General features: G+C 39.1%; 4 protein-coding genes across 12 annotated transcripts in view; 2 read left to right on the forward strand and 2 right to left on the reverse strand.

The window, feature by feature from the left end:
• Window positions 1-4,591: 4,591 nt before the first annotated feature.
• On the reverse strand, window positions 4,592-23,394 carry C9H5orf22 (chromosome 9 C5orf22 homolog). 3 transcript variants are annotated; one of them, XM_046672139.1, is made up of 9 exons: window positions 23,257-23,394; window positions 21,939-22,084; window positions 19,580-19,729; window positions 16,970-17,393; window positions 14,807-14,869; window positions 14,440-14,561; window positions 12,150-12,216; window positions 10,119-10,258; window positions 4,592-6,533 (listed from the first exon to the last, which is right to left on the reverse strand). In XM_046672139.1, the coding sequence occupies exons 1-9, from the start codon at window positions 23,335-23,337 to the stop codon at window positions 6,401-6,403; spliced, it is 1,326 nt and encodes a 441-aa protein (XP_046528095.1). In that variant the 5' UTR covers window positions 23,338-23,394; the 3' UTR covers window positions 4,592-6,400. The 3 variants fall into 3 exon arrangements, with proteins under 3 accessions (XP_046528095.1, XP_046528097.1, XP_046528096.1); XM_046672141.1 differs by lacking the exon at window positions 23,257-23,394 and adding an exon at window positions 22,933-23,245; XM_046672140.1 differs by lacking the exons at window positions 4,592-6,533; window positions 10,119-10,258 and adding an exon at window positions 11,475-11,612.
• A 203-nt stretch (window positions 23,395-23,597) lies between these two features.
• Window positions 23,598-142,352, forward strand: DROSHA (drosha ribonuclease III). 7 transcript variants are annotated; one of them, XM_046671940.1, is made up of 35 exons: window positions 23,598-23,701; window positions 24,777-24,903; window positions 25,961-26,026; window positions 29,433-30,266; window positions 34,157-34,249; window positions 39,710-39,820; window positions 40,052-40,283; window positions 43,357-43,498; window positions 45,689-45,843; window positions 48,818-48,898; window positions 55,236-55,322; window positions 57,642-57,728; window positions 63,278-63,349; window positions 64,926-65,007; window positions 66,005-66,079; window positions 74,829-74,998; window positions 79,817-79,941; window positions 81,596-81,695; window positions 83,170-83,277; window positions 94,117-94,224; window positions 94,739-94,877; window positions 95,233-95,293; window positions 105,789-105,848; window positions 107,405-107,504; window positions 111,230-111,332; window positions 113,310-113,380; window positions 118,951-118,995; window positions 120,512-120,669; window positions 121,718-121,823; window positions 133,062-133,203; window positions 134,865-134,947; window positions 135,039-135,142; window positions 137,544-137,636; window positions 138,466-138,512; window positions 141,937-142,352. In XM_046671940.1, exons 3-35 carry the CDS (start codon window positions 26,007-26,009, stop codon window positions 142,065-142,067), a joined length of 4,125 nt encoding a protein of 1,374 aa, XP_046527896.1. In that variant the 5' UTR covers window positions 23,598-23,701; window positions 24,777-24,903; window positions 25,961-26,006; the 3' UTR covers window positions 142,068-142,352. The 7 variants fall into 7 exon arrangements, with proteins under 7 accessions (XP_046527896.1, XP_046527895.1, XP_046527897.1 ...); XM_046671939.1 differs by having other exon boundaries at window positions 23,621-23,697; XM_046671941.1 differs by having other exon boundaries at window positions 23,621-23,697; window positions 79,817-79,917.
• Window positions 142,353-191,860: 49,508 nt separating this feature from the next.
• On the forward strand, window positions 191,861-194,233 carry LOC124244921 (cytoskeleton-associated protein 2-like). The gene has a single exon (XM_046671968.1). It carries the CDS (start codon window positions 191,920-191,922, stop codon window positions 193,969-193,971), a length of 2,052 nt encoding a protein of 683 aa, XP_046527924.1. The 5' UTR covers window positions 191,861-191,919; the 3' UTR covers window positions 193,972-194,233.
• Window positions 194,234-205,557: 11,324 nt separating this feature from the next.
• CDH6 (cadherin 6) overlaps window positions 205,558-288,358 on the reverse strand; it is a 123,735-nt gene continuing 40,934 nt past the window's right edge. The window contains exons 2-12 of the mRNA XM_046672303.1: window positions 259,337-259,699; window positions 235,143-235,437; window positions 231,138-231,257; window positions 229,017-229,184; window positions 226,714-226,901; window positions 224,382-224,635; window positions 218,717-218,853; window positions 216,072-216,193; window positions 214,919-215,036; window positions 214,537-214,788; window positions 205,558-209,665 (exon numbers count right to left, since the gene is read on the reverse strand). Coding sequence (XP_046528259.1) covers window positions 209,175-209,665; window positions 214,537-214,788; window positions 214,919-215,036; window positions 216,072-216,193; window positions 218,717-218,853; window positions 224,382-224,635; window positions 226,714-226,901; window positions 229,017-229,184; window positions 231,138-231,257; window positions 235,143-235,437; window positions 259,337-259,564 — 2,373 coding nt within the window. The 5' untranslated portion in view covers window positions 259,565-259,699 and the 3' untranslated portion in view covers window positions 205,558-209,174. The remainder of the gene's footprint in view (window positions 209,666-214,536; window positions 214,789-214,918; window positions 215,037-216,071; window positions 216,194-218,716; window positions 218,854-224,381; window positions 224,636-226,713; window positions 226,902-229,016; window positions 229,185-231,137; window positions 231,258-235,142; window positions 235,438-259,336; window positions 259,700-288,358) is intronic.

The following is a 288,358-nucleotide window of genomic DNA, read 5'->3' on the forward strand; positions in this document are numbered from 1 at the left end:
TTACTTCCTGTTATAGCAGATGCTGCTGCTGTCCCATCCACCAACTTTACCTGCAGCTGCAGAGAACAGTTCTTGCACATTCTGAGAGCATCCAACTTGTGTCTGGATCTTTCTTCTTCTCTTCCCGAGTTGTTCTGAGGTACCACAGAACCTGCTTTGCCCATGCAAGGTCGGGCTTCCCAGGGTGGCTGGGAAGTAACAGCATATCAGGCTCTCAGAGGCAACCCTCAACCAATAAGGAATGGGAACCAGTGGATAAATATGCAAGCTCGCCCATCCTCAGCGGGCAATTCTTGCCAATTCCTCAGAGTGGAACTGAGCTCTTCTTGACAACAGCACTAATCTTCTCTTTGATATATCCTTCATTGACTTTTCTACCTTCCTTATCTCACTTTCCCCACTCCCTCACTTCCTGATATAACCTCCCAAATAAACCACATGCACCTCAAGGTCTGCTTTTGGGAGCACCTAAACTGAAATAGATGGTACCAGAGATGGCCATAGGAAGTTTACCTATAAGAATAGGACTGGAGAATTTGCTTACTCCCTGGTCTGAGGGCAACAAGAATCTCACTGCTGGTCTAAGTGCGCGAAGTGATAACCCACGGCATGCTGTAGCAGCACGGGTACTAGACTTTCATCATGATTGTTTAGGATGAGATACAGGTGGAAGGGACTGCGCTGGGAAATAGTTATAGCTCTTGAAGGCATAGGGCAACGCTAATTATAAGCATTGTAGAGGTGGCTGACTTTTACTAACTTTCCTGGAAGCCTGGAAGAGATAGAATGGCACACCAGGTCAGCCAACTATCAACCCAGGGCATTATAAAAGCCAGAAGGCTTGCACGATGACTTCAGACTTTCACCTTCTGCAGCAGGAGGGCAGACCATGCTGACTGTTAGCCTCAGAATACAAGGATAAAAATGTCAGAGCTACAACGGATGCCGAATGCAGAGCCAGGCAGGTGTTCCATTAATGTTGGAGCCCTGAAAGGGAAGAAATAGCATCGTGAAACCTGGGATGGTTGTATTTGGGTGGATGCACTACCCAATCTTGACTCCATATTTCTTTGAATCTTCCAGGCAGGCAGGCTTATTTGTAAAATGACCATCCCTTTTCTCCTGCATTTTCTAATAGTTTCTTCTTTTCTTTTCATTTACATTTGATTCAATTTTAATTCATTTCATTTTAGGGAGTGAACTGGGAATCCAACTTGATTTTTTTGAGACAGCTATCCAGTACTTCAGCATCATTTATTAAATAATTCACCTTTCCTTATTGATAAAAAATGCCACCCTGATTATATATTAAATCCCAGTATGTATTTGGGTCTTGTGGGAATGACAGGTCTTCACCAAAGCTGTTCCTTCCTCTTTCTGGGCACATGACACAGTAATTTCCCAGCTTCTGTTGCAGTCAGGAAGTGATGGACCCGGCACAGAAAAGCCTCCTGCACATCATCCTCCATCCTCTGTTTTGTTAGGCAGAATGGAGATGTCCTCCAGAAAAAGTTGGGAAGCCTTGTATTGAAGATGGCAGAACTAAAGATGCAAGGAGTGTAAGTCCCAGAATCCTGGCTTGAATGGGAGTCTACTAAGCAGAAACACATTTTGGACTTTATGAAAATGAGATTAACGTTTTATTTTATATAAACCATTAGTTTTTTTTCTCCTTAAACCAGATATCCTTACTTTAAGCATCGTGGAACATGGTTCTTATCAGGTCATGTCTGTAAGAGAACAGATCATAGATATCTGGAAAAGTGACACGATTGCTTTTCTTTTGTTGATAACAGTTATTCTATGGACATGATCGTTAGGTATTATCTCTCAGCTCTTTGGGACTCACCTGTTCAACACGAATCTAAACCTCAGTAAATGTGTTTTCTTGTAATAATACCCTTATTTGTTCAAGTTGCTTTCAAAGGCAGCATGCTCACAAGAGGATGTATAATATATGGTACATAATAAGGTTATTACCACCAAGCTTTCAGTGACCACTAATATCTTCTGTACTCATTAATTCATTAAACATTTTTTGAAGTCTTATGACAGGGGCTGTGCCAGAGACTGGGCTACAAAGATGTGTGATGATGCCCTCAAGGAGCTCATGGTCTACTGGGGAGGGCAGATGTAACTGCTAACTAACGTGCAAGACTGGAGCACTGAGTCCTTCTTAGGAACAGAGGGTGGCCTTGAACCACGCCTAAAACAAGGGACTCTGACAGGTTAAGTTGCCAAGTTCACATAACTTGTAACTGCCAGAGGAGTATTTGAACTTGCACTGATTTCAAAGCCACCGATATTTCAGGCACCCCTTTGTGGGGATGGTGCCATTCATTCCCTGCTCCGGATGAGGCAACGCTGCCGAGGGTGGATGGTGCCACTGAGCAGATCTCAGGGTAGTTTCTGTCCAAAAGGCTGGCTTTCAAGCCTAGCTCCAACTCTGCTTTCGTCCTTATCTCTCCATCCTTGAGCCATGAGGGTCATGTCTGATGGGCTGCCATATTACCTTATTGGCCAAGCTGACAGGTGCTCCCCCTTTTTCTAAGGACTCCACTTTCCTTAACCCCCAAAAGGCGGCTGCTCTGTGGTAAGGCTGAGGCTCCGGTGAAGGAAATGCGTGTGAAGGGTTGGAAATAATAGTGAACTGGAGATACTCACTCTGCCCTGACTTCCCTGTCATGCTGATTCACGAGGGACTTTTTTGCTTGTGGTCACCTATAAATAAGCAATGTCAAAAATGGTAAGGATAACTCTAGGTTCTATGAAGGTAATTTCTAAGTCCAGGGAGTAGCAACTTCCCAACACTGTCTACATCAGGGGTTTAGCATCACAAATTCTAGTTTCATTTACAAGCAGGCAGGAAAGCGCAAGGAGGAAAAAAACTTTGGGCAGGCTTTGACTTCCCTGACCCTCAAGATTGCACATGAGCACAGGTCTTAAAACGGTGAGTAAATGCTCACACCCATTGCAAGACAAAAGCTTTAAATTATGAGTAACTCTGCTTTAACACCCTGTTACTTCTTTCCTTATGGGCAAGGACCTGCCTTGAATAAAGAAAATTTCTCTATTCACAGAAATAGAGTGGAAGCTAATGTCCGGTTTAAAAAATGAGTATTTAGGAGAGGCATGAGAAGAGCAGTTGAGACCTTGAGTAGCCATCGCAGGCGAGTCTGAGTAGAGCTGACGTGGAAATAACAGCCAGTGTTCCCTGGATGGTTCTTGTGCTAAGGGATTTATATGTGTTATTCCTCACAATAGCCTGATGAGTTCTTCTCTTACTGTAAAAGGGGAAGCTGAGGCTTAGAGAGGTCACGCAGCTGGAACATGGAGAAGGGGACACTGGAGCCAGGCAGCAGCCCTTGAAGCTCCCACTTCTATCACTGTGCTCTCCTACAGTTCAGTGACGGCACCTCTCGTCTCAGTCTTGGCATGTGCATCAACTGGGGCACTGAGGCTTCTGAGCAGTGCTGATGGCTGGTTGATGGGCTTCCGAGATCTGCATGCTGTTGAAGAGTGATCTGAAGTTAGACATGGTGGGAATGCTGTAGCTGAAGGCTGGCTGACTACTCAACATGGAAGGTCTTCAAAGGAAGTGAGATCGTGCAAGCCCAGCCTTGCCTCAGCCTCCGTAATGGACTCCTGCTTCTGAATCCCAGGAACCAAACTCACAAGATGCTAACGTAGAGAACTCAAACTTACTAATTTGCAAGGGTAAGATATACCCTTCCAGTTAGCGACCAGAATATTCACTGTTCAGAGAAGTCTCTCCTAAGAATCAAGGTTCACAGAAACCTCCTTAGTCACCATAACTGCATTTGAGGAATTTAAATGAGAATAAAGAGGAAGGATGGCACTGATGTTTGGAACCACAGGAGTGCAGCCAGAACTATAAAACCACAGAGGCATCCACAACCAGCTAGTTCAGAAACCAACACAAAGGAGTGCTGCAGCTCAGGACGACCAGGGGTACACGCAGGCCAGTCAAGGAGATGTATATAGCTGATCCTCGCGCATCTCGAGCATTCTGAAAGATCTCCAACAGAAACTCCTTCAGTCTCACCACAGTGCTTTCTCTTGAGATGTATGGTGAATGAGATAATCCTGTACTAAGAAACAGACCATTGACTGTAAACTATTGGCAGTCAGATGGATATACCGCTAGCAATCCAGGGCCACTACTGCTAAAACAAAAGGAACATTTGGAGAGAAGATCCTGTGAAGAGTGAAGGCCTTTGACTAAGAATTCTTTGGGGACCTAGAAAACTCAATGATAGATGGCTACAGAAACTATTTCAGAAGAGATAAAAAAAACCCCCTGCCCCGCGGACACTGCGAAATATCTACTTGTTAAGTATCAAATCTAGGCCTAGCCTATATTTAAGTCACATTTTCAAAAAGCTGCTCAAAACCCCGTGCTTCGGTGATATCTGCACATAATCCAAGACACTGTACTGTGGCATTCCTCACTGGTACTTAGAACACAAGTGAAGGATTCCTGATAAACTAAGCATCTTCCTACTTGAAATCCACAGAGACAATTTACTAAGTTGGTTCTAGTCAACAAGTAGGGACTCAATTTTATTCTTCAAAGAGAATTAGCACAAGAACTAAACAATCTGAGTGTTCCTGAAAAGGAAGCTGCTGCTCTTTTATTCTACCTGAATTAAAGCAACGAGGAATCACAGCAGAGTTCACGGGAGTCGCAGAAACCATGACGAACCAGACCCATGAGATCAATGCTGTGAACACACGGAGATCACAGACAATCAATCAGTGCTATAGTTTGGTTTTACATCTCTAAAACATACCTTTTTATTTCTTTCAGCACAGAAAATAATTTACTCAGAAAAGTAACATCCAATTACAGAACTCTAATAAAAAAATTTAAAAATAAACAATAGCGCTATTTTATAATCCTGATTTTACAGAGAAATAAAGCTTTCTGGCATATAATATTCTATCAAAATGGAAAGCTTAATCAGTTTGCTTTGCTTTTCACAAAAGAAATAAGCATTCACACTATCAGCCTTGCGAAATCAATTTGGTGACAAGAAAAATTCGATGGAAAACACAATCAGTGGAAAAATGGGATCTGGTGCCATCTACTGAGTGGCAATGGTAATGTGACCTTGTGTATTAGGCATCAGATAGTTAGGTAACACTATAATTTTAGCTACATGCAACTCAACAGGTACACATGTGGTCAAGGTCTGAAAGCATTACATGCAAAAATGAAAACAAAAGCTGTTATGATTGAGGAATGATGGATCTCTTTTCTCTTTACATGCCATCCTCCCTTTTAAAGGAAAAGAAATCAAGAAGATAGTTAAAAATGAATACTGAACACGAGGGATACTGACGAGAGGAAGACTTGGCAAACTAAGGAAAGGAAAAGTTCCATGACTAAGAGTTCCATGAGTAAGGGTGTCTTACTCATGGGGAGGCTGGTGGAAGGCAGTTAGGTCTGTGGGTATTTATGGTAGATCAGAACTAAGGATTTAACTTTTTGTCCTACTATTTACATAAAAAGCTAGTTTATTTGAAAAAATTATTAACCCAGACTGCCAATAAAGTGGCACTTAGGAAACATAAGGATAACTGATGCCCACACTGACCAACTGGAGGCACAAGAAACCCTGAAGGGCTCTTCTGTTAGCAAAGAAAAGTTGGTTTTTGTTTGGTTGAGTTTGCTCAGATAGACCTCCTCAATCCCAGCCATGCTGAGAGCATTCGGTAAGAGCGGGGCCACAATCCCAACAGTCTTGGAAAGGCAGACTTCCTGCAACATTTTCATGGACTGGCAACTGGTTCACTTTTTTTGGTAGTAGCTTTTGAGAATGTCACTTTCCTGTAAGGCCAAGGTGCCCTGAGTACTAAGAGCATGCCAAACACATGTTTGTGGTTTTCCTTTGCTTACAACACTTCTCACAAACTGTAATTTGTTTCTCAGCTGTCCCCCAAGAGGGCAGGGGCCTTGTCTATTCTGTTCATTACCACATACCCAGCATGTAATTAAATCTGGCACGTGTAAGTGCTCAATAAATGTCAGTCAGTTGAGTGAATAAATGAATGACTGAATGACTGAATGAATCCCATACAGTCCAACTGACCTGGGGGGAAAAGAGGGAAAAAAAAAAACCCCTCATGAAAGTGAAGAAAACGATGGAAAGGTAGATAAGTAACAGTTTCATCAATTGGGGGCAGACTTGATGCCAAAAAAACTGCCATCATTCAACAACTGGCGATATCTGTTTAGAGATTCAAAATACCTGAAAGATTTTAACTGAAAATTAATATATAAACGAAGTATTCTCTGGAAGACTCATTTACAAATAAATTAATGAAAACTCTGTTACTACATCAAGATGCAGCAGGAGCCTAGTGTTCTGTTGTTTTAAGACGGAGAGGGCTCTGTGGAATACACCAGGTGAATGTCTAGAGCCCCATAGAGGGAGCGTAGCGCGTCGAAGACTTTTTCTTGAATGGTGTCAACTTGCTCAGAAGGACAGTAATCATCCAGACTTGACCTGGAACCAAGAAGAAAAAGAAAAATACACATAAAATAGGATGACATCATACTGAGCAGTGAGGAAAACCCTGTAAGTCTTGATTTCAATATAACATAAAAATGAAGGTGTGTTGAATTTTGGAATTCAACTGTTACTACAGTTGAAGGCTACGACTAAATGTTTACTCTATGTCAGGCACATGACATGAATTAGGTTCCTATGAAATAGGTACATTTACCGTCCCTTTAGATGAATCTGAAACAGAGAAAGATTCATCTGCATAGGTCACAGAGTTAGTAAGAAGTGCTGGTGACAGGATTTGAGACCACAGGATGTCTTCAAAGCTCTAGTGCTTAATCAGCAGATGGCTGAATCCCTGGAAGGGAGATGTTGCTTGGGAACACTGAGGCTTATTATCTTAGTGACTAGGCATCTTTCTTCTATTTTTCATACGTGTACAGTAGGGCTAGACATTACGAGGACAGAGGCTTTCCAACTGATAAAAGGGTTCTGCTGCTAAAAACAATTTGTTAACTACACAAGTGTACAGGATCATCCAAAACGAAACGTGGAAATGTGCTGGTATTGGGATTAGTTTCCTACGTAGTGTTAAGGAAAAAAGAGTAAAGCAGGATGGAGCAGGAATCTGTATTTTGAGAGTCTTTCTAGAATCCCCAAATACAACTTGAGTGGCACCAGGCAGTTACAATGTCACTGGCAATTAACAGGTGGATTAAGATCTGAAATGATTTGATCAGTATCTCCTGGTTCTGGACTCGGGGGAGGAAAGCCATTTGGAAGATGGGTTGGAAAGAGGGGCGTAGAAACCTTTATAGAAGGGAAGGGAATTAGTTATCTAGCTCACTCCTTATCACAAGTATTTTAGACAAAGAAATAATCTGTAAAACTTCTGATAAACTCATTCCATTCCCTGGTGATCAGGTTATTTTTGAGCCTTGATGTAAACATTCAACACACAATAAATGGTATAGAGCAATGTTAAATTATTAAATACGGTCTAACATAGACACACAGATAAAGATCTACTTTAAAGAATCGGAAGAAAAAGCTTAATTTATAAGCCTTAACAAATAAAGGGTACTTCAATGCTTTCAAAAAGATTTCTGGCTTAATACACCATTAGAGTGGTTCTTGATGGGAACTACTCCCAAAAACGAGTTTTGGAAATCTGTAGATACATTTTTGATTGTCATAAAGACAACTAGGAGGCCAGGGCAAGACGGCAGGGCTGCTATAATGCTTGCAATATGCAGGATAGTCCTGAAATATGAATAATTGTCCTGTGTCCTGCATACTTTCCAAAGCCCATGGGGCACTCACATCAGTAAAAAACCTGTTTTTCATCTTTTGAGTCTAGAATTTAATACTCTTCTACATATGAACAAAGTATTTTTAAAAATGGATTAAAGAATTAAAAATAGGTTAAATATTCTAGGAATGCAATTACTCTGTGAATTGAGCAAGGATGGACTTTAAGTTCAGAATCTTACCATGAGGTTGTTATGACCAGAAAAACCATGTTACTATGGCAGGGCTGCTCATGGTATTTGGTCAATATGACACATGAGTATCTGTCTGCATTTGTAACTGTTACATTCAGTGACTTTCTGTAAAGATGCAAGTCTACTGTGGCATTTTAATACATCATTTCCATCATGCATCACTTAATGATGAGAATATTCTGATAAATGTGTTGGTAGGCAACTTCGTTGTGGTGCAAACATCAAAGAGTATACTTACACAAACCTAGATGGCACAGGCTACTACACACCCAGGCTTCGTGGTACTAAATCTTATAATACTAAAGATTACTATGACTGTATGATATAGTACAAAGATTACCATATACTACACAGTACTAAATCTTGTGGGACCACTGTCATATATGGGGTCCATCGTGGACTGAAATGCCATTATGTGGCACATGACTGTACTTTATTGTCAATTACATTCATTTCTCCTTTATGTTACAATTTCTTTTGTGTGTACGCATATATAAATGCATATTTAAATTATGTGTATATGGGTGCCGTCCGGGTGGCGCAGCGGTTAAGTTTGCATGTTCCGCTTCGGCAGCCTAGTTCAGATCCTGGGTGCGGACATGGCACCACTTGGCAAGCCATGCTGTGGGAGGCATCCCATACATAGAGGAAGATGGGCATGGATGTTAGCTTAGGGCCAGTCTTCCTCTGCAAAAAGAGAAGGATTGGCAGCAGATGTTAGCTCAGGGCTAATCTTCCTCAAAAAAAAAAAAAATTATGTGTATAGGAGGGTTATTGCTGTAGACTAAATGTCTGTGTCCCTCAAAATTCATATATTGAAACCCAATCCCCAATGTGATCATATTTGAAGGTGAGGCCTTTGGGAGGTGACTAGGTCACCAGGGTGGACTCCTCAGGAATGAGACTAGTGCCTCTATAAAAGAGGCCCCAGAGAGCTCCTTCATCCCTTCGTCCATGTGAGGTTACAGGGAGAAGACAGCTGTCTACGAGCCAGGAAGCAGGTCCTCACCAGACACTGAATCTGCTGGTGCCTTCATCTTGGACTTCCCAGCCTCCAGGACTGTGAGAAATCAATTTTCGTTGTTTATAAGCCACCTGGTTTGGTATTTTTTGTTATTGCAGCCCAAATGGACTAAGACAATTATATTATCTATATGTTATGTGTAATATCTATATGTATTTAAATTATGTGTGTATTTAGGTCAGATTGTCTATGAATTTCATTTCAGGATGGTAAAGGGATGTGACAAAATATTTGTCATAAAATATATAAATCTTATTTGCCTGAGTATTTAAAGTAATTATTTTAGGACCTCACAGTTCTATACAAAACAAGCCCAAAGACTGAAAAGAAAGTTTTCTTAAATTGTTGTAACATTTCAAGCACATTAGTATGTTCAAATTTAAAACATGGCAGCAGTTCACCATTTATTTGTAGGACACAGAAATGGAACTCTTCTATCGACAAATTCGAAGACAAGATAATAAGCACTCTATGTTGTTTGCTGATCATCACAAACAGAGAAGAGAAAATACACCATCTGAATTTTGAGCCGAGTAGGTAAAAAATGGTAAGAATTACTGTATTAGTAATCATTAGACTCATCTATGGAGATTGTATTAATTTCCTACTGCTGCCGTAACAAATTACACAAATTTAGTGGCTTAAAGCAACACATATTTATTATCTTACAGTCCTGTGGGAGGTCAGAAGTCCTCAAATAAAGGTGCTGGCAGGGCTGCATTTCTTCTCTAGGCTCTAGGGGAGAATCTGTTCTTTGCTTTCCCAGCTTCTAGAGGCTGCTTGCATTCCTTAAGTTGTGGCCCCCTCCTCCATCTTCAAAGCTAGCAGCCCAGTATCTCCCAATCTCTGATTCCGACCCTCCGGCCTTCCTTGTATAAGGACCCTTGTGATTACACGGGGTCCACCCAGATAATCCAGGATAATCTCCTCATTTCAAGATCCTTGAGTCAATTACATCTGCAGTCCCCTTGGCCATATAAGGCAACCTAGTCACAGGTTCTGGAGATGAGGACAGGGACGTCCTTGGTGGGCCATTATACAGGCTACCACACTTACCTTGCAATTGTCACAAGAGTAGGTTTTGGTAAATTTTTCAGTAAATAATATACAGACTGAATAAGATACTCAATTTCTTGTTCTGTGCTGATATGGTGAGGAAGTTCTGAATAATCACAGGTTAGACCAGCCTGGTGAACCTGAAAGCAAGATAATTACAAATTACACCGTAAGGCTTTGCTGTTTTTAGAAGACTCTTTAACCATTAATTCCTTGCTGACAAATCTTTTAATATTTTGTGGACCGGGATTGTTTTTTCCTCAACAGTTTCCACTCAAGAGAAGTTATCTATTCTCTGAAGTTTTAGAAGAACTGGCCTGTACACCTGTTTGGGCCTAATGCTTTTTCTAGGAATAATTCTTAAACTATTTCTTTAATTTATTTTGTGATTTTGGATTCATTCAGTTTCTGTCTTTGAGTGTAATTTGTTAACTCACATTTTCTAGCAAATTATCTATGTCACTTAGATTCTAAAAGCTGATATAAAACTGTACATAATAGTCTCACCTTTTCTTTCAACACATTATTTTGCTTACTTTTTAAATCCATGCACCTAGCACTCCATTCAAAGCTTCAAGAGGATACGACAGTCTTCCTCCCACCCTATTTAACCTACTGTTACCAGGGTGTCTTGTGTATCCCCTGTGTAACCACACACTACTGATATCTACATAAGTAGTTTAAATGTAAATGGCCGGTGTTCCAGTCTTAGCACTAAACGAAATATGCCTGAAAGGTAGATGTGGCGCGCAGGCTGACATTTTACAGCCTCTGCTTTAAAGTTTTGAAAACTGGAACTCAAGTATGTCATAGTTTGCCTAGTGTACATAAGAGCAAAACATGGAAAAAACCACTAATCTGCTATTTTATTGGAGGTTCTGGGTATACATCAAAGATTTAACTGGGACCAATCAATCAAGGCAGTAAAATGACAGATTCTGCATGTTCTTTTCTACTAAAATGATCAAAACACTTGGTGTTCTAACACTGTAGCTATAGGCACATCATATTTGATTACAGAACCTGTGACTGAGCCCACACCATCCCTTCTCTCAACAATGTACAACCCCCTCCCAATCACCAGAAAATCCAGATGCAATGTAATGATTAAAGTAGACCTGCATGAAGACACATTCGATACTGTCACGTGAGCTCTAAGCATTTTAAAATCCTAAGTGTCTTCTATCATTCTTAATAATTGCCATTAAAAAAATGAGTGGGTCTTGGATTAGCTCTGGTTTAACCAAAATATTCTTTTGCTGGTATTTTTTATTCTTAGAACGTTAGCATTAAATCAGTATGTAAACTTCAGTTCAGGTAAGCTGGTTTGATTGCATACCACGACTAAATAAAACATTAAAGCAAAAACACAATTTATTGAAGTAAAAGGAGCATCAGAAGTAGAAGGAGCAGACGACTTGGAGGTCTCAGCTCTGGCACAAAATCTGGGAAAAGGCACTTGCACTTCAAATGGGAAAATCTGTGCTTCAAAGACTGCAAAATGATATAAAAATAAAAGAAACGATCACTAAAGGCATCCTCTTTTGCCACAGCTTTCCGATCACTGTTTGCAAACACAGCAGGTACACGGCTAATACACTTAAGATACTTGCCACAGCGCCTGCTTTTGTCTTTCTGTTTGGTTTTTCAGAAAAATTCTCAGAAAGAGAGGAAAGAAAGGAGAAAGGAGTAGAAAATAGAATCAATAAAGAAGGGACAACTTCAGAAACTGTACACTTTCTTTTCTCTGGCAAGGAGAGATCTGACCATAGGAAAAAAAACACACGGCACTTCCCCTTCATACATAAAATTGGGAAAAGCATGTTTTTCCTGGAAAACTTTTCCAGTGCTCTGGCTTCTAAAAAGTATGTATTTTTTCAATCTTCTTCTCCTTCTTATTTAAAAAATAATTCATTTGCACTTCTCAGGAATACAAATAAAAGTGAGTCACTTTAACAGAAAGCACATTTTTCTACCCAGAAAAATGCCTTTCTAAAGGGTCAATTTTATATTTCAATATAAATTATTTACCATTTCATAGTCTGGTACTTCTGTCCGTTTTTTCAAACTCTGTACAAGTGGAACTAGTGATTCCATTCTGGAAAAGAGCCACCCCTCAATTAAACATCACACCACCTCAACTAAAATTACAGTAGCAAATGATACATTACAGTTAAAATTTACCCGTAACAGTATGTTTCATATGATGCCTGGGAAATGAAAGATAAAGCTATTCAAATATCATCTTAAAATACCACACCAAGAAATGAATGTTCCCTGCTGTTTTCTTACCTAAAAGATTACAGATTGTGTTAAAGATTGAAAATTAGCACTCAAGAAACAGATTTTCCTCTTCTTTAAAAATCATTTTGATTGGCAAGAAAACTGAGTGCCTTTAGCACACTGTGATGAAAAAGATAGTTTCCTGAAACTTTACGAAAAAATTAAGCACATATATTTATTGATATGTATAAATATAAGCGGAAAAGTTCTACGCCATCTGATATAGGAACAGTGGTGCTTTGAAGTTATCTAATTTAGGTGGAACTCTTTGGAAGTCCTGACTAATTAATGTTTCTAGTATTTTAATGCCTCCTCCCCCAGTATCTACTCATCTTCTGGGAGGGAAAAAAGAAAGCAAAAGGGAGGCCTGGAGGCCCATCTCTCCACTCATCCTGTTACTTCTACGTTTTCACTGATGATCCTTTCTGGGCTTCTGGGCCCTCATCACCCACTTCCTCTACTTGCAGGAGTAGCGAAGACTCTTTCAGGCTGAGAGTCTGGCCCTTTAGGGGCACGGGAAGTTTGGGGAGACTTTTCTTGCTCCAACTTGTCCTTCATTTTATTTTTTCTCCCAACTCCAACCACACTCTAAACTCATCACTGTTGTAGTCTCCTTGTTTCTTCAAGTCTGTGACAGAACTCCCTGTAGGTGATGAAGAGCTAACTGGGCATGCTCGGCAGGCACGGTGGGTTTCAGCGGAAGGTAGCCCCCATTTATGGGCTAGATTGAGGATTCTAAGATTTTCTGGCTATTATTTTGGTTTTAAGTTTTAAACTTTGCTCAAGACATCACAAAATCACAAAATAGTAGATACTCTTCAGTATTTCTAGGAAGAATCATATTCCGTGACTTATTTCTACATCTCCCTCTCCCATCATGATTTCAAAAGAAGGGAATCATTTTTAGAACTAGCTCCCTATACTCAAGAGAAAAAGCATTAACTGATGTTAAAATGCCTGGTCAATATTTACTGATGTGATTAGAACCATTATGGTTTATTCTTCCACACCACTGCTTTCCTTAGTGATAAAGTTTTATGGTATTTATATTTCAGGGACATTTTTGAATATTTTATTTTTAAGTGAAAATTACACCGAATATTTTGAGTAGGTAATACATACACATAGCGAAAGATGATGTTTCTCCCTCATATACTTCATCTTTTAGCTATACAATTTCTCTCCTTTGAGGCAAATCTCTGGTCCAGTTTCTTCTGTATTCTAGAGATCTGATGAATTATTTTCAATAACAACTGTGACATAGCAAATCTTAGTGGCTCAAAGTACTATGATTCTAACTCTCTGTTTTATGTTGCTATCTTTGACTGATTTTTTATATTTACACTGTGGAGAATAATCTCAGTTAGTTTGTGGGAGATCAATTTGAAAATAAGCTAGTTCTGGTTTTCCTATTCTCACGGGCACAAAAAGTTTGTATCTGGTAGTTTTATTTTCGTGTTTTTGCTTTTTGAGTTTACACCATTTAAAGAATTTATTTCAGAGAAGAGAAAAGTAACTATATTATTTATGTCAATATTCTTTCAAACTAGGGTTAATACTAAAGGCATTCTTTACCCCACCCCCCAAATCAACAGATGATCACTCCAAAAGAACTTTTCTCTCCATACTTTCAAGGTAATGTTAACACAGAGAGAATCGGCCAAATAAATGACCTAATGAAGAAAGAATTCAGTTTTCAAATCTTGCTCCCTTATGCCACAGGCAGCTTGAAAATAAACTCTTCTACTTGTACTTGGGCTATCCTTAAAAGGAGGCAGGTTTTCACACTATAATTTCCCTGTCTAGTAAATTTACTTTTCTATTGATAGTAGTTCTAAGGAATAAGTGAGAAAATGCAAGGAAAAATCTTAGAATTATACTGGGCACAAAGAAAACACTCAATAAATGCTAACTGTTGTTACTAAATTTGTCTTGAAATTTAATAATTTTTAAAAAGTAATTTATCTAGAAAATTTAGCAGTATAACTAGAACTGAAATGTAGTAAAGTTGGGGGAAAAAAATGTTTGAGGGTCTTACCCAGGGTTGGAAGCCCATTTCTGTACAGTTTCTTCATCGTCACCATCACACAAATCAGCAAAAGCAGCTTCTAAATCTTCTAACTGATGAATTCGAGTATCAACACAATCTACCAAATCTTCCTTTAAACACATCAAAAAGCCGAGAATACACAGTTACTCTTTAAAAGAACAAGTAAAATCCCATTACAATAAAAATCTCAGTTCAATTAGTTAAAACATGATTTTCAAGTACTAACCATGGGCTTCCCCAATAAACACACTCAAACAAAGATTTTCGACAGTTGTTTGAGAGCATTCTAATAAGCTGTAAGAGATTATTAGATATGTGATAAACAGACAAAACACACAAAAAAAATAGAGAATACCTCTGTCAGGTTGGTACCGGGCTTTTTAAATTGGTACAGCTCTTGTAAGATTTTGTACTCCTCCTGGAAAACAAAACAAAAATCCATCTACTGGAAAAAAAAATTAATTTTTGCAATAATATAGTTTAAGTGGAAAATGGCTGTGATACAAGGAGAATTTCTTAGATAATCATTTAAAGGTTAGACTAGGAAAATCTGGTAAAATGTATAATCCAGATTTCATTGTAAACATTATATTTAACCATGATAACTCTATCCATCTGGACAAGACAGGAATGTACAACAACTGCTTTGGAAGAAGACTTGATGGCTAATTTGTAATGAGATGAAAATACTTCTAATAATATTCCACTCCACAAATGAATACATCCTAGGATCTAAACAGACTTTAGTATTAATAGGAAATACACACATATCTTTAATAACAACAACAACAAAACTCTCCGTGTTCCCTCTGCAGCCCTTTCTCTGCCCCAGAAGAGAACTCTGGAGTTCAAAGGCAACAGTGGAGGAGGATGCAACAGAAGAAGGATGCTGCTACGCTCAGACTGTGCAGGATTGAGCACAGCCAGATTGCCCCATTATAGGCGGGTATATCCGGCCCCAATAATCCTATTTAGGAGATTGTCAGGAAGAGGTTATATGTAAAAGCTAAAGTTCATTAAGAACAATGTTGTGGCACTATCTTCATCTTAAAAGTCCTGTGAGGTGGGTATGATTATTATTTCAATTTTATACATGAAGAAACTATGGATCAGAAAGGTTAAGTAACTTGCCCAGATCATATGGCTAATAGGCAGAAGTAACAGAACTTAACTCTCTCTGACGTCTGAACCTGCTCTTAAAAGGTAAACAACTGACTTTATTAAAAAAAAAGGCTATTAAATTACACGCTCTTTTCAAAAAGTTCCATAGTACCAAAGAGTATAAAGGATACAGAAATCTCCATTTCCCCAGTTTCCTGATAGCACTGGAAAAGGAGTAACTGCCTTTAAGTTTCTATGTAAACTTATATAAATTTTTCATTACAAATATTTGGTATGTCTGTAGGATAAATTTTCCTAAAGTGAGGTCCTTCGGCTTCCAGGTATACCCATACTTCAAGTTGTCTAAAAATGTCTAAGGTCATTTCATAATTCTGAGAGATGGTGGTTAGTCACAGGCTTTACATGCAACAGCAGAAAAGAAACAGAGCAATTCTTCCCACTTCTTTGCAAGTTGGGAGAGCACTATAGGTCCCCCATTCTTGTTGCAGATTACACTAAATCCTCAAATCTCACTATTTTTAATCAGTACCTACTAGAGCTCTTTGATAATTTAGATAAATCATGATGGCTTCTGACACATATACAGAATAAGGATCGTAAAGTGCAACATCATCATTACAAATCAAATACTGAACTCATGTCGAAAAAAGACAGTTAATTTGAATTCCAGAAAGAACAGACCAGGAATAATCTCCTGAATGTTCAAGTTAAGCAGTTACATGTGCCCATAAAATGCACCTACGAATGCTCACTTGGATTGTAAGTTTATCAGTTTCTTAAATGCATAGTTCTGTCTCAGATCTGTGCATACTAATAGTGTCTTGCGATCTGCATTTAAGATCTGATGAGTTACCATAACGATCACAGGCCGGAATCATTAGCTACAAGTAGTCCATGTGTAATCAGGCCCCTCACTGTTCAGTGCAAAATTTGTCACACAGGGTTTTACATACACAGACTATCTCTGGAAAGATGCACTAAAAAACTGGACCTGATATTTGTATCTGAGGTAAGAAACTAGGGAATAGGGGTGTGGGAAGAGAGGCACATTGTTTAGTGTATACACTTTCTTGTTCTATATGATTTTACCTTTTGCAATAACCCATGTACACATTACTCCAATTAAGAAATGCAAAATAACGAATATTATCTAGAGCAGGGATCAGAAACCCATGGCCTACAACCTGTTTTTGTATGGCCCTCAAGTTAAGAATGGTGTCACAGTTTTAAAGGGTTTAAAACAACAACAACAACAATGAAGAATATGTGACAGACACCATATGGGGTCCCCCAAAAGTAATTACTATCTGGCTGTTGGCAGGAAGTTTGCTTATCTCTGATCTAGAGGAGTGTCACAGAACTCTCAAGATCTACATTTAAAAAATACCACATTTACCTGAGTGAACATTTCTTTGAAGGGATTCTTGACTGAAAAAAAATCTAAGTCAATATCTAAAACAAATGCATCCCCTTTCTTCAAAATTTCCAGAATTTCCCCAGTGCTGACTGTAGTCTGGCATTCCTGGCTTTCAGAAGAACACGATGGTTCTAGGCAAGTTTGGCTCCTTCTCTGTGTCTCTGTGTCCTTTTCCCGTCCTTCTGAATAAGAGTCACAGTTAGTAGAGGCAGTGCTTTCTGTGTCTTCCATTGCTAACTTTGGCTTCTTAGCAGAAGACACTGCATTATTTTCTTCTTGATTGTTACAGAGTTTATAAGGTTCTACCATAATTACATCCAATTGTAAAGGTTTTTGGTTCTCTAGCTGGTCTTCAGTTACATAAAGACCATCACTTAGGAAGTAATGATCTGTACTTGTAACCCTGGATCAGAGGAAAAAACTATTTTAAAGACGAAAACACAAATTAACTGACATTTCACATAGCATTTCCATAGCATTGCAGAAATTTAAGAAAGGACATATTTGATAAAAACTGAGAGCTAGCTCTAATATTTGTATTTTTTGTTCTTCTGTAGAAATAGTGTTCCCCCAATTTTTAGCTGGGGACACAACTGCCCAAAGTAAAGACTGTATTTCATAGTCTATCCTGCAGCTAGGTGTGGCCACGTGACTAAGCTCTGGCCAAAGGCCGGGAATGGAAGAGAAGTGTACACACTCTTGCTCTCCCCTACCACTGACTGGCATATGAACATGGAAGTGGCAAGCCCACCCTGGACCATGAGGACAAAGGCAATACTCTTTGGAGACAGTGGAGCAAAAAGATAGACGGAACTGGGGTTCCCCCAACTGCAGAGCTGCCACACGGGCCCTGCACGGTGTGTGGTGAAATACACTTAAATATGAGAAAGTAACAAGCAATCCTGTTTACGCCAGTGCTTTGGATCTCTCTCATACCAGCGGAAACTTTATCAAAAAAATCACCTGAGAAAAATTATATCTGGAAATAATTTATCTTAATAGAAGCTCCCTCTGACATATTTCAAACTTGATTAAAATTTATAGAAACATAATATTTTAATATGAAAAGCAACTTAAAAAAATCTGGTACGTGTGCAGAGTGCATTTCACAGTCGCAGACTTCTGAGTTTATGTATCAGTACGTTCTTAGCTTTTCAACTATATTATGCCTTGGTAAGTACTTTGAATAGCAAAACCAAATGCTTCTTCCAGAGGCAGGCTCTATCCAACTAAAATAATGGTTAATATTTATTTCCAGTCCACCCTCCTCCAGCATATACAGCCTTAAAGTTAAAATTTTCCAAAAAAGATTAATGACACAATAAAACTAACGTCCAGGTTTATTAAAAACCATACCATCCTAAGAAAGACAAAGGCTGCATCCCCAACCTAAATCTGTATTCTTTAATAATGGATGTTTTACTTTGTTCATATCCATACAAAGACACATATACATATCAGACCGCATACCTGTGTGTATGTCTGTCTCTTGCAAAGTTTTACTTCCAAGACTAACTAAAATCATGAGATAATCAAAATCTTAATATTGTTATTACACATTGAGTTTCAATGTCTGTTTCAGATTGCCCAATATTATTTGATTTTGCAGAAACCTACTACAGGTTACATTAGGCCTATTCACTGAAGTACTCAATAAAAACTCTGACACTCTTTCACATATACCAGTATTATGAATAACATCTATTAACATTTATTAGAGCCCTATTATTTATTCCACACTATATCCTCAATAAATACAATCATCAGGTATACAAAACAAAGTTATTTGTGCAATTGATAAGAACATACAGCGAAAGTTAATTGAATCATTAAGGATAAATCAGAAATAAAAAGTATCATTTTCATGAGAAAGACTGTATTTCATTTTCCCTGTATTACCATTTCATCCCACTATCCTTCACGTTCTAGAAAGTTTTGGTTCGACTGCTTAAAACATTCATCTCATCACAAGAGAATTTAGAAAGACAAAAACATTCTGATATTTCTAAAGATATTGTAGAATCACCAGTTACACAAAACATTGGTTAATTAACTTATCCAACAAAAATAGTTTCACATGTAACTCAAGTCAGAGGATGCTGTAATTTAATTTAAATTAAGTAATTATCTAAAGCTAATCATACTAATAAAATTAAAACCCCAAATCTATTTTTCAGCCATTGGATTTATTAAAAAATCAAAGTGAGATAAATTTGCTTTTTCTCAGCTAATTATTAAATTCAGCAGACAATAGTTACGTTGAAAGAAAATAAGAAAATATATCATTAAATCTATAATCTATAAGGTACTTAAATGAATTAATGGAATTAGTCATCAGTGGAGCCAGAATACCAAAGAGTGAAGATCATGTTTTTCAAAAACCAATTTGACTAGCAACAAACACAAATGGTTTGTGAAGGTCAAGAGATGTGAGAACTCGTTCTTGGTGTTTTGAGAACTCTTTTTGGAAGAGCTGAGGCTTTATGTGACACCATTTGTGTGTAGAGATACCTATGTTATTACAGGGATCCAAAATAAGATAGAAGCAGCATTCAACTCTTGTCGTAGTCATAAATGTGAGGAAATTACCTAATGGTTGTGGTAGAAGTGTCTTTGCCCACTAAAAAGTGATGTCTGCCCTCTCTGATTTGCTGAGCCCATGTGGGATGAAGCCATATTACATGAGAAAAATGGCCAGCATAAACTGCAGGTATAATCCAATTCTCAATACTTAATTCTCTGGAAAAGAAAGAGAGAGAAAGCATAGAAACTGTTAGTGAGTGTTTTTCTCCAAATGTAATTTCAACCACAACAATATTTTAAGTGTGGTCTGAGGACACCTGGGGGGGTTCCTGAGACCTCTTCAGGGTGATCGCTAGTTCAAAACAATTTTCCTAATAACACTAAGGCATTAGTTCCCTTTTTTATTGTATTCACATTTGCACTGATGGTGCAAAGCAATGGCGGGTTGACGTCCTAACATTAGTCAAGGCAATGGCACCAAACTCTATTAGTAGTCACTGTATTCTTCACTACCAAGCACTAGCGCCCCCGCCAAACCAGTTTCATATAACAATGTCCTTTATGATTTTATTAAACCTTGATCCTGAGCATACATTTTCAAATATTTTGTGTGGCAAAATGAGAAGTTCACAGAAAGCACTTCTGCTACATACTTTGAAGTACAATGGTCGTCTCAAGGAAAAGCACTTGAAACTAAACTGCAAGCTGAACACTGTTTTCCTTGAAAGAAAAACTGATAAACCATGGTTATTCTGACTTGAGCCTGAATCATTTGATTCTATATTCCAATTAAGCTTTAAGAAACTACCACTTATTAAGCTTTGGTATAGTACTCAAGAATAATCATAATTATCTGAAAAGGCTATGAAAACACTCTTCCTGAATTTTCTTCATATACTTCCACCAAAACAATATATGGCAACAGAGCGAATGCAGAAGTTGATATGAGAATCCAGCAGTCTTCTATAAAGGCAAATATTAAAGAGATCTGCAAAAATTTAAACCCTGTTACTCTTCTCACTAAATTTTTCTTGCTTTAGAAAATATATTTTTCATAAAAATATCTTTTTTATGCTAACAAATATAAAGGCCTATTATTATTTTGAAGTGAATTAGTATTTTAAACATTTCTCAGTTTTAATTTCAAATACGGTAACTATCAATAGATATAACCCACATTTAAAAAAAAGTTTAGAGGCCAGCCCCATGGTGTAGTGGTTAAGTCTGCATGCTCCGCTTTGGCGGCCCGGGGTTCGCAGGTTTGGATCCCAGGCGTAGACTGAGCACTACTCCTCAAGCCATGCTGTTGAGGCATCCCACATAAAGCAGAGGAAGACTGGCACAGGTGTTATCTCAGGGCCAATCTTCCTCACCGAAAAAAAAAGTTCAATAATTTTTAAGGGAATACAGGAATCTTGAGACTAACTGTATAGTCTGCATACCTGCTTCATAATTCTTTCTTTTCAATTTCTAAAATATAAAACCTCTAAATATAAAAGAGAGTAAGGACAATGGTAGAGGTACTACATTTCTTTAGAAATTAGTGCTCTGAATTGCAGTTTTGGAAAAAGTTAACTGAAAGAAGTGTTGTAGGCTAAAACTAATTCACATCAGCACCTATCTTTTAATTTTCTATTATAACAGGAAAATTACTGCCATGTAACTTTTTATATTGTACAAGGAAGCTACATTCTAACAATTATGTACATAAAGAGACAGTGACAGAACTTCAGGGAACTTTACTACAGAAGAGAAGCTGGTAAGTCATTATTTAGAGATACATTAGGTATGATCCTCCCTGAAGAATGGACCACAAATTCCCAATTTCACTTCCATCTCTGAAGATTCTATATAACTGAAAGTCAGTAGGATTTGTGACCTGAAAACAAAACAAATTGGGAGGTTGGAAGCACTCAATACTGGAAGGAAGGATATACAAATTAAAGATGTGCTGCCTATACAATTATTCAACTATGTGTTTCACACATATTTTCTTGCGCCTCGGTATCCAGACTTTTAAAGGGGAAAGGAAGGGAGAACTAGCTCAGATAACTCTTATAGCCTCTTTTACTTCTAAAATTCTATATTCTAAAGCAGACGTTGGCAAACATTGGCTGGGCCCCTGTTTCTGTAAATAAAGTTTTATTGGAACACAGCCACAGTCACTTGTTTACATAGTGTCTACAGCTGCCTTCACACTACAAGAGCAGGGATAAGCAGCTGCAACAGAGACCATATGGCCAGTAAGCCTAAAATACTACCTGGCTTTTAAGAAAAAGTTTGTCCACACTTGCTCTAAATAAAATAAAAAAGGCAAAAAAACAAAAACAAAACACATGAGCTCAGCAAAGTCTATTTCCATTACTTATCATCTACTGCAAAGTGTATTTCAAGCACATGAAAGAATAGGAAAACCACATATTACCCGAAAAGTGTTTCCTTATCAAACACGGTGTCCGCTGGCATATTCACAGGAATAAGGAGGTCTGGATGTGAATCAAAATGCACAAAACTTATATTACTGGCAGGAAGATGCTTTGAGCCAATGGCCCGGTAAATAAAAGGCAGGACCTGTAAAACACACATGCACACATTCCGAATTGGCACTGAAATCACGAGTGTACACTCAACTGCAGACTGAAAAACAATGCTAAACATAACCGCCCGCAATTGGAAGCACACTAAGTTGGTATAAAATCTGTTCTTTGTAGATGGCTTAGATAATGATCTCAAGCTTCCTCAGAACTGCCAGCTGGCACCTCCCAAGGTGGGCACCTCTTGCTGCCATCTTGCCCCGATCACAAACTCAACAAAAAATGTGGGGAAACGGACAAGGACTGGCGATCCGGAAAAAACTGCCAGTTAATATACATTCTGGCATCAACGATGTTTTCAAGCCACCCTGGGTCTCCGGGCATTTTCCCTACCTTTAGGATGGTGGGGGCGGGGGTGGGGTGGGGTAAGGCTAGGTGGCCTGTAAGGCACTTTGTCCTGTACAGTCTCTATAGTTCTGGGTTTAAAACCGAATTTGAAAGCACCGCCTAAGCCATGCTTGCTCTCTCTCTCTCAGGTCCATACACCCTACCTTTAGATCCTGAGAAAGCCAAGCTTCCTCTCCTCTTAACTTTCTCCATCCACAAATCCGAAATCACTCTTCCTCTTTCATGTCAAGAGAACTCCCAAGGCCTATTAACGCTACTTAAAAAAAAAAAAAAAGTCTTCGATTCCTGGGACCCCCTTGTAGGCTTCCAGAAGTCTAGATTAAGGCACCATTTTAGTGCCTTATAAATGTGGGGCACCGTGTTAAAAAGATCGATGTACACACCATGCACACAATAATACTCCTAACGGCCCTAAGAGTGCTACCATGATTGTTCCATCTCAGACGACAGCCCACATTCGGAACCAAAGCCTCCCACCTCCGCGGCAGGGCTGTGATGGAGACGCTGGGGAGACAGCTCTGCAATCAGGCTGCTCGTGTTCGAGTCCCGACGCCACCCGTTGTTGGTCGCGGGATTTTGGCCAAACCATGTGGGTTAAATGAGTTGCTCCACACGTAGTAAGCGCCCCATAAACGTCAGCGCCTATTCTTCCAAGTTAGCCGTTGGGGTGTTTTTCCCCACAGCAATGGAACCGCGCGGATAACAAATGCTGCTTCTCTCTCTGGCCTCGGGAGCCGAGGCTCCGCCGCCTCCTTGGCTCTGGCGCGGTTCTGCCCCCACGCCCGGCAGCCGCCCGCTCACCTCCTGATGGTCCTCCACCACCCACACCGGGAGCTCGGGGTAGCGCCGGAGGCGAGCGCGCTCCCCCGCCGAGTCGCTCATGTTCTAGAACCCGGCAGCGTCCAGCCAGCGGCAGCCCCACTGTCCTTCCCGGGAGGAAACGCGCGCTCACCCGGTTGCGGTTCTGGATTGGAGAATGCGGAGGGCAGGGGGCGGGCGCCCGAGGGCCCGACGAGGGCGATTGGCTTAGGTGTCCATCGCTCTTGTTGACTCACCAATCACCGCGCACAGGGCGCTGCGGCGAGCCCCCGAGCTTTCTCCCCCTTGGTTCGCTTTCTCAGGTTTGCTTTTTAATTCCCTCCGTTTCCTGTTCCGGAGGCGCGGGCGGCGCTACGATCTTGGCGGCTGCAGTTATAAGCCTGGCTTTGCTCTGACGGCGACCTCGCGGCCGGAGAGCCTTTTGTAGGTAAAAAGGGCACCTTGCGGGTGTTGGAAGAGGGAGTGCTTCCAAGTGTCCGGATTTAAACAGGGCTGGAGTGCATCCTGGGGCTGAGGCGAGAGGCGCCTGGGAGTTAGGATCGGGGATCCCCTCTTCAAATCTGCAGCTAAGGGCATAAAAGCGACCCTAGGGCCGGATCCCACAAAGAAATAGAAGTGAAAAATGAGACCTTTCATTCATTTGTGGGGCGCGTGCGATGGTCCAGGCCGGAGGCCGCGCGGGTCTCCGAGGGGAGCTTGGCTCGTGGGCTCCCAGTCTGGCGGGAGATGCAAACGGGGAAACACGCAATTATGCATCAGCGGGACCAAGGTGACCCGCCTGTAGATTCAACTGGGGGAAAGAGAGTGTCCTTAATAAACATGTTGCCACACTTTGCAACTCTTTCAACATAGACTGATGTTCCTGGACGTGTAAACATTCCAAACAGCTCCCTCAGTTTCCCTTCTTCCAAACAGCAACCTAGGAGTAGGCAGATGCAGAACATAATTACTGTTCCAGTTGCAGTGACTTCCTTGACTTTTGAATTAAAGTTTGCATCCACAACACAGCCTGACTAGGCCTTTAATAGGTCAGTTTCGTGATCAGTGTTTTCACATATTCTATCTATAGAAATATTCGTGAGGATCTAATAGTGAATTTTCAACTGTTACATACGGTACAAGTGTTAGTGATCCTGACTGTTGCCCACTTCTAGGTTCAACACACTCCTTTGTGTTCCTCTGGAACTCTGTCATACCTCTTTTCTTGTGTTTATTGCATTATATTATTTTTTAAAAAATGTATTTATGGATTCTGAGTCCTTGAGTCCTACAGGCTGTGTGTCTGTCTTACTCGTCTTTGAATCCCCAGGGCCTGCAACAGTGCCCCACATGTGTAAGTTCATTAAATGTTGCATGAATGAGTGAAAAGGCCTGTTTTTGGTCTGGTTTTGATAGTGCAAATCCGTTGTGGATATATGTGGAAGGGAAATGTACAGTAGCAGCATAGAAACATATACCATTGGTGAGACAGTAAACATTTATTGACCACCTACTGTGTGCAGGATGCTCTGCCAGGGGCTGTGAAGGATACAGAAATGACTATGAATCAACCCATGTCGTCAAGGAGCTAATATTCTAGTGGAGGAGTTAGACATGTGCACACTTGACTATAATATGAGGCAGTCTCTGGTAAGTGCTGTAAAAGAAGTAAGTACAGCCTAAGAGCAAATGGAAGTAGAGGGGATGGGATTACTTCCTAAAGGGAACCAGGAAAGGCTTCACAAGAGGTGGCATTTGACATAGGTAGATGGGTAGAAGTTCAGTGGGCAGATTCATAGGGGATTTTAAGAAAGTGGGTGCAAATAACAAGCTGGGTGATAGTACTTGGTATGTTAGGCAACTGGGAAAATCTGGGGTCATAGCTACTTCATGGGGAAGGTAATGGAGCATAAGCCTGGAAGAAGTTGGGTCCAGATTGTAGATGGCCTTAAATGCCAAGCATGGAATTTGAATTTGATTCTGTTGGCAGTGAGTGGCCTGTGGTGGCAAGATCAGCTGTCTAGGCCCTAGGTTTATCATGAGGGCCTTGGACTGAATAATAATCATTAATCAGTAATTATTTGCTGCCTACTATTTATTATACACAGTGATCGATACAGTTAAATAATCTGAAATTATTTTCATGAGCCATTTGAAAATCTACCTTAAGTCTGTTGGTAAAACTTTTAGTTAGAAAGACTTTAGGGAGATGCTTTACATTAAAGCTTTTTGCATTTAATATTTATTTGAGTTTTTAAAACATTTCGCTGAAGTTTAAGTATTTGGAATGTCATTTATGTTTACAACATTCTTCTATGGGAAGAGCTGAGAATGAAAATCAAGGACAACTCTTGTGTTTATAAGATTAATGTTTGAATCTGAATGCTGGTCCCACTGTGAAGGAAACTAGAGTATGGAGAGGAAGAGGAGAAATGATTTGTTCCCCCTATGTTTTTTAGCAAATTAGAGATGGAATATGCCAAAGTCTTTTTAGCTACCGCTTGTTTTGAGTCAGCAAGACAAGTGTTAAAGGCATGTTAGAAGTTAGTTGTAAACTTTAATTCAGTTCACCATGGTCTTAATTTTGTTAGTATGCTAAATGCATTGGAGAATGCAAAATCAGTCTTGAGATAATTGCAGAAATGTTCTCTAGCGTTAGCAGCTTGGGAAACATTTTTATGTCTATTTTATTCTTTCTCTCCTCTAGAGCTTGTATTCTCTGTGGAAGATGTGACATATCCAGACAGTACGTCATGATGCAAGGCAGCACATGGTGAGTGGTGTGATGGTAACGGCAGTTGTTTTGGGAGAACAGAGAGAGGAGCAACACTGGCGCTGGGCCATAAAGGGTGGGAAGGATTTAGCTGTGTGAGGGGAGCAGGGAATGTGTTCGCGGGGACCATGTACATGGCTAGGACCCTGGGCCAGAGTAGTTAATGAGACATCCCGGAGTCCTGCCCTGATGGAGCTTGTACTTCTGAGGTGCAGGCTGATGTTAAAGATGGAAGTAGGTAATTAGTTGGTGAATTATAATTACAGGAATACATCACTTTATTGCACTTCACTTTATGGCACTTCACAGATACTGTGTTTTTGACAAATTAAAGGTTTGTGGCAACCCTGCATCGAGCAAGTCCATCGGCGCCATTTTTCCAACAAGATCACTTTTTTTCTCTGTGTCACATTTTGGTAATTCTTGTGACATTTCAAACTTCTTCATTATTGTTATATTGGTTGTGGTGATCTGTGATCAGTGGTTTTCAATGTTACTATTGTAATTGTTTTGGGGTGCTGTGAGCTGCACCCAATAAGGTGGCAAACTTAATTGATAATGTGTGTGTTCTGACTGCCTTTCCCCATCTCTGTCCCTCTCCTTGGGCCTCCCTATTCTCTGAGTCACAACAATATTGAAATTGGGTCAATTAATAACCCTACAGTGGCCTCTAAGTGTTCAAGTGAAAGGAAGAGAGCACGTCTCTCAGTTTAAGTCAAAAGCTAGAAGTGATGAAGCTTAGTGAGGATGGCATGTCAGAGCTGAGATAGGTCTCTGGCACCAAACCGCTTAGCCAAGTTGTGAATGCAAAGGAAAAGTTCTTGAAAGACATGGAAAGTGTTACTTCAGTGAACACACGAATGATAAGAAGGCAAAGCAGTCTTATTGCTGATATGGAGAAAGTTTTAGTGGTCTGCATAGAAGATCAAACCACCAGTCACAACATTCCCTTAAACCAAAAATGTTCATAAAATGTATTCTGTCACCTACATTTCTCTCAAAGTCCCAGAAAAGTGCAACATACCTTTTTTTATAAAAATTTTATTGAGGTCATAATAGTTTATAACATTGTGGGATTTCATTTGTATGTTATTATTTGTCAGTCACCACATAAATGCACCCTTTTACCCCTTATGCCCACCCCCAAACCCCTTCCCCTCTGGTAACCACTAATCTGTTCTCTTTGTCCATGTGTTAGTTTATCTTCCACATATGAGTGAAATCATACGGTGTTTGTCTTTGTCTGGCTTATTTCACTTAACATAATACCTTCAAGGTCCATCCATGTTGTTGCTAATGGGATGATTTTGTCTTTTTTTTTTAATGGCTGAGTAGTATTGCATTGTATATATATCACATCATTATCTAGTCATCAGTCGATGGGCACTTAGGATGCTTCCATATCTTGGCTATTGTGAATAATGCCACAGTGAACATAGGAGTGCAAAAGTCTCTTCGAATTGTGGATTTCAAGTTCTTTGGATAAATACTCAGTAGTGGAATAGCTGGGTTGTATGGTATTTCTATTTTAATCTTTTGGGAAATCTCCATACTGTTTTTCCATAGTGGCTGCATAAGTTTGCATCCCCACCTGCAGTGTTTGAGGGTTCCCTGTTCTCCATGTCCTCTCCAACATTTGCAACATAACTTTTAGATGCACTAGGAAACCAAAAATTGGTGTGATTCGGTATTTGCTTTATTGTGGTGGTCTGGAACAGAGGCTACGGTATCTCTGAGGCATGCCAAGAGGATGCACAGAGTGTATGAGAGCAGAGAACCTAACAAAGGCCTGGAGGGCGGTGATAATGGTTGTAGAAAGGCCAGCAAGGGTGTTGTTATAGGAGCCAGGCAAGAGATGATGGTGTGAAGTGCATGAACTCAAGTATTTATAAAGATGGAATGATAGGAGTTTTAAAATAAGTTTTTAGCTAAAGAGGATAAGGGAGTGTGTTGAGAAGCCAGAGCTGGTGTATAGAATTATGAATGTGCAGATTATGACCTGCCGGATGAGTAGGGGAAAGCTTCCCACAGGGGGTCGGCAGGTAGCTCCTCAGCGGTTCTAGGTAGTTTTGTGGTAAGTGTCTTTGCCATAGACATCTTTGCCCCAGCATTTTCGCTGCAAACACCTTCACCAGTTAGTTATGCAGTGAAAATGTTTGTGACAAAGATGTTTATTGTGAAGATGTTTACAGAAAAACCACTGGACACACCCTCAGCATCCGAGCTCTGACTTTGCGGAGGTGAAACCTACGGGTAGTTTTGATTGAAGGCGCAGTTTCAGTACACCCACCCAAAGGAAGCAGTCACAAAATTTGTTACAGATCCAGAAGCGAGGGGGCGCGATGAGCCCGGGGAATGGCAGTCCTCCGTCCCAGGTCATGAGCAAACAGGAGATAGAGAGCTGGGTAGCAAGCACCTATTACAGTCACGCGCCACATAATGACTTTCAATGACAGAGGTCCCATAAGATGAGTACCATATAGCCTAGGTGTGTAGTAGACTATACCATCTAGGTGTGTATAAATACACTCTACAGTGTTCACACAACAATGAACTCACCTAACCACACATTTTTCAGAACTACCCCATTGTTAAGTGACTCATGACTGTACTTATAAGGTGGTTGTGGCGGAGGTCACTAACTTTTTGCAGGCTTAACTCTAAGTGGTTATTTTAAAAGGAGCACTGGGAAAAGCAACGCAGAAACTTAATGGCGGGAATCCTAAACTCAGATTCTTATCTACGCGTCCAGACTCTGGGTGTGAGCATGGTTGTCATGTAAGATGCCTAGGCAGTAACTCAGAAAAGCAAAAGTTGTTTTTCAAAAAGTTGTTTTTCTCATCACAGGGAGGAAAAGTTCTTAGATGATTCCCTGGTGTGTAACTTGAGGACCAATAAATGGTATCATCTATTGAGATAGGAAACACTAAAAAAGGAGCAAGTCGTGTCTTGTAGGGGAAGATCATTAATTCCTTTTAGGACATGTTACGTTGATTTTCTGGAGTCTGCTGAGTGGGGAGGAAGGTGAAAACAGGAAGATGCTGGTGCACCTGCACAAAACGGGATGACATGGTGAGGTCAAGATTTTTGGGGAACTTGAACGAGGACATGATAGCAAATGGTTGAACAATGGCTCGTTGAATTGGTCATTCTGGAGGTGGAGCTGCTGTAGGGATTGATAAGGTCCAGGGACTGACCGAGGCAGTGGATTGTGTGGCTGAGACAGGGGAAGAGGAGTTTATTGGCCCAGAAGAGTTTCAGATAATACAGAGAACTCAGTATTAGATGAGTGGAATATTCCAGCGGCCTAAGGGGTCTGTTAATTGCTCTTGAAGATGGTCAGGCATTTGTGAAACCCTGTTTACATAGTGAGGTTCTTTTTTTCTTTTTCTTTCCTCCAATGAAGTCATAGAATGTCGTTCTACCCAGGACGAGGGTGTCCCCGAGGGCGAGGAGGACATGGAGCCAGACCCTCAGCACCAGCCTTCAGGCCCCAAAATCTGAGACTGCTTCACCCTCAGCAGCCTCCTGTGCAATATCAATATGAACCTCCAAGTGCCCCTTCCACCACATTCTCAAACTCTCCAGCCCCCAATTTTCTGCCTCCACGACCAGACTTTGTACCCTTCCCTCCACCTATGCCTCCGTCAGCACAAGGCCCTCTTCCCCCCTGCCCAATCCGGCCCCCCTTTCCCAACCACCAGATGCGGCCCCCCTTCCCGGTGCCTCCTTGTTTTCCTCCCATGCCACCTCCGATGCCCTGTCCTAATAACCCTCCGGTCCCTGGAGCACCTCCTGGACAGGGCACTTTCCCTTTCATGATGCCCCCTCCTTCCATGCCCCACCCTCCACCCCCTCCAGTCATGCCACAGCAGGTCAATTATCAGTACCCTCCGGGGTACTCACACCACAATTTCCCGCCTCCCAATTTTAATAGCTTCCAGAACAACCCCAGTTCTTTCCCACCCAGTGCTAATAACAGCAGCAGTCCTCACTTTAGGCATCTCCCTCCATACCCACTCCCAAAGGCTCCCAGTGAGAGAAGGTCCCCGGAAAGGCTCAAGCATTACGATGATCACAGGCACCGGGATCACAGTCATGGGCGAGGAGAGAGGCATCGGTCCTTGGATCGGCGGGAGCGAGGCCGAAGTCCTGACCGGAGAAGGCAAGAGAGCCGCTACAGGTCAGATTATGACCGAGGGAGAACGCCGTCCCGTCACCGGAGCTACGAGCGGAGCAGGTACAGCACATGTGTGTTTCTTATGAACTGCAGAGGCCCAGACACCTCTGCCATTTTTGTGTATCAGCAAACCAAAACAAAGAGGTCTAGCAGTGCATTTCAATTTATAAAAGGAAAGAAATCTTGTCTGGGGCTGTTTTAAAGAGGAAGAGACAACTGACAAGTAAAGAAGTTGATGTCAGAAAAAGCCACTTTTGAGAAGCATTCCAAAATTATCAATGTAGATTCATTTCGGTGAATGTAAGCTGATTACTCTCCATAATACAGTTGACATTTGGTGATGATCCAATGAAAGATCTTGTATTTTTGTGTGTGTCATACTTAATTATGTTCAGTGTGATCATTGTATCAGGCTATAGCACTTGTCTTCCTTTGGAATTGATGACCTGCATATGTTATCAATTAGGAATCAACCTAGTTAACAAGCAGAGTCTGCTTTCTGATTTTTAGGATAAGTGGAAGTTTATTGTACATTGTTGCCTTCTTGCTCTGTTTCCGTGTAAAATGAAATAATGTTAGTTACACATTATCAAATTACAGTTTTCAAAAATAGCTTTTAACCTGTTTTGTTGTATTGAAACATATTTATACGGAAGAAAGTTGTATTTAAAAAATATTATTCCATTCCAGATTTCATTTCTGTTTTTCAGAATACCAAATATCTGTATATACAAGAGAATAAGGTGTTGAGCAGATGTTCTTAAACTTGGGTTCATTGATGGCCTTCTAGAAATGCTCTGAAGTTATATGAAAAATGTTATGTGTGTGTATGTTTTTCTACAAGTAAGTTGGTAGCTCACAGCAGATTCTCAAGAGGTGGTGTCTCTTATCCCAAAAGCCTAAGAATGTTGGGTTAGATGGAAAAATACAAATACACAGATAATGATTGTACTAATATTTATTTATCCCTTCAGTGAACTCTTTATATTGATGAAGATTTGAGGTTTTCCAGTTGTCAAGCTAGTAACAGTGCTTCTCATTCTATCCCCTGTGGTTGTTTACCTTCATTGTCTTGTGGAACTTCTGTGCTAAAAATATTTGAGCTCCCCAAACCAGACCACTTGGTTGTTTGGGTTTTAGAGAGCTGGTCTTGGCTCCTGTGCAATCGGTTCACTTCTTGGTTTCCATGTTTTTCTCATGACTGTTGGTGTGATTCTGAACATTTTGCCAGTAAATGGTAATGGTTATTCTCACCTGAAGAATGCTCTGAAGGTTTGGAAGGAAATGCGTTGTTGCCTTTCCCCAATGCCCAGTGGAAGGTAGAAGGGAGCGTGTTTCCTGCAGAGATGAGTGGTTTCTGGTGGGCCAAAGCTGACCGAGCGTCAGTAAACTTTTAAAAAATCTTATCAGCATGAATTACTGTTTCTGGTCAATTTTGTTCTTAATTATTCCATGATGGACTAGTTGGCAGAGGCCTGTGATTGTTTATTTTACAATTTTATGGTGAAAATCCAAACTGGAAAGAGTTTAAACGTTTTCTTCAGTCTTTAAAGTGATTGTTAATAATCCTACCTCTGGGGAAACATTTTGCTGCAAACTTTAACATTCTAGATAGCATTTTTAAAAATCTGTTTTGGGGTGCGTTAGTTAGAGGAGTTTTTAGGGCTGTGCTGTAAAATCCTAAATTTTTCCATCTAGGCGTAAACTTGGAGTTATATGTTTGAAGAAACTCAGATGTCCTGTAAACTGAGGATCTCTATCAGTAAGTGAAATCCAGTGCCAAAAGAATTACATTAATCTCTATTATCCTAAACCACAACTTCTTATGAAGGACCTACTTAGGCTGTTGGCTCTTCTTTCTAAATGGCCTTTATTTACATTGGAATGGTTTTATAATGCTGTACCTGGGGCTTTTGTCCTGGAGCTGCCTTAGTGGCACAGCCACATTATAATTGGCTCCCTTAGAGGTCTTAGGTGGAGTGTCAGTTATCTATCTTATGTGGAATGCTTCTGTGAAATAAACATAGGGCACATGACGTCCTAATATAACTTCTAGAAGTATATTGCAAAAAACCAAAACTTCACAGATTGGTGCCTTAGATTGTGTTAAGTTTCTGTAAATTCTATAGTCTGTCCTCTGACTACTTCTCCCCTTGCTTCTTGGGGTAGGTGAATCGAACCTTTTGCAAATTCCGTCTTCCTTCTTTTTCTCCTCCTCTGAAATGTGCTTGAATAATAATAATTACAGGGCTGTTTTAGGGCAACCTATTTCTAGAAAAGGTTTATGAAGAAGTGGATAAATGTGTTTGTTATGAAAGAGCAAGGTTGCTGTGGGGGATGGGAAATAAACAGCCACAGATGCAGTGCACCGAACACTCTGCTGTGCAATGGGGAACAGTGCAGTGGCTTCCAGTGAGTAGTGCTACAGCACAGTTGTCCACAAAGCTGTCCTGTTGCCAGGACCGTGTGTAGCCATTGGAGAGCCAGTATTATGTACCTACGGAATATCCTAATGCTTGCAAACAAGGAAGAGCTTTTGGAAAAGTAACCCAAACATCGTTTTTCTTGCTTTACATGGGTTCCTGATAGAGCGTTATTAATGTGATTTATCCCCAAATTGGTCTTTTCAGTTTAGACCCGCTCAGAGGTAGTGATCATCATCAGAAGTGCTGTTCTTGAATGCAAAATTCTATTGCCTAGATGTTAAAAACAAAAATGAGAAATTTTCTCTAAATAGAGTTTTTCTTTGGAACTTTGGGCTATTATTCTTTTCAGCAGCCATGCCATTATGAATTACACTGTATCTTGGACATGTGGTACTGCTCACTAGTTTCTATAATTGGGATTTACTTCCTAAAAGTAAAGTGGAATTTTAGAAGTGTATCAGATGAAGGGTGTGGAATCACAAGCTCTAGCTACTCTGTTTTGGACACCTGGTGTGTGCCTGAAGATTGTGTCTGTCCCAAAGAAGATTATTCAGAGGAGTCTTTTCTGAGGTTGGGGTGAGCTTTAAGTGAAAAAACAGTTTTTGTTTTAATATCTAAGCAGTCACTGCTCTCAGTTTCGTAAGTTTTGATTTTGATACATTGACATTTCTTCTGTTTGGCTATAGGTTGGGAAACATTTTGGAATTGAGAAATTTTTATAGTCTTGCTGGACTCAGGCTAACTATAGCTTTTTTTTTTTTTTTTCTGTTCTAAGATTGGGTGGTTATTTGCCTTGGATATAGTTCTGATTCAAACACACTAAAGTTCTGATTTTTGTTCCATATCTTCACTATACTTATTAAATAGACTCAGAAGTTTTTATTGTTATTAAATGCTAGTTTTACATTGGAAAGTTTTAAACTCCCTCATTCTTCTTTTACATTGGGTAAACTGAGCATCCCCGTTTAGAGTTTTTTCTAGATGAAAATAGCATTTAAAGGTAAAGTGACTTAGAGTCTCATGGCAGCTAGTGATAGCTAGAACTACAACCCAGGCCTGTCACCTATAAGAGTTTAGAGGTCTTTCATTATAGAACCTTGTCCTAATTTTTACTATAAAAGCTTTAATTTGCATTTATTTTATGAATGAATTTGAGAGTTTTCTAGAAATCAATAGGCAGTAGAATCCTTTAAAGTTTTCCCTGTAAGTTAAATAACCAAGGATTGGCTGGTTGGAAGGTCTTGAGAGAAGATTTTGATAAAATTCCCTTTCTTGCTCAGCATCAAGTTATGACTTCTTTCTTTAAAGAAAACAGCAAAAAATGTCCAAGTTAGTTAACTTCTGTAAAGTGAAAAGCTCCTTTATCCCCTACTAAATGAAGGATGAATAAAAAAGTCCCATAGAGAATAGTGCCTGAAAAATTCTTAGGTGAAGTCCATTTATTTAGAGGATGCATTCAGTGAAAAGAGATGGTGTTTTTGAGTCTTTCTGTTGAAAACAGCTCTGTGTATTAATTCCTTTAAGAGAGCGGGAACGGGAGAGACACAGGCACCGGGACAGCCGAAGATCACCATCTCTGGAAAGGTCCTACAAAAAAGAGTATAAGAGATCTGGAAGGTAAGCAAGGAGTTGACACTGAAAGAAGTCATAGGATTATCTCCTTGAATTCAGATTTTGTGCTTGTGCAGAGTATCAGCCAAGTCTTCAGAATAGCCTAAGAGTCTGTCCAAAATGCCCTGCGAAAAGCTGATGCAGCCAGGAACTGAAAAATCTTTACTTTCAAGATGTACTGATTATGCACAAAGAAAATCTTGATAAATTTCCAAAAATTATGAGTTATATGGGCCACTTTTTCTGACCTTAATTGGTATAAAACTTTGTTAATAATTCAAGATTTTTTGAAGAAAACCTTGGAAATTCATAATTATGCTCTTAAATTTACTTGTTTCAGGAAAAAAGAGCAAAACTACAGTCACACTTTATTTAGAAAAATGACATTGAGATTGCTATGAACCCACACTTAGAGGATGTAAGAAGTTGTATATCAAGAAGTAAAATTCATAATCTCATATAATAGTAATTACAAACAGCACTCAGGAATCTGACAGATCTGGAATAATTTATTAGTTTTCCCAACTTTGTTCTTGGGCAAAGATGTCTAACCTTTTTAAGCCTCAATGTCTTTGTCTGAAATAAGGACAGTTATACTTGCCTTATTGAGTGGTGAGGGGTCATTGAGATAAAACATGTAAAACACTTAGAACTGGCCCAAAGTTAGTGCCAAATAAATGGTAACTATGTGTAATTATCTGATCACTTGCCTCGAGAAATTGTTAGAGTATAAGAAAAGCAGAAAAAGAGATTTAAAGATAAAATAAATTGATGAACTCGAAAACAGAACTATAGCGATATAACAATATTGTAAATAAATGCAAGGCCTTTCTTTGCAAGGTCATACAAGTTAAAAAGTGGCAAGTCAAGAAAAGAGAAACATATTTCCTTAGGTATAAGAAAGAATTATTATATTTATATTATATATTATTATATTATATAAGTATTATTATAGGAATGAATGAGATTTAAAAATTACACTACGTTGGTCTAAGTACAGATATTTAAAAAATTAACAAACTTGGATGTGGTGGGTTGATTTCTAGGAAAACAAAAATTACAAACTTTACACAAGAAGCAGGAAATTTTAATAGGCCAATAACCATGGGAAAAAATGAAACAGTTGAATTTGTACCATCTTCCAAAATTTTTAAACTGTTCTAGAACACTGAAGAAGATGGAAGGAAAGCTCAGCTCATGCTCTGATACCAGGAAAACCCAGATGGCAAAGCCTAATCAATGAAAAGAAAACTACAAGACAATCTCTCTTACAAATATGGATATAAAAATAGTTTAGTATATTAGCAAGTTGTTTTCAGTAGTGTGTTAAAACAACTGAGTTTGTTCCAAGATTGCATGGATAGATAGATTGGTAATAGGAAATGTCTAATTCTTTGTGTCAGAATCTGTAGGGTTATCTACCTGCCTATTCAGTATTTAAAATAAAAGCAGCATCCATTTATGAGTAAAAACGTGAGTGAACAAAGAATATAAGCAGACTTTTTAAATAAGATGCAGAACATTATCTCATGATGAGCATGATGACACTATCTCAGAAGAACCAAATTTAATGTGGAAACCTTACAGGCCTTCCCATACAAGTTAGAAAAAAGACAAGGAGGCCCCTTTGCCTGTCATTGTTACCTAACATTGTGCAACTTAATCAGTAAACAAGTGAAAAACATTGTCTTCTTGTGTGTCCCAGGTGTTATACTGGTGCAAGTGATATAGTCGTTAACGGGAGTCCCCATTTTACGAGAATAAGGAAGTTAAGTGCTGTAAGAAGTGCTTTTGATGGAGTAGTTACATCTTGTTCTGGGAACACAGCAATGAAAAACTCAGTCTAGGGTAGTCCTAGAGAGATGGACATTTTCCTGATAGCTGAAGTATGTGTGGGAATGCAGTAGGGAAGGGAGTGGCAGAGGAAGAGAGAAGAGCACGTGTGAAGGTTGCAGGGTGGAGAAATGCTCTGAGAAGGTCAAGCCTGGAGGTTGGGAAGTGAGTTTAGAAGACTTGTAGTAATTCACGAAAGAAATGATTGTACCTAGATCAGGGCAATGAGAGTGGTAATGGGGAAAGGTAGAGGTAATTGACAGATATTTATGAGATTGAGTCTGCAGGACCTGATAACTGATCATGAGGGAAGAAAAGCAACAGCTGAGATCTTGGTGTTCCTCGTTGAGGGTGAGTGAGGGATACTAAGAGGCAAGAGGAGTTCAATTTTGGGCATGTGGAGTTCAGAATCTATGAGACAACCAAATGGAATTATGTGGTAGTTAATTGGACGTACAGGTGTCAAGTTCAGAAAAGAGATCCCAGCTGAAATAGTAAATGCCATGGAGTAGATGAGGTAACTAGGAAGAGTTTGTTCAGTGAGAAAGGGCCTGAGGAGGAGGAGAAAAAGGAGACAAGGATAGGAAAAAAGCCAAGATATTGTGTTGGTGGACATCACTGAAGACCCATGTGAGGTTGATGATTTTTAATGTAGAGTGCTGGAAATCTCTTTGGTCTAGTGGTTTCTTTTCCAGTGCCAAGTCGCTTGTGGAGAAGGCAGACTTGGATTCTGCGAGTTCTAGCTAATGCAGTAGATGAGAAAATAAAAATTAGAGTTGTAAATACTGTAAAGGAGAAAACTTATCATAGTGTAATATAGCATATTGTTAAACAATTTTGAGTTTGGATTTTGAAGTTTGGAATGCCTGAGACACCTAAAAAAGATGTTTTGCTCCTGTTTTGAAATGCCCCCCTCAAAGTGTTAAAAAAAAGAAAAAAAAGTACTAATTGGTATTCACAACAGACACCCCTGACCATCCAACATTCAAGACACCTGCCTAAAGGGGAGGGGATGAGGATGTCTTTTGCCCGTGTTTCTTGATGATAATAATAAGCATTTGGTGGGATTTTTAGTACATGTCAAAATGTCTGTGTCAAACAACCGTATTAGCATCTGAATACCACTTACTAGCATTGTGATATTGGGCAAGTGATGTAGTTTCTAATTCTGTTTCCTCTGTAGGAGATGTTCATATCTGCCTCATAGGATTCTTGTAAGGATTAAATGTGAGTGTCAGTAAAATGCCTAGCAGAGTGTCAGGTTCTCAGTAAACACCAAAAACAAACAAAACCACACCATTGGGAGCTAAGAGTTACCATTATTAGCTAATGGTATTATCAGGAAAATTCAAGAGGATCAGCTAACAAAGAAAGAGAATTAACTCACTGAAGTTGACAGTTATAAAATAAACATACCCAAATTAATAGACTCCTTAAATACAAGGAATACCTACTTAGAAAATGTAACAGGAAAGCAAAATGTAGATTCACTATAGAAAAGTTAAATTAATTAAAATTAAATATCTTAGTAAACTTAAAAAAATATGTAGATTAATGGGAAGAAACTATAAATGTAGCTGATGACAAAGAAGGTGATGTCAATGAATGGAGGGCATGCCATGTTCCTGTAGTGGAAGTGGAAGATAGTATAAAAATACCAGTTGTCTTCAAAATAATCTACAATTTTGATGTAACTTAAGTCAAAGTACTGGTTTTAGAACTTCATAATGACTCGGATTCTTCTTTGGAACAGAAGTGAGAATGATGAAGAAAAATAATAATGCGGAAACACTTTGTCTAGTAGTATTAAAATATTCTATAAACATGTAGTTACAGCAATTTGATATGGGTATAAATAGATCAATGAAACAAATATTGAGCAATATTCAAGAATATATAAAAATTTACACCTATCATAAAGTTGTTTCACATCAGAGGAGAAACTGACATGGGGACCATTGGTGAGCCGTATGGAGGAGAAAACTGAAATTAGATTTCTGCTTTATATCTTGAAGAGAGAGTAAAAAAATTAATATTAAAAGTAACTGAAGAAAACATAAAATATTTAACCTTGGAATGGAATTCCAAGCATAACACTAAGGCAGGAAATATAAAAAAATTCTCTAGATTTGGCCATATAAAAGTTGTTTGTAGGAATAAAAGGAAAACGAAAAACTGAAAAAGATTCCATTACGTTTGTCAGAAGGGTGATTATCTTAATAAAAACTCTTTCAGTAAGACTATAATCCTAGTTTAAATAACATTGGCATAGCATATGACTGGATATTCATAAAAGAAGTGAACACGAAATGTGTCATTTCGGTAGTGATAAAAAATTGCAAGATAAATTAAATGAGATACTTTTCCCATCAGAAAGGCAAAGATTAACAACGATCATGTTGACAGGATATGTGGAAACGGGAACTTGTGGATGGTTTTGATTGGTCTAAACTGGTACTGCTTATCTGGAGAGAAAGCTTAAAAAAAAAGTACACACTTTTTTGTGTGAAATAAAATGGGCAAAGAACACGTGTGTTTATGGTAGCATTGTTTGTGATGGCAAAAACACGGTAACAACCTAAGTGACTGTGGACACATTTGTTAAATTATGGTGTATACATATGAAAGAATAATGTTCAGTTATTAAAAATGGTTCAGATATAGAGGTACTGAAATAAAAAGGTGTTCCTGACTTACTATTGAGTGAGAAGGGCAGGCTATGGAGTTCCTTGTTTGTTAAAATGTGTATATTTCTATACTTTCATATATTTATATGTTTTAACATATTTGTAAATTTAGTGGTCATTTCTGGTGTTACAGGTGATTTTTGTTTTATTTCTCTTAATGCTTTGATTTTTTTTTTTACAGTGAATGTATATACATTTTGCTTTATAGTAACTTTTTTTTTCTGGTAACAAAACTAATGATGTACATTAGAATATTTAGAAATTAATAAGTAATCAATATGTATAATCTTTCTAATCACTCACCCCTTACCTCCAATGTATACAATGTAGACACTCCCACTTTCCCTGTCGTAAAATTAGAAGTTAGTGGTAGAGTTGATGGAAAGAGCTAATTTGTGACTTTGCTCTGGATACATACTTTCTTGGATAATAGTAACTTTGTTAGTGGAGCTGCAGAGGCTGCCAGCGTAACACTGATAAAGCAGTTACCTCCTTGTCTGGATTCTCGAGGTCTATATGTTTCCACCTAAATTTCTTGGGCTTAAATTAAAATCTATTCTATAGATTTTTCCCTCCAAGCACATCCATAAGATGGGCCTTTGCAAATTTCAAGCCCCAGAAGTTCGAGGAGATAGAGTTGGTTTTATCCTTTTTAATTGAGTTAATATTAGTATTTGTGGGAATCATAACTAGGCAAAGTGGTGGTTCTCTAAGCAGTAATGCCCAAGTGTGGGCTTCCAGAGAGATGGTTAGGGAAGATGTAACTGGTTCACTCTTACATTATGGTCCTAAGGCTAAATTTATGGCCAAGTTGAGACCATGTTTTGTGAAGCCTTCTTTTTCTTGGCAAAGCAAGATGTGGAGGCTTCAAAACTAGCATTCTCATTGCCGAAATTGTCTACACGTGGAGATTTCCAAATATTCCCCAAATATCTTTCTCTTCTAGGAGTTATGGTTTGCCAGTTGTTCCTGAACCTGCTGGATGCACACCAGAATCACCTGGGGAGATTATTAAAAATACAGATTCTTGGGCCCCACCCCTGGAGACTGTGAATCAGTAAGTAGATCTGGGGTAGGGCCTGGGAATTTGTATTTTTAAACAAGGAACTTCAGGTGATTCTGATGCCACCAGACTGATGATTGGGAATCACTGGTTTAACAAAAGTAAATATGGTGGTTTGGCATGGCATTTTCATTTCAGGTGAAAAATGAATTGAACAGGTGAGATAGAATAGTTTTACAATGGAAGAACATTTTAATAATTAGCCTCCTCCGTCCCCTTTTGAAGTCGTTCCCCAAGTAGGGAGAAGAAGAGAGCTCGTTGGGAAGAAGAAAAAGACAGATGGAGTGACACCCAGAGCTCTGGCAAGGAGAAGAACTATACCTCAATCAAGGAAAAAGAGGCGGAGGAGACACCGCCTGACAAAAATGAGGAGGAGGAGGAAGAACTTCTCAAGCCCGTGTGGATTCGATGCACCCACTCAGAAAACTACTACTCCAGTGACCCCATGGATCAGGTGGTAGGTCTGAAGTAGGAGGGGAGCTAGAAACCAGGGTTTCTCAACCTCGGCGCTATTGGCATTTTGGGCCAGATAGTTCTTTGTGGTGGGGCCTGCGCTGTGTGCTGCAGAATGTTGAGCAGCATCTCTGGGCTCTATGCACTGGATGCCAGTAGAACCCTTCCCCAGTCGTGATAACCAAAGCTGTCTTCAGACATTGCCAAATGTCCCCAGGGGGAAAAAAGCCACTGCAGGTTGAGAACCACTGCTATAGACAAAAGCTGTTTTACAAAGCCAGAGGCAAGAGGGCAGTAGATTAACTAAAGTATCTCTTCATTCTGCATTTTTTATGACACTGCTAGTCTTGACACTGGTAGTGGTGTAAGCTCTCACTCATAACTACTTTATGCAGTTTGTGCTATGTATGTGTGTGTGTGTTTTTCCCTTAAAATGGGAAATAAGGAAGAATTTGAGTTTGTTTCTTATGAGTCTGACCTTGACCAAAGATAACCATGGGAAGTTTCCCATCATGTTGGCTGGTTCTGTGGAATGGCAGGAATCGTCACCCTTAGTGGGCTCTTAGAGACTCAGTGCATGTGCTGCTCCCAATGGGGCTCCTGGGACACAGCAGCCGACACTCTCATTGCGTGGTGGACTCCACGACCTCCTCTGTGCACTTGCTTCTCTTTTCCTTTCCTTTCTTCCGTCTCCATTTTTTTTTTTTTTTGGTCACTCTCTTTTCTCTCTTTCTCCTGATAGGCATTATGCCTCCATCCTATTAATTGAGGCATATTTGCCACAGGGTGGACACACAGTAATGTTCACTGATTAAATGGCTGAGTGAAGGAATGAATGTGTACAGGTTGAGGACATAAGAGGTTGGAGGTGTTAGAATTAGTGCATGGGGTTAGATAAGAGAATGTTCTGTTGTTTGGAATTTTGTGGAAATTGCTTCTACTTGGACTGGACCCTTATCTATAGGGAACTTGAAAGCAGACTTGTCTTTGGAAAGAAGGGTTTGAGAAATCACTCATAGTGGTATGATATTCTACTTGATAATTAGAGCAGGGTTTTAAGTCATAGTTCATGGGATACAGGGAAGGGAAAGCTCATATACAAAGCATTTTTATGGTGCCAGAACTTTACTCCATGCTTCTCATGTTCCCTTATTTACTTCCCCAAACATCCCTGGAGAGAAGGTATCTGTCAGTTAGGAATGCTGCTGTAAGGAATGGTACCTGATTAATCGTGACTTAGATGAGCCGCGCTTATTTTTCTCAACCAAGCGTGTGGGGAGAGGTGGTGGCTGGTCTTCATTTAGAGGCTCAGGGATGGCAGGGCTCTAGGTTCGTGTTTGCTGTCTTCTGGCGCCTCCACAACGGTTGCGGGATGAGCGCAGCAGCTCCAGACAGCAAGCACATCATTACACACCTCTGTCCAGACACAGGACACAGAGGGCAGTGTCGGGTGGAGCCTTCCTCTAGCAACTTCCCCAGAGCTCCCACAGATCTTTTCTTCCATCTCTTTGCCAGAACTGCATTGTATGTCTTCCCCAGGGATTTGTTTTCCATCACTGCTGTAACAAACTTCCAGAAACTTCATGGCTTAAAAACAACACACATTTATTTCTCATAGTTCTGTCGGCCAGAAGTCAAACTTGGGTCTCACTGGCCAAATCAGAATGTCAGCAGGGCTGCCTTTCTTTTTGGAGAGAATCTGTTTTCTTGCTCATTCAGGTTGCTGGCAGAGTTCAGTTCCTTGTGGCTATAGGATGGAGGTCCTTGTTGGCTGGCAGGTAAGGGCAGTTTCCAGCTTCTAGAGGCCATGTGCATTCCTTGGCTTATGGACCCCTTCATTTGTCTTCAAAGCCAGCAGCACAGGTCGAGTCCCTCTTGTGCTTTGAATATCTTCTGCTTCTGTTACGCCTCTGACTACTGTTGAGAAAGGTTCTTCGATTTTAAGGGCTCGTATTAGATTGGGCCCACCCAGATAATCAGGGATAATCGCCTCATCTCAAATTATGTAACCTTAATCCCATCTGTAAAGTCCTTTCTGCCATGTAAGGTAACATATCAGTTTCTGGGGATTAGGACAGGGACATCTTTCAGGGTGAAAGCCCACATTCGCTGAGGTCAGGAGTTCTCTGCTCCAAATCTGAAGGCATCATGGTTCTATTAGCAAGGAAGAAGGAGAGAATGGCTGCCATAGGTGCTATTATTCTTAAAACAAAACAACATAGTTGAAGACATTGAGGTACAGAGGTTTAAACAGCACAGTTTTGTTTTTTTTCCCCCCTTATATTTTTATGGATGTATTAAAACTCCAGTGTAGAAGGAACGCTGGTAAACCAGAAGCCCACCATTTGCCTATGCGTTTTGTCGTCTGATGTGGTAAGAATGTGAGAGCCATACCAGCCTTGCTGTGTCAGTAACAAGTTGAGGCTGAGGAGAAGCAATTACCCTCTTTTGGGATAACTGCAGATTTTATGATTTGTTTTAATTTTCTTTTTATGTCTGAAAGGTCTAGTCATTACATTTTGAAAATTACTAAGTCAAAGAGTATGGACATTAAAAACAATTTCCAACCTGGGAAGAGAGTAGGGAAAAGTGGAGAACTAGGAATACCTTGCTGAACTCTGTGTGTGTGTGTGTGTGTGTATCCCTCTGTTTATGGGGTGTATGTGTGTGGGGAAATATATAGGATATTTCTTTTTGATTATTGGGTTATTGTAGAAGACAGTCTATCAGTGATTTTTAGTAGGGGAGTGTATGCTCCCTATGGGGGTGTCAGGTATCATGACTTCTCAGGGGGGTCATAATTTTTTTGTCATATCAAAAGGGCATAGATGAACAGTGCTGATATTCCTGAATGTTGGCAAAGTGCATTTTCCTGAGGACTGTGTCAGGCATAAATGTGTGTGTGATTCAGAGCATCATTGCCAGTGTTGGTTATCTTGTTTTTAAATGTTTTTTAAATTGAGGGTTGAAAAATGGCATCTTGCTGTTATAAATCTTTGATTACTTAGAGGTCTTAGGTCTGTTTGGTATGACTATTATTAATGTAGTTCCTAATATTGATCCTTTATTTTTCAAAGGGAGATTCTACTGTAGTTGGAACAAGTCGACTCCGTGACTTATATGACAAATTTGAGGAAGAGTTGGGGAGCAGGCAAGAAAAAGCCAAAGCTGCTAGACCTCCGTGGGAACCTCCCAAGACAAAGCTAGATGAAGATTTAGGTGAGTCAGAAGTTGCTAGACCAAGACCCTGTGCTCTTTTATTATTGCTTAATCCTGGACTTTTGGGGATGTGCCCTTGAGAGTCCCAAATCGAAATTTCCTCTTTTTCATTTTGTTTTCCTTAATTCCAGTCAGCAAAATACATAGCAATAGAACATTCCTCTTTTTGATCTCATTTTTCCTTAGTTACGTTCAGCAGAATACGTAAGAGATCTCATTTGCATGGCATGCTAACAATTGTGTCCCTTGTAGAATTGTCTAGTCTTAGAATCAGAAGGGACCATAGTCCAGCCTCCTGCCAGTAGCGGGAGCCCGTTCCCCATGCCTCGTGCTTCTGACAGGCAGGCATCCCCTTGCAGCCCTTGCTGCTGCCAGGTGCTCCTGGTTTGATGAGGAGAAGCCAGCTACAGCCCTGCTCTGTTTGAAGATTGCTCTCTGCTCATGTAGACAGTTTCCATGACTTTCTCCTATGGTGGTCTATTTTCTCATGTGTGTAGTCTGAGGTTCCAAGTTGATGCTGAGATCTTTGAGGATAAAAACTGCTTTTACCACTTTGTGTCCTTAGCCCCTAGCAGACTGCCAAGTACAGATGAGGCATTCAATATGCCTTTTCCTGCATGTTGTCTGGCTCTTGGCGGCCCACCTTTGTTATGTCTCCCATGCTGAAAGGCAGTGTCCATGGTGGGTAAAAGCACTGAGTGAACCGGCCGGCCTGGGTTCGAATCCCTGCTCCACCACTTGAGATGTGACCTTGGACAAGTGATTTAGTCTCTCTGTCCCTCACTTGTCTCATCTGTAAAAGACAGGGATGACAGGAGCATCTGTCTCATGCAGTACCTGGAAAATACAACCGTGTGAGGGTTGGGTTTTATTACTGTGCGGTACTACATTAATCTCTTGTAGGTTAATCTAAGTTCTAGGTCTGTTTTTTAAATTGGGGTAAAATACATGTAACATAAAATCTACCATTTAGCCTTTTTTAAGAGTACAGTTCAGTAGTATTAAGGACATTCACATTGTTGTGCAAACAGTCTCCAGAACTCTTTTGATCTTGCTAACTGAAACTCTGTCCCCATTAAACAACTCCGCAGTCCCCCTCCCCTGGCCCCTGGCAACCACCATTCTACTTTCTGCCTCTCGGAATTTGACTACTCTAGGTACCTCCTATAAATAGAATCACAATCACACAGTATTTGCCTTTTTGTGACTGGCTTATTTCACTTAGTGTAATTCTTGGTCTGTTTTTATCCAGTCACTTCCAGGGACCAAAATCTTCTATTGCTACTATTGAGAGAAAAAAAAATCTAAAATCTTCAGTCTGGCATTCAAAGCCTTCAGTCTGGCATTTACAGCACTTTGAGCCCTTGCCTCCTGCGGTTTTTCTGTGGGGCCTTTACTCTAACCAGAGTCCATCCACGCTCTTGCCTCCATGCTGTCGCCTGCAGTGCTCCGTCTGCGGCCCTTTCTTCTTACCACCTCCTCATGAGCCTAACCCCAGCCCACCTCTGCGCTGGGTCACGTGTAACCCTTCCAGGAAATTGGCAGTGACCTTTCCAGATCAAGGGTGGACTCTCCCTTTTCTGAGTTACTGCCTTTTATATATTTTTTTTATTTATTCATTTGTTTGTTTATTTGTTTATTTGCTGAGGAAGATTGCCCTGAACTACCATTTGTTGCCAATCGTCCTCTTTTTGCTGGAGGAAGATTCACCCTGAGCTAATGCCTGTGCCGATCTTCCTCTGTTTTGTATGTGGGTCGCTGCCACAGCGTGGCTGCTGACGAGTGGTGTAGGTCCATGCCTGGGAACTGAACCTGGGCCACTGAAGTGGAGCATGCTGAACTTAACCATTAGGCCTCGGGGCCAGCCCCTTGCTGCCCCTTTAAGTGTGAAACCCCATGCTACTACTATGGTTTGCGTTCTCTGGTATTGTTCATTAAGCCTTTCTTTGTAAAAATCTTTGTTTTTCTTGCTTCCCCAGCTGGACTGTGGCTTAGCATTATGGGCTGTATTATTTTTTGTGATACTGCTTGTTAGCAGTGTGCTTCGTGGGGAGTAGGCGCTTAAATATTTGCTGAAAGAATAAACAACTGTCCTTGCATTTAGAGGTTTGGGTCATTTGTGGTCTCCACCTGTAACCATCTTGTGAATTACTTCACTTCTCTCCGTGTTTTTCTCCTGTTCTCTATTAGAGAGTTCCAGTGAGTCCGAATGTGAGTCCGATGAGGACAGCACCTGTTCTAGCAGCTCAGACTCTGAAGTTTTCGACGTCATTGCAGAAATCAAACGCAAAAAGGCCCATCCTGACCGACTTCACGATGAACTGTGGTACAATGACCCAGGCCAGGTGCGCATATTTTTATGCTCTTGCTATGAAGCTTGCAGACCCACACATCACATTTATGACTGCAGGCTCGGAAGGTGCACTGTGGCTGGTATCGGAACTGAATTTTACTCTCAGGGTTTTGTGTCATTCTTCAGAGCTTATTTCTTTTCAGCTTCACAGTTCAGCTCCAAAGCATAAGCACCAGAACAACTGCTCCTTGAATCATATTTGAGGATGTTTGTAAATTCTGTGTTAGGGAGCAGGATAACGGCATTGCCTCATTGAACTTGAAGTAGATGGAAGGAGACAAATGGTAGAGTCAGAGAGAGAGCACTTGGAGGTCCTTTTAAAAGCAGTTCATCCAGAAGGTATCTTGCAGCCATATAGTAAACAATGTCTGAAGTCCTCTAAGACTTCATGTTTCTTCGTTGGTAATAGTCACAATTCCTTTTGAGTTCTCTTTCTTGTTAAGCATGTTTGAGCTAATGACGTCTTATTTTTACTGTTTTATTATGAAGTAATACATAATAAAGTATCTTTACAAAAGATTTGTGTTTTCCAAATATGCAGTACATGCAAAAATAGTATCTTTAACGCATATGAAGTTATTAAGCATAATAAAGTATATACCTATGAAAAAGGTAATTTAAAATTTATATTTTGTAAATAAATTCATCCGTTCTATATTAATTTGAATTCTCTTCTCCTGCTTCTTGTTGGATGACAGCTATCTAAATTTCTTTTCTTGATAGAATTGATACAGGTAGAATGCCTGGCAGAAATGTACCTGGTGGTCCCTTTGCCTTCTTGGAATTGAGCAGAAATATTTGCAAATTGTCAATGCATTTTGAAGCTTGCTTTAATATATTAATTATGTGGATGATTTCTTTAAACAGCTTTAGTGAGTTATAATTCACGTACCATACAATTTACACACTTAAAATGTATAATTCAGTGTTTTTCAGTATATTCTCAAGATGGTACAACCATCATCACAACATAATTTTAGAGGATTTTTGTTTTCCCTAAAAGAAATCCTGTATCCGTCAGTAGCCACTCCCTTTCCCCGTATGTGGTCTTTTTACAGGACTGTTGTTCCCCTAGCAAGGTGCCTATCCCTTAGTTTCTGTGGGTTCTTCTTCCTTTCAGAGCTTTACCAGGGCGTTCTATCTAGTCTCACTAATCGCTTCGTTATTTTGGTTTTGTGTCCTCTGTACCACTGAGCCTTACTTCTAAAGGGTTGATCTAGCTTGGGGCCCAGACCCTGGTAAAAGGAAGGAATGTAGGATATCTGTCTGCTTCCCTGGAAATCAGTGAGGACTGAGTGATTTTTTTCCCCTTTTTTCTGTCACAATAAGCTGTGACCAACATTAGGAGAGTGCTGTGACTTTTTTTTTTTTTTGAGGATTAGCCCTGAGCTAACATCTGCCACCAATCCTCCTCTTTTTGCTGAGGAAAATTGGCCCTGAGCTAACATCTGTGCCCATCTTCCTCTACTTTATATGTGGGACGCCTGCCACAGCATGGCTTGATAAGCAGTGTGTAGGTCCACACCTGGGATCCGAACTGGCGAACCCCAGGCCGCCAAAGTGGAACGTGCGCACTTAACCGCTGCGCCACCAGGCTGGCTCCTACTATGATTTTTGAGGCAATCCCATCACATCTCTGTTTGCCGGCTGTTCCTTTGGATAATATCTTATCAAGATAGTTTTTTAGGCAGCAGTGGTTTTCCTCTGCTGCGTCACCTGGAGCTTTAGATTTCCCAAAAGGATAAAGTTACAGTTTTTCACTTTAATATTTATTTTCAAAGTTTTATTGAGATATTTTCATTGGACACAATGAGTTACAAAGTCCTAGAACTTTAAAGAAATATGTGTGTGTGTGTGGTGTATATATATATATAAATTATATATGTGTTATATATATAAATATATGTCTTTTAATTAATACAAAGAAAGTGAGCCATGGAACTCCACTTGCCCGTTCTCCATGCTGTGGTCTCCTTTTTGATTGTCTTCCCATTTATATTGAATAAACTCATGAACCTGGCTTCTAAGGCCCTTTAAGATTTTGTCCTCAGTTCTGCTGCTTTGGTCTTCTTGCTCACATATGATCCCTTCCATTTAGATGGGTCTCATGTCCCTGGAGCACAGAAGGCTTTCTTCCTTCTGTTTTTTTCCTCATGCTGGTGTCTTGTGAAGAATAGCCACCTTGTTTTTCTGTCCTGTTCAGCCCTTCACATTTCATCTCTTTAAAACCAGTGGTATCTCCATCTGGACTGACATTTTTTTCCTTTTTCTGTAAAATTATTAATCATATCGCATGTATATTATTTCTCGTATTCCTTGACGACATGGACCCTAAGCTGTTTATCACCCTCCCTCCCCTCATAATGCTTAGCAGTCATTTTTCTATCCAAGAGGCATGCAGGAATTATTCACTTATTGAATCATGTGGGTGGAGTTCATGGCAATAAAACGAATTCAGGTGAAAAAACAGACATAGGCTCACCTGATGAGTGTTGAAAATTTTTCTGGTCCTAGTAGCATTTTCTTCTCTGCTTCAGATACCTTTACGTTTCTCTTTTGAAAACATTTAATCTGCAGGTCACCTTCAAAGCATGCAGTGTGTTCCTCCAGGATATAAAATATGCTTTTCTTTTGTGAGTCATTTTTCCTGAAATAAAAAATAGGAGACACATACTGAAAAGTGGTAGGAGAAGACGGGGGCGCACAGTGCACTGACATTGATATTTTCTGCTTGGCTGCACAAATAACTTGGGAATCCAGTGTTGTCGTACAGTTTCCCTGTATCAGACAATATAGAAGTTTGCAGCTTTATTGGTTTGGGAACATCCGTTTAATCTTCTAACTGTGACAGCCTCTTCAGAGCTTCAGTACTTATGACATTAAAACCCACACAGTTTCCGAGGCATCATCGTGCATGGTGTGGATTTTCCCCCCAATAAAAACGAATTACGTTCTGTTTCTGACAGATGAATGACGGACCACTCTGCAAATGCAGCGCAAAAGCGAGACGCACAGGAATTAGGCACAGCATTTATCCCGGAGAAGAGGTAACTGGTTTGGGTTATTATATTTGTAAGTGCTGAGAAGCCAGAAGTAGACAGATGCTGCTGCTGTTCTTTTCCCCATAAATGAAATAATACCATCGAAATAGTCTTTTCATACTCCCTCATAGTCTCTATTACTGATAATTGGACAAGAAAAGTACTTGGGTTTTGGGGGTGGAGTGAGGAATATTATCAAGGAAATTTTAAAAAGTTTGGGAAGGTTCATTATTTAAAATAGACAAAGTATATTTGAGTTTTTAAAATTATTTTAATTATCCTAAAACTGTACATGTTGTAATTTTGTTCATGATTTTATTACAAATGGTTGTGAATTACCCTGGAGAAATGATCTTCCTAAGGTGCTGTGAGGCCCATGTCCTCTTTCCTTTGGGGTGTATAGGGGTATGCTGTTGTCTTTGTTAGTCTGTTGTCCGCACTAAACTGTGAGTAGCACATGGACTGTTTGACCTGTGTACCCAGCCCTGGTTTGCCAGGGACACTCCAAATATGTTCGACTGAATGAGCTGAATACTTGATCACAGAGTTATATGTAACTACTCCCTTTCAATTATTTTCCTTCATTTTCCCCCCTGTTATCTTTTATTTTTATTAATCCCAGGATTGTCACTTTATGATTCAACACATTATGTTCAAATGTAGCATGAGTAAATCCTTAATTTCTATTTAAACCTTGTTTCAGGCCATAGCAGTAATCAGAATAAAGACTATGAGATAGTGACGGATATTTTGAACTATTTGCCTCGCTTTTACCTCATTTGTCTTTGAAAGTCGGCAAGTGTGGCAAGGAACTGTGGGACCAGATCTGCACCTTGTGAGCATCCACTCGTGCCTCATGTTGGGATCTCTGAAAGCAGGTGCTGCAGTGGAGTTTGGGGTGCAAGATGTTTATCAGGGATTAGATGAGAAGAGAGTGAGGCAGGAGTGAGCAGAGGGAGAAGTCCACCTGTGATGGGCCTGATAAAGCCTGGCTTGTTGCAATTGTCTTGAATCGGGGTGGAATGGCCTTCCTACCCCTGTCTCCTTCTGTCCCCAGAGCAGGCTGCCCCAGGAAGGTCATGGCCTTGGGGGAGGTGTTCTGTAGCAGAGGCTGGAGGAGCCAATGGCTGCAGGCTGCCTGCTGACTGCTCTCCCCACATGTAGGCAGCAGGCCCTTCCTTAAAGGGAGACCTGGGTATATGGTGATGCTGGCTGAGGACGTGCAGGCAGAAAAACTTAGGGTACGTATTTATTCCTGTGAAAGCAAACTTCTGGCCCTTTTAAGATGGATGGGGTCTATGTAGTCAACTTCCTACCAAGTGGCAAGTTGGTCTCCTCAAGGAATGGCCATTTGGGGGGCCCAGCGTTGATCATTGTATGTGGCTGGTTGGACATTTGGCAGTAGCAGTTGGCCCAGCTAGCTTAGCCTTGGTAAGTGAGGTCCATGCTGTTGGGCTCATGTGAAGTCTCCATCTTTGCCACTGTGGCCACTTCATTCGTTTGCCCATCCTGTCAACTCTGGGTGGCTGATGGCCGAGGCTGGCTGAGTCATTTTGTCAACTAAGTGGTTTAGTGCCTCTTGCTTGGTGGGTGTTCTCTGATGGACATCTACATGTGGTGTAGAGATCGCTGTGCTCACTCTCATTTGTCCACCTGCAAGTCTCTACTCCAACGCCTTCTTATCCCTGATCTTCCAATCTTTTTCCTTCTAGGCCCCTGACCAGCTGGCATGGCCACTTGCTTCTGCCATGAGTCCATCTATATTCTAACCTCAGGCTACTTCTCTTTCCACACAAAGTGGATGACCAGGTACACTGCCTGAAACTGCCCAATGGGAAGATTTTCCCTCATTGCTATCTTTCCAAGCCATCCCTGAATGCGGCTGCAGCACAGTCTGTTTTCAGCTTGCACCCCCTTACTACTTGACCCATTTGCAAACCAAGCTTGGGCTTTTCCCTCTGCTTCATCCTTCCATCCTTAGTCATCAGCTGGGGGAGGGGTGCTGGTGCAACAGTGATGGGCCACCTGCTCCTGCAGCTTGTTTGTGCCCCTTGCTCTTGGTGTGCTTGATTCTGGATGTACCACCTCCATCTTATGGGTTGTTGCTGGTCCTGCCCAAACTTATGCCTCTGTGGGACTGATAGAACCCAGTTTGCGATGGGCAGTTCCAGCCACATGTCTATTTGCTGTCCCTTGGTCATGCCTTCCATATCTCCCAGGGCTAATAGCACACCAGGAGTTGTTTTTCAAGGGCGTATAATTCTTCACTAAAAATGGCATGGCTTTGCTCCAGAATCTCAGAGACCAGCATTGTGATTCTCCCAGTGTAGCCACAAACTCCTCTCAGCATCTTTTCCCACCAGCAATGTAGCATTTGCCGAATTCCATGGCCCCTGCCACAGGGCTGCTTGCACTGCAGCTTGGAATTGCCTGAGGCCTTTCTCACTGGAGTGACACTCACAGCTGCCATGCTTTTGCATCACTCTATAAATGGGCTGGAGCAATATTCCTGGGTGGGGATTACGCTGCCTCCTGACCCTGAAGAGACCCACCTTGTGTGTTGTTTCCTTCTTTGTTGTAGAAGGTGGAAGATGCAATAATTTGTCTTTTACTTTGGATGGGTGTCTTGGCACTCCCCAGACCACTGACTCCTAAAAATGGTGTGGCTGTGGTAGGCCCCTGAATCTTTGTAGGGTTTCTCTCTCACCCTCTGGAGTGTGTGTGTTTTATCAAGGCTCTTACTTGATCAACATAATAGTGTCAGACATGCAATGGAGGAATATAATGTTCTGCAGTATGTCTAGAAGGACTATATTATGACAGTGAGTGGGAGAGTTAACACAGCCTGGCGGCAAAACCGTAAATGTTGTCTGTTCCATGTGAATGTGAACTATTTCTGATTCTCATTCTGATTGGGATGGAAAAGAATACGTTCAGCAAATTGGTGGCTGCATACCTTGCATCTGAGGTCATATTAATTTGCTCCAGCTAAGCTACAACACCTGGCACAGCAGGTACAATCAGGATTACTTACTTGGTTGAGCTTGTGGTAGTCTATAGTTATCCCTCAGGAACTGTTTGGTTTCTTCTGGGGCCAGATTGGTGAATTAAACAGAGATGTGATAGGGATTGTCACCCCTGTGTCGTTTGGTTCCTTGAGGGGGGTGCTAATTTCCACCGTTCCCCTAGAGTTATACTGTTTTTGATGCCCAGGTTGGGGATGGTGGTAATTTCAGTGGCTTCTGCTTGACCTTTCTTATTATGATGGCTCTACACACATCAAAGACCCAGTGTGGGGTAGCACCATCTGCCAATTTTGTCAATTCCAATGATATATTCAGAGACCAGGGAAATGACCACTGGGTGGATATTTGGGCTAAGCGGACCTACTGTAAGCTAGACCTTGGCCAAGATTCTGTTTAATACCTTGGCCTCGTATCTCCAACTCTAACAGGCTTAGAGTTAGATTCATCCAATCTCCCAGTATCACTGGTGATTCAGATGCTGTGTCCAGCACTCCTTGAACTTTCTGGCTTCTCTTTTCCCCGGTGTATTGTTACCTGGGCATGTGGCCTAAGGCTAAGGTTGTCATGACCATTTTTGTTTGTAATGGTGTTGCAGGGCCCTTCCTCCTGGGATCGGGCCACCTCTTCAGTCAGTGGATTTCAGTTCAAAAACTTGGTCAGGTCTGGAAGTGGGCAAGGGATCATGACTCATTATTGGAGCAGCCTACCTGCAGCCTCTTGGTTATCCATTCTTGATTTCTTCTGTTGGTACAAACTAAGTAGTACTCTTGTCAGCTACCCATTTATTTTGTACCTAAGGACACCATGTTCTGTTAACTGCTTTCATGACTCTTTGTGGGTCAGACTCCCTTTGGCTGCCACTTTGTTCTTGCTGGTCATAGTGATAATTGTGCAACCTGGCTTTTAACAATTAGCCCCACCATCTGGCTTCTCTTGTTTCAGAGTCCTGTCATCCCTGTTGCTGTCAGCAAGTTCTGCTCTGTGACCACCTCTTTTACAGTTAGCCCTGGCCTGCAGAGGAGGCCACCTCTGATCTTCCTAGCGATGCTGGTAACCCTTCACCAGCACGTTCCTTTTGGCCTGGGTAAATGGCCTGTCCTCTGGGCCTTCCTATGGAGTATGATTAGCTGGTATATTTTTCAGTCATAGATAGCATGTCCTTTCAAATATGGCCACCTTCTTGAGTCTTTGAATTTTTTCCTTCTCTGTCTGTCCTGGCAATTTTGGTATTTTAACTTCAGTAGGTGGGGCCATCACTTTTTCATGCTTTTAGGAGACATTCTAGTAGAGAGTTCTCAGTATCTCCTGGTGTTCTTTAATTCTGAATACTCCCAAGTCAATAAACTCCTCCCTAACCAGTTTTACATTCTGGCCCTTTTGATTAAAGACTCTCAGCATCTGGTCCTGTGCAGATTCCTGCTTCTGGTACATATGGCTAGTTCTTTTTTGGGATGTAATCTCTTCTCCCAGAACTTCCCCACCTTGATTATGCTGTGAAATGGCCCTGATTTTAAGTCTGTTGGCCAGAGGGAGAGACTGATTGGGCACTGGGTGGGTAGGTGGGTGGGCAGCAATGTTGCCTTGCAGGGTCTTCCATTGTCTTCAGACAGAGGTAAGTACTTGCTCTTAATAGACACGGATGGGCCATCTCTGAAGAGGCAGAAGGTTGAGGGGAGTCTGGGGAGTCAAAACCTATGTGTCTTCATACCGGGTTTCCAGGTCCCTGACCTTGGCATAATAGACTTACCTTGGTTGGCTGTTAATTGGTCTTTAAGGTCCTTCCACTCTGACTGGTAAACCCTGGGCTTGGTCCTGGCTCTCTCTGACCTCTAACTGCAGATGAGAGCTTATTTGTGCCCCTCCCACAGGCCCTCTGGCTTTCGCATCTGGCTTACAGTTGCCTTTCTTCCTCCTCTGCTGCTACATTTCTGGAGAGCGGTGGTTCTCCAAGTGAGATCTTCCGACTAGTATCAGCATCACCTGGGAACTTGTTAGAAAAGCAGCCTGCCTGAGCCGCTGAATCAGCAGCTCTGGGGTCAGGAGAAAACAGTCTGAAATTTAGCAAGCCCTCCAGGTGACTTCAAGGCACACTGAGGAACAGGGTAGAGCATCAGTGGTGCTTAGCAGTAGCCATTCATCCTATTATCCTTTTAGCTACCATTCTGTCATAGTCTTAAACACCTGGTACACTACACCTGCTTCCACTGGTACGGCCTTCCAATTCACCATTTTGAAAGTTTCAGTTGGTGTACCATCTGGTGCCAGGGTCTCTGTGTTCCACCTGCCATCATGATGGTGTCCTCATTGCCAGTTAGGCGGTAAGTTATTCAGCTCCAAACCCCATCTTATCTTCTGCTTTCTTGGATCACTCCTGGTACCAGTTGTCACACATTGGATTCTCCAGAAGCAGGTGCTAAGATGGAGTTTGGGGTGCGTGATATTTCTTAGGGATCTTTGCTTGTGTAAGCAGGATTGGACAGCTGAACTATGAGCCAGCCCTGTCAAAGCGCTATCAACCTGGTGGTGACCTGTAGAATGAGTATTGCCCATTCGAGTTGGGCTGCAGTGGCTGGGCCTTTCTACCACCGCCTTGTTCAGTACTCGATATGGGCCATGCCTGAAGTCGGGTGAGTGGGCTCTGCAGCTGCCACAGATCCTGAAGGAGCTGACAGCTGGAGACTCTCTGCTGTCCACGCTCTGCACAATGGGCAGCAAGTCCTTCCTTGAAAGGTGGTCTGGGTCACACATCTGTGTCTATCACAAGGTACCCAATGATTCCATTCATGCTTATTTTGCTCGTTTTCTGTTCTCCATTTCCTGTCTTAAGCTCCATGCATATTCTGTTCTGCCACCTCTGTGCTTCCATTATTTCTGGTCCCTTCTATTTTTATTTAGCATATTTAATCCTTTTTCTTTTTTTTTCTTCCTATTGAAACCTACTGCCCTTACTTCTGAGATTATTTTTCTTGTTTATTTTTTGGAGTTTTTTATTGGAAGTTTAGCCAAAGGTCTGTTATTATGTTGTTTTAGAGATAAAAGGAAGATAGTCATAGAAATTTAGATCTAGAAAGATCTTTATGTTGTCTGAACCCCTTGTATTGCACATGAGAAAATGGGTTGAATACCAATGACTGGCCAGCCTATTTTTGTTCATCCAGTTATAATGGTAAAGTGAATACTGTGCTTTCCCAGCAGTCTGTGAAGGAACACATAGAAAACCTCTTTTGTCAGATGTGAATCTACAAAATACAGTCTATTTTTAAATAAAAATATTTCGCTACTTTACTTTTAAGCTCTCTTTTGTTTTTCCCCCTCAGGCCATCAAGCCCTGTCGTCCGATGACCAACAATGCTGGCAGACTTTTCCACTATCGGATCACAGTCTCCCCTCCTACAAACTTTTTAGTAAGTTCCCAGTAACATCAGATTTTGTTTACTTGAAAATGTAAATAAGTTGAATATGTGGAAATAGGTTAAAATATGATGAATAGGCTAAATACCAATTCAGTTCTTAAATGTTCTTTCTTTTAAAAAATATTTTTTCTGTTGATAAAATTGGCCTTTATCATAATGACTTTTATTTTGGCCTCCTGTCACTGTACTCCCTTCTGTGGCTTTTTTTCCTTTTACATTTCTGTTACCACGTAATAGCCTAATTCATATAGCCAATGAATTCTGGAGCTATTCTTTGGAGTTATGGAGCTGGAAGACTGTGTAGAATACTTTTGCATCTCTTAAAAATCAGCCTATAGCTTATATATTTTCTATATATAAGACCCAACAAGATCCAAACAAGAAAATCTGTTGCATTTATGACAGCAATAATAATACCTAATATTTGTTGACTATGGTATGAGTCACCATTCTAAGCGTTTGACACATATTAACTTGTTTCTCACAACAAACCGATTAAGTCGATATTTGTATCCCCATTATATCCCCACATCCTCATTATATATGAGGCAGTAATCCATGTTTTACAGATGAGGTTAAGCAACTTGCTCAAGATTATTCAGGTTGTCAGCTGCAGAGTGGAGATTTGAACCTGGGTAGTCTGACTCCGGTGGGCATGGCTGTGTTCTTGTCTACTATGCTGTATTGCCTTTGACATTGACAGTACAAAATTTGTTAATTCTTGTTACTTGTATCATCAAGAGATTTTGAGTTCAAAATTAAATTATTATATATTTTAACAACTTTTTTGAGATATAATTCATGTACCATAAAACTCACCCATTTGGAGTGTACTTTTCATGATATTTAGTCTTTTCACAGAATTGTGAAACCATCACCACAATCTAATTTTAGAATTATTTCATCATCCCCAAAAGAAACCCTGTACTCACCAGCAGTCAATTCTTTCCCACCTCCTAGCCTTCAGCAACTACTAAGATACCTTCTGTCTCTATCATTTGCCTATTATAGATATTTCATTTGAATGGGATCATAGAATATTTGATCTTTTTGGCTTCCTTAACTTAGCATAATGTTTTCAAGATTCATGCATGTTGTAAGATGTAGCTTCATTTGTTTTGTGGCCAAATAATATTTCATTATAAGGATGTACTGTATTTTATTTATTCCTTCATCCGTTGATGAACATTTAGGTGGTCTCCACTTTTGGCTTTTTATGAAGAATGCTGCTGTGAACGTTGTGTATAAGTTTTTGTGTGGGTGTATGCTTCCGTTTCTCCTGGGTGTAGGCCTAGGCCTGGAGTTGCTGGATCATATGGTGACTCTACGTTTAATATTTTGAGGAACTGCCAAACTTTTTTGTAAAGTGGCTGTACCATTATTATTTTGTCAGAAGTTCTTTTCGTTATATTTAATTTAAACCAGCTTTGTTGAGTTATTCAAATAGAAAGTAACAGTAATATTGGCAAAACAAATAATGTACATTTGGATATTCTTTAGTCCTCCCCAAGTTCTTCACATATATATAATGTTTAAAAGAGTAATGTTCAATACCTATGTAAAATGTATGTCTTTTAGGTTCCCAGTCTTGATAGTTAGCTCCATGTTTAGCATTTAGGATTAAAAATGCTCAGCTATAAAAATGGTGTAAGGAAGAGAGTCTGTTGTGCTCAGATCAACATTTATATGTTTTCCTTACAGATTCAGTTTTTAGGTAATTAAAATCTTTGACATTACACGGGAATTGGTTTGTCACAGTGTTGATGGATTGGCTTCTCCTCGGAGGGCCTGGGAATGGGACTGTGGGGGCTTGAGCTTCTGCCCCGAGGCCCCTCCGAGCGTTCCAGGCTATTGCTACCTTGACCATCTCAACCCTGAGTTTTTTTTTCCACTTTGAGCTTTGAGTTGACTATGGTATTATCTTGTTCTTATTAGGACTTCCATTAGTTCAGAAATATAGTTTGATAAGAATAGGACTGATAGTATTGAGAGATTAAATAAAACAAATTCCTAGAAAATGAAGCCATATGTGCCTTTTTTTCTTTATGGCACCCATAAGAAGCATTCTTAGTTGTCTCAGACAACTAAGTAACTAAACATTACTGAAGCCTGAGAATTCCACCAAGCAAGAGAATTCTACCTAAAATGAAGCTTTTGTGTGAAGTTCTCCCCGGTGTTTGGGAAAATGTTAATAGTGTCCATGGAGTGTGCACATTTCTCCTCTTGGTTTCTTTGTCTCCTGATGGATTTCTGCACGTGCAAATCATGTCATTTATTTAATTCATGCTTTGCGTTTCTGTTTGCCTTTAGACTGACAGGCCAACCGTTATAGAATATGATGATCATGAGTATATCTTTGAAGGTTTTTCTATGTTTGCACACGCCCCCCTGACCAATGTAAGTATGTGCTAATTGGCTGGCTTTCTCTTTCTGTGTACCCCTTTCCCCCGCTTCATTATTTCTTTCTAAAAACCAAAACAAATTTCTTTTGATCTGACTTCTAAGTAACATTTACTTTGAGTCCCTTTGCATGAGCTCCAGGAAGTCTGAGGCAGTGTTTGTCAGGTGGGAGTGTGACATCTATGCTAATGAGTCACAGGTTTGGTCCACATTAAATGGTGTAAGTAAACATGTGTCAGAATAACATTTGAGAGTGTGAAAGGTTGAAAAAAGAAGGATAAACTGTGGAGTAATGTGTCAAAGCTATTTTGGGTTGGGTGTCCTTCAAAAGAAAGTTGGACAGTTTTAACGAGAAGCTATTATTTAGTCTCTGAGCAATAGAAAAAGAAATAGAGCTTGTTCAAGACATCTGGAGCCTGAATTAATTTCATAGAGTTTTCTGCTTTTGAAGTGCAGGAATATGTCTTCTTTAAGAATCTTCATCTGACATACAGATCTATGATATTTTTATACAGGTATTAAGGCTGCTTTGTTGATAATTGGTTCAAATGGAAGTTCTGTGTCTGTGAGTCAGAATCTTTCTGTCTCCAAGCTGGCAGTCTTGGGAATTGTCTTACTTATTCGATATTTCAGTTGGACATAGAGTAGAATTCACTGGCGGCTCAGGGAGGGAGGGTATCAGTACTCTTCACCCAGTCTAGACGCTGTTGTAGAACTTACTGAATTATAGCTGTGGTGTATCTACATCAAAACAGAATGTTCTTTCATCCTTTCTGGTTTGGTTACAAGAAATTACATCTGCAGTTTAAAAAGTTATTTTAGTACTGTTTACCTAAAATGTGAAATTCTGTTCCTTTGGAGAGTAGAGAATAAAATCTTTACCCATCTTTGTTCCTTTCTATCATCCTTTTTTCTTTATAAGTAGACATGATTCTATGGTAGTGATACTAATTTAAAACAAATTGTTTTCTTAATGAGATTTTCTTTATCCTACAGTATATTTTATCCTAGGGAATTTCTTGGTGAAGCTGATTACATTGTAAATGTAAAAATAAAATCTTTTGATAATACGTATTACATCTATCTTCAGCTTGTACCATAATATAGAAAAGGGTGTAATATTGAACTTTTTTTTAAATTGAGGTGTTATTGACATATAACATTATATTAGTTTCAGATGTACAACGTAATGATTTGATATCTATATATATTGTGAAATGATCACCACATTAAGTCTAGTTAGCATCCATACATAGGTACGGAATTTTATATTGGACCATTCTTAAACAATCTTTGTGAAAAGGCACTAGGAGGTTTTGGAATTTTGAAAGTTTGTTTTCTTTTTTTTTCAATGTCTCAATTAGGCATTCAAACCCCTTGTTATACCAAATCTCATAGTCTTTGAATTGGAAAGCCCTTTAGAAGTGATCTAGTCCAATTCTCCCCTACATAGTGCATTTCTCTCTTCTTTTTCTCAGAGGGCTTGCAAATACAAATAGTTTAGTTACCATGAAAGTATTCAAAATTATCTATTTTATCTCTTAATTCCCTAGAGGTCATATAGATCTCATTTTAACTTTTAGGATCACCTTAATCAAGAAGGAAAGCAGTGAGGTTTCAAGAGGCCAGGGTTTAAACATGACTGAATTCTACTTACTAGCTGTATCATTTGACGTTTCAATCTTTATAAGCCTTGATTTTTCTCATCTGTAAGATACATTAGTTGTAGCAATCTTACCGTAGGCTTTTGTAAAAAATAAATCTGATGGCACATGAAAAGTATTTATCATGATATTTTGCATATAATACATATTAGCACTTCTTATTTTGGATAAGATATTAAACAGACCTGGATTTGAGTCTTCCTTCTAATTCTTTTTTTTTTTTTAACTAATTCTTAATATTTATGTGACCTTGGATGGGTGATTCTTTGAGCTTTATCAAAGCCCCTCAGCACAAGGTTTGGCACTGAGAGGCTGCTAATGCTAAATTAATTGTCATTGTTACTGTTGTTATAAAATAAAGGACAGGACTGAAAAATTCTTGGCTTCGGCATATATTTCATATAAATATTCAAGTTCTCAAAATTTGAGCACTTAACTCTGTAATGAGAAGATAAGCTCCATCATTTATGTTCGAGATGTTGATAAAATAAATCGAATTTTAAGCTGTGTTGTACAGTTCATAGGAATTAGATCTGTCAAAGGCCTCATGCGTTTGAAATAGCCTCCCAAGAAAAAGAATTTTTAAATTGCTTTACTGATCTGATTCATTTTCTCGCTAGAGAGAGCACATCAGCAAGAAGGCCATGCAAATGATGGTAGCGTTAGAATCTCAACCAAATCTCGTTCCGACAAGTTCTCTAAAGGTCTTCTTGAATTGAAGTGAATTGAAAGCCTGGTTGGCTAAGTATAGAGCGTTCCGGGAGAATTTTATCCTTTTATGTGGTACATTTGCTATTACTCACAATACATGATGTTTTTAAGGACTTTGACAACATAACTAAAGTTACAAAGATATATGTATTAGATGCGTGATATTGTGTCCTCAGAAGTGCAAGAAAGCCCATGATCGTTTCCCTTTTCATTTCCAGTGGCCTCACCACCCTTGATTTAGTTATTCAGTGTCTGCAAGAGGTAGAGTCAGAATGTAGAAGTTCAGGGAGGGCTTTTTTTGTTTGTTTTTGGTAGGATGAGGTAGGAGTTAATGTCAGTCAGTATTCAAACATGTTTTAAGAAATGATAGTGGGCATTTATGTTATTTGATTGGCCAGTTGAGCTCCCAGTCACTTGGGCTTTCACTATGTAGGAAAATGACAAGTTCTCTTTGAGTCTTAGAGAGAGAGGAAAGTTTGAATATAAAAGGAGATCCTGCCTTCCCAAATCTGTGTCTGAGAAGGATTCTAGTGGCATGGATAAGAGGCCAAAAGAAAATAAAGTATGTGTAAGAGAAGAGGTCAAAAAAGGAATTCCAAAAAGTGATTTTAGTTGAAATGATATGGGGAAAGGACTGTACTTGCATAAATCATCCAACAGAGTTGCTTTTGCACATGGTAGAAGGAGTCAAGTTGACACTTTTGCTCTTTCTCTGCCCACCTCTTGACTGTTCCCAAGGTCTCAGTCGTTTTCTCTCCTGGATACTCTCTCCCTGAGTAAAACAATTTCACTGATGATTTTTCCTTCCTTATATACTCTGATCCTCACTAAATTGATGTTTATAGCTGTGACATATGGCTCTGTGCTCCACACTCGTATTTCTGATTGCCTATTGGATATACCCACCCTGATGTCCCCTCAGATGCGTCACCCTCAACCTGTGTGAAACTGAACTTGTCATCTTCGCCGAGTACTGAGTTTGAGGTACTCAGGGGACACCCTATAAATTTCTTTGTATTAATGCCATTGTGATCTGTCTGGTCACTTAGTCCGGAAACCTAGAAATTGTCCTCTATTCTATCTTCTCTCTTACTTCCACATGAGAACAGTCACTGTATATTGAAGTAACATCTCCTATGTTTAAAGTTTTTCCCCTCTTTTCCAATCTTCTATTCATTTGGCTCCTGGACTATTTCATTAGACTCCACTCTGGTCTTCTGGTCTCCTACCTTGCTCCCCTATAAACCATTCCCACACTGTTTCCATAGCAACCCATCCAAAACATAGACCATGATAGTCTCTCACTTAAAGTAGTTGAATGACTTCTTGTTGCCATAAGGATAAGCCCTGAATCCTTCACATGGTTTATGAGATCTGCATAATATATAGTGCATACTTGCCTGTCTAGAATCACCTTGCTTCTCTTGCCATGCACTTCACTACTGAGCAGCTGAATAACTTGTTCTTCCCCCAGCTCCCTTTTCTCTGTCTTGCTGGAAACTGAACACCTGCTCTTCCCCAGCTTAGTTTTTCTGGATGACCTGGAAAATCCCTCCCCATCTTTGAAGACTCAACTCAGATGTTAACCTACTCTCTTTGGTTCTTTTGCACTTGATACTTTTTTGTTTGCCTATTTGTTTTTTACTTTCACATGTAGGTTACATTGTATCATATTCTATTTATGCTTGTTTACATGCTTTTCTTCCTCTTTTAGATTCTTACCTTTTAGAAAAGGTAGGGGCTGTGGCTTAGTTTAGACTAACTATGGAGTCAACATAGTTGTTAGCAAAGAATAAGTATTTAAAAAACCTATTTGTGAATAATGCACAAATTTGTAACTCTCAATTATTTTTAATTGATTGTAGGAATAAAGAAGAACTTCAAAATGATAGTGGCCTTGTCATGTCGCTTCGGTTGGTTTAGAACTCATTACCATGAACAGGTTGAAAATGGATCTCTTGTTAAAGTTAGTTATGAATTTCACTCAAATTAGCCACTATCCTTTTAAAAAAAGAAATAAAAGCTCTGAAGAACTAAATTTCATTTCTGAGAAAATTTCCAGTAGATGGCATTATAAGACTATTTTTTTTTTGTTACCATTCCTTTTGCTGGTAGAATTAAAATTTGTTTCTTTCTGATTGCTATGGTTTGTAAAAATGATTTCATCTATATAAAATCATCTTATGGACAGATCTAGTGGCCAGAAGAGCCTACTTAACACATCTGTAAGGCTTTCGAGTCTATTATTTTCCCCATCTAGTCAGCCAAGCCACTGCAGTAACCTCACACCCTCCCTTTCTCATTCCTTTCTTCATTCAAAAATATTCTTAGGGAAAACCTATTATGTATAGGCACTAGGCTAGTGTCTGATGATCCATTGGTAGAACAAGACAGATGTGGATTTATTTCATCTGAGCCTTCCTGCATTTTCACGCATACCTTGAGTATTAGTACAGATAATGAGACGTGTATACTTTAGTGGCTTAGAGCTGGGGTCTAGAGCAAGATTTTCTAATTCACCAACCAGCTGTTACCTTAGGCAAGGTATCTGATGACTCTCTCGTAGCTTCCTTCACTGTACCATGGGGATGGTAGCTGTAACTGTCTCACACGGATGGTTACATGGGTGACAATATGCGAAGCAGTGGAACAGTGCCTGGATCAGTAAGTGTTAGCTATTGTTTTTATTACCAAGTTTGCTTTTGCTCCAGAGCCAGGTAGGCAGCATGAGTTGTGTGCTCCTCAATGACTTGTGAATCTGTAACCCACGAGGTGTCAGCCTGCTATCCCTGATCTGTGTGAAGAGCCGAAGATTCTGAAAGATTTTAAAAACCTGAGAAAAAGAAGTATTTAATTGTGGTTGTATGAATTCTTTAGAGGTGATATGTTTGGCTTTAATGGGTTCTTGTCATGTTTATGTTGCTGCTGCTAGTACAGCTAATTAAGCACCAACGCTCTGCAGTCTCCTGTAGAGGCCAGGCCAGCTGGGTTTCTGCTATTAAAGGCCAGCAGTGGTGGCCCAGCTTCGTGTGCAGTACTGTTAGCAGCTGAGATTAAAGTGAAACGTTCTCACTTGGTTCATGGCCTTCTGGGTCAGGTAGCAAACATATGTGCAATATGAGCCTGCAGGAAGGTATTGCAGCACTGAACCTCTCATTCTTATTATTGCAGATTCCACTGTGTAAAGTGATTAGATTCAACATAGACTACACGATTCATTTCATTGAAGAGATGATGCCTGAGGTAAGGGAAAAGATTATTTAACAGTTTGATGTAGTTTGCTCTTTTGTTTATTCCTCACTTACATCTTTAAACCATTGAACTTGGTCACTTCCGGCTCTTTGCCTTGGGAATACTACTAAAGTATTGTGTTCACTGTTGAAAGGGTCGGTGAGATATAGCTCCAGGAGCAAGGTTAAAATGTGGGCCATTTTTTAACTTGTTGACCTGTTTTTGAACCCATTTCTCCTCATGTTGTATCTACTGATAGTAACTTACACCTGTTTCTAGTCTGTTTTGGATAGGGGACAGAGTTTGGTTACTGGTCGTTATCAGAGAGGAAATTAGAATAGCGAAACTGAATCTGATAGCTGTTGGAATAATCTTATTCATTATCTCCAATGACAAGATCAATGCTCGGTTCATTTTTCTTCCCATATATTTACATATTTTTCCTAATTGTTTTTCATTGCGGATGCTCAGCAGCAGATTTATCTAAATATATGCAAGAGGTTTAAAATTCCAAAGCAAGATTAATGTGAATCTCAGAATGATTCATTGCCTGATCTTGAATTTAGTGGTGTCAACAAATCACACTAAGAAATAACAACTAGACAGCAAAGAAGCTTGAGCACTGAACATTGTGTTGGAGTCGGGGTCAATTTCCTGAGCCCCTGGCTCTTCTTGCAAACCTTGTTTAACGGTGCAGCTCCGTCACGGGCAGTGGAGCACCGAGGGGGAATTGATGAGCATGACACACATGCTTAGTTTGCACCTATTTCATTGTGAGCAAGACCTGTTAATTCTACCTGTCTTTCAAGAAGAGTTAAAGAGAAAGGGCCGCCCCTTCATTCTCCAGCTTAGCAGGGCTTTTTTGCTTCCTTTTGATTTTTAAGGTCATAAGCCTTCATTTGCTATTGTAAAAGTGTGTGACTTCTGGCGGGATCTCACGCAGGGTGATTTATGAACCCCAAGCAAAACAAGTAGGAGGAAGAATTATGAGACAAGTCTCACTTGCAAATATATCATCTGTTAAGCTTGTTTACCAGAGAAATTTTGGTTCAAAGTTTTATAGTTTTTCTTAGCTCTTTATTTGCCTTCACTAAGAATTTGTACTTTTTTGGTACAAAAAAGCCTCTTTTTATGGTAATTTGGTAATAGTGATTCTCAGTGTTTGGGGGAAGTGAGGGTCAGCAGGGGTGGAGTAAGGGGGACATACCTATCAGGGTCTGGGGCCTGTGTGTGTAATTTGAATTAACAAAAAGTCTCCAGGAGAATCTGATATGTTTTACTATTGGGCTAGAAAAATATGACATAAAGGAGACTTTAATTTTTAAATTTCTCATGATTTTATTTGTACATTGGGAAGGGCTGAATTCACATTTTCTTAAGAATTCTAATGGCATTAGTGCCTACTTCATTTCTGTCTCAAACCAATGAGCTATTGTAGGGCGGTGGCCAAACTTTTTAGGAAATTATGTGATTTTAGTATAGTTTCAATAGACACTTTTAATTTAAGACACTTGACCAGAACAAGTTGGTCCTTCAGTTAATATATATTTGCAGTACCAGAGTAATTTGATTTTGGTTTATTTTTCAGAATTTTTGTGTGAAAGGACTTGAACTTTTTTCATTATTCCTATTCAGAGATATTTTGGAATTGTATGACTGGAATCTTAAAGGTAAATAATAGGATTTAAAGAAAAGTGAAATGCTTATAGAAGAACGTTGTGGTATAGGTGAAAAGTCTTATAAAAGTGGGGAGACATAGTTGAAATTCCTCTTATTTTTGGAATATGGAACACTCAGGGAAAAGTGTGTTATTCATAGGAACATTTGCTATCATTTGACACGACTAGGTTCTTATGGATCTTATTTTAATACAATTTGTCAGTGTCTATTACCGTAGATTACCATTATCCATTATCTAACTGATACCTAAGAAGACGATGTCAGTTATTATGAGTAACTATCTTGATTTATGTGCATTAGGGAAAATCTCCTTAATGTTTTAAATCTATTGAACTTTACTGTGATAAAGTTCTTCCAAGATGACAGTTTATTAAAACAGAACTTCAGTTAGCCTTTAAAACATACACATGTACTATGAGCCACATTGATTCAAAACTTGACACTTGGTTTTTGGATAATAGTTCACTTTATTGGAAGTGTCTATATTCCAGCAGTCATTTGCTTACTTATTTTTAAAACAGTATATTGATGAGTGGCTTTTCAAACCAAGTTTTTAATAGTATTTCTCTCTCTTTTTTCCCACTTGTATTGATTAAAATGGAAAAAAATTAAAATACAAGCATATTATATCCTGCAGTCATTCAATTATAACAAAAATCTTTATATTTTTGAATTTCTCAAAACAGTTTTACTGTATGTACTGTATACCGTATATATCTTTAGGGCTTTCTCTCCCCTCTTGACTCAGGGTGGTTTCCTCGCTGTGGTCTCCATGGCGTGTTTGCCGTGGCAGTTTGTGGCGTGTTCGTGGCAGTTACCATATGATTGATTTAGCTGTTGAGGAGAAGAGGAGGGCGGTGTTTTTAGTGTCCCTACTTCTGGTGTGTTTTTTTTGTAATTAGCATAAATCTCAGGAATTAAGTTGTGGTATTTGTTTTCTAAGGCTGTTTTACTTGTTTTTTCTTTCCTTTCACTTGTTTCCTTTAGGTCCTTTGTTTGAAGACAGTCCTCCCTGCTGCCCAAGATTTCATTTCATGCCACGTTTTGTACGATTTCTTCCAGGTAAATCTTTTGGCTTGTCAGTGACCTAGTGAGATCGTGTGTCTGAGAATCTTGAGGGACAACTTCCCCACCTCAGACACTGTTAATTATCTGCTTCTCAGGTCAGGCATGCAGATGTAAAATTATACGTGCTGATTTATACTCCTGCATGATTTATGGTAGCCACAAATCAGATGAGCAATGGGAGAATTGATTTATAAATTTTGAAAATCTACTTGATAAAATATCATGCAAGAGTTAATATGGAAAAATGCATGAGGCTTAAAAACTGCATATAGTGAATTGAAAAACAGTATAAAATTTTCTATATAGTATGATTATAACTATGCTAAAAAATTACTGCAATAATAGTTGTATTAAGGTAGTGGTATTTATAGGTAGTTTTTGTCTATTTTTTTCATATATACTTTTATTCATTTTATGGTAAAAAAATTTATTTCTTCTCACTAAATTAAAATGTATAAGTAAATATGTAACTTTTATGTTTTTTTAAGCACTATTTTAACTTTTTAAATTTTTTTCAAGAGTCTAGCCATGAGATTTGGTATTGTGTTTACTGTTTTTAAAAATGGTTGGGTTTTCAATGAAATCTTTGGATGCCTTTTTGTTTGTAAAATTTTCACCACCCTAAATGAACTCATCCCTGGAACCTCATTCCGTTATCTCACTTTCTGGTGACATCTTTCTGTACTTCCAGCCTCATGCCCTATTCCCTTTGCTTCCACTTGAATCTTCCCTCTTCTCCTTGTGAACATCTGCCTTTCTTTGCTTTCTCGCTGAAGTGCTGTGCTGACTTCTGTCTCTCAGCTCTAGTGGCCTCAGCCCCTTGTACTAACCACCACTTTCCATGGAAATATCAGTTTGACCATTTGGCTTTTCTTCTCCTGTATGTGGGCCGCTCAGTGATACTGAAGGAAAGAATTTGGCTGCTATGATAAATCTGTGGTCTGCAGTTTCAGCTGGGGAGTTTTTCAGCGTGTAAGCTTTCTGGCCACATCTACAGAAATTCAGCCCTATTTTCATGCTCTCCTCTTCTGCCTCTTGTCCTCCTTGCCTCTCCCATGCCTCAGAACCCTCCTTTCAGCCTCTCAGGCTCTGGTCCATTCATAGCCCTGCTTTGCTTCAGTGCCCCAACCCCTCTCTCCCTGTCCCCATCCTCTCTGCAGCTGCTGATGCCAAAGCCAGCCTCTGGAAGACCAAATCCAGTGGACACTCTTCAGTTTTGGTCTCCTCCCTAATGTGGTACCTGGCCTTGTCTGTCTGCTGAACTCTCCTTACTTTCCTCCTAGCTCTCTGATTCATACTTTGTGGCTTTTGTTTCTTGTCTACTCATTCTAGTTTAGATTTTCCTCAAGATTGTGTCCTTGATACACTTTCCTCAGTCCAGACACTCAGTCACAATGGCTTATTTTTATTTTAGGATAATGTTACTCATATTTTTAGTATTCTTGTTAATGTTTATTTTCTTTGGAAAGTGCATTCAAAAGCTTTTCTCCTTTTTGCATCTGGTTTCATTTTACTGAGAAGTCCTTTTTTCTTTTTGAGTGAATGCATCTTTGATTTTATAATGGAGCTTTAGCAGTAAACTTACTAGAAAATGGTGTTAGAGTGAGTTTGTTGGAAAGCCTTTCCTTTCTGTATCTGTCTGCCTCTAGGCATGTTATGACCAAAGAAATCTCTAAGAGAAAGTGGACAGTTTTAAAAATCACCTTAAAGAAAAATCTGATGTCAGATATTTACTTTGTGGGATTTCAACTCTCAAAAAATGTTTCTCATAACTATGTAGGGATAACGTGTAGGTTGTCATAAAGAAAAAGATCTACTGATTTATTTTTAAATGGGATTTACTTTGTCATTAGATGTCCTTTTGAAAATAATACATATTAAAAAAACTCTGAAGGATACAGAAAAATACCTAATGTTCAGAATGCATTTTGGTATTGGGTGGCAAGTTATGGTTGATTTGTTTACATAATATGACTTCATTAAAGATCTTTTCAAAAATGGTGAATTAAAAAGAAAAACACATTTTAATATATATTTTTATTTTTTGCTGTGCACAAGCTTTTTTTACTTAGTTATATCATCCTAATATATGATTTGCATCCTCATTTTTAATAATTCATTAGGCAGATGGATATTTTTAAAGATCATGATATGTAGTGCAAAATTTCATGTCAAAAAGATCACATCAGTTTATGTTATCATAAAAAATGCATTATTAGTCTTCACATTTTGGACTCTCCCTCCTTCCTTTTTTTGCCCCTTTCTTCCTTTTTAAAATTTTCAACTGTAGTTCCATGAGGCTAAGGAGTAAACAGTGTCTTGTTGTTTCAGTGCTAACATACTACTTGGCACATGGCAGGGATTCAGTAAATACTTGTTTACTGACTTTATTTAATTGGTCACAGTAATGCCTTAGTTAATACTAATGAGAATGAATGTGCTTTTCAAACATTCTTTGCTATTGGCTCTCATTTTTCAAAAGTAAACTTTTGATTGAAGTGTAACACAAATACTGAAAAGTGCATGCATCATAAAATAAGACTCAGTGTATTTTCACGAAGTGAATATGACTGTGTACTCAGCACCCAGGTCAAGAATACCAGCATCCAAAAGCCCCTTTCCAGTCACTACCTAGCCCCTCAAGGGTAGCCCCTATTCTGACTTGAAAACACCATATAGTAGTTTTACCTGTTTTTGAATTATAAAAATTAGAATTCTATGTATTTTTTGTTTCTGTCTTCTTTTGTATTGTGTAATTTTGAGACACCTGTTAGTTAACTGTAGTTGGCTCATTCTCATTTCTGTGTAGTATTATATGGCATGACTAAATTAAGATGTATCTAACCTATCTGTGATTAATGGACATTTGGGTATTTTCAGTTTGGGGCTCTTTCAGATAGCATAAATATGTTCACCAAACACTTGCACGTGCCTTTTGGTGAGCGCATATTTATTCTTTTCTATTGTGGATATATACCTAGGAGTGGAAATTCTGAATGTGTTTATATTAAGCTTTGTAGATGCCTTCCAACAATTTCCAAAGTGATTGTACCATTTTACCTTCCCACTAGCAGTTTGTACGAGAGTTCAAGTTGTTCCACATTGTCACCAACATTTGGCGTTTTTCTTTCTTTTTCAAGTTAGACATTCTGATGAGTGTTCAGAGGTATCACATGATTTTAGTTTTCTCTTCCCTAGTGACTAATGAAATGGAACTCCATTTCATGTATTAATTGACTATTTGGATATTGTCTTTTGAAGTGCCTGTTAAGGTCTTTAGTCCATTTTTCTCTTGGATTATGTCTGCCTTTTTCTCATTTATTTGTAGGTTTTTTTAATATATATTTTATCAGTTTTTTGTCGGAAATGTATATTGCTAATACCTTCTCTGTGGATTGCTTTTTCACCGTCTTAATGGTGATTTTTGATGAACAGGAAGTCTTAATTTTAATCTGTTTTGAATTTGTTTTTACAATTAGTATAAGATATGTGTCAAGATTCATTATTTTCAATATGGATATCCAATTGACCCAGTACAATTTATTGAAAGACTTTTCTTTTTTCACAGAATCGAAGTGTTACCTTTCCCCTTAATTGGGTTGACTCTGTGTGTGTGTGTGTGTGTACACAAACAATAGAAAAGCATATGAAGTGAAAAAGTGTATACCCTCTTCTAGATATGTGAAAATGAGTAGGGGCTATAAATGGTTTTATTTGTATTTGTTTTAACCTTTAAGGGAGAATTATGCTTTTTTCTTTAGGTGGGATAACACTAAATATGTTACACAATTTGCTGTTTTTACTCAACTATTTCAGACATCCTCTATGTAAATACATTGCCTCTGTCTTTAACACCTATGTAGCATTCCATAGTATGAATGGACATGAATTTTTTGGACACTTCCTCTAGGATGAATAATTTGTAAGTCTCTATTTTTTCACTCTTACATATAAATACTTCAGAAATAGTCTTGGGCATCTATCCTTTTGCATTTGTATGAGTGTTCCTGTAAGGTGGAGTTCTAGAAGTGAAATTATTTGTTAAGACGGTATGCACTTTTTAAATTTAGAAAGATATTGGCCAAGTTCTCTCTAGAAACTAGGACATAATTTATAGTTCTGACCAAGAGTTTTTGATAGTTCCCTTATTCTGTACATACCTGTCAACACCGGATGTTACTAGTCTTCTATGGTTTTGTCCATCTGATGGGTAAAAAGTCATCTCCTTGCTATTATTTGTGTCTTACTTGAACTCCCATGAGAATGAACAGCTTTCACATATTTTAGACATTTCATGGTCCTCTCATTCTCATTTGCTTTTCATTTATATCAGTTTGTTACAAGATCTAATTGAAAGTTTATCAGTCATCATAATTTTTTTCTATTGCCCCAGTTTACCTGTTTTGAATACAGCTGTCTCAGTTGCTTTATACAAATTTATCCAAAATTAAGCTTACAGTTTAAATTAAGGACTATTCACTACGTTCAATTTACCACAAGTCGAATTGCAGAACAACCAGTTTATTGAGATTTTAATAATTTTCTCACATTTTTTTATTTCCTATCCCTGCTTCTATGTTTGGTAGCCATACAGTTGATATGAACCCTCCTAGGGCCCATTTAAAGTTTTATTCTGACTGTAGCTGGGGCTAGGGCAGGGCATAATTCAAGACAAGAAGGCTGCTCTTAGGGGAAAGCCTGTTCATTGCTTATATCATTGCTGTAGTAAAGCTTTTCAAAATCTTGAATCAATTTTGCAAATTGATTATCTAGCAGATTGATTTTTGGAATTTGCTCCGTTCTGGAGAAGTAGTTCTCAGGTATGGCTGACAGAGGGCCAGAGGGTGGGAGAGTATCTCACAATTCCCAGGGAGGCAAAGGGTGGTTTGAAAAAATATCAATTGCTAAAGCAACTTAATATACCTTTATGTTTGGAAAGTTTAGAAAATCCCTGTTGTTAAACAAATTTTCAAAAATGAGATTATATAAAGGCATCTTAGTAGGAATACACAGGAGATACAGTAATGCAGTTACACAATTATTCTCAGTGTAGGGAAAGAGGAAGATATTTTTAGATGTTTTTGTTACACTATTGAGAAATAACTCATTTAACCAGCCGTATACTTAACACAAATTCCCTAACAAATTGCTCCGCCTCCCCAATAACCATATACGTAATCAAGCAATATAAACTGAGAGAATTGGGTCTCTAAGAAACAGTTTGTAAAGTCTGTCAGCTCGTTAATGACTGTCCAGATCCATTCCCTCAAACACAAACTCCGGTTCTTAGCAAATAATGAGCCGTTGTCGCGGTTCGAGTCCGAGCGCTGGCAGGATTCCTGCTAGCCTTAGCTTACCTGCTCTAACTTCTCATTTATATCATGTCCTATTTATCTCAGCCAACGAGATAAAAATTACTTCCTAGCCCTCAGTGACATAGTTCCATAAATCCCCAACATAAACATGTAGCAAAGCAGGCAAACCAAAAGAGCCAATTCATTAACATTAGTAAATTCATGGCAGTCTGGGAGCAAGTGGCCACGTTATTTATCTGCTTAAGAAAGTCGTTCCACAAATATTTATGGAGTGTCTTTTTTGCCCGGCAAGGTGTGATGGATACAGCCCTTGCCCCACGCGCTCTGGCAGGACTCTCTAGTCCTGTCTGCCTGTTCTTACATTTCCAGAAGGCTTGCACCCCAGGATTGCACCTGAGGTGTTATCTGTGCTGAGTTTCTACTTTTTCACAGTGATAAATATTTATCTTTTTAAGTTTTAGTTGCCATTTAAAATATTTAGCAGATTTCAATGTGGACTTACACTTTCTCCTTCAGCGTTATCACCTTTGCACCTGATGTGTATATGTTTATAAAAAGTTATTTCTGTTTTCCGTGCTGCTATAAAACTCACTCTTCCCTCATCAGCAGCTTTGCCCCCGAACTAGGTAGAAGCATTCTTATAAGCACTTGGTTATCTTGAGGTATTCTTCTCCTAAATTGGGCAATGCCCTTGGTTTGTAGGCTTAAGTATTCCCCTCTCCCAGTAGCTCTTTTAGTTTTTCAGTCTTTTCACTTCAAAGTCAATGCCCCTAGCCCGTTTCACTTTGATTTAAAGTGCCATGGAGTCAGCCAGCTGTAACTGCTTGTGGGGAGATTCTAGAATGTTTTGTACACCTGGAGTTGCCTATATTTGCTGCCTCCACCACGCACCAACCTCCCCCAATAAAATCTGAATCTTTTTTCTAATCTTTACAGCTGAACAACACTCTGCTCCTTACGGTATTTTCGACTCCTGATGTATCCTTATAGGCCCTCAGTACTCTTCAATAATCTTACCAAATACAGAGATTATGAGCCAAATACTATTTTTACGCCTTCCTCGGTTCCTAGTGAACCTAGTCAGGGTGGCAGCTCTTCTCAAGGCTCTCCAGGTGTCCGTCATCCCTGCTGCTCTGTGTGTGTACTCACGCAGTGTAAGGCAACGTATTCTGGCTTTAGAGTTCTCTTGTCCACCTGCTCGCCTCAGGCCCGTAGAAGCAGAGATTACAGTGGGCTCAGACTAACAGATAGGCATTATGATTTTGCTAGGCTCCTTAGCAAAGAGGGGAACATCATTGATTGAGGAGCACATGTCTTATGCAGGCAGACTGAAATGTCTTTTGAGACAGACTCTGAGAAATATACTCTTAACCATGGAAGTTTATTAGTCAAAGGTGACTCTTGGGTTTAAGGCTGATGTTTTGTAATGAGGCATAAAAAAGTTTCACTGCTGTGAGCAGTAATCTGAATTGGTAGAACATGTCCTCATGTGGGTTGGTGGCATTTTGTAGTTTAGTCACTTTGTGGACAATTACTGTTTTTAGAGGCTCAGTGTCTTTGATTAAGAGAATGCTGTTTTCAGAGTGTTATCTACAAAGATTCCTCTAGGAACTGTTGTGATTAATCATTAGTAGCCTGTGTGCTTCTTGAGAGCCTAGAGCTTCTACTTTTGTTTGTTTTGTTGTTTTCCATGATTGTGACATGGGCCCATCATATTCTCCCATCTGAGAATAAAATCCAGAGATCTTCCTGTGCTCTGTAAAGCTTCGCACGATCTGACCTCCTGGCCGCCTGCCTCGCACTCTCTCCTCACTTTGCTCCATCCACATGGCTGCCTTGCAGTTCCTGGAACACGTCAGTCCCACTCCACCTTAGAGCTTGTGCTGTTTCTTCTACCCGAGACACCCTTCTCCCAGATAGCTACATGCTGGGCTCCTCTGCTTCTTTCAGTTCTTTGCTCAGGTGGCACCCCTTCAAAGACACCTTTCCTGCCCACCCATTTAAATACAGCTGCAGGCCCTTGCCCATTTGATTCTTCTTCATAACACTCATCTCAACGTGATCTCTTATGTCAGTGGTTTTTTTTTAACTGTCTCTTTCTCTCCACTGGAATTTACGGGACTTTGGCTGTTTAGATCACCGCTCTGTTTCCAGGTACTATAGAATAGGTTCTCAGTAAATATTTGTTGAGTGAATGAGCAAGTATTTGGATTAATGAATGAATTAATGCCTACACATACAGTGGCTCTGTAGTACCACTGCCATCTAGTTCCAGAGCAGCATCTGAGATTAAAAAAAAACAGATCCAAAAGAAATTTTGATCTTTTCTCTCTTCTCTCTCAGATATGTAGGCCTGTCCAAGTTCTTCTCCCACAGCAACTTGTATTAAAATCTTTTATCCTCTTCTGTTTTCTAGTACCCAAAATTCCTTGGGTGCTGTTAACTCCTCTAGCGCAAGGAGGACGTTATCATTTGTGCCCACCCATCGCCACCATCTTCTCTCCCCATTTCTCCATAAAGCGTTGAGCTCTGTACTACTGTTCTTAGCATATCTCCTGACCTGGGGAAGATAGTCATTGTCCCCTAAACCTTCAGGGCTCTTGTCCTTTCTTGGAGTGGGACTAGGCAAAGAAAACGGATACAAGGTGGTTGCACATGTTGGTCAAGAAGCTAGGGCCAGAGAGAAGGCAGAAACCTGTGAGCCCCAAATTAATGCCCACATTAAATGAATGTCTTTGGTTCTTCAAGTCCCAGAGTAATTGGCTTTTTCCAAGGTACTTTAATTGTGTCTTTTTTTAATCCTCTGTACTTGGTGATATATGCTTCTGTAAGCTTCAGAATACTTGGTATTTTTTCCATGTACCAACTTCATAATGATCTTCATGATATTAGTATAGGCTCTTTAGCTCTATTCATCATGGCAGGTGCAGCACATTAGCACCAAAAAATTAGACCATAACGCAACGATAGCTTATTGAAAACAGCCATAAATATCTCATAAAGCTTAGAATTTCCTTAGGACAGTAACATCACTTCTAAAGAGCTTTCATCTGTTACCTTAGAAAGAATAAAATATTTAGGACATAACATGGTTCTGTATATTATAAACTGTGGTTCTTTATGCTAGGTGGTTTTAAATTTATTTAGATAGGCACTTTTTTTATATTCATACCTCACAAATGGAGGCTTTTATCATTTATAATGTTGTTGTTGCCATTTTAGTAAATGAGATGGTTTATGAGCACTGCTCATCAATGAAAAGAATGGGTTTCTTATTACTTGGCACCTGGTTAAACAATGTAAATTCTAAATTACCTTTTTTTTTAAATGCTTCCCCCCCCATTGTCTTGTTTTTCCTTATTTGGCGGATGATCAGCTATTAATTGAGTAGCTTTATTTTTTCCCCTTTCTCTCCACTCCTACCCAAGATGGAGGGAAGGAAGTGCTTTCCATGCACCAGATTCTCCTTTATTTATTACGGTGCAGCAAAGCTCTGGTTCCCGAAGAGGAGATTGCCAATATGCTTCAGTGGGAAGAACTTGAGTGGCAGAAATACGCAGAAGAATGCAAAGGCATGATCGTCACCAACCCTGGCACGGTATGTTCTGGGGTTTACACGTTCAGGGACTGAATCGCCTTTTTGTCCAGGTTTGAATGTTTCATAGAAACAGTAACAGAACATTTTAAAAGCTTTACTCATTGCTTCTTGTCCTTCGAGTATTTTTTTCCTTTAAATATTTAGTAAGTAAGAGAAATACAATGTAGGCATATTTAATAGTAAGTTCATCTGATTGGTAAATTTATTCTGCCCATTATGGAGAGTTCTGAAGTTTTTAGGTTTGTTCAGGTCTGATCTTTTTCTGAGTATAAAAATAGTATATCTTCATATGGAAAATTAGGAAAATAGAAAAGTAGCCCAAAGAAGACAATAAAAGTTATCCATGATTCCATTCTCCAGGGATGATAGTACTCACATTTCTAGTCTCATTAGGGTAGATTTATTTCATATTGTTTTGCAACAAAATTGGCATCATACTATTAATTATTAATATTCAGACCTTTTCCTTCTCATCTTCCTCCAGAAATAACCACAAAATTAACATTTTTTGTAGTCTTAAATTTCTTTAGAAGTGTAATAAATAAAAAGCCCCTAAGTTATTTCATTAACCCCCTGTTATTGGGCATCTGGATTGCTTCCAGATTTTTGATATAACAAATCATGCTGTATTGAATTTGTATATGTCTGTATAAACATACACACATGCATATATATGTATGTATCTTTGAATATGTGTCCATCTAATTCCTTAGGAAGAAGTCCTGTAGTGAAATTAGTAGGCTGAAGGTATGCACATTTTTAAGGCTTTTGATGTATGTTGCAAATTGCCTTCTGGAAGGGTTGTAAAATTTGCACTCTGACTAGGAGTATATGAGAGTGCCCGTTTCTTCATATTGGTTCTACTAGTTTAACAAAGTAACTTTGTCAATTTGATAGGAACAAAAAATTATTTAGTTCAGTTTTGTATTTATTTTGGTTTCTAGCAAAACTTGATATTTTAAATGTTTTTGGCCTTTCTTTTTTTTTTTTATAATGTCCTGTTAATATCCTTTCTCTAATTTTCTTTTGTGGTATTTGTCCTTTTTTATCGATCCTTTGCTGTAATTGTTACAAATTAGCTTATAATGTTAACTTTTGAAGTAAAAATATACAAATTAAAGGCAGAGAGTTAAAAGATAACTAATTTACTCTTATAAAGAAAATGTTGTTTTATATATTATATTAATTAAAATTATTTTTTTGCTAAAATATGTTATTTCATAAAATAGTTATATATTGGCATCTTATCAGGATGAAATTTTCCAGAAATGAGAATTAAAATATTTCCATGTGAAAAAACAGAGTAATCTATTTAAACAAAGCTGTTGTTTTAAAAAGCCTGCCAAATTGTTTAATAGCCTTGATTCATAAAAATAAAAACTCTGGATCAACTTTCTGTAGCGTGACAGTAACATCTGCACAAACAAAATGTTGCTATTTGCAAATCAAACATTCCGGCTAATACTGACTATTTTAAACAAATCTTGAAAGTGAAAATGTTTAATAAAAATATGTTTAAACATAAAATTTGTTTAAAACTAAAAAAAATATAATTTTTACTGTCATATTGTTAGGCCACATAAATAATTGTTAAAGTAACTTTAAAAGAGATATGCAAGTTATAGCATTATGAGAGTATGACTGTGAATTTAATTTTTCTTCTTTAAACAATTGCATAAATTTACATTTTTTCTGTCAGTTTTACAGCTGGGTCAGAGGATGGCTGGGGGTGATGGTGGTGGGAGACATACCTTTTCATTTCGGTGGGTCCACTGGGAGAATCCCATGATCTACAGTGGACACTTTGGGAACACTTTCACCCTGGGGCTTCTTTCCATGACATGGTTAAAATTTCCTAAAATGCTAGAATCAGTCTGAGAACTTCTGAAAATATAAGAATGTGCTGATCAACCCCACCCCATATACTCCAGGTAGTGGGGCTCAAGGATCTATAGTTAAAAAAAAAAAAATCCTCAGGTGCTTCTGAGTCACCCACTGCTTGTTTTTGAGCCACTGGCATAGAGGAAGACATTTACTCCCTTACCATGATCATCATTCAACTCATTTGTTGAGGGACTACTGTGTAAGCCAGGTGGTAGTGAAATATATAGATTATCTATGATGCTTGTCCAGGTGCAAACTCACAGCGTATCCATATGAAAGGAGTCTATGATGGATTGTTGAATCAATGGACCAGTCAGTATAAAAGCCAGTCAGGAAAGACTGTAGTTTTAAGTGGGATCACTGGGCTGGGCTGCCAAGGAAGCTTCATAAACACTACAGTGAGCACTTTAAGAAATAGAGAAACTGTACAAATTATTGGCATGATTAAATGTACATATTTGGGATGTTATATGGCCAGTTTTGAAGATAATGAGGAAACTAGATTAGTTAGGATGAAAGGTTTATGTTGGAAAGTAATCAGAGATAAATTAAGAAAGGTAAGTTTGGATGCCAGGCTTAGGAACAAGTTGAAGTTAATTCTTTTTTAGTATTTATCTAAAAATATGTTTAAACGAGGAAAAAATACTGAAAACTCCGAGTCATAGAAACATCCTTTCATTATATCCTTTTGAGAATAGGACAGAGTAGACATGGCAGCACATTTCATCCTCTGCAGTAGTTGCCTTTTTTTTTTCTTTTTAAAGATTTTATTTTTTCCCCTTTTTCTCCCCAAAACCCCCCAGTACATAGTTGTATATTCTTCGTTGTGGGTCCTTCTAGTTGTGGCATGTGGGATGCTGCCTCAGCGTGGTTTGATGAGCAGTGCCATGTCCGTGCCCAGGATTCGAACCAACGAAACACTGGGCCGCCTGCAGCGGAGTGCGCAAACTTAACCACTTAGCCACGGGGCCAGCCCCTGCAGTACTTGCTTTTAAAGCTTGCCTAGTGGTGAGGATATTGGGGAATTTATTAAATTTCTCAAGCCATTATGGTCACATTAAGTACTTTATTCCTGTAGAACTTAAAAACAATCAATCTCCCTCCCAAGGCACTTTGCCTCTGCCGGGGAATACTCTGGTCATTAGTGAGAATGTTTTTTCTTCTTCCACAAAGATGGTACCATAGATGTTGTCGGAAATGGCCAAAGTCTAGAACTTATTTCATTCCCCACTCCCACGCCGTGAATTTAGAGATACTATAGATATTTTAAATCACTGTTTCCTCTGTTGATACTATAGCATGGTGTTTAAAATCGTGGAGACATGAATAAATTGCTCACATTCTTCAATTATGCAATTCCTCTTTTTTTTTTTTTTTTTTCAGGAAGATTAGCCCTGAGCTAACATCCACTGCCACTCCTCCTCTTTTTGCTGAGGAAGACTGGCCCTGAGCTAACATCCATGCCCATCTTCCTCTACTTTATACGTGGGACGCCTACCACAGCATGGCTTGCCAAGTGGTGCCATGTCAGCACCCAGTGTAAACCGGGGAACCTGGGCCGCCAAAGCAGAACATGCGCACTTATCCGCTGCACCACCGGGCCGGCCCCACACACTTACTCTTTTAAAAATGTGTTCTGCTGCTTAGATGCAGCAAATATTGGAAATAATTCTTAGACCTAAATAGCATGTTGCTACCATTGATGGACATTTAAATAATATTAGGTTACTTGTGACCAAAATCTTGTCCAGTTATTAATTTTGAGAGCAGAGGTCAACTTTTCAAGATACTAGTGAAATTTTGATTGTTAAATGACATTTAAACATTCTGTAAAAACTTAAGTGTAAATTGTTTTTAATGTGGATGAATTTACACAAATCTATTCACTTTGTCGTCGTCTTGGATTTGTCAGACACCTGACTGGAGCGACAGTTGTGTGTGAGGTAACCAGCTTGTTCCAGTTGCTGCTACTTTTCCCCGGTTTTAGCATTGAAACCCCTCTGTCCTGGACAAACCAACCAGACTCTAGTTCTTGGGCATTGCTGTGGGACAGATGAAACTTTATTGGCCTCTGTGTGGATCAGTTCTGTAGCTTTTGGCTCTAAAGCAGTTAAGCCAAAGACCCCACAATAGCCTAGTAAGAATTTAGTTTCTAATTAGGGACTGCCATAAGAGTTTAGTATAAGCAAGGAGGTTGCAAAAACATACTTTCCATCATTTTACCATCTTATCATGAACTTAAGCTTTGAGGATGAACGATAGTTTACAAACGGTTCCTCATATTTTTATAACTTAAAAAGAAACCAGCTGTTCATTTCTTCCTTTATTAGACTTGAAGAAAAAATATATGAGGCTCTCTCTTAAAATTAAAAAATGGCCTGCATAGACATAATAAGAGAAACTTAACCATTTGGCATTTGTACCACCATACATTCTAATTTAAAGGTGTAGAATTGAAGGAAAACACAAGGTACACTGAGAATTAATGGAAAAAAAGATTATATAGAGGCATCTGTCTATGCATCCTGAGTAGAAGTAAGCTACTCATTTGAAATGTGGAATTAAGCAGAATAAGCCAGCACATCTCTTCCTCGTGATGTGGAATACTTCCTCTGTGCCTTTGGAGAGGTTAAGGAAAAGTTATATCTGACTAGGTGTCCTTTTAAAAGTTTAATTTTTAAAGGTTTCTATGTGGACTGCAAAAAAGGACAAAATCATTGTTCATTATGCCAAATGGCACACACTCATTTATAGGGATGACATTATAGTTTTTATGTAGTATAGCTGCTGTGATTAAAGGGTTTTAAATGACATTTTCCCTTTGGGGATGAGGCTTTCCTAGAAAAAAATCCGATTAATTTCTTCCCTACTTACGTTAAAGTCAATACTTAAAGACTTCTTATGGGAATAAACTGCTTTGATTTTCCTCTCTAGAAACCAAGCTCTGTCCGCATCGATCAACTGGATCGTGAACAGTTCAACCCCGATGTGATTACTTTTCCGATTATCGTCCACTTTGGGATACGCCCTGCACAGTTGAGTTATGCAGGAGACCCACAGTAAGATATTTCTCGGTGTTTGTCTTAGCCAATTTCACCTTCTACTAACAGCTGAATTAGCAGAGGAATACCTTTTAGTGGATCTTTTCCTTTTTAAAAATTAAGCCCTGAAATGAGCCATGTTTCCAAATTTAGGTTACCAAATGAAACAAGTTTTAGTAGCTCCAGAAGAATTATTTTCTCTATGTATTTGACTGTAGGGAATTATTATTCAATTGATTATCCTTGGCCATCTTGGTCATCATGGGTCCTGTATATTTTTCACCTTTAAGGAACTTTTCATTTATTCATCATTATAATACTTACCATTATTATTATTTTTATTTATTTCAGTGCCCTGTAGAGGGAAGTAGCACTATGTTGGTTCCTAGCACTGCTGAATTTGTGTGGAGTTCTATTTTTGGGGCATCTTAATAAGAGCTCAAGATCCCATGCAAAATGAAGGGTTGTGTTGGTAGGAGAAGGCATGACTTCTGACTCTTAGAATTAATGTTACTTTCCACATTTGGGCTTTTCCAACTGGCATGTTAGTGTTTGTCTGGGAGGAGATGAGGACGTGTGGGAATGGAAGTAGTACCATTATATTCTTCAGGAGCGTTTGGATTTCCTACCTCATTAAACAAACAAACAAACCAGTTTCCTGACTTAACTTTTTCTTTTAAGGATTCATAATGGGAGAAAAGGGCATGAGAGATTTTCAATTCATAAATACAATTCTGGCTGATATATTAGAAGAGGCTAAAGGGTTTTGTTCTTTTTTTCCCCCCTTTGGATAAAAGTATGAAGCAGTGAACCAGGCACTGTGTAAGTACTTTTTTCTTTCCTCCATTCTCTAAACCATTGTTATCAAAAAGGACAGACCCAACTAAGGCCAAGAAAGGAGCAATTTCAATATGACAGAAAATCCCTTGAAAGTCCCTTCTTGTCAGAAAAATGTTAGTAGAATGTGATAGGCTTCCATGGGTTCTCAGATGACAGGTCTGTGAATTGCTAAAGGACTGCATATTCTCTTCATTCCCAGGACGCTTTAACAGTCTCTTTTAGACTGATCCAGGTTATCACATATTTGGCTACAAATGTGCTTATTTTTGTCATGGTATATATAAATTGGTGTATACCATTTGTCTTTTTTCCTCCCCGGTGGGAAAATGGGTACAGCTGTGCTGCTTGGGTATTGGCACAAATGAGTTCTCTTTTCTAATACTGTCCAACTCTACTTTCAACCTAGGCAGTTCAGAGACTGACAGTATGCTCATTAAGTAAGGGTGTCTTTCTTTCAACAAGCGTCAGAAAGTACATATTTAAATAAAATGTGTTACTTTCAAAGAGGTAACAATGAGAAACTACGTGTTTCTATTGGTTTTTGTGCATCTCTTTTGGAATTCTTTCCAGAGAGATTCATCTGTACAGTGACACCTCATTTTCAACCCAAATAAGCAATGATCAACGTAATAACTAGGTTCCAGATGACTCTTCGTCATCATGCCCTTCAACTCCAAAAATCGTATCCTTCTTTAGAATGAAGGTTCGCTGCCATTAAGGATATTCAAAAGGGTGCAGATTATGATTGAGCAGGCCTATTAGAACAACTGGCATTGTTGCACTTTAGATCTGCCTTCTCTTTGTCTAAGATGTATGTCTTTCCTTTTTTTAGGTACCAGAAACTGTGGAAAAGTTATGTGAAGCTTCGCCACCTCCTAGCAAATAGTCCCAAAGTCAAGCAAACTGACAAACAGAAGCTGGCGCAGAGGGAGGTTGGTATAGAACCCTGCTCTTATGTGATCAGTGACAATGCACTTCAGGTTTATTTTGAGATTGTTGCATTACTCTACACTTCTAGAATAAGATAGAGAAAGTAAAGTATGATTTTTTTAAAAAATTAGGATGGAAAAATAGTTTCTAAAAAATCATTCTTTACTCCCTTCCTCACACTTGTATGCTAATTGATTGGTTTTTTTCATCTTTTAGTATTGAAGGGACCATTTTTTCCCCCTAAAAAGGCCAGTTTCTTAATGGATTGCTGCCTTTGGGAATAAATAAATCTTTTATGGAATTAAAGAAAGTTTAAAACTTGCTGGATTAGCCTTTTATTATTAATTAGACTGCATATAATACAGCTTTGGGTCTTACTCAAATTTCTTGGTCTTAAAATTATAAAAGATTGTCTTCTATATGTCTGTCAGTTTAGTAGGATGAACTTATTTTGTAGGGTTTTATATCTCAAATTCCATATTTCTTTACTAATGGGTAGTAGTATGCCTGTATTCCAGGATCATTTATGTTTTAGTTTTAATTTTGAGAATAAGTAGATTCGGTATCACCATAGATTTTGTCTCAATGAGGTTTTATTCTGTTGCAGTAATAAGAGCAATGCTTTGAAGTTGGGCAAAGTGTTTGCGTTCTGGCTTTGTCACTTACCACGAGCTGAGCCAGTCAGCCTCATTATAAAGGAGGGAACCTAGGCTGAGAGAGCCCGACTGAAATGTCCCTCTGTTGGTACACCCAGGGAAAAAGGTGGTTGTGTGGACTTCTGAAATACTCTATTTAACTTTCCTCCAATGGTATTCGGCCTCTAGTAAGAACTTAGTCAGTGATGGAGGTGGTGGTAGCGGCTGTTACTATGAATTCCTGTGAGATTTTTATTGAATAAGCATACAAATATAAAATTACTTTTTATAATTAATTATTTGAAGGGCAGTAAAAGGGAAGAGTCAGTTCCTGATTATGTCTTGTAAAAGTTTTGGATCATTATCTCTTTTTAAATAAAATGTACCCTTGCTGCAAGTGTTTTTGTAAGAAGTTTGCAAATTAGAAGGCAACTTCTAGAATTAGTTGGGTTGCAGGTTAATTTACTGATTGTCTTTCTTAGATGTAAATGCTTAACATAAGGCTTGATATAAGTTTTACATACTGAGTTCAAATCCCAAACACCACATTTTGTTTCTTTTATGAGTGACAGAGCATTTTTTTTCGTTTGAACTTGCTGGAATGGTAGATTTGGTCCAGATTTTTTTGTTATCTAGTTGTCAGGAAAGGCTGGCTTATACCCAAGGCTTTGAGCATCCTGGCCTTCATTTCAAATGAAATATTGTAATTTGGCATGAAGAGGTTTGAATACCTAACGTAAGGGTGATATTCAGTGAATCCAGGTTATTTTCTCTCGCTTGATATTTGACTTAATATTCCTTTACAATTGTCAGTTACTTATCATAATGACTTCTTTTCCAGGAAGCACTCCAAAAAATACGACAGAAGAATACAATGAGGCGAGAAGTAACAGTGGAGCTAAGTAGCCAAGGATTCTGGAAAACTGGCATCCGTTCTGATGTCTGTCAGGTGATGATGCTTCTGAGAACACAATTCTTCCCGTATATCTCTTCCTTTAGAAGGCATCTGGCACTGAAGTTTTTCTAATGCTGAGAAGTTTCTACAGAATATATTACCTTGTAGCTAAATGGAACACCTACCATAAGTTGTTTTCTATCATTTGGGTTTTTGTGTGTGTGTGTCAGTTTCTGTGTTGTCTTGTTTAGTTTTGTATGTGTGTGTGCGCTCGTGTGCACGCTCACCTGCCCACTGCTGGGGTAAGGGTGCACTTAATTAGTAATGCTAGATTCTGTTTCTGCACATTGAGTGAAGACAAGTCTGTTCTTCAGATGTGCCTGCTTATTCACGGCACATGTGTGGGTGCCTGTTAAGAGCTGCTCCAGCAGCTCTATAGGCGGACTCCTTGAAGGAGGTGTGTACCAACCTTCTGGACGGGTGACTCAAACTTATATGGCAGAGAACTGAAGGCAAATTAAAGGACAGAATCAGTATAAATTTTATGTTTGATCCAAATAATAATACTTTTTCCTTGGGTGAACTTAATAGAGGAACGTTTCAGCTGTGTATAACTGGGTCACCAATAAGTATGTTTGTTTTCTGTATGGATGGAATTTGTACTAGATTAGAGATCCCCCAAACCCAGCATATTCTTTGACTCTTTGCTTGATTCTTTTGTTATGATTGATATTGGTTGTACTCCATGGGAATTACAGTAAAGGGAATGAGTATGCAGGCCTGGAGCAGGTGATGCAATTTGTTGTCTTCAGCCTTTTGGAAGAATACTTACAGGCTTCTGTTGATCTGTTTTGACGGTAGCTGTATTGTCATAAGTTCAGGCACTCTCAGGTATTCATTTCATCATTATGAATTTTTTCTTTAAATCAATGTTGGCATTTAATTATTATATTGAACAGTGGGATTTAATCCTATCATTAAAGGTATTGCTGTGTAATTCACTTACCTTGTGATGGTCAATGCTAAATATTTTTGTGTTCAGATGAACTGCTATTGGTGCAGTATTGCTAAATAGTACAGTGGTAGCCAGCTACATCCACCACATCCTTAGTTGTTTTGCCAATTGGCCAGTTTTTTGTACTGTAAGTACTTTCAGAAGTGAATGTCTTACTCCCATTGATTCTTTCTTAGGGCCACTTGAAGCTGTGTCACCCAGTTTTTCTGTTTGCTAGTGTTTCTCTAAAACCAGCATAACATCATCCTAAGGCAGACATCGTAAGAACAATAGCAGAATGTTCAACAATCTGCTCAAAATCTGGTGATTTCAGGGATAAGTCAGAGTTGATTGTTTAAGAGATCATAAAATTGTTGAGCATTAGAGCTGAAAGGGATTTTAGAGATCTTCTAGTTCAGTGGTTTTTAAGTTTGTGTTTTTGGTTAACTTTGAAGTATTTTTTTAAACCAAAACCCTGTGGAGCCCTAATTTGTAAAACGATAAAAAGTAACTGATGATGGGTAGGTGGTGGGTTTGGAGGGAGTATCCCATTGTACTTGATTTCTCTCCCACCCCTTCTAGCAGTCTCTAAGGCAGTTTTATTCCACTACACACATTTTTTTCTTAAAATGTTGAGCCTTTATTCCTCTTTCTTTTGGTAAAACAAATAGTGGTGCAGGATGATCTATTCCACTGCACTTTTGCGTTCTTCATCTGTGTCACACATGTCTTCGACTGGCTCCTCAGCTAGATTAGAAGCAGCTTGAGGACTAGGTTATCTTCTCTCTTTATGTATTATATTTTATAATCTGTTTTGAGGTTGGTAGACAGGAGCACTCAATCAGTTCCTTTGATTAACTGGTCGGAGAAAGTGGATCCTGACTGACACTCCTGCGAAAGAGAATATCCAATAATAGTTCCTCCCTCTGTCGGACTCCCACTCTTCTAAAGACAACTGCCATCTGTCTAGATGCCATGCTTCCATTCTCCAGTCCTCCCAATGGAAGTCTCTCTAAGATTTCAGTAAAATTAGCCTCACGTGTACATGACTTGATAAAGAATGTAAATTGCTGCCTATGAGTTCATATACTTAATACAGGGATTGCTTTATGGTTTATGAAAAAAATGTCAACATATAAAAGAATGAAGTTTTGAGCCAGCCACCTACCTGAGAAGTTGATAGAAGCTGAAGGATAAAGAAATGAGGACAACAGCAATGGCAGGGGCAGGGGGTGGACTATCAAAAACAGAACCAACCATAAAGCCCGTTTGCTTTGGTGAAATAATATTTCCGTACATGCCAAAATCAAATCATCCTGGAGACATTCTGTAGCTTTCAGCCTTAGGTGAACAGATGAAGTATCTGTTTATGTATCTTGACATATTAAATATTACTTCACTATCAATGAATATTCTTGGGGTTGTGAAAGTAAATTATTACCTGCACTGAGCTTAAAACATCGACATACAGAAATGCCACCTGGAGAGAATTTGGAGCTGTTACTGATCAACTCATTTGTTTCACAGGAGCGACCTAGTTCAAATTTTAACTGCAAAAACCTAAAAATGACGTAAGGGAGAGTGACAAGGGTAAATTAACTTAATTGGCTTTTGGCTCAAAATGAGTATTTTTGAATGAATATTATTAGATTTATTTATGCTCTTTGTTCCAGAATGGTTTTAAGATGGTAATTCTTTTTATAAATATAGGAGTAATTAAACAGCGTGACTATGCAAGCCATAGACTCCACGGTGAAAATTTTTAAATCCGTTACTCCTGTCAGTGCCAGTCACTTGCCTGCAATGCTGCTTCTCTCTTAGCTTTCTCTTGGGCTGCCTTATTGCATATCCAAGGTCAGAAAGTCTTCCTTTCTACTGCTACGTCTTAACAGAAAACCTTTGATAGATATGTAACTTCTAGGTACGTTTTAGCTAAGAGTTATGCACAGGTGATATTTTATCCCTTCTTAGAACTTTTTTTTCACATTCTGTGTAATTTATATATAATATATATTATATATAGTCTATATATAATGACGTTATAGCTAATTATATATAATGTAATGTATATGTCTAATTAGATATAATAATAGACGTCTCCTTTTATTATTTACTTATTCTTTTTTTTGAATTAAAGTTATTAATCAACTTACCTTTATTTTTTAACATTATGTAAGTTTAAGGTGTACATCTTCTTGGAATTTTGATGTTTTAAAATTCTCAGACATTTTACATGCGTCCAACAAAGGTCCTGAGCAGCTCTTGCCCTTAAATAACTGAAGGTAGCCATACATTTTGATTGAATTTTTTTACCTTGAAATTCCTTAGGTAAACAGTAGGAAGCAATAACACTGTTCTCTCTAGTTTTTTTACAAAGAAATCAGATAAAATTTCCTACCATGTGGTGTTAGGGGCTGTACTTCTGTGAATAAATTTTGGAGGCTGTTTTTCATCTTATCTCTAGGATAGGGTAGTCTTTTTGTAAAGACTTAGAAAACATATAATCTAGTGCATAGTTGACTACCCACAGGTCATGCATGTTAAATTTTTCTGTTGTTTGCTTTGCCTTTACTTTGTCCTTGATGATTTTGGTTGCAAAGATTTTAATGGTGTTTAATAAAATGTGTAGCTTTTTCAGAGAGGTACGGTGGTTTTTTCGTTCATTTTTTACAAGTAATGTTGACTTGCAACTAAATTTAATTTCTTATCCTAGAATAAATGTTTTCTTTTTGTGTGTGTTCCTCAAATAAGATGGCAGGTGGCATGTAATAACGCAGTTTAAAACATTCAAAATAAATGCATTTAGTATTTTTGGTAGAATGTGATTGAGAAATAGCAGTTAAAGGAATTATACGCTGAATACTTTGAATAACCCGGAAGCCTATAACAGATAGGCTCATACTTAATTTTAAGGGAGAAAAAAGGATGAACACTTTTCTAAAATCCTTCGAGTTTTTTCTATTTAATAGTTCACTTATATAGAACCTACTGTTTATTAGTAATAATTGCTAGTAGGTTGCTGGCAGAAGCCTTGTGATGCTATCTAGCTGCTGCCAGAGACAAAACTGTTGTGATGAATCTAAGGTGGAGTAACCAAAGTACCGGCCTCTCACTCTAGAAGTATAACTTCCCAACCAGAGAAGTTACCAAGGGTAGTTAGGAGGTTAGAAAATTCTACCTGATGCCCCAGCCGATATTAGGAGGAATAAAAACCTAGGGGTGGTCCTGTGACTTATAATTACATGTGAACTGAATGCAAACTTGGAACCATGTTTAGAGAGAAACTGTTGAAAGAGTTTCTGTGTTGCTGTTCATTAGAGTGACTTCTGGGTAATCTGGAAAGAAAAGTGGGAATCAAAACCTGAAACTGAGGCTAGAAAATTCAGTATTAGGACTCAGAAGTGGAAGAAAGGCATCATGTTGCTACAGGATCTGTACTTTAAGAGTGGGCTTCGCACACTGAAGTTGAATTGTTATCTCATAAAAGTCGGTACCTGTACCTTGTGCTATACTAAAGAGGTGGCCCATGGAAATCAATAAACTGAATCATGAAATTGGAGAGTGGATAAATATGACACATAGAGACGTCAAAAAAGGGGCAATGAATCGGCACCGTTACAGTTATATAACCAGTATGAGGCTCATGCCAAACTGGGGACACTAGGACTCCTTGAGAAAAATAAGGAGGCCTGGGTACCTGAAGAACTACTGTTGACATTGAGAAGAAAAGCTGAGTTGTGGTGGTTAGTATTTATATTGAGTAGACAGAGAGCTGTATTTGGACTAGTTGGTAGCTGTGCCGGTCTTCCTACAGTGACTATCTGGAATGGGATGGAAGGCTCCCATGCATTGTCAAACTAACTGATATTCTTACTCAATGCTTTATCAAGAGATGACCGAACAGTGGAAAGAAACATCTCTGGGGATTGAGGGGTTTTGGACGATGCAGTGAAGGAAATACTTTATAAGTTATAATTTGGGGAAAAAAGGAGAAACCTCTGAGGTGCTTATGGCTTTACAGTTATTGTTAACAAATTTTAGGACCATGTGAGATACTTCATTAAAATTTTTTTTTTTGCTCGTGATGTAGTTAGTATTGTCTGTAAAGGAAGGAAAGAAGATTTTGCTTAAAGGCTAACTGGCCTGTAAGAGAACTATTAGTATTATATTTTTATTATGAAAAATTTCAAACATATACGATATTAGAGTGCAAAATGTGATGAACTCTTTGTGTCCATCATGCAGCTTTAACAGTTACCAATAGCATTTCTGTAATATCAACTACGAGTTAATGTTCACATTTTCTCGATTGCCTATTAAATTTATTTCAGTCTGTTTGAATTGGGGTCCAAACAAGATCCACAGTTTGTGAGTAGTTAATGTTTTTAAGTCTCTTTAATCTATAGGTTCACATTCCATGTTTTCCTTGCAAATTTTTGTTGTTGAAGAAATTGGATCATGTGTTCTGTAGAGTTTCTAAGGTTTAGTCTAGGTTTTGCTGATTGCAACTTTATGGTGTCATTTAATATGTGCTTCTGTCTCTTGTATTTCCTGTAAGTTGGTAGTTAGATCTAAAACTGCTGTCCAGTACAGTACCATTGGCCACATATGGCTATTTAAATTTAAATTAATTAAAATTAAATGAAATTAAAAATTCAGTTCTTGGTTATCCTAGGCCTCTTTCAAACACTAATAGACACATCTGGCTAGTGCTTATTGTAACAGCACAGATGTAGAATATTTCCATCATCATAGAAAGTTATGTTGGACAGCAGTGATCAGATTTAAGTTAATTTTTTTTTGCACAACTTTTCATAGGTGGTAGTGTGGTCTCTCTTTTTTGTGTTGGTTTGTTAGTCATTGATGGATCATGACCTACACCCAGTAATTCATTAGGAGCCAACAAAGTGATATGCTGATTCTGTCTTTCCTTCTGCATTTATTATTAGAATACTTCCAAAAAGAATCTTCCCCTCATTGACTATTTGATTACTCTGAAGTATGGACCCCACAGAGGACAAAACCAAAAAAATTGCTCATTTGATTTATTCCATAATATACAAACGGTAGTCCCAGAAAAACAGTATTAATGGCACCACCAACAATGTGATTATGGAAAGTAGTTGTATATCTGGGGATATTCTCTTTTGTCTGTGATTATCTACAGGATTATTCCACCAGGCGTGCATGCTCAGATTACTGTGTTTCAAGGTCACTTGTGCTTTTACCATAAATTGGATACACAAATTCATTTATTTCATTTGAATTTTGATTTTAAGTGTTCCTTTTCAAAATTAAATATTATTTTATAATTATGTAAAATATTTACCATGATTCCAAACTCGGGTTTATAAAAGCAAGTATATTTTAAAAAATCTAACTTCTGTCTGTTCCTTCTACCCTTTTCTTGCCATCCTGCCCTGCTCAAAGGCAACTGTCTTTTAGAAACGATTTAATTTTTTTCCATTTTAATATAAGCAAATATACACACACACTGGTATGTCTGGTCCCCCCTCTGTCAAACTGTTTTATGTTATTTGGTCACTATGAGGTCCATTTTATTGCCTTTTTTCCCCCTACATTTCTTTTTGTATTGAGGAAGGTTTATATTTTTATTCTAATGGTTACCGTTATACTAACACCTTTATAGTGTAGTTAAGCTTTCCCTCCCTTCCTCATTCTGTGTGTGTATCCCCTTTTTTTTTATTGAAAATAATTACTGTCTGCTTCTCATGCTCCTTTCTCCCACCCAGCATCTAATTTGAACTGATCCTTTTACTGCACGGTCATACCTCTGAGGCACAAGGCAGCCTCGTCTACTCTGTGTCCTCCTCATTCTCTTCTCAGTTCCTCACAACTGTACTACCTGTTGGAGTATCTAACTGTTCCCTATAGTATTGAGTCACTGAGAATTATCTACAGGTAAAAATATATTTAAAGGTAATCACTACTCCATCTGTCCATGTCTGCCCCTTTTTTTTTGGTTGTCTGAAGCTCATTTTCTAGCAGATTCCTCAAGAATGGGTCACTGAAACAATGGTCCTTGAGTTTCAGCATGTTCCTAACAGTTTGTCTTTAAATATAAAGTCTGCTTAAGCTGGATATGAAATCTGTGGGTCACATATTCTTCTTTCTTTAGTGTCTTAAATATGTTCACATTGTTTTCTGGTATAAAGCATTGCTGTCAAAAGTGTGATAATATGAGTTTTATAAATGACTTGATCCTTTTGTTTCTGTGCCTAAAGGATTGTTTTTTCTTTAAAAACTAACATGGTTTTACTAGAACATGTCTCAGCTCTTTTTTTGTTAATTTTTTCAGATATACTCTGTACTCTTTCAGTATGCTGTCAAGTTGTCTTTTATCTCAGGAAAGTTTTCTTGAATTACGTGATTCATTATTCTGTTCTACTGTTTTGATCTTTTTCTTTAAGGACTCCTATTATATGCATCTTGTATCTTTGCTTATCTTCTGTATCTATCTCTCGAATCCTTCATTTCTTTTTGATTTTTAATTTTTCTAAAGGATTTTCTCTTTCCCATCTTTTATACCTCAAAGGCATTATTCATTGATTAATTTGCTGTTGCATTCCTTCTGTTTAGTCTATTTTCTTTTCTTTTCTTTCTTTCTTTGTTTTGCTGAGGAAGATTCACCCTGAGCTAATGTCTGTTGCCAGTGTTCCTCTTTTTTTCTTTTTTTGCTTGAAGAAGATTAGCCCTGAGGTAACATCTGTGGCTGTCATCTTCTATTTTGTATGTGGGTTGCTGCCACAGCATGGCTGACAAGTGGTGTAGGTCTATGCCCGGGATCTGAACCTGCAAACCAGGGCTGCTGAAGTGGAGCATACTGAACTTAACCACTACACCATGGTCCTGACCCTTAGTCTATATTCTTGAAGTATTTCCTTTAATGTCTTTTTCCTGAATCTTGTCACTTCTTTCCAAACCTTCCTTTCCTCCAGTTATCTCATTTCTGAATAAATGCAGTATTTGTTTATAGTTTTCTTTTTGTAGCTCCTGTTGTTTTCTTCATTTTGTTTAGCTTATTTTGAAGTATTAGGTTACAGCTTTTCTTCTGTTTTGTTGGCATGTTTTTCTGGCATTTTTTTTTTTTTAATTTTCAGAAGGATCTTATTCTATTCCTTTTCTGTATTTTCTTATAAAATTTTTGGGTGGGATTTGATCATGATTCTTTTCTGTTGCTCTTTCAATTAAATACTGTTAAGTAAATTCAGTTGAATAAGTGAAATATTTTCCTGTACTTTTCAGAAGGCGGTATAAGCCAGAATAGCTTTTCACAGGTCTAGAGCCCCCCGTCTGTTGTTTTTGCAAAGTGATTAAAAAAAAATGGCTTCATAATACCTGAGACCTGTCCCCTCTGCTTCCCTCCTCTATTTTTATCTGGGCTTTCTCTTTCTTTTGTGCTTTATCTTCCTTTTCTGCTAAACGTGGCTTTTACTCCCAGTGCTTTCTTCACATTATGGAGCTTTACTCTGGAAGGGAGCTTCAGCTTTTAATTTTGAGCCTTTATTGAGCCCTGGCTTCTCTAGCACTGTTAGACTGTCCTCTTGTACTCAGCCAACGGACTGGATTCTGCAGAGCCCTCTCCAGTTTTGGTCACATTTCCAGTGAATGCATGTTAATTTGGGGGTTCTTTGTTCTCAGGGCCATGAGAAGCCCTGCTGCTCCACCTGTCTTTTCTCTCTTACAGATGTTGAGACCACATGGGTCTTTGTCCTCTTATTTAGACGTTTATGGGGATACCGTGTCATCTAGTTTTTGTGTATATACTGTTCATAGGTCTATTTTGCTGTTCTAATTGCTCTATATTTATGGGAGAATTTGAATAGACTTAAAAACTACGTACTTCTCTTTCCTCACAATCTTCCAGAGGAGCTTTTTTTCTAATGAAAGCAGTTGCCAGGCATGAATTAGGGGGGAAAAAGATGCTCGGTGATTGTGTGTATTTCAACATTGCAATGACTGATAATTTTAAAGACTGAGCTAGAGATTCTAGCAGTCTCGTAGATAACATTGAGACTTGGTTGTCTGGGATACAAGATGTGGATGTGGGTCATATATGCCTTTCCATGGTATTGATAAGAATCAAACTTATTTGGAAAGAGAGACTGGCTCTATTTGGAGCAAGTTAGAGGAAGTGGTGAAGGGACTCAGAGCTGTTTCACGTGAGTCAAGGTGAAAGGAAGTATGACTGAGTTAGCCAACAGGAGATGCGGGGACTTGGCCATTCAATGTGTTTTGTCTCCGGGGATAGAACTAGGTTCAAGGGGTAAACCTCCAATGAGACAGATTTGGGCTTAATGTTAATAATAATTTTCTAATAATCAGAGTACTCTAAAGAGAATGTTATTTTCTTGACAGGTAATGAATGATTCATCTCTCATTGGAGATATTAAAAAATCAACAATTCACCAGTCTGAGTTCATACTTATGAAATATAGTTGCACTATATAGTCTTCATAACACATCCATAGTGAGCTTTATCATCAATTTCTTTGAGCTCCCTGTTACCTGCAATTTAAATGTCTGGAAAACTGTTATACTTCGGCCGCACACTCTGTTTTCATATTATTGTGTGTTTTAATACAGTACTTATAAAAACAAAGTGGAAAAAATGCCAGTAATTCAAATCATAATGGCATATCTCTCAGAAGCCCTTGAAAACAAAAAGAACGTCTTCGTCTTTTTTCTCTTCCACAACTATTGTAAGCCTTGCCCATGGAGGTGCTCAATATGTATTTATTGAATTGAACTGGAAAGAAAGACTTTCTGTTGATTAGAGAGCCTATTTAGGAGAACTAATCTTTCTTTATAAGTTAATACAGGAAACTGATTTCTGTAGTTTCAAGCAAATCCATTTTCCCATATTAAACAATGCTAGCTTAAAATACTTCAAAGACTAAAATGATGTAAAGCATACGTCAGTCATTCTGTGGGCTGTGCCCATCCTCCGTGTTCTGATGAATAAGAATGACTCCTTCATTCTCTTGAGTTATTGAAAAAAGAAAGTTATTGAAAAAAGAAAAAGATATGCCTTTCATGAAATCATCTCCCAATAAGGAATCTATAGCCAAATGGAAAGTGATTGAAACAAAAATAAAAGTTCCATGTCCTCAGGTGACTTAACTGTATGGGTGGTTTTATCAAAGTTGTCCTCAGAGTGTTAGATCATTAAGTGTTAAACTTGGAATGGCCTTTTGAGGTCATCTGGCTGAGGAGTTCTTACCCAGGGGATAGTGATGGGCTTTAGGGGTTGGTGAACCTACCTATTAAAGTTGCATACAATTTTTGCATGTTTGTCCACATAGGCATTTTTCTGAGGAAAGAGTCATTTTCCTTAGATTCTCAGAAGTGTCTTGACCCTGACAAAATTTCAGAATTTATGAGTCGTAGTCCATTCTGGTAGAATTAAAGATAGACAAGGGGGCACAGAAATTCTTATGACTTCCTTGAGGATACCCTGCTGAATACTGATAAACCAGGGCTGTTCCTACTTGAATGAAGGCTACTAGGCCTTGTTATTTGCTCATGTAATCCTTTTAATTGTCCTTGAAAGTAACTACACTGATTATCCCCATTTTTACAGGTGAGGAAACTGAGACAGAGAGGTTAAATAACTCACCCAAAGTGCCACAATGGATGAGTGGCAGAGCAGGATTTGGGCCCAGGCATTCTGGTTCCAGAAACTATACGCTTAACAACTATAGTCCACTAGCTCTTGTAGAAGATTTGCCAGGATGCCATGCAGCCAGTTAACTATTTCAAGAGTTTGCGAGATGGAATTTGGGATGTGAAAATGGTTTTTGTTTGTTGTAGAATAAATTTAGTGTTTTTATAAGTTTTTATAAAGTTAAATATATTGAAATGTTTTTTTCCCCCAGCATGCAATGATGCTGCCTGTTTTGACCCATCATATCCGCTACCACCAATGCCTAATGCATCTGGACAAGTTGATAGGATACACTTTCCAAGATCGTTGTCTGTTACAGGTAAGAATTACTCTCCTGTACACTCACGTAATAACAAGATAGGAGTATTTCATCTTGCAGGTTACAAATGGAGCACTGAGCTCTTAGTTCTGGGAGATGATGAGGACAGTTAGAAATACAGCTCTCTCCAGTACTCTACTCTGATTGCCACTTTCAAACCCTTTTTCTCACCTTTTTTTTTTTTTTTGAGGCTTTCCCTAAAGAAATAGACTAAAGCTAAAATTTGCCTGTCAAACCAGAGCCCCTTCTTTCAGCTTTTCCTTCTTTATGGGTCTTCTTTCCAGGTGCTGAGTGTTCTAATTCTCCTCTGAAAGACGTGGCCTTTTAGGTTTGTTTTCAGAAGGGGGCTTGCACCAGAGCTCTGGAAATTTGACGCTGGAGGAGATAAGATGGAAAGATCAGGGCTTAAAATTCAACTGGATAGACAGATCTCTTTCCTGTTTCATTTGGGATGATATAAAGATGGAACATTTTTTGCTGTTTTAAGACAGAACTTATTTCATTGAAATTTTAGCTGGCCATGACTCACCCGAGTCATCACTTAAATTTTGGAATGAATCCTGATCATGCCAGGAATTCTTTGTCTAACTGTGGAATTCGGCAGCCCAAATACGGAGATAGAAAAGTTCATCACATGCACATGCGGAAAAAAGGTATGTTTGGGTTCTTCTTTCATGATTTGGTCTGTGTACCCCATTGTACATTAAATCCCCACCAGGATTGGTTCTCTGGTGACTGTTTCATCCTCTCATTCTTTAGTGCTTCCTGACCCATATGCAGTAACATTCACTTTGAGCAAAGCATTATAATAAGGATGGATGAAATTTTTAGAAAAATTTCTTTCTCCTGTGAAGTGTTTTAAGTGACTAATTGATCAAACTTGTAGATATGCAGATGTTAAACCTTTTAAAGTCAAATTGGGATGAGATAGATAATTTTCTTTCTATATGTCATATCGTGGTCCTGGAATGCTTCTAACAGTATTTACTTGTGTATTTTTTTAAATAGGAATTAACACCTTAATAAATATTATGTCACGTCTTGGCCAAGATGACCCAACTCCCTCAAGGTAAAGTAGATTTTTTAAATAATAGCTTTTATTCACATACCTTACAAGTCTCCTATTTAAAGTATACAATTCAGTGATTTTTAGTATGTTCACAGTACTGTGCAACCATGATCACTATCTAATTCTATGATTTTTTCATCACCCCTAAAAGAAACTCTGTACCTATTAATAGTTACTTCCTGTTTCCCTTAACCTTCTCAGCCCTAGGTAACTACCAATCTACTTTCAGTCTTTATGGATTTACCTATTCTGAACATTTTGTATAAATAGTATCATACGATAATTGATCCTTTGTGACTGGCTTCTTTTACTTAGCATAATGTTTTCCAGATTTATCTCATGTTAAAGTATGTATCAGTACTTCCTTTCTTTTTATTGCCAAATGATATTCCATGGTATGAGTATACCACATTTTATTTATCCTTTCATCAGTTGATGGGCATTTGGGTTGTTTCCACTTTTCAGCTATTATGAATGATGTTGCTATGAATATTTGTGTACAGGGTTTTGGACATGTGTTTTGATTTTTCTTGGTTATATAACCAGAGGTGCATTCGTTGGGTCATATGGTAACTCTGTTTAACCTTTTAAGAAACTGTCAGACCGTTTTCCAAAATGGCTGCACCATTTTATATTTCCAGCAACAATATATCAGGGTTCTGATTTCTTCTTATCTTTCCCAACACTGGTTACTACCTATCTTTTGAGTCTAGCCATCCTAGTGTGTATGAATTGTTATCTCATTGTGGTTTTGTTTGAATTTCCCTGATGGCTAGTAAAGTTGAGCATCTTTTCATGTGCTTATTGGTCATTTCTGTGTCTTCTCTGGAGAAATATCTGTTCAGATCCTTTTCCCATCTTCAATTGGGTTATTTTTTATTATTGAGTTATAATAATTTTTTATGTATTCCAGATGCAAGTCCATTGTCATATGTATGATTGGCAAAAAATTTTTTCTCATTCTGTGGATCAATTTTTCACTCTCTTGATGATGTCCTTTAAAGCACAAAAGTTTTGATGAAGTCCAGTTTACCTATTATTTGTTTTGTTGCTTGTGTTTTTGGTGTCATGTCTGAGAAACCATTGCCTAAAGTCACAAATATTAACATCTATGTTTCTTCTAAGAGCTTTATAGTTTTTCCTTTTGTGTTTTGACCTTTGGTCTATTTTGAGTTAATTATTGTATATGATGTGATGTAGGGTCCAACTGTTGCTTGTGGATATCCATTTATCCCAGCACCATTTGTTGAAAAGGCTAATCTTTCTGCACTAAATCGTCTTGGTACGTTTGTTGAAATTCATTTGACAGTATATCTGAAGCTTTATTTTTGGACTCTCAGTTGTGTTGCATTGATCTCTATGTCTGTCTATAGGCTGGTACCACACTGTCTTGATTACTGTTGCTTTGTAGTAAGCTTTGAAATCGAGAAATGTAAGATCTCCTTTCTTCTTTTTCAAGATTGTTTTGGTTATTCTGGATCCATTGTATTTCCACATGAATTTTTGGATTAGCTTATCATTTTTTGCAAGCTGAGATTTTGATAGGGATTGTGTTGAATCTGTAGATCCATTTTGAACAAGTCTTCTGATCCTTGAAAATTGGGTATCTTTACATTTATTTGTCATCCTTAATTTCTTTCAAAATGTTTTACAGTTTTTGGAGTATACATTTTGTATGTCTTTTGCTAAATTTATTCCTAAATATTTTATTCTGTTTGATGCTATTATAAATGGAATTGTTTTCTTAAGTTCATTTTCAGATTGTTCGTTGCAAGTGAATAGAAAAACAATTGAGTTTTGTATACTGATCTTGTATCCTGCAACCTTGATGGTTAGCTCTAATAGTTTTTTAGTGAATTCCTTGGGATTTTTTGTACATATGATCATATCGTCTTCAAATAAAGGTGGTTTTACGTTTCCCTTTCCAGTCTGGATGCCTTTTGTTTCATTTCCTTAACCTACTTGCCCTGACTAGAGCCTCTAGTACAATACTTAATAGAAATGGTGAGAGTGGATTCTTGCCTTTTTCCCTAATTTTAAGGGGAAAGCATTCAGTCTTTTACTATTGAATGTGGTGTTAGCTGTGGGTTTTTCTTAGGTATCTTTTTTCAAGTTGAGGAAGTTCCTTTCTATTCCTAGTTTACTGAATGTTTTTATCCTGAAAGTGTGTTGAATTTTGTCAAATGCTTTTTCTGCATCTGTTGAGATGATCATCTGTTTTTTTCCTTTTCTTTTTTTTTTTGAGGAAGATTAGCCCTGAGCTAACTACTGCCAATCCTCCTCTTTTTGCTGAGGAAGACTGGCCCTGAGCTAACATCCATGCCCATCTTCCTCTGCTTTATACATGGGACGCCTACCACAGCATGGCTTGCCAAGTGGTGCCATGTCTGCACCCGAGATCCGAACCGGCAAACCCCAGGCTGTGAAGAAGTGGAACGTGTGCACTTAACTGCTGCACCACTGGGCCAGCCCATGTTTTTTTCATTTATTCTGTTCACATCACATGGTATATTACATTAATTGATTTTTGGGTATTAAACTAACCTTGCTTTCCTGGGATACATCCAACTTGATCATGGTATATAGTCCTGTTTATATGCTGTGATTTCAGTTTGCCAGTGTTGAAGATTTTTGTGTCCACATTCATAAGAGATATTGTTCTGTAGTTTTCCTTTTCTGTGATGCTTTTGTCTGGTTTTATTATTAGAATAGTACTGGCCTTATGAATGGGTTAGAAAGTCTTATATGTTAGCTTTCCTTATTTTATTTCTTTATTTTAAAAGATTATTCCTTCATATATTAATATTCTCACTTTTGTGTGGCCTTGAGCCCCTAAAGATTCTGGGAAGGAAGTGGGCTGGGTCTCTGTAAACTGATTAATACCCTGGAAAATTGAATGGAAGCAAATGCCTAAATGGCTAAGGAGGCTCTGCTGTTGCTCTCAGGAGGATTATCTTTGGGTATGAAGTACAGTGGGTTGTATTTGGAAAGTCAGTAGAGGAGATTGCTTGAGGGCAGCTTTCTTTTTAAAATGGGTAGTTGAAAAGTTGAATAACCAGGCTCGTCTGTCTTGGGATCTAGACATCGATGGATTCAAGGTGGGTAGAGCAGAGTTAGAAGTGACAGAGAGTTAAGACAATTGCTGCCCCTGATAACTGGCCTCCACAATCAAGAGAGGGAGCAGCCATAGCTGGCACAGCTTCCTTTTCTACCTTTTTCTTCCTAGATCACTTTTCTTTTTAAATTGGCTTGCCTCGATTTGCTCTCTTTTGAGGTTATCATAAACTAAACTGTCTTTTCTTTTCAATCAAAAGGTAAAAAGAAAGTCAGCACTAAACTTTAAAATTCTAGTTTGAAGATGATCATACAGCTCACTATGGTATTCTGCGAGAGTCTAAGATCAGAAAAGAACTGTTTAATTAAAAGAGCCCTAATCACACCCTCAGGGATAGTGTGGCCATGGTTTCATTTTACCCTGCTGTACTGTAGAATCTCCAGATGACCAGTCTGTATTTTAACAAGTGGAACCCTGAGTCTCCCGCAGCGCCTTCAGCAAGGCTGCACACACCACAAACACTTAGTTCTCAATGATGAAAGCATGGGTTTAAATTATCTTTGTCTTATTTACCCTAATCACAGTTGTTGGTATGTAAATTATGTCTTTTGATAGCATTATTCAAGGCTCATGATTTATGTTTTCTTTTGCTCTGTTACAAAGAGAGGGCTTTCTTACTGTGGCAAAAGGAATGATATTTGAGAAAGTGTGTTCTTTCTGAATTTACCGTTTTGAAAATGATACCGTTAGCAGAGAATAAACAGATAATCTCTGTTGTCCTTTGACTTCTGGCCCTTGCTGCTTGTGTTGAGAGCCTCTTGCTGTGGATCTGATCTTGTTGCTGGTGGACAGTTGACCCCAAGTTTCTGTTTAGGGGGAGCCTCCTAGCCTCGGCAGCTGGGGCTGCTGCTGCTTGATTGCTTGACATCTAGCAATGCCCAGCTACGCCCAGCCCCGGGAGCTGTGTTTAGGAAGCTTCATACAAATTTAATTCAACAGACATTTATCCAGTGCCTTTTGAGGTTGAGGCAGTTTGTAGGTATTTTAGAGGATCCAAGGGCAAGTAAGAGACAGAAAGTCCCCACTTAGCAGGAGGCGTAGCTACCTGGAGTGGGTAGGAGTGCCATAAACATAAATAATGTAAGGGAGACTGTGCTCTGGGCTTCATGACGGTCAAAAACAAAACGTGCACACAAGACTGCCGTGGGGCTGAGGCGAGCTCTGGTGGTTGTTTAGGGGTTATAGGTCAGTGCTCTTGCTCTTGAATAGTGGAGTTCACTTGAAACCATTTGCCCTGTTTCTTTCTTCATTTGCTACTATAAAATGGGACGCAGTAGTCCCTTCTCTTTGGAATTTTTGTATCTTTGAAGCAAACACTATCAAATTGCAGATGTCAATGGTTATCTCTCCTCCCAAGCAAGCTTGCTCAGAATTTTAGACTTGAGAAGGGAGAGAGAGAGCAAGCCAGCTAGTAGATTTTTTAGTAGGTTTCTGGCACTGATGGAAGTGGGACAGTGGAGGAGCAAGGCAAGCAGGGGAGAGGGCCGAGGGGAGGAGCTCTTGATTGAATTCTTCTCCTAGTCCCCCTGAAAACCAGTCCTCCTGCCCCGGTGCATCCTGGAGTACACTTAGGGACCACATTCTGCCAGGTCCCTCCAGACTGCCTCTACAGTCAGCCTTCTTGCTGTTTCTGGAGCCTCGATTCTAGTTCTTAGTCGTAACCTGCTGGAAAGCTTTTTGTGGCATCTTGTCACCTACTGCATAAGTCTGAACCTCCCCTCCTGGCAATCCAGCACCCCTGACTGTCCCCAGGCCACTTTTCCAGGCATGTCTTTCTTTTCCCTGTGGCTGTCCACACACCAATAAGACTGAGGTCCTTACCGTACTGTCCTGCGTGCCCTCTCCACTCCTCAGATGCCAGCAGTCATTGTACCTGTAACCCTGTGACATCCTGCTGGCATTTGTTTTATGGCGCTTATTCTAGCCCTCTCATGTATTGTAATTGTATTATGGTCTGTTTTTTTTTTTACTGTAAGAATTTTGAATGTCTGTAGTCCTACTCTCTCTTTTTTAAAAAAATTCCTTTCCTTTTGCACCTAGTGCCTTTCGCAGAGCTGGGGCTCAGTAAATAAGTATTACAGGAAGGAATGCCATCCATGATCCTACTTTTATCCCAGGTTATTTACTTGTTGACTAAAAATTGGGAAACTGGGGCATTAAGAAGAGTCATAGTCAGAGTCATCAGCAGAGGTTTACATGGGTGGTTAATATCTTACTTACTCTGATTTGGGATCAGCTAGGATTTGCAAAAAGCCATGAAGAGAAGACTTAAAATTAATGAATAAAAACCTGTCTGCCTATCAAAAGTACAAAATAATTAACTTTTATGATGGCATCATCTCAAGCGATTATGCCACCCATAATTTTAAAAAGCGTCAGTGTTTAACCACATAAATCTCAGTTGTAGAGTTATATTTATATCATGTAAAAGTTGTATAGTTATATTTAACTCATGCAAATAGCAGCAAAATGTTATCACAGAGAGAGTCTCTGAAAGATTAGGTATTTGGTGGCATTCAAAGAATCCAGGTATTATCAGTAAGACCTTTGGGAAAGTGGGATCAGAAGACTGGCAATGGAAAAGTGAGAGAATCAAGCAACCTTGTTTTGTTTGTTTCTTGTTTTGTTTTTATAGGTTGAGTCATTGCTAGACATAATGTATAACAATGCATTGGACCAAGAGAGATACATATGGAGTATTTATTAATGTCTGTGTGTTTCAGGAAATGGTAGCTGCAAAGTATACTTTAAGTCAGTTTTACCTAAGCATTTAGCATTAAAAACACAGTCACAACATGCATTAAATGTATGTGAATTCCACTGAGTGGATTTACTGATTTAAATGCTTCAAGTTAAATCCCAGAGATGCTTAACTGGGATCCATGGGTCCAGTAGGACTCAGATCTAGTCGCTCTGTGGCCCCCTCCCCCCCCCGCCCCGCTCCAAGTATCTAGGCAGATGTAATGAATAGATGGGATTCCTGAACTGGTTGGAAGGTTTGCCTGACCTCCCAGGCACCTTTTATCTCTACTCTGCCCTTCACTGCTTGAGGCTTGGAATGCAAAGGTGAGAAAATGTCTGCACCTTCACTCTAGCAGTTACTCTTGGACTTGGCTCATTTCAAGTTGGTTTTCCGTGGAGTAAATGACACCTTACAGTAATTACTGTTTCAGGGAGACTGTTGTGTTTTATAAAGCACTTTGAATTCCTCAGACCAAATGTGCTGTATAAATGTTACAGTTAAGCTAGATTTCATAATGCCTCTGTTGATTCAGTTCTCAAAAACAAATGGAGTGTTTACTGCTCAGTAAACATCTCATCTTGGAGTTTGCTAGTATTTATAAAGGGAGTGATTAAAGAAAGTATAAACAATGGAAGAAGGAACAAAAGATTTGCTACTGCAGTCAACAAGGACTAGCAGCTCCGTCTATCCATTTTTCCAGATAAACCATTGGGTTAGGAATTGTCCAGTATAAGAATAAACTAAAGTGATATTTAATCCCCATTTTTGTTTGTGGCTTATTGCCAGAGTTTAGTTACAGTGTAGATATAGAAAAACATATGCTGGATATGGGCAAATTATTTAATGGACGGGAGCCTCACTATTGAATAAACCTGTTTAGAACTGTGACCTTGTATTTTAGCACACTGAATAATAGTCTAGCTTTGTGGTTATTAAAATCCTAGACATAGTTCTTGTCTCCTGAAAGTTTATGGAAGAAATTAAAGTAAAATTTACGCCAGTATGACTTCATTCAAAATAGTATATGACTCAGAGCAGCTATTATTCTTTCACTGGAAGGCTTAGTCTTCTTTAATAAAGCGTAAGACAATCCAGGTATGGTTTGTCCCCACCCCAGACCCCTGCCAGGCTTCTTGCTTTCCATTGAAGTAGATTTTCCTGTATAGTATTTTGAACTGTTGGGAAGAAAACAGAGTCTCTACCATAGAAAATGCATTTTTATTTTAGTGGCTTGTGGAAAAGAATAGGGTGATATTTCTTTCTTTCTTTTTAAAACCTGATCATTTCTTTCTTAGTTCCTGTCATCTCTCAAGACAGTAGCTTACCGGGGTTCATGAAATTTAATTAGCAAGAGGACTTAGGGGTTAACATTATCTTGCCTCTAAATTGTGCCTATTCCTTGATGCTTTCTCTAAGAGTGATGACAAACACTTTTGGAGTTCTGGCGTATTTGACAGAAAGCAAAATTGCAGTACTAAAAAAAAAGTTTTTAATATAATGTTTTATATTCCACCATGGAACTTTTTAGTCACTATTGGCCTGTGGAGTGGTAACAAAAAAATAAAATATCTTTTAGAATCTAGTGTATCTTTGGTAAGAATAAGAAAACTATGTTTTAGGGCCTAATGCTTGTTTTCTTTCTTTCTGTTCTTTTAGTGAGCTAGTAGGTTATGACTTCTTCAGCATAGCCATAAATTATTTTCTCATGCTTTTTAAAAAAATTTCCCATTATTTGCTATTAACTGCTTGCCAGAGTGCCTTTTCCACATAAATAAAGGCCATAAATTGAAATGAGAGTTCAGAATCACTTCTTTAATGCTCAAATAACTCCAGTTTTCTCATATTACATTTATTTTTTCTTTTAAAATTCCTAAATGTGGAGGAATGATAGTGTAGGAGAATAAACTTATTTATGAGATATGTGAAATGATATAAAATTGAATTCCAATTATCAAGCAGATGATTTGGTAGCCAAGAGTCATTTAGTTTACAAACAGTGTTTATTTTCTACATAGACTGAAACTATAGGGAGACTTTAAATAGGGAAACTAAACTGGCGCACACGAAATGGAGAGCAATGAAAGATAGTATATAATCTTGTCATAAATTGAGTGATAAGTGTTTAAGTCATGTGGGAATGGGGGTGTGGGTGGGGATGGTTAGCCAGCATCCCTGAGAGCTCTAGCAGTTGGGGCAGGCTTCCCAGCTGACCTTAGGAATGAGCAGGATTTGAGAGGCAGCCCTGATGGCCTAGCAGTTAAAGTTTGGCACACTCCACTTCAGTGGCCCAGGTGTGGTTCCTGGGCACGGAACCACATCACTCGTCTGTCAGTGGCCATGCTGTGGTGGTGGCTCACAGAAGAACTAAGACTCGGAGCTAGAATAAATAACTATGTACTGGGCTTTGGGGAGGCGGAAAAAAAAAGGGAGAGGAAGATTGGCAACAGATTTTAGCTCAGGGTGAGTCTTTCCCAGCAGAAAAAAAAAAGAATGAGCAGGATTTGAGAGAGGTAACATGAAAGGGAGAAAGAAGGTGTGTCAGGTACAGTGCAGGGGCTGGTCAGCCTAGAGTTCTAAATTGCTGCTGAAGGTAGATGAAAGGAGTGGGCATGGTGGGACTAGATAAAGAATGACCTTCAAAGCCACACAGGTTTAGACTTGATAGTCAGCTACAGAAGTTTTTGGAATGATGAGAGTCGGTGTCACAGACATTTAAGAAAGCCCCTGGAGTCAGAGAGGCGATCTCTAGCTCAGGCCCAGGCCTGTCCCTTGCGTTCTTTGCACAGATCCCAGGGGCTTGGTGTGCCCTCCTTTCCTCTTCACTGTTGTCACCATCCTTTCTGGTTTCTTCCCGTTATACATCCCCCATTCCCCATATTCTCTCTTTCTGCAGCTCGCCCTCAGACAAAGCATTAGTTTGAGACTACTCAAATCAGAATCCTGTTTGTCTCCACTGCTTCACAGTGATTGCCCATCACTGGCCTTAGCAATCTCCTCGTGATGAATCAGTACTCTCTTCTCATCTTGGATCTATTTCTTGCTTGAAACATGCTCCTCTTTGTCTGGAGGATAACGCTGGCCTCCTTTTCCTCCCACCTCCCTGACCAGTCCTTCTCCTTTGCTGGCTTCACTTCTTGTTGACCTCGACTGTGACCCTTCCCTGGGCTCAGGTCTGGGACCCCTGTTCTCTAGCTGCATTTTCTCCCTAAGTAGAGTCATCCAATTCCATTGTCTGAAATCCTGTCTAAACATTGACCACTCCTAAAGACTTATTACTGACTTTGTCCTTGCCCATGAACAATAGGTTAGTGTATCCAATGCTTTGTTGATCTCTCCATTTGGATGTTTTATGAACATTTCAAAGTTAACATGTCTAAAATGCAACTCCTGCGTCTCCCCAAACCTATTCCCTTTTGATGTTCCCCTCACAGCAGATGGCACAACTTTTCATCCAGCTACACGAGCCAAAATCTAGGCGTTGACCTTCATTCTTTTCTGTCGCATAGCTTCCAAATCCCAACTGTTATCAACAGCTCTTTTCTGCTGTGTCTCCACAACATATCCCAAATCTGACGGCTTCTTCCTTCCTCCACCATCACCTCCTCACCAGCCTAAGCCTCCCGCCTGTCTCATCGAGACGGCTGCGGTAGCCTCTGCAGTGCTTTTCTTTCCTGTATTCATTCTCTGCACAGCAGCCAGAGTGGCCTTTTAAAAACTTGAATCAGATCATGTCACATCTCTACTCATCCAAAGAGAGTGATCTACTTTAGCACTGAGAGAAGGTGCTGCACTGGACTTCTGAGAAGGAGGAGGAGGCTTTCCATGGGCTGCCTTCCTGGTTGTTTCAGCCTTGTACTCAGATGTGAGAACCCTGCCTGTGAGATGTACCTTCACCATATAATGAAGACCATAAGTGCTATATGTGCTGATGAGGGAAGTATTAATTTTGATGAGAAGATTCATAGAGGAGCTAACATTTGCTAGACCTTGAGGGATGAGTCAGTTTTCATTGTGGCTCAGTGCACAGGGGAGATGGTGGAAAGTTCTAGGGCAGCAGAGAGCTTGGTCTGAACAGAGGCACTGAGTGTTTTAGAGGATGTGCCCTCTTCACAAAGTACCAGGCCGTTTTGGAGCAGGAGCCTGGCTTAGAGGTGGGAGAGGATAGCTGTGGATAATGAGACTAAAAAGTCGCTTAGACCTACTTTGAAGGACTTTAGATGCTAGGTTAAGTTTAGAGTGTGGGCAATGGGAAGCTGCCCTTAGAACACTGGACCCAGACTGATTTTTTAGTGTTCAATTCTAATGCTCACTGGAATGCACTCTCCTTTCTCTCATCCACCTGATAGCAGTATGGAAAGATTCACAGTTGTTAGGGTGATATCTCCTCACTTTAAATCTGATTCCCAGGGGAACGGCGCCCTCAGGTTGGAAAGCCTGAACCACATATATGATGGAACGCCCCCTCCCTTTCCTGTTAGTCAGCCTCCCCTACCTCCGGCTAAGATGGCGGTCAGTGGTCTTGATCATGAGGGACAAGGTAGAGTGTTTTGATTACTGAAGGAGCTAACCCTCATGTGTCTGTTCTTTGAGAAGAGAGGGAGGGAATGTAAATGTGTGCTATTTTAATTTTCCCACAGGATTAATCACAACGAACGGTTGGAGTTTCTGGGTGATGCTGTTGTTGAATTTTTGACCAGGTAAGGAGGTTTTTCTACTGTTCTACAATAATTGCATTTTAAGGTAGCGTACTTAATACATTGCCTTCTTTCTAACTAGCCAAATAAGGCTTTGAAACACCCTGTATTTTGTCTCGTTTGTAAAGCTTAAAAGCTACATGTCTGTGGCTCTTGCCCTGATAACTTGCACTCACTGATGCTGTAATGAGCAAGATTACAAGATGAAAGGCTAGTGTCTCTGTCCTGTCAAGTTTATGTTCAAGTTGCTACAGCCACAAGAGATCCGCTTGTCTTGGTCCAGATGCTTCAGAGCTTATATTCAATTTGTAGAGAAAGGGATGATATTTTAAAATGTCATTTCATTTTCTAGGATTTGTCTTTGATCCCTTTCTCACTCTTTCTGATCTCAAGGGAAGTAAAACTTACAAGTAATTTTAATGCTGAGATTTTGGGTGTGTGTGTGTGTGCGTGTGTGTGTGTATTTGTATGTTGTCTTCCCAGAAGTGTTTTGGGGTCCTTAATTTGGAGGTAGGGGTAGGAAAGTGCATTTTGTTTTTCCGTGCTCACATAAGTTTGCTTTCGAGGGCGACAAGAGATACTTCTCTTGGAACTGTCTTGAGCTACTTTTATTCTCTTTAGGTTGTTTCTTCCCCTGAGAAGGACATAATGAGGCAAACAGGCTACTCTCTTAGCCTGTGCTCTTGGACGCAGTAGGACTAAATAGGCTTAGTGGATCTTAAAAACTGGTGCGAGGGTTAGGACAGATCAGTTGTTGTTGTGGTCCAAACTGGTTTTCCATGTGACGTTCTCCCCAATGCCTGCACTTTGCTGATCAGCCCCTTTAGGCTCGTCCTTACAGCACAGCCGGCCACATGTGCTACTCTCAGTTCTGCTCCTGTCTCTGTCTGTATGTGTGAAGAAGAGACCACCACCGCTGCCCTGCTCGGGACTTCCCAGGCTGCTCTTGGGGGCCACCCATAACCTGAGCAAAAGCATTTGTTTCCAGGCCCAGTTTCTGAGTGTCATAGAGATTTGCTCTTAGCAGCGTGTGACCAATTCTTCAGGTCTTTGCTGTCATCAGATTTCAGAGAAATCTTTTAACAGAAGTAAATGTGAAAATGTGAGTGAACGGTGCTGTTTGGGCCTTAGCACTTTGAGATATACCGTGCTTACTGTTGAACTTTCGAAGACTTTTTTTTAATTTTTTTTTAAATTTTTTCCTTTTTCTCCCCAAAGCCCCCCGGTACATAGTTGTGCATTCTTCGTTGTGGGTTCCTCTAGTTGTGGCATGTGGGACGCTGCCTCAGTGTGGTCTGACGAGCAGTGCCATGTCCGCGCCCAGGATTCAAACCGACGAAACACTGGGCCGCCTGCAGCGGAGCGCGCGAACTTAACCACTCGGCCACGGGGCCAGCCCCGAACTTTCGAAGACTTTTAATCACACCCTTTGGTTTAGTTCGTTTCAGATATTCATTGTACAGATATTGTGTGCCAGGCCTGTTTTTGTGACTCAGAGCCACAGACAGAATGTCGTGATGCATATTTATTCATGTGCTTATTTATTTATTTTTTTGCAGTGTCCATTTGTACTATTTGTTTCCTAGTCTGGAAGAAGGAGGATTAGCAACCTATCGGACTGCCATCGTTCAGAATCAGCACCTTGCCATGCTAGCAAAGGTACGTCAACCATTCAAGTCTGGCGTTCTCGTCTTCAGTCCATGCATAACTTTGCATTTGCATAAGTAACCCTTTAGGGTGTAGTAAAGGTTTAATATTTTAGAGACCGAAGGATTTTTTTTTGTTTAGGTTTTAAGGATTCAGCCTTATTAGTTCTGTTACCTTTGTGAGTTTCACCAGCAGCTAATGAACTCCACGGTGAGGTAACTTGATAATAGAAGAGGAAAAATTTGACAGATGTGCATGAACAGAGTTAAACATTTGGGGGAAAGGAACATAAGAACAGAGCAAAAGAAATGAAGTATTTTGTATTTTCCTTTGTGTAATATTTCTGTTACATTTGTTTTTAATTTATTTTAACAAGCAGAATTATATCTTTGAGTAGAATGCTCTAGGCTGTTTATATCCACAAGGGATACTTTACAGATCTTTGAGCATCCTCCCAAATCCCAAATCCCATTAATTAAGATTCAGGGTTTAGGCTGTCCAGCTAGCCACATTGACTTAGCTGAGTGACTAACAGAGCTGTTTCTTGACTTAGATTCATGGTAGGCATTTTACTTACATCATCTCATTTGATGTTGCTATCTGTGCAGTGCCGTCTTATAGTAAATCATAACAGATAGAACATGGGCACCTGCATTGGCCATGGATTCCAGTCCACACCCCTCCTCTTAAAAACAGGGGGCCGTGGACAAGTTGTTGTTTCCTGCTCCAAGCCTCTGCTTTCTCATCGGTAAAATGGAGATGGCATTAACACCTGCCACACAGGGTGGTTTTGTGAGAATTAAATGAGATTATCATTTGGGTTGTAATGGTTCACTTTATAAGGGGCTTGGTACAATGTCTGTTCATAGTAATCACACAAACATGTAAATAAATTAGAAGGAGTTAGTTGTTTTTGTTGCTGCTACCACTGTTCTAATTATAAATCATTACATTTTATAGACCTGTGGATTTATTCAATAGTAGGGGGAATTGTGGCTCTTAATTCCCAAATACCAATGATCCACTGGAAAAGCTTTTGTGAATTTAAGTAATTTCTATTTTGTTCTTCATTTTGATATAAATGTTGGAATTTGATAGAAAAGACTAGATAAAACCCATTCTAGATTTATGTCTGGCTTCTTAATTTGATCTTGGCAAGGCATTAATTATATTCAAAATGTAGTTAATTTTAGCCCATGGTTTTTGGTTAGCAAGAGTACATTGTTTTATGTAACATCATCATCGTCATGATTACTTTGATGGTGGTGGGCTTTGAACTAGTTTTGGTAGCATTTGAGAATGTGAAAAATGGCGTCTTAATGAAAAACTATAGGCATGCTAACTTGGTTTTAGCAGCCTCACAATCAGTGAAATTCCACAACTCTATGTAAAACTGCTTCAGTGTTTAGTTGATTTAATTGTCCAAATGTTTCCTGATAGTTCACATAAGCGTCCATTGGAAATGCATGTTAATAAGTAGATTGTCACGCCCCTCCTTGCATTGTTTTCTTTTCAATTTAGCATATACTGGAATTGCATAATTATTTTTCAGACAGTTATAGGGAGGATATTTACAAAGTGTGGGAAATTGCTGTAGCCTAAAAACAGAAGCTACTACATAACACACTGGCTGCTGTACAAAGCCATGAGTTATGACAGGCGTGGCTAGTTTCTCCCTTTAGGGATTTCTGTGTGATCTTTCTTCACTCCAAGCTGTGACATTACCACAGCACTCAACACCCATCTGCTCCAGCAGAAGGCAGTGGTGGTCTTGCCCTTCTTCTGTCTAAACCAGTGGTTCCTAACCACTTGGGAGGGGGGCACTTGGAGAGTAGCAGACCCCTTTGAGAATATAATAAAAACTCTAGGTCACCTCTCCAGACAAATGAATATTTTAGCACACACACAGTAGAACACTGCTCTTCCTTTTAAAAGTTGCACTAATGCCTGCATGGAAAAAGAAGGATATAGAGCAGGGACTATGAGAAGTTGGAAAATTCCTAGCATTCCAGAATAATTGTTTATAATATAAAATATGACTTGCAGTCTACTCCCCAGCAGGGCTCCAGAGATAGCAAACAATTGGATTTTCCCAGTGAAGTTGTGAAACAGATGAGATTTACATATTCTAGTATAAACTCTTGCGCTTGGGGATCAATTTTTTAAAAGAGGTGTTTTCTGCTGTTGCATTTGTGGTAGTCAAAAATCTCATTTGAGTATATTTTATATTTATGAATTCCTAGCGTTACAAAATACTGATAATATATATGTCTTGTTTTTATTGTCTCTGTCTTTTTCTAATATAAATGGATATGAATTTTTTTTTCGTGAGGAGAATTGGCCCTGAGCTAACATCCATTGCCAATTGTCTTCTTTTTGCTTGAGGAAGATTGTCGCTGAGTTAACATCTGTGCCAGTCTACCTCTTTTTTGTATGTGGGATGCTACCCCTGCATGGCTTGATGAGTGGTATGTAGGTCCTCAGTGGGGATGTGGACCCACAAACCTTGGGCCGCTGAAATGGAGCGTGCGAACTTAACCACTATGCCACGAGGCCAGCCCCTGGATATTGATATTTTTAACATACATACCGAGACACACAAAATCTGAGTACTTTTATGTGAGGACTGATGAGACTCATATTGTTCTAGGTTGTTCTTTGACTTGTGACTTGTTCCATATTACATGGCATGTTATTGCTTCGTAAGTATTTATGGAATTGACTTACATGGTAATGGAAACATTTATTGTATGCGTATGCAATGTTTGTATCTTTCTCCTTTTATGGAAAGAATTTTGATTTCCATTTATTCAATCTCAGAAGATTTATAAAAAAAATTCATTCATGCTGTGTCTAGTTCTAAAAGAACCTGAATTGATTTTTATATTATAATAGATACAAATGGATAAGAAATAAATTGATACTAAACTCAAAGTAAAGAGAAAATATGAATAATACAGTAAAATGAAGCCAGAGGTAAAGTTAGTGTACACAGATGTATTTATAAGTCCTATACAATTTCTAGAACTAGGAGACAAATTTGGCTCTAAACTTTTCTGAGGTCAAATAAAAGGAAACAAAATTCACTACAAATAATATTATTCCCAGAAGACTTAAGATAAATCCAGCCCGTTGCTCAGAGGATCTCACTGAGCCTTCAAAAAGATGAGTGTGGAGACCTCATAAAGGGAACACAACTATAATGATACAGGACCCCCCAAATTCTTACCAAATTAAAAAAAAAGATTTAGAGTTATAAGGCATTTTGAAGTCTTCTGAGGGTCCTCATTTACTCTACCACATGAAAATCTGTTCTGTATGGTATGGGCATCATAATACCATATAACTCTGGAATCAAAGAGGTCAACTTTGGGTTGGGTTTGTGTCTCCCTAGACATATTGGGTGAACCCAAGGGCCTATGGTCTTGTAGCAGAGTCTTATTCTAGGTTGGGCTGGTGCTTGGTCTGAAGTTGGAATTGGACAGCTCACATCTGATTAGTTCGAACCTCCTTGAACCATCAGTGTTCATAGAAGCCTACTTGGAGAGAAGTCTTGATTTGTGAGAGCTGAACCATATGTAAGGACTCCTAATGAATGGTAGACTAGACTTTCTTGATATACTGACATCAGGCCAATTAATTTGTAACCATAACCCTTTATCCTTAGGAGATGTTGAGTTATTACAGTTAGATTTTGCCAAATTCCTTCTTACTTTCTGTCATTTTGAATTTTGTAGAAACTCGAACTGGATCGATTTATGCTTTATGCTCATGGACCTGATCTTTGTAGAGAATCAGACCTTCGACATGCCATGGCTAATTGTTTTGAAGCATTAATAGGTAATTTCGCTTTATATAATCTAGTTTCGTACATGTCTAAAATGTCTGGAGAGCACAGAAAATTCGATCTGGAGACTTGGGACAAAATTACTTGTTCCCAAAGTATGTGAAGTCCCTAGTCTAATACCCACCCCCTTGTATTGTGGTTATTGTGGCTCGTCCAGGGCAGCAGTCATACTTCCTTTCCTTGCATTCCTGGTGCCTGAAACAGTGTCTGATGTCCATATTTAACTTAGTATATACTGAGTTGAGTTGAAGTGATTGATATGGAGATGGATTACTTTTCAGATTTGGTTTAGGATCACATGCATAAATAAGCAGTGACTAGGTTGCTGGTGAGGCGCTAATATTGTTTTTGATCACATTTTAAACTATTCACAAGATTTTCTGACTTAAACATCTTGAAAACACTGCATTTTTGAAATCCCAGGGCTTGAGTCTATATAACTATTATTTATTCACCTGAAGTGAGACTGATTCATACACCTTACTTCCTTATTCAGGCACGTTACTTCCTCGCTTTCTTTCTTATTGTAACCAAAATACAGTTAGCTGTTGGTACAGGAAAGACATGAAGAGTTAATTAGCTGGTGATTGCAAGTATGCTTCACAATGAAATATTACAGTAGATTGACAAGTCCTTGATTTTTTTAGGTAAATGATTGAGTACATTTTACTTTTCAAAGGCCTTTGTACTTCCTTATCAATTTTGCCCTCTTCCTTTGAAAATGAATATAATAGCTTCCCATTATAGTTCTCTGCTGATGATGGTAGCAAGAGAATGTTTAATAATTATCCACAGTCTTTTCACAGCTATGTTTCTTTTACACAGATATGTCTATTTCCAGAGAGTTTGTCACATGGAATTACTGTACTCTGTACACATAATATTTTTGACAGTTAGTGTTACAGTTGGCTCCAGAGCCAGGCAGGCATGATTCAATTCCCTCTCACATCATTTATCAGCTCTTTGTCTTTGCCAAGTTATTGAATCTCTTTGAGCCTCAGTTTCCCCATCTGTGACATGGAGATAGCATCACTTACCTCACAGAGTTGTAAGGATCTTAATATCCAGTCATGGCAGCATCCAGTCCAGAGCAAAGTTCCGTTTCCTTAAACCCTCTCCCAGATCATCTACTGTGAGCCCAAATCCTATAAATCTTTTCTAACACCCTCTTACTGAGGCACTCAGGAAGGTGAAGGTAAGAATGTGAAAATGCTTTGCATGGTGCCTAGGGCATAAGTGGCCCCCAAACCACTACTACTACAACTACTACTATTAGTATCATTATTATTGTTATTATTACTGCAACTATTGATAAATAATAAGTGTATTTCGTCATCAAAAGCCCTAGAGACTAAGTGTCTTAGTATTTTGTACAGAACGTAGGCTTTCTGAAGACAGATGTAAAAATATGATTTCAAGAGTATATGACTACCCTACTCCAGAGTATTTGGTACCCAATTAAAATGTTACGACTGTACTTACTGGTGATTGATGGCAAATGTGTGTACAATGCTTAATTATTTCAAATTAAAGGTGAAGGTTGTCCTGATTTTTATTTGCAGAAGCCTTCATTTTTCTGAACACAGATTTTGCCTATCAGATTTTTTTATGATCTGAAACGCAAACTATAAATATAGAAAATAAGACATAACATTTTTGTAAAGTCAAGTATTTGTGCATAGTTCCCTTAGTAAATTCATTCCCATACCCTTCTTGATAGTTCATATTTGACCTCTTTTACTTACAGTATTAGATTTAGATTTAGTAAAGTGAGTTTTGTATTTCAGTCTAATTTATAATACAAAGCATAGCTAAAAGAGGAAATGCTACCTTTAAAACAATTGCTTCTGATATTGTCAGGTTTTTCTGTGAGTGGGTTTTGGCTCGCCTTTTTGCTTTTTATAGAGATATGTAATTTTCTCCGAATATTAATGCAGGCTTCATTTTGACGTTCTCTTCCTTTCATCTAGGAGCCGTTTACTTGGAGGGAAGCCTGGAGGAAGCCAAACAGTTGTTTGGGCGTCTACTCTTTAATGATCCGGTATTTATCTCGAATCATTTGATTTTTCTCACTTCTATATCATTACAGAATATTTTATATCAGTTAGTCTTTATATTTTAAAGAGAGAGTAGGAGAAACAAAATCCCCAAATCTGCCATAGATGAAGAGGTTTCAAGTACATCAAAAATAGCTTATTCAGTTGTTGCAGATGGGAGAGTTCCGTGGACATTTACACTAGGAGTTTTTCTTCTCCCTGAGACCCCATCTTTCGTCATGGTCACGTGTAAATTAAATCTGAATACAAATATAGTAGGTCTTTGCTTTATTTTGAAGTATCTTGAAGTTAATTATGATTTTCTACTTTATAATCCTTGGGTACCTACCCCATGCAGGCTTAGTTGAAGCTGTAGCCTTTTGGCTTTTCTGTTTATGATTTGTTTTTACGTAAATTATGTAGACTAGATAAATGTACATCTATTTTAGAAAGTCAGTTCATAGGGAGTTTCTGAAAGGGCTATGAATAAAGAGTTGTGGAAGTCCTTTTTTTTTTTTTTAAAGCAAATTATAGTTTAAGAAAAAATGATAGATTCGAAAATAGTTTCTGTTGTTCCTAAAGTATTAAGCTATTAATATTGCTAAAGCTACCTTTTTAATCCTGCATGTAATCGAGCATACTGGATGCTTTTTGTACCAAAACAAGTCAATTTAACATTTAAAGGGAGAGGCAACTCTGTATTCCAAATTGAAATGTCATTATAATTGAATGAAATAGCCCTCATGGAGCAGTGAAGAACATAGGAAGCCAGTGTTTTAAACCTTTGTGAAACCTCAGCTTAAGTGGCTGTCAGCTGTTATTACTGGATTACTTAGGATAGTTTGAAAAAAAAAAAAACCCGCAATCAATAGTCTTGAAAAATGTGACCTGGATGATGCTCATATCTGAGGATTTGATTATTTTTTTATCTGTTTTTATAGAGATATGTAATGATTTTATGTGTGAATTTCCTCCTGATGGGAAAATTATCTACGGATGTTTCACGTCCCCCCTTTTGCCCTGCACATATAAACAAGTGTGCATCTTGATTTATATCTGTAGCAGATGGCATGTATTTTAAGACTTTTTCTCAAATCTTAAAATATCTTTGTTCTGGCTTTTATCTTTTGTTGGCAATTTCAGCAACCTCTTTACTCCATCCTTCCCGTCTTGCCTTCGTGTGTCCTCTCACCCCTTAAACTTGTCGCCCCACCCCCACCTACTCTGCTCCGTCTCCGTTTTTACCTGCATCCCCCATCCACTCTACATTCCTGTTTTCCTGAATTATATGCAGTTTTACACCTTGTGTTCTTAACTGCATCAGTTTTTGTTTAGATTCTTTTCTCTAAACTGCTTCTCTCCCGCTTGTCTACTTAGCAAGCTTATCTTATATTTCCAGTACCGCCTGCAATACTGGCACGTGCAGTGTTTAATAAATAATTGTTAAAGGAATGAAATGAATAAATGCCTAAATGAAAAAGCAGAATCTGAACATTCTTTTACAAATGGTACAGCTGAGATTCAGAATTCATTACAGTGTGTCTTTTATGAAACTGAACAGGGCTTAGTAATATATGGTCTTTCCACTTCAGCATTTTCAAATGCGCACCCTCGGACATTCCACCTTATTTGACATCTCCATGTTGGCTTACATCTATTAGTTATAGTATGTGAGAGATGTTGGCAAACCATTGTACTTTTTTTTGAGTAACAATGTTGTGACAGTCTAATCAGCCAAAGACAGCCGGGGACAAACCTGTAGCCGACCCAGTCAGACTTACTGACTCCATGCTTCGAGGGAGGTGGGCGTCCTTGTTGAGGCCTGGGCTAGTGCCGACTGATTCCGAGGAGGGGCCAGGGAAGCAGGGGGCAGTTCTTGGTTGGTTGCCATGTCTGAGGCTGGATTGGAAGCAGCAAGGGATTAATTTGGGACTGGGTGCTATCAGGAGCCGAGGGCAATTTAGCAGTTGAGTATCCCCTGTGGTCATTATTCAGGGGTAACACATAGCAAAGCAGGTCAGAGGGCAACATGGGTAGGAACACAGTTGTCCCTCGAAGAGGGGCCTGTCCTGGCATTTTACAGCTTCTCCAAGACCTTGAGGAAAGCACTGTTTCCCGTTAACTTTACAACTGGTTTTATGTGTGTCATCTGCCCAGCCCTTTTAAGAGCAGGGCTGTTTTTTGTCTCTCAGCCTGAACTGAGTTTTCCTCTTTCAGCCCCAGACAGTTTTTGCCAGTTGTGCTTTTGTTTTTGTGTGACCGTTCTTGGTTTACCCAATACATTCAGAGCTGTTGTTTCAATTTGATCCTCCCAGTGGCCCTCTTAGAAAGATAAGGAGCTATTACTATGGAATCTTCCCTGTTCCCCCACTCCCTCCCACCCCTTTTTTCCTTTATACATCTTTCCCAGCATCTGCCACCCAGGCCTTTCTTGGGAGCTCCAGGAGTTGGAAAAAGTCTCTTTTCAGATTGCCTCTGGGCAGCTTCTCATGGGTGTTCCACGGATGCCTCATTTCGACAGGTTTAGTATTTGAACTCATCACCTTAGCTCAAAAACATGTTTCTCCTCCTTTATTTTTGTCATCTAAGCTGGAAACCTTAGGATCTTCTTTTGTCCTTAAGCTTTTTTCTCCCTGTATCCATTCAGTTGCAAAATCCTATCAGTTCTGTCCCTAATAGCTCTTGAATTGGTTCACTCTTGACCATGCTACTGCTTTAGTTTTTACGCTCCTTGTCACTTACCTGAAGTATTTAATCTGTTGTCATTCCCCACCGTTCCAGTCCATCATTCATGCGACATTTAGTCTTCTTTTTAATGCACAGATTTTATGATGATCTTTCTCACTTAAAATCTTTGATTTCTTTACTGCCTGCCAAAGTCTATACAATACAACATAGCATTTAGTAGTTTTCACAATCTGACTCCCCCCTATTTTTTCAGTTTCCTTTCTTTTCCCTCCCGCATTGTGCCATTCTAGGAATTACTTTTTTTAATTAAAAAAGTTTTTTAAGACTTAATTCTTTTAGGGACGTTTTAGTTCACAGCAAAATTGAGAGGAAGGTACCAAAATTTCCCGTATACCCTATGCTCCCACACATGCATGGCCTCCCCCATTATCAACATTCTCCACCAGAGTGGTACATTTGTTGCAATTGATGAACCTATATGGACACATCATGATGACCCAAAGTCCGTAGTTTGCATTAGGGTTCGCTCTTGGCGTTGTATATTCTGTGGGTTTGGACAAATGTATAATGACATGTATCCATCATTATGGTATCACACAGAGTGTCTGCCCTGCCCTAAAATTCTCCAGGCTGCACATATTAAGAGGTACCTTTCTGTGCCTGTGTACTTTGAGATGTATTATTTGTGCATTTATGGTACCTTGCTTTTGATTCCCTCCCTCTACTGATTTGCCAAATTCCTCGTGTTCTTCAGGATACTTCTGAAGACTCACCTTTTCTTTGAAGCTTTATCTGATAGCCCCAGGCGGAAGTTTCCTAGCACTGAGTATATATTACTATTATAGAATTTATCACAGTTTATTAAATTATGCTTATTTACCTTCCTTCTTCCCCACTAGGCTCCTTTGAGGACAGGGATAGTATCTTATTCGTCTAAATAAGCTAATACATTATAGGTATTCAATAAAAACATATTGCATGAACAAATGTGCCAGCAGTCAATGAACACTTTCCACAACAAGCTGAAGGTAGAGGCTTTGCCTAAGGTCCTTGAGCTAATGCATGATAGAACTGGATTCCAGTCTAGATCTTCTCCAGGACTTTTTCTCTGACACCAAGGTGCAGCAGAGCCTTATCTCAGTATGCCGAGGCAATGGACACAGTTGAAATTGTTGTGAGGTGTTAAGCAGTTACACCAAGATGGGTGGCATTAGACATCAAAGGAGAAATCATAGTAGTTTTGAGTGAAAATCTCGTAGGAGAAAGGAGAAAGGTGGAGCAGGAAGTCCCTGAGAACTGTGAGCTTGGAGATTAGAGTTGATCGGAAGAGATAGCTGTTTACGGTTACTGTTGATATCATCACTATTAATAGCATTTTCTGTGTGCCAGCACTGGGTTTAATGCTTTTGCTCGTCGAGGCATCAGAGAACATTTGAAGTAGGGACTGTAATTATCTTTGTCTTACACTGGAGGAAAGCAGGGCCCAGAGAGGTTAAGTAACATGCCAATAACGAAATTGGGATTAAACCCAGGCAGCCTGACTCCTGAGCCTGGGGGCTTCCCTAACACCATACTCCCTAGTTTAAGGTGAAAGATGGAAAGTTAGTATTTGGTCATTTGAGTATGTGGTAAAGGATGCCCATTAAGCCACTTAGGTTTATGGACTTGTAGCTTAGATGAGAGATCAGACCTGCAGCAGAGATGAATGAGTAATCCAAACTGAGCTAATGGCTAAAGCAGGGGCAATGGTGGAGCTCTCCCGAGGGGCAGGTGAGGGATAGGTCAGGCAAGGAGATGACGTTTGGTACATGTCCATTTTGGGTATAGGAGGAGCGAAAAAAGCATTGAGAGAGCATGAGAAAGTTCCAAGAGGGGAGTGACATTCAGTGTAATTCATGCTACAGAGAATTCAAGGGAAAGGTTATTGAATTGGTTAAGAGAAGTGCTTTAGAGTGCCTTAAAAGAACGCTTTGATATTTAAGCATTTTTTTTTAAATATTGGCCAAAAACCCCACAACAAACTAAGTGTGTTTTATTAAGATGCAAGTTATACAAAAATATCAGGTATTTTATTTCACTTTGTCATCATATGTGTCACAAGTGATATGTTTTCCTATACTTCTCCCTCCCCAAATTTTTGAAAAATATTTTTTCCCTCTTTAAAAATTTTTTTGGTTCTTTATTTCAAAAACCTAATGTCAAGGCCAGAGAGTAGCTTCAGTCAGAGGCTCCCTAGACTCTAAAAGTGAAGGAAAAACACTTTAATCCTGAGGAAGTTCTAATTATAACTGCCTCTAGATTTAACTCAATGGATAAAATAATGTAGGATAATTTTCCATAAAATTCATTTATTCCCCTATATCAAGTAAACATTTGTAATGACCACCATAAAAGTGTGGTTTTATAAATAAGTCTAAGAGTTTAGGAACTAGATATGGGATGTTTTCCACTCCATCTTAAAACGGCTCACTTATAATGAATTAGTGCCTAAAATAAAGGACATTCGAGATGAGTTTTAATTATAAAAGGCACGGCTGATGCACATTTCTGGGGAATGGTAAACTAAAAAATATGATTAAAACAGCAGCGTAATCCAGTGTATTAGGTTAGGCAAATGTGTAACTTAGTTTTAAAAGGTGTCGTTGACTTCTGGGGGCAGGGATGGCTCTTTTCCTCCCCAGCTTAATAGGCTAATTAGAGTCACTACAGGCAGTTTGAGTGGTGAATACACTTTAAAAAAAATTAGTTTGCTAGCGCTATTGAATTTGCAATAAGTGGAGTCAGCATCTGAAATAGTTCACTATTTCACATAATGGCATTTTATTTAGTACTCTAGAGTGTGTTAAATGGCTCCCTCGAGCATTAAAGGCATCACTCCATTTTCCAGGACCTGCGCGAAGTCTGGCTCAATTATCCTCTCCACCCGCTCCAAGTAAGTGTGACCTCCCTGTCTGCAGTGAGCTTTATAACTCTGGGTATTCGTGGTACTTGAGTTGCCTTTTTTTCCCTCCTGCTTTTATCCTTTGATTCCCTCAGCGGCATGATGACTTGAAGCTTGGGTGTCAGAACTGGAAGGCTTTGGAACAAGTAGTAAAATGAACCCATGCATTGCATTTAGGTGGTCTGGCGTGGGGTGGGGAAGCACTGGGAGTCGTCTTCCCTCACAAGGCAGGAACAACTACCTGTGTGGTTGTGGTTGGGTCTCCCCTCTCCCCCCAAAAGTGAGATTCAAAACGTAGTATGTTGGCTCCAGTATATCTACATGGCTGCTATTAGAGAGAAAATAATATTGAAGCAAGCCTGGGCTTATTACAAAGTAGAACAAATACTAAATTAACATTCTAAATTATAACCTAATTTGGAGCTTAGGAATTGAAGACTTTGACTCAGATTGCCTAAAACATTGTAAATTAAAATTTTAGTACAGTTGCGATGGCTTTCTGCTCAAGATTTTGGAATTTAAAAGATCTACACATGGTGACACCCTTTTCCCTGATTGGTTTAAAAATTCTTGCTATTCTTTGCTTTTATTTGTATTTTACTTTGGAGATATACATATGTGCATATATGTATACATGTAAATTCATATATACATATTTTTATATATACACATGTATATGTATATTATATATAATAAGAATAATCACTAGTTGCTGAATTCTCTCATAAGAGGCTTTACAGTAATGGCATTAATTCAGAGTACTTTAGAAATGTTTTATTAATATGAAATTGCCCAAAGTTGTTGAAAATGTACATTTTAATTATACTTTTCATATTTGCTTTCCTCCAGTTGTTAAAGGCTCATTGTTATGTGGAGCCTGCCTAGTGGTATAATAATCTCCAATAGAAACTGAATCCAATTTTACTGATGCTCGTTTGCCAAAATAGCTTGGTCCCTGGAAGACATGCAGTGGTCCAGGTGCTCAAATGCAGTGGTTTTCAGAGGGCTGTCCCCAGACCTGCAGCATCTCTGTCATCTGAGAACTTATTAGAAAGGCAAATTCTCTGTCCTTACTCCAGACATACTGAATCAGAAACTCTTGGGGTAGAGCCTGGCCGTCTGCATTTAACAAGCCCTGCAAGGGTTGTGATGAATGCTGAAGTTTGAGAACCACTGCATTACCAGATATATATATTCTCTACCAGCAGTTCTTCAGCTTGCCTCTTCCTTAGAGAGTTAGTATAATACTTGGGATTTTGAACTATCTGTGTACAGTACTTGGCCTTGAAATTTGATAGGAGATTGGATAATATTATTTGAGCCTTCTTTAAATATTAGATTTGTTTGCCATTCTAAGGGATAAGAAAGAAGCTTCCGTGTTTTATCGGCATTTCAGAAATGTCTGCCCACGGGAGAAGGAATTTTACAAAACACCATCCTAGAATTGATAATTACTCTTGTAACCAAAAACTGCACATGATTTTTATTTATTTCTCTTTTCCTGTAGCTGCAAGAGCCAAATACTGATCGACAACTTATTGAAACTTCTCCAGTTCTACAGAAACTTACTGAGTTTGAAGAAGCAATTGGAGTAATTTTTACTCATGTTCGACTTCTGGCAAGAGCCTTCACGCTGAGAACTGTGGGATTTAACCACCTGACCCTGTGAGTTAGAAGTGCTTGTGTAGTCCCAACGTGACCAGTTAGACAGGCAGCCCCACGCCTTGCTGTGTGCCCTTCAAAGGAATTGGGATTTCACGCAAATTTCTGAGAAAGTCACATCGTGAGATGGATGAGCAACCAGACACTGGTGTGGACAGGGGATATGCCCCAATCCAGTATTTTTGGTCTCATTGTCAGGCATCTTATTTCTTCATAAATTATAAGAGAGTGTGAAGGAAGTAAAACCTTTTTCTGGAAAGGGGCAGACAGTAAATATTTTAGGCTTTCTAGATCATCTGATCTCTGTTGCAGTGACTTGACTCTGCCACAGTAGAATAAAAGCAGCCGTAGAAAAAATGTCAATGAATGAACATGGCTGAGTCCAGTTAAACTTTATTTACGAAAACAGGCTGTGGGCTGAATTTGCCCTCTAACCCCTGCTCTGGATGAGTGATTTGAAGATGAGCTAGTGAAATAAATAAGAAAGCAACCCAAATGTTATTTCTTTGTAGGTTGTTTTTATTCAGTTTTTGGCTTCCCTCCTACAAATCAAATTTTCACAACTCTCTTTAAACTGTAAAGATTAAAGATTCTTGTCATGGATTTTTTTGGTTTCCTTAAACTGAATTCCAGATTTGAATAATGGAGTGTATATTTCCATAAGGAGGTAACAGTTTAGGAAAGAAAATTCTTGGGCCTTTTTGCTTTGTTTGGTCTCTATAGAGATTGTCTGTGCAAGATTATCGTCTGTACTATACTTTATTTTTCTAACTTTTGCTTCTCAGTTGCTACCTGGCATTATTTACCAGTCTTTATTTTAGCTTTTGTTTAATCCTTAGCTAGTACCCACTTTACTCTTCTTTGAAAGTCAACCTGTATTGACTCAGATCTCTTCTCAATTGAGGGGCCTTAGGGAATTGTATTCAGTTTTGGGCCTTAAAGCAAAATGAACACATTACTTTTTTAAATCATGCATTTTTAAAAATTTGGGGTTTTTTTTGAAATCCACAGATGCTTATTGATCTCTTTACACTGCTGTTTCTTTTTTCAGAGGCCACAATCAGAGGATGGAATTCCTAGGTGACTCCATAATGCAACTGGTAGCTACAGAGTACTTATTCATTCATTTCCCGGATCATCATGAAGGACACTTAACTGTGAGTTTGTGTTAAATCGTTCCCTACAATAAGATTGCTGTATAATAGAGAGTGAAGATTAGAAGAGCCAGATATGTATTTATGTAATTGATGACATGGTTCTTGGGGACTTGAGCATATCATGTAGTTTTGTTCATTTCATTATGCAAATTGTGTACAAAGCAATATACAATAAGAGCTCATTTTATACTCCTTCATTTAATGATTACCTACTCTGTGCAAGATGTTAAGCTAGGCATCACTGGGGGAGCAAATATTCGTTGATGTCTAGTCTATCCGTAACGAGTATAAAAACTATTAGAAGAGATTAAAAATGTAAGTAAATAGCTACAAATACTCTCTCTCTCTCTTTGTGTATGTATATATGTATGTATGGTGTATGTGTGTGTATACACATAGATTTACACTATAAAAAGTATAAGTCAGTAATTATAACTAGATACAAGGGCAAACCATGTTAAATATTATAAAGAGGAGTAGGTAAACTGCTACAATTGTGCTGTTTAAGAAAAAGTAAGATTTCTTTTAGCTGTGGAATTCCAAGAAGGTTTCATGGATATGATGATTTTGGAGCCTTTAAAGGTGGGTAGGACGTGGCCATTGGGTGTTAGTGGGAAGAAACTTCTGTGCAAAGACATTCCACACATTGGGACTCAAAACAAGGGCACAGTATGAAAAGTCAGAAGCTTTGAAAGGCAGTAGAGACTCAGTTGGGCCAGACCACGGTGGAGTTGAAAGAGACTTATAGAGGCAAGTTTTGCTTTATGAACAAAGTGGAATGATCCTCATTCTTCTCACTTCTGTTTCATTTTATAAAACTTTATTGAGCTTTTTTATTTGCTGTGTACTGTTTTTACTCTGTGAAATTGATCAATAGTATGACTGGAATGGTGAACAAAACATATCTGGAAGCCAGTCATGATGATCTCTCAAGCCACAAGGAATGACCTTTGAGAAGTCCCTCTAGAATTGGGCATTGAGAAAGCAAATATTTTATTGGGCGAAGAAAAATGATAGTACACTATAAGATATTTTGTTAGCTCAGACTTTCTTCTTTATTATTATTAAAGCAGATTAGTCTTTCGACTTTGCATCTCTACAGTTTTTATCTGTGTTTTGCTTTGAATAGAATTGGATCTTATCTCTGCAACTGTGAAGCCTGGAAATGGTTTATGTGAGACACAAATATTGGAATTAGGGAGAATATGGTGATTTAGCTATGTTTAGATGTAATTTTTCAGTGGAATTTCTAAGCCCAACAAAATATGGTCCTTCCATTCACTCACTCAGTGAATATTGATTGTGTTCCTGCTATGTCCCATGTATCATTATAAGTGTTCAGAAATCAGCAGTACTCTTATTTTAACTTTGGTTGTAAATTAACAGTTTGATTACCACTTAAAGTTGACTGCTTTTGGATGGACTTGAAAATGTTTTCTTCTTGAATTAATGTTAAATTCTTAAGAACATATGAGCATTTACCAGAAATAAACTAATCTCTACTATCTTGCTCCATGTTAGGGAAACAGTAAATGCTCGTGCAGTATCTTCCATTGGGGAATAGACTCTGTAGCTGTCAAATGGCCATATCTCAGACCAACTAGATACTCTGATGGCTAAACGGCTTGAAATAGAAATTCATTTTATGGCCATATAGAGGCTGCTGTTGAAAATGTGTGACTTAAATACACACATTTACCCCTGTATTCTCACAAAATTAATTGTGAATTCTAGGATTTTGTGGACGTAGGTGTTATAGATCAACAGGTTTACTGTTTCCCATCTTGGTCACTGCTTACGTGCCCACCCCACCCTCAGCATTGAACAGGTAATGAAACCAAAGCTCAGAAAAGCAGGAGTCTTGCCCAAGGTCTAGATGAAGGTAAAACCAAGACTATGTTAGAGACTTCAGTTTTGTGTTCTTTCCAAAATCATTTCAGTGCCATAACTGTAGTTTTATCCAAAATGCTCATCAGCCTTGCTGTCTTAAAATTAGAGAATTTTGAATAGCTTATTAGAAAGATGTTAACAAATGGCAAAATTATAATATGATGGTTTTATTAACTATATTCACTGAGAGCTTTCTTAGAAATCAATAGGACCAATAGATCTGCTGGCAAAACAAAGATTATTGGTCATCAGTTAAATACATATTTTAAAAGATATTAACTATTATCAACATTGACATGATTGCTTCCCTCCCTCCCTGAAATACCATCTTCCATTGGCTTCTGTCACCCTGCACTTTCCTGGTTTTCCTCTCACCCCTTTAGCTACTCTTTCAGCTGATGAATATTCCAGTATCCAAAAGACCACTCCTAGACTGTCTTCTCTTCTTAGTAGATCTCTCCTTAGCACACTTTTCCATGTATATCATGAGTTTCACTCTATAGGTAGTTGACTTCCAAACAGATCTCTTTAGTCCCTTTTTCTTTGAGCTCCAGTCACAGCTGCATTTTCAGCATGTCCACATGTCCGAGACTGAATTTATAGTCGTCTCCTACCTGGGTCCTCTTCTGGTATTCCCTGAGTAATTGAGTGGCAACATCACCCATCCAGTGTTGCAAGTCAGAAACCTGGGAGTCATCTTTGATTCCTCCCTCTACTGCCTTTCCCTATATTCCAGATCATTCACAAGTCCTGACAATGTTTCTTCCTGAGTAACCACCTTGTCTCCATCACCCAAATCCTCTCTACCAACCTCTGTCACCTGGACCACTGCAGTAGTTTCTGCACGTCAAAATGTTACAGGGATGACTGACTACGAGACCCAGTTAGAAGGGGTGGCATTTATTAAACTGCAAAGGATGGGACTCTTGAGGTTGTATTTATACAAAGCACTAGGCAATGCACCACACTCACATTTCCCCTGAGATGTATGCTACTATTTGAAAAGCTGACCTTTGCCATTCTTGTGGACCTTCTTGTACTGTCCCATGATGGACGTGGTCTCAGGCAGAAATCCTTCAGGAGGCCCAGGTTTCAGGCCTGTTGGACAGTGTTGCACCTTCTTACACTGCTCTTCCTGTATCAACTCTGGTCCCATCCAATCCATTTTATATGTTGGCATCCAGTGGATATTTTTCACAACGACTCCCCTGTGACCACACTAGCCATTCCTCTTCAGTCCACTCGGTTGTTCTCTTGTTTCCCCAGCCTCTTAAAATTGGAGCGCCCCAGTTCTCAGACCTTTTCTCTTTTCTTTCAACTTGCTCTCCGTGAGTGGTCTCATGGCTTTGAAAACATCTGTCCACTACTTCCTAATTTATGTCTTTAGCCTTTACTTCTCCCCCTAACTGAAGACTCTTATATCTATGCCTCAAAAGATATACTTGAATACCTAGATACATAGATATACTGAAATTCCTAGTTGGATTTCTGTTAGGCATCTCAAACCTAACTTGTCTAAAACAAAAACGATCTTCACCCTAAAACCTGCTTTTCTGTAGGTGTTTTCCGTATCAGCGAGGATCATTCCATTCTTCTAGTTGCTCAGGCTAAAAACCTTGGAGTCATCCTTTACTCTTCCCTTTCTCTCATGCTACACTTCCTAGCCGTTACCTTAAAAGTTTTCACCAGCTCCACTGTAGTCACCCTGGTCTGGACCACTGTTATTTTTCTCCTAAATTACAGCCCTAGCCTTCCAACTGGTCCATCCCCCTACCCCTCAGTCTATGTTCAGCACATCTAGAGGGATCTTTTTTTTTCCCCTTAGGAAGATTCACCCTGAGCTGACAATTTTTGCCAATCCTCCTCTTTTCTTTTTTTACTTGAGGAAGATTAGCCCTGAGCTAACATCCCTGTCAGTCTTCCTCTATTTTTGTGTACACGGGACACCTCCACAGCTTGGCTGGTGAGTGGAGCAGGTCTGCGCCTGGGATCCAAACCCACAAACCCAGGCCACCGACGTGGAGTGTGTGGAATTTTAACCACTTGGCCATAAGTCTGGCCCTAGAGGGATCATTTTTAAAAGGAAGTCAGATTACAACCCTCTTCTCTGCAAAACCTCCAAAGATTTCCCATCTTAATGGTAAAAGACAATGTTGTTACCCACAAGACCCTGTATGACCTGCCTGCCTGCTGCTGTCTCTGACTCTTCACATTGGCCTCTGTGTGATTCCCACAGGACACTAAGTAAGCCTTTACCTCAGGGCCTTTGCACATGCTATGGGCAAATCCATCACCTCCTTCCAGTCTCTGTTCAAATGTCGTCTTATCAGTGATGGCTTCTTTAACCCATCCTGCTTAAATAGCAGCCTCTTCCCCTTGTTCCTAGCCCCGCTCCCCGAGCCTGGGACCTCATCTCGATTTACTCCTTTCTTCTTCTCCTTAGCATATTCTATGTATTTTACTTATTTAATGTCAGTCTGCTCTCATCAGAGTGTAAACTCCATGAGGGCAAGGGTTTTCATCTGTTTTCTTCATTCCTAATTTCGTGGGCCCTTGGAGAGTTCCTGACATATGAGTGCTCAGCAAATATACTTTGAATGAGTGATCGTCACATCCCAGTCTAATGTTCCTCCGTTGTCTTTGGATAGTGACTGAAGAACAAGCAAGGCCCTGGGTGCTCTGGCCTGCCCACCTGCCCAGCCTCATGTCCTATATTCTTTTCACTCTGCACCTCTACACTGGCCTGCTTTGTCTTCCTCCAAGGCCCCTCCTGCCCCCGGGCTTTGTACATGCTGTTCTACCTGGAGACCATCTGCTGCCTGCACTTATTCTCCTGTGCTTGGTATCGCCTACTTTGCTGTTAGGTGTCAGCTCTGGCATGACTTCTGGATGTAGGGGAAACTCCCTGGTGACCCCCCCGCCCATCAAAATTCCGTGTTCTTTTCCTTCCTGGCACTTATTTCAGTTTGCGAATCCACTAGCCTCATTTTTATTTATCACTGTATGCCCAGCAGTGCCTGGCATATGGTAGGCTCTCAGTACGTATTTGATAAATAAATAAAAGAATGAGAGTTTTGCAGGTGGCTAAGTCGTGTACAGAGGGAAGAGGAAGTGGCACTGGAGGGAAGTGGCACGTTGTGTTATGTATAAGGACAGAGGGTGAACATTTATTTATGAATGTCTAAAGATTAAAATTAATTTAAAATCTGTGGACGATTGCTTATTGCAGTTGCATTGAGGGGGATGACAATTACACATTATTGTGATTAAAGAACACACAACTGCAGTAATTCACACTAAGAGGCATTAGTTAGCTTTGAGTCATTCCCTTCCACACTTGTTTTACAGAGAATAAGGACAGTTGAGCAAATGAAATTGTGGTTTTCAGGTTTTGAATGCTGATGGGGAAAAATATAGTGTTCTATAAGTTGGGTATTCAGAAAGCCTGCTTGGAAGGGAACGTCAGGCTTACTGAATTGTTCTAGGATGACTGACTTTGAATTGGGCTGTAGAGGGAAGAGATTCTATTTCATAGACTAGAGCTTTTGTTTTTTAGGAAAGAACCCACCCAGTAGGGTCAGGGTCAATAGCGAGAGAGTCTCAAAGAGCATTTGCTCAGACCAGAATGCCTATCTTGTCACACTTGCAAGTTTTAACACTTGCATGTGAATTTTCTCCTCTTTATTGCTCTCTCTTAGCCTATGTGCTACCGAGCTCAAATGATTGCTAATGCCCCTGCCCGCTATGTGCAAGGCACCGTGCAGGCACTACCAGGATGAACTTGCAGACATTTTTGTTTGTTTTTAGAGGAATGATTTGGGATAATGAGAAAGACAGAAAGGGTTACAAATAGAAAGTTTGAGAACCAGTGATCTAGTCCCTCCCTGTGGCCTCCAGACAGCACTAAGCATGAATCATTCGGACAACAGAATCTTAGCTAAAAGATCTCTTTGAGAGGATAGATTCCACAGCTTCCTGGTTGACAATTTCTCCGTCATTGACATAATTTGGCTCTTTGTATCTGACCTGCATTCTGCCTGCTAGCATTTGTGTACCTTTTCCTTAGTTGTCATGGGGAATGGAGGCCATGTGGCTACCACTGTTGGTATAATAGACCTGTGTGGCACATCACTGTCACTTTTAGTAGCATATTCTGCTTTCACCCATGCTCTTATATTAAAGTCCTCACAATAATCAATCACAGTCTACGTCTCTTACGCTAGATGGCTCTCTTAGGTAGCTCGTACCCCACAGCTGTGGTTCCTCTTTAGGATTAAGAGTGAATAGAGGAGTTACAGGAATGACAATATGTTTCTTTGTTTTAAACTAATAAACCTTTTTCTTAATAAAATTTAAGTTTAAATTAATTATAAAAGGCTGCTGTGCTGAGATAATAGAAAACATCCTGGATTCTCAAAATCAGAATTTGAGATTTGTGTTATTGATGTTGGTCCCTGCCGTTGCATCAGGAGCTCCGCAGCCCTTTTCTCAGCTTTACAGAGAGCCCTAACTACTGCTTTCTTCACTTTTTCTGGGAATTTCCAATTAAATTTTGTCTTTTTGGGGTGGGGTTAAAAAAAGTTGTTAAGGACAGCTTGGCACTTGGTAAAATGAAGAGCTGTGAGGACAATGGGTGAACAGGTATCCAGAACATTTGCATTGAAAACAAATCCAGAGGAATTCCTAGAACTTTCTGTAAGTAGCTCTTTCCCTGTAATTGAGGAGCAAGCATATCTTCCCTAATAATGAGGATGCTGTTGTGGATAACAAGAGCAGCTACTATTTCTGGTGTGTTTATTCTGTGCCAGTCATTGTACTTCGATTATATATTCATTTGCTCTAATTCTCATTACAACCCTAGGAGGTAGGTCCTACTTTCTCCATTATATAGATGAAGAAACTGAGCTTCCAAGAGATTAGTGACTTATACAAGGTCACTTTGCCAGGAAGTGGTAGGGCCCCAATTTGAACCTGGGCAGCTTGGTGTCAAATCTTTTGCTTTTTGCCACTGCGTCTAACATAAGGCATTGTTTGCAAAACTGTCTAGTAAGTATCTCATGCTCAAGTGGGTGTTTAATGTTCGTTTTCTAGTTGTCTACTAAAAAATAAGAAGCAAGTATTTCCTCTTTGTAAAAAAATAATTTATAGCATCAACATCTGCAGGCTTTCCAAACTCATACCTTGCCCCATTCAAATCCATCCACCAAAATGATCTTTCTAGAATCAAAAAATTACCTTGCCATTGCTCCCACTTGACACATTTTGGGATTCCTCCTCCCGTACAGGAAGGTACAGACTTCTTTGCAACACCTGCAAGACTCTCTGCCCAGAGGTGGCCAGCCTCACCTGCATCAGCTTCCCCCCTCGGCTGTCACTTCTCCTCCAGTTTCACCTAGTAGTCATCTTGCTGTGTCATGGCCTCTTGCTTTTGCCAGAGCTGTTCCTTCTTCCTGGGAAACCCTTTCCCACTGTCTTAGTCCATTCAGGCTGCTATAACAAAATGCTACTTCCTGGGTAGCTTAGCTATAGCAGAAATGCTCACAGTTCTGGAGGATAGAAGTCCAAGATCAGGGTGCCAGTTGGTCAGGTGAGGGTCCTCTTCCAAGTCACAGACTTCTCATTCCCTCATGTCGTGAAAGAGATGAGGGCTCTTTCTGGAGCCTCTGTTATAAGGCCACTAGTCTCGTTCATGAGTATTCCACTGTCATGACCTAATCACCTCCCAAAGGCCCCACCTCCCAGCACCATCAGTTAGAGTTCAGGATTTCAACATATGAACTTGGGGGACATAAACATTCAGACCATAGCACCCACCCTTCTTCCACTGGCTGCCTCATTCTTTTTCAGTTCTGACTCTATGTTCATCAAAATCCACCTACATGACTTTTTAATTTTTTAATTTTTAATTTTTTTGGTGAGGAAGATTAGCCCTGAGCTAACATCCACCACCAATCCTCCTCTTTTTGCTGAGGAAGATTGGCCCTGAGCTAACATCTGTGCCCATCTTCCTCTATTTTATATGTGAGATGCCTACCACAGCATGGCTTGATGAATGGTGTGTAGGTCCGTACCCGGGATCTGAACCAGGGAACCCAGCGCTGCCGAAGTGGAGCGCACAAACTTAACCGCTATGCCACCAGGCTGACCCCTGAATTTTTCTTTTAATGCAATGTATGAGTTATGTCCTCAGAAATTCTAATTACTTGGTTCTTGGAAGAGGCTTAGACACCAGTATCTCAGAAGCACCTTATGATTCTGATATTCCATCCAGGTCACCGAGCCTCTGAAATGTCTTTACTCGGAGGTCAGCTCCTACAGGAGGCCCTTTTGGAAAGCTAGGATGGAGAGGAGCACCTGCTGGCACCGTGGCCTCTGTGCTGTCACTGCAGCTACCGCAGTGCATGGTGATGACCAGTGTGTGTGTTTGCGGCTGCCTTTGGAGATTAGCAGCTTACAGAGGGCAGCAATGGGATATTGATCATCTCAGGATCTAGGGCTCCCAGCACAGGACCTGGCATAGAATTGGCCTCCACCCTTGTTGCATTGAGCTGCCGTACCTTCAGGGGGGTTTCTGCCTTGTGATCCCCTGTTGATCCCACATGTTGGCAAACAGCATGATTCATTCTGAAGCAGAGTTCAGCAAAGGCCAAGGATAGAAACTGTCATTTAAAGAATTGCCATTTGGACTTTCTTGTTTAGGTAAAGAGCAAGGTCTTAACTCTTTTCAACTAATCTTCTAAATTTAAACTGACTCTAAAAATATGGATGATTTATAGCTTCCTTCCCCCCCACTGATTTTTGGTGCAGGCTCTGAGTTTTTGGCAAGAACTTTTAAAGATCTTACTTTCTGCTGGCCACCCTGCTGCTTTTAAGACCAGTCAGGGCATATCTTAAATAAAGCTAGAAGCATTTATGTTTCCTTCCTCCCTATTTTCCTCCTTCCCTGTGAGGCAGCATTACTGCACAACATTGAATGAGGAGCCCTGACTGGAAGGCAGCAGCTGGGCCCAGGAACCAGTGATGTATCATAGTTTGTGTGGGCTCATGTGTGCCTCAGGCTTGTTGGTTCTGAGGCATGAAAACTCCATATTTGCAGCCTAAATTAGAGTTTTTTCTTCTCACCAAAAGCGTGTATTGAGAGAGAACCAAACTTTCTCAGCATAGCCATATTCCCAAAATAGCCCCCCTATTTCCCCATGGCCTCTACTTTGAGAACCACCCCCTCATTAGAAATCCAAACCAAAAAGATAACTTCCTTCCAGCTCAATTACTCTGTAATTCCAAGATTCCCTGCTGGTGGACTCCCTATTGGTTGGATCTTCTATTAATGTTATAGGCCTGTTTAATTTTGAGTTTCTCCACGGATATTAATTTTAATGAAATGCTTACTATATTCAAGAAAAGATAGAGTTGGAGGAAATAGGAGGAGGAAGGGAGCAGACAGACAAGCAAAGACAAGGAATAGTAGGTCTATAACTCAACAGCAAGCATGGCTTATGAAGATCAAGTTGTATTTCTGCTTCATGAATCATTGTCAGACAAATTAAGAACATATTGTTTCTTATTTATCTGTTGTCAAGGATGCAATCTCAGGCGTTGAGAATAAATCTTGATTTTCATAAGCTCAGTTGACACTATGGAGCCACAGAGCATAAAACTTGCATCTAATAAACAAAGTGCGATGTGGAACGGCTTGGGGTGTAATACCAGCACAACTTACAACTGCTTCCTGCTCCTGGGCCCTGATGGCAGAGATAGTCCTTAGCAGGAAGGATTTTTAATAGACCAAGAATTTGTTATACAGTAGTCCCCTCTTATCCATGTGAGATGTGTTCCAGGATTCCCAGTGGTTGCCTGAAACTGTGGACAGTACTGAACCCTATATATACTATGTTTTTTCCTAACATACATACCTATGATATAATTTAATTTATAAAATAGGCCCCGTAAGAGATTGACAATAACTAATAATAAAATAGAACAATTATAAAATATACTATAACAAAAGTTACCATAGATCTTAGCAACCTTGGCATACAGTTATTTTTCTTATCGAGAACTTTTACCTTTTCACTTAAGAGAAGCACTTTACAGCTTCTCTTTGGCATATCCAAATTGCCAGCTTTGGTCCTCTTGCACTTGAGGGACAGTATTAAGTAAAACACAGGCACTGTGATACTGTGACAGTTGAGCTGATAACCCAGATGGCTACTAAGTGACTAACAGGTGGGTGGCATATACAGCATGGATGCACGCTAGACAGAGGGATGATTCACACCCCGGTCAGGGATGGGGCAGGATGGCCCGAGATGGCTCGAGATTTCATCACGCTAGTCAAAACGATGCACAATTTAAAACTTAGGAATTGTTTATTTCTGGAATTTTACATTTAATATTTTCTGACCACAGTTGACCAGGGGTAACTGAAACAGTGGAAAGTGAAACCATGGATAAGGGGGGGACTATTGTATCTGCTATAAGAAACTTTCTAGTTTTAGGTGCCTTTTTCCCCCAAATCTTAGAGACTGGGGATAATTACTTTCAGTTTTTGTTTGGTGAGTTCCCATCTTTGTGTCTACCCTCAGCCTCCCTCCCCACCTTTCCCCTAGTGAGTGGACTTTGAAAAAGTATAACTCAGGATACGTAGTATAAATCTTTAGAATAATAATAAAAGTAAAAATGTTAAGTAAATAATTTAAATATTTTATATAATACCAAAACATCACTTCCTGAAGTCCTATAATATCATAATTAGCGTGAATGCCATGAAACTTGAAGCTTATTTTAGACTTTTAAAAAATGCTCTTTTAAAACTCATATACAGTGACAGAAAGCAGGTTGAGTTTGCCTGGTGGGAGGTGGATTGGATCGATTGCAGAGGGGCACAGAGAACTTTTTTGGGGTGATGGAAATGTAGAAGGTTGTGAAAACTCATCTAACTATACTTAAAATGGGTGCATTTTATTGTATGTAAATTATACTTCAATAAAGTTAATTTTTAAAAATTTTAATGCTCCTTCATTTTTAGTATCATTAAACTTAATGGAAGCTATGACCTTTAATCATGGTACAGCATGCCCCCAACACTGCTCGCTGCTACTAAACAGCTAAATGAACTATTTAAATGTCAGGTCAGATCCAGGAGCAGAGTAAGTTATTAAGGAAGCTAGAAGCATATGGAGTTTGGAGTTTGTCACTGCCGCCTGGCGATAGTGGTTGAGGACTTAAGCCATCACTTATGTTGGTCTCCCTGTCAGTGAGATGGTCTCAGACTGGTTAGGCCCAACACAGGAGCAAGAGACCAAAAATGAAATGGTTTCTAAACATATCTCGATTCCTTTTGGCCAGTTGTTGCGAAGCTCTTTGGTGAATAACAGAACTCAAGCCAAGGTAGCGGAGGAGCTGGGCATGCAGGAATACGCCATCACCAACGACAAGACCAAGAGGCCCGTGGCCCTGAGGACCAAGACCTTGGCAGACCTTTTGGAATGTGAGTGCTACGAAGTGTAGCTTTTCTCTTAACCTGCAGATTCAAAGTTTAAATCAAATGAACCAACATTTATCCTTCTTCTTACTATTATCTTCTAACTACAGAAACCTCTGTTCTGTTTTTAGTTTTATTTATGCTTTCCTCCAAAGATTGTTTGAAGGAGAATAATTTGGAATTAAGACATGTGAATAAGGAATTTTATGGTCAATCCGTGTTCAGTGGTGTCGTACCCCCTCCCACCCTCTGTCAATACCACTCCATCCTAACACTCAGCCATCACGTCCCTCTGTGTGAAACAGTAACAAAACATGAATATTGGTAATAGTGAATCGTAGCACTTTTTTGCCACTCAGCATCCTTTATATAGGGGCATAGAAGAAAGAAGGATAATTTATTCACTAATTACTAAAACTATTATCCATTGTTTTGAATGAGCTCAAAGCTCTATGGACAAACATCATCTTCTGCAGTTTCTGATACGGTCTTGTAGCATTATAAATAATCCTATTATAGCTAACTAAAGGATTATATATGTAATTTTATTGTTTCTGATACTACTTCAAAATAAGTGGGCCATTCACTGGGCCTTGGAACTTGATTTTAATGCTATAGTTTTGTTGGGGTTTTTTTTTGCTGAGGAACATTCACCGTGAGCTAGCTTCTGTTGCCAGTCTTCCTCTATTTTGTGTGTAGGTTGCCACTTCAGCATGGCCGACAAGTGGTGTAGGTCCACGCCTGGGATCTAAACCTGTGAACTTGGGCCACCAAAGTGGAGTGTGCTGAACTTAATCATTATGCCACAAGGCCAGAGCCATGTTATGGTATTTTTGACCATTGGAATTATGTACAAATGTTAAAGTCTACCGTGTAAAACCAGCTCATTTACAAAGTGCAAAGGCAACCTGACTAGGGAACTTAAAGGACTACTTTTTCAATTAAGGAAAAGAAATTTAAAGATTAAAATTACAAAAAAATTAAGTTGACTGGTCAATCTCACTGCCATTTTTTTGTTTTTAGCTCAATGAAAGCTATTTTTATTCCTACTTTAAATTCACCATTTGTTTACTTGGTTAAGATACCTTTTAATGAAGTCACCTTTGGGGTCACCATTTATTAATGCACAGTTGGATATATTGTTATATTGTCATGAAGCCCAGTATTAAATTTTTCTCTATTTGGGCAGATTGAATCTATAAATTGTCCCATTTCTGTTTATGTATGTAACACAGCCCCTCGTTAAGTGGGTGATCTCAAGATTGGTGTTGAGAATGGCAGGTGCCAAGGATGTGCTCATTGTGATGTCATATCTGATCTTGAAGCTTTCTTTTGATTTATTTGATGTTATAGCGTGGTTGGGTTCCCGGATATTGTTCTTTCTCTGTGCTATAACAGCATTTTGTGTATCATTTTAACTGACTGTTCACCTAGTCCTTAGTTAACCATAATTTGGTCTTTGTACTCTATGATTTTGTGTCTAAGTTGCTGCTTCTAATATTAGGGATAAAGAGTAGATTTCCTTGGAAGAAAGATGAAATGGTAATGCTAAAAAAATAAAGAGGGCTTGGAAGTTGAAAACCTTATTAAGATGTTTCTTTAAAGTCTTGATCTCTTTCTGGTAAATGACAGCACATTGTGGTTTATTTTTAAATGTTCTTTTTCAGCATTTATTGCAGCGCTGTACATTGATAAGGATTTGGAATATGTTCATACTTTCATGAATGTTTGTTTCTTTCCACGATTAAAAGTAAGCCTATATAAAATTTAAATTGGTTGTATGCTTTATGCTTGGTGATTCCAGAACACATTACTAAATACTTTTTTGCGACCTGCTGCAGGAGTTCATTTTGAATCAGGATTGGAATGACCCCAAATCCCAGCTTCAGCAGTGTTGCTTGACACTCAGGACAGAAGGAAAAGAGCCAGACATTCCTCTGTACAAGTAAGTCCTCGCTGCCCGCAGGCCATCGGATCCCGTGAGCTTAGAGTTGATGCTCCATGAGCCTGGAGGGAAAACTAATCCCTGTGGGGTGATGATGACAAGGGCCTTGGATTGAGAGGTCTTAATTCTGCCTCTGGGCCCAACACTGAAGCTCTTTGGGCCTTGAAGTATATTAGCTCTAAGTAAGCGAGTCACACTCGATTATCTTGCTTCCTCCCAGCTCTAAGATGCCCTGTGAACTACTAGGAAGACATACGGGTAGATCAAGATAAAAAAAATTTGAAGTAAATAGTTTATATACATTTTTATATTTGTCTTCTTATTTCTTGTCACCTCTGCTGGGCTGTGCATCCAGATTAGAAGACCACGTATGCTTATTTGTAACAGTGTTTGGAAGTCTCTCCACTCCTCTTTGAAGCCCTGTTGGCCTCTGTCCCTATGGCCTGACAGATGAGCTCACTGGCTCTCAGGCGGTCACCGTAAGAAGCAAGGAAGTTCTTCACTGCTGCTGTGTTATTCAAATATTTGGATCTTTTCTTCTCAGAATGTGTATCTGAAGCTGCCATGTACTTTGGAATGTCTTTAGTGACAAATCTTTATCCTTTGAGTAGTAGCCAAAAGTCATTTAAAAGGAACACAGGTCGTGACACACATAACCCCAGTTCTGATGAAATAGAGTAATTATCTTGAGACATGCGTACATGTTGATTCAGAAGGTAAATTTCACAGAGGAAGTACAAAGGGAATATTATCAGAATAGCTGGGTGCCTCCCAAGGTATTGTCTGGATATGTGTTTTTAAGGATGTTTAAAAATCTAGTTTCAGGGGCTGGCCCCATGACCGAGTGGTTAAGTTCGCACGCTCTGCTTCGGCAGCCCAGGGTTTCACTGGTTTGGATCCTGGGTGTGGACATGGCTCCACTCATCAAGCTATGCTGAGGTGGCATCCCACGTGCCACAACTAGAAGGACCCACAACTAAAAAGAATATAGAACTATCTACTGGGGGGCTTTGTGGAGAAAAAGGAAAAATAAAAAATCTTTAAAAAAAAAAAATCTAGTTTCAATCCTGATTTACCCCTCGTCTGTGTGCACACTTCATTGCAAGCACACACATTTGTGTGAGTGTCCATGTGGAATAAAAGCCCCCCTCCTGTGGACTTTCTCAAACTTCAAAATCCTTAAGGAAATACACCCGAATGGCAGCCAGGAATTTTAAATCCTTTTTAATGTTTTTATTTAATAGTCACAACACGTTATAGGCTTTTTTGCTACAAGAAAAACCGAGGCCAAGAGAAGGTTGAGTCACCCCGTAGCAAGCCGCTGTAAATTGTCCCAAGAAGCTGTCACTTGCTAAACAATGTTTCCTTTATTTATCGGTTAAAAAAACCCCAAATGTTTAGAAATAGCACTTTAATATGTGCCTAATAAGCATAATGAATATCCAAACTGGATTACATGAAAGGCTCAAAGTATTTCCTCATCAAAGTGATAATTAAGGTTCAATAAAGAAAGCGAGGAGGATAAACTTCTCATGGGGCAGGCATGATTACTATAATAAGTGCTACCTTAAGGAAGCCATCCGTGCAATTTCATCCCGCAGAGTTTATAAACACAAAGGAAATGACTGCTCCCTTCTCATAAATCCCCCAAATGAAAGCACACGAGGAGCTTGTTCTTTTTTATCAAGATGATGGGGTGGTTTTACATAGTTTTTTCAAGATTACTGTGTTCATTCCATTATCTTGTTGGCTACTTTTAATTTCCCTTTTCCATGAAGTTATCAGTTTTACCACGTTTGAAATCTGCACCATGTCCTTAAAACCCAGAGTACCTGGAGCTTTGTTTTTTGGCAGTTGTGCTGTGTACTTGGCATTGTAGCGTGCCTCTGAAATGATCTCAGATGTTTCAGAAATTAAATACGTTTTCTGATCTTTTAGATAAGATACCAGACATTAGAAAGAGTCCATAAAGGGTGTGAAACCATTGAGATGTATTACCCAAATATGTATTACTTTTAGCTGTGATTACCACAAAACAATGAACAGACTGAAATGGTTAACTTTTCTCTGATAAAAGTTTGTTAATTTTGTGACATTTGGAATATACACACTTTGAAATTGTTTAAAAATATTTTATACTTCACCGTTAGCCTTCAGATACTATTTATAATACTTTGGGGAAAAATATATAAAAGTCCAGTGAAGGATTTTAAAAACTTCCTACTTCCAAAGCTCTCTCTGTCAGGTTAGCACATCCAAAACTTGCTCCTTTAATTTTCTTGTTATTGTCACCTTCCTCTCTCCAGGCAATAGGTACTTGGGTTTTTTCTGGAGAGATATATTTGCAGTACCAATTGAATAACACTTTTCCATCATTACTGTTCTTTCCTTCCCCTTTCAGGACCCTGCAAACGGTGGGGCCATCCCATGCTAGAACCTACACTGTGGCTGTTTACTTCAAGGGAGAAAGAATCGGCTGTGGGAAAGGACCAAGGTACGAGGAGGTGGTACTTTCTCTTTCTTTGAATGAAATCCTGAGTGTCTGAGAAGTCCCTACTCGATATTTCCCAGTCTGCAGTCCAGCCTTTGTAACTTAGAGTATGGCGTGTTTGAGGGTAGTAGCAAGTGAATCCCAAGGATTAATGTCCTCACCACGCCCAGCCCCAAACTTGAGAATGGGCGTTGGACAGTGGGAATGCCATTGCCTAAGGGGCTTTGGCCACCGTGAGAAAACCATATTACCTGGTGCACAGGTAAGGTCTGTCCAGTTTTAGTTACCTGACGGAGGAGCCAATGTTGCTGCAAGCATTTTCTGAGCCTCCTCGTGCATGACACAGCCATTAGACATTTAATCTGTCATTGCTGCTCTCTTGAGCTTTGTGGAAATGTTCACATCTTCAGGTAAAAAGAATTACGTATGTTATCACCTTTCTTTGAACCCTTTAGTCTATATCTTAAACTGAGAAATGATTTCAAATCTGTCTATACGTATATTTTTTTACTTTTTGCCTCTTAAACTTTACACTGAGGATGTTCAAATTTAAGTAAGAAATACTTCAGACAATATAAATGGAAGGCATTTTATTGCAGTATTAAAAGTGTGCAACAAATAACTTAAAGAGGCTTTGTGCAAATAAATGACGTTTCTACATGCCCTTGTGTCTGTTCCTATCTGTGCAATTCAGTATGTGACAGTAGAAATAATCAGATAAAATTTTATGCACCATACATGAAAATCTGCCTGAATAATTTGTAGCCATACCTTGTGTTTTTGAAAAAAATCTTTAAATTAAAGTGTATCTTACCTTTATTTTATTTAATAGTATTCAGCAAGCGGAAATGGGAGCAGCAATGGATGCACTTGAAAAATGTAAGCCTATCTCTTTTTCTATAATTATATGTTTATAATTTAATGACTGTTTTATGGAAAGAAAATAGGGAAACAGAAAAATGGTAAGTACTGATAAAATGTGATCTTCTTTTCTTCGTAATTATTCTCCACACAGAGCGCAGTAGAATGTAAGATATGTATAAAGTGGGCTTATAATTTTTTTAAAAAGTGTTCCCGAATGCTTTTTGATTTCCATTTTCCTTTTTTGCATAGAGTCCCACTCTCAGCCCAGGTAACCCATGTGAACAACTTAGTGTATTTCTTTCTATGTATTTCTCTATATTTCTAAAATCTTGTACATATGAAGGTTTTTTCTCGTTGGCTTTTGGCCATTGTGTTATTGGAATGGGATATTTACATATTTGTCTGCATCTTTCTTTTCTCGCTCAGTAATACTTCATGGGCAGCCCTACAGGTCATAGTGGCTCCAATTCATTCTTTCTTAATGGCTGCATAATATTTCCTGCTATGGATGTGCTGTATTTTATTCAGTTTTTAAATTATTGGTGGACACTGTTTCTGGTTTTTTATCACTGTCAACAATCAATGTCTATATATTGATGCTTTTAGTTCTGTGGGATAGATTCCCAAGAGTGGGATGGCTGGGTTGAAGAAACTTCAATTACATAATTGACTAATTATGGAATTAGGGAACTGCATAGTCTTTTGTAAATCGAAGGCTTAAGTGCAAGAAATTTTTCTTTGGAGGTATATTGTGCTGCACAGCAGAACCTGTGGGCAAAACATGACAGTGCAGTTCTATTATGCTTCAAGTACCAGCTGCGTGTGGGTAAGAGCAAAGAGTGGGAAGCTCAGTGAAGAGGCCCAGGATTCTCAGCTGTGGCAGAGATTCCAGGAAAGACAAGAAGGCCAAGCGCCAAGTGGAAATCGGCAGACAGTAGCTTCCTGGGGGTGGGAGGAGGGAGGAGGAGTTAGTAGGGACAGAAGCTCGTGTTACCAGAGTCCAGTGTCCACGGAATCATCACTGAGAGTTTTAAGTTGTCTCTGTTGGGGAGTTTTTTCATCCGTTGTATATAAATGTAGAATCACATATTGAAATAAAAGTGAGATTCCATTTTCATCTATAAAATTGTTAGTAGTTATCTTTGGAGTTATTTTGTTTGCTTTCAGCCACAAAATAGTACTAGAGAGATGGCCTACTCTGAGACTGACCTCCATGTACACTTTGGTAGTGGTGAATTATTTAAATTGCTGGAAAGTCCTCAAAGAAGTTCATACTCTTTGATCCAGAGATTTCATTACTAGGAGTCAAACCAAGGGAATAATTGGAGTTATGAATTAAAGTTCACGTACCATGATAATCATGACAACTTGATTTATAATAGCCATCAGTCAGTCAATCAATCCATAATCAAACTGCATGTTTAACGGTAGGGAAATGTTTAAATAAATTATAGTATATCCCAAAGGTTGGCAAACATTTTCTGTAAAGGACCAGACACTAAATGTTTTAGGCTTTACAGCCCATAAAGTCTCTGTCATAATTACTGAGCTCTGTTGTTGTAGCCCGCAGGCATGGATAGTATGCAAACGAATGGATGTCTGTGTTCCAATGAACCTTTTTTTACTAAATCAGGTAGAGGGCTGTCTTTGGCCTGCAGGCAATAGTTTACCAACCCTTGTTTTGTTCAATGTTGTAATATTTTGCAGCCATTAAAATAATATTTTTGAAGACTAATGATGTGGGAAAATGCTTATACTGGAATAAGTGAAAAAAGTGTACCTATAAAAATGTCCCTATACTGTACTCTCCCAATGTCGCGGTGGGTGGAGGAATGATTTTAAGCGTTTGTGTGTCTGTGTAGTATATACACACATTTACGTTGTGTATGTATGTGTGGAAGGTAACTTACTTCATAGGAAAAGGCCTGTAAGGACAAAAGTTTGTCAATGGTTAGATCTGAGTGGTGGGATTTAGTTTTTTAATGCAAATTCAATTTCACAATAGAATTTATTGAGGAAGTAGGGTGCGTTTGGTAGAAACTGCTTTATAGCTAACTCTTTGGATTTGTTTGATTTACTTTTCTTAAAGTACTTACACAACTTGAAACCTTTGTTTTATACAATATATAAGGAATCAATTTAATATCATTTAGGGAATAGGATTTTATGACTATTTTGTTTCTAAAACCCAGATGTCACGTTCCTCTTGTTTAAAATCAGTCACTGACTCTCAGATGTACAGGGTGTTTGCTGATTCACCACTTGCCTTTCCGATGCTTTTCCTACCACCCTGTCCCTGTGCTTTCTCCCAGCTGGGGTGAGGATGGGACACGGGATAAAAAGGAAGGAAAAGAAAATTTAGGGATCTACTGTGTATTTATAGCCACTTTTATTATGCTTCAACCTTGACAAAACAAACCTGCTTTTCCCTAACCATGCCACACTCTCCCACGTCTCTGAGTCTTTGTATTTAAATTTGAAGTGTGCCTCTTGTATATCACAGTCCCTTGCCCGCTTACACAGAACAGTGTCATTTTTCCTCTGTGTTACCAGGTAACTTGTGTCGTTCTCATTCATGCATGGCTCCCTTGTGAGGTTTGTTGTTAAAGTATCTGTCTGTTGACTGTGTGTGTAAAATGACTTTTTTTCTTGCTCCATATTTGATTTCTTACTCCATTGCTACACTTGTTAGATACCACAAATGACAACAGAATTGTAAAATTTTTAAATCTTAGTCAAGATTTCCACTGTGTCAACACTCTTGCACAGGGTCAAATATCAAATTAACCGTAGCTTAAACTATACTGTCGAGTGACGTGTTTCCTTTAACTAAATGAAAGTGCTCTCCTTGAGTTGCTCTTGCCGATGTGGCTTTGGGCTTGTCGTGGTAAACTTCAAAAATAGAATTATCAGAAATAATGACTTAGAATGTGGCCTCCTTTTGTCCATCGGATCTTTTTTTTTGCTCTTTTCAGAAACTTTAGTTTTTGGTAAATAATGGTGTGATAATATCACTATTTGTTTGAAGTTTTTGGTTTGAGCTTTGCAAGAATATGCAACTCCATTTTATTATATCCTTTAATCTCTCCTTGAAAATCACTAGTTGCTGGGAGAACTTTGTTAAAACACCTAGTTGGAAACATTCTGAAACCACATGTCTATGTTTTAACATTTCTGTATGTTTCGGTATCTTTCATGCTCAAGTTCACATCAGATATTGAAATCTAGAATCAGGGGTGCTGATCCAGACTTCCGTTGTGTTTCTGAACGATCAAAGAATAAAGGAAAAAACTGAACAATTTTTTTCTTTTGCCTTACAAAATATGACTCTATGTATTTCATATGAATATATGTTTATATGTGTATATGTTCAGTTTGCATCATTCTTTGCTCTAGTGGCTATCCTTAATTAAGTATAAAATATATCTCCTCGTGTCAGATAACTTTCCCCAGATGGCCCATCAGAAGCGGTTCATTGAACGGAAATACAGACAAGAGTTAAAAGAAATGAGGTGGGAAAGAGAGCATCAAGAGAAAGAGCCAGACGAGACTGAAGACATAAAGAAATAAAGGAGAGCACAGAAGTGGTGGTGTATTTACTTGCTTCATAACTGTGACTGTTGCCCATTGAGGCCTAGCCCAGTTTTCCTACAGACAAGGAATGAAGTTTGCCCGTTGAAATAAAACCCAAAGTCGAATCATCATTGTTTTACTGATCTCATATTCTGTTTTTAGCTGGATGGTTTCTGTTACAAAGTGTTTGATTTCTCTTCTGTTTAATGGAAACCTTCACTGTAGTGGATGTGCATATTCCCTTTTATTTTGTTCTTTAAACAATAAAATTCGAAAAGAATATTCTATGTGGAATAGGTCCTGTTTTTTCTATCTCTGAGTTTGTGACTCTAGACTTTCAGCTGACAAGTGAAAAATTCGCCTTACCAGATATTTGGGCTATGCTCTATTAACATCTGTATTTTTTGAAATCTCTGGATTATCAACTAGATTTTTCAGCTTTCATCTGAATGTTTATCATGTTCTCAGTTGCAAATACTGAATTTACTCCTCGCTAAGGAGTGAATCCTTTGTAGAAGGAATCCCTTTAATATTTACCTGGCTAATGGGAGTGGGAAAGACTGATCTTTGAGTCACATATATTCGCTGAATCAGTAGGATGGGGGAGAAATCATGATTCTGAGCCAGACGACACTTTAAATTACGTGCTTTCACCCTGGGGTCGGTGGACTCTTTACGAAGTTCACAGAGGGACTTGAGAGAAGTCTCAGAACCTCCTGAGGTCCTATCCAATTTTCCGTGTCTGTTGGGTTTTGGGATGGGGGGGAGCAGGAAAAGGAGGGTTGATAGCTTTCGCCAGCTCAAAGTGGTGCCTATAGCATTACATTAAAAGACATAATATTTTTTTTAAAAAATGTTACTTTAAACTGAACATCACTGATTTCTTATTAATAAAGGGAAAACTTTTTTAAAAGGATGTGTTTTCCTTCATTATTTTAGCAAATATACAGTGAGTGCCTACTATGTATCAGGCACTGTTCTAGGCTCTGGGCCTACAGCAGTGAACAAAATAAAACTCCCTGCCCTGGGGAGCTGGTGCCAGTGTAGGAATACACACAGTAGACAAGGTGGTAAAATGTATGTTACAGGGTGATGTAGGTGATGGCCAAAAATAAAGCGGGGAGCTGCGACGCGTGCAGTTGTCAATTGGGTGGTTGGGGAGATCGCCCTATGAGGGTATCATTTGAGTTAAGATGAGAAGGAGGAGAGGGATTGAGTCATTCAGGTACCTGGAGGATTTCTTATTTATATAACCATTAAATGTTACACATTCATTGTTGAAAATTTTGAGAATGAATTGCTTTTATTAGCAGGAGAAAGAAACAAATGTTACTTTGGAAATGTTGTGGAGGAAGTAGAAAGCATAAGCAGAAAAATAAAGCATCTATGATTCCATTACCTAGGGATTTTTAATATTGTCAGACCTTCTATGTATATACACACGTACACACGTGCATTCAAGTGTGCCTTAACAATAGGATACCATACGTATGGTTTCCATAACCTTTCTTTTTTTATTAGCTAACATATCATGCATATCTCTCAGTGCTGAATCCACATTTACATTTACATTGAAGGCTGTATATCATATATGCCAATTATTTACGTACCATAATTTATTGACTAATCTAATAAAAGATATGTAGGTTGAAAGCAATTTGTTTTTGTTATAAACAATGCTGTCACATACATCTCTGAAGGTCTGTTTGCACACGCATGCACACACACATACACACATTAGAGAGAGAGAGAAGACCTCTCTAGGGTTTCTTAATTTGTCAATCATAGAACTGTAAGATGGTGCCTGTAAGAAAAGGTTGTCCTGGGGCCCCTCCTCCCCACAGATAGCTGGAGGACTGGAAGGGAAAGAATGCTGGATTCATCAGTGACCTTGAAAATGTTGCAAGCAAAAGCAAAAAAGGAAGGGACAATATTTGAACTGTTTTTAAACAAGCACTTCAGCTGTCTTTCATGTGCATCAAAATAACGCCAAAGCCAACATGCTATTTGGGACCTTTTACTGGACCTTGACTTTCTTCTCTGTAGTATTCTGGCCTTTTTCAGGTTGTCTCTCCATATTAATGGCTCCTGAAACCTGAAGAAGGTAAGTCCATAAGACACTGGAGTACCTCTTGCAGTGAAACATGTCAAACATACCATTAGGGCAGGTTAGCTCCATGGGCTCTGTAGAGCAGTAATGAGGCCAGCACTCAAATTCTGTAACTAGCCACATAGACCAACTCAGCAGGCCACTGTGACTGGTTTCCACCCTGCCTTCTACCCAGCCCAACCCAGTCCTCTCGCCTTCCAGTTCTGCTTGTGAGAAGCGCCAACAAGAGTGTACATTCGTACATCAATTCAACTGTGTTAAGTCCTGTTATTCGTGAAGGCTGAATATGAAGGTTCCTTCTCACAAGTCACTTGGGTTCTATTTGGGGAGACAATTAAGTGATGGTGCATCTGCAGACAAAGGGCCTCTAACTGAGTCTGGGAGGGGAAGGAGGGACAGTAGGCCAGACAGGGAAGGCTTCACAGAGGGGTTGAAACTTGAGTTGACTGAACCTTGCAGATGAGAGGGAGCTTACAAGATAGGGGAGGACATTTCCTTCCAGGGGAGAAACAGGATTGGGTGGCAAGAAAATAGGAGGCTATTGTGGTACTCCATAGGAGATGTGATGAAGGCCTGAAGCAGGGCATTGGGAATGGGGTGCTGGGATAGAGCAGACTTGAAAGATACATAGGAGGTAGAACCTACAGGATGTGGAGTGGGGCAACGTATCTCAATCTTGGTACTATTAACGTTTTGGATCACATAATTCTTTGTGGGGAGCAGGAGGGACTGTCCTGTGCACTATAGGATGTTTAGCCACATTCCTAGCCTCTACCCACTAGAAGCCAGTAGCATCCCTGCCCCCAGTGGTGACAACTGAAAATGTCTCCAGACGTTGCCAGATGTCCCGAGGAGAGCAAAATCACCCCTGGTTGAGAACCACTAAAGTAGGAGAAAGGAATTGGAAGAACACCGGGCTAATTTTTTTACAATCAAGATACAAACTATTTATAGAAAAGCAGAGTTAGAAAGAAAGGTGTTGAGTTCAGTTGGCAGTATTGAACTTGAGGGGCCTGTGGGATGTCTCTGGAGATGTTGAATAAGCAGTTGGATACATGGTTTTGTAGCCCAACAAAAATATTCGAGCTAAAGTATAGATTAGAAACAGACTCAGAAACCTCTGTGGCGTTAGTACATCTACAAAGGAGAACATTGTTTTTCCCAGGTTGGAGACAGGAAACCATTCCAGTGATGTATTGCTTTGAAACTGTAGGCTTCATACATGAGATAAATTTACACCAGAGAAGGAACTCAACTCTCATCTGAACTATTTCATCGCTAGATGAGATTTTCGTAAACCAGTTGGCTATTTCAGAATTTCTATCATCTTAAGTTTGTGAAGTTTTTGTGAAATTTCCCCACAGTTATCTTCCACAAATTGAAGAAGACCCCTTGTGAATTATGTGTGTTTCGTGGGATTATTCTGAAGTGGGAGTAGCCACATGTTTATCTAAAGCCTTGCAGACAAGTTCCCTACAGCTGCTATCCCCCAAATCTTCACCAGACCCTTATTACTTGTTCTATTTTATAAAGGATGAAATAAGCATAATTAGGCATTGTAATATTTCTTTTGTATAAGTATCAGAACATTTAAGAGAACAACCTGTGCAAAAGATACTTAACTGGCCACAAAGGACTTTTGTTCTGTTGAGTTATTGTCAGGAAGTGCCTGCCCGATGGGGGACCACATTCCAGCCTCTTTGCATTGAAGTGAGGCTGAGTGGCTAGTTCCCACCTGAGCTTCAAGGATGTGGTGTTAGGAGCATGTCTGCCATCCCTTTACTTCAATTTGCTGCCTAGATGTCAATACCCAGGGAAGGGGACCTTGAAAGCCACCATCAGTGAGAACATGAATGGCTTTGTGGGGCAGAACCTCCCCCCCGCCCCCACACCTCTCCTCCACTGATAAATGAATCCTGCTTGGACTTTACATAAGTGAGAAACAACTATCTATGTGTTAAACCACTTGTTACTGAGCCAGGTTTGTTTTTGCCCGCTGCCCAGAAAACCAAACACCAAGACGATGAGATTACAGCAGAGAGTTTACTCACAAGGCAGCCATGTGAGGAAATGAGGGAGAGCATGAGTCTCAAATTCGCTTACTCGAAAATAAGGACTCAGGGATATTTATGGGATGGGGGCAAGGTGGTCTGAAATGTGGAGAGAGGTGATTGGAGGTGAGAAGAGGTGAGATAATGGATGATCTGCGCAAGTGTTGTTAGACTCCATGCCTCTTCATAGGACCCATGTTCACAAAATGGTGGCGTTAGCATGATCTAAGGGTGGAGTTTCTAGCCTCTTGATGTCAAAAGATCACCTGTTAGACATCTGTGTGGGCCCAGTTGATGAGTTGGTGGTCTTAACCGGCCTGAAGCGGACAAGGAGTTCTAATTCCTGAAAAATAGCTCACACACCCATTACCATGGTGACCAGGCTCCGGGAAGATGTTATCTGTAGGAGCCTAGTGGGAGTCAGATAGCATATTGCCCAAACAGCACAGTTAACAATGCGTGGGTTAAACAGCTAAAAGCTATAATCAGTAATTGCAGAAAGGAAAAAATTTTAGTTCCTAGCTACTTAATCATCAATGGCTAACTCTCTGCCGGTTTCACACTGAGGTTTGGGGATTTACCTGTTAATAGCAGGTAGCATTACCTTAACTCTTACAACTCTTCCTGAGGCAGGCATGAACAACCCTAATTTAAAATTTGCCAGTTCAACCACATAAAAAAGAATATATTCACTCACCTGTTACTGAATGCCATTCTGAACCAACGCTGACATGTTCCTTATGTAATTTTGACATGTTTACACATGGTTCAGAAATGCTCCTACTCATATTAAAAGAAATGTTAAAATATAACAACCATGAAATCAAATAAATTCGTATTTATGAATTAGGGTTTGGAGAACATTCATTCTAATACTTACTAGTATTTGTAGCATCTGCTATATCCTGGGCATCGGAGATTAAAAGAAGAGTCCTTGTCCTCAAGGAGCTCACTGTTTAGGAAAGTAAACACACCCACGTACATAAGGTGCCATACGGAGGATCAGAGAGAGAGAGGCACTCATTCCTCCTGAAGGAAGGGTGGGGGTCAGAGGAGGTCAAACCTCAGTTTGATCTTGTGAGATGATGTAAGTCCACCCAGCTATTGACTTTACTCCCCACAACAAAAGGCCTTTTTTCCAGTCAAACACTTTTTTAAACCACATACCATTATGACACCTCATGAAATTATCAATAACTCTTTAATAACTTCTAATAACCAGTCCATATTCAAACATACAGCTGGTTTGTCCAAGTAACGGTTTGAACAGGATCCATACGTTGCATTTGGTTTTTATGTCTTTTAAGTCGCTTTTAACCTAGAACATTCCTCCACTCCCCTTTTTTTCATGACTAGTTGAAGAAACCCAGTCAGTTGATACGTAGAATTTCCCACATTCTGGGTGTGAGGCATTGCTTTCTCGTGGTGTCATTTACTTGTTTCCTTTATCCTCGGTGTTAGATCTAAAGGCTTGATTTTAGGTTTAGGTTCAAATTTGAGGCAAATGTGTATTTCATGGTTCCTCACCTTCCCGAGATAAAAATTATTTCAACAGAGCCAGTTCTCAAATTCTTTTGGGTACTAGATGGTTGTGATGGTTAATTTTATGTGTCACCTTGGCTAGGTGAGGGATATTGGTTGAAGCAGCTAAATTCGTGGTCATTTGTTATACAACAATAGAAAACGAATAGATTCCTATTCTCTTTCTGAACAGTCTCTTCATGTTACTACTCTTTTTAAAATATTTCCTGGGTTCCCCATTGCCTGTAGGAGAAAGCCCTATTCCTTATCATGGCATTAAATTCCCTCATGACCAGTCATCAGCCCCTTCTGCTGGCCCTCATCCCCCACACTACACTCCAGCCTTAGAGAACAAGGTGCAGGTACGTAAACGCATTCTACTTTCTCTTGCCTCCAGCACTGCACTGCCTGAAATAGGCCGCCTCCTTGCTAATTATCTCTTACTCATCTTTTGGGTCTCAGCTCAGGAACCATCTTCTGCAAGCCTTTCCTTGGACCTTAACTTTAGGTTAGGCGTACATCCTTGGGCTCTTCCCTGAATCATGTTTGTCACAGTGCGTTGTTACTATCTCTTGACTCACCCATCTTCCCACGCTAGGCCACAAGCTCTCAGTAGGCAGGACTGTCGCTAAATCTACCTTTGAACCAGGAGCTCCTTGTGGGCTCTCCATCACTGTTTGCTGAATAACAATAACAGGTTCCTCCTTGCCATTCTTCCACAAGCCTCAGCTACCCCAAAGCAGAACTCCAACTTGCTTCAAGCAACCCTCCCACAGGAACTCTGAGGCTAGGGCGAAGAGAGGGACCCACCGGAGACTGGAGCATCAGCACCCTCTCTGGATCTCCTGCCCTTGGTCTTGGTCCGAAGCTAGATGCTGGAACAGGCCAGCATGAGCCCAGTGGGATCCTGCAGGAAGCAGAAGAGCTCGTCCTCTCTTGTCTTCCCTGAAGCTGTTGTGCTCACATAAATGGACAAGCGGGCAAAGAATAGCTCCAGGAGCTTTATTCTAGATGATAAAATAGAGTACCTAAGCCAGAGAAAAGGCTCAGTCATCAGTGACACCACCAACGGGTGGCGTGGGACAGGCATTAGTCACTCGACCCCATTATCTCCAGCAGTAACTTCCTCTCCAATATTCCTTGTTATAGACAAATAATCTTTATTCAATCTCATATAATTGTACTATGTAAACACAGATCCACTTGGCACCTCCATCTGAGTCTCTGCTCCTTTCTAGAAATTCAGGAGCTGCTGTAAGCAAATAAGGGCAGAACTCCCAGTTTTCCCTCAAGACCACCTCAGCTGGGTTCTCCATCTCTGTGTTGCACTGTCAGTGGCCCCGGAGACATCCCTTAGAAGAGATCCTGTCAGATCTCTGCCGGTAACCCAGGGGTGAATGAGCACAATTGTCCCATCATCACCCAAATAGAGCTTCTGAAAGTTTAATTTCATTTCTGCTGAAATATCAGTTTAGGGAGGAATTGTAAATGAAGTTTAAGGGAAAAAAACAAAAAACACAGCTACCTAATCGTTTGTATGCTGAATGTTAGCCCATCACGATTGGAAACTCTCAGATAAAACAACTCATAATGAAAATGCAGCAAGACCCTTAACTGTGGTGATTCTAATGCTCACTTCTTTTATTATAATAACAGCGGTCTCAAATGGTGCTATTGAGAACCGTGGCTGCCCCTGACTAGAATTCAACCAGAAAGATCAAGAGAGAGCCCTAATTGCCTTTCTTCTCAGATCAAACAATTGACTTAATTCTCCAGGCCTACACACCGAAATGCATTTGAGGAGATTCAAATAGGTTACTATAGAGGATTAAGGTTTTCCCTACAAATTATACTTTTATGCCCTGTAGTTCATTGCTTGAAGTTTTAAGTAGTTTTGTCAAAATAAGCAGGGCTGGAAGGATTTTTAGCAACTTACAAATCATACACTCTTGCTGAGTCACACAAGGGACGTCTGTTTATCCCCCTCCCTCTTTTTTTTAAAAAAAATTTAATGGTTGAGGCTTGGGGGTGAAGAGAAATTAACCATATTAAAGATTAGTTGGAAATTTCAAGAGGCATCATAGATAAGAGAAATACAAGGGTAGGAGTTTATTGTGTTTCATCTCTTAAAAATTGTTTCACAAAATGATGCGGCTGAAGAAGCCACATAAAGAGAAGGGATTTTATTGTGAACGCTTAACTGCCTGAAGAGAAAGTCCACAGGGGCTGTGAAATCAGACCCTCGAGGCTTCTGGGTAGTGCTGGGCTAATCAGGGCTATGTTACTCACTAAGACTTCATTTCTGCTTAAAGGAGTTGGCAGCAAAATAAGCTTTCATTTTCTTACAATAGAGTATTCCCCAGAAAGGGCACTTATCCGAAAGTCTTCGGTGACATTCTGTCCTTGGTTCCACAGGTGGCTCATTGTCCTTCCAGGTCCCCCGGAAATATGTTCCTCTTCAATCAAAGGGTTGTTCAGTGAATTTACCCAGGTCGTTAACTGCATGGAGCTTTGGCGATTCGTACACCGCTCTGCACTTCTTCAGTTCTCCTGGGTCCATCGCTCTTCAAAGCTACATTAAGTAGCTTAATTCATGTTGCAACATTGCATAACATACCTAGCAAAAGTAAACTGCAGACCAGCTAAAGCCTTGAAAATGACAGGACAACCTTGGCATGCAAACATCTCCCGGAACCACAGCGATTTTGTTTTTGTCCAGCCTGGCACTGTCATAGTTATTTCTGTGGATGCCTTTCCAGCTTTTCCAGAACTCAACTGCATGCACTGGGTCTTGGCAGGTCCCAGGAAAAGTATTCCTCTTGCTTTGATCTATCTCCTCTGGCATGGGCCTGGCTCCATTTTCCTCAGCCGTGTCTCTGTCTTCCCATATGTAAGAAATCTATAAAGAGACCGCAGCACTTGCTAATATTTCCTAACTACCAACACAGGCGCACACACTGCACCACCACACTCCCTAGCATTCCATGGGCCTGGAAGCACATAGCTCGTTTACAACCCTTCCCCAAAGAGGGGACTTGCAGGTAAACCTCAAGGCAGAGTTAAGCAGTGAGTGTGGGGATGTGAGACTGGCCTGGACAAAGCTCAATGGCACAGGAAGGGAGAGAAACTAAAGGCCTGGAGGGATGGCGAGACTGAGGGGGCCTACCGGTTCTCAGAGGCTGGGAGCAACAGGGCTGAGAGAGGAGGATGAGCAGCTGAGCAGAGGAGGGCCAGGGAGGGAGCGGGAATGGGCGCAGGGAAAAGTCCAATGGGGGTTAGTGGGCATCAAGTGCTTCATATTCAGCATTGCAAACTCCCTTCTTCTCTCTCCCTCGAGAGAGCATCAGTAAAACAGTTATTGCTCAGTAATGGAAAACAACAATAGAATAAATGGTGTTGAGTCCAGTGGCCAGACTGCCCATGGGGAGGGAACTGAGGCTACACACAGGGCCTCATCAAATCTGGGTCACATCGCCAAGGGGACTGGGGATCTTGTTTCTTCCACTGCTGGCTCTTTATATCTCTCTTCTTGCTGTCTCGTGTCTTTTTTTTGGCCATTCCCGTCTTGATTGAGTGCTAAATGGACTCCTCTGCCCTTTCAGTTCCCAAGCCTCAGCCTTCTCTGTGTGGAGAACATCTTTCCCTCAGAGTCACAGCACAAATTAAAATCCTGGGTGGCGTGGCTGCATTCAAATTGATGAGGACTTCTGAGGGCCTTGGATTCAAGTACAGAATGAACGCTTTAAGACAGAGATCAGCAAACTTGTTGAGTAAAAAGCCAGATAGTATGTGCTTTAGGCTTTGCCGGCCAACAGGCAAACTTGAGAATATTCTGTAGGTGCTTTAAGAACAAGAGAGAAAGCAAATTTTCACGAAATTTTTATTGGTAAAATTCACAGCTTTATAGACACTGAATTTTGAATTCCATATAATTTTTGCTTGGCACAAAATATTCTTCTTCTTTTGATCTTTTTTCAATTATCTAAAATTGTAAAAACCATTCTTGGGGCTGGCCCCATGGCCGAGTGGTTAAGTTTGCACGCTCTGCTTCGGTGGCCCAGCGTTCTGCCGGTTCAGATTCTGGGCGCGGACCTAGCCATCATCAAGCCTCATCGAGCCATGCTGGGCCGGTGTCCCACATAGCTCAACTAGGACCTACAACGAGAATATCCAACTGTGTACTGGGGGGCTTAGGGGAGAAGAAGAATTAAAAAAAAATGATTGGCAACAGATGTTAGCTCAGGGGCCAATCTTTAAAAAAACAAAAACAAAAACAAAAGATATTCTTAGCTTGTGAGATGTATAATAACAGGTGGTGGCCTGTATTTGGTCAACCTGAACTGCTGGCTGTAGTTTGCCGACTGCTGTTTTAAGAGTGAAAAATGTCACTATAAAGGAAGCTGTGCTCAAGACACCCCATTCTTCCCATAGTCTCTGCAGACTTGATCATGATGATCTGGATAAAAATGCTGGTCATCACAACCTCCTTTCCAAAATCAGTGCCTGTGATTCATGACAGGTAAGCAAAATGACAGTTATAGAATTTTCTACTCTTCTTCCAGATAATTAGGCTGCAGGCCCAAATGCCTTTGTAATTAATGCTGGCATATCCCTTAAGCACATGCCCTTTATCAGAAGTCTGCACCTGGGACCGTGGTGGCAATCTTACATTTTTATGGCACCATATGGTTTTCAGAGCACCTTAACATGCAGTATCTCGCTAGATCTTCTTAACGACCTTTGCCCTTAGAAAGGGTGATTATTATCCTCACTTTATGATTGAAAAGAACCTGAACAAAACCGAGGCTTCAAGAAGTTGTGCTGCCTGAGATCCGGCATTCGGTGGTGGATGGAGATGGGACCTCGGTGTTGCTAGGAGCTGGGGATGGAGCGACAAGGACAGATGTGGAGCTTCAGTCAAGAGGGGCAGCAGCCAACAGAGAGAATAAAACAAGCCTACTAACATTAAAAGAATTGGTACATATAACAAGATGAAAAGACACTCCCCCTTTGAATATTTCCAGAAATACTTAGCCTTGTTTGTTGTAACCTAAAAGCATATCTTAAGGTAAAAGACTCTAAGAGCTGAATAAATCCAAAAGATAAAAAGAATAGACTTCAAGGTAATAATTACACTTCCAAAAACAGCCCCAGGATGCTTCGAAGGGCCAGTCCCTAGAATACGTTTTGTTGTTCCCTCATATGATAAGGTCTTCAAGTAGGCAGCAAAGAGAGTGTTAAGATCTCAGAGCTTGGGTTGACTCTAAAGGAAAGCATGAATTGGAACGCAGAGGAGGAGATTGTGACCCCTTCTCACAGATCCCAACGAGATCACAGAGGCCTGAACCTTTAATGAGCTGCGAAAGGTCAGCGGCGGAGGCCATCCTACGGCCCCCATACGGCCGGCTTCCCTCTGAGGAAAGGTCACGGAAGCAGGGACAGCCGCTGCTGCTGTCTGTTTCTATGACAGCCACACAGTGACATCACATGAGCCCAAAGTCCTTTGAACACTGCCCCCAGGAAGTGTCACTTGGTGACAGAACTGATGCACTTAGAGTGTAGTGGTTAAGAGTGAGAGATCTGGAGTCACACTAACCTGGGTTCAAATCCCAAGTCCTCCCCTTACTGGCCTTGACCTTGGGGAGCCTGCCTCTGAGGAGTAGTTCATGGTTTATGAGGGAGGATAATGTAGTACCTACATCGTTGCCTTGTGGGGAGCACTAAGTGGGATAATGCATGTAAAATGCCTGGCACGTAGCAGGTACATGATAAACGTGCACTGTTGTTATGGGTGTTATTTATTAGGCCCCATAGCAAACCTGAAATGGCTAATCACTCTCTGGAGAGGCAGCTCCAGAAGAAAAAGCATTGGGCTGGGATTCAAAAGACTTGGGTTAGATGTCAAATTCTGACCCTTGGGAGAGGTTAAGTGATCTGAGAAAAGCCACTCAGAGAGCCTGTGTCGCCTCATCTCAGAAAAGGAGTTAATAACATCTATTTCACAAGGTCATTGGGAGGATTAAATATGACAGGGTGCGAGATTGCTTTATGTATTATATTATTATATAGTGCTGCAAAAATGTTTGCAGCAACATCTCTAAACACAGCAATATATGCATATTTATATGTACACCACATCTCATTCCATAAAAGGTTTGAGACGTTCTTCAAACCTCAAGCTAAGCTCAAAACCCACATAAATAAAAAGAATCCATGCAGAATAATGAACCATAAATGTGATTTAAAAATTAGGACCCAGGAAAAGGTAAAAGCAGGAACAAAAGATCCAGGAGAAATAAATATTCAAAATTGTAGGTCAGAAGATTTTGTCTACTTTACCGTTCAAATTGAATATCCAATTTATCTCAAGTTTTCTGAGAGTCAAAGTAAAAAAAAGGAGATGTGGTTTTTCATTCTTATTGGAAAGAATACATACATGTCTATATCGTCGTCTCCTCTCCTCCCTTCTCTCCTCCCACCTCCATTCTTCAAGAGAAGCAGTAGTTTGCAACCTTTACTACAACCATGCCAAGGTAAGTAGTATTTATAAATGCAAAAACCAAGGCTCAGAGACGTTACCTAGCTTGCCTGAGATCACACAGCTAGTAGGAAGCAAGGCCAGAATTCAAAGTCAAGTCCAAAGGCCCTTGCTCCTTCCGTCAAACTATGAGTAAAATTGTTCAGAAGGGGCCTTCCTGAGTTGCAGCAGCCAGGGAGGCTGTTTCCTAGAGAGTTAGCCAGAGACTGCCTTGGTGCCCCAACTTTCTGCCCAATATGGGCTTCAGCAGAAAATTACTTTTCAAGGCAAAAGAAGCAGAAGTAAACCCTCTCATTGCCTCAGTGCTGGGCAAGCAGAACCAACCTTCCTGGAGGGCACAGACTGGGGCCATGGAGGAAAGAAAGAGGCAGTTTCCTGTCCTTGGGTTCATAAATGGACTGAGCAGAGGAGCCCTCCTCAGCCATCAATTGCTGAAGGCTCAGGTGACAAAAATGTGAGCAAGGGCACAACAGTATCTCATCGAAAATCGCTCTGAAAGGAAATTCCAACTCAGCCCTGGCTGGGGCAAGAATGGTGTAGAGCACGTTCATCAGCAGGAATGGAACAAGGCAAGATGAGGGAGAAAACAAAATGATTCTTAAAGTCCCAACCAGCCAAGCCTTATTCTTCAGGTCTGGGAACTGATACCACAACTCCTTTGTCCAGAATTCCCAGTGATCGTAACTAAGTGAGGTTCAAGTTTACTGTATAGTATAAAGTATATAGTTCCCACTGGTCTTTTTAATAGATCCATAAAGTCCTGAGTTAAGGAGCTCCTCAAGGCACCATCGTATTGATATCTGGACTGGAGGAACCTACACATTATTACAGCCCAGAGTAAATGACACCCGTGATTTTAACAAGGTTTATGTCTCTTCGGGTGGCTATACATTATTTTAGCATGGATTCCAAAATGCATTTCACAGTAGGTTCATAAAAGGGGCACTGAGTGACCGAGACTATAATGTCTTCAAGCGACATTCCTACAGCAAATGTGGTATCTATTTTCATAAGACTTTTCCTCTAGTGTCTTTTGATCAAAGCCAAGGGCTTGGCACCTACAGTACAGCTCAGACAAGGCAGTTCTGCACAGGCCAAGACCACTCGGTTCAGTACTGTGCCTTCTGATGTCACGTTTGATCAAAGGACAGACCATGTGGCACTGGGTCATATATATTCATATATTTTAAATAACTGTCCACTGACATCACTTTCTAAACCTGAGGTTTTGATAAGAAATGGACAGTTGACAGTTTGGTGTTACGTTTTTGGATGCTGTCTTATATTAAAGAGAGACAGTTTTCAATTGAGAACGGAACTATGTCCTTTGGAAATGAAAAATAAACAGATGGCAATTTGCTAGTATTTCATCAAATGTGAGTGGGTAAAATCTGCTCTTCACTCAGGTTGACAGCTATTCGTCCATTGCATGGAGGCCAGATGCAGAAAGCTAGAATTGTTCTTAGGAAATAGTTCTGGGGCTTTTGTGGTACTTGAAAAAGTGATTAATTAAGTCCTGAAAAATTTTACACTGTAGAGCATGAGAAGAAGCTGTGGGCCTGTAAACTGTTAGAACAGTTGTTACCAGTTCCCCTCAATGACCATATAAAACCTGGATAATGTGCCCATAGATACCACAGTTTTGATCAAAGCAGTGTTCTGATGAAACTGCCAGGATGCATTAATTGAAAGATGTACTTGTTTTAGTTTCTAAATAAATGTATCTGTTTTATGAGATAATTGGATATGACCCAATTACATTTTGGATGGCATCTGCCAAAAATTATTTTAGTTGGGTACTATAATTAATTAACTGAGGTCCTCTGAATCAGAAGGGTTTGCTCATTATCAAATGTAATTTGGAGGAATTTGGGCCATAAAGCCCTGGCTGTGTGGATTATTCCACTTTACTTGTGGTATTTTAGAGTGGGAACCTCAGCGTTTAGTAGAGGGTCCTAAATGGAATCCTTGCCTCTAGTTTGAATGACAAGCATTTGTGCTCAGGAGTAGCAAAGAAAGACAAGATATAAGAGGTGATCAAGACAAAAAGAAATATGTGGGGACATTTCCTAGGCCCAACATTACCTAAAAGAATGGGAATGCCATGCTAGTAAGTCCAGAAGCATCTGGGTTTCAGGTATCAGTCATTTACCACTCTGCTGACTGGAGTCTAGTTTTGGGAGTGAAGTTGTAGTGGCTTCATGTTATATTTCTGTCCTTTTTGTTCTCACATTTTCACTAAGCCAAGATACCAGTAGCATAACTAATGAAATGGGAGAGTCTTTTCAAGGAAAAGCCTCAGGTAGCTGATGGCCTTCCAGAATCCCAATCTCTTGGCGATAAACAAAAGGTTGTCTTTGTCCTTTGGAATGTTGTGGGGTTACCGAAGGAATGTAATATCCCACGTATCTGCCTAACATCTTCAACTCTCCAAAATATAGCCCTGACTCAGAAGTGACTATTAAAAGGCCTCACTTAAGAAACTGCCCCCAATAAAGGCCTGTCTTTACTTCCCTAGTTCTTTTCCAGCTTTCTTGACTCTCTTGGACCAGGCTTCTTAACAATTCCGTCAATCTGGTCTCTCTTGCTCTTCAGATGAGAAGCAGTGTACTAAGACGGGAAGAAGAAGAGATTGTCTCAATAATAGCTAGAGACATGGTCAGAGCCGGTGAAACATTAAGTCCAGAGTCATAACAATAAAAAAACCAATTCTAGCCTTGGAACCATATTTTATATAAGAATCAAATATTGTGTATTCATGATAAGAATTATGAATCAAGAGCTGGCTAAAATGCTGTTTTCTTGGGCATAAAATAGTTAAGTATTAAAAGTGACCATAAAATATATTTGAGAACTCAAAATCAAATAGTATTTTAGCAGGAAGTAGATTTTACCATATGAAGAAAAACTGGTTTGCGCCAAAGACAGAGCAAAAATAGAAGGATAATGAAAAAGAAATTTTTGGTTTAATAGCAACCACTTTCCATAGGATATACCAGAAAGTAAACATCTGGCTTCTCACAAAATCTGGATCACTGAGGCTCCATGTGGTTTCACACATGACTGAGAAGAATCCATGGGCATTGGTTTTCTTCGGGGCTTTCATCAAGGAGAAGCTGCCAGGCAAAAGGCCAGGAAACTCAGGACAGACACCACTCTTGGAAAGATGTTTCACGCAGGGAGGTGCCTGCACAAGTGGAACTTGGGTCCAGCAGCAGTAGCACCATGGGACTGCCTGGGGGATGGTACAGGCTGCCCCATGGGTGTGTGGGTGGAAACCAGTTGTGTAAATATACAAACCCAAGTATGTGCATTTGTAAACATTTGTGGGGAACCAAGTCAGTATAAAGAAAGCGGTACAGGCAGACTAAGTTTCTTCTGTCTCCTCCTCATGTGCACCCATCGGTGAGGCCTAGGGGAGTTTCGTTTTGAAGATGTATGAGTTAAATTGGGATCACGCCATGGCAGCCACTGTTTTTGTTCAGTGACCAAGGAGTGGAAATAAGGGAGTGTCGACCATGTTTAGTTTTCTCTATTTTTAAGTCTATGGAGATGTAGACCCCATTTCTGAAAGATTTTTATTAAAATATATTTAAAATAATAAAAAGAAAAAATATCTTTGACTTACCAAGGTAATACTGTATAGTGGTTATGTGTCTGACAATACAAGTTCGAGTCCTGGCTTTGCCTCTTTCTAGCTGTGTGACTCCAGGCAAGTTTGTAATACTTCATCTTTTTAAAAAAATAAAAAAGTGGATAGACCATTTCGAAACCATGAATACCCTTGGCAGAGGTGTGGGCAACACACTGGCACAGGTGTCCCATCTGAGAGGATCAGTGGGAACTCTGTCAACTACCAACCTCCCTAATTCTGAAGTCTCGAGTTGATGGGTGTCAGGTCCTCCCCAGTGCTTACTGGACTTGTGAGGGGAAGGGGGTAGAGGATAAGTCCCCAAGTTACATCACAGCAGGGGTCCCACCTGGCTAGCTAGAATTTATAGAGGCTGACAAGGCAGCTCTTCTCCTATGAGAGGAGAACCCCTTCAAAAAGCAGTTCGTCTCTTCTCTGGTTGTTGTCTCTGAAGTCTCACCTTCTCTCCGTCTCAGTTTCCCTAAGGAAAAGTCAGGAAGTAAACAATTGCACTCAGAGGCCTGGCCTATGGCTGCATGAAAAATAAGGGCCATTTCCTATTGATTTCCTATTGATTCAGCTACATCTGGGTTCTCAGAGTAGAGCTGTTTGGAGAGTAGACTTGGCTGAAAGTGTTTCCTGGGGTAAGTAAGGCTGAAATGGACAACCTCCTAGTTTGTTTCTCTTCCTCCACGACAGGACGAGAGCTTCCACTTTCCCTTCTGCTTCCATCTTCTTTGAGTTCATCTGTCCTATGCTTGCTCATAACCTTGACTGCTGCTGCCAGAGTTAACAGAAGCTGGAGGCAGCTGGAACTTTCAGACCTAGTCATGCACAGTCTTCAGCTCTTACCAGTGGATGGACATGTGAGAATCAGAGCTGCCCAGAGCTTCTCCTTGCCCTGGGTGGCAGAAAACCTGTTCCTAGAGAGCATCTGGTGGTTCACCATGATTCTCTCCTGGAACCCACATCTGACGACCTGGTCATCCCTGGTCTGAGCCCCATGGCCTTGGCCTCGGCCTTGGAAATCCATTCTGTCCCAGTACTTAGCCACTGGCTCCTTTGGTGCTGGCCGAGGTGCTGATCATGTGGGAGCCAGAACCCAAAAGTCTTTCTGCAATTTCAACCCCTGCAAGAGAATGGAGCTGACACCTTGTCCTGCTTGGATGACCCAGTTACCTCCTGCTACTTTGAAGGGGCAGTTATCACTATGCTTCTTGGGTCTCCAGTGGTGATCCCTTCCTCAGCTTGGGTTGAGGAGGGGGCGGGGGGTAGGGGCTTCAAGGGCAGCATATTCAGCAAAAGCATGGAATTTCATTTCAGGTAGAAGCATAGATGGGGTGGAGGATGAGGAGCTTAGGGTTAATGTTCCTAGGCTGGAGGCCAGGGTGCTCCATGGAGTTAGTTAGGGGCAGGAGACAGATGGTTGGGAAGGACCAAAGGGACTGCCGAGTCAGCAAGAAAGGCTAGAGGATGGAGGTTAAGGCAGAGGTGGGGTATAGGAGGCAGGGGATGGGGCCAGTAGGTTTAAGCATGAACTATGGCAGAAAGGCCCATAGTGAGTAGGAGGAACGTCAGGGCCAGAGGGGAACTTGGCCAGGAGGAGTCTTCTAGAGGGGGCAATATCTTGATGGCAGAGGGTCCCAGAGAGGGGCTATTGGGTAAATAGTCCCTTTCTCTGTAACTGTGTGGTAGCTCTCTGAACTTTGCTTACTTTATAAGGCGAAATCTTTGTTTTCAAAGAGTTTTACAACTTAGCTGGTGATACATCATATTCACTCAATAGAAGGTTAAATAAAGATCCAGGTAGCACAGGGTAAAGTGACCAATAAATGGTATTTAGAATGAATGGGAGTTCTAATAAGGGAGAGTTCACAAATGAGATGGAGTGATTCGAGGGGGCAACATGGAGAAACTAGAATCTTATCTGAATCTTGAAGTATGGGGCAGACTTTGGAGATCTAGAGGTTGGGGAGACAGGTGTCTCAAGTAGGAAGAACGTACCGTGGCAGCGTTGAGTGAGGCACGTTATCAGGAAAAATACAGCAGCTGACCAGGGTGGAAACTCTATGAAGGGGGACAAGTGCAAGATGCTTGGAGGATAGCAAGGGGGCCACAGTGATATACTCTCTCAAGAACATGGAGGAAAGAAGGCTGTCAATACATAATGGGCCAGAGCTTAGATATACCAGGTCACCTTAAACACCAAGCTGTATTCCTGACCTATAGGGACTGCACTGTAGCAAGACAGAATATATAAAATTAACATATATAAGGAAAACAATCAGAAAAAGTGGTGTTAGTCAGTCTTAGAAACCTAGCAAATGAAATTTGGCCATTCCCATCAAATTCTGTCGAGAAGGATGTTTTACCCAAATTATCTGTAGTCTTCTGGTCTCATTGGTAAGAGCACGGCATGGGGAGATGCTAGCATCATAGGGCTTGAGTAGATATTCAATTAGATGAATAAATAAATGAATAAATTATCTTACTATTCAATTAATCTGATTCTTCTTCTCTTTCTATACTCACCAAGCATCCTTTTGATTGTAACTTAGCATTCGTCTTAGATTTACCTTCAGAGAGACAATAGCTGATCGTAGACGTTTCAAGTATTCTAGTCTCTAGAACAAGAATTTCCTATTGTAAAATAATAAACTGACGTTCTGGTTTTCTACAGTATACTTATGAGTTTGGCTAATGGGAAAGATCCGCTTTTGGTTTCTGAGGCTGACTACCAGACATTAGATGGTGGTCAATTTGCTGGGCACCACAATCATCACCGTGTGAGGTTTCTTGTGTACATCTTGCCGTGGGTTGAGAAAGTGCTGTGCGAAGCATGATTACGGAGGGTGTTAAATGAGAGTGTGATGAGTATTGAATTTATTCTATAGGAATTTGGGTGGTTCAGGTCAACGAATACTTACTGAACACTTGCCTCGGGGAAGGCATTGCTCTGTGGGGGAGGAAAGCATTAATAAACAGTCTCTATGGAATCTACAATGTAGTGGGGAAGGCAACTCCTTACAAAACCATTTATGATGAAATTGATATAAAGGTAGAAAATAGACTTCAGGGAGGAACTGGCATTCAAACTGGGCCTAAAGGAAGGAGGATAATTTTTAACTGGCAGAACTAGGGGAAAGGTTATTTTAGGATATGGGAGCAATGTCAGGGATGACAAAAGACCCCTTGTGCCTGAAGAGGGGTGATGAGTATGGAAAGGAGTAAGGTTGGATAAAGCAGAGATGACCTTGATCAGTGGGCTACCCTAATAAGTAATGGTGGTTAGTGAACAGGCAACAAATCTAATGCAAATAGATTTTATTTCTCTTTAGAAAAAAATCGCAGGATCACAAAGAATAGATTGAAAGAAGACATTTGGGAGGAGAAATATAAGTTACAAGAATGTATTATGTGCCAGGGGAAAATGAGGAAAAGACTGAACTAGAGGTATAGAGGAAAAGTTGTGGGGGTAGAAAGAAAAGGGCAGGTTCCAGAGCAGAGCTCTTAACATGGTGACCGAGGGGCTCCTACAAGGCCCATGGATGAATTAAGGGCATGCATGAACCTCAAAAGTTGTGCATCAGATTTTGTGGAAACACATGCGTGAATTTAACTGGGGAGAGGATTCTCTTAGCCCACATCACCCAGCGAGCAGATGCCAAGATGATATTAAACATTCAAGAACTTTCTTAGGGGAGATGCCTGTGGGAGGTAATAAGGAGGGAGCTGAGAGAGGCTGGGCGAACCCTCAGAGGGAAGGAAGGAAGGTAGGAAGTTTGGGTGGAAGCCTTTTAGAATGCTGTGCCAACTGAGAAGGTTCAGCAAAGCCACAGGAGACTCCTCCAGCAAAATTACTCATCAGAGGTGTCCCTAGTCTACCAGGAATGGCTGTGCCTGAGTATTCCTGCTTTGTTTAGTAGTTGTCTGGAACCAGCCTGTCAGAAGCATCACCAGGGCACAAACACAGCAGCTCTATTTTTGAGCACAGCAGTCAGGGCCCTTGGTCAACGGCAATCCCTGTGGCTGGAGATCTGAGAGGCACATTCTCAGGGCAGTCACAAGGGCACAAGGCCTTTACTCGATTCTCAAAGAGGTTCATGACCAAAATGGAGTTAAAACATCACCTTTCTAAAAATTTTTGAGGTAAAATTAACAACATATGCAAGTAATATTCTGCATATCTAGGAGAATGGTGATGCTATTGCCTGATGCATGGTGTACAGGATGGGGCACAGTGCAAGAACACGTGCTTCGTTTCTGTCATGTTGTGCTTGAGATGCTGGTGAGAGAGCCTATTAAATATCTACCAAGCAAGCTGAAAGCTCAGATGGCACAGTTTGAGCTATAACTGTATGAGAGACGGTGTTCCTAGAGAAATTGAGGTGACAATAGAAGTGAAAGTTGCCCTCAGGAAGAGTGTAGATTGAGCCAAGCAGAGGGTCAAATGTCTTTGTTTTAGATAGGGGCACTGGGGCGTAATAGTGCAGGCATTCTGTTGAGAGAATCCAGGGTAAGAGTGAGAAGGGGTGGTCCAAAATGGAAGGAAGTAGTCACTAAAGCACTTATATCCTAAAAGCAATGAGGACAGGATCTAAAAAATCGTGAGGCTGTCAGAAATGCCAAAGGCTTGCAGAATACCAAGTAGGGAAAGCTCCAAGAAAGGTAGCCATATTTTGAGAAGAAAAGAATCATGAAACAGAGTCCTCATCTTACCACTATGTTACCTCTGTGTTTGGTATCTCACTGCATTTTCCTGAAGACCTGTTCACTACGTTGAATTCCTTCTCAACTCCAAATCAGGAAAAAGTGAGTAGGGTCAGGAAGGAGGGAGGAGCGTCTATCACAGAGAAATGAATGGTGCTTGTCATATATGTCCGAGACATTTTTTCCTCTTTCTGTATCTTGAGAAGTTGTCACTCAAACCCCAGAACACAAAAACAAAAACAAAAAATACCTAGTATGTGTGCTTTAGGTTAAATATTTTAGACTAAATGCCTATTTGTATTTGAAAGCTTACCATAGCATTTTTTAAAATAGAAGATTGGTATTATCTTTTATTGAATTCATTTTTGAAAAATGAATTCTCTAGAGTCAAGATGTTTTTCCCTGGGAAATGTAGGGACTGGAAACTTGTACTATTGTCTGATAGTTCAGAAATGCGTCTTGGTACCGGTTATCGATCCATGTTGTTTGATGACCCAGACCTTAATTCCTATAAAGTGTGAGTGTATGGAGGATTGATTCAAGAGCTGTCCATTCGAACAGCATGTCTTGTCCTTTGTAAAATGGTAGTTTTGATTTCCTCCACCGGGCTACTCAATGCTCTTTCTATAAAGATCCATATGACACATCTACTTGATTTTTGTTCTGGGAATATTTTATTTCTAGTGTGAAATTTATAGTTTTAACTTATTGTAAAATGCAAACTTTGTAATACAACATACGACCCTTTCCCCCTTATTATCAGAGCGTTACTCAATGCTTAATTGTAATAATGGGTTAATCTTGGATCTGGTAAGATGACTTTCAGAGACATGCCTAGTTAATATATACTTGCTGAATGACTGAATGAAATGGATTAGTTCCTTTTGACCAACTCAGTTCTATTTCTGATGTAAATGTCATATTTCACATTGTGCTTCAGCTTGTAAATTACTTCAGGTTATCTCAGAAGGAGACAGAATTAATCTTGAATTCAATCTAAAACAAAGAAGTAACTGCATCTACAAATAAATAAAAGAACAAGACAATGAGTTTCTTTGAGTTTTTCATGGCTTAATGTAATAACGTAATCTACAGGAGCATAACCAGTGTTGATTTCATCTGTAAGGTACGTCAAGAAGAAAAATCACCATTTCACCATTTTTAGTTAATACTTTGAGTTGATTCAAGGAAATAAGGTCATGGAGGAGTATGGTCTTTGAAGTCCAACAGATTATATAAAACTCACTAGTGTTGTGACTTTGGAAAGCTAAACAGCTTCTCCGAATCTCAGTTTCTTTGTCTGTAAAATTGAAGCCATTATGCCAGATATGTCCTAGGGTGGCATATGAGTTAAATGAGATAAAATATGGAAGCCTGGACATATGATCAGACATAGTTAAGTGTTCAGGGGACTTCAGATCCTCCCTTCCTCTCCTGTGAGCATCATCACAAGCAGAAATTCAATTATGGGAGAAGAGAGGCAATCCAGGAACACTCAATTTTCCTTGCTTTTATGAATCAAGAACATATTTATGAGTTATATTTTAGTGTGCTTACTGGAGAAAAGGAAAACAACAAACACAAAAACCAGGTAAAAAAACCCCCAGTGTTCTCTTGTATTATCCTGCCTGTAAAAGGTCTGTGGGCATTTTTTGTTTGCCATTTAAATCTAGTGTTCCTGAGCCCTAGGAGGAAGCCCATGAGTCTTTCCTCTGCTTCAGGTATTGACGTTCCTGTGAAGAATTGATATTTTCTAGAGGATTATTACTCATCATGACTGAAGTTCAATAGATAAATTAAAAACACGGCCACTCCTCAGCTCTACAAGTGACTCGCTTCTCGAGTAATGCTCTCCCTTCACTTGGAGATGGGCTTACAGATGCCCTGAATCAGAGATGCTCCTTGTCAAAGGGGCCTCTGGACCGCTCCCAGGAGAATTTGTGGGTTGTCTAATAGAACTGCACAGGCATTTGGCCGAGTGCTTTCTGGAGCTTGTCCTGCAAATTCCTGTAATTTGTACAGGTCACTTGTTATCCATTTTAGCTGACTGAACAGTTTGGATCACGGGTGTGAAAGGCAACTGAAGTAATAGTTAGCAGAGACCTTCCAGGAATGTGCTATTGCCATCTTGACCGTGTACAAGTGGGGTCATGAACTACAGCCAGCTCTTCACTTTGCAGAAAACACACACACACAATTTGTTCAAGAAAAATTATTGGTCACTGTGAAAACTACCTTAAGATGAGAATCTGCAAAAAACTGAGAAATCTAAGCCTGAGTGGAAAATACTCCAACTAACTCAAAGCAAATGCTTTGTAAACTTTAATGGGTCTACAGCCTTGTTTTGGGTGTTCTCAGTTCTTTTTAGATTGATTGGAGCTTAAACAGTTCCGTGTTGTTCTGTATCTATGTTACATTGCAAATGTGGCATTCAGGTACTTATTTTCCAGCTTAGCATTTCACTAATAGTCTGTTATTTTCCGCCTAGCCTGCTTTGTGACAATCTCATGCAGAATTTCCTCCTATGTGGCCTTCTCTCTTTTAGATACGTCTTATTATCCATTAAAGAATAATGAGATAAATAGGTGCCATCAAGTGACTGTCGGGGAATAAGTACCCAGCACAACCTTGCAAATAAGTAGTTGCTCTCTCGCCTGGAGAGCTTTAAAATATGTCCACACTGGAAACATTTTAAAGGGCTGGTTAAAAAAAGAATCTTTACTTAGTATTCCATCTATACAGTTCTCACAGGAGTTTTGTTAAACTCTCCTTACCATGCATACACGTAGTTGTTTAGAGAAGCAAGAAAATGACCATGAAATGGATTTCCCATTGGACATGTTTCATGGGAAATGCTAGATTTCTGCAGGGGAAGGCAGTCACTCGGCTGTGAGCCTTGGGGAATGGTGGTTGAAGAGGTGCTGTGACTAGAACAGCTGGCTGCTGCCGCCACCAGAGGTAACAGTCACTTCCTGGCTTTTTATTGCAGGAAGGAGGAACTGTAAGTTCCCACCGGGCACCTGGCCCTCTAGGGTAGGAAGAGTGAATCTGTGGCTCACTGTGCAGTATTTAGTATAAGGAATGAGGCAGGCTGCCAGCTGGGCCTTCTGTGTCCTGTGTTGTTGTGAGGTACTTCATTAGACCAGGAGGTAAAATGATTGGCCCACAATTCCAGACACCACCCTTTGTTTCTCTGCTCAAGTGGCCTGTGGAGCTTTGCTACATAGTCTCTGGTATTCTCTGAACTCTGTGCTCCACGGTCAGTGTCCAACCTTGAGACTTCTTCCTAGTTAAATTTGCGAAATGGAGTTTGGAAGCTGGAACAAGACACAGATTGTTCCAGAAACTTAAAAATAATTATTTAGAAAATCTCTTCATCTCTTCTGTCCATCTGAGTATCATCGGAATTCAAATTTAGAGATTAGTTCCTCCTAAAATCAGGCCCAATGTTCATGTTGCTGAAGTAACATTGCTAATGAAAGAGAGAGTTTCCCTGTGACCCATTTATCAAACTCTGTTCCAAACACAAGGGCTGGATTTACAAGCTCCATAGACAACTTCAACTACACTCCTCCTTTGCGGATTTGTGTATTATTTTATAGGCAGACATCCAACTATGTAGCTGGATTAAAAATTAATGAACTACTGTGACTGATAGGCTAGCTATTGAGACAAATTAAAAAGACCATGGTCGCCAGGGTAGCCAGTGTTTTCTTTCCTGAGTTCATCTAAGCTTAGGCTAAAACTTTTTCCAAATCCTGCCCTTGACCGTAATATAAAGACAGATGCCATCAAATTCCCTCTAACCTAGAAAAAAAAAGACACACTCAAGCTTCTGGAGCTTTGGTAAATTGAATCTCAGTCTCAGGATTTGACTATGACCCTGTCCTCGGTTTGATGTTATTAGTTACTGGGTGATGCATTCTTTCAGAAATGGTATGCAGGGGTCTAACAGGACATACCCTGTAAAGTACATGCTTCGGTTTTAAGATGGCAGATTCAGCACACTATTGCCTGTTGACATTTCCCAAAAGCCACTGGAAAAAAAAAAGGATAGAAATAGTTAACTCATAGTGAGAAGACCAGGATGAGGGCAAGGAGAGGTGGGTCATCAATGAGTAAGGAAGCTCAATGAATTTCTGGGAGACAGAAAGAAAATGGAAACGTGTTGAAGGAAGGAAGCCCAAAACATGCTATGGGAGGGAGCAGAGCAAGTGGGAGCCAAGAACCTTGAAGAGACTCTAGGTTCTGCATCAAACAAAACAGGGATAAAGAGAACAAATTAAAGATAATCTTAATGGAACAACTGCACAGGTGGGTCCACCAGCTCTGTATGCAGAACAGCAAGAAGCCTAGGACTTATCTGTAATGCAAGCCAACCAACCCACCAACCAATCAGCTCTCCAACCAATCATCCAATCAATCAGCAAAAACAGAGGGCTGTTTTCTGAAACAAATATGAACTCTGAGAAAAAGTCAAGGTCCCAGCTTTGTGTTGGTGCCTAAAGTAGATCTTTCTTCATTCTGCCCATGGTAGACCTGCAGCCTAACAGAGGCTGACCCTTCACTCATTCTAAAGCAAACCTGTCAACTGACGTTCCTCATCCATGTGAGCAGACTTCCCAACCAGAATTCCCTCAAAAAAGGAGGGCCTTTTGGGATATAGATCTACTGACACAACATCAGAGAAACCACATCAGCACTTAACCATGAATGAACTTCATCAATTATCAGACAAAATAGTAAGAATCATCAGTCATAGGACAAAAATCAGCCACATGGAAAGAAAAGACTGAGATAATCTGTATCAGCTAAGACACATTCAACTGTAAGTAACAGAAAATCCAACTAAAATGGACTTGAGCAAGGAGGACATTTATTTTCTCATATAAAGAAAATTTTGGGGATTGGAGGGTTATTAAATGGAGTAGCTCAGCAATGTCCTCAATGACTTAGGGTTTTCATCTTTCTGTTCCACTGCCCTTAGCATGTTAGTGATTTTTTTTCCTCATGGTTACAAATGGCAGCAGGTATTATATGAATAAAATTGCTTCAAAAATTTACTTTATTTTTTTACCATGTGTCACTTATTATTAGTGAGAGTAACTTTCCCATAAATGTCCCAGGAGATTTTCCCAGGGGTCACATTGGATCTCATGAATTGGGTCTCATGCCTATGCCTATAAAATCGCAAGAAATGGGGATGAGACTATTGTGAATGGCCTAAACCAGAGTTTCTTAACCTTGATTCTATTGACATCTTGAGCCAGATAATTCTTTCCTGTGGGAGGTTGTTCTTTGTGTTGTAGACTGTTTGGCAGCATCCCTGGTGTCTACCTACTAGATTCCAGTAGCACCTGTTCCCTGTTATGACAACAAAAAATGTCTCCAGACGTTGTCAAATGTCCCCTGGCTGGGGTGGGGGGGTGGGGCACAAAATCACTCCCATTTGAGAATTGCCACACTGTGGTAACTACCAGCGCCCGGATTTTGCACCAATAAAGTCATACTTCATTCTGGAGGAGCATCCTCCTGATCAGTTTCAAGTAGGCCATGGGAGATAGTGGTCAACAATAAGTCTCCTAGAGGGCAGAACCAGGGGCAGAAGAAGGAGCATGAGAACCGCATGCAGAGAGCAGAGCCAAAGGTCAGCTTTGCTATAGTGGGATTTGATATATGCAGTGGAACACTGACCTATGTATAGGTCCCATTCTGCCATTTCCAAAATGTGTGGCATTTGTCCTATTTTATTTTGCTTTTGGTTTGCTGGTTTGATTTCTTTTGTTTTTCAGTCATTCTGTTTCTTCTCCTCCATTGTATATCATATGTATTGTGTCTTAGCATAGATAATCTGATCCCAAAGAGAAACACCTACACCTGGCAGAGGATAATCACTTGGACATTGTGGACTTCAAGCTTGATGCAGCACCTGAATGAGACTGTGGGCATCTCCCTTAGTGAAGGAGTGAGTGTATTCTGCTAGAGTGTATATGGATATTGAGGAGCCAAAGGGAGGACTTTGGCAGACATGATAAATTGGGTTACTCAACCTCTATTTCCAAGCTCCTTTGCTGTTCCCTGTCTTTACTATAGAGGTTGTAAACGTACATACTTACCCAGTCACCCACGCAGATAGTGGTAGCCACGTGACAGTCTGGCCAGTAAAACATAAACAGAGGTTTAGGGAGAGGACTGCTCCAGGGAAGCATTTGCTTTATTGATAAAGTAAACAGATGCAGCTGGCCCCAGCCCTTTCTTCCCTTTTCCACTTCCTCCTGCCTGGATCACAGATGCAATTCCTGGAGCAATAGTCATCTTACAACCATGGGACAACAAGCCAACAAGCTAAGGATGGCATGGTGGGAAGAGGGAGTCTAGGTCTTCCATAATCTCATTATCCGTTGTATTAGTTCTAGATTGCATGTCTCTGGACTTATAGATTTTTGAGAAAATTATAAGTCAGGTATTTGAGTCATAATAGATCAGATGTTCCATCATTTGAAACTGAATAGCAGCTGATTAATAACATAACAGAAGGTAGAGTGGAGAAAGTGGGGGATGAAGGATAGGGATGCTAATAGCCTCACCTTACATACAGTGGAATTGAGATACTAACTTTGATCTTTGGAACTTAGTCTGTAGTAATATTTGATAATTACCACCTACTCTCATTTTTTGGTTTTTAATCTCAAGATCTCCCTATTGAGTATAGGGAGAAGAAAAATCTCTGATGGAATCAGGGCATAAAGATAGGTTTGCCTGAAATGGGGAAAGAGGTTAGAGGTTTAGAGAGTTAGAGCAAAAGCAAGCACTTGGGAAGTTGTCTATGCTCTGCCCACCACCCTCCACCCCCAGTCCTAGGGTGTGAGGGGACAGGTTTGAGATGTAAGAGTAGAAAGGAGCCTTGTACTCCTCTCTGCCTTCAACTTCTGGAAGGCAGCAAGCTTCACAGAAGTCCCCTCACACCTAACAGAGGGGTGCCTTAGCTATAAAATGGGAATTGTAGTGTGGCAGGCCAAGGCTAAGAGGGCCCGACAAAGCCCTGCTGAGTTTTCTGTCCTCATAGTCATAGAAGAGAATCAGAAAACTCTTTGTGCCATGAGAAAGGGTCACAGAAGGGTTAAGATGGCTAGTGGATCTGAAGGGGTTTCTTGTCAGAACCTAGATGATGCTGTAGGGGAGGAAGACATTTCCTCTACCCTCTCTGGATTCTTCTGGCCAGAGAATGATTAAATTCACAGGAGACAGAATAAGAGGAGAAAATTAAACAAAGCTTTATAACATGTATACATGGGAGAGGCTCAGGCAAGCTGAGCAATTTGCCAAAATGGCAGAAGCCACCATCTTAAATATCATCTTCAGCTAACAACAAAAGAGGATGTTGGGGGTGGAGGGGGAGTTGGTCATGGGAGATTACCACACAAGTACAGTAAACAAGATGCAGATTTAAGTCCTTGCCTTTGGCATTGATTAAGAGTTTCTAGAGATAAGGTCATCCCTCCTTCCTGGTACAGAGAGCGAGACACATTTACAGATGGAGATTTCCTTTACAATGTAAATGTCTCTTAACAAAGGGTAAATAAACTCTACTTTTCAGACTTGCTTTCCTGTCTGCAGTTTATTAAAAGTAACCAGCCCCAAATAATCCTCACGCCAAAAAGACATAACTTGGGGTGGCCAATTCCAGTTCCCCACAATGCAAACTATGTGGACTAATGACCAGAGATCATGCAGATGCTTCAATCAGCTTGTTGGATATCAACAGAGATGCCAAGGACCAAAGATCAGGAGATGCCAAAGAGGACAGACGATAACCATGGATAGAAGTCTACTTGCCCCCAATGCTTCAGGACCACATAAATCCCCCAGAAATGACGTGCCTTCGTGTGAACCGTGGGTGGGAAGGGAGGGACTAAATCTGACTTTATAGAGTTTAAATGTAAAATTACTGAGTTTGCATGGAATTGACAATGATTAAGGTTTCTGCCAGCTGGTAGAATGGGGTCTTTTAGTTACAGAAAACGAAGAAAGTTAATCCTTTTTACACCCAAGAATATGGCTTGAGAAAATTGAACCTGCTCCATAAGAAATTGAGGCATAAGTATATTATTTAAAGTAATTAAAGATAAACAAGCAAAGAAATAAAAATGATAATACATCAAATATTATAAGGAGGATGAAGTTGGAGAGGGGAGGATGGTTGTAAAAGTTAATTAAATCCTCATCTTTCATTTCTGGAAGACAATAGGCTAAATATAAATTTGATACATTCAGAAATCTCATATTCATGTTATTTAGTATTTTGCAGGTATAAGAATTAAACAAGTATAAGAATTAAAAAACAGTAAAGAGGTTGTTTCTGGGAGAGGGACTGGAGGTAGGTAGGAGACTGCTTCTTCTCATCATAAATTGTTCTTTACTATTTGATTTTTTTCTTACAACATACTGATGTTACTTTGATATAAATCAAACTGGAAAGAAAATAATCAAGAGCCTGTGTGTGTTTGTGCTATATGCTGCAGCAGTATATGCTAATAGAATATGTATAGTGAAGAGAAAATTACACCTAAGTGTTCTGACAGTGTGGAGTACCACGCACTAGAAAGTTGCTTTGCAGAGCTCTGGAAGAATTCCTAGACTCTACAAGCCAATATGGCAACAAGCAGACCAACAGGAAATGGATATTATGGGGCAAGAGACAGATGAGAAGGGCAAATAATAAGCAAAGCTTAGATAGGGTTGAGACTTTTCAAAACAGTTATGATGAGAGAGTGTATCCTAGGTTGTGTCATAACAGTTGAAGCTGTGGGATGATAAATGTGGAATTTGGATTGCCTTTTGTGAAATGTACTGCGAGGGGTTTTCAAGGCGTAAATACACACACACACTCACATACATGTTGGGTTTAGCTTGGCTGTAGCCCACTCATCATCATCTGTTCCTCACTTAGCCCTCAGGGTTTGGGAGCCCAATTAGAGGTCCCAGAAGTAAGGGTTTGTGACACTGTCTGATCTCGCTGCCTCACCCATGTCTTCTCATAAGCAGACAGAGGGTATGGGGTTATGACTGAAACCAGTGGTCCTTTGACCCATGTCAAAACATATGGTTCCTAGAACAAAGGACTGTGACTTCATAGGGGTCTAGGAAACAGCCCAGCAATTCCTTGTAGTGTTGTCAAGCACATGACCCCTGTGCAATTACAATGAGATCAGTTTTTTGGTTTTTTTTTTTTTTTTCAGTATGGATAACTTTTAGACTAACCACTCTGGCCAACGGCCTTCATTATCTTCTTGGGCTGAGTAGAGATATACATGTTCTGGGACAGGTGAATTAGTGATATGGATGGCATCCCCTAGTTGGTTCTTCAAGTAATACATACAAAGTAGCATTTTCAACACTCTACCAAGTTCATTCTCACAGAATCTGAAGAGGCAAATAAGAGTTATATATGTTCTGGATCCCAAATCAAGTCAAGTTGATTTATGGCTGGTAACAATAATTAGTGGGATTGGGTAAAATTTTCAGCCTGCAAAATTTCCTGAAAGTATTTGCAAAACTCTTGAAAATCAGAGAATGAGCTGAGATTTATTTTTTAAAATTGATTTCAACCCATGACACTAAGGGTATAATCATGCTATCCCACAACTATATTATGGCCCCACCAAAGGAAATTTCTATTCACGTGGCCAGAGAGAGATAAACTAACAGTGCGGTTTTGCTTTCCCAATAACAGCATCCTGGAAGCACTGGGGGTAGATTGCTTTCACTAAAATGCAATCCTAGAAACTGGCCTTCACTTTCTGCGCGTTCATCTGACCACCTCAGACAGGGCTTATTCACAGCTGGCAATACAGAAAGAGGTTTAATCAAAATCAAGCTCCATACACATATTTTATACCTACAACAGGGTGCTTTGGTTGAAATTCAACCCTAGGGTTTTTGAAGTCTTGATGGGTAGGAGTTGGAAAGCCTGTCATTTAAAAACTGCCAGCGGTCCTCTAGTTCAATGGAGGTGTCAGAACGCCTTTCTGAACAAGATGGTTCTTTTGTTCTGGGTGAACCACCTGAATGGGCCGCTTCAGTGACTAAACACAAATGCACCTGACCTTCTTCTATCAATTTGAATTCTTCCCTGAATCTCCAGCCATTAAGTGAAAAGCTGTTAAATGAAAAATATTGAAATTTAAATTAAAAAAGTTATTGTAATGAATTCTGTCTTCACCTGAGGTCCTCAAACAGTTTTTCAGAGAGAGAAATATTTCAATTGGATAATGAAAACAAGATTAAATAGTTAATAAACAACAATTGTAAAATATATAGATAGAATTTGCACATAAAATGTAATGGATGTTGACGGCACTTTTTTTACCCTGCACCATTTTCTTCAGCAGTTTTTTAACTCGTTTAGGACTCATGGTTATCTTGCAATCAAACTGCACTTAAAAATGAATTTGAGTGCAAATATCTTTAGGGAAAAATAAAGACTAAATGTGAGAGCACTTTGAACGACATGGAAATAGTGCATGGTCCAACAGCCCAAAGATTATTAGAAGATGCCACCTTTTCATTTCTCTTCCTCGGTAAAGATGTGCAAAGCAAAACATCTAAATGTGCACAATTCATGTTTACTCCAGATGATACTCTTTACTAGAAGTCGTTGGCCTGAAAATTGGTGAGTGTGTCTTTGCCTGAAAGTATAATTTCAGAATATCACTTCTTATAGCTCACTTATTTAGTATGTTTTAGGATACAAAAGTCATTATAGTGAAAAAAAAAGGAGTGTGGTCAGCGGAATAATGGCCCCCAAAGATGTCCACATCTCAGTCTCCCAAATCTGTGAATATGTTACCTTACATGGCAAAAGAGATTTTGCAGATGTGATTAAGATAAGGGTCTTAAAATGGGAGGATTATTCTGGATTATCTTGTTGAGCCCAATGTAATCTCAAGGGTTCTTATCAGAGGGAGGCAGGAGGGTCAGGGAAAGCAATGTGATGATGGAAGCAGAGGTCAGAATGATCCAAAGAAGGGACCACTAGATAAGGATGCAGACAGAGAGCCTCTAGAAGCTAGAAAAGGCAAGGAAATGGATTCTCACTCTGAGCCTCCAGAAGGAACACGGTCCTGCTGTTCCATTTTAGACTTCTCATCTCAAAAACTGAAGATAATGAACAACCTAAGTGTCCATCAGCACATGAATGGATAAAGAAGATGTAGTGTATATATACAATGGGATATTATTCAGCCATGAGAAAGAAGAAAATCTTGCCACCTATGACAACATGGATGGAACTCGAGGGCATTGTGCTGGGTGAAATAAAGAAATACTGAGAAATACTGCATAATATCACTTATATGTGGAACCTTAAAAAAAAAAGAGGTCAAACTTATAGAAATAGAGTAGAAAAGTGGTTGCCAGGAGCTGGAGTGTGGGGCAAACAGGGAGTTTGTTAAACGGGTACGAACTTTCAGCTATAGATAGTCAAATTTTAAGAATTGGTTAGCATTGTACACTAGGTCTGAGAATTACTTTTCATTTAAAAAAATTTCTAGTTTAACAAAAAGAGGCTGCTGATCACTTTCCTAAACAATCAGAAGTTTTAAAAATGGTTTTGAAAGGTATTTTCCATAATCAGTCTGCTCGATAAAGTGTGCCCTGAGTATGAATCAGTGTATCCAATTCAATTCAGCAAACATTTAGTGAATATTTATTCTGTTTTCTCTTTTAAAATTTTGTCTCAGTAAATTCGTGGAAGTACTTTTTCCCATTGCACAAATCAATATCATTAAAAGATGTGTGTTAAAAGGCTGCTATGTAAGGTACTATGAGATCCATTACAGTGACTTTAAACCCGGCCCAAAGAGAAGATATCATATGTCTAATATGAGGGAGAAAGATTTGTTGCTGGGGTCAGAAAACCAAACTCAGACTGGCTTAAAAAATTTTGGGAATTTATTGACTTAACTGAAGAGTATAAAATTAGGCCTGGCTCCAAGTACTGTCTTACCCAGAGTTTCCAAATATCACATTTTTTTCACGGTTCTTTTAGTTGTCCCTTCCTCTTTGTGCCAGATTTATCTTCAGGCTGGCTCCCCTTATGTTAGCAAAGAGGCTTCTGCAATTCTAGACCCCACACCCTTACCACGCCATCTGAGAAAGAGGGAATATGTCTTCTTGGAGTTCCTTTGGAAGATAAGGAAGGCTTCTATTCTCAAAGACCCAACAAATATCTCTTTTGCCTCATGGGCCTTAATTGGATCATATCTTCTTCCCTAAACAAAATATCAAGGCTCAGAGATAGGGGGAGGGAGGAGGTGGGACTAGTGGATTGGTTTATGTTCCACTTGGAAATGAAGGAGGAGTAAATACCACCCAAATCACATGGCTGAGAATAGGAAAGGAGCAATTGTCTAAAGAAAAATTTGAGTGCGATTTGAGGGAAGAGGTGAATCAATATATGTCTACAATAGTAGAGTAAAATAAATACAGTAGGATAAGCACAAAGTACTATGATGCCTTGGTGTCAAAGACAGAAAGGCTCAACCTTTTGTCAGGGTTGGGGAGATAAGAAAAGATTTCATTAAATAGTTGTGGTGTGCCTATTAATTCCTACTTATCCTTAAAGGTCCATCTTAGAGAGGCAAAAAAACATCCTTAGCAGAACATAGTGGCAAAAGCAAGGAGGCAGAAAATTGTAGGGTGGTCTTATGGTGACTCTAATTAATGTAGCATGACTCCAACACAAAATGTTGGAAGACAGAGCTGAAAAGGGGAGTTGGAGCCTGACTGTGAAGGGCTTTCCTTGAATTCCAGCAGGAGGAGTCATGTTTAATTTAGAATCCAGTGGCGAGCCATTGACAGGTTTTGAATAGGGGAAAGATATAGCCAAAAGGCCTGTTGGAAATATTAGTCTGCCGGCAATGAATTGGATGAATCAAAAGAGAGAGACACAATTCAGGGGAACCGGTTAGGAAGCTACTGTAGTATTCTGATGAAAAGCAATGAAGTAGGGTGGGAGCTAAGATGTGGAAGGAAATGATGGGCTTGAGGGACAAGATGGTAGAATCTTCATGGCTTGCTAATAAATTAGTTGTAAAAGGTTAAAGGAAAACGGTCAGTAGTGACATAGAACTCTGATGTTACCAAGATTAGCAAGAAAGTGGTATCATTCATGAAAATGGAGAACTCAAAAGCACGATGTGTTTTTCAGAGCAACAAGCTCCATAAGTAGGGAGCAGTAAACACCGCCTGCCCCTGTGGCAGCTGATCCTTAATTGCTTGAAAAGCAAACGGGCCCCTCTGCTATAATTCACTTCTTTTATGAGCAAAAGTATAGTTAACTATGACCTTTTTTACTGTGTCAGTTCATTAGCTCTTAACATCGCAGAATCGTAACCCAGGGGCAGAATCATGAGCCTTCAAAACTATTGAGGTCTGAGTGGGTTAGAATGACATCCATTTTCCCCTAAGCAGGTTCAGAATTAAAACTCTAGAGTCAGGTAGACAGCGATCAAAATATTATCTTTAGTGCTGATAAAACTGTAGAAGAATGAGGCGTGTGAGGGTCAGACGGGTTTCCTTAGATTGCCCCTGAGAATTGAAAGGACTCGCTGGTTTACAGTCAGGGCTTGGGGTGCAGGTTTTCTCCTGTAGGGACAGAGCCTCTAAATGAAGACTTAGACTGTATCCTAAGAGGATGGCCCTTTCTCCATGGGCAGGCAGGTCCCAGGGAGGAGAGAGGGACATATTGGCCTTTTTCCTTCTTCCCTCAGGGAAGAATGGGTGAGAGGGGCAGAGGGATGCCTGGATTTTTTCTCTCACTAACAGGGGGACTCTTCTGTGACCTTGTGCAGAACTTGTCTTCCCTTTCTTCATTGTCAAAGCCTGGTGTCCCTGCTGTGTGATGGCTTCTGGACTCTGGTGCTCACTGGATTGGCTGGACAAAGCAGTGGAAGAAGCCAGATCAGGCAAATTTCCTAGTACTTACATAAGGAGTTTGAAGGATTTTAACTTATGACATGTTATGGTCAGATTGAGGTTTTAGAAGGTTCACTCTGGCGACAGTGTGGAGAATGGCACGTGGCAAAGAAGCCAGTTAGGAAGATTGGACTGGACTCCAGAGGGAAAGTGGTGAGGGGACGTACTGAAGCATCGAGAGTGGGGCAGGCTGATTTGCAAGCCATTCAAGAGGAAAAATCCACAAACTACAGGTGGACAGAAAGAAAGAGAAAACTAGATCACCCCAGGTGACGGCCTTGGGCCCATGGTTGGACAATGATGTCATTTCTGAAGAAAGGAACTATAGAAAGATGTCCAGGCGCAGCCTCAAGCCACATGATTCATCCCAAGAGACCTTTGCAAGGATGCAAAGTGAGATTTCATTTTGTAGCATTTACTTGCATATGGTGTTTCCAAGAGAAGCTGTCCAGAGATGACTTCACCTCCCTCCTCACATTTCCGTAGAGGAGAGGGAATTACACAGCCCCACCCAGAGAAAAAACGACAGGAGGAAAACTCCTAACCTTTCTCCACACCCTCCACTCACTCCGTCACCGAGAATCTTCTTTCTTCCTAACTGGTTCTGGGTCCTCTTTCTCTCAGATCTGTCTGCCTATCCAGAGAGCCCTTCTCAGCATCTCCGTGTGCTATGTTTCTAGGGAAGGCCTGCTGCTTTGGCTTCTGTGCAAGCCTGACTGACTGATCCAAAGCCACATTCTCAAATTGGTTTTATCAATAATATGGCTGACACTTTGCTCCCACCTCTCTCTTTCCTGTCTCTTATTTATCAGTTGGTTCAGAACTCTGGAGGAGAATGTGCCAGTTTCCTAGGGCTGCTATAACAAAGTATCACAGGCTGGGTGGCTTAAACAATAGAAATTAATTTTCTCACAGTTCTGGAGGCTAGAAAACCAAGGTCAATGTGTCAGCGGGGTTGGTTTCTTCTGAGGCCTCTCTCCTTGGCTTGTAGATGGCTGTTTTCTCCATGTGTCTTCACATGGTCGTCCCGCTGTAGTTTCATGTGTCCAAATTTCCTATTCCTATAAGGATACCTGTTGTACTGGATTAGGGCCCAATTTAATGGACCTAGTTTTAACTTAACCACCTCTTTAAAGGCTGTATCTCCAAATGCAGCCATCTTCTGAGGTCCTGGAGGTTATGGCTTCAACATATGAATTTGGGGGTTGGGAGGGGTCACAATTCAGCCCACAACAGAGAGGGAATGGTGTTCATTGATCCTCTAAAATCCACCAACTACCCCTATCCTGTCTTCCTTCTTAAATACTACATTCTCATACTCAATTTTGAGACAGATTTTTTTTCCCTCACTCTATTTATTTCAATGCCAAGAGCTAGGAAAATTTTAATCAGGGCATTGTGTAGTTTCATGAAAGAAAAGGCGGGGCAGTGACGTGCAAAGGGTCCTTTTGATTTTTGATCCCCTCTTTGAGGGGGAGGGTTGCTAGGCGGGGCATTACCCAGAACCGGAGAGTTTTCAAGATAGGGCCTAGTGAGAGTCTGACCCCATGATGCTTAAATCATCTGTAGGTCTTCCCTCAGAAACAGTGTGGAGCAATGAGATCATCATTACTACAAACCTATGGAATTTATGATTTGCCAAAATATCTGAGGTCAACGTTGTATGTAGGTTCACAACTAATTATAAAGCCATAGTCCAGGCCTATGTTTCTTCATTAGTTTTGTTCTCTGATATTTCTCCCACCAAGTTTGAGCTTAAATGGTTTTCTTTTTTTCTTTTAAAAGATTTAATTTTTTTTTTGTTTTTCTCCCCAAAGCCCCCCGGTACATAGCTGTATATTCTTCGTTGTGGGTCCTTCTAGTTGTGGCATGTGGGACGCTGCCTCAGCGTGGTTTGATGAGCAGTGCCATGTCCGCGCCCAGGATTAGAACCAACGAACACTGGGCCGCCTGCAGCGGAGCGCACGAATTTAGCCACTCGGCCACGGGGCAAGCCCCTTAAATGGTTTTCTTAAGGGAAATTATACATCCGGAGTGATGGCTGATTTTATGGAATTCTGTTAATATCCCACACAACTGAAGACAGTCATTCAGAGCTTTGTTTCAGGGACATAAAACCTTTGGGCATCTCTACCCAAGGAAAGGAAGAAATGACAGATCTGTGGCAATGAAGCACTTTTCTCGATCAGTGTGATTATATTAGAATGCTCAACTTGGATATATTGATTTGTCTTTGAGAGCACTTTGTGCCACATAAATCTCATAGAAATATCTTTAAGGAGCTTCCCCAGAAGGCCACTGCTTCCCTCCTCAGCAAAGAGAAGCAAAGCCATGGAGTCATTTGTCAAAGTTTCAAACAGAATGGTCCATTTATGAACTGACACTGGATGGTTTCCTCTTCTGACATTCAAGGGATTTTAAAACAAAGATGCATTTTATGATTAACCTCAGCGTATAGAAGCAAAGAGCTATATTTGTCTCTTTTGACTTACTTCAGCAACCTGAATTTTTAAAAAATCACCTTCAAGGAGAATTGTATTTATTATGCCTCAAAATTTCAGTTTATATGCACCATTGTTAAGAGCAATTTCTTTTTCCCTACGTTTAATAGCCAAGCGGTCATTTGTTTTGGGGATGCATTCATCCTTTGGAAGATTTGGCCACCAATGGAGAAGAGCGTTCTTGTGAGTGTTTTTTTTTCCCCCATTGCCTCAGTACAGGGGAAATAGTTCTTTAAAAAAGTTATAAATGAATTTAAAACTGTTGAGTAAAAGTTTCTCATTTGCTCTGTATTCAGGGACACATAACCTGAATTTTCTAATTTTTAGGAGCTCTAGTGAAAAGAGCATCTTTTCTTTCTCTTTTGTTTTTGTTTTTTTAATTCTTTCTCTTTTGAATTGCATGACCTTGAGCAAATTACTGAATTGAAATTTACTTTTTTCCCCTTGTAAAATGAGTATTGTGATGTTTGCATTACTAAGTGGGCACTATTGGAGGAAGAAGGGAAGTAGTTTAGCACATTATATTTTTAGGAACATAGGTTTTGAGCCAAGGTGGCTTGGTAAATCTGGTATTTGCTGGTTGCGTGATGCTGGGCATGTGACTTAACCCTTTGAGCCTCAGTTTTCTTATCTGTGAAATAGGCATAATAATTGCTCCTTCCTCATGTGGTTGGTTTGAAAAGGAAAAGGAATAATTTACAAACATGGTGCCTAGCATACTATAAATGTGAAATCATCACCACCATCATCATCATCATGGTGAAAATAACAAATAACCATTAACTGGTTTAATTATTTTACTTCTCCTAGTATACTAAGTATACTAGAAGACACAGACTCAAAGAGAAAGTAAAATCCATAAAATTCAAACTCTGTCCTGGGCAAAATGGATTGAAACCAGATTCATATCATTTGGAATATATCTTTTGAATATCTATATCAACAGACACATACATAGATACATACATAGAAATATAAAGAATATATCTATTTATATTCAGTTCAAATTTCACAGAAGTTTTAAAGAACAACTTGAAATGTGTTTACCAAGATTTTATATTATAACTATTTCCATTTCTAATGCAAAACCATTTTCTAAATAAAAAAATATTTAGTCACAAGTACAAAATTGGAATAAGATTTAATAATCTCCCCTAGGAACTGATTTTAAGGTTTAAACTGTCTTTTTATGAACACTGCATTAACTCTTAAATCCTTCTTATAATGTCTTTATATTTAAGCTTCAGTGGAGAAAAAGAGAAGCTCAGCCATTCTCTTACTTATTTAAAAATATTCCTGGATTTAAAAATATTAAGAGCTTCTGCTTGAAGATGGCAGCACAAAGATAATTGTATTAAGCTCCACTCTCTAATATCAACTGAAAGCAACACAAATTCTAACAAAAAAAGTCCATCTTTAATGAAACCAGAAGACAGATACAACCCCAAACTATGAAGAATTGCTTCTAAATATAGGGACACTTGACCCCAATTCCAGGAGGATGACAAAAGTAGATTCACAGTTGACAGTCTGTGCACACACTGCAGAGTTTTCCAATAGTGGGTGGCACAGCTCGGAAGGGCTATAGCAGTTATCCCTTACCAGAAACTATGATTTCCACATCCCACACTGAGGAACTGCAGACCAGATGGGATTGGAAGGAAAAAAATCCATTAACTTTTCTGGAAACCTCCTGGAGGCATATAATGGGAATAATAACTCTACTAATAACAATATTGACAATAATAACGATGGCTGATGTTGAGAACTCATTAGGTACTAGGCAATGCTTTAGGTGGTTTACACGTACTGACTCAGGTAATCCTCATGGCAACACCATGATGCGGGTCCCAGTGTTACCCCAATTTTACTCATCAGCTATAGAGCCAGTACTCTTCCCCTCCATGCCCTGCTGCATTTCTATGCTGGGCATGGAGTCAGCTTCCATCAGTGGCTCAAAGTCAGTTGAGGAGAATGAAAGTAACTGTCAAGTTACCCTCCAGACAACTAGAGCTTTATGGGGCTTCTTGGTGAGCCACAGAACCTTCTGCTCACTCCCAGAAGGAATGAGAGTCATTGGGAGGACACATGAGCTTGGAGCAAAGTCACAGCAGAGCTGATTGAGAAAGTCATCTGAGATAATGCTGCTGAAATGAGGCTTCTCTGAGCAAATCTCAATAAGATGGAGCTGCCCTCCTTTAAAAATGAGTCATAATTAGAGAGAAACTAGCATAGACTAATGTATAGATATTTGAAAGATAGGCAGAAAAAGAAGAAAAGAAAAAGAAAAACAAGGCAGGTGGAGGGAGTGGAAGAAAGAAACATTAAAAAAGACGAGTGGATCACACACGTCAGAAGATGACTGAAATCATCAAGTAAATACAATTTCAAACTCTTGTCCACAAAGAAAAGAACAGAATTCATGGGACCGCCATTATATTTTAAAGGTTAAAAAGAGAAACTCACTGCCATAAAAGAAGATGATTCTGTGCATTGAAGGTTGACACCATGTCCTTATGTCTTAGGACAATTGATAATGCCGAGGTTGCTGGTTAGAGAGAATAAAGAACTTGATATGGACCTAGCAGTTAGATTAGTTCCTACTACGTAATTAATATCCAATTAACGAATAAAACCAAACCAGAGAGGCATGTACAGCATGGTGACTATAGTTAATAATTTGGGGGCCGGTGCCGTGGCCAAGTGGTTAAGTTTGCGTGCTCCGCTGCGGTGGCCCAGGGTTGGGATCCTGGGTGCGGACATGGCACCGCTCGACAGGCCACGTTGAGGCGGCGTCCCACATCCCACAACTAGAAGGACCTGCAACTAAGAAATACAACTGTGTACAGGGGGCCGTTTGGGGAGATAAAGCAGAAAAGAAAAAAAAAAGATTGGAAACAGTTGTTAGGCCAGGTGCCAATCTTTAAAAAAAAAAAAAAATTGTTCTTAGTACTGTCAAGTGGATTATGACTCTTAGTGACCCTGTGTACAGCAGAGCAGAACCCTGCCTGGTCTTTTTCACTATGCTCTCAACTTCCAGCTCTGTGTCAGGCAATGCTCTATGGCTACTCAAAGAGTTTTCATGACCAATTTTCTTTGGAAGTGGGTTGCCAGGTCCTTCTTCCTGGTCTGCGTTAGTCTGGAAGCTCTACGGAAACCTGTCCACGATGGGTGACCCTGCTGGTATTTGAAATACCAGTGGCATAGCTTTCAGCATCACAGCAACATGCAGCTGCCACAGTGTGACAACAGACAGACCAGTGGTGTGGTTCTCTGACTGAGAAATAACTCTGCTGCAGTGGTGAGAGTGCCAAATCTTAACCACTAGACCACCAAGGCTGGCCTGGTGTATAGTTATAGTTTATAGTACTGTATTGCGTATTCAAAAGTTGCTAAGAGTTTAAAGAGTTTAAGTTGCTAAGATATTAAAAGTTCTCATCACAAGAAAGAAATTTGTAACTATATATGTTAACTAGATGTATTACGGTGATCATTTTGCAATATATGCAAATATTGAATCACTATGTTGTAAACTGAAACTAATATAATAGTCAATTATCCCTCAATAAAAATAAATAAATAAAAATCAAATCAGAAAATAAAGTAATTCACCTATATCAAAGGAAAACCAAATTGGCATTAAATTTCATAGCAATAATACTAGAAAATGGTGAGGCAATTACTAGAAAGTCTTCAGGGAAAGAAAGTGTGTTCTGAGACTTTTATACTCAGTTAAATGTCATTCAAATATATGCAAAACAAATAGATTACGTTGACACACAAAAGAAGTCAGGAAATATGGTACTCATTAGCTTTTTTGGCAAAAAAAGAAAAGACTAGTCGACTATGAAGTCCCCCAACCAAAAGATAAGAGATGAATAAAAATAAGGAGTTCAGGAATAGAAAAATGAGATGCTGATAAGAGTACTGAAACTATTTAAATATATCACCAAGATTAAATACCTGGAAATTATGGTGTTAGAAGAGGATGTAAAGTTATAAATTGTAACAACATAGAAATAATGATCTCAGCACAATAACCAGGAGGTCAGAAGGAAGTAGATGTGGGCGGACATGTTCATCTCCTCATTTCCTCTTATTTCATTACGGAGCTTAAGAAATTCTAACAAACACTGATAATTCAAATTGTGAAGGTTTAAGTATATTATTTTAATGCATAAAGATAACACCAGAACAATTTTGAATAGCAATATAACCAACCAAATCAGCATGTAGAGGGGTATGTAAATTTGGGAGGAGAAGTATGCATGATAATTTCCTTATCTTCCTTACAGGAACTTTGTAGATACTAAGGTTGATGAATAAATTTTAAAATTTGTATAAATGTATTATTCAAAAGTATCAAATCTAAAAACTAAAAATTTATTATAAACATAAAAGCACACAAAAACAAAATAGAGAAACCCAGATCACATAGGAAAATAGAGAAAACGATGTATTAAAAACGTAAAACATAGAACTAAGGCTAAAGATATTATCAGGTTAATAAATGTAAATGGAGTAAATCTGTTGAAAGAAAGAGAAAAAAAGAACTCCTTCTACCTCATGTTGTTTAAAGACATAATTCCACAAGATGAAATGTAAAAGAGACATAACTCAAACAAAGGAACTCAGCAAAGTTGAAAATTAAAGGTGGATGAAACCTACACTCCCCCTTTCCTGCCAAGAAAACCCCAAAACAAACCCACAATCCAAGGCAAATAAACAAAACAGAAGCAGAGGTGGCAATATTAATATCACCTAAGAGTAATAGTAATGGCAGCTCGGAGAAGTGAACTGTTATGAATTCAGAAGGGAGAATGTTGGATGAGTCAACAACAAGGTTGTGATTGTCCCCAAGAACTATGAAAGGAGTGCAAACAGAGATGATATATGTTCTGAGCTTGGCATAGTGTCTGGAACACAGTAAGTTCTCAATAAATGCTAGCTGTACTATTACAGCCATGCACTGCATTAGGACGTTTTGGTCCATGATGGACTGCATATATGACAATGTCCCATAAAATTAGTACTATGTAGCCTAGGTGTGTAGTAGGCTGTACCATCTAGGTTTGTATAAGTACACTCTATGGTGTTCACACAAAGGCGAAACTGCCTGATGACATATTTCTCAGAACATATCCCCGTCGTTAAGCAATGCATGACTGTACTTATTTGAGCCTGCTTCTGTTCCATTTGTTCTAGTCTCTCTTTCAGAAATTCCATTTATCTCTATAAATTCCATTTATGTTTATCTCTGCTGTCTTCCAGGGGCCAAATATTTATGTCTATTTTTGGTGTGGTTTAACCTCTACTCTAGGCACAATCCAGGGAGTTGTGCCTTTCTTATTTCTTCTACCCATCTAGTCATCCAGGTCAGCTGCCATCCAACTCTCTGTTGCATAGGTTTACCCATGCTCTTGGGCTCACAGCATAGTTGCTTCCCAATGATTGTGGCTGCCTTGTGACACACTTCCTGCTTGCTCCAAGGTCCATTCTTTTCTTCAACATTCAGCCTTCAAATTAGAGGATGTTGCTGGGATTTCCCCAAGACCTCCTCTACTTATCTTCATCTGGTTCCATCTCTGCTGTATCTCTTTGAAGTTGTGACACGCAGAGGAACTTTCCCTAGTTCAAGTGTTGATATAACTTTTTCACTATTTTCAAAATCATTGTGTCATCGTAACAACGGTCTGGGAGGAAGGTTAGACAACTTTGCTCAAGTCACCATTTTACCTAAAGCTTCTTTTTTTTCAATATTGTCTTGACTCATTGGACTCTTGTATTCCTGGCTCTTATTCTTCTGGGTTCATATTGTTGTTTCATTTTCTGCTTTTGGACATTCTCTTTGGAGGCCTGTTGACTTCTCCATTTGGCTCTCTCATTCTGGCTTTTTACGCAACTCTCTACTCTGATCTTAATATCCCTCTTCACATTACCATGGTCTTGGAGGAAAATCACTTCTTTTACTTCCATTCTTGTAACGTGTTTAGGCAGGAATTTAAGATGGCTCCCATGAACTTTGTCTCCTTGTATTACTCCCACGGTTATGTTATGTTATATGGCAAAAGGGACATTATCTGAATGTGCCTAATCACATGAGCTTTTAAAAGTAGTTTCCTCTGGCTGGTGGCAGAAGAGGAAGTCAGACTCGAAGCATGAGGATTCAACACACCTTTGTTAGCTTTGAAGATGGAAGGGGCCACATGCCAAGGAATGCAGCTGGCCTTTAGAAGCTGACAGGAGCCCCGGGCTGACAGCCAGCAAGTGATCGGGGACTTCAGTCCTACAGCAGGAAGGAACTGGATTCTGCCAACCTGAATGGACTTGGGAGCAGATTCTTCCCTGGAGCCTCCAGATGAGAACTCAGCCCAGCTGATACCTGATTTCAGCCCTGTGAGAACATGAGCAGGGAACATAGGCACGCCATGCCGGATGTCTGAGCTACAGAACTCTGAGCTAATAAGTGGGTGTTGTTTTAAGTCACTAAATTTGTAGTAATTTTTACATACCTATGGAAAACTAGTATATAAACATTGCTCACTAGCTTAACATGTTCCAAGGAAAAGTCTGATAATAAATTTTGGATGGGAAGAGGTCAGGGAATATTGCAATGCTTTTGCAAAGAGAGGCGAAACCAAAATATAATGTTAACTCTTCCTCTGCGCTTGCCCTTTGTCCTCATAGTCACCAGACCAGAAAGAGCTAGTGGTCATCCCAGCCTCCACTTCTCCTTGTTTCTCACCCTCAGTGAGTCAACAGTTCTATCATATGACCGTTCAAAATATCTCCCCTATTTTCTATTCTCATTGAGTGGTCTTATTTAGAAATCTTCATTATTTCTTGATTCAGTTAGTATAAAGCGTCCTAACTCAGGGCTGTACTCAATTCTCTATACTGTGTGTGTTTTGAAATTTCTGAATCCCTAGTTTGATTACGTCACTCTTCTACTTCAACTCCTTCAAGGACATCCTCTAGCCTTAAGTAGAAAATTCAAACTTGGGGTAGTATTTCCAGCTTGAAGTTCACCCACACTTGCCATTGGCTTTAGTCATAATAAATTACTTGCCTTTGCTACAACGAAGCATATTTTTTCACCACTCTGCTTGGAAGACTACTGCCAATTCTGTCTAGAAAGTTGCTGTTCATCTTTAAAACTTTATTCACTCATCTTCCTTTCTAGAAAGTGTTTTGTGAGTTAGATATAGACATTTTCCTTACAGGGTCCTCTTCATTCTTAGACAGTTGGATGCCTTAACAAGGGCTTTCTTCCCTTCATCACTGACAGACCTTGCCAACCGTTTCCCCAATAGGCAGAGAGACCCTGAATTTAGGTCAGGGTCATGCAGATGTGCATCAGACAGGGTCTAGTCCAGGTTCAAATATATAACTCAGCCTTTGTTGTTGTCTTTGGGTATGACCAGCTTTGGAACAGAGATGGAGCAATGTGCATAGGAAACTCAGATTTGTCTGGGAAAGATGATCTAACCACTCCTCTATCTCTTCTCACTGAAGTTTGAGTTTGTGGAGATGTTGGGGTTTACAGGCTTGACTCATTGAACATCTAATGGTAGGACAGGCAATAAGACTTTTCATATAACACTGATGTGAGACCAGGGAGAGATGCAAAGGCTAATGCAAAGGGATGGGATTTCGATGTGCTACTGAAATGGCCTTGAACTGGTTCATGTGGGGCCTGTTCCTGCCCTGGGAAGTGCTTATATGGGAATGGGAATGGCTGGTAACTCAGGCCCAGTAATGCCTGGGCTGCTTTGTGGGTGGAATGGACCACCTTCCCTTGTAGGACATCTTCCCAAGCACCAGGGAGCAGGGCACTTAGCCTAGGACAGGACAGTCAGCTGTTACAGCCAACCCTTGCATTTGTACTCCAGGAATGGTTCTGTAGCATGAAGCAATTATTTTTCACCGCTGCCCAAACATCTGCCATCTACAGCTTGTGAGGTGAAAGACACCAGAACTCATTCCACCCATGCCTGAAGTGGCAGCCCTACACCTGTGCAAGGGGCTGGGGGAGGGAATGGGAAGAGATCTGACGTGTAGGCCTGGCCTGGTTTCCTTTGTGCTGAGGGAACACTGGGGAGTGGGCAGGCTCCCTCATGAAGCTATTATTGCTTTGGTAGCTGGTCATGTAGGGCCTTTGTTCCACCTGTGGGGCTTTTGACGTGATCTGCCGTAGCCAGCTTCTACTCCTCAGTCAGAGCCTCTCCTCCATGTTGGATGTGGGATGATAGGATGGACTTCCTTCTGCTACCAGCAGATTTGCATTTGAGCAGAGCACTGTGCTATTGCCTATTGTTTGTACCCCAAATGCCCACTTTTATAGTTTTCTTAGTAACATTTTGTTTGGGTGAGTAATAGAAACAAAAGTAACAGAACAAAACTGTATGCTCTATAAGTAACAGAAACAAGACTTGAGGTACCAAAGGCATTTGTCTAACAGCTGCAGCCAGGAGACCCAGCTGTGCTGGGGTAGGATTGACAGTCCTCAGGTCATCAAGGCCGGGCAGATGTCTCAACAGGCGCCCACAAGAACACTACTGTATTCGTTGGTTTGCCTGTTTGTTTCTTCAAGCAGCTTATAAACTTTTTAAAGTCCTTAATTTTTCTATTTCCAGTGAATATCTCACTCACAATAGGCAATTCAAATAATGTTAAGCCAACTTTAAAAATGCAGGGTTTTATATCCTGTATTTTTGTTCTTATGTTTTATCACACTTGGTTTTACAGATAGAACATGCATTCTCATAGGATGATGAACTCTGATAATTAAGTATGCTCCTTAATTACAAGTTATTTTGATACTTGAGAAAAATATTTGATGCAGATTTGTTAGTAATGTAATTTTGTCTAATCAGATGAATACTATGAAAGTTATAGTAAAAACACTGCTCTATGAACACATTTAAGGTATACTGTTTCCCTCCAAATTTGAAAATTATGTCAAAAAAAATACAAAGCTTTCCTCCATAGAAAATACTGGAACAAGAAGTTAATACTAAAAAACACAAGTCAAATGATTATACATATTCAGCTACATCAAATACCATTTTACACCAATAAAAATGCAGAATATTTAATTTTTGTAATAATTTTGCCTCTAATTTCCTGAAAGGAATTAGTATATCATATGCTAAAGGAAGGACAGCAGTAATTTGGGCTATTATTCTAATTTAAAAGTTTTACTACAAATGGGTAAAAACAATTTTTACAAACATTTTTTCTTTTCTCACTCTATGCAAAATAATGCAAAGTAAAACACTTTGAAATGCTTAGAAGCATGGTTCAATGGACCCAATTCTGCCAATGGAGAGGTAGCCTGTTAATTTCTCCTCTGGAGTTTATTAACTTGAGCCACAAAACAGACTCATTAGAAAATCATCCATTACAGGTAAAATAGCTAGAGGAATCAAGCAGGTTTTTTTTCTAACTGGTGAGAGTATATATAACCATTTTTAATGAACAATGCTGAGCCATTCCCAGCATAAAAATATTTAACAACTCTTCCAAGATAAACAAAAATACTCTCTTTTTATCTCTGACGTGGCTTTGCAAAGAACTTTGCATGGAGCAGGTGAACAGCGAATGCTTTTAGAAACAATTGAATAAACGGATGGAGAAACAAAGAGAAGTTAGTACAAGAGTGTGCTAAAGGCAAAAACCACATTAAATGTCTTAGATGTTTGGGACCTTGAGAGTAAATTTAGAATAAAATAGTTGCTTTTTTTTTTTTTGAGGAAGATTAGCCCTGAGCTAACTACTGCCAGTCCTCCTCTTTTTGCTGAGGAAGCCTAGCCCTGAGCTCACATCTGTGCCCATCTTCCTCTACTTTATATGTGGGACGCCTACCACAGCATGGCGTGCCAAGCAGTGCCATGTCCGCACCTGGGATGTTAACCGGGTAACCCCCGGCCACCGTGAAGCAGAACGTACGCACTTAACCGCTGCGCCAGTGGGCCGGCCCCAGAATAAAATAGTTTTTAAATGTAAAAAGTTATCCATTTCATTAACCCTCATCTGAAAAATCATCATTTTTCTTTAAACTAGTGATTAAAAAAATTTTTTTTCTTGGCTCGAACTTTCTTGGGCTGTACCTCGATTATTTCTCTTTGTCACACCCTCACCCCAACAATAGACAAACAGAATTAAGTAGCCAAATTCAAAAACCAATGTGTTCTTTTTACAAAGAGCCAAAAATTCAGAAAGAAATTTTAATCCCAAATCTTTAAAAAAAATTACCTAACTTTTGAAATTAAAAAAAATATTTTCAAAGCTGCTGGTTAAGACTTTTCTCCATCAGTTTTGATTGTGCAGCATTTTTCTGTGGTCCACACTAATATCCTGAACATTCTGCTTGTTCAGCACCATCTCCTCTCCATTATCATGTATTCAGAAGAGATGAGCATTATCTTTCAGTGTGTGTATAACACTTGTCCCCCAGGTAGTCAACCTCTGTTCTCCTTATTAAGAAGCCCAGCTGCAATATTCAACACTAAAAAAAAAAAATCTAATGTGTTTTCCTGAGTCACCATCCAATATTGTACTCAGGGAGTTCAAGGTCAATGTGTGTGATAGCTCAACACTGAGAATCTTGACTCTGTGGGATCATTGCAAACATGAAAAAATGCTTTATGCACTTGCTATATGGAAGAGAATGTGAAAGCAAGTAAAATTTAAGGTACAAAAGCTTAGGAAAATATTACAGTTGTCACACTTGATTACTTTTAGAGACAGCTTGCCATTCCTGAAGAATAGATATTAAAGAATAACTCTTTGTCAAAGATATAGCATTCACTCATTCAGGTATTCAATAAATATTCATTGGGAGCCTACTGTGTACATAATGCGGCAGGTACATTGATGGATAACAAAGATGTATAACATATCATATTGACCATGTGTGTATCATTTCCTAGAAGGCTTTACCAACAAAGCAGAAACAAAGAGGACTCATTACTGTCAGTGGTATTGAAAGTTATTCTTTATGTACAGTAGTAACATGACCAGGCGTACCTTTAACAACCTTGTCCCCCTAAAGATATATTATATATTACTCACCAATAACCAAGGAGAATTTTAAAAAGACTTCTACAGAGGAAGAAGACCTAGACGAAATTTGATTGAGTATTTTGATCTGAGTACCAATGCTTTAAAAAATTTCCAAGTGAAATGAGATAAACTTGACTTGATTATAGAGGTCATGTGTTTTCTGAGATAATCATATGGATTTGAAACAAAAATGTCACTGCAATGCAACATGGGGATCCCATGATTAGAAGGGGGGATTTTGCATTTACAGGAAGCTTCTCATTCTTTACGGACCTAATGAATAGCCGTTGAAACTAAGGGAGCATGAATAATCAAATAAGTTGTTTAAGAGGATCATTTAAAGGCTTTTTCTATGAAGAAACAAGATCTTCCAAACTGTGAACTAGATTTTCAAGGGACTGAAATTTTAACACTGCTGAATATGTCACTGAATTGTTTTATGAAACACAGTATTACTATTTCTCTGAATTTTCTATGTAGCTTCCAAGTTTGATGGAAAGGGGAGTGGCTTTATACCATATTACCTCTTTCATGCTTTTGGGGAAAAAAGAGATAATTCAAACTTTAAACATATCAGGCTAGAGATTGGAGTTACTACAAATTCATGGTCTTGAACACCAACTTGGACTTTAATGCTACCTGGAAAGCCTTTTTTCAATCACTTATCTCCTATTCTCCATGGAGGTAACTATGCCTACTTCTCTGCAGAAACTCCAGAACCTCCTGACCCCAAATCTATCATTTTATCAGTACCTCACATCCTCACCACAGTGCTCCCTCACCACGTCTTAACTTCTGGAGAGAGCTGGCAAAGTTCACCGACTTCACATTCTTGCCCATTACAACCTGGCTAATGTCCCACATCAATTGAAATTGCTGTAGCCAAGGTCATCTACTACCTTCTTTTCTCTATGTCCATTGGAAACTTTTCAGTCTTAGTTGACCTCTGGGTAACATTTGATATTGTTGACCTTTCCATCCTTATTATAACTCGTTTCTTAAATTAGGAACAACAACTCCCCTGCTTTCGTCTTAGTTCTTGAGAAAATCTTTCTTAGCCTACACAGCAGCTTCTTTTGTTGTTTATTCCTTAAATACTGGTGTTCTGATAGGATTTGTCTTGTTCCTCTTCCCTTCACACTCTACAGACTCTCCCTGCACAATCTCATCCATTCCTATGCCTGAAATTATCTATGTGTGTTTCTGGCTCTCAAAGCTGCACTGACATCCCCAATTGCCTATCTTAAATTTCAGATCCATATATTAACTGCTGCTTGACTTCTCCTCTTGAATGTCACACGAATACCCCAAACTTACCATGGTCAAATTGAATAGGTTGTCCTCCTTTCAAAACTTTTCCTTTTTCTGGACCCTTTCTATTGTGGTACCACAAGCCATATAAATGCTCAGTCCAGAAACATGTGGGGGTGGTCCACAATCCAGTCAATCAGCAAAATTGTTCTAAATCTCTCATGAATCCATGGACATAAAAATAAAATTGCTGTTAACTACTGTTCTGGGCCTGGCTATTTTCACCTCCTGTCTGAATGCTACCCTAGTCTCTCATGGTGTCTCCTAGCTTGTGATTCCATCTCCCTTCCAAGCCTTTCTCCACACTAGAGCCAGAGTTATCTTTCAAAAGGAAATCTTCTCGGGGGGGAGGCGTGCGCAGCGAGCGGCGGCCTCAGGTGGAGGGAGTCGAGGCGCTCAAAACGCAGCCGTGTCCCGGCGCCCCGAGCTGCGATGAGCACCCCAGCCGTGCCCTGCGACCTGCAGCTGCCCCCGAGTCAGAGGGCCCAGTCCGCGTTCAGAGAGCAAAGAAGACAAAAACTCAAGGAACAACTCTTAAAAAGAAAATCTTTTTTTGCAACCAAACAGGAAAATCGGATATTATCCAGTAGTAGGGACCAGAAAGTGATGACATCTGAGGGCCAGGTCCAAGAAGAGACAAAAGCACTGAAACTGAAAACAAAAATGGCTAATAAAGAAAATGTCAGTAGACCTACAGGAAGCAAAAATAATTTGACAATGGGAAAAAATTGTATTCCTTTAAAACCTTCTAATGAATTAACCCATTCAACTTTAGCAACGGATACACATAATTTTGAGGATCATAATCAAACTCTGCAGTTGTTACCAATTAAAGATGATACCCAAAATCAACATATGACATTAAGCCAAGCATTTCACTTCAAAAACAATAGTAAAAAGAAACAAATGACTACGGAAAGACCCAAGCAAGATGCTAACATGCCCAAGAAACATGTGCTTGGATCTTATCGTGGCCAAATTGTTCAGTCTAAGATTAATTCATTTAGAAAACCTCTGCAAGTCAAAGGTGAGAGTTCTGCAACAACAAAGGAACTTGCAACTACTGTCTCTAAAGCCACTAAGCCTCAGCCTGTCAACACCAGCAGTGTCCCAGTGGATACTGGCAGAGCCTCATCTGTGATGACGACTACTAAATTTGTGAGCACTACATCTCGGAACAGACAACTTCTGCGACCTCCTATTAGAAGTCACCATGATAATACCCAAAACACCATGAGGCAAGGCATCAGCAGAAGCTCTGCCAATGTTACCTTTCAGAAAGGGCCTCATGAGAAAGAATTATTAAAAGTAAATTCAGTTTTATCCAGTGTCAAAACCAGTTCTCAGGATGTAAAAAGAAGTAAGACACTGTCAAGAAGCATGACATCTGAAATTGTAGTCAGGCCTGCTTCCAATACCAAGATGATAGAAAAGTCAAAAACCACTGACCAGCGCAGACATACTATAGCAAAAGCAGCTATTGATAGTAGATTGGCTCAGCCCAAAGAAACTGCAGAAGAGAGAAAAGCTCGTCTGAATGAGTGGAAAGCTAGCAAAGGAAAAGTGCTGAAAAGACCTCCCAACTCAGTAGTTACCCAGCCTGAGCCCAAAGACCAAAGTGAAAGGCCTGTTGGGTCCTTTTGGACAACCATGGCAGAAGAAGATGAACAACGGTTATTTACTGAAAAAGTAAACAAGATGTTTTCTGAATGCCTAAACCTGATTAATGAGGGATGCCCAAAAGAAGAAATATTGGTCACCCTGAATGACTTGATTAAAAATATTCCAGATGCCAAAAAACTTGTTAAATATTGGATATGCCTTGCACGTATTGAACCACTCACGAGTCCTATTGAAAATATTATCACAATCTATGAGGAGGCCATTCTGGCAGGAGCTCAGCCCATAGAAGAAATGCGACATGCAATTGCAGATATTCTAACAATGAAGAGTCAAGAAAACTTTAAATTTGGAGAACATATTGAGGAGGCTTGCGCAACCAAGGACCAAACCCAGGAAGTCAACGTTGAAGATATAGATGTTAGCCTAGAGTCAGGGAGACTGGAAATGGAAAATAAACATCATAGAAGTGTGGTATTTCAAGATTGTGAAAAAGAGCAAGGTGACAAGACAAAAGATGCAACCAATGATGTTAAAACCCCCAGTACAGAAACAAGGGCGGGTTGCTTGATTAAATACAATGTGTCTGCTACACCATACTTGCAAAGTGTAAAAAAGAAGATACAATTTGATGAAACAAATTCTACATTTAAAGAGCTGAAGTTTCTAACACCAGTTAGACGTTCTCGCCGTCTTCAAGAGAAGACTTCTAAATTGCCAGATATGTTAAAGGACCATTATCCGTGTGTGTCTTCGTTGGAACAGTTAACAGAGTTGGGAAGTGAAACTGATGCTTTTGTATGCCGCCCTAACGCAGCACTGTGCCGGATGTACTCAGAGTCCGAAATAACAGAAGAGAAATAAAGCTACAAGAAGGAATGAGGTGGTGGTTATACCTGCAGTATTTTGTTTGTTGTGGCTTTGTATGTCTCTTAGGTGAGGAGCTGGTCAAGTATCTTAAGTATTCGTGGCAGTGAGCTCTTTACTAACATTCACATTATAGCAGGTGTTGCCTTCTAGGCATCAGAAAGCTAATCCTACCTTGTCAGTCTCAACAAACTGAGTTCTTCTCTAAGACAGGTAAATTTTGTCAACTAGTTTACTATGTTTCTTAAATATAAACAGGTTTCATCATAATATTAGCTTATTCACTTTACTTTTAGTAGTTCTAAATGACAGAAAAATTATAACTCATTAAATATAAGTACACTAATGCCACATCATCAGAAAATGAGGAATTCTAAATAAAATTTATATTTTTGCATGGCCTTGTTTTTAAGATTTATGATATACATCCCTGCCTGTAGACGGAATACTGACTTTTTTGCCTTTCCTTGATTCTGGCTCAGTATGCAAGTCAACAATTGTAATGTGTAGTGACTTCCTTCAAATATTAATATGTAGAAAATTTAGCTTGCTTTTTCGCCTAATTCTTGTTACCCGGACTGCTGTGGTCTGTTGTCCCTTGGGCTGCCTGTGGTTCTTAGGTGACACTCTCACTTTCCGTCAATGCTAGTGAGCCTGCATCTGTGGTCTCTTGGCCTCTTTCTTTTTGGTAGTAGCTGAGGTCACCAAGAAGGATAGTTAACTAAATACCCCACTTCTAAGAAAAGATACTTTGTGGTAAGAAAGAAAAGATGCCAAACTTAGTGGATATTCGAGACTTTAAATTTGAGTTCCTTTCTTTAGTTCCTTTTGTAACTTGACTAATCTAAAATGTTAAAATTTTAACTTCTGTTGCTTCATTTGATATAGCTTATAGACTATTAGAATGGAGTTAGAATATATAATATTTAATAAATATCATTCTAGTTTAAGTAGTATTTCTAAAATAACCAACACTTAAACTTGCTTCCTTATAATATAAAAACTTCACTTAAATCATGTCTCCTGAAACATGATAGTTACATGCAGTAGACAATTCTCTTCTCGCTACACATGAATACCACCAATAAAATTGTATGAGTCTCTGAACTTAAATGGCATACATCCTTTACCAACTTTGCAGTTTCATTGGTCATTGTAAAGGATTAGATAGTTTTAAAACTGTGTAATATGAATATGATTGAAAATCACATACCTGGTTTCTTTTATATTCATTCATTCCATGTGTATAATAGCACCTTTGTTCTATTTATTTTCTTCTCATGTTCTAGAGAGTAGGTTTTTTCTTTTTAAATTGTGTACTTAATATGTATACAATAAAAATATCTGCATTACTAAAAAAAAAAAAAAAGGAAATCTTCTCGTATCACTCCCCTTCTTCAAATCTTACAATGTTTTCCACTCTAGAATAAAGTCCAAACTCCTTACAATGTCTTCATGACCTCGTCTTCACTCTCCTCACCTTTCATATCTCAGCATCCTTCTCCCTTGCACTCCACTCCACTCATACCAAACTCTTCCAGTTATCTAAACATGCCCTGGCTTCTGTCAATTTTGAGTCTTCTCATAGGCTGTTTATTCTCTTTGGATGTTCTTTCTCTCATCTCATGCCTGTTTTTTTTTTCACTGTTTGGCATAAATCATTTATTCCTCTCAGAAGCCATGATTGATATTCATACTTCTATCATAGCACTTTATTATAATTGTTGATTTAATTATCTAGTTTTTTTCCTGCTAGACTATAAACCCCAAGTGTCTATAATGTTCAAAGTTGTAGTCCCAAATATCTATCACAATAAATATTCATCATCACTGATTGATGAATTTAGAAGATGAAAGGAGGATAAATGACTAGCAACATACTTAGCAGAATGGAGAAATTGAAGCCTAACATCTAGCACATGATGGGAACCTAATAAGAAGCAAGCTGATTCATAATGCAAAACTCAGGCAAGGTCAAAACTTAGAGCTGCCAGATACCTTGATTGCCAGGGTATGGCATGTGGCCGGAAACAGATTCACTGTAAATCTGTATCAGAAGAAGTCAGACCCCAGATCTTCTTCACTATCCTGCACATCCAGGTGACTTTTTTCACTATTCTTTCCCCATCCTAGAAGAAGGCAGGAGGTTTACTTTCTGGAGAGCTGAATCAGAGAGATCCTGCACTCAGGAACAACAGATACAGTTGAGGTCAGAGGGAAGAGCTGTACCTCAAAGGTATGTTAAATGAAAATCTATATTCTGAACATTGAGATTCCCCCAATAAAGCTCTCTGAATATTGGCAGCCAGGAATGGACCCCTGAGGAAGAGATTGAAGGAATCCTCTTAGAGGCAACGGACTGACCCAAGATTTCTGAATGCCTACATTTGGGTGCTCCAATGAAACCATCAGTTTCCTCCAGTCACCCTGTGGTGAGGCACACCAGCTGACACCTAGAGCTTCTAGTTAGCTTTTTGCTACGTCACTACTAACCATGAACAGACAGCTAAGGATTGCCAGACATTTGAGGAAGACTTCTAATGTAGAAGACAAAGACCAAAGCAAACAGAGAAAAGATATGCAGAGAAAATAGAGACAAGCAGCAGGGAGCAGAAGAATATGTTTAAAAAAATTACTCATGGCATCAGAGAGATGGAGAGTTTCTGGAATAATACTGCAAGCCAAAGAAAACTGACAGATTACCTTCCATGGTTGAGAGACATTTAAGAGTCATGCCAGGAAGTTGGTGGCTGAATTTCTACAGGTATGTAGAAAACTAAGCAAATGTAAAAAAAAGAAAAAGAGAGGCAATTAATAATTTCAGGAAAAAATGAAGTTGAACAAGAAAGGAAGTGAAATCATAGTGCAGTAGAAGGTCAAATGTGAACAATATTTACATAGGATAATAATGTAAACTCTTAGTTGTGCTATAACTATATTGGAAGGATGGGGAAGTATTGTGCGTGTGTGTGTGTGTGTTTGTTTGTTTGGGGTGTTGTAGTAAATCTAAATCCTTACTCTCCATAATGGGAAATCAATAGACAATGTTCAAAACTGTCAACACTAGAAATAGTAATATTAAGTTGAAACACCACCTGAAATTGTTGATATTAACTACTTTTCACCTACAAAAATGACAATTTCTTATGATTCAACCTAATATAAGCATTATTTAAAAGTATGGAAGTGAATACTACAAGAACTATTTGGGAGAGTTAAAGGGTAAGGGATTGCCTTCTGGGTAAGGCAATGGGAGAGGAGCGGGAAGTTTTTGCTGTAAGTTTTATAGAACCATTTGTCCTTTTAGGCAATATAGACATACTAATTTAATAAAAATTAAAGTGAATAAAAGAATGAATAAATGGCTTACTTCCAAATTACCTAAGTGAAAAGACCCACCTTTAACTATGAGGAATGATTAACAGTGGTAATTGATCTGACTGTGCTCACCTTTTCTCCTTTAAGGATTTTTACCTTTTAAAAAATGACTATTAGGAGACTTTCTCTGAAAAGACAAAAATAGTCTGTTCTAATAGCTCGTTTAGAACTTTAATTGGAAATTTGGTTGAGTCTTCTTCCAATTAAGCTAATTGCAGTGGAGCTCTGATTGGGCCCTGGGAGAGGAGGCGTTCCCCAGCTGAGGCGCACAGAACAATGGCTGAGTTTAAAAAGAGAGAAATAGAAGCACATGCTTAGGAAAACTGGTGAATCAACTCTGGAGGGATTTCAATTGTTTACTTATTGACTGACACAGGCAGGGAATGTAGCCAGGAAAGTTCTGAAAAAAAAGGTGGGAGAGTGGAGAGCTTCACCTGAGGTTTTACTTAATGTGTATAAACTATTCCTGGTATTTTAATTGGAAATTTGCAACCTTTTCTAGGGAGGGCACCTGTTTTAATCCCTTTATCATTTGTTAGGCAAGTACATGCTTTGCATGCAATAGGTAAAGGAAAGTTGGAAGGCAAGTGCAAAAATATTAGAACTTACATCCCTCCTCATCCCTTCCAGAACCTTCTTTGCTGGTCAAACTAAGCATAACTTTGCCTTTGTTACCTCATCAGTTTCACTTCTATCTCAAACTCTGGGGTGCATAAGAATCACTGGGGAACTTTCTGTAAATGCAGATTCCATAATCCCATCTTCACTTTCTCCATGACGTCTTTTAATACATTAGGCACAGTAAACAATACATAGTACCTATGTTACTCTCAGATGAGCCACATCCTAAAAAAGCCTAAATTAAAAAAAAGGTGGGCCGGCCTTGTGTCCGAGTGGTTAAGTTCACACACTCTGTTTCAGCAGCCCAGGGTTTCGCCGGTTCAGATCCTGGGCGCAGACATGGCACCACGCGTCAGGCCATGTTGAGGCGGCATCCCACATGCCACAACTAGAAGGACCCACAGCTAAGATATACAACTAGGTACTGGGGAGATTTGGGAAGAAAAAGCAAAAAAAAAGAAGATTGGCAACAGTTGTTGGCTCAGGAGCCAATCTTAAAAAAAAAAGGACTTTGAAATACAGAAGGAAAATTGCAAAAATAAAAGCAATAAAAGTCTAATGGCATAAATAACAATGTTATGTAAACTAGCAAACTGCAACTTGATTCAGGTCTTTAAGGTAAAGTGTGGATACGTTTCAGTGTGTTTAATATAATGAAGGTGGAACTTCCAAAGTTTGGAATGCCTATGGCCTGTGGAGCACATGCAATAGCCCTGATTATTTCTAGAGGGGGACCAGGGAGTTTGCATTTTAGAGAAGCAGCCCAGTGACTTTGCTGTGGGTTTCAGAGCTCCTTTACAGGCCCGGCTCAAGTCTTAATACCACAATCAATCTGTCGCCCGAACTTTTCTCACTTGAGAGCTGTCATTTGAATCTTGGTGTCACTTTGCCAGATTCTTTTAAGGTAGATATATTTCTTTGGGGCCAAAAGGAACCAACCAGTCTGGATTTAACATGTTTATTGTTTTCCACACAAACACTTGTTAAATATATATTCAATTGAGATTAATTTTTATAGCTTTGCAAGATTTTTCATATCAATATATTCGAAAATCAGAAGACACTTTGTCATGATCTTCTTGATTTATGATAAAGAAAAAATATATTTTGTGCATAACGTAGGTAGTAAAGTTCTCATCATATAAAAGATGTTCAGAAATTGCTGAAGACTGACAATCTTAATTATTATTGAATAGATTTTAATACTATAAATGAATACTTTTATAATGCTTCAGATAGTAAAGCATGAGAAAACGTTGTTATAAGTTAGCATTCAATTTGAAATAGTGACATTCTGAGGTAACTTTCAGCTCTTTCTGAATGTCAGTCAAAGCCATAAGTCAGGAAAGAATCCGATGTCTTTCTTAAGCTTTTGATCCTGACCTTCTGAGAATGAGAAATAATGACAATAACATAAAAAAGCATTTCTGATCGATAAACTTCAGCCTCTGCATTTTGTGATGGGTGGGAGGACAGACAGGGAGGGTTAGAGAATTATCATAATTTTTCTGGAGTCCACCTACTCCTCGTCGCTCCCTTCGCAGGGTAGCACTAAGCTTTGACTATGCCTTGTCCTCCTTCTAACCCCGACTCTTCACGTTACCTTAGAACTTAGCTGTAATATCAGTCAAAGAGTGTGGACCCTACATGACTAAAGTTGAGTTTCTGTTGCTCATAGGAATCAGGGTTCAAAACAGAAATGAAGTTCAGTTGTAGAAAAGTGTAGAAAATACGTTTAGTTTGTAAATTGAGATCTGTACCTACTGCTCTGCCACACACATACCACCTAACTGGGCAGTTGGGTTTTCTGGGCATATCACAGACACCACATTATTGGGGTGGGTCCCTGGATTCAGTGGGTGCTCAGGGCTAGAATAGTCTCCCTTATTCCTCCACAGCTCCTCCTTCAGTCATGGAGTCTGAATCGCCTAAGGAGTGACAGGAAGTCATCATTCCCTTCCTTCTCCTTCTCTTATAGGGCTTTGCTGCTCTGCAGAGGGCTTACCACAATTTGATGTTTGAAATATCAGTATTGTCAAGATTATTATCATTATATAAACAATTAGAGCTTTTGCAGTGTTGTGTGGAATTTTATATTTCTTGGGAATGTTTATCTTTGGGAACACTGTTCCAATTTTATAATCGGAATCAGCTGGGTAATTGGAGTTAATAGGCAGAATTTTGCTTTCAGCCTCTTGTTTTCTTCCCAGAGCATTTGGACTGATGTTACGGAGAGGAATGTCTTTGAGGCTGCAGTCATCAGCAGAATCCAACCTCATCTGAATTTGCACAAAGGAAAAAGAATCCTTTTCTTCTCCCAATAAATATTTCTCTCAAATTGATGAGATTGGACTGTGCATACAAAGGGGAAAACGTGGGGTTCAGTGGCAGAATTGCAGAGCCTGAGTTACAAGAAGTGAGTTTAATACTAATTCTTGTGATGAGACCTAAGGACAAATGACCCCACTTTGTTTGTTGGTGAAATGGGAATGATACACGCTCTTGTATGGGGCTTCTGTGACAGTTATATCAAATCATATGCATGATAGTTATTTCTAAAGTGCTGCATAAAAGTAAGATATTATCAGGCAGCTAAGCAAAGTTAAAAGCTTTAATAAAACTTATCCTTTACTGACTATAAGGAGACATTTTCTTACCAATGTGCAAACAAGACATATTTGCCATTAAAAGTTAAGTTTTTGAGACTAAATGGCTCAGGAAGCAATAAAGATGATCTAATATGTCAAGGGAGACAGTTTAAAAAAGGAACAAGTATATTATAGACAGAAGTAGGAGACAATCTACTTCTTTTAAAGAGCCATATCTATTCATGGCATATTTGGAAAAGTATTGAATTCAGGAATATGAGACCCAGCAAAGTGATCCAAAGAATCAGGATGTCATTCAGCACAAAATGTCTAGTCAAGCAAACTAAGATTAACAATGGAAGATTAAATCATGGCAGTCCTTGTGGGAAGGGTACGTGTAGGGCAGGGTGTGTGTCTGTCTTTTTACCCTTGTATCACTATCTCCTGGATCCGTGCCTGGCCCATCGTATGTTCTCAAATGATTTTTGCAGAATGAATCAATAGGTTCAGGAGTATTACCGAGGAGAGATGCATCAACCAACCTGCAATTAACATCTGAACTTTTCAAACAAATTTATCCATGCTTGTTGCTCCATATTTGTGAAATAAAGATGTGAGCTAATTATAATGGCAGACTGAGCCATTTAGCTTCCTTAATTATTCCAAATTTTTGAAAATCTCAGGACCAAAATGCTCTTCCCAAATGTTAGTGGTGAGTGGACAATAAAAGTTAGATTGAAAGAAAATGAGTCTTTCAATGGAGAGCTTAATCTCTTAAATTGGGTTGGCACATAGGTCAACATTATCCTATTGCTCGTGGCTGCTGGGGCATACCTGTTAGGGATTCTCAGGCGACATCTAGAAGATCCATGAGTCAATTAATTAGAAATATCTACCCTGGGCCTTGGAGTCAGGGATGGAAGACAAACACCTCTTAAAGGGGGTTTCAACTTGAAGGTTGAATTTGTAAATGACTTCCTACTTTCTCTTCTGATAACACCCAAATGATTATTATGGGATATGGCTTTTTATGGTGACTGAAACTGGGGGGAATTGGGAGAGATGTTGCAAGACTGACAGAGCCTGAACCTGTATGTGGCAGATACATATAAATGTTCTCACCAGATACACATGTGCTTGTCTGTCTACATCTCCCAGCCTCTGTCCAGTTGGTTTGGGGCCACATGACTGAGTCTTGGCCAATGAGATGTGAGCAGAAGTGGTGTAAGCCATGTCTAGGCCCTGCCTCTTAGAAACATCTCAAATGATCATCCAGTAAATTCTCTTCCTCTGCCACGTTAAACCTTGGAGTCAGGGTGCTCTGGATGACATAGCTACAAGAGGGACAAAAGTCCACCAGCACCCTGAACTTCATGAGTGAGACATAAACTTTATGGAGATTTAGTCTATTGCAGCAGCTAGAGTGAATTACGCTAATGCATACCAGTAATTATTATAGGAAGTGGTTTGTTATGGTGATGGGAAAGGGCTTAGCCTATCTAAGTGTTTGCAGGAATCTGCTTGCTGAACTGGGTCCTTGAGACAGCACATTGCACTTCCTGCTTATGTTATCATTAGGTCCGGGAAGTTTCCTAGATTCTGCAGACTCTGCTTGCCCTGGGGTGGTGAGGAACTGGGACTGGGGTGGGAGGGCTGAGGGGGGGCTTGTTCTAGTGCACCATGCATACTATTGCACAATGTATATATCCTTCAAAAAAGTGTATTTCTAATAGCATCATTCCTTTCCATGAGATTCTGTTCCTGACCGAGTTATCTTTAAACCAAGTGGCAAAATCAAAAGTGAAAACAAAACAACAAAAATCAGGGGCTCCAGCATTGGTGATCCCTCGTGTCCTGGTGCCATGTGACTTTCCCAAGCCTTATCTCCTTCAGGCAACCTCAGCTGAGATCCATAGCATTGCTCAAGTATCCCTCTCTTCTCTCTCTTTCCCATGCTATTCTTTTAAATTTATTTCCCTTTATCTCCCTTTATCTCAATTCTACTAATTGTTAAACCTCCCACATACACCTGCACCAGAGCAGCAACAGTTTCTCCTTCCTATAGCACTTTCATCTGTACCTCTCTGAAGACATCTTCGTGCTACCTTTTGGTGGGTACTATAGTTATGAGGTTATGGCAGCCCTTCCTCCTGGGCCATGAGCTTCTGGAGAGGAGGGAAAATATATCTATCTGGCTTCCTATTGAATATTCCATTGCACACAGTGGAGTGCCTACTATATATTAAACAAATGAATGAATGAATGAAAAATCTCCTTTGCAAAGCTATGAATTCTCCCAGTTAAAAAATTATGAAATGGCCTCTGTAGAAACAGGAGGCAGCTTAAAAAAAAGCATATAAAATATTACAGCTCTGAATATGCTAAAAACATTTTATTTACTCATAGTATCAGAATACTGGAAGGATTTTATTCTTATTTCCCTTTGGTCTGGCTCTTGCTATTTCTTTTTCTTTTTTAAATCAAGATCCATAGACAATTGTTTTTGTGGGAGTGAAATAAAGGATAGAGATTTGGGATGGGCAAAAATAAAGAACTGTCCTTTTTTATCTAAAGCAATTACCATGAGGATAAACAGCTTTCTTCTTAATACTGCAATTCCATAAATAACACTAGAATTCTTGACATCCCAGCAGTAAGAAGTTTGCAGGGCAGTGCCAACGATATATACTGCTGGCTAGGAGAAACTATTGTTTACAAGCTAATCATCATATAACAAGTTGGCTTTTGTTAGCTATCGGAGAGGTTAAAATAGCAGATTGGGAAAGATAAAGTGTGTATCAACATGTACATTTTTTAAATCTCTGATTACAAACAATAGTTTGAGAGAATTGAAAAAAAACAAGTTAGAAAAAAACCAGTTTATTAAGTAATATCATATAAATAACTTGTTACAAAAATTGATTTGCAAAAGGCATATTTACTCTTTGTGAGAAATCACTTCTTAAATTGCATTCTTTTCGAATTTATACGTCTATGAAAACAAAGGAAAATAAAAGAAGCCATTTCAAGGAGTGTGTGTTTGCCATTTGACTACAACAAAAGGCCCGGCCACACTGAGCTAAAATGTAATTGTCTCAACCCCATTCTTCTAATACAGAAAATTTTCTCATGTAAACTGTGAAGTTATGAAAATCTCCCAAACTACAAATGTGGATGAAAGCTGAGCAGTGACTGTTTCCATCAGGTGTTCTCGCTCCCAAAGACACGAGTGATACAGAACTGAATGCTCCAGGCCAGTAAATCTTCAAGGGTGGCATCAGTTTCAATTTATACTTGGGAGTGTTTTTAATTAAAAACAATCAATACCAAAAAGCTTTTATTTTCTGGGTTTAAAATCACAAATCACAGTAGGGGAACGCCAAATTGCCTTAGCTTGGTACTACTGAAGACGTACATAGCATTTATTATAAGGCCTATTCTTATGCAGTGTACTTTCACAGCAATGAGAATAATCACAAACAAAACAGTACAACGCTTTCGAAGTGTTCCTATGTGTCTTCTGAGCAGATCAGTGTTACGTCTGCCACACAACATTCCCCCTGAATGCCTAGTTATTCTATGCATCTGATTCCTTAATAAACACTAATAGATCATAGAAAACTAAAAGCTTATAGAAGGTGCCTCTAGACATATTTACATAAATAGCAGAGTCTTGTAAGAAAGACCAAGATCTCATTAGAGTGGAATGCTTTTTGCACAATGCTGGGTCCATGCCTCATTTGTCAAATTAACCCCATTTGAGGAGAAATTTGAGTTTGTGGTCCATGGGTTCTTCAAAAAAAAATGGAATTAAGTAACTTGTAAAAGCTCTTTTGAAATTAATCTAATAAGCCAGTGGCTCTTCAGCTAAGTGCCTCGGTCCTGTCTGAAATACAGTGGGTAATAGCTTTGTTTCCATCTGACCTCCTTTCGGCACTTTCATCTGCTGCCTCTGCTGGGCTAACGTTCCCCCCGAATTAAAAAATGAAAATGCATCATAAATAAGGTATTACAAAATGGGGAGGAGATTAAAGATTGTCTCAGCAATGCTTAAATTAAACTGACGATGCAGAGACCATAAACTTCTGACTTTAAAAATGAGCTATTTCTTTATTAACTTTTAACAAGTGTGTGAGTCAATGTATTTCCTTTCTTGGAGGGTATTGCTTTGAACATTAAATATGGTCGGGGTCTGCTATTTTTTAGTAGAGAATTATCCCTTTAGAAAATTATTCCATAAAGATGCCAAAGACAGATTAAAAATGCTGCAACTGTAATAGTCACTGAACTTTTAAGGAGACCATACTGAAATTCTGTATTCTCTGGAAAACAGAGCTGCTTGTCAGACCTTAGGAAATAGTTCATCTTCCTGAAGATCCACACTCTAAGTCTTAATCTTTCCACTCTTATGATCTGATGAAGAAGGCTGGGTTGTATTGTTAACGTAAACACAGCAGCCTGTTTGGATTTTTAATCCCTGCTCACAATTCAAAAAGATTTCATCTAGATAAAAACATAAAAAATAAAATTAAACTAAAATGATCCTTTTCAGAGGATGCCTTTCCAAATAGTGGGGATCGTGACTTTTCAGAGCATTCTTCCAAAGAAATTACACCACTTAAACCTAATAACTAGGATATAATAATTTATTTGGTGATTTTGTTCCTGAGGAAAATGAATTTAGCTGTACCTGGTTTAAATGTTCAGTTTGTGCCCAAGAATCAGCTCTGTTGTTTCCTTTCAACTGCATACTATTTTTGTCCTCAAGTATATAGAATTGAGGAAGGCCCAGTTCATAGTTTATACATTATTATCTCCAATGAAATAAACATCTCAAGGCAAAGCATTTGATGTAAGGTATTATTTAGCAAATCAGGACATCTAAAATTTATCTACTTAAAAATGAAAGTAAGGGCTAGACTGGTGGCGTACTGGTTAAGTTTGTGCGCTCCACTTCAGTGGCCTGGGGTTCGTAGGTTCGGATCCCAGACACAGACCTACACACCACTCATCAAGCCAAGCTATAGTGGTGTCCCACACACAAAGTAGAGGAAGATTAGCACAGATGTTAGCTCAGGGACAATCTTCCTCATCAAAAAAAAAAAAAAAAGAAAGAAAGTAATGGAAACTTTCTAAAGTTAGTTTGGATCCATAAAATTTAGATGCTTCTAAGATAGAGATTCAACTTTAAGAACTTTTTGTACAACATTTTGGGACCTGAAAATGAACACTAAACCAAAAACATTTTTACCAAGTTAAAGTTGAATCACCAGGTTTTGTTCCATCTGAAAATGGAGTCAATTTGTATTCGAACCTCCCTTTTTCCATGTAAACCATAAAGCCAAGAAAGTTCTGTAAAAATCATATGTTTACTGTGCCCAGATCCCCTCTCTTATGGTTCTATGGAGCCATCTTTGCTTCTCTCCCATTTGATTTTTCTTTTATTTGGGGACAAATGTTTTCTAGGTCTTTCAGCAGAAAGTGGTCATGAAGTGCAGGGGCTTTAAATTTATGCACAATGGTTTAATGTCTTTAAAATTTCAGCATATTCTAGGGAACATCTTAATGGTTTGAAGAAACTCTCCCCTTTGAATGGAGGGAAAAAAAAATGTCAGAAAGGCCTCACAGTCCTTGAAGCAACCTACAAAAGCAATCTGCTTATGTTTAATAAATTGTAGCTTCTCAGTGATTACAGAAAATATTAAAATTTTATCTCTTTCCCCTTTCCTTCCATCTTTCTCATCACCAGCATCTAATATCAGGACAGAGACAATGTGAAAACTGAGCTGAAAACTAATTTTTTTCTCCAGTAATCATTCATGTTGACCTGAGTCCTGACCTGATACTTTGGTGGGAAGGAAGTGAGACCTGCCTAGAATGATGGAACTGTGGCTCTTATTGTATCCATGACATCAAAGAGTCTTCATTATAGGAAAATACTACCCCACCTTGATACTTACAGGACCCTCATGCTAAATATTCAGTTCCAGCCTCAAAGTATCGAGTTTCTTAGAGATTCACTTGATCATCAGGTTTTGTGGTAGGAGATTAGACAGTTATTTCAGTATTTAGTCATATCATTTTGTTCTTGTATACCATATCATCGTCAGGGAGGGATAAAATATCCTGCCAATTACATCTCAAATATTCCACGACAGAACTACTTACTTTCAGTTCTGAGGAAAGAGTAAACTTTACCCTTAAACATTGGAAGTCGCTAGTGTCAACCCTCCGACGTTCAAGTTAACGCCAAAAGTTCAAAAGAAGACTTTTGATGATATGTTTCTTTTTACAGGACTTTCTTTCTTGATTCAATTTGTTACATGACATGATACATAAGGATAGAGAGCTCTTTAATTTTACAATAAGTCATGTAATTAAGGTGTTGTTCTATTGCTATAAATAACTAGTTCTTATTAATTAACTTTACTAAGCTATCTTTTTTCAACACTTACCTGTGTCTATGATATACATTGATTCATTACAGTGAAGCCCTCTTGTAGTATTTTGTTTGCATTCCTCTGTATGTGTATATATGTCCGTGTGTGTATGAAGAACTAACAAAAGAAAACCCTGAAAGCAAGAAATAGCCCAAGCATGACATACTTGTTAGTATACAGGGAAGTCTATTAGAAAATAGGAAACCATTCAGGAAGCACAAGGATAATACGATTGTAAAAATTTTTCACTCTACTTGGGTAACCCAAAATACTACATTTCTCTTATTTTAAAGGTGCCGTCTTTCTTCCTGGGTAATATGCCTACTTAAAACGGAACCAAACAACAATGTGTTTCCAAAAAGAAAATATGTGCTGATATGACATTATCCCCCAATGGAAATTATGCTAAGATTATCTGTAGAAAATTAACATTAATTGAAAATAAATCCCTAAGACTAATAATTGAAGTCAGCATATTCTTGAGTACATATTATATATATACAGAGCCTGTTTTTTTCCTAAAGGTTTCAAAACAAGGATGTTTTCATTACAGTACTTTGGAAATTTCTGATGACTGCACGATGTAGGATTCTAATGATAAAAGTCATTAGAACAGCCGTATGAAATAAATGATTTGAACCTGCCAAAAGGATTAGTTCAGTTCAGTTGGGTCTTCTGGATAATAACTGTGATGCTAATTGCATAATTAGAGAAATAATAGATTGGATGGATTGTACAGTACTTTTCTGTCATAGTTTGAGACCATTACTTTATCATTAGCTCAAAGACAAGGCTGGCAGGGTTGCCATGGAAACTAAGTTAAAAACAATCAAAAAATATTAATGCTTTTGAAAGTCAACTATCATTTTAATTACAATCTTAAACACTCTTGTTGAAGGGAATCCGAGTTTTTCCCTTTGTAAGCATCTTCCAAATATGTTATATGTAGGTTTTCACCATGATCTCAATGTTCATCTATATCTATCACATTATATAAATAGATAGATGTTTCTGGACGTGAAGGACAGGGTATCAGGTTCAAGTGTGGCTGGCTCTTACCTCCCCATTAAACTCCGAGAGCAGGATTTGAGTTTTATTTAATCTACCTTTACTAATGCAACTTAACTGTGTAAGAAGTATCTTAAGAATATGAATTATTGTACTTCACACTGCTACATTCAAGTATATTAGAATAATACTGAGGACAACTACAGACAAGGAGTTAAAATTTATCTCAGAAAAGTTCCTTCAAGAACTTTTAAACAATTAGACTTATTTGTAATTAGCCTACTGATGGTTGAAACAATTTCAAGTAATCTGTGGTATATTTGGTGGCCCAAAGTTTAAAGTATGTTAAATATTTATTTTGTTAACATTGTTAGCTATTTTCCCTTTTCCTTTATATGGTGGGACGGCAAACTTCTGCATGTCTAATATATAACAAATTAGAAGTTAGCGGCAAAGAATGAGGTCTTACTAAGTTTTTTGTTTTTTGGTGGTTGTTTTTGAATGCTACCATTTAATTTGCTTTTATTCCTAAAGAGGAATGAGAATCTTAAAACATTGGTGGATCTGATGTTTTGAATAGCCAATGGTGTCAGAAAAAGTTCTTGAAGAACACACAGGATGCGTAGATGTTTTAAATTCTTTGTGATGGAAACACACACCCATATATAGTTCATTATCTCCTTGTGGGCTGATACACCAGGAACGACTGTGAAGTTGTTCCTCATTTCTCTTACTAAAACTCTATCTTTAATCATTAAAGCACAATCCCTCATCCCATTAGCATGTGATGTGTACAGGCGGAGCAGTCAGCCGACCTGAGTCAACGGAGTGTAGTAAAAAGACCAGGCCAGTTGAATTGAGCGTGTTCGGAACTTGCCCTAAGAGAACAAGGGAAAATGTTACTCTCTGTCCTCTCCTCCAGCTTGGGGCCTGTTGGGCTGACTGACATGGTTAACTGATGCACTAAAAAATAAACATTTGCCTCTTGGAAGCTCATAAAAGTGTACTAGAAAAAAGTCTCTAACATTAGATCCCCACGGACTGCAGCCATTGACTTTTGGAACTGGTAGAACAGAGAACCCTCCACGGAGTAGTGGATAAATAGAAAGAAATAGCCACTTCACATGTTTCAGTGTCGTATTGGAAAATGAAAAAAGGCAACATATTAGGAGTCTTTGTCACTGTCCACCCCTCCGTACATATCTGCGAGCTTTTTGAAGCGAGGGCCCCAGTCACTAAGGTAATCATAGTCTTGGTCTCCATCTGTGGTCACTGACTCCAGCGAGCTCAGGGAATTGGCCACCGAGCCGGTGCCCTCGTAGGCATAGGTGGCCAAGGAGTCGTAGGGCGGGGCAGTGGGGTCCGTGTCATTCTCCTTTAACCTTTGGTTGATGAAATCTCGGACGTCGGTGTTATCACGAGCGGCTGGAGTCCGTCGGGGTAGAAAAAGGGCTTCGGGCACAATGTCCCTGCGTAATTTGCTGTCCTCTATGGCTTCGGGATTCCTCAGGGTGCCGATATCAAAGGCCTGAGTGTCCTCCTCTCCACCACCTTCGTCGTTGTAACTGACAATGTTGTCTCTGATGTCCTCTTTGGAAATGATCAAAGGTTCTTTTTTCCGCTGCCGCCTCAGAGCTGCAAACAACACCACTGTCACTGGAGGCAGAAACAAAACAGAAAAGGGAAGGAAAAGTTAATTTGCCGCCCAATTAGTGCCAGGAAAGAACACTGTGCTCCAATGCGAAGTTTTAAAAGTTCTCTAGGAAAGTGCAGACTCAACTTTTCTTTCTTGAAGCATCTACTCGCCTCTGTGCATGATCAAACTAGGACCCAAAGAAATGGAGTAAATATTTGAAAGAGGGTTGCAATTTAAGTGGAGGATAAAACACCGTCATATTTTGTCAGTAGTTCCTTTTTGCTTTGAAATGGCAAACTAGTTTTAAGGTAAAGAAAAAAATAAAATAATAATAAAAGAAAGCTCAACCACAGTGAGAGTATTGTGTTGAGTGCAAATTATGCTAAACACCTAAAATGCTCTGAAGCCGCTTATAAGCACAAGGCTGGCACCTTCTAGATGTGTTGAAGGGTTTGCATAACTCCACATCTAAAATAACTTTTGCACTATGCCTTCCTTTTTTTTTTCTGAGAAAAGTGTAAAATTAGTTTAAAACCTAAAGTCGAGATGTGAATATTTGCATACCTTTCCCACATATAAGGACATGTTAGAACAGATAATACGTGGAGAGACCCAGATACAATTCAGAAAAGCCGTTTGGGACTTCAAGACCAGCCCGTTTGAAGGGGGCAGGTTATCATACACATGCCAGATTATTTCTGTTTGAGCTAAACAAAATAAACATATTTAAGTGGGGACTCAAAACTTCCAAAGGTTTATATTCTGTAAATTTGTTGCCCAGAGTGTTCATCCTTTTGGTTTTTCCTCTCAACTCAAATTAGACACAAAGCAAGAATTGTGTTTCAATAGCTCCTGGTGTTTCTTCACAGCTGGCCGGGGAGAACACAGCTGGCTACCTGTAGAGAGACACGTCTACAAATGGACATATGGGTGGGAAAATAAAACAGCAACAGCTTAGAGAGAAAACAGTTATCCAGGGCAGAAGATGTATTGTCAAACGGGGTTTGTCCAGGGGAGTTTATTACAGGGAGTACCAATAATGTTTTTTTATTCTTTCATCCATACATGGTCCCGTTTTCATGAACCATGAAAATAGAATTATTGCAATAAAAATTACAGAATAATGGCTTTTGGTGGGTGTGTATATCTACCTATATAATAAAGGCTATATGTTCACCCGTATGTCTATATGTTAAAGTTTCAGATGTTAATAGTATTAATAAGAATTGGTTGTCTATTTAGAGAGTTCTATATGTCAAGCACTGTCTGAAGTACTTTACATACTGAATCTCATTTAATTACCATGATACCCCTACGAAGTATATACCATCATTAGACCCCCATTTTATGGAGAGGAAATTGAGGCTTAGAAATGTCACAGGTACAAGCAATTGAATTCCAGCTCAGTCAGACTAGAAAGCCCACAGTCTTAACCACCACGCTGTGAAGCATGTTGGGATTATAGACTATTTCTAAAGGAAATACACTTTGTTCATTTTCAAGTGTGTGGCTGTGTAATTGCACACATTCTCTTTTGCTGCCAGAGAGTATCCTGATGCCACATTTGTCCCATTCATTCAGGGTATTTATTTATCGGTTCGTTCAGTAAATATCTAGGTAGTGCCTACTCTGTGCCAGGTACAGTTCTAGGCACTATCAATAAAACTGATCGTGAGTGCTGCCCTAAGAAGGTGGGCAGGAGGGGTGGTGGGGGTGGATGGAGACAGAAAATAAACGATGTGTCTAATAAACAAGGAAATTGTTGGAAGATGATAAGTGCAATGTAAACAAGAAAACTTAGAGCAGAGAAAGGAGCATGAGAGTGCTGCTGTGTACATTTGAGGGGCAATATATTTTTTGGGGAAAGATTGCATCATTGAGGAAGTGACATTTGAGCAAAGACATGAGGAGTTATCCAAGGAGCTGTCTGGCAAAGGGGACAGAGCTAGAAGAAAGGTCCTGGAGTAGGGGTGCGCCTGGAGTGTTTGAGAAACAGCCTGGAGACCCTGTGGCTGGACCAGAGGGATCTGGGGAGAGCAGAGCAGCAGGGTAGGGCCAAGTCATGTAGGGGCAGTTCATGCTTCTGCAGGCCTTCACTTTACCCTGGGGTCTGGGTGGGTGTGAAATTCCAAGGCTTCAGGCAGAGGGATGCTCATAATCTACCTTTAGTGCTGGTTTCCACTGTGACCAATGACATGGATTTGCAGAACAGGAGGGTTGTAAATCAGGATAGCATTTGGGATTAGAGAATAGAACCAAGCTAACTGTCTCTCAAAGAATTAAACTCTGAGGTACCACAGGTTCATTTGGTCATATAAGGCAAGATAGCAGGCATTTATCACTTCCTAATTCTTCCCCAGCTTAAGTTACCTGTATCTTTTATTTTAGTCCTACGCACGCCTGACAGTGCAGTTGTCTGAGAGAGAAAGGGCACATTCAGTAATTCAAAGACATTGATTCACTGCCGAATTCTCATACAGCTACAACTGTCCGTATCTTTTCTTATTAGCCCAAAGCACACCTGAACAGGATTTCCTGACTATTTAACTGCCTAGAAGAGAGATCTTTCTCAAAGCTAACTTTTATAAATGGAAGACGTGAGTTCCAAGTACGTAGAACAAAAACATTCTGAGAAAGTAATGTGCTTTCTTCCCAGTAACTGAGCCATTCCCTTTTCTCTTGGGGCCAGAAGACAGCAGTGAGATTTTTGTTGGGGTTGGGGGTGGGGGGGAGTTGGACCCATTTCTGCTCAAATCTCATCATAAAGCTAGAAGGTAGCAAGGCATTTGAGGTCAACAGATGTAGGTTCACTTAAACGATGTGCCCGGTCTGTTTCCTTCTCTTGCGAAAGAGAAGCAACAACAGTGCCCAGTGTTGTTGTCAGGATTGAGTTAATAAATGTGAAAGTTTTGTAAATTCTAAGGCACCATCGAGACACAAAATGTAGTAGTTATTTATATTTTATTTTTGCAAATAAAACACCAGAGGCCACACGATCCACTTTCCTGACTGCTGATTTCTTCCCATATCCATGTGGCTTTCCTTCTCTTACTAGCTCTCAGGTTTGCTTCCACATTCTTCAGTTGCCTTATTTTCAGTTCAGGCTCTCTTTCAGCCTGGAAGTTACCCTGCTTTCTATAAGCTCACAGAGAAAGTCGAGTGCAGTGTGGAAGCACCAAGGCTCAGGGAGAGAAGACCTGGGCTTGGAACTTAGTTCTACCACCTGTTAGCTGTGTGTCTTGGCTACATGACTTCACATCTTGGAAGCCATAGTTAAGACGCAGATAAATATATACCAGATGGTTCTGAGGATTAAATGAGAAAAACATTTGTAAAGCATCTTGCCCAGTGTCTACCCCATGATGTGAGCCTAGTAAAGGTTACATCCAATTTTTCTCCTTTTTTATGAGGTACAGAATTCCGAAGAGACTCCACAAGATGTGGGAAGCACTGAGGCACGTTAGGAGCAATGAGACAGCGAATTCACTGGAGGAAGGAGACGAAATGGGAGGATAAAGGGAGCTAGTTAGAAGGAAAAACTTGGGGGAAGAGAAAATGAGTAGATGATGAGGGAAAGGAAGAGTCATCTCTGTGAGATAAGAGTCAGCTCTCCTTCCACAGGCCACGAGAGTCCATGGAATTCTACCAGAGAACAGCCTGCCAATCCAGCCCTTCTAAAAATAACCTTTTTTTAAATAAAAAAGAACATTCCTATCTTTCTTCTCCAAAACAATTTTTTTACAGACTCACACCATTAGAGACTCTAATTTTTTTCTTTGCATAGTCAGTTTTTATTTATCCTCATATCTTAAAATACTTTGCCCAAATCTTAGTTGACAAAGAGAATCCCAGTTCTGTGGTGGAGTTTCAAGGCTTCTGTTATAATTAGCAAAGTTGATATGGAATGTCAAGTTCCTGAGCAGGGATCCCTAGGCGTTCTTCTCTTGGAGAAATGTAAGTCTTCCTTACTCTTCTCAAAGTCACGATATTGTCATTTTTTTAAAGAGTTTTTTCCTGACTGTGTAATCTAGGTTAACTCTAACTTCTTCCTTTTTTTCCCTCTTGTGTAGGCAAGCTTTAAAAATCTTACTTTTATTTTTGGAAGGACTGCATTAGCTAACATTTGATTTCTTAGTTCACAACATCAAGAGTATGTTGAGCATTTTGAGCTCAACCTGTGTGCCTAGTTAGTTGGTTGGAGGTAAAAATTTCATTTGAATCATTGTTAGACCTTGATTTTTGCTTTTATTACATTCATTTCTTTTAGGTCCCAGATTTATTTCCTTAGTCACAGAAGTTATTTATTATTGAGATGCTGAGAAATAATAGACATTGTGGATGTGGCAGTCAGAAAGCAATGCTAGGAAAGTAGTTATTCAAATGGGTAGATCAAAATAAGTTTGCTGGGTTAAAGAAAATTTCATCATCCTGTATGAGAGAAAAAAAGTCATCACATTCTTCTTCCCACTTTCCCATTGATTTTAAACTTTACCTTTGTAGAAAGGGCCGTCATCTGACTTTCACTCTTTAAAATTTAACAATGTTTGCCAGGTTAAAATATTAAACAACAAATGAAATGAAAAGGGCATGTTTATATTGCCCTCAAATCCCCCCCGATTCATTCCCAGTCTGAGGGACAAGAGATTCATTTGGTGGAATGATTCCCTGGATAGGTAAAGACATGGGCAAGCTTCGCATCTGTTCATTCTCCAAAGCCATTTTCAAGCAAAAACCAGTTCATGGTTGCACAACACAGAATCTCAGCGTGTAACTCTACTCACCTAGATCGGGCTGTATGCCTTAATGGGGGAGGCGGATAAATCTAGAGAGCCACAGTAACAGTGAGTGCCCCTCAGCATGGGGAGATAGGATGCAGGGAGAAGCAGTTTACCTAGTAGGGTCACGATGCACAATAGGATGGCAATCAGAGCCCCCGTGCTCAGTCCCGTGGGGTGGACGAGGGCCTCCGCATGGCAGGACTGCATGTTCCCGTGGTGGTCACATGCACAGACCCGGACAGTCACTGTCCCAGTGCTGCTTTGGACTGGGTAGTCGTTGTCTGAAATGACCACAGGCAGGAGATAGGTGCTCATCTCGTGTCTATTATAGCCATTTTTCCGAGTTAGGATTCCCGCTGTGTTGTCTGAAACCAGAAAGCAAAGTGGTGAATGTATGTGGATACATTCATGAACTGGATCAATCGTGGTAGGAATAGATAGGTAGAGATACAGATATAAATATCCAGACGGAGAGGGTAACTTGGGCTCATTTACCTTTGTTGTCTTGAATGGTAAAGTTTGAGCCACTGGCTGCTTCGGGGGCCAAAGAGAATGAGAACTGGTGCCCGCTGTAAGGGTCATCCTTGTCAACAGCTCGTAGGGTCTGAATCAACTAAAATCAAAACCATAAAGTGTTTCTTACAGTTTTGCAGTAAATTGCTTGACTAAATGATTTCTAATCGCAATTTTAAAATGACAACCTCTAGAAAATTTATATGGAATCCACACCACGTAAACAATTGATGGAATGGAAGTGGAGCAAGGGGTGCTCCTTTCTTGTGGGGCTGTCCTGTGCACTGTGGGATGTTTAGCAGCAAGCCAAGCATCCTCCCACTAGATACCAGTAACACCCTCCTTGTGACAATCAGCAATGTCCCCAGCCATTGCCAAATGTCCCCTGGGAGGCAACATCACCCTAATTGAGAAACACTGCCCTAGAGTGGTACAAAGCTATAAAATATCACAATGATCTATGACAACATTGCAAGTGAAGAAAATGGGGGCATTCTTTGGACAGCCTGTTTAGAAATGCAATCTTGGCATATTCATAAGCCATCAACTTGCAAAAAAACTAAAGAGAAAATTTGTATGTGAAACACGTAACTTGAGCTTCCCACTTTAACATGTATTTTAACAGTGCACTTCTGTTTTGACAAACCGTAACATAATTTTTATATCATTGGCAGAAAAGACCTATTTCAGGTGGGGACAAATGTGTAAAACAGTAAAACATTCATGAATTTGTATTACTTGTACAGATGGGCAGTGTAAGTAAGTGCAACTATGAATTATAGGCAGTAGTAAAATAGGGTATAGATATACTTTCCGGTATATATGGTAATTAAAGTTATCTGCTCACCAATAAAGATTTTTCCAATAAAGTTGTGACTAATCTATTCTAATGAAAACTTAAGACTGATTTGGAATCAGCATGAGTCTTTGAGACTGATGAACTTCCAGTTCTTAAAAACTGTTTGTTCTCTTATGCAAGTTATACATCCATCCTGGTTCTTATTTATAGTATTAATTTTGTGATCATCCACCTCATAGATAATTCAAAACTAGCCCTCAGCTCTATATATCATCTGAATTATTAGAAGACCTAAATTAATCTGATGAAATTAGTTTACTTTCTTATGAAACTCACTTGATCTGCTTTTGCTTTCTCACAGACAAAAGTTTCATAGAATTCAGCAAATTCTGGGGCGTTGTCATTGACATCCAGAACTTTAATATATAGAGGTACTCGGCTGCTTTGCTTTGGATTATCTGCAACATGCCAAAAAGAAAGGAATAGGCATTTATATGTTCATCACCAATGCCCTTTAGACAATAATCACACACACCTTCTTTCTCATTCATACACAGATTCCCCGAATCTGCTGTGAGTTCCGCAGGGCATTATGTACCAACGTCGTCACAAAAAAGTAGAATTAGATCATGCGATACTTCTGGAGTTGGATACACCCAATGGAAATAGCTAGGAGACAAAGCTACTTGTGTTGATACAGTGCAGCTGCATAATAAACCCAAGAGTCACACAAAATAAAGAAAAGCTGTCTAGGAAAGGCATTTTAGAGGCAGATTTTAAAGGAAGCCAAGGAAGGAGGTAGATGGGAAAAATTTGGACACAAGGAAGAAGGGGAGGAAATGAAGGAGACCAAATGGTTGTTACTGGTCTTAGTTTTCTAGTCTGAGTGCTGAACAAGAGCTGGATACTGTGCTAAGCACTTTGCTATATTATCTGATTTCATCCTTAGAAACTTCTGAGGTAGATACAGTTGTTACCCCCATTGTATAGATCAGGAAACTGAGGCACATATAAATTGGGTCATCTGTCCATGTTCATAGAGATAGTAAGAAGCAAGTAAGTAAGAGATAGTAAGAACCTATATTCAAACTTGAGTCTGTCTGACTCCAAAGCCCAGGCAGTTCACCCAGAAGAATGATGGAGCAGCATCAAGGTTTGAAGACCTGAGATAACTGAAGTATTTTGGTGGCCTTCTGTGGGAATCTCCTGGGTTGTGTGGAAGACAGGTTCCTGGCCTAAGAATCAGGAATTGGAATCTCTCATCTCAGCTCTCTTCACTCACATGTCTATTCATTTGTTCACTTGATCAATATTTAGTGAGACTCTAATACCTAATACATGCCAGTTACTATTTGGGGTGCTGGGACATATGGGGAACATAACAAAGATCCTGCTTCCTGGCACTAGACAAACTGTAAACACATAAATATATAATGTGTCAGATGGTAAATGCGAGGGAGAAATTAAACAGGAAAAAGGGATTGGAGAGAGATGGAGGTGCTACTGTGAATGGGATGACCGGGGATGGCTTCTCTGATGAGATGTCACTTGTTCAGAGACATGAATGGAGAGAAAGATTAAGCCATATGAATATTTCTGGCTCTCCAGATAGAGGAAACAGCAAGTGCAAAGGCCCTGGGGTAGGAGAGAGCTGGTTTTATACAAGCTCTTGGCTTCTGTTATATCAAAGGTAGTTAAGAAATTTGGACAATAAGATTCTTAAGCTCTCTTGCATCTACAATTTTGCTCACATTATTTTTTCAAAGTCAGAGCTGCTGAAGTTTTAAAAGGTCTTTATCATTAGTACTTTCAAATATATCACAGAAACATTAAATCTTAAGAACAGAAATTTTTACACACAAAGCTTAAAATACACATGAAATGACTACTTCAGCAAAATTATTTCATGATGTAATAAAAATGGCCCTATTCAGTGGGCAATAATTCTGTAATTTTAAAGCTTTAAGTATGCTCTGCACTGGTATCCACATTAGTCCTTCCACATAGATTCTGAAAAGCAAATTCCTACCTAGAAAATTTATAATGAGGGGTTCTTATCACTATCAAAACACAGCATTTCATTTTGCCCGTATTGGTTATTTATCATTCTACTCAATGTCCTTCAGCCACTTCAAATCTCATGAGTTATGTTGACAAAGAATACTACTGTAATGTACCATTTGATATGGAGTGTTTCACACTAGATCCCCAACTGAGTAAAAATATCTAAACTTTTAAAATCAAAAACTAAAACTAAAAAATGAGCTATAATTTAGGTGCCTTTTTTTAAACATTTAAATGTTATTTTACAGATCCTTTTTCTTTTATGTACTTAGGTCTACACATTGTGTTTACATTACACAGTTTTCACTGTGTATAATCATTTTATTTGAAGCATTCTTTTGGCACTGTTTTTCTTCGCCTTAAATTTTGTGGGGACTGCCATAAAATTCATTCTAAACATTTTATGGATTACTTGGTGGTTTGTATTGCTCACTTTGGTGCATGGAAGAGTTAAAATGTATCTCTCTTAATTCTGTAATGATTTTGAAATAGAAATTCTATAGAAAGTGAGAGGATGAATATCCAAAATATTTTAAAGGATGCCTTCATTTTTGAATATACTCGATTCCCCTCCCCCCAATTCTAACGGGAGCCCATTTCTTTCAGCTGATTCTGTAACGTTCTGATTTATAAGCTTTTTGGAATCAAATCCAACATGTACCAATTTAATTTCATTGGAGAGATGCATTCCCATTTTGTTGTTTCCAAACTGAGGAACTCCCACAGTTGCCTCTGCATTTGTGAATAAACCAACACTTGTCTAGAAGAAACATTACCGCGAATCGTTACAGGGCTCTTTCCCTCAACATGTATCGAGCACGATCATCAATACACGGTGACGAATTTCAGCCGTGCCTCCCCAGCCCTTGCTGGGACACTGTCACTCGGGGGCAACAGTGGTATGAGGTTGTACTTACTGATCTCTGTTGCTATCACCGTGATGTTGTGCCATAGCAATGTTTCGCGGTCAAGAAGTTTCGACGTAAAAATTGAACCATTTCCAGAATCAATGTTGAAGATCCTGTCCATATCTGTGTGTCGATCGACAGAATACCTGAAAATGCAGACTGGAATTTTAAAAGGTTTTCTTGGTATTTGCTGTTCTCACATCCTAAAACCATTCCAGGAATATCTGTTCCATGAAATTTTTTCTACCTGTCGCACATATTTGAATATCCCTAACATTAAGCAAAATATTCTGAGAAATCAGTTCTTTACAATTGAGATCTTAATAGTAAACCCATTAGACAAGTTGCATGATTTTGAGTAATTTGGACCAAGTTTGTGTAGTAATTGCTGTAATTTAACTCAAGCTTTTAGAATCTCAGAACTTTAATGTGTGTGTACATAGGAGGATTATTGGCTATTTTTCTATTATCCATTTTGTTTTTAAAATTGTTACGTTGAAAGAAGCAGAAGATGGCTAGAGTGGCTGAGGTTAGTGAGGCAGGAGTGGGGGTAGGACATGAGCTTGGGGACACAGCCACAGTCTGGACGGTAGAAGGGCAGGCTGGCTGTGGGAAGGAGGTGGGATTTATTCTAAGCACAACGTAAATCTACCAATGGGTTTTAAGCAAGGGACTGTCACAAGCCAAATCATGTTTAACAAAGATCACTGGTTGAATTGAGGAGAAGGGTTGGATGGTGCTGACACAAACTGATAGAAGAGGAGTGAAGAACAGGATTTGGGGAAGATCATAAGTTTCAGTTTTATGTTGAGGCTGAGAAAAGTCCCGGAAGAGATATCTAGTGTGAAGGTCAAGGCAAAGAGCCGGACTAACAACCTAGATTCCCTATTCAACTGTCTAGGAAGAGCATGTTCAGCGAAGGGAGAAAAACGCTAAGGACAGAATCAATTAAAGGATGAACAAGACAGTAGAAACGCGCAGGGACTAGAACAAATGCCCAGAACAGAGTAGGAACTTAATAAATATTTAAGGAGAGTTTAGAGAATTCAAAGAAAACCAAGCGTGCCACCTTAGAAACCAAAGAAGGAGTCTTCAATACTAAAATTAATGGAAGACTAGTAGATTTTGAGAAATGTTGTCTTCTTTATACATTTATTACTAGTTTTTGGAAAAGCTACATAAGGGGCTAAGTATGTGTACACTCTGTTGTATGGGGGGAGCATTAAAGAGAACATTCAGAAGAAAGTTGATATGTTAAGGCCATTAGGAACAAAAAATTGTCCATTTCAGCTTGATTCTCAAAATTTATATCATGGTTGGAGATTTAAAAACGTCAGCTCAGTAGAAATACAATTGAAGTAAATGACTTAACTAGTCATACACATGTGGAATTATTATGAATGCTCTAAGAAAAATCAACCCGTTACTAACTTGCAATGGTGTATCATGTCCGAGATTATATTTCAATTAATAATTTTGTTTTAAAATGTAACTAGTGAATTATAATAAACAGTATATCTTATCTTAATAAAATCTATCTTTTTATCTAGCAGGAGATCTGTATAAAATAGATATTCCATTATTATAGGCCATTTAAGCCTGATTTTAAAGAGAATTAATGAAGTTCACAATGGATATCTATCTATCCTTCTATCTGTAAAGTTGAGTTAGAATTTTAGTTTCAATTTATATAAACCTAATGTTTTACTATCAAAATGATTGAAACGGATGAAACAACTAATGTTTTTGCCATTCATGCATCAACATTTATTAAGAATTTAGCCCTAAGAGTTTTCATTACAGAAAAAAACCATTTTTTTTTTTTTGGCATCTGTATGAGATGATGAATGTTAACTAAACTTATTATGCTAATCATTTCACAATATATGCAGGTGAAGTCATTATGCTGTACACCTTAAACTTATACAGGGATACAAGTCAATTATTAAAAAAAAAGAATTTTAGTCAACAGCACTGAACTTACTTGATTACCTTTCTTCATTTTTAATTTGAGAAAGATAAATAATTATAGCATATAAGTAATTACCCAAAGGAAATCTCAATATCCATAGACTTTGTAAGAAATGTAATAATTATCTACAAATATATTTTTCCCTCATGAAAAATGTCAACATTAAGACACGCTACTTACTGCCTTTACAAGCTGTTACAATTATATACAGCGTTCATCTTTTCTTGTTCTTTGTCCCTTTTTTCCATGCTATAGTTTTAAGTTTTACATGTCATCATATTTTCCCATCAAGCCTCGAAATAAAGGGTATGGAGTGAGGAATTTTTAGTTGAAGGTAGCTTTCAATTTTAGAGAAAAATAACTATTTAGGAAATACCAAAATTGTATATATGTTTTTCTTTAATTGGGAGGTTTAAAAATTAATAGAGTACCTAAAATGTCAACATTCTTTAGGACGAATGCTTGCACACAAAAGCTTATTTATTGTTTTTCTTTCCAAAGTATTTCAATTTATATCCAGGATATTTGCCATCCAGTCTCATTAACTGCAATCATATCTGATAAGGAACAAGGTAATCAATCCCACCATGATTGTGGCAGATCGTTCTGCTAGGTAGCTCGCTCTTTGTTTTTTTCTAGAACTTTATTGTATTCTTTGACTCAACAATTTGTCTTCTAATGTATCCTCAAGTCAGGAAGATTTGTGGGTTAGGAAAGGAAGTGTGTTTGCATGTAAATTTTTCATAATATGTATTCACAGTGATATTTTATAAGACTCTTTCATGGAAATCAAAGGTTATTTGTGATAACGTAATAATGATTGGAACAAAATTATTTTATGTGATTAAAGAGTTAAAGACTTGTGCCTGCGTCATGATATATCAATGTTTGGGGGAAGAATTCTCTAGTATTAATTGTGCATCTCACATATTGTCTAGCACCTAGTTGTTTATTATTTATGTCTTGAATAACCAAAAACTGTGTTTGGATGTACTTTTCTAACATAAAAATCAATTTTATCCTATGAAAGAAATTACCGGAACATGCATTTATATACCAATGTATCTATGTGTACTACTTTTCTTTAATCTATATCTATAGCTCAAATCTGTATGTACCAAGGCAGGGCTAGCAGAAAAAACTTCAAAGTTAGATGACAGCAAACCCAGCCTGACAAACTAACTACTTTCTTTCATTAAAACATAAAAGAGCACAGTGCATAAAAATCTATTCAGTATAAAAAGAAAAATAGATATAAAAATGCCACCTAAATTCTCAGAAGACATTATCTCTTTCGATCACAACCATGTTGAGGGGCTGGCCCTGTGGCCTAGTGGTTAAGTTCCGTGGACTCTGCTTGGACAGCCTGTGTCACGGACCTACACCACTCGGCAGCCGTGCTATGGTGGCAACCCACATACAAAATAGAGGAAGATTGGCAACAGACGTTAGCTCATGGCTAATCTTCCTCAGCAAACAACAACAACAAAAACATGTTGACTTATCAAAGAGGTAACCAGAGCTCATATTTGTAAACTTCCAGCATTAATACTTTTAAATTGGTCTTGACATTGACTTGCTAAGATATTTTTCTTACACAGTTGGAGAACAAACTCCAAGTGCTAGAATAGTTGTGAAAGTACTTAAAATTATTTGTGTTATACAAGCAAAGGCCATCATTCATTTCCCTTATTAATATTCTATGTATATGGGGGAACACTTGACCTGTGGAGCTCACATGTGTCTACTGTGGGTTGACCATAGTCCAATTCAGGATGTCTACAGATAGTCCAGTAGAATGATAACACAACAGAGACTATTTTCCCAATGATTTAAAATTATTCTCTGAAAGTAAGCCAGGCATTTTTGTATTTCAGATGTGGGACTTGCCATATGGTTTCATTTGAACAAGAGGCTCAGTGGCTGAAAAGTTAGAAAGTGACCCCCTTAGAGCTGCAGACTCTTTTATCTGAAACAACAGTCTTCACCCAGCAGCCAGCGTGATCCTTTTAAAGAGTAGTTTTGGATTAGATAATGCTTCTACTCAAAGCTCTCCAGTGGCTTCTTACCTCAATCAGAATAAAACCCCATCTTGACTAGGGCCTACAAACTCCAGTGGAACCTGCCACACTCACCACCTATCAGAGCCCCCCTCTGTTGCCTCTACCTTACCACTCTCCACCTCGCTCACTCTCTTCTAGCTATATAGGCCTCCTTGTCACTCTTTTTTATTTTTGAGGAAGATTAGCCCTGAGCTAACATCTGCTGCCAATCCTCCTCTCTTATTCTTTTTTGCTGAGGAAGACTGGCCAAGGAGTTAACATCTGTGCCCATCTTCCTCTACTTTATATGTGGGATGCCTACTACAGCATGGCTTGCCAAGCAGTGCCATGTCTGCACCTGGGATCCAAACTGGCGAACCCCGGGCCACTGAAGTGGAATGTGCACACTTAACCGTTGTGCTGCCGGGCCAGCCCCTCCTTGTTACTTCTTTTATATGCCACACAAGTGCTGGTATCAGACCTTACCCTCGCTTTTCCCTCTTCTTGGAATGTTCTTCCCCCAGCTATCAGCATGGTTCATCCCTTCATTTCATTCAAATGTTTACTCAGATGATTTCCCGCCAAAGCCAAGCCAGACCACGCTATCTAAAATAGTACCCCAGAGACACTTTGTTTCCATACTCTGTCTTATTTTACTGCTTACAATTTATTTTCACCTGACATATTACATATTTATTGCTTGCCTATTTCTATCCGCCCCAATTAGAATGTAAGTTCCACGAGACCAGGACTTGGTATTGTGTTCTGTTGACTCCCTAATGCCTAGAACGTGATTGGCACAGAGCAAAGACCCTGATCAGAATATATTGTGGACTCACTGGCAAGAATTCCTCTAGCTTCTCAGTCTGCTTACTTTCTTTCTGGGGAGTAATTTACACAATGATATTCTGGTTTAGCCCTTTTCTCATCTAGTCAACAAAGCTACTGGCTAAAAGCTGGAGATTAGTTTCCTCCAGCGTCTTTGTGATAAGATTCTAGAATACTGAAGGATCAGTGGTCTCAAAGAGCAATGAGGCTTCCTTGCATCATGATTTACAACTAAGGTGGAAGGAAAGTGCAGGTAAAACAGAACTTACTTATATAGGATAAGTTTAGATTCAGCTCTATTAATTTTCCCAAGATTTCACAGACATGTATCATGAAATGGTTCTTGTTTTTATTCACATCTGTGAAAGAAAAAAAATTATGCATCCAAATGGAGCATAATTCTGTTCTCTAAGTGTTACATGATGGGTTCTTCCACATTTGAAAAACAGACTCTCAAGCCCAGTGCCTTGTTTGTTAAAAATCACAATGCTTTCTCCATGCCACTCTTTGACAAATATAAGATCTTAAAAGAAAAAAAATCTCAGGCCATTCAGCTGCGTTACCTTATCTGACGTCTAAGTAAGCAGTAAACTCCTTATAGCTCATTTTATGTTTTGTCTCCTCCAATTTTGTGTTTTTTGGGTTTATGCTGCTGCTGAAATAATATTTACATTGAGCAAGGAGAGTGAAGGTGCTATTTGGAGCAGTTTTTCACGAAGACACAACTGTCTAATTAGAGAAAAAGGATTCATCTTTTCGAACTTGCAGGCATATATTTGAATATAAATCGATTGACACTTATGAAACAGACATGTCACAGAAGTATGCTTACTTGACAGGATTCCTGGCAGCATCTGGATCTTGCGCTGAGACCGAGCCTATCGTCGTGTTTATCTGAGCATCTTCTCTTATTTGTAGGATGTAGGCCAGTTTGCTGAAGATGGGGGGCTCATCGACATCTTCCACCATGATTCTAACTGTGGCGGAATCTTTGAATGGACCCAGGTAGAGAAAGCGGGGTTCAACGTGAGGGTTGGAGGCTTCCACTTTGAGGGTGTACACTTTCTTCTTTTCAAAGTCCAAGAGCTTGGGAGGTGGGGAGAAGGGACATATTTATAGCAGCCAAGACACGAATCATTTTTAGTGCAAATCACTGAAAAATGAATGCGATCATATGGCCTAGACACATCTCTACACAGTGTGATATTGGGTAATGGCATGGGAGTTCAGAGGCCACACAATCCTGCTGGAAGTGTGGGCTGAAACAGTGTCCGCTGTTGCCTTAAAAGTGGGTGCAGGGGTTCAAGGTATAATGGGCAGGAAAGGGGACCTGGAAGCAGGAGTCTGTTAAACCCTCTTAAAAAAAATCCTTGTACTTGACTAGAGGAAACCATGTTAGGGGCAAGTTGGCAAATATGTAGTAGATTATTCTGTGTCAGACATCACATTTGGCTTTAATTAAACACCTAATGGGTGTTTCAAATTTGCCAATATCAGGGCCCCACACTGGACCATTAAACTCATTAAACCCAAATACCCATCATGGGGATGGGAATCTAGACTTTTTTTTTTTTTTTTTTTTGCTGAGGAAGATTTGCCTGAGCTAACATCTGTGCCAGTCTTCCTCTATTTTGCATGTGGGTCACTGCCAAAGCATGGCAGCCAACAAGTAGTGTAGGCCCATGCCCAGAAACTGAACCCAGGCCACCCAAGTGGAGCACTCTGAACTTAACCATTAGGCCATGGGGCCAGCCCTGGGAATCTATACTTTTAAACACTTCCCCTAGCGAGTCTAATGTGCAGCTAGAATTGAGAAGCATGGGTTTGCATCATGATTCCCTCATCCTCATTCAGATGAAATAGATTAAAAATGTTTTTTTGGTATGAAGTGATAAAATATTCCAAGTGATGGCCTGATAAGGGCATTGGGCTAATTACTTGCCAAAGAAAGTAACGATCATTGTTGTCAGAGGTCTTTAGGGAAAGCATCTCTGTTTCCGGAGACGGAGTGAACCCAAATGCTTATTGCTGACTTTCAGTTTTAGATGATAATATGACAAGGCTCACTAGAAACACAATTAATCAAGATGTTAGTGAATGTGATTTAGTCGGCTAGGCAAAATTTCAGTTTGAATCTGATAAGGCACCAAGAAAATTAAAGAGGTTAATGCACACTAATAGGCTTCCTAATTATGTTATAGGATAAAACATTGGTCTGAGTGTCACTTAAACATGTTTTATTATGTTTGCAGATATTAAGACATGTAATCTGAAGCTTAAGAGGAAAAAATTTTCTTGCTCTTTATGTCCACCTCTGCTTATATTTACCAGCAGATAGAAGAGTGTGGCAAAGGAGAGAGAAGATATGACACCATACATGATAAAAGTGAAATCATTAAAAAAGTAACCAAGGTTAATATTACTTTTCACTTTGAAGCACATAGTTTATTGGTTTTACATTTTTTGCCACACTTTTGTATACTGCTCCAGGGTGCTGGAGAATTTTGGGGGGTAAATAGTGAATAACTACATAGGGGAAAAATAGGAATTCAGTATATAAAAAATTTATTGTGTTCTGAAAAGTAACTAAAAAGCTTGCAGGAAATTTGTGTCACTTAGTTTATTTTTGTGGTCTTTCTATCTCCTCTCTCTCTAATTCAGGTCATCTTTATCACTGCTGTATTGCTATTTTCCTTCAAAGCATGAGTCAGAATTTGTAGTTATATGCGTTTGTTTACTGACTTCCTTGTCTCTTTTCTCCCCACATTGGAAGTTCCCTGAGAGCAGAGATCTTGGTGTTGAACGCACTGTTTTACAGCCAGCATCTAACACAGCGTCTGGCACTGTTTTTTAATTTATTGTTCATTTATGTTATTTACTTATGTACTTTTTTGTATATCAGTTGTTTGTATTATTTATTTACTTAGGAGGTTCTCAATGAAAGTTTATTGAAAGTATGGAATTGATGAATGCATCAGATTATTGAGGACCCCTAAAAGGCAACCAAAGAAATCTGAATGTAATTATACTTGGTGTTTAAAAGAAATAATTAGTAAAATAAGAATCTAGAGGAACGTTCATGTGAGATGTAACTGCCCCCAGATACTTGGGGATCAGAGAAAAGTAAATGCATCCATTTGTATGATATTAATAAATGGCATTACCTTTTTGACAGTTATAATCCCTTCCTGGGTTTCCTGGTCGGTGATGACATCAAACATGTCCAGCCCCTCTCCCTCTGTGATGCTGTACTCAATTGCAGCGTTTTCTCCCACGTCGGCGTCGCTGGCTTTGATCCTGCCAATTGGTGTACCCGGTGGAGAAGATTCAGGGGTTTTAAACTGGTAGGTACCTGTTAATCACCAGACAGAGATAAGTCAGACACAGGCTAAGTATATGCCATCATAATAAAAACAAAACCTATTTTCTAACAGTTCTTTCAGACATTACCACAGATGCCAGCAGATTTGTGCTTTCTTCAAAGTAATTAATGGCACCCTATTCTCCTTACATCTTGACTTTCATTACTGTTAAGAATATTTCTTCTATTTCATGACCTGTCTCTTTGCAAATGGAGAACACTTTTCTTGTCCTGGAAATAGGCTTCCAAGTTTATAGTGTGACTGAGAGACCGAACTGTTAGAGGAGGGCGCAGATTTCCAAGCCCCCTGCTAATGTAATCTAGCCGAAAGAACAGAAAAAGAATGTAACCTGAACTGTGACTTCATGCCAATGGCTAGATATTCTTTAAAAGAGTTCTTTCTGTCATTGCTAATGATAACTGAAGGTGAAAATGAATTACAGCAATTTGGAGAAAGTATCTAAGCAGACATTCTTTCACTGGTACGTGGAGCTGGTCTGGTTGCAGTGAGGAATATAGATAAATACATTGAGAAAGAAAGCTCTTAATTTTTCTTCTGACTGATTTTTCTTTAGAATTTTGTTACAGTATTTTTCTATGTATAGATGTCTTTCATTCTTGCATTTATATTACTAATTGAAAACCTATATTTCATACATAGATACTTTTCTTATGTGCCTGTGTCACAAAATTAGCTTAAGGAAACTACATGTGAGTTTCAACTTAGATCTGCCAGGCCAGCGTGGACTTAGGACCAAAAGATAAAATAATAAACACAAAACTTATTCTACTCTCATCCGTTACATTTTGCCAACCACTCATGCAAATTGTTTTGGAAAAAATTCAGACTACAACACCACTAAAATATAGTTGTTCAATAATCCTAACCCACTAAATATTGGGTTCATCCTTGGTAAAATGATAAAAGAGGCCAAGTTTTTCTCTAGAGGTAGTCTCCCCTCTCTTGCCTTGATATGTTATTCAGTAAAGATCACAGGCTATCCGCGGAGAGGGCAGTGAGGTATGGTCCCCCTTCTATCAGGGTGCGAGTGAATTCAATGTCATCCCCATATTGAAAAGGACGTTTTTGGGCAAAGTCTTGGTGGTGGTCCTGATCTTTTCATTTCATGCTTCTGTGGGGGAAATTTTTGGGGTTCAAAAACCCTTTCTTCTACCCTTTAAATCAGAAATTAGTTAGCTGTTCTGTTAATGTTTTGCATTTAGCTAACTGTGATTAAATATTTGAAAAAAGTAAAGAAAATAAAACTCTTTCCTATTGACCCATGTGTATCTCCATTATGAAAGAAGCCCATAGTAGCTGACCAGCTTTAGAAAAAGGCCATGACTGAGTAAGTGGGTTTTCTATTTAATGATGGGCAGTTATTCTCTCCTGGAAGACAGAATTGAGTATTCTTAGGATCATGGTCAGAAAAGAATTTTGTTCCTGGAAGAAAAATTACATTAAAACCGGTAGCCTCTTGAGGTGCTCTGTGAAATGGTCTAGGGTGCAGCTCAATACAAAATGGGCCTTTAAGAACGTTGTTTTTCCTTCTTCTTCCTTCCTATCCAATCATGAGAGTTAATGATTTTAGAGATATCTTTTGGTATCTCAATTAACTGTAATGTAGAAAACTATTTACGATTACAAATGGATTAAGTACGTGGTTATTTCCACAGTTGTATTTTTAGAAACATTAAAATGATAAATCCTCCCCTTACAAAGCTTCGTGAGGATTTAAAAGCGATTACATGCCTGATTAAATTCACAAAACTAAAGTCAAATTGTTCCTAACAAATAGCAGCATGCCTCATACGTATGTTCTGCACAAGCAAATTTATGTCTGGGGTAGTATTTTTAATAAGGAAAAATAAAACAATGATGTTGTCCTTATAACAACAGTCATATCAGACATTGCTCAGCTAATTACCAATACAGGAACATAAATGTTCACATCTACTGAGCATAAGCATTGTCAACTCATTTTTAATAAAGTGCTGGTTATTATAAGTGCACTAATTTTGACGATAATGGAAAATAAATGTTGTTCTTAAAGTTAGGGTTTTACGAAAGCACACTGCAGAAACCATTCAATCAAATGTTCCTACTCTGGGGAAACCGGGGAGGATTGTCGTTGACGTCAGTCAGAGTGATGTTCACTGTGGTGGTCCCAGACAATCCCCCCATCTGGCCGCCCATGTCCTTGGCTTGAATCACCACTTGGTACTGCTCCCTGTTTTCTCGATCCATGTTGAGCAAAGCTGTCTTGATGATACCTATGGATATGAAATTCAGAATGCAAAGCGAGGCATTAAAAATACTTTATGGAATCATTTATTTATGCAAACATAGATTGTCACCCACAGTATGCAATGTCATTTTTATGTACAGCCTTTATACTGAAGGAAATTACAACCATGGTGGGGAGATAGAAACATTGAAAAAAACACCTATAATACAAGGAGAATGAGAATAAGTACAAGTCAAATCCTGCGATAGTACAGACTGTAAGTAGTACAAATATTACGTGTTTTAAGATGACACAGCAAAATATAACTTGGCATGTGGTACAATGCTAAACTACTTTAGCTGCTTGATAAAAGACATTTAGGTATATTATGAGGAAATTGTGAAGAAAGCCATATGCTTGAACTGACTCTTGAGTTTCACTTTACTGAATTGGCTAATTGCTCAGCAAATATACCAACCATAACGAATGTTCTGAGGATTTTTAAACCACAAAACTATGATCTTAAGAAAACACAGCATCAGTTCTCTCGTAATTGTCGTCTTATATGATCCTAGAGAATTTAAGTTTTCCTAAAGCTGATGTGAACATTAGTTGAACTGGTCCAGCAGTGACCAACGCTCTTAGCTTAAATTTATCTCTATTGTTAGGTAGTTATAAAAGAATCAGTTGACAGAACTTCTAAAAGTTTGCCTAATCTCTATGTAGGGTTTATGCTTAAATTAAAAACATGCCTTCAAAAATCACTGGAGAAGGCTTTAGAACCTTCTCTGGTAGCACATTCAGTGCTTAACAACTAATGAAGCTGAATCTTTTTTTAAATTTTTAACAAGAAGACCTCAGACAACAGGTCATTTTTATTCCTCTAGCCCTGGCTTCAGTGAAAGTGCAGCTGCTTTCTGTTCTCCAAATACCAGTACTTCTCTGTTTAAACACAGGAGACCACCTTAGCCTTTTGTCCTTTAAGTTGAATAATTCTAATTTTCTATCCTCATTGTTTTTCAACTTAACATTTTCTTTCCCCTTGAGATTCTTTCTAAGTTCATTGCACCTCTTAATACACTGATTTCCAACTGGATGTAGTAACCTAGAAAGGTGTGGATTTCTACTAACAACAATGGATGCTTGAAAAATGTATAAAAGGAACTAAACTATTATGATAGCAAAAATACATGCAGAATTAACTAGATGGTACATACAATATTTACTAAAAAATGACTCATCATAAGATAGTATGATAGTTTGTGGAGAAAGTGTAGAAAAATGATATGTTGAAAAAGGATTCTATTAAGGCAATCCGCTTTATTAGGGCTGTATCAGTTAGTTAGGCTAGACAATAAAGTGGTAACAAACAGGGCAAACTAAACACAACTAAAGTTTATTTATTGCTCATGCTCTGAGCAGGCCAGCAGGAAGCCATGCTCTTGATAACACCCAGATTTCCAGGCTGGAGATGCATGTCAACAGTGGTTTCCGTCTATGATCACTGCGGCACAGAGGAAGAGAACGCGGTGGCTTGTGCACCAGGTCTAAAAGTTGTGCCTGGAAGTGACTCATATCCCTGCTGCATTTTATTGGCCCAAATAAATCATATGGCTACATCTAGCTTCAGAGCAGGATAGAGAGATGCAATCCTACCAAATAACTAAAAAAAGAATTGGAATATTTGTAAAAAACCCTAATGGCTATTAGAAGAAATTGATCTTTTAGCTTCATCCAAAACTGGAAGAAAAAATAAAGCAATGTATAATTTTTCTGAATCTACCCTAAATAAACATGGTGGGTGAAAGACCCACTGTCAGATTTCTTAATTAAAATGATCTGGATGTCATATTTACAAATATATCACTGGTGTTTGGCAGACAAATCTAGGAAAATTCAATCACACTGATTGTTTTCATTAAAAAAAATATGCTAGCGCAGCTGAGCATGTCAGTTAAAATTACAGATTGTAAATAGAAGACCAAAAAGGAATTCTAACCTGTTTCTGATTCAACTGAAAAATAGGGCTGCCCCTGTAGAATACTATAGACAACTTTTGCACTATTTCCATATGTTGGATCATCAGCATCAGTTGCAGTCACTTGAACAACAAATGTGCCTGTAATGACAGAAACATGAATTGGAAATAAATTAAGGGTCTATTACGTTATGGATCCTTGATATACACACACGAAGAAAAAGCAAGATCTTATTTTCTACAAAACTATCATAGCAAGGAAGTGGAGGACCTCAGTAGGACACTAGGTTATAAAGCCTTGGATTTCTCACTCTGAAGGAATGTGATCAACATTTATAAACAATGTAAGGATTAGGTTAAAGAGAAGCATGGGAATGACCATGACTTTGAGTAGAACTGATTCCAACCCATCTCCAAGGGCGGGATTTGATTGGCTTCTTGCTACAGTGATTCTTTCAAGTTATCTAGGCCTGAGTCAATCGGCATCTTGCATTACTTTGTCCACAGGGATAAGTTAGGGGTTGCCCAATCAGGGGGCCACTCTAGATTTTGATGAAAATTCCGTGTCATAGGTACTCTTTCTCCTGGACTGTAATGTGCTGATGTGGAGCTTGCCAATGCAGCAGCTATTTTGTGACCTCAAGAGATGCTAGCCTGAGGACAAAGCTGAATAGGATAGAAAATTAAAGAGAAATAGCTACAACCCAAATCAAACCATGTCCAAAGCACACTTTACTTCTAAACTTAAGTAACATGACCAATAAATACTTTTATGGTTTAAACGAGTTTGAGTTGGGTTTTCTGTCACTTGCAAATAAAAGTATCCTGAATGATAAATCTATGTGATTATTTGAAGATTCTGAAATGTTTTGAACCTTTAAAAGAGTAATTTTGGATTGAATAATAATTGACTGAACAGCAGAGCATACATATCTGAAATCTGTAATTATAAAAGATGATTTTAATTAAATGCACAAAGAAGTCTATGACATTTTAGATCAGCGTTCTTATTTTAGGGACCACAGTTGCCTAACATCCTTCAAAGTATCTCTAACCCCCATGAAATTGCATGCAAATTTTTATGTGCAGGCCTACATGGATATTTCACTGAAGAGAAGTTCCTTAGATTTTATCTGATTCTCAAAGGGGTCTGTGACTTTCAAAAAGGGTAAGACCCACTGATGAAGATCATTTTATGGCCAACTTTTGCTATTCATATCAGATAAATGGTGAGCACACTGCTGGAGTTCTCCTGTCCAGGAAAAGGGAAGGTAAATTACATTTAGGGAATATGAGAATTTTTACATTACTTTTGTAATATCTAACCAATTCCATTCATTGAACAAATATATTGTACTGCGTTGGGGTTGGATGTTCTGGATATAGCATGTTGATGCGTAGGATAGAGCACCCAGCCTTGTAATTTGGCAAGCGAGGTGGGCAGAATGAGAGCATCATAGATTTTAGAGCGAGAGCTAATAGTAGAAGTCAACAAACACCCTCATTCTTGTTTGACATGAATACGAATTTGACTGCTTTTAGAATATGATTATTTGGACGTTTTGAGTGCCTGTTAGTTGCAAGATATTGTTCTGGGGACTCTGCACTTGTTCTCTCATTTCATCCTCATGCTAAACCCTAAGAGTTGACATTTATTATTTATTTTTTATAGATATGGAACTGGAGGATCAGAGAAATCAAGTCATTTACCCAAGGCCACATTATTGCTTATTAATAGAGATAGTTTCAAACTCAGTCTGTTTGACACCAAAGTCCATTTATTGCACCCTCCTGTTGTCCCACTACCTTTGTGTAATTTCTTTAAGATGCCTTTATATGTCAGAATAATGACACGTTAATTTACGATAAAGATGAACGTGAACACAGCTGTGCCTATGTGCAAATCAGAAAAAGGCTTCCCCTTCTCAAGACATATTCCTGCCAGGTATCCCCAGATATTTGTAATGTATATTTAATTCTGTGATGACTTCAAGAGGGAACGACAGCCCCATAGTTGTGCCGTGACAACGTGCACATGGGGTTATGGTTGCCCTGGGTGGGGCTGATGACGAGACAATCCTTCCTTAATTCTTCCTGAATTCACCACCTAGAGGAAAAACATTTTTTCCTAACAAATCTTCCTCTTAAAAGAATTCTAATCCCCCTCCTTGCTTTGGTGATGGTTTGTGATTTTTCTAACAAAAAAAAAGTGACTTCAAGTAACGAGATGAGCAATTTCTTCATGAGAAAAATTTAGATGTTTTACAGCATTTCCATGGATTAGGTATTTTCCAAGTCTTGGAACTGTGAACTAAAAAGGCTCTGATATCTGACTCACAGAATTATAGAAGAGTTTTTATTATGTAATTTAGCCCTTTTGAATTTGACAGAGTGAAAATAAAAATAACCCGTTATACAAGTAGTTTAAAATTTGTCACTGTCTCCCAAGAAGTATTTTAATGTGGCTGAGAGTGATGTTGGCAGAATTCTTTTCTTAATTTAAACTCTGTTTACCTTTTCCCAATCTAAGCAAATTAAATGCATACATATTAACTTCAAAATTCTTAGTAGAATTGTGCACAAAATATTGATTCACCATATTAATGTCATGAAAGTCTCTTAATTTCCACCAGTTAGTAAAAGATATATCCCGTAGATGTCATCTGCCTATTGTTTATGGATTTAAAAAAATATATTTCTTTGAGTCACTTTCCCAAGTATACAGCTACTTAAAGCAATTGTCATTACTCTTTAGTCTGGACTGTAAATTCAGGCTTTTGTTTTCCGTTGGGGAGATTCTAATTCCAATATGGGCTAAGAGAAATAGAACAGGCTGCGATCTTTCAGCCCAGGAAATAGAGTGGGGATTTAGAGCAGGAGAGGAAGTAGATGAGATGGTCTCCCTTTCTTCCTCCCACCCTCACCCTGCCACTTTTCGTAACCTCACCATTACAGGAAATGCTGTTTTCTTAAAAATAACGATAAAATGAGACTAGAGCAATATGAGGAAACACAAGTGCACTTACAAAAAGGACATATATGATAATCAAAAAGATAAGAAATAACAAGTGTTGGCAAGGATGTGGAGAAAAGGGAACCCTTGTGCACTGTTGATGGGAATATAAGCTGGTGGAGCTGCTAGGGTAAACAGTATGGAGTTTCCTCAAAAAATTAAAAATAGAACTACCATATGATCCATTGATCCCATTTCTGGGTATTTATCCAAAAACATGAAAACATATATGCACCCCTATGTTCACTGCGGCATTATTTACAATAGCCAAAATATGGAAACAACCTAAGTGTCTGTCAATGGATGAATGGATAACAAAAATGTGGTGTATATGTATACAATGGAATATTATTCATCCATAAAAAAGAATGAAATCTTGCCATTTGTGACAACAAGGATGGACCTTGAGGGCATTATGCTAACAGAAATAAGTCAGACTGAGAAAGACAAACACTGTATGATCTCACTCATATGTGGAATCTAAAAAAACAAATACAAAAAGCCAAGCTCAACAATGCAGAGAACAGACTGGTGGTTGCCAGAGGTGGTGAGTAGCGGGGTGGGCGAAATGAGTGAAGGGAGTCAAAAGGTACAAACATCCAGTTATAAAATAAATAAGTCGTAGGGGTGTAATGTATCACATGGCGAGTATAGTTAACAATACTGTATTGCATATTTGAAAGTTGCTAGGAGAGTAAATCTTAGAAGTGCTCATCATAAGAAAAGAAATTCTGTAATTATGTATGGTGACAGATGTTAACTAGACTTATTGTGGTGATCATTTTGCAATATATACAAATATTGAATCATTATGTTGTACACCTGAAGCTAATATGACGTATGTCAATTATACCTCAATAAAAAAAAAAGGACATATATGGACTGTTTGAAATATGACACTTTTTGAATTTAGCATCCAAACTCATTCAGGTCAGTAAATTTTACACATAGGATGCTTTGTTTAGTTATACTAGAGGAGAAACAATGTATGGCTGAAACCACATCTCACTCACCGACGTCCGACATTTCGGGAACGGTGGCCGTGTAAACCTCCTTGGTAAATATTGGTTCATTGTCGTTGATGTCATGGATCTTGATGATGAACTCAGACTCAGGCTCCACGGGTCTCCCTGTCCTTCTGTTTATAGCTTGAGCTCGAAGGATGTAAACGGGTTTTTCTTCCCTGTCCAGCCTCTTGGTGGCCTGTATGTCCCCTGTGTTTTCATTGATAATGAAGAGATCTCCTGCTCCATCTCCTGAAAGGATATATTTAAGTGATCCATCTCCTCTATCCTGGTCTGAATGTAACTAGTGTAGAAAAACAAAATTAAAGAAAGTAAAAGTCACGCATGTGATCCTAAACTGTTTTTGTCTTTATGATGCATGCTCTGTTGACTTTCACTCAATCCTTTCTAAGAGATGCAAGTTTTTCTTTTACTATTTACTTAAATCCTCAATAGTAAATACCATTCATTAATTAATATGTTTCCTTATAATCACAGAAATTTATAGAACAGGGCTTGGAGAAAAGTTGGTAATGCTTTTTTTTCCCACCCATGACTTGGGGTTAGAATCTTTGTTTTGAAGAAGAGAAAACTAAAGGCCAGAGCAATAGCAAGATGCCCAAGGACATATTAGCCTCGCTGGAATGAAACTATTTTCACTATAGCTTTCAGATTTTCCTTATATACGCTCCTCCTTGCTTTTACGTACACGGACATACTATAGAAGGGATATACTATTGAGAAAAGGATTTTGGTTTCCTGAATCAGAGAGACCTGGGTATATTCTGCCTCTACATTTCCCTATCTTGATGAATTTAGGGAAGCTAATCAATCTCCTTGAGTCTAATATGATGGAGTTTATAATCACTTTTCTGGGACGAGGTGACATTTATTTACTTCTTTATGAAATTCAACTTAAACCATTTGAGAAACATCTTAAGTGTTGTCATGAACAATGCCTTGAAAATTCCTTGTCTAGATAATTTACAAGGTCACCTAGAACAAGAACACTTAACATTCAGATTTTAGGTCAATATAGGCAAGGATCTTCTAAAAAGTGGAACCAGCCTAAAATGGAATTGTCTGCTTATGAAGTAGTGGATCCGCTGCTCCTGAAGGTAATCAAGGAGAGGCTCTGAGAAGATTAACAGTCAATGAAATGGGTCTCGGTAAAGGGTTGAATTAAGTGAACGTGAAGATACTACTGAAGTGGGAGATGATGATCCGAACTTGGGAAAGCAGGCCAGGTTACCTTCCCAAAGTTGATTTCCACAGTGTGGACTTCCTGTTGTTTCCTTTGATCCCCCTTTCCCATCTTAGCAGGGTATCTCATAGGTCTTCAGACAGTCTAACCTTATTCACAAGTTTTCAAAAAAGTGCCTTTTATTGAGGAGAACTATTTTTAACCCCTAGTAATAAGTGTCAGCTACATACAGACAAGTTAGTTTTCCTGGGAAGGCTGCTCATCTTTACCTGATTTCAATTCCATCTAAATGGAGTAATGTGGGCCATGTTACAACAGTAACAGCAACAACAGTGACAGGTAAACCAGTTCTGTGTCCTCTTGATTAACACTGCATGAAATGCTCAGGGTAGCATCTACAAACACACTTGAAGATAGAATCTCAGGGCAAAAAGGGACTTTTAAAATCAACTAACCAGTCTTTCTTAAGAGTGTATCCCATGGAACATCACGTATACAAAATGATATTCCTGAGGAGAAAGAGTTCTGGGGCCCAATACATTTGGGAAGTACTTCAGATTCTGCCTCTTTCTTGGAGCTGCTCAGTGGCCATTAACATGTTAAAGGCTGTGTGCGTGCCTACAGTTCAAAACTGTACATGACTTTATTTCATCTAGCTTTCCTGAACTTTCTTGTATAAAGAATCCTTGTCGGGTGTGACCCATGTGGATATCCTCCATTATAGTTCTCCATTTCCACTGTGGGAAATGTGAGCTAATTGCATCTATCATTGTAGAGTCAAGACAACTGAGGCTCCAGCTTACATAGTGTTTCCAAAATCACACAGCGCATGTGAAACAGTCAGAATACTTTGCACTTGAGCCCAAGAAGAGGGCTGACGGATTATTTGGTGCGACCTCCACATTTTTAGAGATAGGGAAACTGTGTCCAATGCCACACAGCTAATGCCACTTAATAGCAGAGTTTGAGGAAGAGAATGTTATTCATACAATTAGTAGCCTTGAAAGCAATTTGGCAGAAATTATGGAAGATAAATGAGAACGGGGAGGAAATTGCTTAGAAGTGAGACAAATGCAATAAGCAATGTAAAACAAGGGCTCTCCCTGATTTGTGTAACGTGATAGGCTAAGGAAATGTTGAAACCATGATTACACAGAAAGAGCCACTGGGGAAAGTTTAACTCTCCATCGTCAAGTTCTAATGACTGAAGAGTGCTTTTAAAAAGCTATTTCATTAAGTCATGAGTAACGAAACCAACGTCACTGCCCATCGGATCGGCTCCAAGGCAGCCATGGTTAGCAGCCTGTCACAGTGCATGAGGCACTGTGCCTGGAGTCCCAAGAATGGGCTGTGCTCATTCTATCTCACTCACCAAATAGAAGACTGTAGCTGAGTCAACTAACCTCCCTGCACTGGGATCCTTATCAGTAAAATGAGGATAATAGAGCTCCAGGACAAGGCTGTCAGAAAAATCTAATTAGGGACTATAGACAAATACTACATTAATTGCTACCTAAATGTGATAAAAGCACGATATGTGTTTTATAAATTATAAAGCATCTTCCAAATTTAAGATATTTGTTACTATTATTAGCCTTTGGTTCATTATAAGCCATAGCGTGGCTAACAAGTGGTGTAGGTCTGTGCCCGGGATCTGAACCCACAAATCAGGGCCATGGTAGTAGAACACACCGGACTTAACCACTATGTTCCCAGGGCCAGTCCCCTTGTTTTGCTCTTATTTTGACTTTGAGAACTTTGTTTGGAGGACTTTGAAAGCCCAATTTTACAAACACACAGTATCTCTAAGGTAAAATCTGTTATCAAAAGCCAGTATTCTTCTCCCGTGTGGCAACTGCTGTCTTTCCACGTAATTTATTATATTTTGCATTCCACTAGATTAGACTCCCCTCGGCCGGTACTTTCATCATTTTCAATATGTAATTGTTGCACACTTAGTAGGTGAATACCACATCTGGTCACAAGATTTATTCAGGTAAAAGTAATCAGAAACTTATTTTTGGCTGTCAGGAGAGACCATTTCAATGACTTATAGAACAAACACCCAAGACGATATAAAAGGGCAGCGCGGATGCCACCTAAGAGCGCCAACAGGGATTGCTCTGCAGATCCCAATCTGATTTATCAATATTTGAACACTAGTGGGAAAATGCATCTCTTCACTCAGGCATTGTCTGATAATAAAACAATTTAACCTCATCCCTCTGGAAGTGCAGTGTCTGTGCTGATGGAGTGCACAGAGCAGAACCCTCCAGAAGCCTTTGTGTGACATTCATTCCCCACTCTCCTCCCCTTCCGTTGAATTCCCCTGGGGCCAGTTCTTTTCTCTTTCCTTGGGGAAAAGAGGAAACAGAAGACATCAGTGCTGGGGAAAGCACTGGTGACAACCAGACATTAGGGGTTTATTGAGCACTTAGATTTTAATTGGATTTTTTCTTTTGTGATGTCATTCATCATGGCCACTGTAAAAGACAGACGTTAAACAACAACAAATAAAAGGTTGTAGGCTGCCCGAGGCATGTTTTTACTAATTTCAGTTTAATGTGGCTGTTCCATTAAGTTTAATCATCTGGTTCTCTTTTAACGATTCACCATCAAGTAAAAATTATCCGCTTCCCTCAGAAAGTCACATGTCATCTGGGGCTGGCAGGACTTTTTACCACTGTACCTGAGCATTTTGTTCCAGAAGGAGCCCTTGGTCTTTGTTTTTCTGTTGATTGATTACTTTTTTTTAAATTCTGCCCCTTGACAAATACATACAAGGATTTGGGGTTGTAGACATTGTCCCGTGGAGGGTGTCACCAAAGCAGGGTCAGCATCTTTTTATGCCAACTCCCAACTTGATCTTGACTCAAATTCAAAGGTGTAACACTAATCATACAGGTTTTTAGTAGTTTATGAAGCGAGCTGGTGCTGTCCCATTCCTCCCATGACATATGTGTCACTGCGTCACATGGAGGTCAGTAACCAAACTGAATCTTCTAAGTGCATGCGTGGTTGAGACAGAAAACAGAATCTAAACAAAAGCTTACCTATGTGGTACATGGGGAAGTACCTACAACAGCCTGAAGGGGCTTAAGGAAGGAATTACGTGATTTTTTGCTGAAATAAAAAATTGGATTATGACTGGCATGCTTGCAGAATATAGTGCAAATGTAATCTGGCCCTTTAAGAAATGTAATGATTTCCAATCTGAGATGTCATAGGACAATTAGAGAACAGCTGTGGTGAAAAGATGTTGTCTATCCAGGTAGAGAAACTGGGGTTACAGCAGAAAGAACACCTTTGTGCCAAATAGATTGAGTATTATTTTATTTTTTTTTTGAGGAAGATCAGCCCTAAGCTAACTACCGCCAATCCTCCTCTTTTTGCTGAGGAAGACTGGCCCTGAGCTAACATCCGTGCCCATCTTCCTCTACTTTATATGTGGTACGCCTACGACAGCATGGCTTTTGCCAAGCGGTGCCATGTCCGCACCCGGGATCTGAACTGGCGAACCCCCGGCCACCGAGAAGCGGAACGTGCGAACTTAACTGCTGCACCACCCGGCCGGCCCTGAATATTATTTTAAATTAGGAAAGTAAATCTACGATCAAGTTAGGACAAATTAAGGCTTAACTGAATTCAATATATATATGTATATATAGATGTATGTATGTCTACATACGTCTCTCTACACAATGCACGTCCACATGATGCTGATAAGTATACTTAGCGTTGTGAAGGGTGTGAAGAGCTTGCTGGTAGAGTTTATGTCAGGAAGACATTCAACCTTGCTTGTACATGGGAGGGATTAAGAATAGATTCTGTTTTAGAGAACATAGGTTTGGGTGAATAAAAATATCTTTTAATAAAATTTTATATTACATATTTTAATATGCTGTATTTGCATGTTAATGATTTAGTATGAGTTAACTAATTTATAGCTGATGATTATTTTACAAATTAAAGTGCTGATGGCAGCATATTGTTTGTCGCAGGCTGCTGGAACTAGTGAGACACACAAATTCTCAGGCCCCATCTACCTCCAGAATCAGAAACTCAAGGGGTGAGTGATGCCCAGCCATCTGTGTTTGAAGAAGCCCTCCAGGTAATTCTGATGCATGCTCGAGTTTGAGAACCACTGTCTTACCTAGTACACTCATAATGGTTACAAGCATGGTCTTGGGCAGGGAAAGAAATGGGTATAAATTCATGCTCTGTACTAGTCGTATAACCTTGGGGAACTTAGTTAATTTCTCCAAGACTTAGTTTCCTCATCTACATGATAACAATAACAGTGATACTTAATTTACAGGTAGGTTGTTCTGAAAATTAATAAAATAATGTATGTAAAATGCTTAACAGAAGGCCTGGCTTAGAGATATGCTTCAATAAACTGTTCGTGCATCATAAACAGGAAGTATTCAGAAGGTGGAAAGATTTGGGTCTGAATTGTGACTTTCCTATTAATCAATTAAATTAATGAAATTGTCTTAGCTTTTATTTTGTCATTTATAAGATAGAACTCAGAATAATTAATCTGTCTTGCCAGGTACTCCTCCTCTACTTGTCCCTTAAATGTTGGTATCCTTTCGGCCTATGTTTCAGGTCCTTGTTTTTCCTCATTTCACACACTCTCCCCAGATGAGATTATCTATCTATTTTCATGGATTCAACTAATATTAATGTGCCATTAGTGTCCAAATCTCTATATAACCCCAGGACAGACCATTTTTTGAGATCCAGAGCCAAGGATACAATTGATTCTCAGGCAAGTCTCTTAGACAAATTACCCTTGGTACTTCCCAGTTGAGCTCACTACCTTCTCTCCAAAATCTGCTCCTTCTCTTGTATGTTCCATCTCTGTAAAGGTGACCAGAGTCATCCTACCCCCTCCCCTCTGCCTCCATCCTCACATCATTAAGCCACCAACTCCTGCCGATTCTATCTCTTACCCATATCTTAACTTACCTACTTGTCTCCATTTCCACTGGTGCCACTCTGGTCCAGCCACCACCATTTCTCATTAGTCTATTGCAGTGAGGCCCTCCTAACACACACGCAGTCTTGCTTCCTTCAATCTATTTTCCTTTTTGTAACTAGACCAACTTGTTTGTAAACAATACCACCAACTCTGAAGATGTCACCTCTGTTCTAATTAAATCCTTCAGTGTTTTCTCTTTACTCTTGGGATAAAGCCCTCCTGCTCACTCCTTAACGTGGCCTCCAAAGTCCCCCACAGTTTCTGCCACTCTCTCCCTCTCTCTTTTTTTTTTCTGTGAGGAAGATTGGCCCTGAGCTAACATCTGTTGCCAATCCTTCCTCTTCTTGCTTGAAGAAGATTGTCATTGAGCTAACATCTGTGCCCACCTTCCTCTATTTTTTTTTTTGGATGTGGGATGCTGCCACAGCATAGCTTGATGAATGGTGCATAAGTCTGCGCCTGAGATCCAAGCCTGCAAACCCCGGGCCACTGAAGCAGAGCATGCCAACTTAACCACTACACCATGGTGCTGGTTCCCTGCTGCTCTCTTTAGCCTCATCAACCACCATTCTCTCCTTGTTTTAGCGTACTTATTGAGGTTTCTTGAAGATACATTAGTCTCATTCATATCTGGGCCTCCTGCATGTGGTCTCCATGGCATAAAGTCCTTCTGAACATCACCTGGTTAATCCAACTCATATACCAGGTCTTCATCATCTTTCTTTTTTTTAAGGAAGATTAGCCCTGAGCTAACATCTGCCACCAATCCTCCTCTTTTTGCTGAGGAAGACTGACGCTGAGCTAACATCTGTGCCCATCTTCCTCTACTTTATATGTGGGATGCCTATCACAGGATAGCTTGCCAAGTGGTGCCATGTCTGCACCCGGGATCTGAACTGGGGAACCCCGGGCTACCGAAGCAGCACGTGCGAACTTAACCGCTGGGCCACCGGGCCGGCCCAGGTATTCATAATCTTTATCTCCTCAGGGAAGCCTTCCCTAAGCTGCTAGTATAAGTTATACTCCCCTGATGTACACAATTTATCCCTCACTTAATCATCAGCACATTCTCTTGTTTCGATGACTTGTTTTACACCTGTTTTCCTGTTTCAATCAGCAAACAGCTAGATTGCAAGTTTCATGAAGGAAGGCACCAAACCTGTCTGGTTCACTTCTGTATTCTCAGCACCCAACATACTGGCACATTATAGATCTTCAGTAATTAATGATCACAAAGAATGAATGAACAAATGTAAAGATAAAATTGGATATAACATCAATAATTAGTGAAAATTCCTGGTGCATAGAAGGCAATCAATAAATCTTAGTGTCCCCCATCCCCTTTCTTGCTTTAGGGTAACTCTCTGTATCAAGAAGATACATTCACAAAGTTGCTGGATAAATGAGCAATTACATAGTCTAATCTGAAGGAAGAATTCAAGTTATTGCCTCAGGTCTAAAAAAAACCTTTTAAAATAACCAATTAAACATCAATACAATAATAAAGCCAACTTGGATTGGATTTGTTGAAAAGAACTGACAAGTTATAAGTATGTTGAGTACGTTGACCATTACAAGTACTGGGTGCTGGGGCAGAAGTCACCTGTTAAGGATAAAGAAGCTTAAAGATGTAACCTAACCATATTTCACGTATCATCCTATTGCAGAAACTAATGGATAATGAATGAAAAACACCCCATTTTATGGACACATTGTTCCGTAATAAAAATAATTTAACTGTCAACGAAGACCATTTTAAAACACTTACTGGCCTGAAGAGCTGCATAATGCAATGTCTAAAAAACATCTAAGACCTGCCTTGTACAAACTTGCAATTTAAGCTTGGAAATATGGACTCACATGTAAAAGATACGAATTAAAGGAGAAATCAGACACTTGAGTACTCTTATTAAGTATTAGAAATAACAAGGTAAGTGAGAAAGTGGAGAACAGCATAGAAGGAAGTGGTAAATTGGACAAAGTGGAGTCAGGGAATGTGTTAGCTCTTGGATGGTTTAGGAAGACTTCTTGGAGAAGTTTAGATCACTGATGGGAGAAAAATGACTTAGCAACCAGTATGAGCAAGTGGCATGGTTTCAAGGCTCAGTGTGATGGAAAATCAGAGGAGGCCTTGAGTGTGCACCTGGGGTAATAAAAGCAAGAAAGTCAGCTAAAATAGAAACACTCCTTCCCTTACGTTGCAGGGTCACATATTTTTTCACACCGCACTCAGATGTGCAAGGGAAGATGCAGCTTCCTTAATTTTTTTTTATAGCTTATTCCTCAAGCTCTAATCTCATTGAGTATTAACAGCTCGATATTAGGTTGACTATTGTGTCAATAATTTAGTGCAATCCAATAATGTCTGCCTGATGCAATAATACAGTCTCTTTAGATAACTCTTTCAAATCAATCCCAGTCTTTCTGGTGTCTGCTTTCTCCCCTTCCCTCTTATCCAGTCTAAGATGAGATCTGGGTGCGTGAAAAAGAAAGACCCATATGGCCCAAATCAGAGGGAAATTCGGGGGCTTTTGGAGCCAAGGGCAGTCCTAGTACTGCCCTCTGGCCCGCTGGTCTCTTGACATTCTCTCTCATCCATTACTTTCCTCAGTGGCTTCTGTGGTTTTGGCAGATAGAATCGTGATCTCAGCTTTCCAAGGTCCAAGGTGACTATTTCCATCCTGCCTCCCCCATTGTCATCACATACGCCCTGATGTCTGGCTGTGACTCCTCTATTGCCTTTGGTACATGTGGTCCTAGTCAGACTTGCTTTCTTCTTGGTAGGTATTGTGTATGGGATCATCTATCCTTTTCTTGCCCTGGAGAAGCCTGAGAAGGCTCCTGGGAGCTTAAAAGGGCTTCTCTCTCACTACATGATTGCCCCAAAGGGAAGTGGGCAAAAACCACTCAGCTTTCACCACAGACTTTACCCACAAACCTGCCACTGTTTCCCACTGGGACTTCAGATACACTGTCTCAGGGCAGTAGAAATGATCAGATACATACAGGGCTGTGCATTTGTGTGTTTAATAGCTGGAAATGTGAAATCCCTCCCTTGGGTTCAGTAATAGCCCACGACATGAGTTTTGGTTGGAGGAAGAGCCAATTCCCACTATAAAATCTAAGAAGATAACTGGGGTGGAATCATGACCTGCAGCCCAGAGTCTGGCACCAATAATTTTCAATGACTACATTTGTAAATGGGATTTGTGAGTTTTATTCTAGTTGGCCAGGCCCATCTCTTGATATGTTAAATGGACTCTAAAAGAACCTAGAAAAATCTCTTTTTTTCTGACAAAACCTAGGACCAGGCTGCCTCCATGTCCCATGTTCTTTTTCTATTACACCATGTTGCCTCTTATAATGACCTAAAAATTATATTCTTCTGTACAATATAAATAATTTGATTAATTTTTATAATATAAATATTTTATCTTTAAAATATTTTCTTTTATGATTCATCATTTGGCAATTAGTCTGGCTAGGATTTGGGAAAATCGTAATAGCAGATATTTATTAAGCCTGTATTATGGGCTAGGAAATCTGCTGAATTCATTACATAGACTATACAATTTGTTAGCCATCCTGATCCTCTTCCTATCCCCTCTTAATTGATGAGGAAACCAAGGCAAGGTAAGAGTTAAGTAACTTCTCAGCATCATACAACCAACAGGAACAGGATTTGAGTTCAGGCAGTCTGACACCCTATTCCATAAACCACAACACAAATATTTTCTCTGGATTTTTACATTCAGTTCTATGAATGTTCATTAAAGGCTCACTCTGTATGAAACAATGTTTTAAGTGCTGAATTACAAAGATCTATCTAATTCAGGAATTTTTGGACCTCTGCACTATTGACATTATGTCTGGGTAACTCTTTGTTACCACAGGATAATGGGACCTGTCCTGTACATTATAGGATGTTTAGCAGCATCCCTGGCCCCTACCCACTAGATACCTGTAGCACTTTTCAAGTTATGACAACCAAAAATATCTCCAGACATTGCATTATCTATCTACTGTCTATCTATCTATCTATCTATCATCTATCTACCTATCATCCATCTATCTATCTATCTAATCTATTTTTCTATCCTTCCATCTTTTCCTCATTGTGTGCCTTGTAACTTTTAAAAAACATTCAAATGATACCATAAAGTGTTCTGCATTTGCAGAGATTCCACATGACCCCACTCAGTTCAGTCTTTTATCTTTTGTTAGATTTAATAACCACTGAAACAGACCTTGTGTTATGTGGAGGAGAATTTTTGACAAAGTGCTAAAAGCGAAAGAATTTTAAACCTAAACTCAGGAGAAATTTATTAATTCTCTTGACATTTACTTTTCTACTCTCAATACCTTGAATTTAATGTCAAAAGTACCAGAATAGCTATTAAATGAACAAAACTTTGGTGCTATAATAGTTGTGGTAGGCAGAATAATAGCTCTCCCAAAGATGTCCACGTCCTAATTCCAGGAACCAGTGCTTATGTTACCTTACTTGGAAAAAAAGGACTGTACAGATGTGATTAAGAGAAAGATTTTGAGATAGGAAGATTATCCTGGATTATCCAGGTGAGCCCAAGGTAATCACCAGGGTCCTTAGGGAAAGAGGTAGGGGAGAGTGGGAAGCAGAGAAGGAAATGTGATGATGGAGCCAAGGTCAGAGAGAGAGAGAATGTGTGTGTGTGTATGTATGTGTGTGTGTGAGAGAGAGAGACAGAGAGACACAGAGAGAGAGAGAGAGAGTTGAAGATGCTATGCTGCTGACTTTGAAGATGGAGGAAGAGACCATGAACCAAGGAATGCAGGCAGCCTCTAGAAGCACAAAAAGGCAAGGAAACGGATCCTCTCCTACAGCCTTCAGAAGGACACTTTGCAGACACCTTCATTTTAGCCCAGTGAAACCTATTTCAGACTTCTGACTTCAAGAACTGTAAGATAATAAATCTGTACTGTTTTAAGCTGCCATGTTTGTGGTAATTTGTTACAGCGGGAGTAGGAAACTAAGACAGTAGTTCCTTATCTTTGGAACTCAAGGTGAGCTGAAACTGTCTGTGGTCCTTCAAGAATCCCAGCAAGAGGGAAGAAAACTAACCCTTGGTGAGCGCTTACTAAGTGTCAGGTACTACAAGAATGCTTTGCGTGTTACATCAATTAATTCTCACAAAGACTCTAGGAGCTAATCTTTATTTTCTCCATTTTTTTTGAGAAACTGAAGTCAGAGAGGTTAAGTAACTTACCCAACGTTAAGGGCAGAGACAGGAAGGATACCAAGATCTGCCTGACTCCAAAGTCTGTGCTCGTTCACACTAGAGGATACTGCCGAACAACACTCCCCACGATGATTATAAATGTTTCTGGATTCGTTGTATTTATTACATTAGACCACAGGCTAAGTTACTCGTAAATTCTATTGGCACAAATGATGCAAACTATAATAGATGTTATTGTTCATTTGGGATTTATCAATTAAACAAATGCCTTTTGGTTTATTCACTGCATGAAGTTACTTCCCCAAAAAGGCATTGTTTACTGCCTTTTGCTTGGCTCTAGAAGTCCAAGGTCTTTGGCAGACTGTGACATTAGTCTCAGCTCCTGCTTAGTTTAACATTTTCATTTTCAAAAAGCCAGTGGTAAATCAAGCTGAGAGCCAGATACCCAGTCAAAAATTGATTTAGTAAGGTGTTGTAACTCACCAGCTACAATCCTACGTTTTTGCCTTACAGCATCATCTTTCCAGCAATAGCCAAATCTAAGGGCATACGCACACACATGCGTCCCATGCCCCTCGCTCTTTCTCTCCCTTTCTCTCTGACACATTCACTTTGAAAGAAAATATTAATAGATAAATGCAGACATTTAAGGCATGATGACTCAAATGGCAGAAATTTAAAAAATTATATTCCTCACTAGCTAATGGACTTTTCCCAAAATGTGTTTTTCTTCGAAGGTAATATTCTTATGTTGACTCTTACTTAGGATCTAAAACGTTAAAGCCATAAGTTTATAAAACAATTAGTTTGCTTGGGGGAGAGACTATTTCTTGCTCAGATTTGTAACTCTCAAGCATCCTGCCTGTGCTTAATGAGTGATGATTAAATTGAATTCTGTAACCTACTCATACGATCAAGGTGAGCGATTCTGGGAGATTATGAGTTTATTTATTAGTTTTTCTTGCTTGGAAACCAGTTTATAAATTCTTAAATGACTTGAACAGCTCCCTGTTGAACTACCTGTGGAACAATCAATGAACAGAAATATGTGCTATCTGACTGGCCACCCTGGGGAAAGTCTCCTCATGGTGATGTTAGTACCATGAACCTGAGTGCTCTTCTCACAGAGCTCCAGCTTGTCAGCATTGATGCTATTGTTTCATTTGCCCACCAAGCTGAAATACTCTCTGCTACTTTAGTATCTTAATAATGTGGTATAAGGGAAGAGTATTAGACTTAATCATTCCAGCCCCGGCTTCAGCACTTTGCTGGCAATGGCAACGGGGTCTCTTAACCCCTCTCACTCCAAAGGATTTAATCCTGCTCCACTGGAAGAGCGCTTATGCGGATCACTCAAAGAGCGCTTGTACGCCTGACAGCACTTCATAAACTGTAAATCCTGATCAAATGTGAGAAAATATTATCATGGCTCAAACTCTGCTAAAAACCAGTCTTGAATGCCTCTTCACCTGCCAGGGGATGATTTCTCTTATGCTTTCTCTTTTGTCTCTCCCCATCCCACATGCTCCCCTTCTTTAGAAGCTACTTGACGGTTTGCATTGCAGTAAAGATTCTGACTACCATGTTACGATTTTAAAACTCTAGAGAGTGATGTGTAGACTGTTGAAAAGGAGATAAAATTGAATAAAGTCCTGCCACTCAGGTTTGCCCAAGTCACTTAATTTTTTGACTTGATTTTGAAAACGTTTTTCCCATTAAGAGGCAAGTGGATTGGTAATCACCAAGGTCATAGGTTTAAACAAAGGTAAATAGCTCTTCCCTTTTATTCCTTTTATGTAATACACACAGATGGGAGGATAGATAGAACATTCAAGATACAAATAGGATAAGAAAGTAATTTCTTATAGTCCATTCTGCTTTACTTGATTTCTAGAGGGGAAGTTTGCTTTCTGGAGGGTATTTACCCTCAATGGAAAAAACAAAAAGAAGCCTTAGGCTATAGATTAATAAGGAAATGAGCCAGGTTGCCAGGCTTCACAATTTGTGGGAAAAAAAATGCTAAAGTTTTGCATAACTGTATTTTAAAGCAGAATTTTCTTTGCTTCTCCTCTTTCATGTTTCTCTTCTGAGCTGTACTCATAATAAAAATAGTAGAAAGAGTTAAGATGAGATTTTTCCAGAAAGGATTATTTTTCTTGCAAGAGCTCAAAATATGTTGATTAGAAGAGTATACAGTTGGTAAAAAAAAGAATTAGCCATTATACAGAATTTTTCTCTCCCTGTATTATCACATTTTTCTCTATAGTTAATTTCCTTTGTGAAACATTGCAATCAACATTCTCAGGTGTTAAATGATTTCTCTTTTGCTGAGCACTTGAATTGTCTGCACAATGTATCTTCTTAAGAATTTTAAGAAAAAAAACATTTGTTTTCTATTGGTCAACTCTGTCTTTTTGTCATTTTGTTTCAAACTTTCTTCTACTGAGACCCTAAACAATGTCTGGTTTTCATTTTTAAATGTCTTAAAGGACTTTTAAAGGAACGAACTTTTATGATATGATGTTATTTGCTATATATTTTCTTTTTATCTTTCTTGTTAGTTGACGCACATACAGTTTAGTTTCTCTGGTTTGCACTAAGGAAGGCTGAATTTTCTCCTATTGTATCATAAAATATTTGTGTCATTTTGATGTGAAATTTCCAGAGGTAGTTTCCATGGGAAGACTTTCATAATAAATTTGGTTTATATGTTTACTATCTAATATATCCTTGGACTTTAAAGACTGGATTTCAAGTTGTCAATCCAATGACACAAAACACTATTAATGATAAACATATCAGACCATCCACATCAATAAATTGGGAGGCTATTTTTAGATAACATGGCAGCTTTTTATCTTTTGTGGTCATTGTGCAAAATCGGTGGTGGGCATTTTTAAGGATACAAAGATGATCAAGGCAAGTAGTTTAGGGTCTTGCAGAGTTTACAAAGAGATAAGTATTTGAAGGTTTAAATTCAATATCTAAAGTATTAATTGAAAGAGCAGCCCTGAGATGCAATATAAAACACTGCTTAATATATTGAAGGTCAAAGTTCAGCCTTACACAAGGAATTAATTATTTTTCTCTTAAACAGGAGAAGCATTCAGGGTAATTAAATAATTAAATCAAGAGTAATTTCCCCACAGTAAAGCTTTGGTTCAAAAATATAAGGAGATCATGATATTAATTCCAACTTAACAACCTAACTATGATAATTCCAACTTAAAACATTAGTATACCCTAAGTGCAATAGTCATTTTTTGAATTGTTGGATGCATTAAAGTTTTTATTGAAAAAATAACAAGACCTAACCAGAGTTTTAACATTTCACAACAATTTAAATAATATAAACTCCAAATTGTGGTGTAAAGTGATGATGTTTTAAAATGCAATGATAGATAGCCTTAATAGGAGGATCTATAAAAGTTTACAGGATCATCAAATAACGAGAAGTGTAGTGTGCATTTTATTTTTCGTTTGGTTGGGGTAATAAAGAAAACTTCCTATTTTTTTGTTTTGTTTTGCTTTTTTGGTGAGGAAGATTTGCCCTGAGCTAACACCTGTGCCAATCTTCCTCTATTTTGTATGTGGGATGCTGTTACAGTGTGGCTTGATGAGCCGTGTGTAGGTTTGTGCCCAGGATTCAAACCTGCGAACCCCGGGCTGCTGAAGCAGAGTGTGCGAACTTAACCACTAGAAAACTTCCTATTTTTGTATATACTTGGCCCTCTGACTTGGTGCTGATGAATTGTATTTGAAGCTGCCTTAGCTGCTTTGACGCCGTCTCTGGCCCATGATACTTGACTTCACAGGAGATGGAACATGAGCGGAATCATCCCCTGCTTCTTCCTTCTCTTCACCTTTCCTGTTTTGAAGGCCTTGATAGCAGGCTCCTTCTCTCCTTATACTGGTCTTCACTTAGTACTTTTGGGATCCAGGGCAGGCCATGCTAAAATATCCCACAATATCATATTGATTATTTTAATTAAAGTGACTTGAGAAGCAAAAAGGGCATTCTGACCCTCCTGTCTCTGTTCCCCTGAAAGCAAGAAATAATCTCCCATGAGAAGGTGCTCTCCCTGCATCCTGATCCCCAGAGCTGGAGGACTCAGGGCTGAGAAGCCTGCACAAACCAACCTTGCTAATTTACTACCTCAAGCCTAAACTCTGCTTAAATCCCTCACTAATTACATACTTCAAACCTAAGTTTCCTTGTCTTGTCAATTCTTTGAAATTTATTGTTTCTTCGTGTAAAAGATAACATATACTGCCTGCTTTGTTCACTCTCTGAGAATCATTTCTTTATGATCTCCAATACATATGTGTTAAACTGGGGTTTTCTCCTGTTAATCTGGTCTTGTGTCGATTTTATTATTAGTCCATCCATAAGAACACAAGAAGGAAAGAAGGGGATTTTCCCCCCACCCCAACAGTCCCTTACTAGTGAGCATGATACCCCAGGCCTTGTTCTGAGCTCTTTCTGTGTATTAGTTTATTTAGGCTTCACCTCAGTAACTTGATTACTCCCCTCGTTTAACAGTTGAAGAAATGGGAGACAGAGAGAGTTCAAATAACGTGCCCAATATTACCCAGGTAGTCACAGTGCAGCTGGGGCTCAAATATAGGTAGGCTGCCTATGCTGTTAACTTTACATTCTCTAGTGAATAATTATTGAATGAATAAAAAACACTTTTGCTCCATATCTATTCAAAATGCCATAGCCAAGATAACTTCTTCAATTGCTTTCTTAACTCCAATCTCCGTTCCCTCTAGTCAGCATTAAATCCCGCATCCAGAGTGATATTTCAAGCTTTTTGTTGTTTCTCCATTACTGCCCTTAGCACTTCTGAAACACACCAATTCACCTAAAATATTTATTCCTCTATTTTACACATGTATACATTTTAATCTTTTAAAATGTCTCTCTTTTCTTGTGCATACCTATTCTCTGTGAATAGAAAACTAGAAGAAACTATAAATATTTACCCTGTGAAGTATTTTGGCATGCTGCTTCTCTTTTTATTCCAGGTTGCATAATTTCAAATTTGATTCCTTATACTGACCTTTGAGAATAGATGTTACTTTACTTATCTGTCAATAAAGGCTATAAGGAAAAATCTCTTTCTTATTCTTTTATGGGAAATTCTGTACGTTCTTTCAACCTCTTCTTCAATTCCAGATGGAAAGATAGGTTTGCAAAGAATGCTGATATATTTAGCATGCTCATGAAGATTATGTTACATTATGTCATCTTAATAAGTGACAACATGAAAGCTTGTAGGAAGGTGGCATTTGCTACCAGCAGTCTACATCTACACAAAAAGAGATGCCTCCTTGAGGTTCCAGTGACACATGAGCATCTAAATATAATCCTTAAATTTGGTGATGGTTATTAAAGGCAGGACTCCTACCAAAAATCTGTTTATTTTTGGTAAAAGAGGATAGAGCATAAGGAAGACATCTTTTAATTTTGACCAGAGAGGTAGGGCTCTCTAAAAGTTAAACATACAATTCTGGTTACAGTATGTTCTTGGCTTCTCATATTTAAAATAATTTACTAACTCTGTCATTCATATCCGTGGAAATGAAAAAATCAGTGGTCTAAGAATCTTTACCAATATGTCAGAGATATTTATCTGATTTTTTGAAATAAAAGGATAATTAGGAATTTTGATTTGAAAAGAAATGAAAACCAGCATGTTGGCATTTTGCATATTTATATTCCCATCTGCTATGGTGGACCCAAAATATGACAAAAAATGAAGACCTTTGGTACAAATCAAGTATTTATATGGTTTAATAATATGGTTAAATAGTAATAATAATATGGTTTAATAATAGTACAAACAAGCTAAAGTAATCAGTAAAGAAACACTCAACAATGTCTATAGGATAGATTTGGGGGATTTGTTATGAGCATATAGAGTCTCTATAGCCTTCCAACTCTAGAAGCTCTGTTTGACTTGTGGAGCAAGGAGGTAAAGTAGCTCAGTGGGAACAGAAAGGATCTGAACCCTTAACTCTCTTTTATTCACCTTGATCCCTGCATTTTGTTCAACAAATTGAATTACAAGCAAGAGGATGTAGGATTCCATAGGCATAATGATGTGGAAGTTGGAAGATTCAGGATTTGAGTCCTTGTATGGCTTTCTATATTTTACTCTGCTTGTGTGATCCAGGCAGTTGAACATTGCCTTTGGGTTTACGACCAACGTCAGACATTCTAACTATTCTGCTCTCCACATGAGTAACTGTGCATAGAGGGAAGTGTAAGACTCAGAATTGCTGTTACACAGGACATTTGCTTAGTATCAAATAGAAAATTGAAGCTTTTGTCATTAAGAAAGTGAAATCAGTTGGCTGACAGTGGAAAAAAAATGAAGATTACTGCTGATATTGGCCATTGGGAAGTTACTTATTGAAACATTTTTAAAAGTCCATTCAATGAGCGAGTGAATGCATGTGCTCTTCAATACACTAACCAGCTGAAATATAAAAATGTTAAATGGCTGAGCATTAAATTTAAATGATGAAGAAGAAAGATGTGCCCAAGGCACTTGTCCTAACTCAGGGAGAAAAGATTATTGCGGGTCATTGAACCAGAGCAGAAGTTTAGAGAAGGTTATCGAGGGAAATAAAAAGGAAAGACACTTTTTCATCATGACCAAAAAGGCCATTAATTGCATATGTAATTTTAAAATGCTCACATGTAACTATTTTGAATATCACTGATGTATTCTGGAAATTAAAATCAAGAAAAAGTAAAAGGAACTTGCAAAATAACAATAGTGCAAACATATTTGTGTAGCTCTCTAAAAGTAGTCTTCTTTTAAAAGAAATTCTTTTTCTCTCTATCCTTAAGTTTGATAAAGCAGGTTCTCAGTAGGTATTTGTGGTTTGGAGTTGAATGCAATCACTGAGTGCCAAAGCATGTTTTGCAATTATTTTTTCATTTATGCCTAGCAATGGCTCTGCGAGGCAGTGGGCATACGGGGGAGGGAATGTAACTGAGCAGTGATGAGGTCAGACAGAGGTCAACTGCCAAGTTCCAAGAGTGTGAGACCTTGGGCTAAAATACTAGACTGCTCCAAGCCTTAGTTTACTCATCTGTAAAACAGGGATATAAATAATCTCTGGGCCTCAAGGATGCTGTGCTGAGCCAGTGAGATAACACACCTGAAGCACTTTGAGTGTCTGGAATAAAGAAACGCTCAGTAAATGTTAGCCATGACGATGCTTTAATCTGATACGGCTGTTTGAAGCGAAAGTGGTTAAATGACGTCTCTGAATCACCCATCAAATTAGTGCCAGGAGATTTCAATACTTAAGCTTATGCTCTTTTCAGGAAAAAAAAAATTAAAGGAATATAAGAAAGCAATATTTTATCAACAGCATCTTTTAAATGGCCTTTCAGAATGAATAAAATTGCTTCATGTTTACTGATTTTGGATGATCACGTAATTATAGGAACAAATAATTGTTCATCCCTAATTTTAAAGGTGTATATGGCTGACAACTTTTATTTTTATGGGCTGTTAAAACATTACTGTCTAATTATCTTGAGAACAGTGGCTTCGTTGAATTGGGTAGACATTAATTTTAAAGACTCAAGAGAAAGGCATATTAGGAAGATCTGTATGTTAGAGCTTCAAATAGAACCACAATTTTCATGATATTGAAAAAAGCACAGCATATAAATTTTTGGGAAAGCTCCCTCAAAGAAAAACGATCACGAACTTCCAAAAAGCTAACATCAGAAAATATACAGTTTATCAAATTCCATTAAAATAGTATGCTGGTATGGTACTAAAAATAGAAGCATCTCAAATGGTTCTGTTGGAGATTATTTTTATGTATACATTCTGTGGAAGGAGAAGATAAAGAACAGTGAAGGATAAAATGGAGGAGACAAGGAAATTAAGCATTGCTGTGCGCTGTTTAATGGTAATATGCAACTCTTTTGCCTAAACTTTTGCATGGTTCTGAGATTTAAAATATATTCATTTTTGTATTAATGAATGCCCACCTCGTCAAAATCTAATCTCTATATCTACCTATGTTCTTTTCTTGTTGAACTTCATCTTACACTATATACCAAGCATCATCAAGGAATTGCTGCATGATGTAAAGCTGGCAGGAGGGGCGTGGGGTTTTCTGAAAAGGAGGAATTACAATGCTTGCCTCTTATTTTTCTGTTAAGTTTACATAAGTCAAAGATAACAAGTGGATTTTGTATAAAATCAAATACTTTCCCCTTTAGCCTTTGAGGAGAAAATATGCACCTCTTTCTGCTTTCTGTACTGGCATGATGGACACTTTCACTATGTGGATTGTTCCGTCTCGAAATCTCTGACTCTTTAAACCTCCTGCTTTCTCTTCTTTGGCTTCCGCATCCAGTTAACGGGGAAGTCCTGGTCATTCTCCCTCTGCAGTTAGAGCTCACCCTTGCTCTTCCTTCAAGACGTGCTTCCGACATCATCACCTCCTTTAGGAAGCTCTGCTGAATCCCCAAGCCCACTTGGCCCCCCTCCTTTCTATTTCCGTAATTCTTTGTGGATGCCCATTTTATCAGTGAGCTTGCCACCTTTTGTTATGATTATTGCCAACAAAATTCTCCTAAGGCAGTGGTTCTCAAATTTCACCACATATTAGAATCACAAATACTTTATTAAAAACCAACTAAATCAGAATCTCTGGAGAGGTGAGACCCAGGCCAAGGTATTGTTAAAAGCAGCACTTCTCAAATTTTAACGTGCATACAGTTCACCTGGGGATTTTGTTGAACTACAGATTCAAATTCAATACATCTCAGGTGAGGTGCAAGAGTCTGCATTTCTAACAAGCTCTCAGGTGCAACAGATAGATGCTGCTTATGATAAGTTAGCTCAAGTTGCCCTCAGATGATCATGTAAAAAAATCAAATTCCTTATCTGTATCGATATCTACATCTGAAGCTCAGAAAGTCTTGCCCAATACAGGACCACTTCTTCCTACCTGTTACTCCTACCTGCCACCACCATTTTAGGTAAGTAGAAGTATTGAGACTTTCTGATAAATCAGAATTTGTGTTGTCAATATTTCGGCAATAATTGGCCTTCCCTACTTCTATTTGCATTAGATGCCTCTCTCCCTAACCCTGCCGAGTCCAGGTTTCTGCGTTAACCTTACTGGGCACGGCGAGATGCTGAGGAGCATTAAGACAAGAAGAGGAGAAAGGTCTTGCTGCCAATTTGTGCCTTCAGTTTTAAAGTATTATCTTGTCTATTCACTTCCTTGTTACTCCAGCCTCCAGATTCCATCTTCTGTTACTTCTCGGATGCCCATGACTCTTTTTCTCTCCTTCTACACCTGATAGCCCTATGCTCCCATGCCCATTCTCACATTTTCCTCACTCCACAATTATCATTGTCCACCCTATTGACTTACTCCAAATAATGGGAACCAGTGAACACAAATAGAAATATAAACATGCTAATAATGGAAAAAATTCTTTCTTCTATTTTTAAGAGCAATTTGCTCAACCACATTACTTTTCCTCAGTTAACGCTTCTACCCATTATGTGTACAGATCAATCTTTTCAGTTTCAAGCTTTAAGGCTAGGCTCTAAGTGACTATTATTTAGTAGGGTTAATAGCATGACTTAAGGTTCTATTGGTCTTTGTACACCTTTATGTGACAATCTAACTACACTCCTATTGTTCCCAGAGGGTACACTGAGGCACCCTGGGGTACAACAGGGAACCCACCAACACAAGGAAATATTTTAAAATTTCAAAGGAAATACAGCAAACTTGAGCTCTGTCGTCTACTGTGTGATTTACTAGCTCAGGGCAGTTCACAGTTTCAACAGTAGGTGGTGCTACATTCCTTTCGATGATGTCATATCCTATTTACGAAGCCAGGTTTCCTATGGCACTTTCGAAAAGCAAGTACAGTGCAAAAATCAATGTGGAAAAGGAAACAAGGGGGCAGTATTCAATCTGAGGAGTTGGCAGTGCCCAGTAGGAGCCCACATTTAATTAGGAAGTACTGTAACTGTGGTTAAGAATGAAATAAAAACATTATTTTTTCTGTAAATTGATGTGTAGTTTTTTCAGTTACTTGTTTGTTAAAACATAAAAACTTATTACTTTGTTTGGACCTGACTATTTCTTTTGGCCTAAGGACACTGTGAAAAGAATTATTGAGATGTTAAGGGCATTGTGGACTGAAAAAGTTTTGGAACTTCTGCTATAGTCTCATCTCTTTTTTTTTTCCATAAGATTCTTGACCTGGTAGATCCAGATAACCTCATCAGATATCTGTTTTATTATAAAGCTATTAACTGTGGACCAACTTGTTGCCATTTGAGGAACAAACTGTTTTTTCTTTTTAAAAATTTATTTGTTTTTTGTCTATTTTTAATTGTGAAAAAAAACCACATTATAGTCTAATCCTTTTGTCTGTTGATAAAACATAACTCCAAAGACAGATTTGGGAAAACGCCCTGTCAATAGTGCAAGAACGCCTCTTACTTGCATCTGATGCAGCAATGCTGGCAACTATGACAACTTCAATTACTGCCCTTGACTTTTTTCCCAGCGAATATTCTCTTATGTGTTATAACGCCAAGGAGGTGGAGGAGGGGCAGATGATGGTGAGGGAGGGAAATTTATCTTGCTGCCAATAAAATATCCAAATCCAACCAATCGAGTTGAAGCTGTGATTGCGAAGGGATTTTGCCATCCTCTACATCCTCTGCATTTTCCACCTACTGAGAGATCCGTTAATTACCTCATTTTACTTTTGCAATGGCATAAAAATCAACATTGCACTTTGATGCATTACAGATAGATTTAATAGAATGTATACAATGGATTTTTATAATTAAGAAATTATTATAATAATTTTTTTATGAACCTACTATGTGCCAGCTACTAGTTCTTGTCTCACTTAAACTACACTGCAACTCCATGAGGTAGGCTTTGCTGCATGCATTTTCTAGATGAAGAAACTAAAGCTTGCAAAGGTTAATAATCTGCCCTGGGCCGCACAACTGGCAATTCGCAGCACAGTGATGCAGCCTTGGATCTGCACGAATCCACAGCTCGAAACTTTTCCCCATGGCAGTATTACCTCTCACAATTATAATCGTAAAACTGATTCCTATGTGGTTTTATCCATTGCTGCTTCTAATATCCTGATATGGCCTCACCTTTCCTTAAAAATACATGGTATTTTTGATGTAAAATGACATCACAAATTTGAGAAGAAAAAGCAGAAAGGAAAAAGGAGGGGGTCAATTATTTAGACAAAGCACTTTTAAAAACTTAATCTTCTATGACAATAATGTTATTTGTGTTGTGGAAAGTGCTTTTAAGATCATAAGATTATTGCTCCTATTATTTTCTTTACAACCATTACCCTATGAATGTAGCGCTGTTCAAATTTCACAAAGGAAATGGAGTGAAGTACAAGTGACTAGCTTTCTTCAGGAGTCACACAGCGTGTGAATTTCACAGCAAATACAAGGCTAGACCCTTGGGGATCTGTGTTGATGTTCATTCACCCCTTCACCGAATACTTCCTCTCCTACTTTATTCTACATTAATAATTCACTTCATTGGAACAATGCCGGGTGACCTCAGCCCAAGCCATGGGTAGCTTTCTTTCATTTATAGTGGTAAATACTTAAAGAGAATATTTGCACATGGTTATTCAGGGATATTTTATAACAAACTGAAGTGTGAACATGCAGTCGTTGGAATCTGCAAAATGTTTGTATGATATCCTAAGGTAAATGATTTAAAATCGTAGCTGTAATCATAAATGAAGACATTTTATCATCTCTTTTCTGTTCATTCCCAGTTTATGTAAAGGGTGTGTGACAATTATTTTTCTTATCAATACCATGTTATGAAACACAGAACCTACAAAGTACAAACTTGTATTCCTGTTTTTTTTTACATCTTTGCAGTATGCAGATATTCTGCAACAAAAATGTAGTCGATGATAAAATTTCAGTGGAACCGGCAAGACAGTACAACCAAGCGATTTCCCTGACTCAGCTCCCGGAATCTGTAAGGGCTATCATAAGTGATGCCTCCTCATTCCACTTCTGGAGTCAATAAAGTGGTTAGATGATATGTGGAAATAACACCTTTACATTACCATTTTTCTCTTTTGTGAACCTTGTCACAGTGAAATCACAAGCTTTTGAAATGCTTGGTTCTTGTCAATTATTTGAGACAAGAGCAAACGGCAGTAGCAGCGGCAGTAACAATAACCCAATCTAAGGCAGGGGTGGGTTTTGAGGACAAAGGGCTCCATTTGCTCAGAAAACGGGATGGCACTGTAGGTAGCAGAGTTAAGAAAGGGTTAATTTGAACCTGGCCAAAGGACTAAAGCTTAGAATGTTTGCTTTCAGAATAAGAAAAAGGAGCCTTCCTTTCCTTACGGTTTAATCGCTCTATTCCTATTTTTAATACATCCTACTTTAAAGAATAGGTGGACCACATTTTTCAAGCTAAAGTAAAAAATTAAAGGATTTATGATAATCCTACGCGGATGGTGGTGGGCGTTTCATTTTCAGCTGGAGCATTTCTCTTTGTTGCAGTGTTAACATCTCTCAGCTTCTTGCTACAGTCTTCTTCCTGAAACTACTCAAGTGGAAAAAAAAAAAGTCTTACCAGATAAGCAACAATTCTTACTGTATTGGGGGTATAGCTCACATCCTCCCCGTCTATTTATTAGAAGTAACTTCTTCAGGCCTTTAAAACCAGAATGTCAAAGCGCCCAGTGAAATCCTACCTTGCCCACATACTGATAATCCGATCCTGTGTATTCTTCCAACAGAAAGAACTGATTCCACATCCAGCTCCTTTTCGAACGGTTCAGCTCATTTTTGCTGTTTCCAGAGAGCTCCAGGGCCCTTTTCTTTGCTGGGAAACCACTAGTCCTCTTAGATAACGGAGTTGAGAAAGTTGGGTAGGGCTGACCGACCCAAAAGAGCAGCAAGAAGTATGGGTAAGTTCTCATTCTGGTGACACAGTCCCGTCTCTGGGTGGTGGGTATGGGTACCCCTCTCCGTGAAGCACCTCGTTTCACTGCACTCTATCCAGCCTCATTCCTCTTCCCTTCCTTAATGTTCTTTGCTTGGCACTCAGAGGATATCTGGAAAGAATAATAACATATCATGCATTTTTAGAGATGCTTAAAATTCAGTGTTAGAGCAAATAAGCGTTGGAAAAAGAGGACAGAAATTTGAATAGCAAACCAACAAAAATAAGTTGGCTATCAATTTTGAAATGAGGAAAACAGTCTTTCAGATACGCTAAGTGGAAGGCATGTGCCGCGTAGGAAGCTGCTGTTTTCCTTTCTCTTTTTCTATCACTTAAAAATCCTATTTTAAGTAATAGTGTTGCTGTAGGTCAACACGCCAGAGTGGATTATCTCACCACTTTTTTACCTCTGAGGATGTGGGCCGAGATCTGGTTAGAAGAAACAAGTTTGTGTTTCTGATTCTATTTGCATATTTATCCTCATGAACCAGTCTGCGGCAAAGAATATCACAGACAATTTCAGTTCAATTGAAAGTGGATAATGCTGAAATTTTGTGAGAGTGTATTGAGTGCCTGTGATGTGTAGGTATAAATCAAGGCAGAAGCTGTTCTGCAGACTCTTGGCTTCAGAGATGTGCTGGAATAGAACAGTCTGGGTCAAAAAAGGTTGGAAAAGACCTTACGCCTTCTCTTCAGGAGGCATCTTAGCATATTGAAGTTTCTCAAGTGAAATTTTGTAACAATGATGGTAAACCTACATTTAATGCAGTATTTCCCAAACTTGACCAGGAAACTTTTTTTCCTCATATGACCTAATAACACTATGGGATGGGTTAATGAACAACCTACAGAATTTTTATTTAATAGAGTATAAGAATTAGGTGCCAGCCCCGTGGTGCAGTGGCTAAGTTTGCACATTCTGCTTTGGCGGCCCGGGGTTCGCCAGTTCGGATCCCAGGTGTGGACCTATGCACTGCTTGTCAAGCCATGCTGTGGTAGGCGTCCCACATATAAAGTAGAGGAAGATGGGCATGGATGTTAGCTCAGGGCCAGTCTTCCTCAGAAAAAGAGGAAGATTGGTGGCAGATGTTAGCTCAGGGCTAATCTTCCTCAAAAAAAAAAAAAACCCAAAAAACCCAAACAACAACAACAAATTGGAAAAAGAAAAGAATATAAGAATTAAATGAACAATTCTATTCAAATTTCTTTAGGAAATCCTAGGCTTTAATCTCTAAATTTTACTTGTATCATAAGCAATCAAGCCTTTATATTAAAATTAGTCAGTTTCCATGTAATTTTCACAGGTGTATCATATGTATCTGTCACAGAGCAATCGACTGTGGGATGGTCAGAAATGTCAGCTATCATTATACTTGTGGGTAATAATTTTCCATGACAAATATTCTTTTTCAAGGACATAATCTAGCACTTAAAAAATCCTTGGGTCAGATTGCTTGGCAAAGATGTCGCACATTGGTTTACTATTTTATGTAATTGAAGTAATACATGCCTGTATCTCCATCCTAAACTTTTCCATATTTCCTAAAAAGACAAATCCAACAAATTACTCTTTCATCTTACTCTTTGATAAAGGAAAAGTATTTTCTTAAATAATATTGACAAAGAAATGAGTTGCACTGTAATGTAGAAAATAGTAATTAAACTGATACATTCACTCTAAATAAATGCAAATAAAGGAACACGTTCAAAGTAGTCTCATCAGTATTTTTTATTTCTTTGTGTTAGAAAAGATTTGTTCACTCATCTCCTATTACTCTACTAGGTAAATGTATACGTGACCAGTTTTTTTTTTTTTTACTCCAGCAATAAATAATTTTAGCTACCTAATACGTGGCTTCGTGAAAGCTTTCTGTTAGAATATAAATGAAATATTTCATAGTGTTCAGCATTTAAAAATCTCTGTTCCGTTATTATGTATCTTTTTGACAGCAGGTTGAGGAAGTTGAAAATTCCACAGGTGAGTAAATTAGTACTGTGACAATTAGTCATGCTGGAAAAATGCCAGGCAACAGTATACTTGTCATTATGTGGCCTTGGTACAGGTGTGGAATGACTGATGCTCAATTAGGTGACAACGACTCTTCTCTCTTCTCGTGGATGGTATATAAAGGGCACTGAGAGAGCATATGGAGAAAAGCCCTCTAAAGACATCTATTCATTTTTAGTAGTAGAGATTTCACTGAGGTTGATTCAGTGGAAATTACATTTTTCTTAATTTCCCACATTCTCCATTATTTGCATAGACAAATCCTGCAGTGAAGAATTACACTTCTGCGGCTGCACTCAGTGTGTGCCCCGTGGTGCTGGCAGGAAAGAGGGATGCAGAGAACGGAGGTGTCAGCTGTTTGAAAGGCAGGCTCCTAAAGGCCATTTTAAAGAAAAATCGATCCCTGTGGGTGTTGTGTGCAAACTCTACAAGCTGTTGCCACTTGAATATTAAATATTAGTTCTTTTTAATATCACAGATACCCAAATGTCAAGTATTTCATATTTTTTTCTGCTTAGTTGTTAATGAGCTTTTAAAGTGATGCATATTTAAGCAAGTACGCTAGAGCATCTAGTTTTGCTATAACCCAGCAAGTTTTGTATCAGCTTGGCAGGGTGCGTCCTTGTTAAAAACTCAATGTGCAAAATCACTAAAGTTACTAAAATAACTAAGATCCACTCATATTTGGTGTTCGCTTTTCAGAGGGATAGATTTCTCTGTGCGATTCTATAGTTAAACCCAACAAACTGGAAACTGTTGAATATATAACTTAGCAATTCTCATTTAATGCTTCTTAATAGGCAGGATTGCGTAGTGGTTAAGATTATCAATGCTGGAGTCAGACTGCCCGGGTTTAAATCCGGGCTCTGCCCATTAGTTGCTGTGAACTTGAGAAAATTGCTTAATCTCACTGTACCTTAGTTTCTTCTCCTGTAAATGGGGATAATTACAGTAACTACCTCAGAGGGTGTTGTAAGGATTAAATAAGTCATTACATGCAAAGCACTTAGTGCCTGGCATTTAGTAAGGAATTATAAGTATTAGGGGTTATTATTATTCTATTACTATTGTTGTTACTATTATTTGCATTGCTTGTATATAATCCATCTATGGCACACTGTAAAAGTCTGCAAAAGATAGCACAGTTCCCTCTTAGGCTTAAATAGTTTTTTATCTTTCAAGAAGCATTTCCAAGCAAGTCAAATTGCTTTAAAATTTAAAGAATAGAAACACTTTAAAAATAAGAATTAGTCCATTTGCTAATTGTTTTCCTTTGTGTGGACTTCAGTTTAGGATTCCACAGTACTAGTGTAAAAATAGAGAAGGGAGAAGCTTTATGCCCACTGCCTGCATGTAGAAGGATATGGGCAAAAAAGAAAGTTCACCGGAGGACGGATTCATTCATAGAATCTATATGTTTTTTTTCCCCTTTCCACCTTTGCTCTGCTCATGTTTTAAAAATCATCTTTACTTTATTCAGGTGAAAAATAAATCAGAACTAGCTTCAACTTAGTTATTTTGCCCTGGTAAAGACGGTACTAGACAAAGACATCTTGTAGTTAACATGCTGACGTTATTCTAATGTTATGTCGGATAAGAATTTGATGCAGTTAAAATGAAAGATATAGATATTTTAGATTATACTTATCTAAAAACATGAAATAAAAAAACCAATGACAAACAATCATACTCCAAGCATGGCCTTAGATGCAAAGCCCAGGATGTTTAAGGCGCTGAATGGGCATAACTTCAAGCAAAGGAAGACAACTTTGAGAAACGTGGGAAGCTGCTGACTTCTGAGCAGTCAAAATACAAGAGAACCACGTGGTGAGTAATAATGAGACGTGCCGGCTCGTTTGGAAGATGTCAGGAAGTAAACCAAAAGGACAAGAAGTAAGGGCATACAAAGAACTGAATTTTAAAGTAGCAGTCATGGTTATTTAATCAGGAAAGAACTCGAACATTAGACGCTGGGAGGGGAAAGAATGCAAAACAAAGTAGATATAGTACCTTTTTGCCCCCATCCCCTCATGGCATCAAGAGCAAATCAGTTAGAAATATCAAAAACTCCATAAAAATGAAACTTGAACTAACAGCCTAATTACAGCCTGACGACAGTTTGGCAACGGGCTTAAAAGATTATCTAATAGACCATGACTCTACTTTTAATTTTCTTTTTGCTGGGATCTGGGTTTTTTTAGGGGGGACCTTTCTCTTTCTTATAGGCTATCGTTTGTATACTCTGAAATCTGTTATGCAAAAGTAATGATTCAGAAAAATAGTTCGAATCTTTGCAGAAGGCTTTTTTAGTGATGTGTAGAGGGCAATTAAGATGTAAACATCTTCCATCTTCCATCTTATGGATAGCGGGGCAGGGCCCGCGTAGCATTTGTAATTGCATACTTTGAAAATTTATTTGCCTGGCAGCCAATATGCATATATACTTCAATCTTCACAAGAATGTATAGTCAAGTCCAGCTTATTTAATGCATGCCATTTAGGAGGAGCCCGGGCCTCATTAATTCAGATTCTACCAATTTAGAGTATGTGATAATTAATGCAGAAGCTGGGCTGAAGTTTTCCTTTGATTAGCAAAACCTTTTCCCCTAGATTATTGGAAATTAATAATGTAAAAATATTTCATAGGGATATATAGAATGAGAAGACAAACTGCAATGTCTTGAGTTCCCTCGGGTACTGTGGAATCACCTTTTATTTGCAAATAATTAATATGCTAATTGGAAAACTTCTCTATTGATTGAATTGCTTCTCCAGTGACTTCTCTTTGATAATAGTCTGAATGACTCAACTGTATTGTCTGGTTTTGAGATACTGATTCTATTACACTATTTACAGACAAACAAGTCAGCCAGTAGATTTAAAAGCAATATGATTACTTTAAAGTTTTAGAATTCAGACAGCTTTCATTTGTTCTGGTGTTCTTGATTAATTCTAATCAGCGCAATATTATTATAATGCTATCTAGGCTTACAAATTGAACCAAGCACATTCATCCTTTAGTATGCAGACCCTTAACTTTGCCATTGAAAGCACAGTCAGTATTCAATAAAGCAACATTATTAATATACTTTAACCATTTACCATTGTAAGGGAATGTTTTGAAATGTTTCTTCAAATAAGCGGTGTTGCATATAAATACTGTAGCATAGTATTTTGCATGACGCTGCTCACAGAAAACACTCTGAAAATATCATCTATGCTAAGTCATCCTAACCCACTGGCATAAGCCATCAGCAACACACTGTTTTTAGCATATATGTTGTAAATCCCTTATTAATTTTGGTACATTTTCTCACATTACATCATTAATGAAATAGAAAACAGCTGGTTATTTACTATTTTTTTTCATTTTTAAAATTTTTCCTTCTTCTCCCCAAAGCCTCCCAGTACATAGTTGTATACTCTAGTCGTAGGTCTTTCTTGCTCTGCTATGTGGGATACCACCTCAGCATGGCTTGATGAGTGGTGCTGGGTCTGTGCCCAGGATGCAAACCAGTGAAATGCTGCACCACTAAAGCGGGTGAGTGAGAACCCAACCACTCATCCACGGGGCAACCTCCTATTTACAACTCTCTAACCTCCCTCCTGACTCTTTTGTAGTCCAACTCTGAGCCTGAAATTTCTCTAGTCCCACACTGTCTTTGGGTGCAATGGGGACAAGCATGGTGTATACTCCATTAAAACCTAGCAAATTAAAGAAACAGAACTGTGATATCAGGAGGAATTAAACAGAGTGAAAGCAAAGGGACACATGTCTTCCTACAAGTACATCTTTAAAAATATAGTCATTTATTCTGGGAGAAGAGTTTTACAGCCAATTAAGCTCAAGATCAATTTTCTGATCACTCATGAAACTTTGTTTTGAATAGGTTGCCACCTGCTGTGAATAAAAATAAGTTTATATAGATCATGGCTGATTCTAGAAGTGGTGACATAAGGACAGAACCAACTTAAAATCTTTAGTAGAGAGTTCACATGAAGTCTTCATTTCTAAACCTCCATTTCATTTTTCTGTAAATGTCAAAGTCACTGTTGAGTAAAATTGGTTCCGTTTCGTGTGTGTAATGAACTCCACTGGAATGTGTCAAACAGCTTTGGCATCTCTCGTCACATAGCACTTCTCCTGTGCCAATGAATCATTATGGCAACAGCCATCAAATGATCCCTGATTTTTTTTGTAAATGTTTATATTTGTGGATAATATGCCAATCTGTTTGCAAACTGATGTATTTCCAGATGAAGCTATTTCAACAGGATTACCCTCATTCTAAAATCATATTCCACACATTGCATTAATGAAGATAAAATCAAATGTTTACAGCACATAAAATGGTGTTTTATATGTAGTTGAGGCTCAAGGAATATTTGTTGACTTGAAATACTCACTTGGGACAAAAAACCAAAAGCTTGAATCAGAGGATAAAGATAAAGTTCTTTTTCCACATGGAGGGAAAAATCCAAACTATTTTATTGTGAGAGGAAGTATCAGCATTTGGTTAAGAATAGACTCTGGCATGCCACATATCTGGGTTAGAAGCTCAGCCACATCCAACACTGGCTGGGTGAGAAGGGGACCAACGTATGTCTCAATTTCTCTGTTTATAAAATGGGATGATATTAATACCACTACCTCATAGGATGGCTGTGAGGATAAAATGGTTGACTTCATGTTAGCTGTGAACATTAAGATGGTCACAACCACCTAAACTGAAAAAGAACGTTTAGCAGAGGATACTCATTGGCCATCCTGGGCCATGGTTTGCCTCTCGTCCACTTCTTGTTTTGCCTTTTACAATTAAGAAACTGAAATCAGTCACTACTCTTTGAAGATCAGTACATGCCTATTTCTGGATTAACTTGAAACCTCAGAAGTTCTGAGTTTATTTTATTTCTGGAGGGGAGAGAACAGCCTCCCAAAGCGGTGCAGGAGCTTCCCCAGGGATCCTTCTTCTCCCTCTTTTTTTTTTTTTTTGTTAGGAAGATTGTTGCTGAACTAACATCTGTGCCAATCCTCCTCTACTTTGCATGTGGGACGTTGCCACAGCATGGACCAATGAGCCGTGTATGGGTCTGCACCAGGATCCGAACTGGTGAACCCCGGGCTGCCACTGAAGCACTCCTGCAAACCCAACCACTATGCCACAAGGCGGCCCCCCCATAGATCTTTCTTGATGTCCCCGCCACCCCCTTGTGTTAAATTGCCATTCAATTGCCAGTTTGCCATCTCACTTTCCCTTTGGTTTTCCTAAACCCGCTTGCTTCATTCCTTTTTGCATACTGCCTGGCTCCTGAGGGCCTCTGGGCTTGTGGATGCTGCACTGTCTTTTCCCAAAAGATTTACTCATGCGAACAAAGGAGAAGAGAAAGCATTTTATACTTTTAATTAGCTATGCATGGCATGAATTTTAAACATTTCTGTAGCAAACTATATGTTTAGATTTCAGAAATGTATGAGAGACTTGGTTTCATATTACTCCCTGCTTGTATATTAGGCTCTCCGGCAGCTGTGTTAATTCTTTTGGATGCATAGCCATTTAAAACAATGAAGATTGAACAAGTCTGGAAGATGTCAAAACCCACTTGCACGTTAGTGTGAATGATTTCAACGAGTTTGCTCTTCTTTCAATAGCTCAATGAAAGGGCAGCCCGAGAGTATTGGCTGGGAGCTAGGGGCCAGCAGGAAACAAGGGTACCTTCGTGGGTGTGAGGAGTTCAAAACAGATTTAACTTTATTAAATTGCAAAAGGAGTCATATGGTTGGGTTTACCATTGAGTCATTGTGAAACTCGGCAATCACAGATGATTTCTTAAGGCTCATACTCATGTAAAGTGTTCTGAGGAGTGGAGATGTGGTATTTATTTTTGCTGATATAACTTCTAAGTCTTTTATAAATTATATGAAGTCTAACTCGTCAATAACAATATGAGCTAAATTTGCTGTGTTCCATCCGTGAATGTACTGTGTGCTAGCCCTGCGCTAAAGCCCGTCACCAACATGTTTTCATTTAATTCTCACTACAATCCCGTGAGGTGGATAATATTCTTATAATTTCTGCAGATGAGGAACAGAAGTTTAGAGGGACTGAGCAACTTGTCCTAGGTCATGCAACGAGTATGTAATGAGCCGGACCCTAGCCCTGGCATCAGACTGGCGGCCTTGCCCTAAACTCACGCTGAGGAGACCCTGGCAAGGCTGCTGCCCACAATAAGCACTCAAGATAGCTGGGACCTTAGAGTTTAGTTTTCACGACTCCCCTAAAAATATAACAACAATACAGGTCTCTGAGAGATAAAAATAGTTCTCACAAAACCTATAAACTAGATAAGAACAGCAAAGGAGCGTTTGCTCTGTGCCAGGTAAGGGGATAAATGCTCTACAAACATGAAAACCTTAAACAACAATCCTTTGAGATGGAAACCATCACTTTATCCTCCACTTTAGAGATGAAAAACACAGGCTTAGAGGGACTGGAAACGTTGCCTGAGGGCGCACAGTTAGTGTTGGCAGAACTTGGATAAAACCTGGCTAATCTAGAGGCTCCTTCTTAATCATCACATTTGCTATCTCATTTGTATTTCGCTCATGGAAACAGCATCTAGGTTTTATTTATTCTCATTTCAGACAAAATTTGAACGCATTTATCACCAGATTTCTAAATCCCCCGCAAATTAAAGAGAGACGGTAAGGAGAGCTGGAGCCTGGAACACCAATATTAGTAGGCAGGGGGTGCTGAAAGGCACGGAGAGAGTGGCTACAAAAGGCAGGTAGAACTAAGACAGAACAGAAGGAGTGGCAACAATCTAAGTTCCTATGCCAAGAACAGTGCCTGCACTTAGTGACACCACAGAAACATTTGTAAAATAAGGGAATGTATGGATGAAAGCATGAGTGGCTGAATATGAGAATGACTAAACGTGTGAATTAATGGCGACGTGACTGAGGATGGTAAGAATGAACATATGAATACTTCACAGCCCTTGAGGGTGTCCCCGTGTTACAAATTTAGCAATGGATATTCATAATGATGACCTTGAATCATTAAAACAAGGTCCAAGTTCTCTTGAAGGTTTGGTTTGGTATCCTGGTGTAACAATCCTTGAAAAGGCATGGATAGGTAGAACCGATATGAGCAAACTGACTGTCAAAAGCTGTTACAGTGGTATTTAGAAGAGCTGAGTTTTGGGTCTCACTGTCTCTCTCTCTCTCCGTGTTATCTCAGGCAAGCTACTCCACCTCTCTGAGCTTTTGTTTCTCATGTATGAAATTGGGGCCAGGGATGGAACAGCACGGTAGTTAGAAGCACACTCCAGCCAGTTCGCCTCTTTGTATCCCAGCATCAATACTTGTTAATCTTGAGGAGTCGGCAAGTGACTTGATAATATGTTTCAAATTTCTTATCTTCAAATTGAGAATAGTGAAGTCGTAGGGTCTCAGTGGAGGCACCTGATAAATAGCACTCTTTTTCTTCTCCAAATTCCAAAAAAATTAAGAAATCAAACAAAAGAGTGTTAGATGGAGTCCAAAAGACCACCTTTATTACTAAAACTAAAAAACGCCAGGTTGGGAGAGTAACTGAGTGTGAGAACTGGGCAGGTTTGCTAAGTGAACCCCAGCGTTCGGCAGATGCTCCCTGGAGCCGAGGTTACATTTTACAGAAGTCCCCCATTATCCAAGCTTTCCGTCTCTGCCACGTCAGTTCCCTGCAGTCAACTGCAGCCCGGAAACAGATGATCCTCCTTCTGACCTATTGTCAGAAGGTCAATAGCAGCCTAAGGTGATGTCACAAAGCCTACGTCATTCCCCTCAGTTCATCTCATCACATAGGCATTGTATCATCTCACATCATCACAAGAAGAAGGTGAGCACAGTACAATAAGATATTTTGAGAGAGAGAGAGAGAGACCACACTCACATAACTTTTATTACAGTATATTGTTATAATTGTTCTATTTTGTTGTTAGTTATTGTTGTTAATCTCTTACTGTGCCCAATTTATAAATTGAACTTTATCACAGGTGTGTATGTACAGGAAAAAACAGCACACATAGGGTTCGGTATTATCTACAGTTTCAGGCATCCACCGAAGGCTGGATAAGGGGAAACTACTATATTTTGCTTTTTCTCTTGAAAAGCAGAAGTGGTTGCTACCTCCAGATAGCAGGCTCCAATTCTACAGTTCAGAGCCAGAGGAAATGACTTTCTGCTCCCATCCCTGGCCCACTCAGGTACGGAACATGGAGGTCTGAAGAAAGCCATCAGGAGGCATCTGTTTTAATCCCCACTAATGAAAAAAGATCATTAGAGACATCAGTGATTCTGGGAGCCAGTAAGTCACTTATTAATCACTAACAATTCTTCTATTGTAAACTTTGCTTTTTGGAGTTGTTTACAGCATCACTAAAAGGAAAAAGTGTAATTCAAAGATGGGGAATTTGAAGCTTCCTTAAAATATTTTTCACTTCAGGTCGATCAATGCATTACAGGCAAAATGAGTTCTTTTCCAGCTCTCTTCACCTTTCCCACCACACACACACACACACACATACACACACAGAAATATAGCAAAAAGGGATAATGATCCAGATTTTTTAATGTGCTCTCGACATTTACGCGTTAGCATTGAAAAGCTACCGTGGCTATTCTCACCAAAAGGACAGCACTATTTACAGAGGTGTAAGCCTTTACGCCGTTAAAGTGGGAAAGAATAATCCAAGCCCCACTTCATGTTTGGATAGCTTCATTTATTCAATACATTTTATGTTAGACTTTATTTGCAGAAGATTCATAACCTAAGTTAGAGGCTTCTCATAATATCCTGGCGTAATAACTTAGAAGAAATTTAATTGAATAAATATTGTATAACAAGTTAGAGGAGGCACAGCAGCCTTTAAAGGTTTATTCCCTGAGACGAACTGAAGCAGAAGCGGGTGCAGGCGGGGACATCTTAACTAATTCAGGCTAATGTTAACTGACCATCAAATTAAACTCCCACCAGGCAGGAAGACACTGTGCTTGAATGGGTTGCTGGATGTTTTATCAATTTTGATTGCCTCCATTTAAAAACTTTAATTAGAACCTCTGTTTACTTGAGTCAAATTGTGCATAAAATATCATGCAAAACATTTAAAAAGGGAATTTTAATTATACCACTAAAGAAATGCCCTTGTTCAATGTTTACGAAACACTTGCCAGAACAAGTTAATTAATACATGTTTAAATAAGTGAAAGAAGAAGAAGGGAAATACACACAAAAAAATCACATTCATCTTTTGTCAAGTTTTACTGCAGTTGTCAAAGAAGTTCAATTTCTAATTTAATGACTACACTGTTACGGCGTACATGTGTAATTATAAACAATGGGGCACCGGAACACAATGAAGGCCGGCGGAAAGCTAATTCCCGCTGGAAGTTGTTGTTCAAAATAATTATGCATTGTTACTTGATGTTCTGCAGTCATCAAATCAAACGCTTTTCAATTTCGTTCATCTACTCAATGGTAGGAAATCAGAATGTTCTGATGGCACACTTTTAATAGGTCAGTAATATGGCCTTTTAACTAAAGCTACAGAAAAATACATTTTAATAGAAAGAGCATAGTGTTGAAAAAGAAAAATTTTGATGATATCGAGTTTTTAGCTCTAATTTTAGTAGGCCACCAACATTTGGACTTTATTTATCTTTTTAGAATCCCCATTTTTCCCATTTATTATTGTAATCCATGGTTGCCTGTGTTAGTCCAGATTAATATTGGAAAGCAGTTGATAATCTACTAGAAAAACAAAATGAAATCAATCTTTCAGGGCTATGCCCTATCTCAGTAGCTCTGTGAAAAATTGGAAGAAAAAGTAACCAAAATAATTTTGAAATCTTTTGGAGAAAGAAAATGCACATATCCTGTTCAGGATCACTACCATTATTAAGAAAATTATTCTCTTAAACAGCATAACGTACATCGGTCCCATTATAATTTGTTTTCATATTGCTGAAACTGATCACCAAATTTCTCAAATTCTCCAAGAAGCCACAGTCTGTGTAGGTTTGGGAAATGACACTGACTTAGGAGCAGGGCTCTGTTGGGTATCCTATTTGAAATTACACCGATGGGCCTGGCCAGGCCAGGTGAGACAGTTTAGTTAAGCCAAAACTAGTCTGTTATAAAAATTAAACATGATACAGTATGTAAAACCCTTACCACATTGCCATGCAAGCAGGCAATAAATCTTGGCCAGTATTGCTTCTGATATCATTGCTGACCATAAGCTGATCGTATGCAATGTAAGAATAGCACATATAACAATCTGCAGTCTTTGGGTCAGTTAATATTAGTAAAAAAATGAAGTTAAAATATCATAAAAGGCAACCTGCTTAAAAAACAGAACAAAAAAACTTTTCCTTCTACATATTATTTTTCGTTAAAGAAGAAAATTTTATACCTAGAAAAAGGCACTTTTGGTACTTATGCATGCCATTGACTTATTCTTTAATTTCAGCTGGCAGGGGAAATAGAATTTCCTAATGTATTTTTCCTAATAAAATAAGAACCTGAAGTGCCAGCATATTTGTACACCTACCAATTATGAAATGAGTTCCCCTGAATATTAAAACTAAGCCAAAATATAATTTAGTCCTATCAACTATTGTCAAGCTCAGCCATAGTCCTATTTGGCGCATCAGGAATTATTATTTGATTAGCAATTGATTAATGCACTTTAGTGTAACTGTCTATTTTTTTCCACAACAGAGTAGAAAGTTCTTGTAAAATGAGCATTTTTTCCTTATGAAGAAAAAAATGTATGTACATACATATATATGTATATATATTCTTAAACACCTTAAAAACATCTTTAAGAGTCAAATGTTTCTGCCATCCTGACTTTAGAAGATGTTGCAATTCTGTCACTGAAGTAGAATTTCTTTCAGATGACTGTAAATAAAAATCAGGTATCTATGGTTATAAATACTCCATTTCACAATTTCTTTAGCAACAGCAGAAAATTTCAATTAATTGAATCTCAGCCAACTACGAATAGTGCCAGAAGTGCAATACTTGGTGCTCCAGGTCATGGGCAACCATTAATTAAGATTCAAAGGATCAGCATTAAAGGCCCCACATACAGGATTTTTGTCCCAGAATTTTTTTTTGATGGCTATGGACTGAAATATCTATAAAATGCAGCTTCAGCTATATGGGAAAAAGAGGGAATTGGGTACAATCTTTATTTTGCTTGCTCTGGAATTTTTGATAAGTTCTGAAGTGTCATTTTTGAAAATGAAAATGAAAATAATCTTACTTCAGGATTTTTATTTGTAGGGAAAAAAACCCCTTTGCATTCCATGTTATTTTTATTTTAAAGGAATACCAACTTGGTGATTTCCCATTGGAGAGGTGGAGGGGAAGACCAAGATGTTTTGAAATGGTTAAAGCCACCAAATGTGAAATTTGTAACCTATGACATACCTTATCTAGAAATTTCCCCAAAATCTCCTGCCAAGAGGCCAATAGAAATTATTTTAAGAGAGAATTCACAATCTTTCATAATATCTAGCTTTTTTGATAGTATAATTTTATGTGTGTGTATGTTTTGCTTTCCGGAATGTAGATATTTCTTCACATTGCTTTATGGTGGTTGAGTTCAAACAAGAAAAATTCTGAGAGAAAGATCAGTACAACTTGTTAGCCTCTAATTTATCATCCACCTATACAAGATTTAATGGTTGTGTTAACCTGAAGTCTCGAGAATAATTATAGTCTAAAACAAGTCCTTAAAGTAAGGAGATGAAAAGAACTATATAAAGAGAAGGCTGTCATGAAACAGAAATTGCACAAGCAAGGGAACTTTCATCATGTTGAGTAAGTACTTTACTATGGGGTTCTTTTTTAAATTAAGGTGCCTAGTAAGTTGGATGAAAATAAAATATGTATGATTAGCAGGGAATACCTTGGCCCAAAGTAGTTGGATATGAGTGGAAAAAGGACATAGAGGTGTTCCCCACCCTCCGCCCCGAGTCATTACCAGCTTTAGTTCACAGAAAAGTTATTTCAAATACTGGCTTTGAAAGACTGCTTTGAGGTCTGCTTTTAATTTGAACAGTTAAATATCGTATTCATGCCAATGAATCTTTTTTCTGGTTTTAATATCATTAGGAAGAAAGCCTCGCAGGCCAAAGTGAATAGTATAATTGCTTAAAAGAAGAAATGTATGGCATACATATTTAATTAGAACTTTTAAAACAATTTCCTTATGTTAGCTAGGCACCTTTGTTTATATAAGACAGACTCTAAGATTTAAAAGACTAAACTAGATTGAACCATATGGGAAAATCTCTAGAATAAGATTTTAGCAAATAAATAACCTCTTACACCTCTTTCTCTGGTTAAGTCTATCTTCTCTGATTATATCTGTTTAGGCTGCAAGTCAGTTTTACAGGATCTTTAATTTTGCTAATACAATTAGAGTAAGTCGCACTCTATAAATCTGAAAAGCAAGATGGGGGCATCATGAAACTTTGATCATAAATTCTATAAGACAAGTCCTTTGAAAGTTTCCATGTCTCGAAATGCTCCCACCAACTGAAAAATATTTGTTTTCGTGAAAAGTTTCTAAAAAATAGAATCAATTGCCACTTTTCATAACTCAACAGATTGCTGTCTGCATGCATGACATTTCCCAATGCTTATAACTAAAGAGAAATGACTTTGGCACTTTATTTGGTTGATGAGATTGTTACTGCAATTGCCCTGTGAGACACCAAGCCACCCGCCGCAGCATCCCTGGCTGTTTGCTTGTCCAAGGCAATCCTCTCCAGTTGCTGTGGGAATAGCAAACCTATATGCCACCAGATAGAAGTAGCTGGAGCATTCCAGCTAAGAGAAGGGGTTTGGAGTCCATCAGATACAGGTTGAAATTTTTATTTACTTATGTAACTTTGGGCACCTTTTGTAATTTTTAAAGTTTTAGCCTTTTCACTTTTAAATTGAGGATGCTCATATTCAGGTCCTAGGGTATTAATGTAGAGAGCAAATGACAGAGTATACAGAAGGAGTAGATACACAGTAGCCATTATTAGGTCATATTTTGGTGAAGATCTGATGAATTGATAACCTTTGAGATGCTTTTCTTTTCCATCATGGCTTTTCTGATATGGTAGCTAGCTGATCCTTAGAGTTTTCTGCAGAGATGTCCTGAGTATAGATCCCTGGGAGTTATGAAGGCAAGACCCAATGTATGAAATTTATTCAAGTCTTCAATTTTATCTTAAACATTTATGCTTATTTTACTTTCTCCTCAATAATAGATCTAAATTGTTTTATTACCAAAATCATTTTTTGCCCCTCAAATCTTCTCGTAAATCTGATGCTCTGGTGTCCCCTTCACACTGTGGCTCTGTCTGGCCGCGGGCCTCATGCTAGGCATGAGAAGGGCTGACCTGGGGCACATGGGAGAAACATCAGACAACGTGGACTTCCGTAGACTCTGCTTTCTAGTGCATTTGTCCTGGTGATCGGCGGAGCTCCCTCTCTCTGACCACCTCATCTCATTCCGAAATGAAACATAGGCAGGGTAGGTTCTCCCATATGGATTATCCTTGCCATTTTTATTTACATTTTTAGCTTAATTGGCTGAGAAATGGGGTGCGCAATGGGGTGGGGGAAGGGGATGGAGAGAACACACTTGTATTCCTTCGTGAAAAATATGAAGTGAAAGATATTAAATGGTAAAGCATATGCCACTCTATGTTGGATCCTACACATCCTTATTTTGGAGTCCACTAAGAAAACATTGTTAGCTTCAGAGTCAAGAGTGCTCTAGAAATTATGGTATATGCTCAGTAGAGGTTAAATCTCACAGTCTTGAGAAACTTGTGGGCAGCTTTGCAAATTAAGTGAGAAGGAAGATAAAAACATGCTTTGGGCGGCTGGCTATGTAGACAGTTGGGTGCTTTGCTTAGGCTCAGTAACGTTTCTTATAAGTAAAAATCCATGATGACAGTAAATCATTGTTTAATAAATAAATAGTCCATGATGTAAATAATAAAACCATTGTTTGTATCAGTTCTCAATCTTCTGTCACTCTGATAGATTAAACAACTATTCAACCCAAACATAAAACCCCAGTGGGGCCAGCCTGGAAGTGCAGTGGTTAAGTTTGCACGTTCTGCTTTGGCGGCCTGGGGTTTGCCAGTTTGGATCCTGGGTGTGGACCTATGCGCTGCTTATCAAGCCATGCTGTGGCAGGCGTCCCACATATAAAGTTGAGGAAGATGGGCACGGATGTTAGCTCAGGGCCAGTCTTCCTTAGCAAAAAGAGGAGGATTGGCGGTGGATATTAGCTCAGGGCTAATCTTCCTCAGAAAACAAACAAACAAACAAACCTCATTGCATCCCCTCCTCACGATCAGCCCTTCTAACCCCATGAGCTGGGACACACGGGTTGAGGAAATTACAGGGGTAGGATGGTGCTTATTAACATTTCATCCCGGACAAAGGCCAATAAGGTGTATGACAGACAGGGAGGAAAATAGAGAGAGAGAGGAGAGAGAGAAGGCGATTAAGAACAAGGACAAACTCTGTGATGGCCCATTTATAATTATAAGCGGGGAAAGGCTTGAAATCGAAATGTCAATTTGTCTCCCACTGTCTCTTTGTGTTTCATTCAGGGAAGTAATATCTACTTGTTCCTGGGGCCCATGGCATGTTTGGCCTTCCTTGGTTCGTAGATGGGCTATCGTCTCAATTCAGTGATTAGACTGTGTTATACACATAAAATGATCAAACCCCCAAACTCGACTTAGCGTAAACCTTCCCTCCTCAGTTCGGGCTTGCCTCCTGCTGGAAAGTCCGCAGCAGAGAAAGGGATATGGTTCTTCGATTCCCTCTCTTCCAGCCCCTAGCCTCCAATTCATTATTTTCAACATCCAAGTCGTTAATAGGGAGGAAGGGCAAGGTAATGGGACAGTTCTTTGCACTTTCTGAGCCTGTCAAATTGTTCAAGCTGATGTTTCTGGGTGGCCCAGGTATATGATTAAAATGGACTTTCTTTTCTTGGGGCCCTTTGATGGGCTCCTTAAAGATTCCCTACCTCTGGCCCCTCTTGTACAGAGCCCTTGCTCCAGGCCTATATGGTTCTATTCAGGATGGCCTGAGAGGACTCCTTCCACAGCACCTGGACACTTTCAGACTCTCTCTGCTGAGGTTGCCTTGCTCCTCCAGGCAGCCCAGTTCTATGGAGTCCAAGATGACCCCCTGCCAGTTCTTTCAGCTTTTGTCTTCATGTGTCCCCAGGAAACACTCACACATCCATATCCTGACAAACTCTGACCCACCCCAGTGAGGCAGAGTGCCCCTGGCTCTGTCACTTAAATAATGAGTCAGCTTGTCCCCCCGACCCCAGTCCACAGCCTGCTTTCCCTTCCTCCAGTGTGAGTCAGGACTCTGTGTTTCCCAACTGCAGGGACACATCTCCCAGTCCTCTGGGAGGTCCCGTTGATGTCTCCCTTAATATGGAAGTCTCTCCTGATTGGGCTTGCAATTGGAAGGTAGCAGCCACTCTGAGCAAGGAGGGTGGGGACTTGGCAATGACAGCACCCTTCAATAATCTCATCTCAGAATCCTCACTCTGAATCCCTTTCATCTTCTCCATTTGGTGAGGTGGTCCTTCGCACCATTTATAAATTCTGCACATGAGGGGAGATGAATCCACATCTTTGTTCCCCACATTATCTTGGTAGCTCAGCTTCAACTGAGTTAGGAAGAGTCTTCACCCTTATTATACACAAATCTGGCTGAATTCAGTCAGGAAAAATAAGCAAACTCTCTGTGATAACTAAAATTGAAAAATATATAAATGTGTCACCGAAATTAAGTCACTGCAACACGTCTAACTTCTCTGGCAGGTAATCCAGCACTTAGAGTTTGATTTGACCATAAAAACAAGTCCGCACAAAATCAGTCTGAAACCATCATAAAAAGAAACGAACTTTAAAACTGTATCAAATTCACATCATGAACTTTTCCTTTAAAAGTGATAGTTACAGGCTTGGTGCCAATCCTGTAAGTAAAATCTGAAGCAAACATTTCCTTTGTACTTTTTTGTGCAATGCCTTTGGTTATGTTGAACAGAGAGTGGATAGGTATCGGTTTGTTTTAAAGATGTGTTGCAGGGTTCCAGATTTGAGCATGAGCTGTGTTCACCTTTGGGATTCCAACGGGTCTAGATGTGCCTGGCAGACTCTTGGGGTCAGCCTGCCCAGAGTCTGTGAGCATGACAACGTGATGCCTCCCAGGAGAGAAATCATCCTCAGGGAGGAAGCGTCAAGCAGACAAGCTTGAACCTGTAATGAGGCCTCAGCCATCACATGGGAAGGACGATTCTGAGCACAGTATGATGCTGCCATTTGGATGTGTCCCCTTAGGGACTCCGATCTGAGTCCTAAGGAGGAGAGGGCTGCAAGTAGAAACTGAAAGAGCTATTTTCACTGAAATCTTCTGAGACACTGAAGATTCAGATGACCTGAATATCCCAAAACCCTAGTCGCTCCCTGTGTCTTCATGGCTGGAAAAAGCAGCCTATCCTCTGTCTGTTGAGATTGATATGGTCTTGCTTGAAGATGGCCCAGTAGCCCCAAATCAGGACAGTTACCTTGCAAGGGGATATTGTTTCTCCTCATATCTCCACCTTATCAACCCTCATTGCCTCTAGACGTGTATCCAGAAGCAGACCTCAGAAGGCTCCAGGGGACCAATTACAAGTCAGACCCCGGAGAAAAAGGCTGTCACAGGAGAACTGCAAGATTTTGAGGAACATGTGTTGGAATGGATTCTAAGGGTGTTATACCAGGTAGGGGGGGAACACAACTTTAGATTAGGCATGGATGTGCTTACCAGATATTTTTGTTTCTGTTTGCATGGTTGGTTGACTCAAAATTGGCCTCAGCAGTGGCCCATGTTGAATGAAGTTGAGGGGCCAGAGATTCATTGGTATAACATAGTAGAAGGAATCCAAAGACTTAGGGAGATAGGAAGTCGAAGTCAATTTATCTTTTGTTACAGCTCATTCACCTTAACTAGATAGCCTCCTGGCCAGCTCCAGATGCCCTGGAGAACATTCCCTTCATTAATATATTGAGAAAATAAACCAGCATCCTTGCAAAGTGCCAAAGAGTTGTTCTCTGTAGGCTGGGAATGAATATGGTGATGCTACCATTGAAATGGGCTTCTTAGTTGCCATAGTGACCATATGGTACCAGGATGGCAGAGGCAATGTGCAGCATGTGACCTCAAGACATAAAGTGGGCATGGCATCATAACAGACACCTCAGCCAGAGTGGTGATCAAAGAGGAGTGACTTGCAGAAATCTTTGGTGGTGGCTAATGAATCACGGAGATCTTAGGACTGAAATAGATAGTTTATTAAGATCCTTCTTGATCTATAGAGCTGAAAAATTCCAGATTTGGCCATCAGAGTCACCCCATATAGAGACCAAGCCACTAACTGAATTCTAAGACTTGAAGCAATTCCTAGATCTACTAACCTAGTGAATGAAGAAGAGGTTTGGAATCTTTGAGATCAGACCTGTTATGGACCCCAGCCTTCCCCAAGGGATTTGTAGCCATTTATCAGAGTACTGTGTACAAGGAAAGGGAGACACCCCAAATTGTTCACACTTTTGATGGTGGCATATCTCTGAAATATCACTGGTATGGTATTGCTTTTGGTTTACTTTGTTAGAGGGAGGGATCTCCATTAACTTCCACTTGACTCTTTCTATTACAATGCTCACGTTTCAGGAATCAGGCACTAATGCAGAGATTCAGTTCTTGGGTTTATCTCTTCCAAGTGTATCCTTAGTAACTGAGTGGGGATGGGCACACGGATACTGGCTCTGAGCTGAGGATAATCCTGGGACCAAAACACTACTGTGGTACAGTGATCACAGTGGGGGTTTCTGGAAGTCAAGGGGAAAATGGAATTGCGGATCAAGCCCTCCTCTCAGTGGGCCCAATGGGTCCATAGGTCTAGAAATATATGCTATAGTCTTCTCTCAATGGGGGTGGGAAAGTTGAGTTGCCCTGAAAACTGATTAGAATTAGGGATCCTTTGCTTGCCTGGGACTTCTTCAAAGCCTTACAGATTAAGCAGAGAATGAATTTGAGCATCATATCCAAATATGGTATATGCTGTCTACAAAATCCAAATAATTCTTACCATTCTTTAGGGAGGACCAGGCAGCAACTTGGTTGCAGGTCAATTCTATCAGATTTCTTCCCTCCTGGAACAGACACTTAGCCTGGATATAGATTTGCTTTCCCTGCATGCCATGTTTCTGCCACTACTACCATCCATGAACTTACATTGATATACTCACTGTCATAGTGAGCCACTCAATATTGCTCTGCACAAGAACTTTTCTTATAGGAAAAAGAAAGCAAAGAAGTGGGTGAATGCCCATGAGATTCTCTGATTTTTGCCATGTACCACATTACCCTGAACCAACTGGCCTTAAAGAAGAATGGATTGGCCTATTGAAAACTCACTTACAGCAGCAGTTGGGAGACAACATTGTGAGACTGGGTTACTGTCCTATACGATGCTCTGATTTAGTGACTAACATATGATGCAGTTTCTCCATAAACAGGCTTCCTGGGGTAGAATGGCAACTCTCTTTATTACATCTAAATCTCAACTGTAAGTATGTTATTTCTCAATCCCACAGATTTGGGCTTTGCTTTGGTTCATGACGCAGAGGAAAACTGCCTCCACTAGGGGACACAGCAATGGGTCCATTTAATCGAATGTTGAGACTGCCGCCTGGTTGCTGGGTTCCCCATGCCACTGGGCCAAAAGGGAGAAAAGATGTCACTGCGTTGTGGAATTCATCCTGATTATCAAGGGAGAAATAGGGTTGGTGCATTATAATAGGGACTAAGAGGAGCCCAGGGCCCGCTTGAATGACATCTAATACTGCCATGTAAGGTGGTAAAAGTTAATAGAAGAGTGGAACAACTCTATGGCAGAGACTGCAATATAGTCACCAAAACACATTTCCTTTTTCCTTCTAGGCACATGGCTAGTCTATAATTCCCATCTTGCCTTGTAGCGAGATGTGACCATATGACTGCGGTCTGTCAATGGCCTGTGAGGGACGCATTGTATGCTGCTTGCAGGCCTAGCCTATAAAAACCGCCTGCGCAATCCTCTGCACTCTTTCCTCAGAGGCTGAATGCTGAGAAGTCCAGGGTACAGAGGAGGGCAGAGCTAAAAGATAGAAGGAGCCAGTGTATTAGAAGGCCACCGTCACCTGACCAAAGGCACCCTCTTTGGGCTTTACTTAAGAATAAATGTCTACTGGGTTAAACCCCTGAAAATCTCAGCTTTATCTGTTATAGCAGTTGGCATTACCCAACTAATTACCAACTCTTTAAAAGCATAATTTTCCCATGAGTCAATAGCACACTTCAGAAGAGAACGTGGCCATGGGCCTTTATATAAGCCTGCGCTCTATCCCAGAAGGATGTTTTCTGGATAAGGGAATCCAAACAGCAAGAGACCACAAGGAGTCCCATGTCCAAAGAGTGGAAGAGGTTGAGCTGAAGTGGGTCTCTCAACTTAGGAAGCTGTACAGTTGGGGATCCTTTTAGGATGCCTGAAAAAAATCACACTTGGTTCCCACGTGAGAGCTTTATTTGAATGCCCGCCACAAAAACGATGTTGATGGCCAAGGGACACCATGACCAGTAAGACAAGAGACACTTGCTTTGTCCATCTCTCTCTTCTCTGCACCCAGCATGAGGATCTAGAACCAGAAGACTCGTGGGAAGGAGGAAGAAATAGTCTGTCTCCGATCCAAGTTGCTGGCACTGCAGCCTGACTGAGGCCAAGCAAGCGAGAGAGGTTTAGCTCAGATCTGACACAGGAACTTCCAATTGGACAGGACTAGACGGGACTATAAAAATAACAAGACAACCAGAAGGTTACAGAATTTGCCCGAAATAAACAGGGTGGGAAAGAGAGATTCAAGAGAGCATGAAATAATATAGCAATTGAAGAAAAAAAAAAACATTTCATACTGTTCGATTCTGTTAAACACAACTGCGAGTGACACTGTAGTCACACACTCTTTACTTTTCACTCTGTTGCCAGATGAGCAGTGAGAATAACCGGAATGAATCCTAGCATTATGTTTTCTAATTGTGCAAGAAACCAATTCATATTAATTCATAAAAATTGCTGTTTCTTTTTGGCAGTTGAGCGGCTGTCTGAGAAGAATAAGGTTTTTTTAAGGAGGGGAGGAGTTCTTGATGGAGCTGCGGCTCACGGGATGTAAGCAGGATGGTGTCATTTGTTGAGCATCACGTTTTCTCTCCAAGAGTGACCTAAATGATCTGGCTGTGTCCTACCACACTTTGCTTCTCAGTGAAGGTCATGATGCCTCAGGTGCTGATGTTGGTGGAAATATTCCCTCACTGCCTTCCGTGAACCAATGCTTCTGGTCTGGCACGCTGCAGTTGCTCCTACTTCTTTCCTCTAAATTGAAGAAAGAAATACACAGAGTTGGCATTTCCTAAGGTGTATTCCACAGGAATCTACTTCTATGGGATGTTTATAGGTGTTATAGTGGAAAAAAACCCTTTAGAATCAAATAACTTGGGTAAATCTGGATTAAACAAAGGGAATCATTTTCTCTTTACCACAGAACTTCTCACAGCCTTTATCATGCTAAAGTGTGTGGTGGAGCTCAGGACAGGGATACAGAGAGCGGAACTTCACAGACTTCTAAGTCCACAGACTCTCTTTTTACCCCAGATTCTCTTGGACGACTGAGTATTCATCAGCCCATACTTTGAGACCTGCTGGTCCAATTCATTTCCTTTTGCAGAAAAATTCACAAGTAATGAATGGATGTGAATAAAAAGAGAAAGGCAGTGAAATCTTATTCATTTATCTAAAAGACCATTTGAAGAATTGTCTGTATTAAATTTATGTGCTTTTTTTCCCCGCACTGGAGAGAGGGCAGACCATCTGTTGATAAAGTGAGGGCCAGGGAAACAGGAATGCCAATGCCACAGAGCCATGGATTTCTCTGTGACTCTTCTAATACATGACTTTTGTGCAAATGAGTTTTTAAATGAATACTATCCCTTTGCCTTGTCAGATTTTTCACTTTTCATCACATGCACTGCCTTTAAACTGCCCATGTGGATAAGAGAAGCAACATTTACAAGTCCCACATTTTGTTATAATCGGGTTGACCCTAAATTCACCTTGCTTTTAAAGTTGGGTTTATTAACCATTCATTCAATAAGTATTTGTTTACATCTAATTCTGGGAATGCTCTTTTATACCATTTCACATCTTTATATTGATGATTTCTAATGAGCTAAATTTTATTTTTTAAAAATTCTTAACATAAATGGAGAAATAATTTTCCACTGAAATAGTATGGATTAGAAATATGGATTTGGTAATCATCTAAAGTATGTGAGCAATAACTAAATCAATTTTCATTATTCATGAAATAAAATGTTTGAACTTAGAGTCAAAAAATCTAGTTTCTATGTCTTCTGTGTTTCTAATAAGTTCTGTGGCCACCGGCAAGTTTCTTCACTTCTCTATGCCTCAGTTTCTTCAACTGTAAAATAAGAGGGCTGGAGATGATATCCTCTAGGGAACTTTCAAGCTACAAAATTCTATAGTTCTCATACTATTTTTTTTTCAAGTTTCCTCATTTAGCAGATTTCAATATGTATCTGTCATTGTGATGCCCTGCAGAAGAACAGTTATGATTTCTAGAACCACACATCCATGGGATGTTGAAATAGATGACCTAACTGGCAATATCACACCCCATTATTTTATAAAGGATGAACTGGCACCATTCTTCTAGCCATCAGTCAAAATTGAGTTTGAGCGTCAGGCTACTTAAGTGTATTATTTTTTTCCTAAATGTATATAGAGAAATAAGTGTATGACCCCAAATTCAGACTAACTTTTAACTTCTGAATAGCCTAAAATGCCATTAAGAACAAGATTAGTAAAAAGCTGATATATACATAGCACAGAGATGAAGCAAAAATTTCTAGAGCTGTGCTGTCCAATACAGTAGCTACTAGTTACATACGTCTCTCGAGCACTTGAGATGTTGCTAGTTTGAACTGAGATGTGGGTAAAATACACACCAGATTTTGGAGACTTGGTGCAAAAAAAAGTATATATCATTAGTAATTTTAAAAATATTGATTACAATGTAAAAATATGGATTACGTGTTGTAATAATAATATTTTGGATATATTAGGTTAAATAAAATATGTTATTAAAACTAATCTTACCTGTTTCTTTTTACTTTTAAAAATATGGCTATTAGAAAATTTAAAATTACATATGTGGCTCTTATTATATTTCTAGTGGATGGCATTGTTCAAAGGGATTCTGTCACGCTAATGAAGGTAAAGATGCTTTAGCTATCAACACTGAATTCTACTTTATCCCCATAGAAAGATTAATCAACAAGTAGCTCTAAACTTTTAAGTAGATTTTGTTCTAAATTTTTGTGTCATATCTCTCTCAGAGTGATTTTTTTATATCAAAACAATATTATGAAAGACGAGTTAGTTTCCCAGCTCAGCTCTAAAGCTTATTTAACCTTTAATGCCCCTAAAATATTGCATATGAGCAATCAATGAAAACATTAGAAAACAATATTATTGAAGTGATAGTAATTTAACGAAATAAGAGAAAAAGTTGTTTGGAGGCTGTCCTGGTGGTGTAGTGGTTAAGCTTGTGTGCTTGCCTTTGGCATCCCGGGGGTTGAAGGTTCGGATCCCAGGTGCTGATCTACGCACAGCTTATCAAGCCATGCTGTGGGAGGCATCCCACATATAAAATAGAGGAAGATGGGCATGGATGTTGGCTCAGGGCCAATCTTCCTCAGCAAAAAAAGGAGGATTGGTGGACGTTAACTCAGAGCTAATCTTCCTCATAAAAAAAAAAATATATATATTATTTTGTTTGTTTCAATTATTCATACTTGGGTTAATCCTGTTCAACAAAAAGAGAAATAGAAGGAACTAGAAACTTTTAATGTGGCCCTTCAAAGGACTTGGGGACATTTTTAAAGATTTAAATCTTTTCTATTAACACTTTGAAATGTATGGTTTTCATTCCCTTCAACACATGAGATTCTTTCACTATGTTCTTACTAATTGCCACAATTACAGTAACTTTTTTGACCTACAACAGTACAAACAAAGGGAAAGAGACTCAGGAGTTTCTGAGAAGTTGTGTAAGCTGCTCACGTTTGCACAGTGAGCAATATGAGGATCAGAAATGGATTTGGTATTTTGTGACTTAAAAGCCCATTCCACCTCACTGCTTCTGCTTTGTCTCCCAGAAAAAATGTGAGAGGAAGAACACTGTGTGGAAGAGAAGAATTGTGGGTGTGAAACATATTTCACATGCAAAGAAATATTTGGGAACAAAGATCAAATCCATTCTCTTCTCTCTGTCTCAGGAACAAAAAGTCAATTTTTAATTATATGGGTAAGGTTGACCAGGGGTCAACCTATCAAAAATGCTGAGTTCAAGGTTGGAGATTAAATATGGAGAGAGGCTCAATTTATTACTGTTTGTGAGGAATAAACATCCCCCAACCCGCCCTTGACCCTGAGGTTTACAGTGTAAAATATGATCTCTCAGGACAAGAAATGAATAGCTAGTGGACAGTATGGTCCAAAGTTTGTGCCCTTTATTCTGGGGTGCTGTTCTGGGGTGCTGATTGAGTATGGGAAATCATGTGGCTATCGCCATTTGCTTTCACCTCCATCCTTTTGGGAACAGAGATTTCTCAGGTCATATATCATCCTTGGGAGCCTACTCAGGGCTCCTTTTTGCCTTATGATAACATAGGCCCTAAACCCTTTGCCTGATTCATTGTTTTCCAAATGACAGCTCTGATTGTTAACCATTTATTAAACATTATTCCTTACACTTACCTACCTTGTTCAGCTTCCTTAAATCCTTTCTGGAACAAGGCAAGATTTAAATAAACAAACTGAGTTCATTGTTCTTAAACATACTATCTTGCCAAGCAGCTATTTTTTCACATGTTTAAAAATATAAGATGGCTGATGGCACTGTAGTCTTAAATGTACAAATCGATGTGGATTTTCTTCCAAACTGAGATAAGTTTTGCTCTTTACCATCTTATCAGCATGACTCCACAGCACTCCCCAAGCATCAGAAATCACCTTGAATAAGGCACTAACTGTGATGAAAGATGGTTAGGGGAGAGAATGGTGAGTTGGGGCCCTCTTTCCATTCAGACGTTGGACACAAATATCGACTTGAAATCCCAGCATGAGGGCCAGATTTTCGAATTCTGCTGAGCAAAGCAGGTTCACAGCCAATACTCAAGTTCAGGACAGGGGACAAAATGACCCTAGGCGACGAAGAGAGGAGCCGATGGGGGAGGGGATCCCTTCTAAGCAGAGCCTTCCTTTTCATCCTCCAAAGTGTCCCAGCAGATTAAAAGCAACATGACTAGTCACAGAGTTAGAGGGCATTTAACTGCGTTGGCGATAAGACAGAGCATGTGGCAATGAAACCTGCCAGAATTCACCACATGGCCGAGCCTGGGAAGGGGTGAGTACCCCTGAGACCCTAGTAGATCAGATAGAAATCTACCCCTTTTTCCCGTGCTTCACACCACCTTCATTCACATTGTGTTCACATCGCTTCTTAATGAGGGGAGCATATTATGGCACTTCCATGGGTCATTATAAACTATAACCGAAATCTAGTGGAGCGATTTGTTTCAGTGAAAGACATTTGATTGAGGTGGTTATTAGTAAACTATAAAGTACAATGAGGATAATTGCTGTGAGCACTATCATTATTTAGCGGTGTCTTCAAATTTTCCCATTAATTTTCCTGTGATTAAAGAAAATTACTGACAGTTAGCCAATTGAATATCGAAAAGAAAATCGTTCACCAAAGTGTAAAATTGCTATTTATACTTAAAGCATTAATAAAATTTATATTTCATGATAAATTGTTATGTATTTTTAGACATATGCTTCTTATTCAAAAATCTGACAAATGTGTTCTATAGTTCAAAACATGAATGGCAAGAAAGAGGAAATTGTCATCAATTAAAAGCAAATAAAACTGCAAACATCAAAACTCACATAAGGTGAACTAACATCCCCAAAAGTCCACAATTCCCTTCTTCTGATCGAAGGAACACAAAAACTAAAACAGGTATTTTATAATAACTTTAAATTGTATAATTTTCTTAATTAATATTCTAGAATGTGATTAAAGTACAGCTTCTTGCACGTGTTACAGTGTATTCAGTTCTTGGCCTTTCATTTTGGATTAAAAAAAAGACACTATGTTTGGAAATGAGGTTGTCTTGCATTTGTCCCTTGAAAACAAGAAATTATTTATTTGGCTTTTATTGCTATAAGTAAATTACTCATTTGAGTCTTGTTTCTCTAAAATGAGGGGTTTATGCAATCTGTCGTGCATAAAATTTATTTTTCTCCACTTAGTCCAGTAGCTGCTTGCAGAGAAATGGTATGAGTAGTTAGTTTTCACTGTCATTACAGCAAACTGGAGACAGAAGAGTAAGGGAGAACAGAAGAAATCAAATAGAGGAAAACTCTAAATGTACCATGATAGCGGACAGCAATAAAACTGTCAACTTTGAAAGGAAATCACCGGACAATTTTTCCTTACAAATATATGGGCATAGAGAAGCCACTCAAATCACAAAATTATTCCTTTTGTTGTTGTTGGCTCCGATATAATATATCGGCTGAAAAAGTGGGATTTTTCTAACTTTCTAATAGAGCAAGAAAATAATTCTTATGTGGCTTCAAGACCATAAAGAGTATATATAACTATAACTATATACATATAGTTATACATATACATAAACAGTATATATATGTGTGTGTGCCTAGATTTACATACATACGTGCCTGTATATGCATTATGTATATGTGTGTGTATATATGCATGTACATACGGACATGTATATTTATATACATGTACATATGTAATTTGTGTTAATCGTCTTTATATTAATAGAGGCTTAAGAAAGGAGGCCTGCAGCCTAGAAAAGAAGACATATTTATCTCTGTCACCTCTGACTACATACATGGGCAGGTTGGGGGAGCAAGTTGTCACAGAAGAAGTCAAGCAAAGAATGTAAAGAAAGAAATGCCAATGTTCAGTGATTTACAGTGAGATCTACAAGTTGATAGGGAACCCAGGGGTAGACTGGAATGACTTTCCCTTCCCTTCTAGACATATAGAGTTCTGAGTGGCAGACATTAGGAAAACAGCATCTTAGCTCTTAGTAACTTTCTTTTGGTGTCATCACTTTGTGATACTTTGTCATTATCAATTTGTGATAATTTTGCTAAATTTAAAGTTATGACAATTAGCAAATACACATACACTCAATACATGTGATAAGACTCTGAAGTCATGACACAATCCATTAAAAAATACAGAAAGACAATCTTTTTGAATTTTAACCCAGTGTAAAGAAATGTACAAATGTACATATTTCTTTTTCTGGTATTATTCTGGCATAATCTTTGCATGTTTTAAAAAATCTAGTGTGTCATAAGTTTTTGGCACAACATCAGACAAGAGTAACATATTAATAAAGAATAAAAATATACCCTTAAATAAAATTATTATTAGGCTAGAGGTTTATAAATTTCCAGACT

Source organism: Equus quagga, chromosome 9 (assembly GCF_021613505.1).
Source record: "Equus quagga isolate Etosha38 chromosome 9, UCLA_HA_Equagga_1.0, whole genome shotgun sequence".
Taxonomy (NCBI): Eukaryota; Metazoa; Chordata; class Mammalia; order Perissodactyla; family Equidae; genus Equus; species Equus quagga.

What these genes read in the sequence shown, in the direction of transcription:
- LOC124244921 (XM_046671968.1), top strand. Translation starts at nt 191,920, where the DNA reads ATGAGCACCCCAGCCGTGCCCTGCGACCTGCAGCTGCCCCCGAGTCAG.
- DROSHA (XM_046671940.1), top strand. Translation starts at nt 26,007, where the DNA reads ATGATGCAAGGCAGCACATG. An exon ending in GTTGTTGAATTTTTGACCAG is followed by an intron (nt 105,849 to 107,404) that starts GTAAGGAGGTTT and finishes ATTTTTTTGCAG; the next exon opens with TGTCCATTTGTACTATTTGT. An exon ending in GGCTGTGGGAAAGGACCAAG is followed by an intron (nt 137,637 to 138,465) that starts GTACGAGGAGGT and finishes TTTATTTAATAG; the next exon opens with TATTCAGCAAGCGGAAATGG.
- C9H5orf22 (XM_046672139.1), bottom strand. Translation starts at nt 23,337, where the DNA reads ATGAGCGACTCGGCGGGGGAGCGCGCTCGCCTCCGGCGCTACCCCGAG. An exon ending in CCGGTACCAACCTGACAGAG is followed by an intron (nt 14,562 to 14,806) that starts GTATTCTCTATT and finishes ATGTGTTTAAAG; the next exon opens with GAAGATTTGGTAGATTGTGT. An exon ending in AAATGGGCTTCCAACCCTGG is followed by an intron (nt 12,217 to 14,439) that starts GTAAGACCCTCA and finishes GCTCTTTTCCAG; the next exon opens with AATGGAATCACTAGTTCCAC.